Raw genomic sequence first — 288,358 nt, forward strand, 5'->3', positions numbered from 1 at the left:
GAATTTAGAGTATAGACTATAGAACACAAAATATAGAATACATAATACGGAATGCAGAATATAGAATACAGAAAATCGAATTAGAAAACAGTATATAGAATATGGAAAACAGAATAGAGAACCCAGAATTTAGAAATGGAACGCAGAACACATAATGTAGAATATAGAATACAGAATACTGAATATAGAATTTAGAATATAGAATGTAGAACACAGAATATAGAATATAGTATACGAAATGCAAAATATAGTATGTAGAATGTAGAATGAAAAACACACAATATAGAATATACAATAGAGAATGTATAACCCAGAATTTAGAACATGGAATGCAGAACACAGAATTGAGAAGATAGAATACATAATACTGAATATAGAATTTAGAATATAAAATGTAGAAAACAAAATTATGAATATAGAATACAGAATGCTGAATATAGAATTTATAACATGGAATGTAGAACACAGAATTTAGAATATAGAATACAGAATACTGAGTATAGAATTTAGAACATGGAATGCAGAACACAGAATTTAGAATATAGAATACAGAATACTGAATATAGAGTTTAGAATAAAGAATGTAGAACACAGAATATAAAATATAGAATATAGAATAGAGAACCCAGAATTTAGTACATGGAAAGCAGAACACAGAATTAAATTATAGAATACATAATACTGAATATAAAATTTAGGATATAGAATGTAGAACACAAAATTTAGAATATAGAATACAGAATGCTGAATATATAATTTATACTATAGAATGTTGAACACAGAATATAGAAAATAGAAAAGAGAATATAGAACCCAGAATTTAGAACATGGATTGCAGAACACAGAATTTAGAACCTAGTATACAGAATACATAATAAACAATTAAAAAATTGAATGTAGAGCACAGAATAGAGAATATAAAATACATAATACGGAATATATAATTTAGAATATAGAATGTAGAAAACAGAATAAAAACTATAGCTTAGAGCATATTAAAGCCAGATTATGGAACATGGAAATCAGAACTCAGAATTTAGTATATAGAATACAGAATACTGAATATACAATTTAGAATATAGAATGTAGAACTCAGAATTTAGAATATAGAATACAGAATACTGAATATACAATTTAGAATATAGAAAGAAGAACACAGAATATAGAATAAAGAATAGAGAATTTAGAACATGGAATGCAGAACAGATAATTTAGATTATAGAATACATAATACTGAATATAGAATTTAGAATATAGAATGAAGAACACAAAATTTAGAATATAGAATACAGAATGCTGAATATAGAATTTAGAATATACAATGTAGAACACAGAATATAGAATATAGAAAAGTGATTATAGAACCCAGAATTTACAACATTGATTGCATAACACAGAATTTAGAATATAGTATACAGAATACTTAATAAACAATTAAAAATAATTGAATGTAGAACACGGAATATAGAATAAAGTATACATAATACTGAAAATATAATTTTGAATATACAATGTAAAAAACAGAAGAAAAAATACAGCTAAGAGAATATTTAAGCCAGATTTTGGAACATGGAAATCAGAACCCAGAATTTCGAATATAGAATCCTGAATACTGAATATACAATTTAGAATATAGAATGTAGAACACAGTATTTAGAATGTAGAATAAAGAATACTGAATATAGAATTTAGAATATAGAGTGTAGAACACAGAATATAGAATGTAGAATAGAGAATATAGAATCCAGAATTCAAAACATGGAAAGGAGAACACAGAATTTAGAATATAGCATACGGAATACTGAATATAGAATTTAGAATATAGAATGTAGAACACAGAATATTGAATATAGAATACGGAAAGCAGAATATAGAATACAGAATATTGAATGTAGAAAACAGAATATAGAATATGGAAAAAAGAATACAGAAAACAGAATTTAGAACATGGAATGCTTAACACAGAATTTAGAATATATAATACAGTATACTGAACATAGAATTTAGAACATAGAATGCAGAACACAGAAATTAGAATATAGAATACTGAATGCAGAAATTAGAATGTAGAATCTAGAATGAAGAACACAGAATAAAGAATATATAAAAGAAAATATAGAACCCAGAATTTAGAACTCGAATGCAGAGAATAGAATTTACAATATAGAATACAAAATACTGAATACAGAATTTAGAATATGAAAGAGGAACACAGAATATAGAATATAGGAAAGAGAATATAGAACATGGAATGCAGAACACAGAATTTAGAATATAGAATACAGAACACAGAAAATTGAATTTAGAAAAAAAAGGTAGAACACAGAATATATAATGTAGAATACGGAATGCAGAATATAGAATACAAATATAGAATGTAGAACACATAATATAAAATATGTAAAACAGAATATAGAACCCAGAATTTAGAACATGGAATGCAGAACACAGAATTTAGAAAAAGAATACAGAACGCTGAATATAGGATTTAGACTATAAAATGTAGAACACAGGGTATAGAATATAGAATAGAGGATATAGAAACCAGAATTTAGAACATGGAATGGAGAACACAGAATTTAGAATGTAGAATATGGAATACTGAATATAGAATTTAGAGTATAGACTATAGAACACAAAATATAGAATACATAATACGGAATGCAGAATATAGAATACAGAAAATCGAATTAGAAAACAGTATATAGAATATGGAAAACAGAATACAGAACCCAGAATTTAGAAATGGAACGCAGAACACATAATGTAGAATATAGAATACAGAATACTGAATATAGAATTTAGAATATAGAATGTAGAACACAGAATATAGAATATAGTATACGAAATGCAAAATATAGTATGTAGAATGTAGAATGAAAAACACACAATATAGAATATACAATAGAGAATGTATAACCCAGAATTTAGAACATGGAATGCAGAACACAGAATTGAGAAGATAGAATACATAATACTGAATATAGAATTTAGAATATAAAATGTAGAAAACAAAATTATGAATATAGAATACAGAATGCTGAATATAGAATTTATAACATGGAATGTAGAACACAGAATTTAGAATATAGAATACAGAATACTGAGTATAGAATTTAGAACATGGAATGCAGAACACAGAATTTAGAATATAGAATACAGAATACTGAATATAGAGTTTAGAATAAAGAATGTAGAACACAGAATATAAAATATAGAATATAGAATAGAGAACCCAGAATTTAGTACATGGAAAGCAGAACACAGAATTAAATTATAGAATACATAATACTGAATATAAAATTTAGGATATAGAATGTAGAACACAAAATTTAGAATATAGAATACAGAATGCTGAATATATAATTTATACTATAGAATGTAGAACACAGAATATAGAAAATAGAAAAGAGAATATAGAACCCAGAATTTAGAACATGGATTGCAGAACACAGAATTTAGAACCTAGTATACAGAATACATAATAAACAATTAAAAAATTGAATGTAGAGCACAGAATAGAGAATATAAAATACATAATACGGAATATATAATTTAGAATATAGAATGTAGAAAACAGAATAAAAACTATAGCTTAGAGAATATTAAAGCCAGATTATGGAACATGGAAATCAGAACTCGGAATTTAGTATATAGAATACAGAATACTGAATATACAATTTAGAATATAGAATGTAGAACTCAGAACTTAGAATATAGAATACAGAATACTGAATATACAATTTAGAATATAGAAAGAAGAACACAGAATATAGAATAAAGAATAGAGAATTTAGAACATGGAATGCAGAACAGATAATTTAGATTATAGAATACATAATACTGAATATAGAATTTAGAATATAGAATGAAGAACACAAAATTTAGAATATAGAATACAGAATGCTGAATATAGAATTTAGAATATACAATGTAGAACACAGAATATAGAATATAGAAAAGTGATTATAGAACCCAGAATTTACAACATTGAATGCATAACACAGAATTTAGAATATAGTATACAGAATACTTAATAAACAATTAAAAATAATTGAATGTAGAACACGGAATATAGAATAAAGTATACATAATACTGAAAATATAATTTTGAATATACAATGTAAAAAACAGAAGAAAAAATACAGCTAAGAGAATATTTAAGCCAGATTTTGGAACATGGAAATCAGAACCCAGAATTTCGAATATAGAATACTGAATACTGAATATACAATTTAGAATATAGAATGTAGAACACAGTATTTAGAATGTAGAATAAAGAATACTGAATATAGAATTTAGAATATAGAGTGTAGAACACAGAATATAGAATGTAGAATAGAGAATATAGAATCCAGAATTCAAAACATGGAAAGGAGAACACAGAATTTAGAATATAGCATACGGAATACTGAATATAGAATTTAGAATATAGAATGTAGAACACAGAATATTGAATATAGAATACGGAAAGCAGAATATAGAATACAGAATATTGAATGTAGAAAACAGAATATAGAATATGGAAAAAAGAATACAGAAAACAGAATTTAGAACATGGAATGCTTAACACAGAATTTAGAATATATAATACAGTATACTGAACATAGAATTTAGAACATAGAATGCAGAACACAAAAATTAGAATATAGAATACTGAATGCAGAAATTAGAATGTAGAATCTAGAATGAAGAACACAGAATAAAGAATATATAAAAGAAAATATAGAACCCAGAATTTAGAACTCGAATGCAGAGAATAGAATTTACAATATAGAATACAAAATACTGAATACAGAATTTAGAATATGAAAGAGGAACACAGAATATAGAATATAGGAAAGAGAATTTAGAACATGGAATGCAGAACACAGAATTTAGAATATAGAATACAGAATACAGAAAATTGAATTTAGAAAAAAAAGGTAGAACACAGAATATATAATGTAGAATACGGAATGCAGAATATAGAATACAAATATAGAATGTAGAACACATAATCTAAAATATGTAAAACAGAATATAGAACCCAGAAATTAGAACATGGAATGCAGAACACAGAATTTAGAAAAAGAATACAGAACGCTGAATATAGGATTTAGACTATAAAATGTAGAACACAGGGTATAGAATATAGAATAGAGGATATAGAAACCAGAATTTAGAACATGGAATGGAGAACACAGAATTTAGAATGTAGAATATGGAATACTGAATATAGAATTTAGAGTATAGACTATAGAACACAAAATATAGAATACATAATACGGAATGCAGAATATAGAATACAGAAAATCGAATTAGAAAACAGTATATAGAATATGGAAAACAGAATACAGAACCCAGAATTTAGAAATGGAACGCAGAACACATAATGTAGAATATAGAATACAGAATACTGAATATAGAATTTAGAATATAGAATGTAGAACACAGAATATAGAATATAGTATACGAAATGCAAAATATAGTATGTAGAATGTAGAATGAAAAACACACAATATAGAATATACAATAGAGAATGTATAACCCAGAATTTAGAACATGGAATGCAGAACACAGAATTGAGAAGATAGAATACATAATACTGAATATAGAATTTAGAATATAAAATGTAGAAAACAAAATTATGAATATAGAATACAGAATGCTGAATATAGAATTTATAACATGGAATGTAGAACACAGAATTTAGAATATAGAATACAGAATACTGAGTATAGAATTTAGAACATGGAATGCAGAACACAGAATTTAGAATATAGAATACAGAATACTGAATATAGAGTTTAGAATAAAGAATGTAGAACACAGAATATAAAATATAGAATATAGAATAGAGAACCCAGAATTTAGTACATGGAAAGCAGAACACAGAATTAAATTATAGAATACATAATACTGAATATAAAATTTAGGATATAGAATGTAGAACACAAAATTTAGAATATAGAATACAGAATGCTGAATATATAATTTATACTATAGAATGTAGAACACAGAATATAGAAAATAGAAAAGAGAATATAGAACCCAGAATTTAGAACATGGATTGCAGAACACAGAATTTAGAACCTAGTATACAGAATACATAATAAACAATTAAAAAATTGAATGTAGAGCACAGAATAGAGAATATAAAATACATAATACGGAATATATAATTTAGAATATAGAATGTAGAAAACAGAATAAAAACTATAGCTTAGAGAATATTAAAGCCAGATTATGGAACATGGAAATCAGAACTCAGAATTTAGTATATAGAATACAGAATACTGAATATACAATTTAGAATATAGAATGTAGAACTCAGAATTTAGAATATAGAATACAGAATACTGAATATACAATTTAGAATATAGAAAGAAGAACACAGAATATAGAATAAAGAATAGAGAATTTAGAACATGGAATGCAGAACAGATAATTTAGATTATAGAATACATAATACTGAATATAGAATTTAGAATATAGAATGAAGAACACAAAATTTAGAATATAGAATACAGAATGCTGAATATAGAATTTAGAATATACAATGTAGAACACAGAATATAGAATATAGAAAAGTGATTATAGAACCCAGAATTTACAACATTGATTGCATAACACAGAATTTAGAATATAGTATACAGAATACTTAATAAACAATTAAAAATAATTGAATGTAGAACACGGAATATAGAATAAAGTATACATAATACTGAAAATATAATTTTGAATATACAATGTAAAAAACAGAAGAAAAAATACAGCTAAGAGAATATTTAAGCCAGATTTTGGAACATGGAAATCAGAACCCAGAATTTCGAATATAGAATACTGAATACTGAATATACAATTTAGAATATAGAATGTAGAACACAGTATTTAGAATGTAGAATAAAGAATACTGAATATAGAATTTAGAATATAGAGTGTAGAACACAGAATATAGAATGTAGAATAGAGAATATAGAATCCAGAATTCAAAACATGGAAAGGAGAACACAGAATTTAGAATATAGCATACGGAATACTGAATATAGAATTTAGAATATAGAATGTAGAACACAGAATATTGAATATAGAATACGGAAAGCAGAATATAGAATACAGAATATTGAATGTAGAAAACAGAATATAGAATATGGAAAAAAGAATACAGAAAACAGAATTTAGAACATGGAATGCTTAACACAGAATTTAGAATATATAATACAGTATACTGAACATAGAATTTAGAACATAGAATGCAGAACACAGAAATTAGAATATAGAATACTGAATGCAGAAATTAGAATGTAGAATCTAGAATGAAGAACACAGAATAAAGAATATATAAAAGAAAATTTAGAACCCAGAATTTAGAACTCGAATGCAGAGAATAGAATTTACAATATAGAATACAAAATACTGAAAACAGAATTTAGAATATGAAAGAGGAACACAGAATATAGAATATAGGAAAGAGAATTTAGAACATGGAATGCAGAACACAGAATTTAGAATATAGAATACAGAATACAGAAAATTGAATTTAGAAAAAAAAGGTAGAACACAGAATATATAATGTAGAATACGGAATGCAGAATATAGAATACAAATATAGAATGTAGAACACATAATATAAAATATGTAAAACAGAATATAGAACCCAGAATTTAGAACATGGAATGCAGAACACAGAATTTAGAAAAAGAATACAGAACGCTGAATATAGGATTTAGACTATAAAATGTAGAACACAGGGTATAGAATATAGAATAGAGGATATAGAAACCAGAATTTAGAACATGGAATGGAGAACACAGAATTTAGAATGTAGAATATGGAATACTGAATATAGAATTTAGAGTATAGACTATAGAACACAAAATATAGAATACATAATACGGAATGCAGAATATAGAATACAGAAAATCGAATTAGAAAACAGTATATAGAATATGGAAAACAGAATACAGAACCCAGAATTTAGAAATGGAACGCAGAACACATAATGTAGAATATAGAATACAGAATACTGAATATAGAATTTAGAATATAGAATGTAGAACACAGAATATAGAATATAGTATACGAAATGCAAAATATAGTATGTAGAATGTAGAATGAAAAACACACAATATAGAATATACAATAGAGAATGTATAACCCAGAATTTAGAACATGGAATGCAGAACACAGAATTGAGAAGATAGAATACATAATACTGAATATAGAATTTAGAATATAAAATGTAGAAAACAAAATTATGAATATAGAATACAGAATGCTGAATATAGAATTTATAACATGGAATGTAGAACACAGAATTTAGAATATAGAATACAGAATACTGAGTATAGAATTTAGAACATGGAATGCAGAACACAGAATTTAGAATATAGAATACAGAATACTGAATATAGAGTTTAGAATAAAGAATGTAGAACACAGAATATAAAATATAGAATATAGAATAGAGAACCCAGAATTTAGTACATGGAAAGCAGAACACAGAATTAAATTATAGAATACATAATACTGAATATAAAATTTAGGATATAGAATGTAGAACACAAAATTTAGAATATAGAATACAGAATGCTGAATATATAATTTATACTATAGAATGTAGAACACAGAATATAGAAAATAGAAAAGAGAATATAGAACCCAGAATTTAGAACATGGATTGCAGAACACAGAATTTAGAACCTAGTATACAGAATACATAATAAACAATTAAAAAATTGAATGTAGAGCACAGAATAGAGAATATAAAATACATAATACGGAATATATAATTTAGAATATAGAATGTAGAAAACAGAATAAAAACTATAGCTTAGAGAATATTAAAGCCAGATTATGGAACATGGAAATCAGAACTCGGAATTTAGTATATAGAATACAGAATACTGAATATACAATTTAGAATATAGAATGTAGAACTCAGAACTTAGAATATAGAATACAGAATACTGAATATACAATTTAGAATATAGAAAGAAGAACACAGAATATAGAATAAAGAATAGAGAATTTAGAACATGGAATGCAGAACAGATAATTTAGATTATAGAATACATAATACTGAATATAGAATTTAGAATATAGAATGAAGAACACAAAATTTAGAATATAGAATACAGAATGCTGAATATAGAATTTAGAATATACAATGTAGAACACAGAATACAGAATATAGAAAAGTGATTATAGAACCCAGAATTTACAACATTGAATGCATAACACAGAATTTAGAATATAGTATACAGAATACTTAATAAACAATTAAAAATAATTGAATGTAGAACACGGAATATAGAATAAAGTATACATAATACTGAAAATATAATTTTGAATATACAATGTAAAAAACAGAAGAAAAAATACAGCTAAGAGAATATTTAAGCCAGATTTTGGAACATGGAAATCAGAACCCAGAATTTCGAATATAGAATACTGAATACTGAATATACAATTTAGAATATAGAATGTAGAACACAGTATTTAGAATGTAGAATAAAGAATACTGAATATAGAATTTAGAATATAGAGTGTAGAACACAGAATATAGAATGTAGAATAGAGAATATAGAATCCAGAATTCAAAACATGGAAAGGAGAACACAGAATTTAGAATATAGCATACGGAATACTGAATATAGAATTTAGAATATAGAATGTAGAACACAGAATATTGAATATAGAATACGGAAAGCAGAATATAGAATACAGAATATTGAATGTAGAAAACAGAATATAGAATATGGAAAAAAGAATACAGAAAACAGAATTTAGAACATGGAATGCTTAACACAGAATTTAGAATATATAATACAGTATACTGAACATAGAATTTAGAACATAGAATGCAGAACACAGAAATTAGAATATAGAATACTGAATGCAGAAATTAGAATGTAGAATCTAGAATGAAGAACACAGAATAAAGAATATATAAAAGAAAATATAGAACCCAGAATTTAGAACTCGAATGCAGAGAATAGAATTTACAATATAGAATACAAAATACTGAATACAGAATTTAGAATATGAAAGAGGAACACAGAATATAGAATATAGGAAAGAGAATATAGAACATGGAATGCAGAACACAGAATTTAGAATATAGAATACAGAACACAGAAAATTGAATTTAGAAAAAAAAGGTAGAACACAGAATATATAATGTAGAATACGGAATGCAGAATATAGAATACAAATATAGAATGTAGAACACATAATATAAATTATGTAAAACAGAATATAGAACCCAGAAATTAGAACATGGAATGCAGAACACAGAATTTAGAAAAAGAATACAGAACGCTGAATATAGGATTTAGACTATAAAATGTAGAACACAGGGTATAGAATATAGAATAGAGGATATAGAAACCAGAATTTAGAACATGGAATGGAGAACACAGAATTTAGAATGTAGAATATGGAATACTGAATATAGAATTTAGAGTATAGACTATAGAACACAAAATATAGAATACATAATACGGAATGCAGAATATAGAATACAGAAAATCGAATTAGAAAACAGTATATAGAATATGGAAAACAGAATACAGAACCCAGAATTTAGAAATGGAACGCAGAACACATAATGTAGAATATAGAATACAGAATACTGAATATAGAATTTAGAATATAGAATGTAGAACACAGAATATAGAATATAGTATACGAAATGCAAAATATAGTATGTAGAATGTAGAATGAAAAACACACAATATAGAATATACAATAGAGAATGTATAACCCAGAATTTAGAACATGGAATGCAGAACACAGAATTGAGAAGATAGAATACATAATACTGAATATAGAATTTAGAATATAAAATGTAGAAAACAAAATTATGAATATAGAATACAGAATGCTGAATATAGAATTTATAACATGGAATGTAGAACACAGAATTTAGAATATAGAATACAGAATACTGAGTATAGAATTTAGAACATGGAATGCAGAACACAGAATTTAGAATATAGAATACAGAATACTGAATATAGAGTTTAGAATAAAGAATGTAGAACACAGAATATAAAATATAGAATATAGAATAGAGAACCCAGAATTTAGTACATGGAAAGCAGAACACAGAATTAAATTATAGAATACATAATACTGAATATAAAATTTAGGATATAGAATGTAGAACACAAAATTTAGAATATAGAATACAGAATGCTGAATATATAATTTATACTATAGAATGTTGAACACAGAATATAGAAAATAGAAAAGAGGATATAGAACCCAGAATTTAGAACATGGATTGCAGAACACAGAATTTAGAACCTAGTATACAGAATACATAATAAACAATTAAAAAATTGAATGTAGAGCACAGAATAGAGAATATAAAATACATAATACGGAATATATAATTTAGAATATAGAATGTAGAAAACAGAATAAAAACTATAGCTTAGAGAATATTAAAGCCAGATTATGGAACATGGAAATCAGAACTCAGAATTTAGTATATAGAATACAGAATACTGAATATACAATTTAGAATATAGAATGTAGAACTCAGAATTTAGAATATAGAATACAGAATACTGAATATACAATTTAGAATATAGAAAGAAGAACACAGAATATAGAATAAAGAATAGAGAATTTAGAACATGGAATGCAGAACAGATAATTTAGATTATAGAATACATAATACTGAATATAGAATTTAGAATATAGAATGAAGAACACAAAATTTAGAATATAGAATACAGAATGCTGAATATAGAATTTAGAATATACAATGTAGAACACAGAATATAGAATATAGAAAAGTGATTATAGAACCCAGAATTTACAACATTGATTGCATAACACAGAATTTAGAATATAGTATACAGAATACTTAATAAACAATTAAAAATAATTGAATGTAGAACACGGAATATAGAATAAAGTATACATAATACTGAAAATATAATTTTGAATATACAATGTAAAAAACAGAAGAAAAAATACAGCTAAGAGAATATTTAAGCCAGATTTTGGAACATGGAAATCAGAACCCAGAATTTCGAATATAGAATACTGAATACTGAATATACAATTTAGAATATAGAATGTAGAACACAGTATTTGGAATGTAGAATAAAGGATACTGAATATAGAATTTAGAATATAGAGTGTAGAACACAGAATATAGAATGTAGAATAGAGAATATAGAATCCAGAATTCAAAACATGGAAAGGAGAACACAGAATTTAGAATATAGCATACGGAATACTGAATATAGAATTTAGAATATAGAATGTAGAACACAGAATATTGAATATAGAATACGGAAAGCAGAATATAGAATACAGAATACTGAATGTAGAAAACAGAATATAGAATATGGAAAAAAGAATACAGAAAACAGAATTTAGAACATGGAATGCTTAACACAGAATTTAGAATATATAATACAGTATACTGAACATAGAATTTAGAACATAGAATGCAGAACACAGAAATTAGAATATAGAATACTGAATGCAGAAATTAGAATGTAGAATCTAGAATGAAGAACACAGAATAAAGAATATATAAAAGAAAATATAGAACCCAGAATTTAGAACTCGAATGCAGAGAATAGAATTTACAATATAGAATACAAAATACTGAATACAGAATTTAGAATATGAAAGAGGAACACAGAATATAGAGTATAGGAAAGAGAATTTAGAACATGGAATGCAGAACACAGAATTTAGAATATAGAATACAGAATACAGAAAATTGAATTTAGAAAAAAAAGGTAGAACACAGAATATATAATGTAGAATACGGAATGCAGAATATAGAATACAAATATAGAATGTAGAACACATAATATAAAATATGTAAAACAGAATTTAGAACCCAGAATTTAGAACATGGAATGCAGAACACAGAATTTAGAAAAAGAATACAGAACGCTGAATATAGGATTTAGACTATAAAATGTAGAACACAGGATATAGAATATAGAATAGAGGATATAGAAACCAGAATTTAGAACATGGAATGGAGAACACAGAATTTAGAATGTAGAATATGGAATACTGAATATAGAATTTAGAGTATAGACTATAGAACACAAAATATAGAATACATAATACGGAATGCAGAATATAGAATACAGAAAATCGAATTAGAAAACAGTATATAGAATATGGAAAACAGAATACAGAACCCAGAATTTAGAAATGGAACGCAGAACACATAATGTAGAATATAGAATACAGAATACTGAATATAGAATTTAGAATATAGAATGTAGAACACAGAATATAGAATATAGTATACGAAATGCAAAATATAGTATGTAGAATGTAGAATGAAAAACACACAATATAGAATATACAATAGAGAATGTATAACCCAGAATTTAGAACATGGAATGCAGAACACAGAATTGAGAAGATAGAATACATAATACTGAATATAGAATTTAGAATATAAAATGTAGAAAACAAAATTATGAATATAGAATACAGAATGCTGAATATAGAATTTATAACATGGAATGTAGAACACAGAATTTAGAATATAGAATACAGAACACTGAGTATAGAATTTAGAACATGGAATGCAGAACACAGAATTTAGAATATAGAATACAGAATACTGAATATAGAGTTTAGAATAAAGAATGTAGAACACAGAATATAAAATATAGAATATAGAATAGAGAACCCAGAATTTAGTACATGGAAAGCAGAACACAGAATTAAATTATAGAATACATAATACTGAATATAAAATCTAGGATATAGAATGTAGAACACAAAATTTAGAATATAGAATACAGAATGCTGAATATATAATTTATACTATAGAATGTAGAACACAGAATATAGAAAATAGAAAAGAGAATATAGAACCCAGAATTTAGAACATGGATTGCAGAACACAGAATTTAGAACCTAGTATACAGAATACATAATAAACAATTAAAAAATTGAATGTAGAGCACAGAATAGAGAATATAAAATACATAATACGGAATATATAATTTAGAATATAGAATGTAGAAAACAGAATAAAAACTATAGCTTAGAGAATATTAAAGCCAGATTATGGAACATGGAAATCAGAACTCAGAATTTAGTATATAGAATACAGAATACTGAATATACAATTTAGAATATAGAATGTAGAACTCAGAACTTAGAATATAGAATACAGAATACTGAATATACAATTTAGAATATAGAAAGAAGAACACAGAATATAGAATAAAGAATAGAGAATTTAGAACATGGAATGCAGAACAGATAATTTAGATTATAGAATACATAATACTGAATATAGAATTTAGAATATAGAATGAAGAACACAAAATTTAGAATATAGAATACAGAATGCTGAATATAGAATTTAGAATATACAATGTAGAACACAGAATATAGAATATAGAAAAGTGATTATAGAACCCAGAATTTACAACATTGAATGCATAACACAGAATTTAGAATATAGTATACAGAATACTTAATAAACAATTAAAAATAATTGAATGTAGAACACGGAATATAGAATAAAGTATACATAATACTGAAAATATAATTTTGAATATACAATGTAAAAAACAGAAGAAAAAATACAGCTAAGAGAATATTTAAGCCAGATTTTGGAACATGGAAATCAGAACCCAGAATTTCGAATATAGAATACTGAATACTGAATATACAATTTAGAATATAGAATGTAGAACGCAGTATTTAGAATATAGAATAAAGAATACTAAATATAGAATTTAGAATATAGAGTGTAGAACACAGAATATAGAATGTAGAATAGAGAATATAGAATCCAGAATTCAAAACACGGAAAGGAGAACACAGAATTTAGAATATAGCATACGGAATACTGAATATAGAATTTAGAATATAGAATGTAGAACACAGAATATTGAATATAGAATACGGAAAGCAGAATATAGAATACAGAATATTGAATGTAGAAAACAGAATATAGAATATGGAAAAAAGAATACAGAAAACAGAATTTAGAACATGGAATGCAGAACACAGAATTAAGAATATAGAATACAGTTTACAGAATATAGAATTGAGAACATGGAATGCAGAACACAGAATATAAAATATAGAATACAGAGTACTGAATATAGAATTCAGAATATAGAAAGTTTAACAAGAATATAGAATATAGAATAGAGAATTTAGAACATGGAATGCAGAACACAGATTAAGAATATAGTATACATATTACTGAATATGGAATTTAGAATATAGAATTTAGAACACAGAATATAGAATATAGAATACGGAATGCAGAATATAGTATACAGAATATAAAATTTTGAACACAGAATATAGATTATGGAAACAGAATACAGAACCCAGAATTTAGAACATTGGATGCAGAACACAGAATTTAGAATATAGTATACAGAATACTGAATATATAATTTAAAATATAGAATGCAGAACTCAGAATTTAGAATATAGAATAGAGAATACTGAATATAGAATTTACAACATGGAATGCAGAACACAGAATTTAGATTATAGAATAAACGATGTAGAAGCAAGAATATAGAAAATGGAATGCAGAACACAGAATTTGCAATATAGTATACAGAATACTGAATATAGAATTTGGAATATAGAAGGAAAAACACAGAATATATAATGGAGAATACGGAATGCAGATTATAGAATACAGAATATAGAATTTAGAACACAGAATATAAAATATTGAAAACAGAATATAGAACCCAGAATTTAGAACATGGGATGCATAACACAGAATTTAGAATATAGTATACAGACTACTGAATATAGAATTTAGAATAAAGAATGTAGAACACAGAATATAGAATATAGAATACGGAATGCAGGATATAGTATACAGAATATAGAATTTAGAACACAAAATAAAGAATATAGAATACCGAATTCAGAATTCAGAATGTAGAATCCAGAACGAAGAATACAGAATATAAAGTATATAAAAAACAATATAGAACCCAGAATTTAGAAATGGAATGGAGAAAACAGAATATATAATATAAAATACAGAACACTGAAAATAGGATTTAGAATATAGAAAGTTAACACAGAATTTAGAATATAGAAAAGAGAATTTAGAACATGGAATGCAGAACACAGAATTTAGAATATAGAATACAGAATACTGAATAAAGAATTTAGAAAATAGAAGGTAGAACCCAGAATATATAATGTAGAATACGGAATGCAGAATATAGAATACAGAATATAGAATGTAGAACACAGAATATAAAATATGGAAAACAGAATTTAGAACCCAGAATAGAGAACATGTAATGCAGAAAACAGAGTTTAGTATATAGAATACAGAACGCTGAATATAGGATTAAGACTATAGAATGTAGAACACAGGATATAGAATATAGAATTTTGGATATAGAACCCAGAATTTTGAACATGTAATGCAGAACACAGAATATAGAATATAGAATAAGGAACACAAAATATAGAATATATAATACGGAATGCAGAATATAGAATACAGAGCACAGAATTTAGAAAACAGAATATAGAATATGGTAAACAGAATACAGAAACCGAATTTAGAAATGGAACGCAGAACATATAATTTAGAATATAGAATACGAAATACTGAATATAGAATGTAGAACACACAATATAGAATATAGTATATGGAATGCAAAATATAGTATGTAGAATCTAGAATGAAAAACACACAATGTAGTATATAGAATAGAGAATGTAGAAACCAGAATTTAGAACATGGAATGCTTAACACAGAATTTAGAATATATAATACAGTATACTGAACATAGAATTTAGAACATAGAATGCAGAACACAGAAATTAGAATATAGAATACTGAATGCAGAAATTAGAATGTAGAATCTAGAATGAAGAACACAGAATAAAGAATATATAAAAGAAAATATAGAACCCAGAATTTAGAACTCGAATGCAGAGAATAGAATTTACAATATAGAATACAAAATACTGAATACAGAATTTAGAATATGAAAGAGGAACACAGAATATAGAATATAGGAAAGAGAATTTAGAACATGGAATGCAGAACACAGAATTTAGAATATAGAATACAGAATACAGAAAATTGAATTTAGAAAAAAAAGGTAGAACACAGAATATATAATGTAGAATACGGAATGCAGAATATAGAATACAAATATAGAATGTAGAACACATAATATAAATTATGTAAAACAGAATATAGAACCCAGAAATTAGAACATGGAATGCAGAACACAGAATTTAGAAAAAGAATACAGAACGCTGAATATAGGATTTAGACTATAAAATGTAGAACACAGGGTATAGAATATAGAATAGAGGATATAGAAACCAGAATTTAGAACATGGAATGGAGAACACAGAATTTAGAATGTAGAATATGGAATACTGAATATAGAATTTAGAGTATAGACTATAGAACACAAAATATAGAATACATAATACGGAATGCAGAATATAGAATACAGAAAATCGAATTAGAAAACAGTATACAGAATATGGAAAACAGAATACAGAACCCAGAATTTAGAAATGGAACGCAGAACACATAATGTAGAATATAGAATACAGAATACTGAATATAGAATTTAGAATATAGAATGTAGAACACAGAATATAGAATATAGTATACGAAATGCAAAATATAGTATGTAGAATGTAGAATGAAAAACACACAATATAGAATATACAATAGAGAATGTATAACCCAGAATTTAGAACATGGAATGCAGAACACAGAATTGAGAAGATAGAATACATAATACTGAATATAGAATTTAGAATATAAAATGTAGAAAACAAAATTATGAATATAGAATACAGAATGCTGAATATAGAATTTATAACATGGAATGTAGAACACAGAATTTAGAATATAGAATACAGAATACTGAGTATAGAATTTAGAACATGGAATGCAGAACACAGAATTTAGAATATAGAATACAGAATACTGAATATAGAGTTTAGAATAAAGAATGTAGAACACAGAATATAAAATATAGAATATAGAATAGAGAACCCAGAATTTAGTACATGGAAAGCAGAACACAGAATTAAATTATAGAATACATAATACTGAATATAAAATTTAGGATATAGAATGTAGAACACAAAATTTAGAATATAGAATACAGAATGCTGAATATATAATTTATACTATAGAATGTTGAACACAGAATATAGAAAATAGAAAAGAGGATATAGAACCCAGAATTTAGAACATGGATTGCAGAACACAGAATTTAGAACCTAGTATACAGAATACATAATAAACAATTAAAAAATTGAATGTAGAGCACAGAATAGAGAATATAAAATACATAATACGGAATATATAATTTAGAATATAGAATGTAGAAAACAGAATAAAAACTATAGCTTAGAGAATATTAAAGCCAGATTATGGAACATGGAAATCAGAACTCAGAATTTAGTATATAGAATACAGAATACTGAATATACAATTTAGAATATAGAATGTAGAACTCAGAATTTAGAATATAGAATACAGAATACTGAATATACAATTTAGAATATAGAAAGAAGAACACAGAATATAGAATAAAGAATAGAGAATTTAGAACATGGAATGCAGAACAGATAATTTAGATTATAGAATACATAATACTGAATATAGAATTTAGAATATAGAATGAAGAACACAAAATTTAGAATATAGAATACAGAATGCTGAATATAGAATTTAGAATATACAATGTAGAACACAGAATATAGAATATAGAAAAGTGATTATAGAACCCAGAATTTACAACATTGATTGCATAACACAGAATTTAGAATATAGTATACAGAATACTTAATAAACAATTAAAAATAATTGAATGTAGAACACGGAATATAGAATAAAGTATACATAATACTGAAAATATAATTTTGAATATACAATGTAAAAAACAGAAGAAAAAATACAGCTAAGAGAATATTTAAGCCAGATTTTGGAACATGGAAATCAGAACCCAGAATTTCGAATATAGAATACTGAATACTGAATATACAATTTAGAATATAGAATGTAGAACACAGTATTTGGAATGTAGAATAAAGGATACTGAATATAGAATTTAGAATATAGAGTGTAGAACACAGAATATAGAATGTAGAATAGAGAATATAGAATCCAGAATTCAAAACATGGAAAGGAGAACACAGAATTTAGAATATAGCATACGGAATACTGAATATAGAATTTAGAATATAGAATGTAGAACACAGAATATTGAATATAGAATACGGAAAGCAGAATATAGAATACAGAATACTGAATGTAGAAAACAGAATATAGAATATGGAAAAAAGAATACAGAAAACAGAATTTAGAACATGGAATGCTTAACACAGAAGTTAGAATATATAATACAGTATACTGAACATAGAATTTAGAACATAGAATGCAGAACACAGAAATTAGAATATAGAATACTGAATGCAGAAATTAGAATGTAGAATCTAGAATGAAGAACACAGAATAAAGAATATATAAAAGAAAATATAGAACCCAGAATTTAGAACTCGAATGCAGAGAATAGAATTTACAATATAGAATACAAAATACTGAATACAGAATTTAGAATATGAAAGAGGAACACAGAATATAGAGTATAGGAAAGAGAATTTAGAACATGGAATGCAGAACACAGAATTTAGAATATAGAATACAGAATACAGAAAATTGAATTTAGAAAAAAAAGGTAGAACACAGAATATATAATGTAGAATACGGAATGCAGAATATAGAATACAAATATAGAATGTAGAACACATAATATAAAATATGTAAAACAGAATATAGAACCCAGAATTTAGAACATGGAATGCAGAACACAGAATTTAGAAAAAGAATACAGAACGCTGAATATAGGATTTAGACTATAAAATGTAGAACACAGGATATAGAATATAGAATAGAGGATATAGAAACCAGAATTTAGAACATGGAATGGAGAACACAGAATTTAGAATGTAGAATATGGAATACTGAATATAGAATTTAGAGTATAGACTATAGAACACAAAATATAGAATACATAATACGGAATGCAGAATATAGAATACAGAAAATCGAATTAGAAAACAGTATATAGAATATGGAAAACAGAATACAGAACCCAGAATTTAGAAATGGAACGCAGAACACATAATGTAGAATATAGAATACAGAATACTGAATATAGAATTTAGAATATAGAATGTAGAACACAGAATATAGAATATAGTATACGAAATGCAAAATATAGTATGTAGAATGTAGAATGAAAAACACACAATATAGAATATACAATAGAGAATGTATAACCCAGAATTTAGAACATGGAATGCAGAACACAGAATTGAGAAGATAGAATACATAATACTGAATATAGAATTTAGAATATAAAATGTAGAAAACAAAATTATGAATATAGAATACAGAATGCTGAATATAGAATTTATAACATGGAATGTAGAACACAGAATTTAGAATATAGAATACAGAACACTGAGTATAGAATTTAGAACATGGAATGCAGAACACAGAATTTAGAATATAGAATACAGAATACTGAATATAGAGTTTAGAATAAAGAATGTAGAACACAGAATATAAAATATAGAATATAGAATAGAGAACCCAGAATTTAGTACATGGAAAGCAGAACACAGAATTAAATTATAGAATACATAATACTGAATATAAAATTTAGGATATAGAATGTAGAACACAAAATTTAGAATATAGAATACAGAATGCTGAATATATAATTTATACTATAGAATGTAGAACACAGAATATAGAAAATAGAAAAGAGAATATAGAACCCAGAATTTAGAACATGGATTGCAGAACACAGAATTTAGAACCTAGTATACAGAATACATAATAAACAATTAAAAAATTGAATGTAGAGCACAGAATAGAGAATATAAAATACATAATACGGAATATATAATTTAGAATATAGAATGTAGAAAACAGAATAAAAACTATAGCTTAGAGAATATTAAAGCCAGATTATGGAACATGGAAATCAGAACTCAGAATTTAGTATATAGAATACAGAATACTGAATATACAATTTAGAATATAGAATGTAGAACTCAGAACTTAGAATATAGAATACAGAATACTGAATATACAATTTAGAATATAGAAAGAAGAACACAGAATATAGAATAAAGAATAGAGAATTTAGAACATGGAATGCAGAACAGATAATTTAGATTATAGAATACATAATACTGAATATAGAATTTAGAATATAGAATGAAGAACACAAAATTTAGAATATAGAATACAGAATGCTGAATATAGAATTTAGAATATACAATGTAGAACACAGAATACAGAATATAGAAAAGTGATTATAGAACCCAGAATTTACAACATTGAATGCATAACACAGAATTTAGAATATAGTATACAGAATACTTAATAAACAATTAAAAATAATTGAATGTAGAACACGGAATATAGAATAAAGTATACATAATACTGAAAATATAATTTTGAATATACAATGTAAAAAACAGAAGAAAAAATACAGCTAAGAGAATATTTAAGCCAGATTTTGGAACATGGAAATCAGAACCCAGAATTTCGAATATAGAATACTGAATACTGAATATACAATTTAGAATATAGAATGTAGAACACAGTATTTAGAATGTAGAATAAAGAATACTGAATATAGAATTTAGAATATAGAGTGTAGAACACAGAATATAGAATGTAGAATAGAGAATATAGAATCCAGAATTCAAAACATGGAAAGGAGAACACAGAATTTAGAATATAGCATACGGAATACTGAATATAGAATTTAGAATATAGAATGTAGAACACAGAATATTGAATATAGAATACGGAAAGCAGAATATAGAATACAGAATATTGAATGTAGAAAACAGAATATAGAATATGGAAAAAAGAATACAGAAAACAGAATTTAGAACATGGAATGCTTAACACAGAATTTAGAATATATAATACAGTATACTGAACATAGAATTTAGAACATAGAATGCAGAACACAGAAATTAGAATATAGAATACTGAATGCAGAAATTAGAATGTAGAATCTAGAATGAAGAACACAGAATAAAGAATATATAAAAGAAAATATAGAACCCAGAATTTAGAACTCGAATGCAGAGAATAGAATTTACAATATAGAATACAAAATACTGAATACAGAATTTAGAATATGAAAGAGGAACACAGAATATAGAGTATAGGAAAGAGAATTTAGAACATGGAATGCAGAACACAGAATTTAGAATATAGAATACAGAATACAGAAAATTGAATTTAGAAAAAAAAGGTAGAACACAGAATATATAATGTAGAATACGGAATGCAGAATATAGAATACAAATATAGAATGTAGAACACATAATATAAAATATGTAAAACAGAATATAGAACCCAGAAATTAGAACATGGAATGCAGAACACAGAATTTAGAAAAAGAATACAGAACGCTGAATATAGGATTTAGACTATAAAATGTAGAACACAGGGTATAGAATATAGAATAGAGGATATAGAAACCAGAATTTAGAACATGGAATGGAGAACACAGAATTTAGAATGTAGAATATGGAATACTGAATATAGAATTTAGAGTATAGACTATAGAACACAAAATATAGAATACATAATACGGAATGCAGAATATAGAATACAGAAAATCGAATTAGAAAACAGTATATAGAATATGGAAAACAGAATACAGAACCCAGAATTTAGAAATGGAACGCAGAACACATAATGTAGAATATAGAATACAGAATACTGAATATAGAATTTAGAATATAGAATGTAGAACACAGAATATAGAATATAGTATACGAAATGCAAAATATAGTATGTAGAATGTAGAATGAAAAACACACAATATAGAATATACAATAGAGAATGTATAACCCAGAATTTAGAACATGGAATGCAGAACACAGAATTGAGAAGATAGAATACATAATACTGAATATAGAATTTAGAATATAAAATGTAGAAAACAAAATTATGAATATAGAATACAGAATGCTGAATATAGAATTTATAACATGGAATGTAGAACACAGAATTTAGAATATAGAATACAGAATACTGAGTATAGAATTTAGAACATGGAATGCAGAACACAGAATTTAGAATATAGAATACAGAATACTGAATATAGAGTTTAGAATAAAGAATGTAGAACACAGAATATAAAATATAGAATATAGAATAGAGAACCCAGAATTTAGTACATGGAAAGCAGAACACAGAATTAAATTATAGAATACATAATACTGAATATAAAATTTAGGATATAGAATGTAGAACACAAAATTTAGAATATAGAATACAGAATGCTGAATATATAATTTATACTATAGAATGTAGAACACAGAATATAGAAAATAGAAAAGAGAATATAGAACCCAGAATTTAGAACATGGATTGCAGAACACAGAATTTAGAACCTAGTATACAGAATACATAATAAACAATTAAAAAATTGAATGTAGAGCACAGAATAGAGAATATAAAATACATAATACGGAATATATAATTTAGAATATAGAATGTAGAAAACAGAATAAAAACTATAGCTTAGAGAATATTAAAGCCAGATTATGGAACATGGAAATCAGAACTCGGAATTTAGTATATAGAATACAGAATACTGAATATACAATTTAGAATATAGAATGTAGAACTCAGAACTTAGAATATAGAATACAGAATACTGAATATACAATTTAGAATATAGAAAGAAGAACACAGAATATAGAATAAAGAATAGAGAATTTAGAACATGGAATGCAGAACAGATAATTTAGATTATAGAATACATAATACTGAATATAGAATTTAGAATATAGAATGAAGAACACAAAATTTAGAATATAGAATACAGAATGCTGAATATAGAATTTAGAATATACAATGTAGAACACAGAATATAGAATATAGAAAAGTGATTATAGAACCCAGAATTTACAACATTGAATGCATAACACAGAATTTAGAATATAGTATACAGAATACTTAATAAACAATTAAAAATAATTGAATGTAGAACACGGAATATAGAATAAAGTATACATAATACTGAAAATATAATTTTGAATATACAATGTAAAAAACAGAAGAAAAAATACAGCTAAGAGAATATTTAAGCCAGATTTTGGAACATGGAAATCAGAACCCAGAATTTCGAATATAGAATCCTGAATACTGAATATACAATTTAGAATATAGAATGTAGAACACAGTATTTAGAATGTAGAATAAAGAATACTGAATATAGAATTTAGAATATAGAGTGTAGAACACAGAATATAGAATGTAGAATAGAGAATATAGAATCCAGAATTCAAAACATGGAAAGGAGAACACAGAATTTAGAATATAGCATACGGAATACTGAATATAGAATTTAGAATATAGAATGTAGAACACAGAATATTGAATATAGAATACGGAAAGCAGAATATAGAATACAGAATATTGAATGTAGAAAACAGAATATAGAATATGGAAAAAAGAATACAGAAAACAGAATTTAGAACATGGAATGCTTAACACAGAATTTAGAATATATAATACAGTATACTGAACATAGAATTTAGAACATAGAATGCAGAACACAGAAATTAGAATATAGAATACTGAATGCAGAAATTAGAATGTAGAATCTAGAATGAAGAACACAGAATAAAGAATATATAAAAGAAAATATAGAACCCAGAATTTAGAACTCGAATGCAGAGAATAGAATTTACAATATAGAATACAAAATACTGAATACAGAATTTAGAATATGAAAGAGGAACACAGAATATAGAATATAGGAAAGAGAATATAGAACATGGAATGCAGAACACAGAATTTAGAATATAGAATACAGAACACAGAAAATTGAATTTAGAAAAAAAAGGTAGAACACAGAATATATAATGTAGAATACGGAATGCAGAATATAGAATACAAATATAGAATGTAGAACACATAATATAAAATATGTAAAACAGAATATAGAACCCAGAATTTAGAACATGGAATGCAGAACACAGAATTTAGAAAAAGAATACAGAACGCTGAATATAGGATTTAGACTATAAAATGTAGAACACAGGGTATAGAATATAGAATAGAGGATATAGAAACCAGAATTTAGAACATGGAATGGAGAACACAGAATTTAGAATGTAGAATATGGAATACTGAATATAGAATTTAGAGTATAGACTATAGAACACAAAATATAGAATACATAATACGGAATGCAGAATATAGAATACAGAAAATCGAATTAGAAAACAGTATATAGAATATGGAAAACAGAATACAGAACCCAGAATTTAGAAATGGAACGCAGAACACATAATGTAGAATATAGAATACAGAATACTGAATATAGAATTTAGAATATAGAATGTAGAACACAGAATATAGAATATAGTATACGAAATGCAAAATATAGTATGTAGAATGTAGAATGAAAAACACACAATATAGAATATACAATAGAGAATGTATAACCCAGAATTTAGAACATGGAATGCAGAACACAGAATTGAGAAGATAGAATACATAATACTGAATATAGAATTTAGAATATAAAATGTAGAAAACAAAATTATGAATATAGAATACAGAATGCTGAATATAGAATTTATAACATGGAATGTAGAACACAGAATTTAGAATATAGAATACAGAATACTGAGTATAGAATTTAGAACATGGAATGCAGAACACAGAATTTAGAATATAGAATACAGAATACTGAATATAGAGTTTAGAATAAAGAATGTAGAACACAGAATATAAAATATAGAATATAGAATAGAGAACCCAGAATTTAGTACATGGAAAGCAGAACACAGAATTAAATTATAGAATACATAATACTGAATATAAAATTTAGGATATAGAATGTAGAACACAAAATTTAGAATATAGAATACAGAATGCTGAATATATAATTTATACTATAGAATGTAGAACACAGAATATAGAAAATAGAAAAGAGAATATAGAACCCAGAATTTAGAACATGGATTGCAGAACACAGAATTTAGAACCTAGTATACAGAATACATAATAAACAATTAAAAAATTGAATGTAGAGCACAGAATAGAGAATATAAAATACATAATACGGAATATATAATTTAGAATATAGAATGTAGAAAACAGAATAAAAACTATAGCTTAGAGAATATTAAAGCCAGATTATGGAACATGGAAATCAGAACTCGGAATTTAGTATATAGAATACAGAATACTGAATATACAATTTAGAATATAGAATGTAGAACTCAGAACTTAGAATATAGAATACAGAATACTGAATATACAATTTAGAATATAGAAAGAAGAACACAGAATATAGAATAAAGAATAGAGAATTTAGAACATGGAATGCAGAACAGATAATTTAGATTATAGAATACATAATACTGAATATAGAATTTAGAATATAGAATGAAGAACACAAAATTTAGAATATAGAATACAGAATGCTGAATATAGAATTTAGAATATACAATGTAGAACACAGAATATAGAATATAGAAAAGTGATTATAGAACCCAGAATTTACAACATTGAATGCATAACACAGAATTTAGAATATAGTATACAGAATACTTAATAAACAATTAAAAATAATTGAATGTAGAACACGGAATATAGAATAAAGTATACATAATACTGAAAATATAATTTTGAATATACAATGTAAAAAACAGAAGAAAAAATACAGCTAAGAGAATATTTAAGCCAGATTTTGGAACATGGAAATCAGAACCCAGAATTTCGAATATAGAATACTGAATACTGAATATACAATTTAGAATATAGAATGTAGAACACAGTATTTAGAATGTAGAATAAAGAATACTGAATATAGAATTTAGAATATAGAGTGTAGAACACAGAATATAGAATGTAGAATAGAGAATATAGAATCCAGAATTCAAAACATGGAAAGGAGAACACAGAATTTAGAATATAGCATACGGAATACTGAATATAGAATTTAGAATATAGAATGTAGAACACAGAATATTGAATATAGAATACGGAAAGCAGAATATAGAATACAGAATATTGAATGTAGAAAACAGAATATAGAATATGGAAAAAAGAATACAGAAAACAGAATTTAGAACATGGAATGCTTAACACAGAATTTAGAATATATAATACAGTATACTGAACATAGAATTTAGAACATAGAATGCAGAACACAGAAATTAGAATATAGAATACTGAATGCAGAAATTAGAATGTAGAATCTAGAATGAAGAACACAGAATAAAGAATATATAAAAGAAAATATAGAACCCAGAATTTAGAACTCGAATGCAGAGAATAGAATTTACAATATAGAATACAAAATACTGAATACAGAATTTAGAATATGAAAGAGGAACACAGAATATAGAATATAGGAAAGAGAATATAGAACATGGAATGCAGAACACAGAATTTAGAATATAGAATACAGAACACAGAAAATTGAATTTAGAAAAAAAAGGTAGAACACAGAATATATAATGTAGAATACGGAATGCAGAATATAGAATACAAATATAGAATGTAGAACACATAATATAAAATATGTAAAACAGAATATAGAACCCAGAATTTAGAACATGGAATGCAGAACACAGAATTTAGAAAAAGAATACAGAACGCTGAATATAGGATTTAGACTATAAAATGTAGAACACAGGATATAGAATATAGAATAGAGGATATAGAAACCAGAATTTAGAACATGGAATGGAGAACACAGAATTTAGAATGTAGAATATGGAATACTGAATATAGAATTTAGAGTATAGACTATAGAACACAAAATATAGAATACATAATACGGAATGCAGAATATAGAATACAGAAAATCGAATTAGAAAACAGTATATAGAATATGGAAAACAGAATACAGAACCCAGAATTTAGAAATGGAACGCAGAACACATAATGTAGAATATAGAATACAGAATACTGAATATAGAATTTAGAATATAGAATGTAGAACACAGAATATAGAATATAGTATACGAAATGCAAAATATAGTATGTAGAATGTAGAATGAAAAACACACAATATAGAATATACAATAGAGAATGTATAACCCAGAATTTAGAACATGGAATGCAGAACACAGAATTGAGAAGATAGAATACATAATACTGAATATAGAATTTAGAATATAAAATGTAGAAAACAAAATTATGAATATAGAATACAGAATGCTGAATATAGAATTTATAACATGGAATGTAGAACACAGAATTTAGAATATAGAATACAGAATACTGAGTATAGAATTTAGAACATGGAATGCAGAACACAGAATTTAGAATATAGAATACAGAATACTGAATATAGAGTTTAGAATAAAGAATGTAGAACACAGAATATAAAATATAGAATATAGAATAGAGAACCCAGAATTTAGTACATGGAAAGCAGAACACAGAATTAAATTATAGAATACATAATACTGAATATAAAATTTAGGATATAGAATGTAGAACACAAAATTTAGAATATAGAATACAGAATGCTGAATATATAATTTATACTATAGAATGTAGAACACAGAATATAGAAAATAGAAAAGAGAATATAGAACCCAGAATTTAGAACATGGATTGCAGAACACAGAATTTAGAACCTAGTATACAGAATACATAATAAACAATTAAAAAATTGAATGTAGAGCACAGAATAGAGAATATAAAATACATAATACGGAATATATAATTTAGAATATAGAATGTAGAAAACAGAATAAAAACTATAGCTTAGAGCATATTAAAGCCAGATTATGGAACATGGAAATCAGAACTCAGAATTTAGTATATAGAATACAGAATACTGAATATACAATTTAGAATATAGAATGTAGAACTCAGAATTTAGAATATAGAATACAGAATACTGAATATACAATTTAGAATATAGAAAGAAGAACACAGAATATAGAATAAAGAATAGAGAATTTAGAACATGGAATGCAGAACAGATAATTTAGATTATAGAATACATAATACTGAATATAGAATTTAGAATATAGAATGAAGAACACAAAATTTAGAATATAGAATACAGAATGCTGAATATAGAATTTAGAATATACAATGTAGAACACAGAATATAGAATATAGAAAAGTGATTATAGAACCCAGAATTTACAACATTGATTGCATAACACAGAATTTAGAATATAGTATACAGAATACTTAATAAACAATTAAAAATAATTGAATGTAGAACACGGAATATAGAATAAAGTATACATAATACTGAAAATATAATTTTGAATATACAATGTAAAAAACAGAAGAAAAAATACAGCTAAGAGAATATTTAAGCCAGATTTTGGAACATGGAAATCAGAACCCAGAATTTCGAATATAGAATACTGAATACTGAATATACAATTTAGAATATAGAATGTAGAACACAGTATTTAGAATGTAGAATAAAGAATACTGAATATAGAATTTAGAATATAGAGTGTAGAACACAGAATATAGAATGTAGAATAGAGAATATAGAATCCAGAATTCAAAACATGGAAAGGAGAACACAGAATTTAGAATATAGCATACGGAATACTGAATATAGAATTTAGAATATAGAATGTAGAACACAGAATATTGAATATAGAATACGGAAAGCAGAATATAGAATACTGAATATTGAATGTAGAAAACAGAATATAGAATATGGAAAAAAGAATACAGAAAACAGAATTTAGAACATGGAATGCTTAACACAGAATTTAGAATATATAATACAGTATACTGAACATAGAATTTAGAACATAGAATGCAGAACACAGAAATTAGAATATAGAATACTGAATGCAGAAATTAGAATGTAGAATCTAGAATGAAGAACACAGAATAAAGAATATATAAAAGAAAATATAGAACCCAGAATTTAGAACTCGAATGCAGAGAATAGAATTTACAATATAGAATACAAAATACTGAATACAGAATTTAGAATATGAAAGAGGAACACAGAATATAGAATATAGGAAAGAGAATTTAGAACATGGAATGCAGAACACAGAATTTAGAATATAGAATACAGAATACAGAAAATTGAATTTAGAAAAAAAAGGTAGAACACAGAATATATAATGTAGAATACGGAATGCAGAATATAGAATACAAATATAGAATGTAGAACACATAATCTAAAATATGTAAAACAGAATATAGAACCCAGAAATTAGAACATGGAATGCAGAACACAGAATTTAGAAAAAGAATACAGAACGCTGAATATAGGATTTAGACTATAAAATGTAGAACACAGGGTATAGAATATAGAATAGAGGATATAGAAACCAGAATTTAGAACATGGAATGGAGAACACAGAATTTAGAATGTAGAATATGGAATACTGAATATAGAATTTAGAGTATAGACTATAGAACACAAAATATAGAATACATAATACGGAATGCAGAATATAGAATACAGAAAATCGAATTAGAAAACAGTATATAGAATATGGAAAACAGAATACAGAACCCAGAATTTAGAAATGGAACGCAGAACACATAATGTAGAATATAGAATACAGAATACTGAATATAGAATTTAGAATATAGAATGTAGAACACAGAATATAGAATATAGTATACGAAATGCAAAATATAGTATGTAGAATGTAGAATGAAAAACACACAATATAGAATATACAATAGAGAATGTATAACCCAGAATTTAGAACATGGAATGCAGAACACAGAATTGAGAAGATAGAATACATAATACTGAATATAGAATTTAGAATATAAAATGTAGAAAACAAAATTATGAATATAGAATACAGAATGCTGAATATAGAATTTATAACATGGAATGTAGAACACAGAATTTAGAATATAGAATACAGAATACTGAGTATAGAATTTAGAACATGGAATGCAGAACACAGAATTTAGAATATAGAATACAGAATACTGAATATAGAGTTTAGAATAAAGAATGTAGAACACAGAATATAAAATATAGAATATAGAATAGAGAACCCAGAATTTAGTACATGGAAAGCAGAACACAGAATTAAATTATAGAATACATAATACTGAATATAAAATTTAGGATATAGAATGTAGAACACAAAATTTAGAATATAGAATACAGAATGCTGAATATATAATTTATACTATAGAATGTTGAACACAGAATATAGAAAATAGAAAAGAGAATATAGAACCCAGAATTTAGAACATGGATTGCAGAACACAGAATTTAGAACCTAGTATACAGAATACATAATAAACAATTAAAAAATTGAATGTAGAGCACAGAATAGAGAATATAAAATACATAATACGGAATATATAATTTAGAATATAGAATGTAGAAAACAGAATAAAAACTATAGCTTAGAGAATATTAAAGCCAGATTATGGAACATGGAAATCAGAACTCAGAATTTAGTATATAGAATACAGAATACTGAATATACAATTTAGAATATAGAATGTAGAACTCAGAATTTAGAATATAGAATACAGAATACTGAATATACAATTTAGAATATAGAAAGAAGAACACAGAATATAGAATAAAGAATAGAGAATTTAGAACATGGAATGCAGAACAGATAATTTAGATTATAGAATACATAATACTGAATATAGAATTTAGAATATAGAATGAAGAACACAAAATTTAGAATATAGAATACAGAATGCTGAATATAGAATTTAGAATATACAATGTAGAACACAGAATATAGAATATAGAAAAGTGATTATAGAACCCAGAATTTACAACATTGATTGCATAACACAGAATTTAGAATATAGTATACAGAATACTTAATAAACAATTAAAAATAATTGAATGTAGAACACGGAATATAGAATAAAGTATACATAATACTGAAAATATAATTTTGAATATACAATGTAAAAAACAGAAGAAAAAATACAGCTAAGAGAATATTTAAGCCAGATTTTGGAACATGGAAATCAGAACCCAGAATTTCGAATATAGAATACTGAATACTGAATATACAATTTAGAATATAGAATGTAGAACACAGTATTTAGAATGTAGAATAAAGAATACTGAATATAGAATTTAGAATATAGAGTGTAGAACACAGAATATAGAATGTAGAATAGAGAATATAGAATCCAGAATTCAAAACATGGAAAGGAGAACACAGAATTTAGAATATAGCATACGGAATACTGAATATAGAATTTAGAATATAGAATGTAGAACACAGAATATTGAATATAGAATACGGAAAGCAGAATATAGAATACAGAATATTGAATGTAGAAAACAGAATATAGAATATGGAAAAAAGAATACAGAAAACAGAATTTAGAACATGGAATGCTTAACACAGAATTTAGAATATATAATACAGTATACTGAACATAGAATTTAGAACATAGAATGCAGAACACAGAAATTAGAATATAGAATACTGAATGCAGAAATTAGAATGTAGAATCTAGAATGAAGAACACAGAATAAAGAATATATAAAAGAAAATTTAGAACCCAGAATTTAGAACTCGAATGCAGAGAATAGAATTTACAATATAGAATACAAAATACTGAAAACAGAATTTAGAATATGAAAGAGGAACACAGAATATAGAATATAGGAAAGAGAATTTAGAACATGGAATGCAGAACACAGAATTTAGAATATAGAATACAGAATACAGAAAATTGAATTTAGAAAAAAAAGGTAGAACACAGAATATATAATGTAGAATACGGAATGCAGAATATAGAATACAAATATAGAATGTAGAACACATAATATAAAATATGTAAAACAGAATATAGAACCCAGAATTTAGAACATGGAATGCAGAACACAGAATTTAGAAAAAGAATACAGAACGCTGAATATAGGATTTAGACTATAAAATGTAGAACACAGGGTATAGAATATAGAATAGAGGATATAGAAACCAGAATTTAGAACATGGAATGGAGAACACAGAATTTAGAATGTAGAATATGGAATACTGAATATAGAATTTAGAGTATAGACTATAGAACACAAAATATAGAATACATAATACGGAATGCAGAATATAGAATACAGAAAATCGAATTAGAAAACAGTATATAGAATATGGAAAACAGAATACAGAACCCAGAATTTAGAAATGGAACGCAGAACACATAATGTAGAATATAGAATACAGAATACTGAATATAGAATTTAGAATATAGAATGTAGAACACAGAATATAGAATATAGTATACGAAATGCAAAATATAGTATGTAGAATGTAGAATGAAAAACACACAATATAGAATATACAATAGAGAATGTATAACCCAGAATTTAGAACATGGAATGCAGAACACAGAATTGAGAAGATAGAATACATAATACTGAATATAGAATTTAGAATATAAAATGTAGAAAACAAAATTATGAATATAGAATACAGAATGCTGAATATAGAATTTATAACATGGAATGTAGAACACAGAATTTAGAATATAGAATACAGAATACTGAGTATAGAATTTAGAACATGGAATGCAGAACACAGAATTTAGAATATAGAATACAGAATACTGAATATAGAGTTTAGAATAAAGAATGTAGAACACAGAATATAAAATATAGAATATAGAATAGAGAACCCAGAATTTAGTACATGGAAAGCAGAACACAGAATTAAATTATAGAATACATAATACTGAATATAAAATTTAGGATATAGAATGTAGAACACAAAATTTAGAATATAGAATACAGAATGCTGAATATATAATTTATACTATAGAATGTAGAACACAGAATATAGAAAATAGAAAAGAGAATATAGAACCCAGAATTTAGAACATGGATTGCAGAACACAGAATTTAGAACCTAGTATACAGAATACATAATAAACAATTAAAAAATTGAATGTAGAGCACAGAATAGAGAATATAAAATACATAATACGGAATATATAATTTAGAATATAGAATGTAGAAAACAGAATAAAAACTATAGCTTAGAGAATATTAAAGCCAGATTATGGAACATGGAAATCAGAACTCGGAATTTAGTATATAGAATACAGAATACTGAATATACAATTTAGAATATAGAATGTAGAACTCAGAACTTAGAATATAGAATACAGAATACTGAATATACAATTTAGAATATAGAAAGAAGAACACAGAATATAGAATAAAGAATAGAGAATTTAGAACATGGAATGCAGAACAGATAATTTAGATTATAGAATACATAATACTGAATATAGAATTTAGAATATAGAATGAAGAACACAAAATTTAGAATATAGAATACAGAATGCTGAATATAGAATTTAGAATATACAATGTAGAACACAGAATACAGAATATAGAAAAGTGATTATAGAACCCAGAATTTACAACATTGAATGCATAACACAGAATTTAGAATATAGTATACAGAATACTTAATAAACAATTAAAAATAATTGAATGTAGAACACGGAATATAGAATAAAGTATACATAATACTGAAAATATAATTTTGAATATACAATGTAAAAAACAGAAGAAAAAATACAGCTAAGAGAATATTTAAGCCAGATTTTGGAACATGGAAATCAGAACCCAGAATTTCGAATATAGAATACTGAATACTGAATATACAATTTAGAATATAGAATGTAGAACACAGTATTTAGAATGTAGAATAAAGAATACTGAATATAGAATTTAGAATATAGAGTGTAGAACACAGAATATAGAATGTAGAATAGAGAATATAGAATCCAGAATTCAAAACATGGAAAGGAGAACACAGAATTTAGAATATAGCATACGGAATACTGAATATAGAATTTAGAATATAGAATGTAGAACACAGAATATTGAATATAGAATACGGAAAGCAGAATATAGAATACAGAATATTGAATGTAGAAAACAGAATATAGAATATGGAAAAAAGAATACAGAAAACAGAATTTAGAACATGGAATGCTTAACACAGAATTTAGAATATATAATACAGTATACTGAACATAGAATTTAGAACATAGAATGCAGAACACAGAAATTAGAATATAGAATACTGAATGCAGAAATTAGAATGTAGAATCTAGAATGAAGAACACAGAATAAAGAATATATAAAAGAAAATATAGAACCCAGAATTTAGAACTCGAATGCAGAGAATAGAATTTACAATATAGAATACAAAATACTGAATACAGAATTTAGAATATGAAAGAGGAACACAGAATATAGAATATAGGAAAGAGAATATAGAACATGGAATGCAGAACACAGAATTTAGAATATAGAATACAGAACACAGAAAATTGAATTTAGAAAAAAAAGGTAGAACACAGAATATATAATGTAGAATACGGAATGCAGAATATAGAATACAAATATAGAATGTAGAACACATAATATAAAATATGTAAAACAGAATATAGAACCCAGAATTTAGAACATGGAATGCAGAACACAGAATTTAGAAAAAGAATACAGAACGCTGAATATAGGATTTAGACTATAAAATGTAGAACACAGGATATAGAATATAGAATAGAGGATATAGAAACCAGAATTTAGAACATGGAATGGAGAACACAGAATTTAGAATGTAGAATATGGAATACTGAATATAGAATTTAGAGTATAGACTATAGAACACAAAATATAGAATACATAATACGGAATGCAGAATATAGAATACAGAAAATCGAATTAGAAAACAGTATATAGAATATGGAAAACAGAATAGAGAACCCAGAATTTAGAAATGGAACGCAGAACACATAATGTAGAATATAGAATACAGAATACTGAATATAGAATTTAGAATATAGAATGTAGAACACAGAATATAGAATATAGTATACGAAATGCAAAATATAGTATGTAGAATGTAGAATGAAAAACACACAATATAGAATATACAATAGAGAATGTATAACCCAGAATTTAGAACATGGAATGCAGAACACAGAATTGAGAAGATAGAATACATAATACTGAATATAGAATTTAGAATATAAAATGTAGAAAACAAAATTATGAATATAGAATACAGAATGCTGAATATAGAATTTATAACATGGAATGTAGAACACAGAATTTAGAATATAGAATACAGAATACTGAGTATAGAATTTAGAACATGGAATGCAGAACACAGAATTTAGAATATAGAATACAGAATACTGAATATAGAGTTTAGAATAAAGAATGTAGAACACAGAATATAAAATATAGAATATAGAATAGAGAACCCAGAATTTAGTACATGGAAAGCAGAACACAGAATTAAATTATAGAATACATAATACTGAATATAAAATTTAGGATATAGAATGTAGAACACAAAATTTAGAATATAGAATACAGAATGCTGAATATATAATTTATACTATAGAATGTTGAACACAGAATATAGAAAATAGAAAAGAGAATATAGAACCCAGAATTTAGAACATGGATTGCAGAACACAGAATTTAGAACCTAGTATACAGAATACATAATAAACAATTAAAAAATTGAATGTAGAGCACAGAATAGAGAATATAAAATACATAATACGGAATATATAATTTAGAATATAGAATGTAGAAAACAGAATAAAAACTATAGCTTAGAGCATATTAAAGCCAGATTATGGAACATGGAAATCAGAACTCAGAATTTAGTATATAGAATACAGAATACTGAATATACAATTTAGAATATAGAATGTAGAACTCAGAATTTAGAATATAGAATACAGAATACTGAATATACAATTTAGAATATAGAAAGAAGAACACAGAATATAGAATAAAGAATAGAGAATTTAGAACATGGAATGCAGAACAGATAATTTAGATTATAGAATACATAATACTGAATATAGAATTTAGAATATAGAATGAAGAACACAAAATTTAGAATATAGAATACAGAATGCTGAATATAGAATTTAGAATATACAATGTAGAACACAGAATATAGAATATAGAAAAGTGATTATAGAACCCAGAATTTACAACATTGATTGCATAACACAGAATTTAGAATATAGTATACAGAATACTTAATAAACAATTAAAAATAATTGAATGTAGAACACGGAATATAGAATAAAGTATACATAATACTGAAAATATAATTTTGAATATACAATGTAAAAAACAGAAGAAAAAATACAGCTAAGAGAATATTTAAGCCAGATTTTGGAACATGGAAATCAGAACCCAGAATTTCGAATATAGAATACTGAATACTGAATATACAATTTAGAATATAGAATGTAGAACACAGTATTTAGAATGTAGAATAAAGAATACTGAATATAGAATTTAGAATATAGAGTGTAGAACACAGAATATAGAATGTAGAATAGAGAATATAGAATCCAGAATTCAAAACATGGAAAGGAGAACACAGAATTTAGAATATAGCATACGGAATACTGAATATAGAATTTAGAATATAGAATGTAGAACACAGAATATTGAATATAGAATACGGAAAGCAGAATATAGAATACAGAATATTGAATGTAGAAAACAGAATATAGAATATGGAAAAAAGAATACAGAAAACAGAATTTAGAACATGGAATGCTTAACACAGAATTTAGAATATATAATACAGTATACTGAACATAGAATTTAGAACATAGAATGCAGAACACAGAAATTAGAATATAGAATACTGAATGCAGAAATTAGAATGTAGAATCTAGAATGAAGAACACAGAATAAAGAATATATAAAAGAAAATATAGAACCCAGAATTTAGAACTCGAATGCAGAGAATAGAATTTACAATATAGAATACAAAATACTGAATACAGAATTTAGAATATGAAAGAGGAACACAGAATATAGAATATAGGAAAGAGAATATAGAACATGGAATGCAGAACACAGAATTTAGAATATAGAATACAGAACACAGAAAATTGAATTTAGAAAAAAAAGGTAGAACACAGAATATATAATGTAGAATACGGAATGCAGAATATAGAATACAAATATAGAATGTAGAACACATAATATAAAATATGTAAAACAGAATATAGAACCCAGAATTTAGAACATGGAATGCAGAACACAGAATTTAGAAAAAGAATACAGAACGCTGAATATAGGATTTAGACTATAAAATGTAGAACACAGGGTATAGAATATAGAATAGAGGATATAGAAACCAGAATTTAGAACATGGAATGGAGAACACAGAATTTAGAATGTAGAATATGGAATACTGAATATAGAATTTAGAGTATAGACTATAGAACACAAAATATAGAATACATAATACGGAATGCAGAATATAGAATACAGAAAATCGAATTAGAAAACAGTATATAGAATATGGAAAACAGAATACAGAACCCAGAATTTAGAAATGGAACGCAGAACACATAATGTAGAATATAGAATACAGAATACTGAATATAGAATTTAGAATATAGAATGTAGAACACAGAATATAGAATATAGTATACGAAATGCAAAATATAGTATGTAGAATGTAGAATGAAAAACACACAATATAGAATATACAATAGAGAATGTATAACCCAGAATTTAGAACATGGAATGCAGAACACAGAATTGAGAAGATAGAATACATAATACTGAATATAGAATTTAGAATATAAAATGTAGAAAACAAAATTATGAATATAGAATACAGAATGCTGAATATAGAATTTATAACATGGAATGTAGAACACAGAATTTAGAATATAGAATACAGAATACTGAGTATAGAATTTAGAACATGGAATGCAGAACACAGAATTTAGAATATAGAATACAGAATACTGAATATAGAGTTTAGAATAAAGAATGTAGAACACAGAATATAAAATATAGAATATAGAATAGAGAACCCAGAATTTAGTACATGGAAAGCAGAACACAGAATTAAATTATAGAATACATAATACTGAATATAAAATTTAGGATATAGAATGTAGAACACAAAATTTAGAATATAGAATACAGAATGCTGAATATATAATTTATACTATAGAATGTAGAACACAGAATATAGAAAATAGAAAAGAGAATATAGAACCCAGAATTTAGAACATGGATTGCAGAACACAGAATTTAGAACCTAGTATACAGAATACATAATAAACAATTAAAAAATTGAATGTAGAGCACAGAATAGAGAATATAAAATACATAATACGGAATATATAATTTAGAATATAGAATGTAGAAAACAGAATAAAAACTATAGCTTAGAGAATATTAAAGCCAGATTATGGAACATGGAAATCAGAACTCGGAATTTAGTATATAGAATACAGAATACTGAATATACAATTTAGAATATAGAATGTAGAACTCAGAACTTAGAATATAGAATACAGAATACTGAATATACAATTTAGAATATAGAAAGAAGAACACAGAATATAGAATAAAGAATAGAGAATTTAGAACATGGAATGCAGAACAGATAATTTAGATTATAGAATACATAATACTGAATATAGAATTTAGAATATAGAATGAAGAACACAAAATTTAGAATATAGAATACAGAATGCTGAATATAGAATTTAGAATATACAATGTAGAACACAGAATATAGAATATAGAAAAGTGATTATAGAACCCAGAATTTACAACATTGAATGCATAACACAGAATTTAGAATATAGTATACAGAATACTTAATAAACAATTAAAAATAATTGAATGTAGAACACGGAATATAGAATAAAGTATACATAATACTGAAAATATAATTTTGAATATACAATGTAAAAAACAGAAGAAAAAATACAGCTAAGAGAATATTTAAGCCAGATTTTGGAACATGGAAATCAGAACCCAGAATTTCGAATATAGAATACTGAATACTGAATATACAATTTAGAATATAGAATGTAGAACACAGTATTTAGAATGTAGAATAAAGAATACTGAATATAGAATTTAGAATATAGAGTGTAGAACACAGAATATAGAATGTAGAATAGAGAATATAGAATCCAGAATTCAAAACATGGAAAGGAGAACACAGAATTTAGAATATAGCATACGGAATACTGAATATAGAATTTAGAATATAGAATGTAGAACACAGAATATTGAATATAGAATACGGAAAGCAGAATATAGAATACAGAATATTGAATGTAGAAAACAGAATATAGAATATGGAAAAAAGAATACAGAAAACAGAATTTAGAACATGGAATGCTTAACACAGAATTTAGAATATATAATACAGTATACTGAACATAGAATTTAGAACATAGAATGCAGAACACAAAAATTAGAATATAGAATACTGAATGCAGAAATTAGAATGTAGAATCTAGAATGAAGAACACAGAATAAAGAATATATAAAAGAAAATATAGAACCCAGAATTTAGAACTCGAATGCAGAGAATAGAATTTACAATATAGAATACAAAATACTGAATACAGAATTTAGAATATGAAAGAGGAACACAGAATATAGAATATAGGAAAGAGAATTTAGAACATGGAATGCAGAACACAGAATTTAGAATATAGAATACAGAATACAGAAAATTGAATTTAGAAAAAAAAGGTAGAACACAGAATATATAATGTAGAATACGGAATGCAGAATATAGAATACAAATATAGAATGTAGAACACATAATCTAAAATATGTAAAACAGAATATAGAACCCAGAAATTAGAACATGGAATGCAGAACACAGAATTTAGAAAAAGAATACAGAACGCTGAATATAGGATTTCGACTATAAAATGTAGAACACAGGGTATAGAATATAGAATAGAGGATATAGAAACCAGAATTTAGAACATGGAATGGAGAACACAGAATTTAGAATGTAGAATATGGAATACTGAATATAGAATTTAGAGTATAGACTATAGAACACAAAATATAGAATACATAATACGGAATGCAGAATATAGAATACAGAAAATCGAATTAGAAAACAGTATATAGAATATGGAAAACAGAATACAGAACCCAGAATTTAGAAATGGAACGCAGAACACATAATGTAGAATATAGAATACAGAATACTGAATATAGAATTTAGAATATAGAATGTAGAACACAGAATATAGAATATAGTATACGAAATGCAAAATATAGTATGTAGAATGTAGAATGAAAAACACACAATATAGAATATACAATAGAGAATGTATAACCCAGAATTTAGAACATGGAATGCAGAACACAGAATTGAGAAGATAGAATACATAATACTGAATATAGAATTTAGAATATAAAATGTAGAAAACAAAATTATGAATATAGAATACAGAATGCTGAATATAGAATTTATAACATGGAATGTAGAACACAGAATTTAGAATATAGAATACAGAATACTGAGTATAGAATTTAGAACATGGAATGCAGAACACAGAATTTAGAATATAGAATACAGAATACTGAATATAGAGTTTAGAATAAAGAATGTAGAACACAGAATATAAAATATAGAATATAGAATAGAGAACCCAGAATTTAGTACATGGAAAGCAGAACACAGAATTAAATTATAGAATACATAATACTGAATATAAAATTTAGGATATAGAATGTAGAACACAAAATTTAGAATATAGAATACAGAATGCTGAATATATAATTTATACTATAGAATGTTGAACACAGAATATAGAAAATAGAAAAGAGAATATAGAACCCAGAATTTAGAACATGGATTGCAGAACACAGAATTTAGAACCTAGTATACAGAATACATAATAAACAATTAAAAAATTGAATGTAGAGCACAGAATAGAGAATATAAAATACATAATACGGAATATATAATTTAGAATATAGAATGTAGAAAACAGAATAAAAACTATAGCTTAGAGAATATTAAAGCCAGATTATGGAACATGGAAATCAGAACTCAGAATTTAGTATATAGAATACAGAATACTGAATATACAATTTAGAATATAGAATGTAGAACTCAGAATTTAGAATATAGAATACAGAATACTGAATATACAATTTAGAATATAGAAAGAAGAACACAGAATATAGAATAAAGAATAGAGAATTTAGAACATGGAATGCAGAACAGATAATTTAGATTATAGAATACATAATACTGAATATAGAATTTAGAATATAGAATGAAGAACACAAAATTTAGAATATAGAATACAGAATGCTGAATATAGAATTTAGAATATACAATGTAGAACACAGAATATAGAATATAGAAAAGTGATTATAGAACCCAGAATTTACAACATTGATTGCATAACACAGAATTTAGAATATAGTATACAGAATACTTAATAAACAATTAAAAATAATTGAATGTAGAACACGGAATATAGAATAAAGTATACATAATACTGAAAATATAATTTTGAATATACAATGTAAAAAACAGAAGAAAAAATACAGCTAAGAGAATATTTAAGCCAGATTTTGGAACATGGAAATCAGAACCCAGAATTTCGAATATAGAATACTGAATACTGAATATACAATTTAGAATATAGAATGTAGAACACAGTATTTAGAATGTAGAATAAAGAATACTGAATATAGAATTTAGAATATAGAGTGTAGAACACAGAATATAGAATGTAGAATAGAGAATATAGAATCCAGAATTCAAAACATGGAAAGGAGAACACAGAATTTAGAATATAGCATACGGAATACTGAATATAGAATTTAGAATATAGAATGTAGAACACAGAATATTGAATATAGAATACGGAAAGCAGAATATAGAATACAGAATATTGAATGTAGAAAACAGAATATAGAATATGGAAAAAAGAATACAGAAAACAGAATTTAGAACATGGAATGCTTAACACAGAATTTAGAATATATAATACAGTATACTGAACATAGAATTTAGAACATAGAATGCAGAACACAGAAATTAGAATATAGAATACTGAATGCAGAAATTAGAATGTAGAATCTAGAATGAAGAACACAGAATAAAGAATATATAAAAGAAAATTTAGAACCCAGAATTTAGAACTCGAATGCAGAGAATAGAATTTACAATATAGAATACAAAATACTGAAAACAGAATTTAGAATATGAAAGAGGAACACAGAATATAGAATATAGGAAAGAGAATTTAGAACATGGAATGCAGAACACAGAATTTAGAATATAGAATACAGAATACAGAAAATTGAATTTAGAAAAAAAAGGTAGAACACAGAATATATAATGTAGAATACGGAATGCAGAATATAGAATACAAATATAGAATGTAGAACACATAATATAAAATATGTAAAACAGAATATAGAACCCAGAATTTAGAACATGGAATGCAGAACACAGAATTTAGAAAAAGAATACAGAACGCTGAATATAGGATTTAGACTATAAAATGTAGAACACAGGGTATAGAATATAGAATAGAGGATATAGAAACCAGAATTTAGAACATGGAATGGAGAACACAGAATTTAGAATGTAGAATATGGAATACTGAATATAGAATTTAGAGTATAGACTATAGAACACAAAATATAGAATACATAATACGGAATGCAGAATATAGAATACAGAAAATCGAATTAGAAAACAGTATATAGAATATGGAAAACAGAATACAGAACCCAGAATTTAGAAATGGAACGCAGAACACATAATGTAGAATATAGAATACAGAATACTGAATATAGAATTTAGAATATAGAATGTAGAACACAGAATATAGAATATAGTATACGAAATGCAAAATATAGTATGTAGAATGTAGAATGAAAAACACACAATATAGAATATACAATAGAGAATGTATAACCCAGAATTTAGAACATGGAATGCAGAACACAGAATTGAGAAGATAGAATACATAATACTGAATATAGAATTTAGAATATAAAATGTAGAAAACAAAATTATGAATATAGAATACAGAATGCTGAATATAGAATTTATAACATGGAATGTAGAACACAGAATTTAGAATATAGAATACAGAATACTGAGTATAGAATTTAGAACATGGAATGCAGAACACAGAATTTAGAATATAGAATACAGAATACTGAATATAGAGTTTAGAATAAAGAATGTAGAACACAGAATATAAAATATAGAATATAGAATAGAGAACCCAGAATTTAGTACATGGAAAGCAGAACACAGAATTAAATTATAGAATACATAATACTGAATATAAAATTTAGGATATAGAATGTAGAACACAAAATTTAGAATATAGAATACAGAATGCTGAATATATAATTTATACTATAGAATGTTGAACACAGAATATAGAAAATAGAAAAGAGAATATAGAACCCAGAATTTAGAACATGGATTGCAGAACACAGAATTTAGAACCTAGTATACAGAATACATAATAAACAATTAAAAAATTGAATGTAGAGCACAGAATAGAGAATATAAAATACATAATACGGAATATATAATTTAGAATATAGAATGTAGAAAACAGAATAAAAACTATAGCTTAGAGCATATTAAAGCCAGATTATGGAACATGGAAATCAGAACTCAGAATTTAGTATATAGAATACAGAATACTGAATATACAATTTAGAATATAGAATGTAGAACTCAGAATTTAGAATATAGAATACAGAATACTGAATATACAATTTAGAATATAGAAAGAAGAACACAGAATATAGAATAAAGAATAGAGAATTTAGAACATGGAATGCAGAACAGATAATTTAGATTATAGAATACATAATACTGAATATAGAATTTAGAATATAGAATGAAGAACACAAAATTTAGAATATAGAATACAGAATGCTGAATATAGAATTTAGAATATACAATGTAGAACACAGAATATAGAATATAGAAAAGTGATTATAGAACCCAGAATTTACAACATTGATTGCATAACACAGAATTTAGAATATAGTATACAGAATACTTAATAAACAATTAAAAATAATTGAATGTAGAACACGGAATATAGAATAAAGTATACATAATACTGAAAATATAATTTTGAATATACAATGTAAAAAACAGAAGAAAAAATACAGCTAAGAGAATATTTAAGCCAGATTTTGGAACATGGAAATCAGAACCCAGAATTTCGAATATAGAATACTGAATACTGAATATACAATTTAGAATATAGAATGTAGAACACAGTATTTAGAATGTAGAATAAAGAATACTGAATATAGAATTTAGAATATAGAGTGTAGAACACAGAATATAGAATGTAGAATAGAGAATATAGAATCCAGAATTCAAAACATGGAAAGGAGAACACAGAATTTAGAATATAGCATACGGAATACTGAATATAGAATTTAGAATATAGAATGTAGAACACAGAATATTGAATATAGAATACGGAAAGCAGAATATAGAATACTGAATATTGAATGTAGAAAACAGAATATAGAATATGGAAAAAAGAATACAGAAAACAGAATTTAGAACATGGAATGCTTAACACAGAATTTAGAATATATAATACAGTATACTGAACATAGAATTTAGAACATAGAATGCAGAACACAGAAATTAGAATATAGAATACTGAATGCAGAAATTAGAATGTAGAATCTAGAATGAAGAACACAGAATAAAGAATATATAAAAGAAAATATAGAACCCAGAATTTAGAACTCGAATGCAGAGAATAGAATTTACAATATAGAATACAAAATACTGAATACAGAATTTAGAATATGAAAGAGGAACACAGAATATAGAATATAGGAAAGAGAATTTAGAACATGGAATGCAGAACACAGAATTTAGAATATAGAATACAGAATACAGAAAATTGAATTTAGAAAAAAAAGGTAGAACACAGAATATATAATGTAGAATACGGAATGCAGAATATAGAATACAAATATAGAATGTAGAACACATAATCTAAAATATGTAAAACAGAATATAGAACCCAGAAATTAGAACATGGAATGCAGAACACAGAATTTAGAAAAAGAATACAGAACGCTGAATATAGGATTTAGACTATAAAATGTAGAACACAGGGTATAGAATATAGAATAGAGGATATAGAAACCAGAATTTAGAACATGGAATGGAGAACACAGAATTTAGAATGTAGAATATGGAATACTGAATATAGAATTTAGAGTATAGACTATAGAACACAAAATATAGAATACATAATACGGAATGCAGAATATAGAATACAGAAAATCGAATTAGAAAACAGTATATAGAATATGGAAAACAGAATACAGAACCCAGAATTTAGAAATGGAACGCAGAACACATAATGTAGAATATAGAATACAGAATACTGAATATAGAATTTAGAATATAGAATGTAGAACACAGAATATAGAATATAGTATACGAAATGCAAAATATAGTATGTAGAATGTAGAATGAAAAACACACAATATAGAATATACAATAGAGAATGTATAACCCAGAATTTAGAACATGGAATGCAGAACACAGAATTGAGAAGATAGAATACATAATACTGAATATAGAATTTAGAATATAAAATGTAGAAAACAAAATTATGAATATAGAATACAGAATGCTGAATATAGAATTTATAACATGGAATGTAGAACACAGAATTTAGAATATAGAATACAGAATACTGAGTATAGAATTTAGAACATGGAATGCAGAACACAGAATTTAGAATATAGAATACAGAATACTGAATATAGAGTTTAGAATAAAGAATGTAGAACACAGAATATAAAATATAGAATATAGAATAGAGAACCCAGAATTTAGTACATGGAAAGCAGAACACAGAATTAAATTATAGAATACATAATACTGAATATAAAATTTAGGATATAGAATGTAGAACACAAAATTTAGAATATAGAATACAGAATGCTGAATATATAATTTATACTATAGAATGTTGAACACAGAATATAGAAAATAGAAAAGAGAATATAGAACCCAGAATTTAGAACATGGATTGCAGAACACAGAATTTAGAACCTAGTATACAGAATACATAATAAACAATTAAAAAATTGAATGTAGAGCACAGAATAGAGAATATAAAATACATAATACGGAATATATAATTTAGAATATAGAATGTAGAAAACAGAATAAAAACTATAGCTTAGAGAATATTAAAGCCAGATTATGGAACATGGAAATCAGAACTCAGAATTTAGTATATAGAATACAGAATACTGAATATACAATTTAGAATATAGAATGTAGAACTCAGAATTTAGAATATAGAATACAGAATACTGAATATACAATTTAGAATATAGAAAGAAGAACACAGAATATAGAATAAAGAATAGAGAATTTAGAACATGGAATGCAGAACAGATAATTTAGATTATAGAATACATAATACTGAATATAGAATTTAGAATATAGAATGAAGAACACAAAATTTAGAATATAGAATACAGAATGCTGAATATAGAATTTAGAATATACAATGTAGAACACAGAATATAGAATATAGAAAAGTGATTATAGAACCCAGAATTTACAACATTGATTGCATAACACAGAATTTAGAATATAGTATACAGAATACTTAATAAACAATTAAAAATAATTGAATGTAGAACACGGAATATAGAATAAAGTATACATAATACTGAAAATATAATTTTGAATATACAATGTAAAAAACAGAAGAAAAAATACAGCTAAGAGAATATTTAAGCCAGATTTTGGAACATGGAAATCAGAACCCAGAATTTCGAATATAGAATACTGAATACTGAATATACAATTTAGAATATAGAATGTAGAACACAGTATTTAGAATGTAGAATAAAGAATACTGAATATAGAATTTAGAATATAGAGTGTAGAACACAGAATATAGAATGTAGAATAGAGAATATAGAATCCAGAATTCAAAACATGGAAAGGAGAACACAGAATTTAGAATATAGCATACGGAATACTGAATATAGAATTTAGAATATAGAATGTAGAACACAGAATATTGAATATAGAATACGGAAAGCAGAATATAGAATACAGAATATTGAATGTAGAAAACAGAATATAGAATATGGAAAAAAGAATACAGAAAACAGAATTTAGAACATGGAATGCTTAACACAGAATTTAGAATATATAATACAGTATACTGAACATAGAATTTAGAACATAGAATGCAGAACACAGAAATTAGAATATAGAATACTGAATGCAGAAATTAGAATGTAGAATCTAGAATGAAGAACACAGAATAAAGAATATATAAAAGAAAATTTAGAACCCAGAATTTAGAACTCGAATGCAGAGAATAGAATTTACAATATAGAATACAAAATACTGAAAACAGAATTTAGAATATGAAAGAGGAACACAGAATATAGAATATAGGAAAGAGAATTTAGAACATGGAATGCAGAACACAGAATTTAGAATATAGAATACAGAATACAGAAAATTGAATTTAGAAAAAAAAGGTAGAACACAGAATATATAATGTAGAATACGGAATGCAGAATATAGAATACAAATATAGAATGTAGAACACATAATATAAAATATGTAAAACAGAATATAGAACCCAGAATTTAGAACATGGAATGCAGAACACAGAATTTAGAAAAAGAATACAGAACGCTGAATATAGGATTTAGACTATAAAATGTAGAACACAGGGTATAGAATATAGAATAGAGGATATAGAAACCAGAATTTAGAACATGGAATGGAGAACACAGAATTTAGAATGTAGAATATGGAATACTGAATATAGAATTTAGAGTATAGACTATAGAACACAAAATATAGAATACATAATACGGAATGCAGAATATAGAATACAGAAAATCGAATTAGAAAACAGTATATAGAATATGGAAAACAGAATACAGAACCCAGAATTTAGAAATGGAACGCAGAACACATAATGTAGAATATAGAATACAGAATACTGAATATAGAATTTAGAATATAGAATGTAGAACACAGAATATAGAATATAGTATACGAAATGCAAAATATAGTATGTAGAATGTAGAATGAAAAACACACAATATAGAATATACAATAGAGAATGTATAACCCAGAATTTAGAACATGGAATGCAGAACACAGAATTGAGAAGATAGAATACATAATACTGAATATAGAATTTAGAATATAAAATGTAGAAAACAAAATTATGAATATAGAATACAGAATGCTGAATATAGAATTTATAACATGGAATGTAGAACACAGAATTTAGAATATAGAATACAGAATACTGAGTATAGAATTTAGAACATGGAATGCAGAACACAGAATTTAGAATATAGAATACAGAATACTGAATATAGAGTTTAGAATAAAGAATGTAGAACACAGAATATAAAATATAGAATATAGAATAGAGAACCCAGAATTTAGTACATGGAAAGCAGAACACAGAATTAAATTATAGAATACATAATACTGAATATAAAATTTAGGATATAGAATGTAGAACACAAAATTTAGAATATAGAATACAGAATGCTGAATATATAATTTATACTATAGAATGTAGAACACAGAATATAGAAAATAGAAAAGAGAATATAGAACCCAGAATTTAGAACATGGATTGCAGAACACAGAATTTAGAACCTAGTATACAGAATACATAATAAACAATTAAAAAATTGAATGTAGAGCACAGAATAGAGAATATAAAATACATAATACGGAATATATAATTTAGAATATAGAATGTAGAAAACAGAATAAAAACTATAGCTTAGAGAATATTAAAGCCAGATTATGGAACATGGAAATCAGAACTCGGAATTTAGTATATAGAATACAGAATACTGAATATACAATTTAGAATATAGAATGTAGAACTCAGAACTTAGAATATAGAATACAGAATACTGAATATACAATTTAGAATATAGAAAGAAGAACACAGAATATAGAATAAAGAATAGAGAATTTAGAACATGGAATGCAGAACAGATAATTTAGATTATAGAATACATAATACTGAATATAGAATTTAGAATATAGAATGAAGAACACAAAATTTAGAATATAGAATACAGAATGCTGAATATAGAATTTAGAATATACAATGTAGAACACAGAATATAGAATATAGAAAAGTGATTATAGAACCCAGAATTTACAACATTGAATGCATAACACAGAATTTAGAATATAGTATACAGAATACTTAATAAACAATTAAAAATAATTGAATGTAGAACACGGAATATAGAATAAAGTATACATAATACTGAAAATATAATTTTGAATATACAATGTAAAAAACAGAAGAAAAAATACAGCTAAGAGAATATTTAAGCCAGATTTTGGAACATGGAAATCAGAACCCAGAATTTCGAATATAGAATACTGAATACTGAATATACAATTTAGAATATAGAATGTAGAACACAGTATTTAGAATGTAGAATAAAGAATACTGAATATAGAATTTAGAATATAGAGTGTAGAACACAGAATATAGAATGTAGAATAGAGAATATAGAATCCAGAATTCAAAACATGGAAAGGAGAACACAGAATTTAGAATATAGCATACGGAATACTGAATATAGAATTTAGAATATAGAATGTAGAACACAGAATATTGAATATAGAATACGGAAAGCAGAATATAGAATACAGAATATTGAATGTAGAAAACAGAATATAGAATATGGAAAAAAGAATACAGAAAACAGAATTTAGAACATGGAATGCTTAACACAGAATTTAGAATATATAATACAGTATACTGAACATAGAATTTAGAACATAGAATGCAGAACACAGAAATTAGAATATAGAATACTGAATGCAGAAATTAGAATGTAGAATCTAGAATGAAGAACACAGAATAAAGAATATATAAAAGAAAATATAGAACCCAGAATTTAGAACTCGAATGCAGAGAATAGAATTTACAATATAGAATACAAAATACTGAATACAGAATTTAGAATATGAAAGAGGAACACAGAATATAGAATATAGGAAAGAGAATATAGAACATGGAATGCAGAACACAGAATTTAGAATATAGAATACAGAATACAGAAAATTGAATTTAGAAAAAAAAGGTAGAACACAGAATATATAATGTAGAATACGGAATGCAGAATATAGAATACAAATATAGAATGTAGAACACATAATATAAAATATGTAAAACAGAATATAGAACCCAGAATTTAGAACATGGAATGCAGAACACAGAATTTAGAAAAAGAATACAGAACGCTGAATATAGGATTTAGACTATAAAATGTAGAACACAGGATATAGAATATAGAATAGAGGATATAGAAACCAGAATTTAGAACATGGAATGGAGAACACAGAATTTAGAATGTGGAATATGGAATACTGAATATAGAATTTAGAGTATAGACTATAGAACACAAAATATAGAATACATAATACGGAATGCAGAATATAGAATACAGAAAATCGAATTAGAAAACAGTATATAGAATATGGAAAACAGAATAGAGAACCCAGAATTTAGAAATGGAACGCAGAACACATAATGTAGAATATAGAATACAGAATACTGAATATAGAATTTAGAATATAGAATGTAGAACACAGAATATAGAATATAGTATACGAAATGCAAAATATAGTATGTAGAATGTAGAATGAAAAACACACAATATAGAATATAAAATAGAGAATGTATAACCCAGAATTTAGAACATGGAATGCAGAACACAGAATTGAGAAGATAGAATACATAATACTGAATATAGAATTTAGAATATAAAATGTAGAAAACAAAATTATGAATATAGAATACAGAATGCTGAATATAGAATTTATAACATGGAATGTAGAACACAGAATTTAGAATATAGAATACAGAATACTGAGTATAGAATTTAGAACATGGAATGCAGAACACAGAATTTAGAATATAGAATACAGAATACTGAATATAGAGTTTAGAATAAAGAATGTAGAACACAGAATATAAAATATAGAATATAGAATAGAGAACCCAGAATTTAGTACATGGAAAGCAGAACACAGAATTAAATTATAGAATACATAATACTGAATATAAAATTTAGGATATAGAATGTAGAACACAAAATTTAGAATATAGAATACAGAATGCTGAATATATAATTTATACTATAGAATGTTGAACACAGAATATAGAAAATAGAAAAGAGAATATAGAACCCAGAATTTAGAACATGGATTGCAGAACACAGAATTTAGAACCTAGTATACAGAATACATAATAAACAATTAAAAAATTGAATGTAGAGCACAGAATAGAGAATATAAAATACATAATACGGAATATATAATTTAGAATATAGAATGTAGAAAACAGAATAAAAACTATAGCTTAGAGCATATTAAAGCCAGATTATGGAACATGGAAATCAGAACTCAGAATTTAGTATATAGAATACAGAATACTGAATATACAATTTAGAATATAGAATGTAGAACTCAGAATTTAGAATATAGAATACAGAATACTGAATATACAATTTAGAATATAGAAAGAAGAACACAGAATATAGAATAAAGAATAGAGAATTTAGAACATGGAATGCAGAACAGATAATTTAGATTATAGAATACATAATACTGAATATAGAATTTAGAATATAGAATGAAGAACACAAAATTTAGAATATAGAATACAGAATGCTGAATATAGAATTTAGAATATACAATGTAGAACACAGAATATAGAATATAGAAAAGTGATTATAGAACCCAGAATTTACAACATTGATTGCATAACACAGAATTTAGAATATAGTATACAGAATACTTAATAAACAATTAAAAATAATTGAATGTAGAACACGGAATATAGAATAAAGTATACATAATACTGAAAATATAATTTTGAATATACAATGTAAAAAACAGAAGAAAAAATACAGCTAAGAGAATATTTAAGCCAGATTTTGGAACATGGAAATCAGAACCCAGAATTTCGAATATAGAATACTGAATACTGAATATACAATTTAGAATATAGAATGTAGAACACAGTATTTAGAATGTAGAATAAAGAATACTGAATATAGAATTTAGAATATAGAGTGTAGAACACAGAATATAGAATGTAGAATAGAGAATATAGAATCCAGAATTCAAAACATGGAAAGGAGAACACAGAATTTAGAATATAGCATACGGAATACTGAATATAGAATTTAGAATATAGAATGTAGAACACAGAATATTGAATATAGAATACGGAAAGCAGAATATAGAATACTGAATATTGAATGTAGAAAACAGAATATAGAATATGGAAAAAAGAATACAGAAAACAGAATTTAGAACATGGAATGCTTAACACAGAATTTAGAATATATAATACAGTATACTGAACATAGAATTTAGAACATAGAATGCAGAACACAGAAATTAGAATATAGAATACTGAATGCAGAAATTAGAATGTAGAATCTAGAATGAAGAACACAGAATAAAGAATATATAAAAGAAAATATAGAACCCAGAATTTAGAACTCGAATGCAGAGAATAGAATTTACAATATAGAATACAAAATACTGAATACAGAATTTAGAATATGAAAGAGGAACACAGAATATAGAATATAGGAAAGAGAATTTAGAACATGGAATGCAGAACACAGAATTTAGAATATAGAATACAGAATACAGAAAATTGAATTTAGAAAAAAAAGGTAGAACACAGAATATATAATGTCGAATACGGAATGCAGAATATAGAATACAAATATAGAATGTAGAACACATAATATAAAATATGTAAAACAGAATATAGAACCCAGAATTTAGAACATGGAATGCAGAACACAAAATTTAGAAAAAGAATACAGAACGCTGAATATAGGATTTAGACTATAAAATGTAGAACACAGGATATAGAATATAGAATAGAGGATATAGAAACCAGGATTTAGAACATGGAATGGAGAACACAGAATTTAGAATGTAGAATATGGAACACTGAATATAGAATTTAGAGTATAGACTATAGAACACAAAATATAGAATACATAATACGGAATGCAGAATATAGAATACAGAAAATCGAATTAGAAAACAGTATATAGAATATGGAAAACAGAATAGAGAACCCAGAATTTAGAAATGGAACGCAGAACACATAATGTAGAATATAGAATACAGAATACTGAATATAGAATTTAGAATATAGAATGTAGAACACAGAATATAGAATATAGTATACGAAATGCAAAATATAGTATGTAGAATGTAGAATGAAAAACACACAATATAGAATATACAATAGAGAATGTATAACCCAGAATTTAGAACATGGAATGCAGAACACAGAATTGAGAAGATAGAATACATAATACTGAATATAGAATTTAGAATATAAAATGTAGAAAACAAAATTATGAATATAGAGTACAGAATGCTGAATATAGAATTTATAACATGGAATGTAGAACACAGAATTTAGAATATAGAATACAGAATACTGAGTATAGAATTTAGAACATGGAATGCAGAACACAGAATTTAGAATATAGAATACAGAATACTGAATATAGAGTTTAGAATAAAGAATGTAGAACACAGAATATAAAATATAGAATATAGAATAGAGAACCCAGAATTTAGTACATGGAAAGCAGAACACAGAATTAAATTATAGAATACATAATACTGAATATAAAATTTAGGATATAGAATGTAGAACACAAAATTTAGAATATAGAATACAGAATGCTGAATATATAATTTATACTATAGAATGTTGAACACAGAATATAGAAAATAGAAAAGAGAATATAGAACCCAGAATTTAGAACATGGATTGCAGAACACAGAATTTAGAACCTAGTATACAGAATACATAATAAACAATTAAAAAATTGAATGTAGAGCACAGAATAGAGAATATAAAATACATAATACGGAATATATAATTTAGAATATAGAATGTAGAAAACAGAATAAAAACTATAGCTTAGAGCATATTAAAGCCAGATTATGGAACATGGAAATCAGAACTCAGAATTTAGTATATAGAATACAGAATACTGAATATACAATTTAGAATATAGAATGTAGAACTCAGAATTTAGAATATAGAATACAGAATACTGAATATACAATTTAGAATATAGAAAGAAGAACACAGAATATAGAATAAAGAATAGAGAATTTAGAACATGGAATGCAGAACAGATAATTTAGATTATAGAATACATAATACTGAATATAGAATTTAGAATATAGAATGAAGAACACAAAATTTAGAATATAGAATACAGAATGCTGAATATAGAATTTAGAATATACAATGTAGAACACAGAATATAGAATATAGAAAAGTGATTATAGAACCCAGAATTTACAACATTGATTGCATAACACAGAATTTAGAATATAGTATACAGAATACTTAATAAACAATTAAAAATAATTGAATGTAGAACACGGAATATAGAATAAAGTATACATAATACTGAAAATATAATTTTGAATATACAATGTAAAAAACAGAAGAAAAAATACAGCTAAGAGAATATTTAAGCCAGATTTTGGAACATGGAAATCAGAACCCAGAATTTCGAATATAGAATACTGAATACTGAATATACAATTTAGAATATAGAATGTAGAACACAGTATTTAGAATGTAGAATAAAGAATACTGAATATAGAATTTAGAATATAGAGTGTAGAACACAGAATATAGAATGTAGAATAGAGAATATAGAATCCAGAATTCAAAACATGGAAAGGAGAACACAGAATTTAGAATATAGCATACGGAATACTGAATATAGAATTTAGAATATAGAATGTAGAACACAGAATATTGAATATAGAATACGGAAAGCAGAATATAGAATACTGAATATTGAATGTAGAAAACAGAATATAGAATATGGAAAAAAGAATACAGAAAACAGAATTTAGAACATGGAATGCTTAACACAGAATTTAGAATATATAATACAGTATACTGAACATAGAATTTAGAACATAGAATGCAGAACACAGAAATTAGAATATAGAATACTGAATGCAGAAATTAGAATGTAGAATCTAGAATGAAGAACACAGAATAAAGAATATATAAAAGAAAATATAGAACCCAGAATTTAGAACTCGAATGCAGAGAATAGAATTTACAATATAGAATACAAAATACTGAATACAGAATTTAGAATATGAAAGAGGAACACAGAATATAGAATATAGGAAAGAGAATTTAGAACATGGAATGCAGAACACAGAATTTAGAATATAGAATACAGAATACAGAAAATTGAATTTAGAAAAAAAAGGTAGAACACAGAATATATAATGTCGAATACGGAATGCAGAATATAGAATACAAATATAGAATGTAGAACACATAATATAAAATATGTAAAACAGAATATAGAACCCAGAATTTAGAACATGGAATGCAGAACACAGAATTTAGAAAAAGAATACAGAACGCTGAATATAGGATTTAGACTATAAAATGTAGAACACAGGATATAGAATATAGAATAGAGGATATAGAAACCAGAATTTAGAACATGGAATGGAGAACACAGAATTTAGAATGTAGAATATGGAACACTGAATATAGAATTTAGAGTATAGACTATAGAACACAAAATATAGAATACATAATACGGAATGCAGAATATAGAATACAGAAAATCGAATTAGAAAACAGTATATAGAATATGGAAAACAGAATAGAGAACCCAGAATTTAGAAATGGAACGCAGAACACATAATGTAGAATATAGAATACAGAATACTGAATATAGAATTTAGAATATAGAATGTAGAACACAGAATATAGAATATAGTATACGAAATGCAAAATATAGTATGTAGAATGTAGAATGAAAAACACACAATATAGAATATACAATAGAGAATGTATAACCCAGAATTTAGAACATGGAATGCAGAACACAGAATTGAGAAGATAGAATACATAATACTGAATATAGAATTTAGAATATAAAATGTAGAAAACAAAATTATGAATATAGAGTACAGAATGCTGAATATAGAATTTATAACATGGAATGTAGAACACAGAATTTAGAATATAGAATACAGAATACTGAGTATAGAATTTAGAACATGGAATGCAGAACACAGAATTTAGAATATAGAATACAGAATACTGAATATAGAGTTTAGAATAAAGAATGTAGAACACAGAATATAAAATATAGAATATAGAATAGAGAACCCAGAATTTAGTACATGGAAAGCAGAACACAGAATTAAATTATAGAATACATAATACTGAATATAAAATTTAGGATATAGAATGTAGAACACAAAATTTAGAATATAGAATACAGAATGCTGAATATATAATTTATACTATAGAATGTAGAACACAGAATATAGAAAATTGAAAAGAGAATATAGAACCCTGAATTAAGAACATGGATTGCAGAACACAGAATTTAGAACCTAGTATACAGAATACATAATAAACAATTAAAAAATTGAATGTAGAGCACAGAATAGAGAATATAAAATACATAATACGGAATATATAATTTAGAATATAGAATGTAGAAAACAGAATAAAAACTATAGCTTAGAGAATATTAAAGCCAGATTATGGAACATGGAAATCAGAACTCAGAATTTAGTATATAGAATACAGAATACTGAATATACAATTTAGAATATAGAATGTAGAACTCAGAACTTAGAATATAGAATACAGAATACTGAATATACAATTTAGAATATAGAAAGAAGAACACAGAATATAGAATAAAGAATAGAGAATTTAGAACATGGAATGCAGAACAGATAATTTAGATTATAGAATACATAATACTGAATATAGAATTTAGAATATAGAATGAAGAACACAAAATTTAGAATATAGAATACAGAATGCTGAATATAGAATTTAGAATATACAATGTAGAACACAGAATATAGAATATAGAAAAGTGATTATAGAACCCAGAATTTACAACATTGAATGCATAACACAGAATTTAGAATATAGTATACAGAATACTTAATAAACAATTAAAAATAATTGAATGTAGAACACGGAATATAGAATAAAGTATACATAATACTGAAAATATAATTTTGAATATACAATGTAAAAAACAGAAGAAAAAATACAGCTAAGAGAATATTTAAGCCAGATTTTGGAACATGGAAATCAGAACCCAGAATTTCGAATATAGAATACTGAATACTGAATATACAATTTAGAATATAGAATGTAGAACACAGTATTTGGAATGTAGAATAAAGGATACTGAATATAGAATTTAGAATATAGAGTGTAGAACACAGAATATAGAATGTAGAATAGAGAATATAGAATCCAGAATTCAAAACATGGAAAGGAGAACACAGAATTTAGAATATAGCATACGGAATACTGAATATAGAATTTAGAATATAGAATGTAGAACACAGAATATTGAATATAGAATACGGAAAGCAGAATATAGAATACAGAATACTGAATGTAGAAAACAGAATATAGAATATGGAAAAAAGAGTACAGAAAACAGAATTTAGAACATGGAATGCTTAACACAGAATTTAGAATATATAATACAGTATACTGAACATAGAATTTAGAACATAGAATGCAGAACACAGAAATTAGAATATAGAATACTGAATGCAGAAATTAGAATGTAGAATCTAGAATGAAGAACACAGAATAAAGAATATATAAAAGAAAATATAGAACCCAGAATTTAGAACTCGAATGCAGAGAATAGAATTTACAATATAGAATACAAAATACTGAATACAGAATTTAGAATATGAAAGAGGAACACAGAATATAGAATATAGGAAAGAGAATTTAGAACATGGAATGCAGAACACAGAATTTAGAATATAGAATACAGAATACAGAAAATTGAATTTAGAAAAAAAAGGTAGAACACAGAATATATAATGTCGAATACGGAATGCAGAATATAGAATACAAATATAGAATGTAGAACACATAATATAAAATATGTAAAACAGAATATAGAACCCAGAATTTAGAACATGGAATGCAGAACACAGAATTTAGAAAAAGAATACAGAAAGCTGAATATAGGATTTAGACTATAAAATGTAGAACACAGGATATAGAATATAGAATAGAGGATATAGAAACCAGGATTTAGAACATGGAATGGAGAACACAGAATTTAGAATGTAGAATATGGAACACTGAATATAGAATTTAGAGTATAGACTATAGAACACAAAATATAGAATACATAATACGGAATGCAGAATATAGAATACAGAAAATCGAATTAGAAAACAGTATATAGAATATGGAAAACAGAATAGAGAACCCAGAATTTAGAAATGGAACGCAGAACACATAATGTAGAATATAGAATACAGAATACTGAATATAGAATTTAGAATATAGAATGTAGAACACAGAATATAGAATATAGTATACGAAATGCAAAATATAGTATGTAGAATGTAGAATGAAAAACACACAATATAGAATATACAATAGAGAATGTATAACCCAGAATTTAGAACATGGAATGCAGAACACAGAATTGAGAAGATAGAATACATAATACTGAATATAGAATTTAGAATATAAAATGTAGAAAACAAAATTATGAATATAGAATACAGAATGCTGAATATAGAATTTATAACATGGAATGTAGAACACAGAATTTAGAATATAGAATACAGAACACTGAGTATAGAATTTAGAACATGGAATGCAGAACACAGAATTTAGAATATAGAATACAGAATACTGAATATAGAGTTTAGAATAAAGAATGTAGAACACAGAATATAAAATATAGAATATAGAATAGAGAACCCAGAATTTAGTACATGGAAAGCAGAACACAGAATTAAATTATAGAATACATAATACTGAATATAAAATTTAGGATATAGAATGTAGAACACAAAATTTAGAATATAGAATACAGAATGCTGAATATATAATTTATACTATAGAATGTAGAACACAGAATATAGAAAATTGAAAAGAGAATATAGAACCCTGAATTAAGAACATGGATTGCAGAACACAGAATTTAGAACCTAGTATACAGAATACATAATAAACAATTAAAAAATTGAATGTAGAACACAGAATAGAGAATATAAAATACATAATACGGAATATATAATTTAGAATATAGAATGTAGAAAACAGAATAAAAACTATAGCTTAGAGAATATTAAAGCCAGATTATGGAACATGGAAATCAGAACTCAGAATTTAGTATATAGAATACAGAATACTGAATATACAATTTAGAATATAGAATGTAGAACTCAGAACTTAGAATATAGAATACAGAATACTGAATATACAATTTAGAATATAGAAAGAAGAACACAGAATATAGAATAAAGAATAGAGAATTTAGAACATGGAATGCAGAACAGATAATTTAGATTATAGAATACATAATACTGAATATAGAATTTAGAATATAGAATGAAGAACACAAAATTTAGAATATAGAATACAGAATGCTGAATATAGAATTTAGAATATACAATGTAGAACACAGAATATAGAATATAGAAAAGTGATTATAGAACCCAGAATTTACAACATTGAATGCATAACACAGAATTTAGAATATAGTATACAGAATACTTAATAAACAATTAAAAATAATTGAATGTAGAACACGGAATATAGAATAAAGTATACATAATACTGAAAATATAATTTTGAATATACAATGTAAAAAACAGAAGAAAAAATACAGCTAAGAGAATATTTAAGCCAGATTTTGGAACATGGAAATCAGAACCCAGAATTTCGAATATAGAATACTGAATACTGAATATACAATTTAGAATATAGAATGTAGAACACAGTATTTGGAATGTAGAATAAAGGATACTGAATATAGAATTTAGAATATAGAGTGTAGAACACAGAATATAGAATGTAGAATAGAGAATATAGAATCCAGAATTCAAAACATGGAAAGGAGAACACAGAATTTAGAATATAGCATACGGAATACTGAATATAGAATTTAGAATATAGAATGTAGAACACAGAATATTGAATATAGAATACGGAAAGCAGAATATAGAATACAGAATACTGAATGTAGAAAACAGAATATAGAATATGGAAAAAAGAATACAGAAAACAGAATTTAGAACATGGAATGCTTAACACAGAATTTAGAATATATAATACAGTATACTGAACATAGAATTTAGAACATAGAATGCAGAACACAGAAATTAGAATATAGAATACTGAATGCAGAAATTAGAATGTAGAATCTAGAATGAAGAACACAGAATAAAGAATATATAAAAGAAAATATAGAACCCAGAATTTAGAACTCGAATGCAGAGAATAGAATTTACAATATAGAATACAAAATACTGAATACAGAATTTAGAATATGAAAGAGGAACACAAAATATAGAATATAGGAAAGAGAATTTAGAACATGGAATGCAGAACACAGAATTTAGAATATAGAATACAGAATACAGAAAATTGAATTTAGAAAAAAAAGGTAGAACACAGAATATATAATGTCGAATACGGAATGCAGAATATAGAATACAAATATAGAATGTAGAACACATAATCTAAAATATGTAAAACAGAATATAGAACCCAGAATTTAGAACATGGAATGCAGAACACAGAATTTAGAAAAAGAATACAGAACGCTGAATATAGGATTTAGACTATAAAATGTAGAACACAGGATATAGAATATAGAATAGAGGATATAGAAACCAGAATTTAGAACATGGAATGGAGAACACAGAATTTAGAATGTAGAATATGGAACACTGAATATAGAATTTAGAGTATAGACTATAGAACACAAAATATAGAATACATAATACGGAATGCAGAATATAGAATACAGAAAATCGAATTAGAAAACAGTATATAGAATATGGAAAACAGAATAGAGAACCCAGAATTTAGAAATGGAACGCAGAACACATAATGTAGAATATAGAATACAGAATACTGAATATAGAATTTAGAATATAGAATGTAGAACACAGAATATAGAATATAGTATACGAAATGCAAAATATAGTATGTAGAATGTAGAATGAAAAACACACAATATAGAATATACAATAGAGAATGTATAACCCAGAATTTAGAACATGGAATGCAGAACACAGAATTGAGAAGATAGAATACATAATACTGAATATAGAATTTAGAATATAAAATGTAGAAAACAAAATTATGAATATAGAATACAGAATGCTGAATATAGAATTTATAACATGGAATGTAGAACACAGAATTTAGAATATAGAATACAGAACACTGAGTATAGAATTTAGAACATGGAATGCAGAACCCAGAATTTAGAATATAGAATACAGAATACTGAATATAGAGTTTAGAATAAAGAATGTAGAACACAGAATATAAAATATAGAATATAGAATAGAGAACCCAGAATTTAGTACATGGAAAGCAGAACACAGAATTAAATTATAGAATACATAATACTGAATATAAAATTTAGGATATAGAATGTAGAACACAAAATTTAGAATATAGAATACAGAATGCTGAATATATAATTTATACTATAGAATGTAGAACACAGAATATAGAAAATTGAAAAGAGAATATAGAACCCAGAATTTAGAACATGGATTGCAGAACACAGAATTTAGAACCTAGTATACAGAATACATAATAAACAATTAAAAAATTGAATGTAGAGCACAGAATAGAGAATATAAAATACATAATACGGAATATATAATTTAGAATATAGAATGTAGAAAACAGAATAAAAACTATAGCTTAGAGAATATTAAAGCCAGATTATGGAACATGGAAATCAGAACTCAGAATTTAGTATATAGAATACAGAATACTGAATATACAATTTAGAATATAGAATGTAGAACTCAGAATTTAGAATATAGAATACAGAATACTGAATATACAATTTAGAATATAGAAAGAAGAACACAGAATATAGAATAAAGAATAGAGAATTTAGAACATGGAATGCAGAACAGATAATTTAGATTTTAGAATACATAATACTGAATATAGAATTTAGAATATAGAATGAAGAACACAAAATTTAGAATATAGAATACAGAATGCTGAATATAGAATTTAGAATATACAATGTAGAACACAGAATATAGAATATAGAAAAGTGATTATAGAAGCCAGAATTTACAACATTGAATGCATAACACAGAATTTAGAATATAGTATACAGAATACTTAATAAACAATTAAAAATAATTGAATGTAGAACACGGAATATAGAATAAAGTATACATAATACTGAAAATATAATTTTGAATATACAATGTAAAAAACAGAAGAAAAAATACAGCTAAGAGAATATTTAAGCCAGATTTTGGAACATGGAAATCAGAACCCAGAATTTCGAATATAGAATACTGAATACTGAATATACAATTTAGAATATAGAATGTAGAACACAGTATTTGGAATGTAGAATAAAGGATACTGAATATAGAATTTAGAATATAGAGTGTAGAACACAGAATATAGAATGTAGAATAGAGAATATAGAATCCAGAATTCAAAACATGGAAAGGAGAACACAGAATTTAGAATATAGCATACGGAATACTGAATATAGAATTTAGAATATAGAATGTAGAACACAGAATATTGAATATAGAATACGGAAAGCAGAATATAGAATACAGAATACTGAATGTAGAAAACAGAATATAGAATATGGAAAAAAGAGTACAGAAAACAGAATTTAGAACATGGAATGCTTAACACAGAATTTAGAATATATAATACAGTATACTGAACATAGAATTTAGAACATAGAATGCAGAACACAGAAATTAGAATATAGAATACTGAATGCAGAAATTAGAATGTAGAATCTAGAATGAAGAACACAGAATAAAGAATATATAAAAGAAAATATAGAACCCAGAATTTAGAACTCGAATGCAGAGAATAGAATTTACAATATAGAATACAAAATACTGAATACAGAATTTAGAATATGAAAGAGGAACACAAAATATAGAATATAGGAAAGAGAATTTAGAACATGGAATGCAGAACACAGAATTTAGAATATAGAATACAGAATACAGAAAATTGAATTTAGAAAAAAAAGGTAGAACACAGAATATATAATGTAGAATACGGAATGCAGAATATAGAATACAAATATAGAATGTAGAACACATAATCTAAAATATGTAAAACAGAATATAGAACCCAGAATTTAGAACATGGAATGCAGAACACAGAATTTAGAAAAAGAATACAGAACGCTGAATATAGGATTTAGACTATAAAATGTAGAACACAGGATATAGAATATAGAATAGAGGATATAGAAACCAGAATTTAGAACATGGAATGGAGAACACAGAATTTAGAATGTAGAATATGGAACACTGAATATAGAATTTAGAGTATAGACTATAGAACACAAAATATAGAATACATAATACGGAATGCAGAATATAGAATACAGAAAATCGAATTAGAAAACAGTATATAGAATATGGAAAACAGAATAGAGAACCCAGAATTTAGAAATGGAACGCAGAACACATAATGTAGAATATAGAATACAGAATACTGAATATAGAATTTAGAATATAGAATGTAGAACACAGAATATAGAATATAGTATACGAAATGCAAAATATAGTATGTAGAATGTAGAATGAAAAACACACAATATAGAATATACAATAGAGAATGTATAACCCAGAATTTAGAACATGGAATGCAGAACACAGAATTGAGAAGATAGAATACATAATACTGAATATAGAATTTAGAATATAAAATGTAGAAAACAAAATTATGAATATAGAATACAGAATGCTGAATATAGAATTTATAACATGGAATGTAGAACACAGAATTTAGAATATAGAATACAGAACACTGAGTATAGAATTTAGAACATGGAATGCAGAACCCAGAATTTAGAATATAGAATACAGAATACTGAATATAGAGTTTAGAATAAAGAATGTAGAACACAGAATATAAAATATAGAATATAGAATAGAGAACCCAGAATTTAGTACATGGAAAGCAGAACACAGAATTAAATTATAGAATACATAATACTGAATATAAAATTTAGGATATAGAATGTAGAACACAAAATTTAGAATATAGAATACAGAATGCTGAATATATAATTTATACTATAGAATGTAGAACACAGAATATAGAAAATTGAAAAGAGAATATAGAACCCAGAATTTAGAACATGGATTGCAGAACACAGAATTTAGAACCTAGTATACAGAATACATAATAAACAATTAAAAAATTGAATGTAGAGCACAGAATAGAGAATATAAAATACATAATACGGAATATATAATTTAGAATATAGAATGTAGAAAACAGAATAAAAACTATAGCTTAGAGAATATTAAAGCCAGATTATGGAACATGGAAATCAGAACTCAGAATTTAGTATATAGAATACAGAATACTGAATATACAATTTAGAATATAGAATGTAGAACTCAGAATTTAGAATATAGAATACAGAATACTGAATATACAATTTAGAATATAGAAAGAAGAACACAGAATATAGAATAAAGAATAGAGAATTTAGAACATGGAATGCAGAACAGATAATTTAGATTATAGAATACATAATACTGAATATAGAATTTAGAATATAGAATGAAGAACACAAAATTTAGAATATAGAATACAGAATGCTGAATATAGAATTTAGAATATACAATGTAGAACACAGAATATAGAATATAGAAAAGTGATTATAGAAGCCAGAATTTACAACATTGAATGCATAACACAGAATTTAGAATATAGTATACAGAATACTTAATAAACAATTAAAAATAATTGAATGTAGAACACGGAATATAGAATAAAGTATACATAATACTGAAAATAAAATTTTGAATATACAATGTAAAAAACAGAAGAAAAAATACAGCTAAGAGAATATTTAAGCCAGATTTTGGAACATGGAAATCAGAACCCAGAATTTCGAATATAGAATACTGAATACTGAATATACAATTTAGAATATAGAATGTAGAACACAGTATTTGGAATGTAGAATAAAGGATACTGAATATAGAATTTAGAATATAGAGTGTAGAACACAGAATATAGAATGTAGAATAGAGAATATAGAATCCAGAATTCAAAACATGGAAAGGAGAACACAGAATTTAGAATATAGCATACGGAATACTGAATATAGAATTTAGAATATAGAATGTAGAACACAGAATATTGAATATAGAATACGGAAAGCAGAATATAGAATACAGAATACTGAATGTAGAAAACAGAATATAGAATATGGAAAAAAGAATACAGAAAACAGAATTTAGAACATGGAATGCTTAACACAGAATTTAGAATATATAATACAGTATACTGAACATAGAATTTAGAACATAGAATGCAGAACACAGAAATTAGAATATAGAATACTGAATGCAGAAATTAGAATGTAGAATCTAGAATGAAGAACACAGAATAAAGAATATATAAAAGAAAATATAGAACCCAGAATTTAGAACTCGAATGCAGAGAATAGAATTTACAATATAGAATACAAAATACTGAATACAGAATTTAGAATATGAAAGAGGAACACAAAATATAGAATATAGGAAAGAGAATTTAGAACATGGAATGCAGAACACAGAATTTAGAATATAGAATACAGAATACAGAAAATTGAATTTAGAAAAAAAAGGTAGAACACAGAATATATAATGTAGAATACGGAATGCAGAATATAGAATACAAATATAGAATGTAGAACACATAATCTAAAATATGTAAAACAGAATATAGAACCCAGAATTTAGAACATGGAATGCAGAACACAGAATTTAGAAAAAGAATACAGAACGCTGAATATAGGATTTAGACTATAAAATGTAGAACACAGGATATAGAATATAGAATAGAGGATATAGAAACCAGAATTTAGAACATGGAATGGAGAACACAGAATTTAGAATGTAGAATATGGAATACTGAATATAGAATTTAGAGTATAGACTATAGAACACAAAATATAGAATACATAATACGGAATGCAGAATATAGAATACAGAAAATCGAATTAGAAAACAGTATATAGAATATGGAAAACAGAATAGAGAACCCAGAATTTAGAAATGGAACGCAGAACACATAATGTAGAATATAGAATACAGAATACTGAATATAGAATTTAGAATATAGAATGTAGAACACAGAATATAGAATATAGTATACGAAATGCAAAATATAGTATGTAGAATGTAGAATGAAAAACACACAATATAGAATATACAATAGAGAATGTATAACCCAGAATTTAGAACATGGAATGCAGAACACAGAATTGAGAAGATAGAATACATAATACTGAATATAGAATTTAGAATATAAAATGTAGAAAACAAAATTATGAATATAGAATACAGAATGCTGAATATAGAATTTATAACATGGAATGTAGAACACAGAATTTAGAATATAGAATACAGAACACTGAGTATAGAATTTAGAACATGGAATGCAGAACCCAGAATTTAGAATATAGAATACAGAATACTGAATATAGAGTTTAGAATAAAGAATGTAGAACACAGAATATAAAATATAGAATATAGAATAGAGAACCCAGAATTTAGTACATGGAAAGCAGAACACAGAATTAAATTATAGAATACATAATACTGAATATAAAATTTAGGATATAGAATGTAGAACACAAAATTTAGAATATAGAATACAGAATGCTGAATATATAATTTATACTATAGAATGTAGAACACAGAATATAGAAAATTGAAAAGAGAATATAGAACCCAGAATTTAGAACATGGATTGCAGAACACAGAATTTAGAACCTAGTATACAGAATACATAATAAACAATTAAAAAATTGAATGTAGAGCACAGAATAGAGAATATAAAATACATAATACGGAATATATAATTTAGAATATAGAATGTAGAAAACAGAATAAAAACTATAGCTTAGAGAATATTAAAGCCAGATTATGGAACATGGAAATCAGAACTCAGAATTTAGTATATAGAATACAGAATACTGAATATACAATTTAGAATATAGAATGTAGAACTCAGAATTTAGAATATAGAATACAGAATACTGAATATACAATTTAGAATATAGAAAGAAGAACACAGAATATAGAATAAAGAATAGAGAATTTAGAACATGGAATGCAGAACAGATAATTTAGATTATAGAATACATAATACTGAATATAGAATTTAGAATATAGAATGAAGAACACAAAATTTAGAATATAGAATACAGAATGCTGAATATAGAATTTAGAATATACAATGTAGAACACAGAATATAGAATATAGAAAAGTGATTATAGAAGCCAGAATTTACAACATTGAATGCATAACACAGAATTTAGAATATAGTATACAGAATACTTAATAAACAATTAAAAATAATTGAATGTAGAACACGGAATATAGAATAAAGTATACATAATACTGAAAATAAAATTTTGAATATACAATGTAAAAAACAGAAGAAAAAATACAGCTAAGAGAATATTTAAGCCAGATTTTGGAACATGGAAATCAGAACCCAGAATTTCGAATATAGAATACTGAATACTGAATATACAATTTAGAATATAGAATGTAGAACACAGTATTTGGAATGTAGAATAAAGGATACTGAATATAGAATTTAGAATATAGAGTGTAGAACACAGAATATAGAATGTAGAATAGAGAATATAGAATCCAGAATTCAAAACATGGAAAGGAGAACACAGAATTTAGAATATAGCATACGGAATACTGAATATAGAATTTAGAATATAGAATGTAGAACACAGAATATTGAATATAGAATACGGAAAGCAGAATATAGAATACAGAATACTGAATGTAGAAAACAGAATATAGAATATGGAAAAAAGAATACAGAAAACAGAATTTAGAACATGGAATGCTTAACACAGAATTTAGAATATATAATACAGTATACTGAACATAGAATTTAGAACATAGAATGCAGAACACAGAAATTAGAATATAGAATACTGAATGCAGAAATTAGAATGTAGAATCTAGAATGAAGAACACAGAATAAAGAATATATAAAAGAAAATATAGAACCCAGAATTTAGAACTCGAATGCAGAGAATAGAATTTACAATATAGAATACAAAATACTGAATACAGAATTTAGAATATGAAAGAGGAACACAAAATATAGAATATAGGAAAGAGAATTTAGAACATGGAATGCAGAACACAGAATTTAGAATATAGAATACAGAATACAGAAAATTGAATTTAGAAAAAAAAGGTAGAACACAGAATATATAATGTAGAATACGGAATGCAGAATATAGAATACAAATATAGAATGTAGAACACATAATCTAAAATATGTAAAACAGAATATAGAACCCAGAATTTAGAACATGGAATGCAGAACACAGAATTTAGAAAAAGAATACAGAACGCTGAATATAGGATTTAGACTATAAAATGTAGAACACAGGATATAGAATATAGAATAGAGGATATAGAAACCAGAATTTAGAACATGGAATGGAGAACACAGAATTTAGAATGTAGAATATGGAATACTGAATATAGAATTTAGAGTATAGACTATAGAACACAAAATATAGAATACATAATACGGAATGCAGAATATAGAATACAGAAAATCGAATTAGAAAACAGTATATAGAATATGGAAAACAGAATACAGAACCCAGAATTTAGAAATGGAACGCAGAACACATAATGTAGAATATAGAATACAGAATACTGAATATAGAATTTAGAATATAGAATGTAGAACACAGAATATAGAATATAGTATACGAAATGCAAAATATAGTATGTAGAATGTAGAATGAAAAACACACAATATAGAATATACAATAGAGAATGTATAACCCAGAATTTAGAACATGGAATGCAGAACACAGAATTGAGAAGATAGAATACATAATACTGAATATAGAATTTAGAATATAAAATGTAGAAAACAAAATTATGAATATAGAATACAGAATGCTGAATATAGAATTTATAACATGGAATGTAGAACACAGAATTTAGAATATAGAATACAGAACACTGAGTATAGAATTTAGAACATGGAATGCAGAACACAGAATTTAGAATATAGAATACAGAATACTGAATATAGAGTTTAGAATAAAGAATGTAGAACACAGAATATAAAATATAGAATATAGAATAGAGAACCCAGAATTTAGTACATGGAAAGCAGAACACAGAATTAAATTATAGAATACATAATACTGAATATAAAATTTAGGATATAGAATGTAGAACACAAAATTTAGAATATAGAATACAGAATGCTGAATATATAATTTATACTATAGAATGTAGAACACAGAATATAGAAAATTGAAAAGAGAATATAGAACCCAGAATTTAGAACATGGATTGCAGAACACAGAATTTAGAACCTAGTATACAGAATACATAATAAACAATTAAAAAATTGAATGTAGAGCACAGAATAGAGAATATAAAATACATAATACGGAATATATAATTTAGAATATAGAATGTAGAAAACAGAATAAAAACTATAGCTTAGAGAATATTAAAGCCAGATTATGGAACATGGAAATCAGAACTCAGAATTTAGTATATAGAATACAGAATACTGAATATACAATTTAGAATATAGAATGTAGAACTCAGAATTTAGAATATAGAATACAGAATACTGAATATACAATTTAGAATATAGAAAGAAGAACACAGAATATAGAATAAAGAATAGAGAATTTAGAACATGGAATGCAGAACAGATAATTTAGATTATAGAATACATAATACTGAATATAGAATTTAGAATATAGAATGAAGAACACAAAATTTAGAATATAGAATACAGAATGCTGAATATAGAATTTAGAATATACAATGTAGAACACAGAATATAGAATATAGAAAAGTGATTATAGAAGCCAGAATTTACAACATTGAATGCATAACACAGAATTTAGAATATAGTATACAGAATACTTAATAAACAATTAAAAATAATTGAATGTAGAACACGGAATATAGAATAAAGTATACATAATACTGAAAATATAATTTTGAATATACAATGTAAAAAACAGAAGAAAAAATACAGCTAAGAGAATATTTAAGCCAGATTTTGGAACATGGAAATCAGAACCCAGAATTTCGAATATAGAATACTGAATACTGAATATACAATTTAGAATATAGAATGTAGAACACAGTATTTAGAATGTAGAATAAAGAATACTGAATATAGAATTTAGAATATAGAGTGTAGAACACAGAATATAGAATGTAGAATAGAGAATATAGAATCCAGAATTCAAAACATGGAAAGGAGAACACAGAATTTAGAATATAGCATACGGAATACTGAATATAGAATTTAGAATATAGAATGTAGAACACAGAATATTGAATATAGAATACGGAAAGCACAATAAAGAATACAGAATATTGAATGTAGAAAACAGAATATAGAATATGGAAAAAAGAATACAGAAAACAGAATTTAGAACATGGAATGCTTAACACAGAATTTAGAATATATAATACAGTATACTGAACATACAATTTAGAACATAGAATGCAGAACACAGAAATTAGAATATAGAATACTGAATGCAGAAATTAGAATGTAGAATCTAGAATGAAGAACACAGAATAAAGAATATATAAAAGAAAATATAGAACCCAGAATTTAGAACTCGAATGCAGAGAATAGAATTTACAATATAGAATACAAAATACTGAATACAGAATTTAGAATATGAAAGAGGAACACAGAATATAGAATATAGGAAAGAGAATTTAGAACATGGAATGCAGAACACAGAATTTAGAATATTGAATACAGAATACAGAAAATTGAATTTAGAAAAAAAAGGTAGAACACAGAATATATAATGTAGAATACGGAATGCAGAATATAGAATACAAATATAGAATGTAGAACACATAATATAAAATATGTAAAACAGAATATAGAACCCAGAATTTAGAACATGGAATGCAGAACACAGAATTTAGAAAAAGAATACAGAACGCTGAATATAGGATTTAGACTATAAAATGTAGAACACAGGATATAGAATATAGAATAGAGGATATAGAAACCAGAATTTAGAACATGGAATGGAGAACACAGAATTTAGAATGTAGAATATGGAATACTGAATATAGAATTTAGAGTATAGACTATAGAACACAAAATATAGAATACATAATACGGAATGCAGAATATAGAATACAGAAAATCGAATTAGAAAACAGTATATAGAATATGGAAAACAGAATACAGAACCCAGAATTTAGAAATGGAACGCAGAACACATAATGTAGAATATAGAATACAGAATACTGAATATAGAATTTAGAATATAGAATGTAGAACACAGAATATAGAATATAGTATACGAAATGCAAAATATAGTATGTAGAATGTAGAATGAAAAACACACAATATAGAATATACAATAGAGAATGTATAACCCAGAATTTAGAACATGGAATGCAGAACACAGAATTGAGAAGATAGAATACATAATACTGAATATAGAATTTAGAATATAAAATGTAGAAAACAAAATTATGAATATAGAATACAGAATGCTGAATATAGAATTTATAACATGGAATGTAGAACACAGAATTTAGAATATAGAATACAGAATACTGAGTATAGAATTTAGAACATGGAATGCAGAACACAGAATTTAGAATATAGAATACAGAATACTGAATATAGAGTTTAGAATAAAGAATGTAGAACACAGAATATAAAATATAGAATATAGAATAGAGAACCCAGAATTTAGTACATGGAAAGCAGAACACAGAATTAAATTATAGAATACATAATACTGAATATAAAATTTAGGATATAGAATGTAGAACACAAAATTTAGAATATAGAATACAGAATGCTGAATATATAATTTATACTATAGAATGTAGAACACAGAATATAGAAAATAGGAAAGAGAATATAGAACCCAGAATTTAGAACATGGATTGCAGAACACAGAATTTAGAACCTAGTATACAGAATACATAATAAACAATTAAAAAATTGAATGTAGAGCACAGAATAGAGAATATAAAATACATAATACGGAATATATAATTTAGAATATAGAATGTAGAAAACAGAATAAAAACTATAGCTTAGAGAATATTAAAGCCAGAATATGGAACATGGAAATCAGAACTCAGAATTTAGTATATAGAATACAGAATACTGAATATACAATTTAGAATATAGAATGTAGAACTCAGAATTTAGAATATAGAATACAGAATACTGAATATACAATTTAGAATATAGAAAGAAGAACACAGAATATAGAATAAAGAATAGAGAATTTAGAACATGGAATGCAGAACAGATAATTTAGATTATAGAATACATAATACTGAATATAGAATTTAGAATATAGAATGAAGAACACAAAATTTAGAATATAGAATACAGAATGCTGAATATAGAATTTAGAATATACAATGTAGAACACAGAATATAGAATATAGAAAAGTGATTATAGAACCCAGAATTTACAACATTGAATGCATAACACAGAATTTAGAATATAGTATACAGAATACTTAATAAACAATTAAAAATAATTGAATGTAGAACACGGAATATAGAATAAAGTATACATAATACTGAAAATATAATTTTGAATATACAATGTAAAAAACAGAAGAAAAAATACAGCTAAGAGAATATTTAAGCCAGATTTTGGAACATGGAAATCAGAACCCAGAATTTCGAATATAGAATACTGAATACTGAATATACAATTTAGAATATAGAATGTAGAACACAGTATTTGGAATGTAGAATAAAGGATACTGAATATAGAATTTAGAATATAGAGTGTAGAACACAGAATATAGAATGTAGAATAGAGAATATAGAATCCAGAATTCAAAACATGGAAAGGAGAACACAGAATTTAGAATATAGCATACGGAATACTGAATATAGAATTTAGAATATAGAATGTAGAACACAGAATATTGAATATAGAATACGGAAAGCACAATAAAGAATACAGAATATTGAATGTAGAAAACAGAATATAGAATATGGAAAAAAGAATACAGAAAACAGAATTTAGAACATGGAATGCTTAACACAGAATTTAGAATATATAATACAGTATACTGAACATAGAATTTAGAACATAGAATGCAGAACACAGAAATTAGAATATAGAATACTGAATGCAGAAATTAGAATGTAGAATCTAGAATGAAGAACACAGAATAAAGAATATATAAAAGAAAATATAGAACCCAGAATTTAGAACTCGAATGCAGAGAATAGAATTTACAATATAGAATACATAATACTGAATACAGAATTTAGAATATGAAAGAGGAACACAGAATATAGAATATAGGAAAGAGAATTTAGAACATGGAATGCAGAACACAGAATTTAGAATATAGAATACAGAATACAGAAAATTGAATTTAGAAAAAAAAGGTAGAACACAGAATATATAATGTCGAATACGGAATGCAGAATATAGAATACAAATATAGAATGTAGAACACATAATATAAAATATGTAAAACAGAATATAGAACCCAGAATTTAGAACATGGAATGCAGAACACAGAATTTAGAAAAAGAATACAGAACGCTGAATATAGGATTTAGACTATAAAATGTAGAACACAGGATATAGAATATAGAATAGAGGATATAGAAACCAGAATTTAGAACATGGAATGGAGAACACAGAATTTAGAATGTAGAATGTGGAATACTGAATATAGAATTTAGAGTATAGACTATAGAACACAAAATATAGAATACATAATACGGAATGCAGAATATAGAATACAGAAAATCGAATTAGAAAACTGTATATAGAATATGGAAAACAGAATACAGAACCCAGAATTTAGAAATGGAACGCAGAACACATAATGTAGAATATAGAATACAGAATACTGAATATAGAATTTAGAATATAGAATGTAGAACACAGAATATAGAATATAGTATACGAAATGCAAAATATAGTATGTAGAATGTAGAATGAAAAACACACAATATAGAATATACAATAGAGAATGTATAACCCAGAATTTAGAACATGGAATGCAGAACACAGAATTGAGAAGATAGAATACATAATACTGAATATAGAATTTAGAATAAAAAATGTAGAAAACAAAATTATGAATATAGAATACAGAATGCTGAATATAGAATTTATAACATGGAATGTAGAACACAGAATTTAGAATATAGAATACAGAATACTGAGTATAGAATTTAGAACATGGAATGCAGAACACAGAATTTAGAATATAGAATACAGAATACTGAATATAGAGTTTAGAATAAAGAATGTAGAACACAGAATATAAAATATAGAATATAGAATAGAGAACCCAGAATTTAGTACATGGAAAGCAGAACACAGAATTAAATTATAGAATACATAATACTGAATATAAAATTTAGGATATAGAATGTAGAACACAAAATTTAGAATATAGAATACAGAATGCTGAATATATAATTTATACTATAGAATGTAGAACACAGAATATAGAAAATAGAAAAGAGAATATAGAACCCAGAATTTAGAACATGGATTGCAGAACACAGAATTTAGAACCTAGTATACAGAATACATAATAAACAATTAAAAAATTGAATGTAGAGCACAGAATAGAGAATATAAAATACATAATACGGAATATATAATTTAGAATATAGAATGTAGAAAACAGAATAAAAACTATAGCTTAGAGAATATTAAAGCCAGATTATGGAACATGGAAATCAGAACTCAGAATTTAGTATATAGAATACAGAATACTGAATATACAATTTAGAATATAGAATGTAGAACTCAGAATTTAGAATATAGAATACAGAATACTGAATATAATATTTAGAATATAGAAAGAAGAACACAGAATATAGAATAAAGAATAGAGAATTTAGAACATGGAATGCAGAACAGATAATTTAGATTATAGAATACATAATACTGAATATAGAATTTAGAATATAGAATGAAGAACACAAAATTTAGAATATAGAATACAGAATGCTGAATATAGAATTTAGAATATACAATGTAGAACACAGAATATAGAATATAGAAAAGTGATTATAGAACCCAGAATTTACAACATTGAATGCATAACACAGAATTTAGAATATAGTATACAGAATACTTAATAAACAATTAAAAATAATTGAATGTAGAACACGGAATATAGAATAAAGTATACATAATACTGAAAATATAATTTTGAATATACAATGTAAAAAACAGAAGAAAAAATACAGCTAAGAGAATATTTAAGCCAGATTTTGGAACATGGAAATCAGAACCCAGAATTTCGAATATAGAATACTGAATACTGAATATACAATTTAGAATATAGAATGTAGAACACAGTATTTAGAATGTAGAATAAAGAATACTGAATATAGAATTTAGAATATAGAGTGTAGAACACAGAATATAGAATGTAGAATAGAGAATATAGAATCCAGAATTCAAAACATGGAAAGGAGAACACAGAATTTAGAATAAAGCATACGGAATACTGAATATAGAATTTAGAATATAGAATGTAGAACACAGAATATTGAATATAGAATACGGAAAGCACAATAAAGAATACAGAATATTGAATGTAGAAAACAGAATATAGAATATGGAAAAAAGAATACAGAAAACAGAATTTAGAACATGGAATGCTTAACACAGAATTTAGAATATATAATACAGTATACTGAACATACAATTTAGAACATAGAATGCAGAACACAGAAATTAGAATATAGAATACTGAATGCAGAAATTAGAATGTAGAATCTAGAATGAAGAACACAGAATAAAGAATATATAAAAGAAAATATAGAACCCAGAATTTAGAACTCGAATGCAGAGAATAGAATTTACAATATAGAATACAAAATACTGAATACAGAATTTAGAATATGAAAGAGGAACACAGAATATAGAATATAGGAAAGAGAATTTAGAACATGGAATGCAGAACACAGAATTTAGAATATAGAATACAGAATACAGAAAATTGAATTTAGAAAAAAAAGGTAGAACACAGAATATATAATGTCGAATACGGAATGCAGAATATAGAATACAAATATAGAATGTAGAACACATAATATAAAATATGTAAAACAGAATATAGAACCCAGAATTTAGAACATGGAATGCAGAACACAGAATTTAGAAAAAGAATACAGAACGCTGAATATAGGATTTAGACTATAAAATGTAGAAAACAGGGTATAGAATATAGAATAGAGGATATAGAAACCAGAATTTAGAACATGGAATGGAGAACGCAGAATTTAGAATGTAGAATATGGAATACTGAATATAGAATTTAGAGTATAGACTATAGAACACAAAATATAGAATACATAATACGGAATGCAGAATATAGAATACAGAAAATCGAATTAGAAAACAGTATATAGAATATGGAAAACAGAATACAGAACCCAGAATTTAGAAATGGAACGCAGAACACATAATGTAGAATATAGAATACAGAATACTGAATATAGAATTTAGAATATAGAATGTAGAACACAGAATATAGAATATAGTATACGAAATGCAAAATATAGTATGTAGAATGTAGAATGAAAAACACACAATATAGAATATACAATAGAGAATGTATAACCCAGAATTTAGAACATGGAATGCAGAACACAGAATTGAGAAGATAGAATACATAATACTGAATATAGAATTTAGAATAAAAAATGTAGAAAACAAAATTATGAATATAGAATACAGAATGCTGAATATAGAATTTATAACATGGAATGTAGAACACAGAATTTAGAATATAGAATACAGAATACTGAGTATAGAATTTAGAACATGGAATGCAGAACACAGAATTTAGAATATAGAATACAGAATACTGAATATAGAGTTTAGAATAAAGAATGTAGAACACAGAATATAAAATATAGAATATAGAATAGAGAACCCAGAATTTAGTACATGGAAAGCAGAACACAGAATTAAATTATAGAATACATAATACTGAATATAAAATTTAGGATATAGAATGTAGAACACAAAATTTAGAATATAGAATACAGAATGCTGAATATATAATTTATACTATAGAATGTAGAACACAGAATATAGAAAATAGGAAAGAGAATATAGAACCCAGAATTTAGAACATGGATTGCAGAACACAGAATTTAGAACCTAGTATACAGAATACATAATAAACAATTAAAAAATTGAATGTAGAGCACAGAATAGAGAATATAAAATACATAATACGGAATATATAATTTAGAATATAGAATGTAGAAAACAGAATAAAAACTATAGCTTAGAGAATATTAAAGCCAGAATATGGAACATGGAAATCAGAACTCAGAATTTAGTATATAGAATACAGAATACTGAATATACAATTTAGAATATAGAATGTAGAACTCAGAATTTAGAATATAGAATACAGAATACTGAATATACAATTTAGAATATAGAAAGAAGAACACAGAATATAGAATAAAGAATAGAGAATTTAGAACATGGAATGCAGAACAGATAATTTAGATTATAGAATACATAATACTGAATATAGAATTTAGAATATAGAATGAAGAACACAAAATTTAGAATATAGAATACAGAATGCTGAATATAGAATTTAGAATATACAATGTAGAACACAGAATATAGAATATAGAAAAGTGATTATAGAACCCAGAATTTACAACATTGAATGCATAACACAGAATTTAGAATATAGTATACAGAATACTTAATAAACAATTAAAAATAATTGAATGTAGAACACGGAATATAGAATAAAGTATACATAATACTGAAAATATAATTTTGAATATACAATGTAAAAAACAGAAGAAAAAATACAGCTAAGAGAATATTTAAGCCAGATTTTGGAACATGGAAATCAGAACCCAGAATTTCGAATATAGAATACTGAATACTGAATATACAATTTAGAATATAGAATGTAGAACACAGTATTTAGAATGTAGAATAAAGAATACTGAATATAGAATTTAGAATATAGAGTGTAGAACACAGAATATAGAATGTAGAATAGAGAATATAGAATCCAGAATTCAAAACATGGAAAGGAGAACACAGAATTTAGAATATAGCATACGGAATACTGAATATAGAATTTAGAATATAGAATGTAGAACACAGAATATTGAATATAGAATACGGAAAGCACAATAAAGAATACAGAATATTGAATGTAGAAAACAGAATATAGAATATGGAAAAAAGAATACAGAAAACAGAATTTAGAACATGGAATGCTTAACACAGAATTTAGAATATATAATACAGTATACTGAACATAGAATTTAGAACATAGAATGCAGAACACAGAAATTAGAATATAGAATACTGAATGCAGAAATTAGAATGTAGAATCTAGAATGAAGAACACAGAATAAAGAATATATAAAAGAAAATATAGAACCCAGAATTTAGAACTCGAATGCAGAGAATAGAATTTACAATATAGAATACAAAATACTGAATACAGAATTTAGAATATGAAAGAGGAACACAGAATATAGAATATAGGAAAGAGAATTTAGAACATGGAATGCAGAACACAGAATTTAGAATATAGAATACAGAATACAGAAAATTGAATTTAGAAAAAAAAGGTAGAACACAGAATATATAATGTCGAATACGGAATGCAGAATATAGAATACAAATATAGAATGTAGAACACATAATATAAAATATGTAAAACAGAATATAGAACCCAGAATTTAGAACATGGAATGCAGAACACAGAATTTAGAAAAAGAATACAGAACGCTGAATATAGGATTTAGACTATAAAATGTAGAACACAGGATATAGAATATAGAATAGAGGATATAGAAACCAGAATTTAGAACATGGAATGGAGAACACAGAATTTAGAATGTAGAATATGGAATACTGAATATAGAATTTAGAGTATAGACTATAGAACACAAAATATAGAATACATAATACGGAATGCAGAATATAGAATACAGAAAATCGAATTAGAAAACAGTATATAGAATATGGAAAACAGAATACAGAACCCAGAATTTAGAAATGGAACGCAGAACACATAATGTAGAATATAGAATACAGAATACTGAATATAGAATTTAGAATATAGAATGTAGAACACAGAATATAGAATATAGTATACGAAATGCAAAATATAGTATGTAGAATGTAGAATGAAAAACACACAATATAGAATATACAATAGAGAATGTATAACCCAGAATTTAGAACATGGAATGCAGAACACAGAATTGAGAAGATAGAATACATAATACTGAATATAGAATTTAGAATATAAAATGTAGAAAACAAAATTATGAATATAGAATACAGAATGCTGAATATAGAATTTATAACATGGAATGTAGAACACAGAATTTAGAATATAGAATACAGAATACTGAGTATAGAATTTAGAACATGGAATGCAGAACACAGAATTTAGAATATAGAATACAGAATACTGAATATAGAGTTTAGAATAAAGAATGTAGAACACAGAATATAAAATATAGAATATAGAATAGAGAACCCAGAATTTAGTACATGGAAAGCAGAACACAGAATTAAATTATAGAATACATAATACTGAATATAAAATTTAGGATATAGAATGTAGAACACAAAATTTAGAATATAGAATACAGAATGCTGAATATATAATTTATACTATAGAATGTAGAACACAGAATATAGAAAATAGAAAAGAGAATATAGAACCCAGAATTTAGAACATGGATTGCAGAACACAGAATTTAGAACCTAGTATACAGAATACATAATAAACAATTTAAAAAATTGAATGTAGAGCACAGAATAGAGAATATAAAATACATAATACGGAATATATAATTTAGAATATAGAATGTAGAAAACAGAATAAAAACTATAGCTTAGAGAATATTAAAGCCAGATTATGGAACATGGAAATCAGAACTCAGAATTTAGTATATAGAATACAGAATACTGAATATACAATTTAGAATATAGAATGTAGAACTCAGAATTTAGAATATAGAATACAGAATACTGAATATACAATTTAGAATATAGAAAGAAGAACACAGAATATAGAATAAAGAATAGAGAATATAGAACATGGAATGCAGAACAGATAATTTAGATTATAGAATACATAATACTGAATATAGAATTTAGAATATAGAATGAAGAACACAAAATTTAGAATATAGAATACAGAATGCTGAATATAGAATTTAGAATATACAATGTAGAACACAGAATATAGAATATAGAAAAGTGATTATAGAACCCAGAATTTACAACATTGAATGCATAACACAGAATTTAGAATATAGTATACAGAATACTTAATAAACAATTAAAAATAATTGAATGTAGAACACGGAATATAGAATAAAGTATACATAATACTGAAAATATAATTTTGAATATACAATGTAAAAAACAGAAGAAAAAATACAGCTAAGAGAATATTTAAGCCAGATTTTGGAACATGGAAATCAGAACCCAGAATTTCGAATATAGAATACTGAATACTGAATATACAATTTAGAATATAGAATGTAGAACACAGTATTTGGAATGTAGAATAAAGGATACTGAATATAGAATTTAGAATATAGAGTGTAGAACACAGAATATAGAATGTAGAATAGAGAATATAGAATCCAGAATTCAAAACATGGAAAGGAGAACACAGAATTTAGAATATAGCATACGGAATACTGAATATAGAATTTAGAATATAGAACGTAGAACACAGAATATTGAATATAGAATACGGAAAGCAGAATATAGAATACAGAATATTGAATGTAGAAAACAGAATATAGAATATGGAAAAAAGAATACAGAAAACAGAATTTAGAACATGGAATGCTTAACACAGAATTTAGAATATATAATACAGTATACTGCACATAGAATTTAGAACATAGAATGCAGAACACAGAAATTAGAATATAGAATACTGAATGCAGAAATTAGAATGTAGAATCTAGAATGAAGAACACAGAATAAAGAATATATAAAAGAAAATATAGAACCCAGAATTTAGAACTCGAATGCAGAGAATAGAATTTACAATATAGAATACAAAATACTGAATACAGAATTTAGAATATGAAAGAGGAACACAGAATATAGAATATAGGAAAGAGAATTTAGAACATGGAATGCAGAACACAGAATTTAGAATATAGAATACAGAATACAGAAAATTGAATTTAGAAAAAAAAGGTAGAACACAGAATATATAATGTCGAATACGGAATGCAGAATATAGAATACAAATATAGAATGTAGAACACATAATATAAAATATGTAAAACAGAATATAGAACCCAGAATTTAGAACATGGAATGCAGAACACAGAATTTAGAAAAAGAATACAGAACGCTGAATATAGGATTTAGACTATAAAATGTAGAACACAGGATATAGAATATAGAATAGAGGATATAGAAACCAGAATTTAGAACATGGAATGGAGAACACAGAATTTAGAATGTAGAATATGGAATACTGAATATAGAATTTAGAGTATAGACTATAGAACACAAAATATAGAATACATAATACGGAATGCAGAATATAGAATACAGAAAATCGAATTAGAAAACAGTATATAGAATATGGAAAACAGAATACAGAACCCAGAATTTAGAAATGGAACGCAGAACACATAATGTAGAATATAGAATACAGAATACTGAATATAGAATTTAGAATATAGAATGTAGAACACAGAATATAGAATATAGTATACGAAATGCAAAATATAGTATGTAGAATGTAGAATGAAAAACACACAATATAGAATATACAATAGAGAATGTATAACCCAGAATTTAGAACATGGAATGCAGAACACAGAATTGAGAAGATAGAATACATAATACTGAATATAGAATTTAGAATATAAAATGTAGAAAACAAAATTATGAATATAGAATACAGAATGCTGAATATAGAATTTATAACATGGAATGTAGAACACAGAATTTAGAATATAGAATACAGAATACTGAGTATAGAATTTAGAACATGGAATGCAGAACACAGAATTTAGAATATAGAATACAGAATACTGAATATAGAGTTTAGAATAAAGAATGTAGAACACAGAATATAAAATATAGAATATAGAATAGAGAACCCAGAATTTAGTACATGGAAAGCAGAACACAGAATTAAATTATAGAATACATAATACTGAATATAAAATTTAGGATATAGAATGTAGAACACAAAATTTAGAATATAGAATACAGAATGCTGAATATATAATTTATACTATAGAATGTAGAACACAGAATATAGAAAATAGAAAAGAGAATATAGAACCCAGAATTTAGAACATGGATTGCAGAACACAGAATTTAGAACCTAGTATACAGAATACATAATAAACAATTTAAAAAATTGAATGTAGAGCACAGAATAGAGAATATAAAATACATAATACGGAATATATAATTTAGAATATAGAATGTAGAAAACAGAATAAAAACTATAGCTTAGAGAATATTAAAGCCAGATTATGGAACATGGAAATCAGAACTCAGAATTTAGTATATAGAATACAGAATACTGAATATACAATTTAGAATATAGAATGTAGAACTCAGAATTTAGAATATAGAATACAGAATACTGAATATACAATTTAGAATATAGAAAGAAGAACACAGAATATAGAATAAAGAATAGAGAATTTAGAACATGGAATGCAGAACAGATAATTTAGATTATAGAATACATAATACTGAATATAGAATTTAGAATATAGAATGAAGAACACAAAATTTAGAATATAGAATACAGAATGCTGAATATAGAATTTAGAATATACAATGTAGAACACAGAATATAGAATATAGAAAAGTGATTATAGAACCCAGAATTTACAACATTGAATGCATAACACAGAATTTAGAATATAGTATACAGAATACTTAATAAACAATTAAAAATAATTGAATGTAGAACACGGAATATAGAATAAAGTATACATAATACTGAAAATATAATTTTGAATATACAATGTAAAAAACAGAAGAAAAAATACAGCTAAGAGAATATTTAAGCCAGATTTTGGAACATGGAAATCAGAACCCAGAATTTCGAATATAGAATACTGAATACTGAATATACAATTTAGAATATAGAATGTAGAACACAGTATTTGGAATGTAGAATAAAGGATACTGAATATAGAATTTAGAATATAGAGTGTAGAACACAGAATATAGAATGTAGAATAGAGAATATAGAATCCAGAATTCAAAACATGGAAAGGAGAACACAGAATTTAGAATATAGCATACGGAATACTGAATATAGAATTTAGAATATAGAACGTAGAACACAGAATATTGAATATAGAATACGGAAAGCAGAATATAGAATACAGAATATTGAATGTAGAAAACAGAATATAGAATATGGAAAAAAGAATACAGAAAACAGAATTTAGAACATGGAATGCTTAACACAGAATTTAGAATATATAATACAGTATACTGAACATAGAATTTAGAACATAGAATGCAGAACACAGAAATTAGAATATAGAATACTGAATGCAGAAATTAGAATGTAGAATCTAGAATGAAGAACACAGAATAAAGAATATATAAAAGAAAATATAGAACCCAGAATTTAGAACTCGAATGCAGAGAATAGAATTTACAATATAGAATACAAAATACTGACTACAGAATTTAGAATATGAAAGAGGAACACAGAATATAGAATATAGGAAAGAGAATTTAGAACATGGAATGCAGAACACAGAATTTAGAATATAGAATACAGAATACAGAAAATTGAATTTAGAAAAAAAAGGTAGAACACAGAATATATAATGTCGAATACGGAATGCAGAATATAGAATACAAATATAGAATGTAGAACACATAATATAAAATATGTAAAACAGAATATAGAACCCAGAATTTAGAACATGGAATGCAGAACACAGAATTTAGAAAAAGAATACAGAACGCTGAATATAGGATTTAGACTATAAAATGTAGAACACAGGATATAGAATATAGAATAGAGGATATAGAAACCAGAATTTAGAACACGGAATGGAGAACACAGAATTTAGAATGTAGAATATGGAATACTGAATATAGAATTTAGAGTATAGACTATAGAACACAAAATATAGAATACATAATACGGAATGCAGAATATAGAATACAGAAAATCGAATTAGAAAACAGTATATAGAATATGGAAAACAGAATACAGAACCCAGAATTTAGAAATGGAACGCAGAACACATAATGTAGAATATAGAATACAGAATACTGAATATAGAATTTAGAATATAGAATGTAGAACACAGAATATAGAATATAGTATACGAAATGCAAAATATAGTATGTAGAATGTAGAATGAAAAACACACAATATAGAATATACAATAGAGAATGTATAACCCAGAATTTAGAACATGGAATGCAGAACACAGAATTGAGAAGATAGAATACATAATACTGAATATAGAATTTAGAATATAAAATGTAGAAAACAAAATTATGAATATAGAATACAGAATGCTGAATATAGAATTTATAACATGGAATGTAGAACACAGAATTTAGAATATAGAATACAGAATACTGAGTATAGAATTTAGAACATGGAATGCAGAACACAGAATTTAGAATATAGAATACAGAATACTGAATATAGAGTTTAGAATAAAGAATATAGAACACAGAATATAAAATATAGAATATAGAATAGAGAACCCAGAATTTAGTACATGGAAAGCAGAACACAGAATTAAATTATAGAATACATAATACTGAATATAAAATTTAGGATATAGAATGTAGAACACAAAATTTAGAATATAGAATACAGAATGCTGAATATATAATTTATACTATAGAATGTAGAACACAGAATATAGAAAATAGAAAAGAGAATATAGAACCCAGAATTTAGAACATGGATTGCAGAACACAGAATTTAGAACCTAGTATACAGAATACATAATAAACAATTAAAAAATTGAATGTAGAGCACAGAATAGAGAATATAAAATACATAATGCGGAATATATAATTTAGAATATAGAATGTAGAAAACAGAATAAAAACTATAGCTTAGAGAATATTAAAGCCAGATTATGGAACATGGAAATCAGAACTCAGAATTTAGTATATAGAATACAGAATACTGAATATACAATTTAGAATATAGAATGTAGAACTCAGAATTTAGAATATAGAATACAGAATACTGAATATACAATTTAGAATATAGAAAGAAGAACACAGAATATAGAATAAAGAATAGAGAATTTAGAACATGGAATGCAGAACAGATAATTTAGATTATAGAATACATAATACTGAATATAGAATTTAGAATATAGAATGAAGAACACAAAATTTAGAATATAGAATACAGAATGCTGAATATAGAATTTAGAATATACAATGTAGAACACAGAATATACAATATAGAAAAGTGATTATAGAAGCCAGAATTTACAACATTGAATGCATAACACAGAATTTAGAATATAGTATACAGAATACTTAATAAACAATTAAAAATAATTGAATGTAGAACACGGAATATAGAATAAAGTATACATAATACTGAAAATATAATTTTGAATATACAATGTAAAAAACAGAAGAAAAAATACAGCTAAGAGAATATTTAAGCCAGATTTTGGAACATGGAAATCAGAACCCAGAATTTCGAATATAGAATACTGAATACTGAATATACAATTTAGAATATAGAATGTAGAACACAGTATTTAGAATGTAGAATAAAGAATACTGAATATAGAATTTAGAATATAGAGTGTAGAACACAGAATATAGAATGTAGAATAGAGAATATAGAATCCAGAATTCAAAACATGGAAAGGAGAACACAGAATTTAGAATATAGCATACGGAATACTGAATATAGAATTTAGAATATAGAATGTAGAACACAGAATATTGAATATAGAATACGGAAAGCAGAATATAGAATACAGAATATTGAATGTAGAAAACAGAATATAGAATATGGAAAAAAGAATACAGAAAACAGAATTTAGAACATGGAATGCTTAACACAGAATTTAGAATATATAATACAGTATACTGAACATAGAATTTAGAACATAGAATGCAGAACACAGAAATTAGAATATAGAATACTGAATGCAGAAATTAGAATGTAGAATCTAGAATGAAGAACACAGAATAAAGAATATATAAAAGAAAATATAGAACCCAGAATTTAGAACTCGAATGCAGAGAATAGAATTTACAATATAGAATACAAAATACTGAATACAGAATTTAGAATATGAAAGAGGAACACAGAATATAGAATATAGGAAAGAGAATTTAGAACATGGAATGCAGAACACAGAATTTAGAATATAGAATACAGAATACAGAAAATTGAATTTAGAAAAAAAAGGTAGAACACAGAATATATAATGTAGAATACGGAATGCAGAATATAGAATACAAATATAGAATGTAGAACACATAATATAAAATATGTAAAACAGAATATAGAACCCAGAATTTAGAACATGGAATGCAGAACACAGAATTTAGAAAAAGAATACAGAACGCTGAATATAGGATTTAGACTATAAAATGTAGAACACAGGATATAGAATATAGAATAGAGGATATAGAAACCAGAATTTAGAACATGGAATGGAGAACACAGAATTTAGAATGTAGAATATGGAATACTGAATATAGAATTTAGAGTATAGACTATAGAACACAAAATATAGAATACATAATACGGAATGCAGAATATAGAATACAGAAAATCGAATTAGAAAACAGTATATAGAATATGGAAAACAGAATACAGAACCCAGAATTTAGAAATGGAACGCAGAACACATAATGTAGAATATAGAATACAGAATACTGAATATAGAATTTAGAATATAGAATGTAGAACACAGAATATAGAATATAGTATACGAAATGCAAAATATAGTATGTAGAATGTAGAATGAAAAACACACAATATAGAATATACAATAGAGAATGTATAACCCAGAATTTAGAACATGGAATGCAGAACACAGAATTGAGAAGATAGAATACATAATACTGAATATAGAATTTAGAATATAAAATGTAGAAAACAAAATTATGAATATAGAATACAGAATGCTGAATATAGAATTTATAACATGGAATGTAGAACACAGAATTTAGAATATAGAATACAGAATACTGAGTATAGAATTTAGAATAAAGAATGTAGAACACAGAATATAAAATATAGAATATAGAATAGAGAACCCAGAATTTAGTACATGGAAAGCAGAACACAGAATTAAATTATAGAATACATAATACTGAATATAAAATTTAGGATATAGAATGTAGAACACAAAATTTAGAATATAGAATACAGAATGCTGAATATATAATTTATACTATAGAATGTAGAACACAGAATATAGAAAATAGAAAAGAGAATATAGAACCCAGAATTTAGAACATGGATTGCAGAACACAGAATTTAGAACCTAGTATACAGAATACATAATAAACAATTAAAAAATTGAATGTAGAGCACAGAATAGAGAATATAAAATACATAATACGGAATATATAATTTAGAATATAGAATGTAGAAAACAGAATAAAAACTATAGCTTAGAGAATATTAAAGCCAGATTATGGAACATGGAAATCAGAACTCAGAATTTAGTATATAGAATACAGAATACTGAATATACAATTTAGAATATAGAATGTAGAACTCAGAATTTAGAATATAGAATACAGAATACTGAATATACAATTTAGAATATAGAAAGAAGAACACAGAATATAGAATAAAGAATAGAGAATTTAGAACATGGAATGCAGAACAGATAATTTAGATTATAGAATACATAATACTGAATATAGAATTTAGAATATAGAATGAAGAACACAAAATTTAGAATATAGAATACAGAATGCTGAATATAGAATTTAGAATATACAATGTAGAACACAGAATATAGAATATAGAAAAGTGATTATAGAAGCCAGAATTTACAACATTGAATGCATAACACAGAATTTAGAATATAGTATACAGAATACTTAATAAACAATTAAAAATAATTGAATGTAGAACACGGAATATAGAATAAAGTATACATAATACTGAAAATATAATTTTGAATATACAATGTAAAAAACAGAAGAAAAAATACAGCTAAGAGAATATTTAAGCCAGATTTTGGAACATGGAAATCAGAACCCAGAATTTCGAATATAGAATACTGAATACTGAATATACAATTTAGAATATAGAATGTAGAACACAGTATTTGGAATGTAGAATAAAGGATACTGAATATAGAATTTAGAATATAGAGTGTAGAACACAGAATATAGAATGTAGAATAGAGAATATAGAATCCAGAATTCAAAACATGGAAAGGAGAACACAGAATTTAGAATATAGTATACGGAATACTGAATATAGAATTTAGAATATAGAATGTAGAACACAGAATATTGAATATAGAATACGGAAAGCAGAATATAGAATACAGAATACTGAATGTAGAAAACAGAATATAGAATATGGAAAAAAGAGTACAGAAAACAGAATTTAGAACATGGAATGCTTAACACAGAATTTAGAATATATAATACAGTATACTGAACATAGAATTTAGAACATAGAATGCAGAAAACAGAAATTAGAATATAGAATACTGAATGCAGAAATTAGAATGTAGAATCTAATATGAAGAACACAGAATAATGAATATATAAAAGAAAATATAGAACCCAGAATTTAGAACTCGAATGCAGAGAATAGAATTTACAATATAGAATACAAAATACTGAATACAGTATTTAGAATATGAAAGAGGAACACAGAATATAGAATATAGGAAAGGGAATTTAGAACATGGAATGCAGAACACAGAATTTAGAATATAGAATACAGAATACAGAAAATTGAATTTAGGAAAAAAAGGTAGAACACAGAATATATAATGTAGTATATGGAATGCAGAATACAGAATACAAATATAGAATGTAGAACACATAATATAAAATATGTAAAACAGAATATAGAACCCAGAATTTAGAACATGGAATGCAGAACACAGAATTTAGAAAAAGAATACAGAACGCTGAATATAGGATTTAGACTATAAAATGTAGAACACAGGATATAGAATATAGAATAGAGGATATAGAAACCAGAATTTAGAACATGGAATGGAGAACACAGAATTTAGAATGTAGAATATGGAATACTGAATATAGAATTTAGAGTATAGACTATAGAACACAAAATATAGAATACATAATACGGAATGCAGAATATAGAATACAGAAAATCGAATTAGAAAACAGTATATAGAATATGGAAAACAGAATACAGAACCCAGAATTTAGAAATGGAACGCAGAACACATAATGTAGAATATAGAATACAGAATACTGAATATAGAATTTAGAATATAGAATGTAGAACACAGAATATAGAATATAGTATACGAAATGCAAAATATAGTATGTAGAATGTAGAATGAAAAACACACAATATAGAATATACAATAGAGAATGTATAACCCAGAATTTAGAACATGGCATGCAGAACACAGAATTGAGAAGATAGAATACATAATACTGAATATAGAATTTAGAATATAAAATGTAGAAAACAAAATTATGAATATAGAATACAGAATGCTGAATATAGAATTTATAACATGGAATGTAGAACACAGAATTTAGAATATAGAATACAGAACACTGAGTATAGAATTTAGAACATGGAATGCAGAACACAGAATTTAGAATATAGAATACAGAATACTGAATATAGAGTTTAGAATAAAGAATGTAGAACACAGAATATAAAATATAGAATATAGAATAGAGAACCCAGAATTTAGTACATGGAAAGCAGAACACAGAATTAAATTATAGAATACATAATACTGAATATAAAATTTAGGATATAGAATGTAGAACACAAAATTTAGAATATAGAATACAGAATGCTGAATATATAATTTATACTATAGAATGTAGAACACAGAATATAGAAAATTGAAAAGAGAATATAGAACCCAGAATTTAGAACATGGATTGCAGAACACAGAATTTAGAACCTAGTATACAGAATACATAATAAACAATTAAAAAATTGAATGTAGAGCACAGAATAGAGAATATAAAATACATAATACGGAATATATAATTTAGAATATAGAATGTAGAAAACAGAATAAAAACTATAGCTTAGAGAATATTAAAGCCAGATTATGGAACATGGAAATCAGAACTCAGAATTTAGTATATAGAATACAGAATACTGAATATACAATTTAGAATATAGAATGTAGAACTCAGAATTTAGAATATAGAATACAGAATACTGAATATACAATTTAGAATATAGAAAGAAGAACACAGAATATAGAATAAAGAATAGAGAATTTAGAACATGGAATGCAGAACAGATAATTTAGATTATAGAATACATAATACTGAATATAGAATTTAGAATATAGAATGAAGAACACAAAATTTAGAATATAGAATACAGAATGCTGAATATAGAATTTAGAATATACAATGTAGAACACAGAATATAGAATATAGAAAAGTGATTATAGAAGCCAGAATTTACAACATTGAATGCATAACACAGAATTTAGAATATAGTATACAGAATACTTAATAAACAATTAAAAATAATTGAATGTAGAACACGGAATATAGAATAAAGTATACAAAATACTGAAAATATAATTTTGAATATACAATGTAAAAAACAGAAGAAAAAATACAGCTAAGAGAATATTTAAGCCAGATTTTGGAACATGGAAATCAGAACCCAGAATTTCGAATATAGAATACTGAATACTGAATATACAATTTAGAATATAGAATGTAGAACACAGTATTTAGAATGTAGAATAAAGAATACTGAATATAGAATTTAGAATATAGAGTGTAGAACACAGAATATAGAATGTAGAATAGAGAATATAGAATCCAGAATTCAAAACATGGAAAGGAGAACACAGAATTTAGAATATAGCATACGGAATACTGAATATAGAATTTAGAATATAGAATGTAGAACACAGAATATTGAATATAGAATACGGAAAGCAGAATATAGAATACAGAATATTGAATGTAGAAAACAGAATATAGAATATGGAAAAAAGAATACAGAAAACAGAATTTAGAACATGGAATGCTTAACACAGAATTTAGAATATATAATACAGTATACTGAACATAGAATTTAGAACATAGAATGCAGAAAACAGAAATTAGAATATAGAATACTGAATGCAGAAATTAGAATGTAGAATCTAATATGAAGAACACAGAATAATGAATATATAAAAGAAAATATAGAACCCAGAATTTAGAACTCGAATGCAGAGAATAGAATTTACAATATAGAATACAAAATACTGAATACAGTATTTAGAATATGAAAGAGGAACACAGAATATAGAATATAGGAAAGGGAATTTAGAACATGGAATGCAGAACACAGAATTTAGAATATAGAATACAGAATACAGAAAATTGAATTTAGGAAAAAAAGGTAGAACACAGAATATATAATGTAGTATATGGAATGCAGAATACAGAATACAAATATAGAATGTAGAACACATAATATAAAATATGTAAAACAGAATATAGAACCCAGAATTTAGAACATGGAATGCAGAACACAGAATTTAGAAAAAGAATACAGAACGCTGAATATAGGATTTAGACTATAAAATGTAGAACACAGGATATAGAATATAGAATAGAGGATATAGAAACCAGAATTTAGAACATGGAATGGAGAACACAGAATTTAGAATGTAGAATATGGAATACTGAATATAGAATTTAGAGTATAGACTATAGAACACAAAATATAGAATACATAATACGGAATGCAGAATATAGAATACAGAAAATCGAATTAGAAAACAGTATATAGAATATGGAAAACAGAATACAGAACCCAGAATTTAGAAATGGAACGCAGAACACATAATGTAGAATATAGAATACAGAATACTGAATATAGAATTTAGAATATAGAATGTAGAACACAGAATATAGAATATAGTATACGAAATGCAAAATATAGTATGTAGAATGTAGAATGAAAAACACACAATATAGAATATACAATAGAGAATGTATAACCCAGAATTTAGAACATGGCATGCAGAACACAGAATTGAGAAGATAGAATACATAATACTGAATATAGAATTTAGAATATAAAATGTAGAAAACAAAATTATGAATATAGAATACAGAATGCTGAATATAGAATTTATAACATGGAATGTAGAACACAGAATTTAGAATATAGAATACAGAATACTGAGTATAGAATTTAGAACATGGAATGCAGAACACAGAATTTAGAATATAGAATACAGAATACTGAATATAGAGTTTAGAATAAAGAATGTAGAACACAGAATATAAAATATAGAATATAGAATAGAGAACCCAGAATTTAGTACACGGAAAGCAGAACACAGAATTAAATTATAGAATACATAATACTGAATATAAAATTTAGGATATAGAATGTAGAACACAAAATTTAGAATATAGAATACAGAATGCTGAATATATAATTTATACTATAGAATGAAGAACACAGTATATAGAAAATAGAAAAGAGAATATAGAACCCAGAATTTAGAACATGGATTGCAGAACACAAAATTTAAACCCTAGTACACAGAATACATAATAAACAATTAAAAAATTGAATGTAGAGCACAGAATAGAGAATATAAAATACATAATACGGAATATATAATTTAGAATATAGAATGTAGAAAACAGAATAAAAACTATAGCTTAGAGAATATTAAAGCCAGATTATGGAACATGGAAATCAGAACTCAGAATTTAGTATATAGAATACAGAATACTGAATATACAATTTAGAATATAGAATGTAGAACTCAGAATTTAGAATATAGAATACAGAATACTGAATATACAATTTAGAATATAGAAAGAAGAACACAGAATATAGAATAAAGAATAGAGAATTTAGAACATGGAATGCAGAACAGATAATTTAGATTATAGAATACATAATACTGAATATAGAATTTAGAATATAGAATGAAGAACACAAAATTTAGAATATAGAATACAGAATGCTGAATATAGAATTTAGAATATACAATGTAGAACACAGAATATAGAATATAGAAAAGTGATTATAGAAGCCAGAATTTACAACATTGAATGCATAACACAGAATTTAGAATATAGTATACAGAATACTTAATAAACAATTAAAAATAATTGAATATAGAACACGGAATATAGAATAAAGTATACATAATACTGAAAATATAATTTTGAATATACAATGTAAAAAACAGAAGAAAAAATACAGCTAAGAGAATATTTAAGCCAGATTTTGGAACATGGAAATCAGAACCCAGAATTTCGAATATAGAATACTGAATACTGAATATACAATTTAGAATATAGAATGTAGAACACAGTATTTAGAATGTAGAATAAAGAATACTGAAGATAGAATTTAGAATATAGAGTGTAGAACCCAGAATATAGAATGTAGAATAGAGAATATAGAATCCAGAATTCAAAACATGGAAAGGAGAACACAGAATTTAGAATATAGCATACGGAATACTGAATATAGAATTTAGAATAAAGAACGTAGAACACAGAATATTGAATATAGAATACGGAAAGCACAATATAGAATACAGAATATTGAATGTAGAAAACAGAATATAGAATATGGAAAAAAGAATACAGAAAACAGAATTTAGAACATGGAATGCTTAACACAGAATTTAGAATATATAATACAGTATACTGAACATAGAATTTAGAACATAGAATGCAGAACACAGAAATTAGAATATAGAATACTGAATGCAGAAATTAGAATGTAGAATCTAGAATGAAGAACACAGAATAAAGAATATATAAAAGAAAATATAGAACCCAGAATTTAGAACTCGAATGCAGAGAATAGAATTTACAATATAGAATACAAAATACTGAATACAGAATTTAGAATATGAAAGAGGAATACAGAATATAGAATATAGGAAAGAGAATTTAGAACATGGAATGCAGAACACAGAATTTAGAATATAGAATACAGAATACAGAAAATTGAATTTAGAAAAAAAAGGTAGAACACAGAATATATAATGTAGAATACGGAATGCAGAATATAGAATACAAATATAGAATGTAGAACACATAATATAAAATATGTAAAACAGAATATAGAACCCAGAATTTAGAACATGGAATGCAGAACACAGAATTTAGAAAAAGAATACAGAACGCTGAATATAGGATTTAGACTATAAAATGTAGAACACAGGATATAGAATATAGAATAGAGGATATAGAAACCAGAATTTAGAACATGGAATGGAGAACACAGAATTTAGAATGTAGAATATGGAATACTGAATATAGAATTTAGAGTATAGACTATAGAACACAAAATATAGAATACATAATATGGAATGCAGAATATAGAATACAGAAAATCGAATTAGAAAACAGTATATAGAATATGGAAAACAGAATACAGAACCCAGAATTTAGAAATGGAACGCAGAACACATAATGTAGAATATAGAATACAGAATACTGAATATAGAATTTAGAATATAGAATGTAGAACACAGAATATAGAATATAGTATACGAAATGCAAAATATAGTATGTAGAATGTAGAATGAAAAACACACAATATAGAATATACAATAGAGAATGTATAACCCAGAATTTAGAACATGGCATGCAGAACACAGAATTGAGAAGATAGAATACATAATACTGAATATAGAATTTAGAATATAAAATGTAGAAAACAAAATTATGAATATAGAATACAGAATGCTGAATATAGAATTTATAACATGGAATGTAGAACACAGAATTTAGAATATAGAATACAGAATACTGAGTATAGAATTTAGAACATGGAATGCAGAACACAGAATTTAGAATATAGAATACAGAATACTGAATATAGAGTTTAGAATAAAGAATGTAGAACACAGAATATAAAATATAGAATATAGAATAGAGAACCCAGAATTTAGTACATGGAAAGCAGAACACAGAATTAAATTATAGAATACATAATACTGAATATAAAATTTAGGATATAGAATGTAGAACACAAAATTTAGAATATAGAATACAGAATGCTGAATATATAATTTATACTATAGAATGTAGAACACAGAATATAGAAAATAGAAAAGAGAATATAGAACCCAGAATTTAGAACATGGATTGCAGAACACAGAATTTAGAACCTAGTATACAGAATACATAATAAACAATTAAAAAATTGAATGTAGAGCACAGAATAGAGAATATAAAATACATAATACGGAATATATAATTTAGAATATAGAATGTAGAAAACAGAATAAAAACTATAGCTTAGAGAATATTAAAGCCAGATTATGGAACATGGAAATCAGAACTCAGAATTTAGTATATAGAATACAGAATACTGAATATACAATTTAGAATATAGAATGTAGAACTCAGAATTTAGAATATAGAATACAGAATACTGAATATACAATTTAGAATATAGAAAGAAGAACACAGAATATAGAATAAAGAATAGAGAATTTAGAACATGGAATGCAGAACAGATAATTTAGATTATAGAATACATAATACTGAATATAGAATTTAGAATATAGAATGAAGAACACAAAATTTAGAATATACAATACAGAATGCTGAATATAGAATTTAGAATATACAATGTAGAACACAGAATATAGAATATAGAAAAGTGATTATAGAAGCCAGAATTTACAACATTGAATGCATAACACAGAATTTAGAATATAGTATACAGAATACTTAATAAACAATTAAAAATAATTGAATGTAGAACACGGAATATAGAATAAAGTATACATAATACTGAAAATATAATTTTGAATATACAATGTAAAAAACAGAAGAAAAAATACAGCTAAGAGAATATTTAAGCCAGATTTTGGAACATGGAAATCAGAACCCAGAATTTCGAATATAGAATACTGAATACTGAATATACAATTTAGAATATAGAATGTAGAACACAGTATTTAGAATGTAGAATAAAGAATACTGAATATAGAATTTAGAATATAGAGTGTAGAACACAGAATATAGAATGTAGAATAGAGAATATAGAATCCAGAATTCAAAACATGGAAAGGAGAACACAGAATTTAGAATATAGCATACGGAATACTGAATATAGAATTTAGAATAAAGAACGTAGAACACAGAATATTGAATATAGAATACGGAAAGCACAATATAGAATACAGAATATTGAATGTAGAAAACAGAATATAGAATATGGAAAAAAGAATACAGAAAACAGAATTTAGAACATGGAATGCTTAACACAGAATTTAGAATATATAATACAGTATACTGAACATAGAATTTAGAACATAGAATGCAGAACACAGAAATTAGAATATAGAATACTGAATGCAGAAATTAGAATGTAGAATCTAGAATGAAGAACACAGAATAAAGAATATATAAAAGAAAATATAGAACCCAGAATTTAGAACTCGAATGCAGAGAATAGAATTTACAATATAGAATACAAAATACTGAATACAGAATTTAGAATATGAAAGAGGAACACAGAATATAGAATATAGGAAAGAGAATTTAGAACATGGAATGCAGAACACAGAATTTAGAATATAGAATACAGAATACAGAAAATTGAATTTAGAAAAAAAAGGTAGAACACAGAATATATAATGTAGAATACGGAATGCAGAATATAGAATACAAATATAGAATGTAGAACACATAATATAAAATATGTAAAACAGAATATAGAACCCAGAATTTAGAACATGGAATGCAGAACACAGAATTTAGAAAAAGAATACAGAACGCTGAATATAGGATTTAGACTATAAAATGTAGAACACAGGGTATAGAATATAGAATAGAGGATATAGAAACCAGAATTTAGAACATGGAATGGAGAACACAGAATTTAGAATGTAGAATATGGAATACTGAATATAGAATTTAGAGTATAGACTATAGAACACAAAATATAGAATACATAATACGGAATGCAGAATATAGAATACAGAAAATCGAATTAGAAAACAGTATATAGAATATGGAAACCAGAATACAGAACCCAGAATTTAGAAATGGAACGCAGAACACATAATGTAGAATATAGAATACAGAATACTGAATATAGAATTTAGAATATAGAATGTAGAACACAGAATATAGAATATAGTATACGAAATGCAAAATATAGTATGTAGAATGTAGAATGAAAAACACACAATATAGAATATACAATAGAGAATGTATAACCCAGAATTTAGAACATGGCATGCAGAACACAGAATTGAGAAGATAGAATACATAATACTGAATATAGAATTTAGAATATAAAATGTAGAAAACAAAATTATGAATATAGAATACAGAATGCTGAATATAGAATTTATAACATGGAATGTAGAACACAGAATTTAGAATATAGAATACAGAATACTGAGTATAGAATTTAGAACATGGAATGCAGAACACAGAATTTAGAATATAGAATACAGAATACTGAATATAGAGTTTAGAATAAAGAATGTAGAACACAGAATATAAAATATAGAATATAGAATAGAGAACCCAGAATTTAGTACATGGAAAGCAGAACACAGAATTAAATTATAGAATACATAATACTGAATATAAAATTTAGGATATAGAATGTAGAACACAAAATTTAGAATATAGAATACAGAATGCTGAATATATAATTTATACTATAGAATGTAGAACACAGAATATAGAAAATAGAAAAGAGAATATAGAACCCAGAATTTAGAACATGGATTGCAGAACACAGAATTTAGAACCTAGTATACAGAATACATAATAAACAATTAAAAAATTGAATGTAGAGCACAGAATAGAGAATATAAAATACATAATACGGAATATATAATTTAGAATATAGAATGTAGAAAACAGAATAAAAACTATAGCTTAGAGAATATTAAAGCCAGATTATGGAACATGGAAATCAGAACTCAGAATTTAGTATATAGAATACAGAATACTGAATATACAATTTAGAATATAGAATGTAGAACTCAGAATTTAGAATATAGAATACAGAATACTGAATATACAATTTAGAATATAGAAAGAAGAACACAGAATATAGAATAAAGAATAGAGAATTTAGAACATGGAATGCAGAACAGATAATTTAGATTATAGAATACATAATACTGAATATAGAATTTAGAATATAGAATGAAGAACACAAAATTTAGAATATACAATACAGAATGCTGAATATAGAATTTAGAATATACAATGTAGAACACAGAATATAGAATATAGAAAAGTGATTATAGAAGCCAGAATTTACAACATTGAATGCATAACACAGAATTTAGAATATAGTATACAGAATACTTAATAAACAATTAAAAATAATTGAATGTAGAACACGGAATATAGAATAAAGTATACAAAATACTGAAAATATAATTTTGAATATACAATGTAAAAAACAGAAGAAAAAATACAGCTAAGAGAATATTTAAGCCAGATTTTGGAACATGGAAATCAGAACCCAGAATTTCGAATATAGAATACTGAATACTGAATATACAATTTAGAATATAGAATGTAGAACACAGTATTTAGAATGTAGAATAAAGAATACTGAATATAGAATTTAGAATATAGAGTGTAGAACACAGAATATAGAATGTAGAATAGAGAATATAGAATCCAGAATTCAAAACATGGAAAGGAGAACACAGAATTTAGAATATAGCATACGGAATACTGAATATAGAATTTAGAATATAGAATGTAGAACACAGAATATTGAATATAGAATACGGAAAGCAGAATATAGAATACAGAATATTGAATGTAGAAAACAGAATATAGAATATGGAAAAAAGAATACAGAAAACAGAATTTAGAACATGGAATGCTTAACACAGAATTTAGAATATATAATACAGTATACTGAACATAGAATTTAGAACATAGAATGCAGAAAACAGAAATTAGAATATAGAATACTGAATGCAGAAATTAGAATGTAGAATCTAATATGAAGAACACAGAATAATGAATATATAAAAGAAAATATAGAACCCAGAATTTAGAACTCGAATGCAGAGAATAGAATTTACAATATAGAATACAAAATACTGAATACAGTATTTAGAATATGAAAGAGGAACACAGAATATAGAATATAGGAAAGGGAATTTAGAACATGGAATGCAGAACACAGAATTTAGAATATAGAATACAGAATACAGAAAATTGAATTTAGGAAAAAAAGGTAGAACACAGAATATATAATGTAGTATATGGAATGCAGAATACAGAATACAAATATAGAATGTAGAACACATAATATAAAATATGTAAAACAGAATATAGAACCCAGAATTTAGAACATGGAATGCAGAACACAGAATTTAGAAAAAGAATACAGAACGCTGAATATAGGATTTAGACTATAAAATGTAGAACACAGGATATAGAATATAGAATAGAGGATATAGAAACCAGAATTTAGAACATGGAATGGAGAACACAGAATTTAGAATGTAGAATATGGAATACTGAATATAGAATTTAGAGTATAGACTATAGAACACAAAATATAGAATACATAATACGGAATGCAGAATATAGAATACAGAAAATCGAATTAGAAAACAGTATATAGAATATGGAAAACAGAATACAGAACCCAGAATTTAGAAATGGAACGCAGAACACATAATGTAGAATATAGAATACAGAATACTGAATATAGAATTTAGAATATAGAATGTAGAACACAGAATATAGAATATAGTATACGAAATGCAAAATATAGTATGTAGAATGTAGAATGAAAAACACACAATATAGAATATACAATAGAGAATGTATAACCCAGAATTTAGAACATGGCATGCAGAACACAGAATTGAGAAGATAGAATACATAATACTGAATATAGAATTTAGAATATAAAATGTAGAAAACAAAATTATGAATATAGAATACAGAATGCTGAATATAGAATTTATAACATGGAATGTAGAACACAGAATTTAGAATATAGAATACAGAATACTGAGTATAGAATTTAGAACATGGAATGCAGAACACAGAATTTAGAATATAGAATACAGAATACTGAATATAGAGTTTAGAATAAAGAATGTAGAACACAGAATATAAAATATAGAATATAGAATAGAGAACCCAGAATTTAGTACACGGAAAGCAGAACACAGAATTAAATTATAGAATACATAATACTGAATATAAAATTTAGGATATAGAATGTAGAACACAAAATTTAGAATATAGAATACAGAATGCTGAATATATAATTTATACTATAGAATGAAGAACACAGTATATAGAAAATAGAAAAGAGAATATAGAACCCAGAATTTAGAACATGGATTGCAGAACACAAAATTTAAACCCTAGTACACAGAATACATAATAAACAATTAAAAAATTGAATGTAGAGCACAGAATAGAGAATATAAAATACATAATACGGAATATATAATTTAGAATATAGAATGTAGAAAACAGAATAAAAACTATAGCTTAGAGAATATTAAAGCCAGATTATGGAACATGGAAATCAGAACTCAGAATTTAGTATATAGAATACAGAATACTGAATATACAATTTAGAATATAGAATGTAGAACTCAGAATTTAGAATATAGAATACAGAATACTGAATATACAATTTAGAATATAGAAAGAAGAACACAGAATATAGAATAAAGAATAGAGAATTTAGAACATGGAATGCAGAACAGATAATTTAGATTATAGAATACATAATACTGAATATAGAATTTAGAATATAGAATGAAGAACACAAAATTTAGAATATAGAATACAGAATGCTGAATATAGAATTTAGAATATACAATGTAGAACACAGAATATAGAATATAGAAAAGTGATTATAGAAGCCAGAATTTACAACATTGAATGCATAACACAGAATTTAGAATATAGTATACAGAATACTTAATAAACAATTAAAAATAATTGAATATAGAACACGGAATATAGAATAAAGTATACATAATACTGAAAATATAATTTTGAATATACAATGTAAAAAACAGAAGAAAAAATACAGCTAAGAGAATATTTAAGCCAGATTTTGGAACATGGAAATCAGAACCCAGAATTTCGAATATAGAATACTGAATACTGAATATACAATTTAGAATATAGAATGTAGAACACAGTATTTAGAATGTAGAATAAAGAATACTGAAGATAGAATTTAGAATATAGAGTGTAGAACCCAGAATATAGAATGTAGAATAGAGAATATAGAATCCAGAATTCAAAACATGGAAAGGAGAACACAGAATTTAGAATATAGCATACGGAATACTGAATATAGAATTTAGAATAAAGAACGTAGAACACAGAATATTGAATATAGAATACGGAAAGCACAATATAGAATACAGAATATTGAATGTAGAAAACAGAATATAGAATATGGAAAAAAGAATACAGAAAACAGAATTTAGAACATGGAATGCTTAACACAGAATTTAGAATATATAATACAGTATACTGAACATAGAATTTAGAACATAGAATGCAGAACACAGAAATTAGAATATAGAATACTGAATGCAGAAATTAGAATGTAGAATCTAGAATGAAGAACACAGAATAAAGAATATATAAAAGAAAATATAGAACCCAGAATTTAGAACTCGAATGCAGAGAATAGAATTTACAATATAGAATACAAAATACTGAATACAGAATTTAGAATATGAAAGAGGAATACAGAATATAGAATATAGGAAAGAGAATTTAGAACATGGAATGCAGAACACAGAATTTAGAATATAGAATACAGAATACAGAAAATTGAATTTAGAAAAAAAAGGTAGAACACAGAATATATAATGTAGAATACGGAATGCAGAATATAGAATACAAATATAGAATGTAGAACACATAATATAAAATATGTAAAACAGAATATAGAACCCAGAATTTAGAACATGGAATGCAGAACACAGAATTTAGAAAAAGAATACAGAACGCTGAATATAGGATTTAGACTATAAAATGTAGAACACAGGATATAGAATATAGAATAGAGGATATAGAAACCAGAATTTAGAACATGGAATGGAGAACACAGAATTTAGAATGTAGAATATGGAATACTGAATATAGAATTTAGAGTATAGACTATAGAACACAAAATATAGAATACATAATATGGAATGCAGAATATAGAATACAGAAAATCGAATTAGAAAACAGTATATAGAATATGGAAAACAGAATACAGAACCCAGAATTTAGAAATGGAACGCAGAACACATAATGTAGAATATAGAATACAGAATACTGAATATAGAATTTAGAATATAGAATGTAGAACACAGAATATAGAATATAGTATACGAAATGCAAAATATAGTATGTAGAATGTAGAATGAAAAACACACAATATAGAATATACAATAGAGAATGTATAACCCAGAATTTAGAACATGGCATGCAGAACACAGAATTGAGAAGATAGAATACATAATACTGAATATAGAATTTAGAATATAAAATGTAGAAAACAAAATTATGAATATAGAATACAGAATGCTGAATATAGAATTTATAACATGGAATGTAGAACACAGAATTTAGAATATAGAATACAGAATACTGAGTATAGAATTTAGAACATGGAATGCAGAACACAGAATTTAGAATATAGAATACAGAATACTGAATATAGAGTTTAGAATAAAGAATGTAGAACACAGAATATAAAATATAGAATATAGAATAGAGAACCCAGAATTTAGTACATGGAAAGCAGAACACAGAATTAAATTATAGAATACATAATACTGAATATAAAATTTAGGATATAGAATGTAGAACACAAAATTTAGAATATAGAATACAGAATGCTGAATATATAATTTATACTATAGAATGTAGAACACAGAATATAGAAAATAGAAAAGAGAATATAGAACCCAGAATTTAGAACATGGATTGCAGAACACAGAATTTAGAACCTAGTATACAGAATACATAATAAACAATTAAAAAATTGAATGTAGAGCACAGAATAGAGAATATAAAATACATAATACGGAATATATAATTTAGAATATAGAATGTAGAAAACAGAATAAAAACTATAGCTTAGAGAATATTAAAGCCAGATTATGGAACATGGAAATCAGAACTCAGAATTTAGTATATAGAATACAGAATACTGAATATACAATTTAGAATATAGAATGTAGAACTCAGAATTTAGAATATAGAATACAGAATACTGAATATACAATTTAGAATATAGAAAGAAGAACACAGAATATAGAATAAAGAATAGAGAATTTAGAACATGGAATGCAGAACAGATAATTTAGATTATAGAATACATAATACTGAATATAGAATTTAGAATATAGAATGAAGAACACAAAATTTAGAATATACAATACAGAATGCTGAATATAGAATTTAGAATATACAATGTAGAACACAGAATATAGAATATAGAAAAGTGATTATAGAAGCCAGAATTTACAACATTGAATGCATAACACAGAATTTAGAATATAGTATACAGAATACTTAATAAACAATTAAAAATAATTGAATGTAGAACACGGAATATAGAATAAAGTATACATAATACTGAAAATATAATTTTGAATATACAATGTAAAAAACAGAAGAAAAAATACAGCTAAGAGAATATTTAAGCCAGATTTTGGAACATGGAAATCAGAACCCAGAATTTCGAATATAGAATACTGAATACTGAATATACAATTTAGAATATAGAATGTAGAACACAGTATTTAGAATGTAGAATAAAGAATACTGAATATAGAATTTAGAATATAGAGTGTAGAACACAGAATATAGAATGTAGAATAGAGAATATAGAATCCAGAATTCAAAACATGGAAAGGAGAACACAGAATTTAGAATATAGCATACGGAATACTGAATATAGAATTTAGAATAAAGAACGTAGAACACAGAATATTGAATATAGAATACGGAAAGCACAATATAGAATACAGAATATTGAATGTAGAAAACAGAATATAGAATATGGAAAAAAGAATACAGAAAACAGAATTTAGAACATGGAATGCTTAACACAGAATTTAGAATATATAATACAGTATACTGAACATAGAATTTAGAACATAGAATGCAGAACACAGAAATTAGAATATAGAATACTGAATGCAGAAATTAGAATGTAGAATCTAGAATGAAGAACACAGAATAAAGAATATATAAAAGAAAATATAGAACCCAGAATTTAGAACTCGAATGCAGAGAATAGAATTTACAATATAGAATACAAAATACTGAATACAGAATTTAGAATATGAAAGAGGAACACAGAATATAGAATATAGGAAAGAGAATTTAGAACATGGAATGCAGAACACAGAATTTAGAATATAGAATACAGAATACAGAAAATTGAATTTAGAAAAAAAAGGTAGAACACAGAATATATAATGTAGAATACGGAATGCAGAATATAGAATACAAATATAGAATGTAGAACACATAATATAAAATATGTAAAACAGAATATAGAACCCAGAATTTAGAACATGGAATGCAGAACACAGAATTTAGAAAAAGAATACAGAACGCTGAATATAGGATTTAGACTATAAAATGTAGAACACAGGGTATAGAATATAGAATAGAGGATATAGAAACCAGAATTTAGAACATGGAATGGAGAACACAGAATTTAGAATGTAGAATATGGAATACTGAATATAGAATTTAGAGTATAGACTATAGAACACAAAATATAGAATACATAATACGGAATGCAGAATATAGAATACAGAAAATCGAATTAGAAAACAGTATATAGAATATGGAAACCAGAATACAGAACCCAGAATTTAGAAATGGAACGCAGAACACATAATGTAGAATATAGAATACAGAATACTGAATATAGAATTTAGAATATAGAATGTAGAACACAGAATATAGAATATAGTATACGAAATGCAAAATATAGTATGTAGAATGTAGAATGAAAAACACACAATATAGAATATACAATAGAGAATGTATAACCCAGAATTTAGAACATGGCATGCAGAACACAGAATTGAGAAGATAGAATACATAATACTGAATATAGAATTTAGAATATAAAATGTAGAAAACAAAATTATGAATATAGAATACAGAATGCTGAATATAGAATTTATAACATGGAATGTAGAACACAGAATTTAGAATATAGAATACAGAATACTGAGTATAGAATTTAGAACATGGAATGCAGAACACAGAATTTAGAATATAGAATACAGAATACTGAATATAGAGTTTAGAATAAAGAATGTAGAACACAGAATATAAAATATAGAATATAGAATAGAGAACCCAGAATTTAGTACATGGAAAGCAGAACACAGAATTAAATTATAGAATACATAATACTGAATATAAAATTTAGGATATAGAATGTAGAACACAAAATTTAGAATATAGAATACAGAATGCTGAATATATAATTTATACTATAGAATGTAGAACACAGAATATAGAAAATAGAAAAGAGAATATAGAACCCAGAATTTAGAACATGGATTGCAGAACACAGAATTTAGAACCTAGTATACAGAATACATAATAAACAATTAAAAAATTGAATGTAGAGCACAGAATAGAGAATATAAAATACATAATACGGAATATATAATTTAGAATATAGAATGTAGAAAACAGAATAAAAACTATAGCTTAGAGAATATTAAAGCCAGATTATGGAACATGGAAATCAGAACTCAGAATTTAGTATATAGAATACAGAATACTGAATATACAATTTAGAATATAGAATGTAGAACTCAGAATTTAGAATATAGAATACAGAATACTGAATATACAATTTAGAATATAGAAAGAAGAACACAGAATATAGAATAAAGAATAGAGAATTTAGAACATGGAATGCAGAACAGATAATTTAGATTATAGAATACATAATACTGAATATAGAATTTAGAATATAGAATGAAGAACACAAAATTTAGAATATACAATACAGAATGCTGAATATAGAATTTAGAATATACAATGTAGAACACAGAATATAGAATATAGAAAAGTGATTATAGAAGCCAGAATTTACAACATTGAATGCATAACACAGAATTTAGAATATAGTATACAGAATACTTAATAAACAATTAAAAATAATTGAATGTAGAACACGGAATATAGAATAAAGTATACATAATACTGAAAATATAATTTTGAATATACAATGTAAAAAACAGAAGAAAAAATACAGCTAAGAGAATATTTAAGCCAGATTTTGGAACATGGAAATCAGAACCCAGAATTTCGAATATAGAATACTGAATACTGAATATACAATTTAGAATATAGAATGTAGAACACAGTATTTAGAATGTAGAATAAAGAATACTGAATATAGAATTTAGAATATAGAGTGTAGAACACAGAATATAGAATGTAGAATAGAGAATATAGAATCCAGAATTCAAAACATGGAAAGGAGAACACAGAATTTAGAATATAGCATACGGAATACTGAATATAGAATTTAGAATAAAGAACGTAGAACACAGAATATTGAATATAGAATACGGAAAGCACAATATAGAATACAGAATATTGAATGTAGAAAACAGAATATAGAATATGGAAAAAAGAATACAGAAAACAGAATTTAGAACATGGAATGCTTAACACAGAATTTAGAATATATAATACAGTATACTGAACATAGAATTTAGAACATAGAATGCAGAACACAGAAATTAGAATATAGAATACTGAATGCAGAAATTAGAATGTAGAATCTAGAATGAAGAACACAGAATAAAGAATATATAAAAGAAAATATAGAACCCAGAATTTAGAACTCGAATGCAGAGAATAGAATTTACAATATAGAATACAAAATACTGAATACAGAATTTAGAATATGAAAGAGGAACACAGAATATAGAATATAGGAAAGAGAATTTAGAACATGGAATGCAGAACACAGAATTTAGAATATAGAATACAGAATACAGAAAATTGAATTTAGAAAAAAAAGGTAGAACACAGAATATATAATGTAGAATACGGAATGCAGAATATAGAATACAAATATAGAATGTAGAACACATAATATAAAATATGTAAAACAGAATATAGAACCCAGAATTTAGAACATGGAATGCAGAACACAGAATTTAGAAAAAGAATACAGAACGCTGAATATAGGATTTAGACTATAAAATGTAGAACACAGGGTATAGAATATAGAATAGAGGATATAGAAACCAGAATTTAGAACATGGAATGGAGAACACAGAATTTAGAATGTAGAATATGGAATACTGAATATAGAATTTAGAGTATAGACTATAGAACACAAAATATAGAATACATAATACGGAATGCAGAATATAGAATACAGAAAATCGAATTAGAAAACAGTATATAGAATATGGAAAACAGAATAGAGAACCCAGAATTTAGAAATGGAACGCAGAACACATAATGTAGAATATAGAATACAGAATACTGAATATAGAATTTAGAATATAGAATGTAGAACACAGAATATAGAATATAGTATACGAAATGCAAAATATAGTATGTAGAATGTAGAATGAAAAACACACAATATAGAATATACAATAGAGAATGTATAACCCAGAATTTAGAACATGGAATGCAGAACACAGAATTGAGAAGATAGAATACATAATACTGAATATAGAATTTAGAATATAAAATGTAGAAAACAAAATTATGAATATAGAATACAGAATGCTGAATATAGAATTTATAACATGGAATGTAGAACACAGAATTTAGAATATAGAATACAGAATACTGAGTATAGAATTTAGAACATGGAATGCAGAACACAGAATTTAGAATATAGAATACAGAATACTGAATATAGAGTTTAGAATAAAGAATGTAGAACACAGAATATAAAATATAGAATATAGAATAGAGAACCCAGAATTTAGTACATGGAAAGCAGAACACAGAATTAAATTATAGAATACATAATACTGAATATAAAATTTAGGATATAGAATGTAGAACACAAAATTTAGAATATAGAATACAGAATGCTGAATATATAATTTATACTATAGAATGTAGAACACAGAATATAGAAAATAGAAAAGAGAATATAGAACCCAGAATTTAGAACATGGATTGCAGAACACAGAATTTAGAACCTAGTATACAGAATACATAATAAACAATTAAAAAATTGAATGTAGAGCACAGAATAGAGAATATAAAATACATAATACGGAATATATAATTTAGAATATAGAATGTAGAAAACAGAATAAAAACTATAGCTTAGAGAATATTAAAGCCAGATTATGGAACATGGAAATCAGAACTCAGAATTTAGTATATAGAATACAGAATACTGAATATACAATTTAGAATATAGAATGTAGAACTCAGAATTTAGAATATAGAATACAGAATACTGAATATACAATTTAGAATATAGAAAGAAGAACACAGAATATAGAATAAAGAATAGAGAATTTAGAACATGGAATGCAGAACAGATAATTTAGATTATAGAATACATAATACTGAATATAGAATTTAGAATATAGAATGAAGAACACAAAATTTAGAATATAGAATACAGAATGCTGAATATAGAATTTAGAATATACAATGTAGAACACAGAATATAGAATATAGAAAAGTGATTATAGAACCCAGAATTTACAACATTGATTGCATAACACAGAATTTAGAATATAGTATACAGAATACTTAATAAACAATTAAAAATAATTGAATGTAGAACACGGAATATAGAATAAAGTATACATAATACTGAAAATATAATTTTGAATATACAATGTAAAAAACAGAAGAAAAAATACAGCTAAGAGAATATTTAAGCCAGATTTTGGAACATGGAAATCAGAACCCAGAATTTCGAATATAGAATACTGAATACTGAATATACAATTTAGAATATAGAATGTAGAACACAGTATTTAGAATGTAGAATAAAGAATACTGAATATAGAATTTAGAATATAGAGTGTAGAACACAGAATATAGAATGTAGAATAGAGAATATAGAATCCAGAATTCAAAACATGGAAAGGAGAACACAGAATTTAGAATATAGCATACGGCATACTGAATATAGAATTTAGAATAAAGAACGTAGAACACAGAATATTGAATATAGAATACGGAAAGCACAATATAGAATACAGAATATTGAATGTAGAAAACAGAATTTAGAATATGGAAAAAAGAATACAGAAAACAGAATTTAGAACATGGAATGCTTAACACAGAATTTAGAATATATAATACAGTATACTGAACATAGAATTTAGAACATAGAATGCAGAACACAGAAATTAGAATATAGAATACTGAATGCAGAAATTAGAATGTAGAATCTAGAATGAAGAACACAGAATAAAGAATATATAAAAGAAAATATAGAACCCAGAATTTAGAACTCGAATGCAGAGAATAGAATTTACAATATAGAATACAAAATACTGAATACAGAATTTAGAATATGAAAGAGGAACACAGAATATAGAATATAGGAAAGAGAATTTAGAACATGGAATGCAGAACACAGAATTTAGAATATAGAATACAGAATACAGAAAATTGAATTTAGAAAAAAAAGGTAGAACACAGAATATATAATGTAGAATACGGAATGCAGAATATAGAATACAAATATAGAATGTAGAACACATAATATAAAATATGTAAAACAGAATATAGAACCCAGAATTTAGAACATGGAATGCAGAACACAGAATTTAGAAAAAGAATACAGAACGCTGAATATAGGATTTAGACTATAAAATGTAGAACACAGGGTATAGAATATAGAATAGAGGATATAGAAACCAGAATTTAGAACATGGAATGGAGAACACAGAATTTAGAATGTAGAATATGGAATACTGAATATAGAATATAGAGTATAGACTATAGAACACAAAATATAGAATACATAATACGGAATGCAGAATATAGAATACAGAAAATCGAATTAGAAAACAGTATATAGAATATGGAAAACAGAATACAGAACCCAGAATTTAGAAATGGAACGCAGAACACATAATGTAGAATATAGAATACAGAATACTGAATATAGAATTTAGAATATAGAATGTAGAACACAGAATATAGAATATAGTATACGAAATGCAAAATATAGTATGTAGAATGTAGAATGAAAAACACACAATATAGAATATACAATAGAGAATGTATAACCCAGAATTTAGAACATGGAATGCAGAACACAGAATTGAGAAGATAGAATACATAATACTGAATATAGAATTTAGAATAATAAATGTAGAAAACAAAATTATGAATATAGAATACAGAATGCTGAATATAGAATTTATAACATGGAATGTAGAACACAGAATTTAGAATATAGAATACAGAATACTGAGTATAGAATTTAGAACATGGAATGCAGAACACAGAATTTAGAATATAGAATACAGAATACTGAATATAGAGTTTAGAATAAAGAATGTAGAACACAGAATATAAAATATAGAATATAGAATAGAGAACCCAGAATTTAGTACATGGAAAGCAGAACACAGAATTAAATTATAGAATACATAATACTGAATATAAAATTTAGGATATAGAATGTAGAACACAAAATTTAGAATATAGAATACAGAATGCTGAATATATAATTTATACTATAGAATGTAGAACACAGAATATAGAAAATAGAAAAGAGAATATAGAACCCAGAATTTAGAACATGGATTGCAGAACACAGAATTTAGAACCTAGTATACAGAATACATAATAAACAATTAAAAAATTGAATGTAGAGCACAGAATAGAGAATATAAAATACATAATACGGAATATATAATTTAGAATATAGAATGTAGAAAACAGAATAAAAACTATAGCTTAGAGAATATTAAAGCCAGATTATGGAACATGGAAATCAGAACTCAGAATTTAGTATATAGAATACAGAATACTGAATATACAATTTAGAATATAGAATGTAGAACTCAGAATTTAGAATATAGAATACAGAATACTGAATATACAATTTAGAATATAGAAAGAAGAACACAGAATATAGAATAAAGAATAGAGAATTTAGAACATGGAATGCAGAACAGATAATTTAGATTATAGAATACATAATACTGAATATAGAATTTAGAATATAGAATGAAGAACACAAAATTTAGAATATAGAATACAGAATGCTGAATATAGAATTTAGAATATACAATGTAGAACACAGAATATAGAATATAGAAAAGTGATTATAGAACCCAGAATTTACAACATTGATTGCATAACACAGAATTTAGAATATAGTATACAGAATACTTAATAAACAATTAAAAATAATTGAATGTAGAACACGGAATATAGAATAAAGTATACATAATACTGAAAATATAACTTTGAATATACAATGTAAAAAACAGAAGAAAAAATACAGCTAAGAGAATATTTAAGCCAGATTTTGGAACATGGAAATCAGAACCCAGAATTTCGAATATAGAATACTGAATACTGAATATACAATTTAGAATATAGAATGTAGAACACAGTATTTAGAATGTAGAATAAAGAATACTGAATATAGAATTTAGAATATAGAGTGTAGAACACAGAATATAGAATGTAGAATAGAGAATATAGAATCCAGAATTCAAAACATGGAAAGGAGAACACAGAATTTAGAATATAGCATACGGAATACTGAATATAGAATTTAGAATATAGAATGTAGAACACAGAATATTGAATATAGAATACGGAAAGCACAATAAAGAATACAGAATATTGAATGTAGAAAACAGAATATAGAATATGGAAAAAAGAATACAGAAAACAGAATTTAGAACATGGAATGCTTAACACAGAATTTAGAATATATAATACAGTATACTGAACATAGAATTTAGAACATAGAATGCAGAACACAGAAATTAGAATATAGAATACTGAATGCAGAAATTAGAATGTAGAATCTAGAATGAAGAACACAGAATAAAGAATATATAAAAGAAAATATAGAACCCAGAATTTAGAACTCGAATGCAGAGAATAGAATTTACAATATAGAATACAAAATACTGAATACAGAATTTAGAATATGAAAGAGGAACACAGAATATAGAATATAGGAAAGAGAATTTAGAACATGGAATGCAGAACACAGAATTTAGAATATAGAATACAGAATACAGAAAATTGAATTTAGAAAAAAAAGGTAGAACACAGAATATATAATGTAGAATACGGAATGCAGAATATAGAATACAAATATAGAATGTAGAACACATAATATAAAATATGTAAAACAGAATATAGAACCCAGAATTTAGAACATGGAATGCAGAACACAGAATTTAGAAAAAGAATACAGAACGCTGAATATAGGATTTAGACTATAAAATGTAGAACACAGGATATAGAATATAGAATAGAGGATATAGAAACCAGAATTTAGAACATGGAATGGAGAACACAGAATTTAGAATGTAGAATATGGAATACTGAATATAGAATTTAGAGTATAGACTATAGAACACAAAATATAGAATACATAATACGGAATGCAGAATATAGAATACAGAAAATCGAATTAGAAAACAGTATATAGAATATGGAAACCAGAATACAGAACCCAGAATTTAGAAATGGAACGCAGAACACATAATGTAGAATATAGAATACAGAATACTGAATATAGAATTTAGAATATAGAATGTAGAACACAGAATATAGAATATAGTATACGAAATGCAAAATATAGTATGTAGAATGTAGAATGAAAAACACACAATATAGAATATACAATAGAGAATGTATAACCCAGAATTTAGAACATGGCATGCAGAACACAGAATTGAGAAGATAGAATACATAATACTGAATATAGAATTTAGAATATAAAATGTAGAAAACAAAATTATGAATATAGAATACAGAATGCTGAATATAGAATTTATAACATGGAATGTAGAACACAGAATTTAGAATATAGAATACAGAATACTGAGTATAGAATTTAGAACATGGAATGCAGAACACAGAATTTAGAATATAGAATACAGAATACTGAATATAGAGTTTAGAATAAAGAATGTAGAACACAGAATATAAAATATAGAATATAGAATAGAGAACCCAGAATTTAGTACATGGAAAGCAGAACACAGAATTAAATTATAGAATACATAATACTGAATATAAAATTTAGGATATAGAATGTAGAACACAAAATTTAGAATATAGAATACAGAATGCTGAATATATAATTTATACTATAGAATGTAGAACACAGAATATAGAAAATAGAAAAGAGAATATAGAACCCAGAATTTAGAACATGGATTGCAGAACACAGAATTTAGAACCTAGTATACAGAATACATAATAAACAATTAAAAAATTGAATGTAGAGCACAGAATAGAGAATATAAAATACATAATACGGAATATATAATTTAGAATATAGAATGTAGAAAACAGAATAAAAAATATAGCTTAGAGAATATTAAAGCCAGATTATGGAACATGGAAATCAGAACTCAGAATTTAGTATATAGAATACAGAATACTGAATATACAATTTAGAATATAGAATGTAGAACTCAGAATTTAGAATATAGAATACAGAATACTGAATATACAATTTAGAATATAGAAAGAAGAACACAGAATATAGAATAAAGAATAGAGAATTTAGAACATGGAATGCAGAACAGATAATTTAGATTATAGAATACATAATACTGAATATAGAATTTAGAATATAGAATGAAGAACACAAAATTTAGAATATACAATACAGAATGCTGAATATAGAATTTAGAATATACAATGTAGAACACAGAATATAGAATATAGAAAAGTGATTATAGAAGCCAGAATTTACAACATTGAATGCATAACACAGAATTTAGAATATAGTATACAGAATACTTAATAAACAATTAAAAATAATTGAATGTAGAACACGGAATATAGAATAAAGTATACATAATACTGAAAATATAATTTTGAATATACAATGTAAAAAACAGAAGAAAAAATACAGCTAAGAGAATATTTAAGCCAGATTTTGGAACATGGAAATCAGAACCCAGAATTTCGAATATAGAATACTGAATACTGAATATACAATTTAGAATATAGAATGTAGAACACAGTATTTAGAATGTAGAATAAAGAATACTGAATATAGAATTTAGAATATAGAGTGTAGAACACAGAATATAGAATGTAGAATAGAGAATATAGAATCCAGAATTCAAAACATGGAAAGGAGAACACAGAATTTAGAATATAGCATACGGCATACTGAATATAGAATTTAGAATAAAGAACGTAGAACACAGAATATTGAATATAGAATACGGAAAGCACAATATAGAATACAGAATATTGAATGTAGAAAACAGAATATAGAATATGGAAAAAAGAATACAGAAAACAGAATTTAGAACATGGAATGCTTAACACAGAATTTAGAATATATAATACAGTATACTGAACATAGAATTTAGAACATAGAATGCAGAACACAGAAATTAGAATATAGAATACTGAATGCAGAAATTAGAATGTAGAATCTAGAATGAAGAACACAGAATAAAGAATATATAAAAGAAAATATAGAACCCAGAATTTAGAACTCGAATGCAGAGAATAGAATTTACAATATAGAATACAAAATACTGAATACAGAATTTAGAATATGAAAGAGGAACACAGAATATAGAATATAGGAAAGAGAATTTAGAACATGGAATGCAGAACACAGAATTTAGAATATAGAATACAGAATACAGAAAATTGAATTTAGAAAAAAAAGGTAGAACACAGAATATATAATGTAGAATACGGAATGCAGAATATAGAATACAAATATAGAATGTAGAACACATAATATAAAATATGTAAAACAGAATATAGAACCCAGAATTTAGAACATGGAATGCAGAACACAGAATTTAGAAAAAGAATACAGAACGCTGAATATAGGATTTAGACTATAAAATGTAGAACACAGGGTATAGAATATAGAATAGAGGATATAGAAACCAGAATTTAGAACATGGAATGGAGAACACAGAATTTAGAATGTAGAATATGGAATACTGAATATAGAATTTAGAGTATAGACTATAGAACACAAAATATAGAATACATAATACGGAATGCAGAATATAGAATACAGAAAATCGAATTAGAAAACAGTATATAGAATATGGAAAACAGAATAGAGAACCCAGAATTTAGAAATGGAACGCAGAACACATAATGTAGAATATAGAATACAGAATACTGAATATAGAATTTAGAATATAGAATGTAGAACACAGAATATAGAATATAGTATACGAAATGCAAAATATAGTATGTAGAATGTAGAATGAAAAACACACAATATAGAATATACAATAGAGAATGTATAACCCAGAATTTAGAACATGGCATGCAGAACACAGAATTGAGAAGATAGAATACATAATACTGAATATAGAATTTAGAATATAAAATGTAGAAAACAAAATTATGAATATAGAATACAGAATGCTGAATATAGAATTTATAACATGGAATGTAGAACACAGAATTTAGAATATAGAATACAGAATACTGAGTATAGAATTTAGAACATGGAATGCAGAACACAGAATTTAGAATATAGAATACAGAATACTGAATATAGAGTTTAGAATAAAGAATGTAGAACACAGAATATAAAATATAGAATATAGAATAGAGAACCCAGAATTTAGTACATGGAAAGCAGAACACAGAATTAAATTATAGAATACATAATACTGAATATAAAATTTAGGATATAGAATGTAGAACACAAAATTTAGAATATAGAATACAGAATGCTGAATATATAATTTATACTATAGAATGTAGAACACAGAATATAGAAAATTGAAAAGAGAATATAGAACCCAGAATTTAGAACATGGATTGCAGAACACAGAATTTAGAACCTAGTATACAGAATACATAATAAACAATTAAAAAATTGAATGTAGAGCACAGAATAGAGAATATAAAATACATAATACGGAATATATAATTTAGAATATAGAATGTAGAAAACAGAATAAAAACTATAGCTTAGAGAATATTAAAGCCAGATTATGGAACATGGAAATCAGAACTCAGAATTTAGTATATAGAATACAGAATACTGAATATACAATTTAGAATATAGAATGTAGAACTCAGAATTTAGAATATAGAATACAGAATACTGAATATACAATTTAGAATATAGAAAGAAGAACACAGAATATAGAATAAAGAATAGAGAATTTAGAACATGGAATGCAGAACAGATAATTTAGATTATAGAATACATAATACTGAATATAGAATTTAGAATATAGAATGAAGAACACAAAATTTAGAATATAGAATACAGAATGCTGAATATAGAATTTAGAATATACAATGTAGAACACAGAATATAGAATATAGAAAAGTGATTATAGAACCCAGAATTTACAACATTGATTGCATAACACAGAATTTAGAATATAGTATACAGAATACTTAATAAACAATTAAAAATAATTGAATGTAGAACACGGAATATAGAATAAAGTATACATAATACTGAAAATATAATTTTGAATATACAATGTAAAAAACAGAAGAAAAAATACAGCTAAGAGAATATTTAAGCCAGATTTTGGAACATGGAAATCAGAACCCAGAATTTCGAATATAGAATACTGAATACTGAATATACAATTTAGAATATAGAATGTAGAACACAGTATTTAGAATGTAGAATAAAGAATACTGAATATAGAATTTAGAATATAGAGTGTAGAACACAGAATATAGAATGTAGAATAGAGAATATAGAATCCAGAATTCAAAACATGGAAAGGAGAACACAGAATTTAGAATATAGCATACGGCATACTGAATATAGAATTTAGAATAAAGAACGTAGAACACAGAATATTGAATATAGAATACGGAAAGCACAATATAGAATACAGAATATTGAATGTAGAAAACAGAATTTAGAATATGGAAAAAAGAATACAGAAAACAGAATTTAGAACATGGAATGCTTAACACAGAATTTAGAATATATAATACAGTATACTGAACATAGAATTTAGAACATAGAATGCAGAACACAGAAATTAGAATATAGAATACTGAATGCAGAAATTAGAATGTAGAATCTAGAATGAAGAACACAGAATAAAGAATATATAAAAGAAAATATAGAACCCAGAATTTAGAACTCGAATGCAGAGAATAGAATTTACAATATAGAATACAAAATACTGAATACAGAATTTAGAATATGAAAGAGGAACACAGAATATAGAATATAGGAAAGAGAATTTAGAACATGGAATGCAGAACACAGAATTTAGAATATAGAATACAGAATACAGAAAATTGAATTTAGAAAAAAAAGGTAGAACACAGAATATATAATGTAGAATACGGAATGCAGAATATAGAATACAAATATAGAATGTAGAACACATAATATAAAATATGTAAAACAGAATATAGAACCCAGAATTTAGAACATGGAATGCAGAACACAGAATTTAGAAAAAGAATACAGAACGCTGAATATAGGATTTAGACTATAAAATGTAGAACACAGGGTATAGAATATAGAATAGAGGATATAGAAACCAGAATTTAGAACATGGAATGGAGAACACAGAATTTAGAATGTAGAATATGGAATACTGAATATAGAATATAGAGTATAGACTATAGAACACAAAATATAGAATACATAATACGGAATGCAGAATATAGAATACAGAAAATCGAATTAGAAAACAGTATATAGAATATGGAAAACAGAATACAGAACCCAGAATTTAGAAATGGAACGCAGAACACATAATGTAGAATATAGAATACAGAATACTGAATATAGAATTTAGAATATAGAATGTAGAACACAGAATATAGAATATAGTATACGAAATGCAAAATATAGTATGTAGAATGTAGAATGAAAAACACACAATATAGAATATACAATAGAGAATGTATAACCCAGAATTTAGAACATGGAATGCAGAACACAGAATTGAGAAGATAGAATACATAATACTGAATATAGAATTTAGAATAATAAATGTAGAAAACAAAATTATGAATATAGAATACAGAATGCTGAATATAGAATTTATAACATGGAATGTAGAACACAGAATTTAGAATATAGAATACAGAATACTGAGTATAGAATTTAGAACATGGAATGCAGAACACAGAATTTAGAATATAGAATACAGAATACTGAATATAGAGTTTAGAATAAAGAATGTAGAACACAGAATATAAAATATAGAATATAGAATAGAGAACCCAGAATTTAGTACATGGAAAGCAGAACACAGAATTAAATTATAGAATACATAATACTGAATATAAAATTTAGGATATAGAATGTAGAACACAAAATTTAGAATATAGAATACAGAATGCTGAATATATAATTTATACTATAGAATGTAGAACACAGAATATAGAAAATAGAAAAGAGAATATAGAACCCAGAATTTAGAACATGGATTGCAGAACACAGAATTTAGAACCTAGTATACAGAATACATAATAAACAATTAAAAAATTGAATGTAGAGCACAGAATAGAGAATATAAAATACATAATACGGAATATATAATTTAGAATATAGAATGTAGAAAACAGAATAAAAACTATAGCTTAGAGAATATTAAAGCCAGATTATGGAACATGGAAATCAGAACTCAGAATTTAGTATATAGAATACAGAATACTGAATATACAATTTAGAATATAGAATGTAGAACTCAGAATTTAGAATATAGAATACAGAATACTGAATATACAATTTAGAATATAGAAAGAAGAACACAGAATATAGAATAAAGAATAGAGAATTTAGAACATGGAATGCAGAACAGATAATTTAGATTATAGAATACATAATACTGAATATAGAATTTAGAATATAGAATGAAGAACACAAAATTTAGAATATAGAATACAGAATGCTGAATATAGAATTTAGAATATACAATGTAGAACACAGAATATAGAATATAGAAAAGTGATTATAGAACCCAGAATTTACAACATTGATTGCATAACACAGAATTTAGAATATAGTATACAGAATACTTAATAAACAATTAAAAATAATTGAATGTAGAACACGGAATATAGAATAAAGTATACATAATACTGAAAATATAACTTTGAATATACAATGTAAAAAACAGAAGAAAAAATACAGCTAAGAGAATATTTAAGCCAGATTTTGGAACATGGAAATCAGAACCCAGAATTTCGAATATAGAATACTGAATACTGAATATACAATTTAGAATATAGAATGTAGAACACAGTATTTAGAATGTAGAATAAAGAATACTGAATATAGAATTTAGAATATAGAGTGTAGAACACAGAATATAGAATGTAGAATAGAGAATATAGAATCCAGAATTCAAAACATGGAAAGGAGAACACAGAATTTAGAATATAGCATACGGAATACTGAATATAGAATTTAGAATAAAGAACGTAGAACACAGAATATTGAATATAGAATACGGAAAGCACAATATAGAATACAGAATATTGAATGTAGAAAACAGAATATAGAATATGGAAAAAAGAATACAGAAAACAGAATTTAGAACATGGAATGCTTAACACAGAATTTAGAATATATAATACAGTATACTGAACATAGAATTTAGAACATAGAATGCAGAACACAGAAATTAGAATATAGAATACTGAATGCAGAAATTAGAATGTAGAATCTAGAATGAAGAACACAGAATAAAGAATATATAAAAGAAAATATAGAACCCAGAATTTAGAACTCGAATGCAGAGAATAGAATTTACAATATAGAATACAAAATACTGAATACAGAATTTAGAATATGAAAGAGGAACACAGAATATAGAATATAGGAAAGAGAATTTAGAACATGGAATGCAGAACACAGAATTTAGAATATAGAATACAGAATACAGAAAATTGAATTTAGAAAAAAAAGGTAGAACACAGAATATATAATGTAGAATACGGAATGCAGAATATAGAATACAAATATAGAATGTAGAACACATAATATAAAATATGTAAAACAGAATATAGAACCCAGAATTTAGAACATGGAATGCAGAACACAGAATTTAGAAAAAGAATACAGAACGCTGAATATAGGATTTAGACTATAAAATGTAGAACACAGGATATAGAATATAGAATAGAGGATATAGAAACCAGAATTTAGAACATGGAATGGAGAACACAGAATTTAGAATGTAGAATATGGAATACTGAATATAGAATATAGAGTATAGACTATAGAACACAAAATATAGAATACATAATACGGAATGCAGAATATAGAATACAGAAAATCGAATTAGAAAACAGTATATAGAATATGGAAAACAGAATACAGAACCCAGAATTTAGAAATGGAACGCAGAACACATAATGTAGAATATAGAATACAGAATACTGAATATAGAATTTAGAATATAGAATGTAGAACACAGAATATAGAATATAGTATACGAAATGCAAAATATAGTATGTAGAATGTAGAATGAAAAACACACAATATAGAATATACAATAGAGAATGTATAACCCAGAATTTAGAACATGGCATGCAGAACACAGAATTGAGAAGATAGAATACATAATACTGAATATAGAATTTAGAATATAAAATGTAGAAAACAAAATTATGAATATAGAATACAGAATGCTGAATATAGAATTTATAACATGGAATGTAGAACACAGAATTTAGAATATAGAATACAGAATACTGAGTATAGAATTTAGAACATGGAATGCAGAACACAGAATTTAGAATATAGAATACAGAATACTGAATATAGAGTTTAGAATAAAGAATGTAGAACACAGAATATAAAATATAGAATATAGAATAGAGAACCCAGAATTTAGTACATGGAAAGCAGAACACAGAATTAAATTATAGAATACATAATACTGAATATAAAATTTAGGATATAGAATGTAGAACACAAAATTTAGAATATAGAATACAGAATGCTGAATATATAATTTATACTATAGAATTTAGAACACAGAATATAGAAAATAGAAAAGAGAATATAGAACCCAGAATTTAGAACATGGATTGCAGAACACAGAATTTAGAACCTAGTATACAGAATACATAATAAACAATTAAAAAATTGAATGTAGAGCACAGAATAGAGAATATAAAATACATAATACGGAATATATAATTTAGAATATAGAATGTAGAAAACAGAATAAAAACTATAGCTTAGAGAATATTAAAGCCAGATTATGGAACATGGAAATCAGAACTCAGAATTTAGTATATAGAATACAGAATACTGAATATACAATTTAGAATATAGAATGTAGAACTCAGAATTTAGAATATAGAATACAGAATACTGAATATACAATTTAGAATATAGAAAGAAGAACACAGAATATAGAATAAAGAATAGAGAATTTAGAACATGGAATGCAGAACAGATAATTTAGATTATAGAATACATAATACTGAATATAGAATTTAGAATATAGAATGAAGAACACAAAATTTAGAATATACAATACAAAATGCTGAATATAGAATTTAGAATATACAATGTAGAACACAGAATATAGAATATAGAAAAGTGATTATAGAAGCCAGAATTTACAACATTGAATGCATAACACAGAATTTAGAATATAGTATACAGAATACTTAATAAACAATTAAAAATAATTGAATGTAGAACACGGAATATAGAATAAAGTATACATAATACTGAAAATATAACTTTGAATATACAATGTAAAAAACAGAAGAAAAAATACAGCTAAGAGAATATTTAAGCCAGATTTTGGAACATGGAAATCAGAACCCAGAATTTCGAATATAGAATACTGAATACTGAATATACAATTTAGAATATAGAATGTAGAACACAGTATTTAGAATGTAGAATAAAGAATACTGAATATAGAATTTAGAATATAGAGTGTAGAACACAGAATATAGAATGTAGAATAGAGAATATAGAATCCAGAATTCAAAACATGGAAAGGAGAACACAGAATTTAGAATATAGCATACGGAATACTGAATATAGAATTTAGAATAAAGAACGTAGAACACAGAATATTGAATATAGAATACGGAAAGCACAATATAGAATACAGAATATTGAATGTAGAGAACAGAATATAGAATATGGAAAAAAGAATACAGAAAACAGAATTTAGAACATGGAATGCTTAACACAGAATTTAGAATATATAATACAGTATACTGAACATAGAATTTAGAACATAGAATGCAGAACACAGAAATTAGAATATAGAATACTGAATGCAGAAATTAGAATGTAGAATCTAGAATGAAGAACACAGAATAAAGAATATATAAAAGAAAATATAGAACCCAGAATTTAGAACTCGAATGCAGAGAATAGAATTTACAATATAGAATACAAAATACTGAATACAGAATTTAGAATATGAAAGAGGAACACAGAATATAGAATATAGGAAAGAGAATTTAGAACATGGAATGCAGAACACAGAATTTAGAATATAGAATACAGAATACAGAAAATTGAATTTAGAAAAAAAAGGTAGAACACAGAATATATAATGTAGAATACGGAATGCAGAATATAGAATACAAATATAGAATGTAGAACACATAATATAAAATATGTAAAACAGAATATAGAACCCAGAATTTAGAACATGGAATGCAGAACACAGAATTTAGAAAAAGAATACAGAACGCTGAATATAGGATTTAGACTATAAAATGAAGAACACAGGGTATAGAATATAGAATAGAGGATATAGAAACCAGAATTTAGAACATGGAATGGAGAACACAGAATTTAGAATGTAGAATATGGAATACTGAATATAGAATTTAGAGTATAGACTATAGAACACAAAATATAGAATACATAATACGGAATGCAGAATATAGAATACAGAAAATCGAATTAGAAAACAGTATATAGAATATGGAAAACAGAATACAGAACCCAGAATTTAGAAATGGAACGCAGAACACATAATGTAGAATATAGAATACAGAATACTGAATATAGAATTTAGAATATAGAATGTAGAACACAGAATATAGAATATAGTATACGAAATGCAAAATATAGTATGTAGAATGTAGAATGAAAAACACACAATATAGAATATACAATAGAGAATGTATAACCCAGAATTTAGAACATGGAATGCAGAACACAGTATTGAGAAGATAGAATACATAATACTGAATATAGAATTTAGAATAATAAATGTAAAAAACATAATTATGAATATAGAATACAGAATGCGGAATATAGAATTTATAACATGGAATGTAGAACACAGAATTTAGAATATAGAATACAGAATACTGAATATAGAGTTTAGAATAAAGAATGTAGAACACAGAATATAAAATATAGAATATAGAATAGAGAACCCAGAATTTAGTACATGGAAAGCAGAACACAGAATTAAATTATAGAATACATAATACTGAATATAAAATTTAGGATATAGAATGTAGAACACAAAATTTAGAATATAGAATACAGAATGCTGAATATATAATTTATACTATAGAATTTAGAACACAGAATATAGAAAATAGAAAAGAGAATATAGAACCCAGAATTTAGAACATGGATTGCAGAACACAGAATTTAGAACCTAGTATACAGAATACATAATAAACAATTAAAAAATTGAATGTAGAGCACAGAATAGAGAATATAAAATACATAATACGGAATATATAATTTAGAATATAGAATGTAGAAAACAGAATAAAAACTATAGCTTAGAGAATATTAAAGCCAGATTATGGAACATGGAAATCAGAACTCAGAATTTAGTATATAGAATACAGAATACTGAATATACAATTTAGAATATAGAATGTAGAACTCAGAATTTAGAATATAGAATACAGAATACTGAATATACAATTTAGAATATAGAAAGAAGAACACAGAATATAGAATAAAGAATAGAGAATTTAGAACATGGAATGCAGAACAGATAATTTAGATTATAGAATACATAACACTGAATATAGAATTTAGAATATAGAATGAAGAACACAAAATTTAGAATATACAATACAGAATGCTGAATATAGAATTTAGAATATACAATGTAGAACACAGAATATAGAATATAGAAAAGTGATTATAGAAGCCAGAATTTACAACATTGAATGCATAACACAGAATTTAGAATATAGTATACAGAATACTTAATAAACAATTAAAAATAATTGAATGTAGAACACGGAATATAGAATAAAGTATACATAATACTGAAAATATAACTTTGAATATACAATGTAAAAAACAGAAGAAAAAATACAGCTAAGAGAATATTTAAGCCAGATTTTGGAACATGGAAATCAGAACCCAGAATTTCGAATATAGAATACTGAATACTGAATATACAATTTAGAATATAGAATGTAGAACACAGTATTTAGAATGTAGAATAAAGAATACTGAATATAGAATTTAGAATATAGAGTGTAGAACACAGAATATAGAATGTAGAATAGAGAATATAGAATCCAGAATTCAAAACATGGAAAGGAGAACACAGAATTTAGAATATAGCATACGGAATACTGAATATAGAATTTAGAATAAAGAACGTAGAACACAGAATATTGAATATAGAATACGGAAAGCACAATATAGAATACAGAATATTGAATGTAGAAAACAGAATTTAGAATATGGAAAAAAGAATACAGAAAACAGAATTTAGAACATGGAATGCTTAACACAGAATTTAGAATATATAATACAGTATACTGAACATAGAATTTAGAACATAGAATGCAGAACACAGAAATTAGAATATAGAATACTGAATGCAGAAATTAGAATGTAGAATCTAGAATGAAGAACACAGAATAAAGAATATATAAAAGAAAATATAGAACCCAGAATTTAGAACTCGAATGCAGAGAATAGAATTTACAATATAGAATACAAAATACTGAATACAGAATTTAGAATATGAAAGAGGAACACAGAATATAGAATATAGGAAAGAGAATTTAGAACATGGAATGCAGAACACAGAATTTAGAATATAGAATACAGAATACAGAAAATTGAATTTAGAAAAAAAAGGTAGAACACAGAATATATAATGTAGAATACGGAATGCAGAATATAGAATACAAATATAGAATGTAGAACACATAATATAAAATATGTAAAACAGAATATAGAACCCAGAATTTAGAACATGGAATGCAGAACACAGAATTTAGAAAAAGAATACAGAACGCTGAATATAGGATTTAGACTATAAAATGTAGAACACAGGATATAGAATATAGAATAGAGGATATAGAAACCAGAATTTAGAACATGGAATGGAGAACACAGAATTTAGAATGTAGAATATGGAATACTGAATATAGAATATAGAGTATAGACTATAGAACACAAAATATAGAATACATAATACGGAATGCAGAATATAGAATACAGAAAATCGAATTAGAAAACAGTATATAGAATATGGAAAACAGAATACAGAACCCAGAATTTAGAAATGGAACGCAGAACACATAATGTAGAATATAGAATACAGAATACTGAATATAGAATTTAGAATATAGAATGTAGAACACAGAATATAGAATATAGTATACGAAATGCAAAATATAGTATGTAGAATGTAGAATGAAAAACACACAATATAGAATATACAATAGAGAATGTATAACCCAGAATTTAGAACATGGCATGCAGAACACAGAATTGAGAAGATAGAATACATAATACTGAATATAGAATTTAGAATATAAAATGTAGAAAACAAAATTATGAATATAGAATACAGAATGCTGAATATAGGATTTATAACATGGAATGTAGAACACAGAATTTAGAATATAGAATACAGAATACTGAGTATAGAATTTAGAACATGGAATGCAGAACACAGAATTTAGAATATAGAATGCAGAATACTGAATATAGAGTTTAGAATAAAGAATGTAGAACACAGAATATAAAATATAGAATATAGAATAGAGAACCCAGAATTTAGTACATGGAAAGCAGAACACAGAATTAAATTATAGAATACATAATACTGAATATAAAATTTAGGATATAGAATGTAGAACACAAAATTTAGAATATAGAATACAGAATGCTGAATATATAATTTATACTATAGAATTTAGAACACAGAATATAGAAAATAGAAAAGAGAATATAGAACCCAGAATTTAGAACATGGATTGCAGAACACAGAATTTAGAACCTAGTATACAGAATACATAATAAACAATTAAAAAATTGAATGTAGAGCACAGAATAGAGAATATAAAATACAAAATACGGAATATATAATTTAGAATATAGAATGTAGAAAACAGAATAAAAACTATAGCTTAGAGAATATTAAAGCCAGATTATGGAACATGGAAATCAGAACTCAGAATTTAGTATATAGAATACAGAATACTGAATATACAATTTAGAATATAGAATGTAGAACTCAGAATTTAGAATATAGAATACAGAATACTGAATATACAATTTAGAATATAGAAAGAAGAACACAGAATATAGAATAAAGAATAGAGAATTTAGAACATGGAATGCAGAACAGATAATTTAGATTATAGAATACATAATACTGAATATAGAATTTAGAATATAGAATGAAGAACACAAAATTTAGAATATAGAATACAGAATGCTGAATATAGAATTTAGAATATACAATGTAGAACACAGAATATAGAATATAGAAAAGTGATTATAGAACCCAGAATTTACAACATTGATTGCATAACACAGAATTTAGAATATAGTATACAGAATACTTAATAAACAATTAAAAATAATTGAATGTAGAACACGGAATATAGAATAAAGTATACATAATACTGAAAATATAACTTTGAATATACAATGTAAAAAACAGAAGAAAAAATACAGCTAAGAGAATATTTAAGCCAGATTTTGGAACATGGAAATCAGAACCCAGAATTTCGAATATAGAATACTGAATACTGAATATACAATTTAGAATATAGAATGTAGAACACAGTATTTAGAATGTAGAATAAAGAATACTGAATATAGTATTTAGAATATAGAGTGTAGAACACAGAATATAGAATGTAGAATAGAGAATATAGAATCCAGAATTCAAAACATGGAAAGGAGAACACAGAATTTAGAATATAGCATACGGAATACTGAATATAGAATTTAGAATAAAGAACGTAGAACACAGAATATTGAATATAGAATACGGAAAGCACAATATAGAATACAGAATATTGAATGTAGAAAACAGAATATAGAATATGGAAAAAAGAATACAGAAAACAGAATTTAGAACATGGAATGCTTAACACAGAATTTAGAATATATAATACAGTATACTGAACATAGAATTTAGAACATAGAATGCAGAACACAGAAATTAGAATATAGAATACTGAATGCAGAAATTAGAATGTAGAATCTAGAATGAAGAACACAGAATAAAGAATATATAAAAGAAAATATAGAACCCAGAATTTAGAACTCGAATGCAGAGAATAGAATTTACAATATAGAATACAAAATACTGAATACAGAATTTAGAATATGAAAGAGGAACACAGAATATAGAATATAGGAAAGAGAATTTAGAACATGGAATGCAGAACACAGAATTTAGAATATAGAATACAGAATACAGAAAATTGAATTTAGAAAAAAAAGGTAGAACACAGAATATATAATGTAGAATACGGAATGCAGAATATAGAATACAAATATAGAATGTAGAACACATAATATAAAATATGTAAAACAGAATATAGAACCCAGAATTTAGAACATGGAATGCAGAACACACAATTTAGAAAAAGAATACAGAACGCTGAATATAGGATTTAGACTATAAAATGAAGAACACAGGGTATAGAATATAGAATAGAGGATATAGAAACCAGAATTTAGAACATGGAATGGAGAACACAGAATTTAGAATGTAGAATATGGAATACTGAATATAGAATTTAGAGTATAGACTATAGAACACAAAATATAGAATACATAATACGGAATGCAGAATATAGAATACAGAAAATCGAATTAGAAAACAGTATATAGAATATGGAAAACAGAATAGAGAACCCAGAATTTAGAAATGGAACGCAGAACACATAATGTAGAATATAGAATACAGAATACTGAATATAGAATTTAGAATATAGAATGTAGAACACAGAATATAGAATATAGTATACGAAATGCAAAATATAGTATGTAGAATGTAGAATGAAAAACACACAATATAGAATATACAATAGAGAATGTATAACCCAGAATTTAGAACATGGAATGCAGAACACAGAATTGAGAAGATAGAATACATAATACTGAATATAGAATTTAGAATAATAAATGTAGAAAACAAAATTATGAATATAGAATACAGAATGCTGAATATAGAATTTATAACATGGAATGTAGAACACAGAATTTAGAATATAGAATACAGAATACTGAATATAGAGTTTAGAATAAAGAATGTAGAACACAGAATATAAAATATAGAATATAGAATAGAGAACCCAGAATTTAGTACATGGAAAGCAGAACACAGAATTAAATTATAGAATACATAATACTGAATATAAAATTTAGGATATAGAATGTAGAACACAAAATTTAGAATATAGAATACAGAATGCTGAATATATAATTTATACTATAGAATTTAGAACACAGAATATAGAAACTAGAAAAGAGAATATAGAACCCAGAATTTAGAACATGGATTGCAGAACACAGAATTTAGAACCTAGTATACAGAATACATAATAAACAATTAAAAAATTGAATGTAGAGCACAGAATAGAGAATATAAAATACATAATACGGAATATATAATTTAGAATATAGAATGTAGAAAACAGAATAAAAACTATAGCTTAGAGAATATTAAAGCCAGATTATGGAACATGGAAATCAGAACTCAGAATTTAGTATATAGAATACAGAATACTGAATATACAATTTAGAATATAGAATGTAGAACTCAGAATTTAGAATATAGAGTACAGAATACTGAATATACAATTTAGAATATAGAAAGAAGAACACAGAATATAGAATAAAGAATAGAGAATTTAGAACATGGAATGCAGAACAGATAATTTAGATTATAGAATACATAATACTGAATATAGAATTTAGAATATAGAATGAAGAACACAAAATTTAGAATATAGAATACAGAATGCTGAATATAGAATTTAGAATATACAATGTAGAACACAGAATATAGAATATAGAAAAGTGATTATAGAAGCCAGAATTTACAACATTGAATGCATAACACAGAATTTAGAATATAGTATACAGAATACTTAATAAACAATTAAAAATAATTGAATGTAGAACACGGAATATAGAATAAAGTATACATAATACTGAAAATATAACTTTGAATATACAATGTAAAAAACAGAAGAAAAAATACAGCTAAGAGAATATTTAAGCCAGATTTTGGAACATGGAAATCAGAACCCAGAATTTCGAATATAGAATACTGAATACTGAATATACAATTTAGAATATAGAATGTAGAACACAGTATTTAGAATGTAGAATAAAGAATACTGAATATAGTATTTAGAATATAGAGTGTAGAACACAGAATATAGAATGTAGAATAGAGAATATAGAATCCAGAATTCAAAACATGGAAAGGAGAACACAGAATTTAGAATATAGCATACGGAATACTGAATATAGAATTTAGAATAAAGAACGTAGAACACAGAATATTGAATATAGAATACGGAAAGCACAATATAGAATACAGAATATTGAATGTAGAAAACAGAATATAGAATATGGAAAAAAGAATACAGAAAACAGAATTTAGAACATGGAATGCTTAACACAGAATTTAGAATATATAATACAGTATACTGAACATAGAATTTAGAACATAGAATGCAGAACACAGAAATTAGAATATAGAATACTGAATGCAGAAATTAGAATGTAGAATCTAGAATGAAGAACACAGAATAAAGAATATATAAAAGAAAATATAGAACCCAGAATTTAGAACTCGAATGCAGAGAATAGAATTTACAATATAGAATACAAAATACTGAATACAGAATTTAGAATATGAAAGAGGAACACAGAATATAGAATATAGGAAAGAGAATTTAGAACATGGAATGCAGAACACAGAATTTAGAATATAGAATACAGAATACAGAAAATTGAATTTAGAAAAAAAAGGTAGAACACAGAATATATAATGTAGAATACGGAATGCAGAATATAGAATACAAATATAGAATGTAGAACACATAATATAAAATATGTAAAACAGAATATAGAACCCAGAATTTAGAACATGGAATGCAGAACACAGAATTTAGAAAAAGAATACAGAACGCTGAATATAGGATTTAGACTATAAAATGAAGAACACAGGGTATAGAATATAGAATAGAGGATATAGAAACCAGAATTTAGAACATGGAATGGAGAACACAGAATTTAGAATGTAGAATATGGAATACTGAATATAGAATTTAGAGTATAGACTATAGAACACAAAATATAGAATACATAATACGGAATGCAGAATATAGAATACAGAAAATCGAATTAGAAAACAGTATATAGAATATGGAAAACAGAATACAGAACCCAGAATTTAGAAATGGAACGCAGAACACATAATGTAGAATATAGAATACAGAATACTGAATATAGAATTTAGAATATAGAATGTAGAACACAGAATATAGAATATAGTATACGAAATGCAAAATATAGTATGTAGAATGTAGAATGAAAAACACACAATATAGAATATACAATAGAGAATGTATAACCCAGAATTTAGAACATGGAATGCAGAACACAGAATTGAGAAGATAGAATACATAATACTGAATATAGAATTTAGAATAATAAATGTAGAAAACAAAATTATGAATATAGAATACAGAATGCTGAATATAGAATTTATAACATGGAATGTAGAACACAGAATTTAGAATATAGAATACAGAATACTGAATATAGAGTTTAGAATAAAGAATGTAGAACACAGAATATAAAATATAGAATATAGAATAGAGAACCCAGAATTTAGTACATGGAAAGCAGAACACAGAATTAAATTATAGAATACATAATACTGAATATAAAATTTAGGATATAGAATGTAGAACACAAAATTTAGAATATAGAATACAGAATGCTGAATATATAATTTATACTATAGAATGTAGAACACAGAATATAGAAAATAGAAAAGAGAATATAGAACCCAGAATTTAGAACATGGATTGCAGAACACAGAATTTAGAACCTAGTATACAGAATACATAATAAACAATTAAAAAATTGAATGTAGAGCACAGAATAGAGAATATAAAATACATAATACGGAATATATAATTTAGAATATAGAATGTAGAAAACAGAATAAAAACTATAGCTTAGAGAATATTAAAGCCAGATTATGGAACATGGAAATCAGAACTCAGAATTTAGTATATAGAATACAGAATACTGAATATACAATTTAGAATATAGAATGTAGAACTCAGAATTTAGAATATAGAATACAGAATACTGAATATACAATTTAGAATATAGAAAGAAGAACACAGAATATAGAATAAAGAATAGAGAATTTAGAACATGGAATGCAGAACAGATAATTTAGATTATAGAATACATAATACTGAATATAGAATTTAGAATATAGAATGAAGAACACAAAATTTAGAATATAGAATACAGAATGCTGAATATAGAATTTAGAATATACAATGAAGAACACAGAATATAGAATATAGAAAAGTGATTATAGAACCCAGAATTTACAACATTGAATGCATAACACAGAATTTAGAATATAGTATACAGAATACTTAATAAACAATTAAAAATAATTGAAAGTAGAACACGGAATATAGAATAAAGTATACATAATACTGAAAATATAATTTTGAATATACAATGTAAAAAACAGAAGAAAAAATACAGCTAAGAGAATATTTAAGCCAGATTTTGGAACATGGAAATCAGAACCCAGAATTTCGAATATAGAATACTGAATACTGAATATACAATTTAGAATATAGAATGTAGAACACAGTATTTAGAATGTAGAATAAAGAATACTGAATATAGAATTTAGAATATAGAGTGTAGAACACAGAATATAGAATGTAGAATAGAGAATATAGAATCCAGAATTCAAAACATGGAAAGGAGAACACAGAATTTAGAATATAGCATACGGAATACTGAATATAGAATTTAGAATATAGAATGTAGAACACAGAATATTGAATATAGAATACGGAAAGCAGAATATAGAATACAGAATATTGAATGTAGAAAACAGAATATAGAATATGGAAAAAAGAATACAGAAAACAGAATTTAGAACATGGAATGCTTAACACAGAATTTAGAATATATAATACAGTATACTGAACATAGAATTTAGAACATAGAATGCAGAACACAGAAATTAGAATATAGAATACTGAATGCAGAAATTAGAATGTAGAATCTAGAATGAAGAACACAGAATAAAGAATATATAAAAGAAAATAAAGAACCCAGAATTTGGAACTCGAATGCAGAGAATAGAATTTACAATATAGAATACAAAATACTGAATACAGAATTTAGAATATGAAAGAGGAACACGGAATATAGAATATAGGAAAGAGAATTTAGAACATGGAATGAAGAACACAGAATTTAGAATATAGAATACAGAATACAGAAAATTGAATTTAGAAAAAAAAGGTAGAACACAGAATATATAATGTAGAATACGGAATGCAGAATATAGAATACAAATATAGAATGTAGAACACATAATATAAAATATGTAAAACAGAATATAGAACCCAGAATTTAGAACATGGAATGCAGAACACAGAATTTAGAAAAAGAATACAGAACGCTGAATATAGGATTTAGACTATAAAATGTAGAACACAGGGTATAGAATATAGAATAGAGGATATAGAAACCAGAATTTAGAACATGGAATGGAGAACACAGAATTTAGAATGTAGAATATGGAATACTGAATATAGAATTTAGAGTATAGACTATAGAACACAAAATATAGAATACATAATACGGAATGCAGAATATAGAATACAGAAAATCGAATTAGAAAACAGTATATAGAATATGGAAAACAGAATAGAGAACCCAGAATTTAGAAATGGAACGCAGAACACATAATGTAGAATATAGAATACAGAATACTGAATATAGAATTTAGAATATAGAATGTAGAACACAGAATATAGAATATAGTATACGAAATGCAAAATATAGTATGTAGAATGTAGAATGAAAAACACACAATATAGAATATACAATAGAGAATGTATAACCCAGAATTTAGAACATGGAATGCAGAACACAGAATTGAGAAGATAGAATACATAATACTGAATATAGAATTTAGAATAATAAATGTAGAAAACAAAATTATGAATATAGAATACAGAATGCTGAATATAGAATTTATAACATGGAATGTAGAACACAGAATTTAGAATATAGAATACAGAATACTGAATATAGAGTTTAGAATAAAGAATGTAGAACACAGAATATAAAATATAGAATATAGAATAGAGAACCCAGAATTTAGTACATGGAAAGCAGAACACAGAATTAAATTATAGAATACATAATACTGAATATAAAATTTAGGATATAGAATGTAGAACACAAAATTTAGAATATAGAATACAGAATGCTGAATATATAATTTATACTATAGAATGTAGAACACAGAATATAGAAAATAGAAAAGAGAATATAGAACCCAGAATTTAGAACATGGATTGCATAACACAGAATTTAGAATATAGTATACAGAATACATAATTAACAATTAAAAAATTGAATGTAGAGCACAGAATATAGAATATAAAATACATAATACTGAATATATAATTTAGAATATAGAATGTAGAAAACAGAATAAAAACTATAGCTTAGAGTATATTGAAGCCAGATATTGGAACATGGAAAACAGAACTCAGAATTTAGAATACAGAATATAGAATACTGAATATACAATTTAGAATATAGAATGTAGATCTCAGAATGTAGAATATAGAATAGAGAATTCTGAATATAGAATTTAGAATATAGAAAGAAGAACACAGAATATAGAATAAAGAATAGAGAATTTAGATCATGGAATGCAGAAGAGATAATTTAGATTATAGAATACATAACACTGAATATAGAACTTAGAATATATAATGTAGAACACAAAATTTAGAAAATAGAATACAGAATGTTGAATATAGAATTTAGAATATACAATGTACAACACAGAATATAGAATATAGAAAAGAGAATATAGAACCCAGAATTTACAACATGGAATGCATAAAATAGAATTTCGAATATAGTATAGAGAATACTTAATAAACAATTAAAAATAATTGAATGTAGAACACGGAATATAGAATAAAGAATACATAATACTGAAAATATAATTTAGAATATAGAATGTAAAAAACAGAAGAAAAATACAGCTTAGAAAATATTTAAACCAGATTTTGGAACATGGAAATCAGAACTCAGAATTTCGAATATAGAATACTGAATACTGAATATACAATTTAGAATATAGAATTTAGAACACAGAATTTAGAATATAGAATAAAGAATACTGAATATAGAATTTGGAATATAGGATGTAGAACACAGAATATATAATGTAGAATACGGAATGCAGAATATTGAATACAGAATATAGAATTTAAACACAGAATATTAAATATGGAAAAGAGAATATAGGACCCAGAATTTAGAACATGGAATGCAGAACACATAATTTAGAATACAGTATAGAGATTACTGAATATAGAATTTAGAATATAGAATGTAGAACACAGAATTTAGAATATAGAATACAGAAAACTGAATAAATAATTTAGAATATAGAATTTAGAACACAGAATATAGAATATAAAATATAGATTGTAGAATATAGAATGAAGTACGCAAAATATAGAATATAGTATAGAGAATATAGAAGCCAGAATTTAGAACATGGAATGCAGAACACAGAATTTCGAATATAAACACAGAATACTGAATTTAGGATTTTGAATATAGAATGCAGAACACAGAATATATAATAGAGTATACAGAACCCAGAATTTAAAACATGAAATCCAGAACACAGAATTTAGAATATAGATTATATATTACTGAATGTAGAATTTAGAATATAGAATGTAGAACACAGAATGTAGAATATAGAATATGGATTATACAACCCAGAATTTAGAACATGGAATGCAGAACTCAGAATTTAGATTATAGAATAAAGAATAGTGCCTATAGAATTTAGAATATGGAATGTAGAACACAGAATATAGAATATAGAATATAGATAATAGAACACAGAATTTAGAACATGGAATGCAGAACACAGAATTTTCAATACAGCATATGGAATACTGAATATAGAATTTAGAATATATAATGTAGAACACAGAATCTTGAATATAGAATACGGAAAGCAGAATATAGAATGCAGAACATAGAATGCAGAAAACAGAATATAGAATATGAAAAAAGAATACAGAAAAGAGAATTTAGAAAATGGAATGCAGAACACAGAATTAAGTATATAGAATACAGAATACTGAGTATAGAATTGAGAACATGGAATGCAGAACACAGAATATACAATATAGAATACAGACTACTGAATATAGAAATTAGTATATAGAAAGTAGAACACAGAATATAGAATAAAGAATAGAGAATTTAGAACATGGAATGCAGAACACAGAATTTAGAATATAGAATACAGAATACTGAATATAGAATTTGGAATATAGAATGTAGAACACAGAATATATAATGTAGATTACGGATTGCAGAATATAGAATTCAGAGTATAGAATTTAGAACACAGAATAGAAAGTATGGAAAACAGATTATAGGACCCAGTAATTAGAACATGGAATGCAGGACACAGAATTTAGAATATAGTATACAGATTACTGAATATAGAAATAGAATATAGAATGTAGATCACAGAATATAGAATATAGAATATGTAATGCAGAATATAGTAAACAGAATATAGAAAGTAGAACACAAAATATAGATTATGGAAACAGTATACAGAACCCAGAATTTAGAACATGGTTTGCAGAACACAGAATTTAGATTATAGAATAAATTATATAGATGCCGGAATATAGAACATGGAATGCAGAACACAGAATTTCGAAAATAAATACAAAATACTGAATGTAGGATTTTGAATATAGAATGCAGAACACAGAATATATAATAGAGTATACAGAACCCAGATTTTAAAACATGGAATCCAGAACACAGGATTTAGAATATAGAATACAGAATACTGAATATAGAATATAGAATAGAGAATGTAGAACACAGAATATAGAATATAGAATACGGAATGCACAATATAGAATGTAGAATATAGAATGAAGAATACAAAATATGGAATATTGAATAAAGAATATACAACACAGAATTTAGAACATGGAATGCAGAACACAGAATTTAGAATATAGATTACATAATACTGAATATAGAATTTAGAATATACAATGTAGAACATAGAATAAATAATATAGAATACGAAATACAGAATATAGAATACAGAATATAAAATGTACAACACAGAATTAAAATATGGAAAACAAAATATAGAACCCAGAATTTAGAACATGGAATGCAGAACACAGAATTAAGAATATAGAATACAGAATACTGAATATAGAATATAGAATGTAGAACACAGAGTAGAATATAGAATACAGAATAATGAATAAAGAATTTAGAATATAGAATAAAGAACACAGAATATAGAATGTAGAACACAGAATATAGAATATAGTATACGGAATGCAAAATATAGTATGTAGAATGTAGAATGAAAAACACACAATATAGAATATACAATAGAGAATGTATAACCCAGAATTTAGAACATGGAATGCAGAACACAGAATTTAGAATATAGAATACATAATACTGAATATAGAATTTAGAATATGAAATGTAGAAAACAAAATTATGAATTTAGAATACAGAATGCTGAATATAGGATTTCTAACATGGAATATAGAACACAGAATTTAGAATATAGAATAGAGTAACTGAGTATAGAATTTAGAACATGGAATGCAGAACACAGAATTTAGAATATAGAATACAGAATACTGAATATAGAGTTTAGAATAAAGAATGTAAAACACAGAATATAAAATATAGAATATAGAACCCAGAATTTAGAACATGGAAAGCAGAACACAGAATTAAAATATAGAATACATAATACTGAATATAAAATTTAGGATATAGAATGTAGAACACAAAATTTAGAATATAGAATACAGTATGATGTATATAGAATTTAGAATATAGAATGTACAACTCAGAATATAGAAAATAGAAAAGAGAATATAGAACCCAGAATTTAGAACATGGATTGTAGAACACAGAATTTAGAATATAGTATACAAAGTACTTAATAAACAAATAAAAAATTGAATGTAGAGCACAGAATATAGAATATAAAATACATAATACTGAATATATAATTTAGAATATAGAATGTAGAAAACAGAATAAAAACTATAGCTTAGAGAATATTGAAGCCAGATTATGGAACATGGAAATCAGAACTCAGAATTTAGAATATAGAATACAGAATACTGAATATACAATTTAGAATATAGAATGTAGAACTCAGAATTTAGAATATAGAATACAGAATACTGAATATACAATTTAGAATATAGAAAGAAGAACACAGAATATAGAATAAAGAATAGAGAATTTAGAACATGGAATGCAGAACAGATAATTTAGATTATAGAACACATAGTACTGAATATATAATTTAGAATATAGAATGAAGAACACAAAATTTAGAATATAGAATACAGAATGCTGAATATAGAATTAAGAATATACAATGTAGAACACAGAATATAGAATATAGAAAAGAGATTATAGAACCCAGAATTCACAACATTGAATGAATAACACAGAATTTAGAATATAGTATACAGAATACTTCATAAACAATTAAAAATAATTCAATGTAGAACACGGAATATAGAATAAAGTATACATAATTCTGAAAATATAATTTTGAATATACAATGTAAAAAACAGAAGAAAAAATACAGCTAAGAGAATATTTAAGCCAGATTTTGGAACATGGAAATCAGAACTCAGAATTTCGAATATAGAATACTGAATACTGAATATACAATTTAGAATATAGAATGTAGAACACAGTATTTAGAATATAGAATAAAGAATACAAAATATAGAATTTAGAATATAGAGTGTAGAACACAGAATATAGAATGTAGAATAGAGAATATAGAATCCAGAATTCAAAACATGGAAAGGAGAACACAGAATTTAGAATATAGCATACGGAATACTGAATATAGAATTTAGAATATAGAATGTAGAACACAGAATATTGAATATAGAATACGGAAAGCCGAATATAGAATACAGAATATTGAATGTAGAAAACAGAATATAGAATATGGAAAAAAGAATACAGAAAACAGAATTTAGAACATGGAATGCAGAACACAGAATTAAGAATATAGAATACAGATTACTGAATATAGAATTGAGAACATGGAATGCAGAACACAAAATATAAAATATAGAATACAGAGTACTGAATATAGAATTCAGAATATAGAAAGTTTAACAAGAATATAGAATATAGAATAGAGAATTTAGAACATGGAATGCAGAACACAGATTTACAATATAGTATACAGATTACTGAATATAGAATTTAGAATATAGAATATAGAACACAGAATATAGAATATAGAATACGGAATGCAGAATATAGTATACAGAATATACAATTTTGAACACAGAATATAGATTATGGAAACAGAATACAGAACCCAGAATTTAGAACATTGGATGCAGAACACAGAATTTAGAATATAGTATACAGAATACTGAATATATAATTTAAAATATAGAATGCAGAACACAGAATTTAGAACATAGAATAGAGAATACTGAATATAGAATTTACAACATGGAATGCAGAACACAGAATTTAGATTATAGAATAAAGGATGTAGAAGCAAGAATATAGAAAATGGAATGCAGAACACAGAATTTAGAATATAGTATACAGAATACTGAATATAGAATTTGGAATATAGAAGGAAAAACACAGAATATATAATGGAGAATACGGAATGCAGAATATAGAACACAGAATATAGAATTTAGAACACAGAATATAAAACAAGGAAAACAGAATATAGAACCCAGAATTTAGAACATGGGATGCATAACACAGAATTTAGAATATAGTATACAGATTACTGAATATAGAATTTAGAATAAAGAATGTAGAACACAGAATATAGATTATAGAATACGGAATGCAGGATATAGTATACAGAATATAGAATTTAGAACACAGAATATAGAATATAGAATACGGAATGCAGAATTTAGAATGAAGAATCCAGAACGAAGAATACAGAATATAAAATATATAAAAAAGAATATAGAAACCAGAATTTAGAAATGGAATGGAGAAAAAGAATATATAATATAAAATACAGAATATTGAAAATAGGATTTAGAATATAGAAAGTAGATCACAGTATTTAGAATATAGAAAAGAGAATTTAGAACATGGAATGCAGAACACAGAATTTAGAATATAGAATATAGAATACTGTATATAGAATTTAGAAAATAGAAGGTAGAACACAGAATATATAATGTAGAATACGGAATGCAGAATATAGAATACAGATTATAGAATGTAGAACACAGAATATAAAATATGGAAAACAGAATTTAGAACCCAGAATAGAGAACATGTAATGCAGAACACAGAATTTAGTATAGAATACAGAACGCTGAATATAGGATTAAGACTATAGAATGTAGAACACAGGATATAGAATATAGAATTGTGGATATAGCACCCAGAATTTTGAACATGTAATGCAGAACACAGAATATAGAATATAGAATAAGGAACACAAAATATAGAATATATAATACGGAATGCAGAATATAGAATACAGAGTACAGAATTTAGAAAACAGAATATAGAATATGGTAAACAGAATACAGAACCCGAATTTAGAAATGGAACGCAGAACATATAATTTAGAATATAGAATACAAAATACTGAATATAGAATTTAGAATATAGAATGCAGAACACAGAATATAGAATATAGTATATGGAATGCAAAATATAGTATGTAGAATCTAGAATGAAAAACACACAATGTAGTATATAGAATAGAGAATGTAGAACCCAGAATTTAGAACATGGAATGCTTAACACAGAATTTAGAATATATAATACAGTATACTGAACATAGAATTTAGAACATAGAATTCAGAACACAGAAATTAGAATATAGAATATTGAATGCAGAAATTAGAATGTAGAATCTAGAATGAAGAACACAGAATATAGAATATATAAAAGAAAATATAGAACCCAGAATTTAGAAATCGAATGCAGAGAATAGAATTTACAATATAGAACACAAAATACTGAATACAGAATTTAGAATATGAAAGAGGAACACGGAATATAGAATATAGGAAAGAGAATTTAGAACATGGAATGCAGAACACAGAATTTAGAATATAGAATACAGAATACAGAAAATTGAATTTAGAAAAAAAAGGTAGAACACAGAATATATAATGTAGAATACGGAATGCAGAATATAGAATACAAATATAGAATGTAGAACACATAATATAAAATATGTAAAACAGAATATAGAACCCAGAATTTAGAACATGGAATGCAGAACACAGAATTTAGAAAAAGAATACAGAACGCTGAATATAGGATTTAGACTATAAAATGTAGAACACAGGATATAGAATATAGAATAGAGGATATAGAAACCAGAATTTAGAACATGGAATGGAGAACACAGAATTTAGAATGTAGAATATGGAATACTGAATATAGAAATTAGAGTATAGACTATAGAACACAAAATATAGAATACATAATACGGAATGCAGAATATAGAATACAGAAAATCGAATTAGAAAACAGTATATAGAATATGGAAAACAGAATACAGAACACAGAATTTAGAAATGGAACGCAGAACACATAATGTAGGATATAGAATACAGAATACTGAATATAGAATTTAGAATATAGAATGTAGAACACAGAATATAGAATATAGTATACGAAATGCAAAATATAGTATGTAGAATGTAGAATGAAAAACACACAATATAGAATATACAATAGAGAATGTATAACCCAGAATTTAGAACATGGAATGCAGAACACAGAATTGAGAAGATAGAATACATAATACTGAATATAGAATTTAGAATATAAAATGTAGACAACAAAATTATGAATATAGAATACAGAATGCTGAATATAGAATTTATAACATGGAATGTAGAACACAGAATTTAGAATATAGAATACAGAATACTGAGTATAGAATATAGAACATGGAATGCAGAACACAGAATTTAGAATATAGAATACAGAATACTGAGTATAGAATTTAGAACATGGAATGCAGAACACAGAATTTAGAATATAGAATACAGAATACTGAATATAGAGTTTAGAATAAAGAATGTAGAACACAGAATATAAAATATAGAATATAGAATAGAGAACCCAGAATTTAGTACATGGAAAGCAGAACACAGAATTAAATTATAGAATACATAATACTGAATATAAAATTTAGGATATAGAATGTAGAACACAAAATTTAGAATATAGAATACAGAATGCTGAATATATAATTTATACTATAGAATGTAGAACACAGAATATAGAAAATAGAAAAGAGAATATAGAACCCAGAATTTAGAACATGGATTGCAGAACACAGAATTTAGAACCTAGTATACAGAATACATAATAAACAATTAAAAAATTGAATGTAGAGCACAGAATAGAGAATATAAAATACATAATACGGAATATATAATTTAGAATATAGAATGTAGAAAACAGAATAAAAACTATAGCTTAGAGAATATTAAAGCCAGATTATGGAACATGGAAATCAGAACTCAGAATTTAGTATATAGAATACAGAATACTGAATATACAATTTAGAATATAGAATGTAGAACTCAGAATTTAGAATATAGAATACAGAATACTGAATATACAATTTAGAATATAGAAAGAAGAACACAGAATATAGAATAAAGAATAGAGAATTTAGAACATGGAATGCAGAACAGATAATTTAGATTATAGAATACATAATACTGAATATAGAATTTAGAATATAGAATGAAGAACACAAAATTTAGAATATAGAATACAGAATGCTGAATATAGAATTTAGAATATACAATGTAGAACACAGAATATAGAATATAGAAAAGTGATTATAGAACCCAGAATTTACAACATTGATTGCATAACACAGAATTTAGAATATAGTATACAGAATACTTAATAAACAATTAAAAATAATTGAATGTAGAACACGGAATATAGAATAAAGTATACATAATACTGAAAATATAACTTTGAATATACAATGTAAAAAACAGAAGAAAAAATACAGCTAAGAGAATATTTAAGCCAGATTTTGGAACATGGAAATCAGAACCCAGAATTTCGAATATAGAATACTGAATACTGAATATACAATTTAGAATATAGAATGTAGAACACAGTATTTAGAATGTAGAATAAAGAATACTGAATATAGAATTTAGAATATAGAGTGTAGAACACAGAATATAGAATGTAGAATAGAGAATATAGAATCCAGAATTCAAAACATGGAAAGGAGAACACAGAATTTAGAATATAGCATACGGAATACTGAATATAGAATTTAGAATAAAGAACGTAGAACACAGAATATTGAATATAGAATACGGAAAGCACAATATAGAATACAGAATATTGAATGTAGAAAACAGAATTTAGAATATGGAAAAAAGAATACAGAAAACAGAATTTAGAACATGGAATGCTTAACACAGAATTTAGAATATATAATACAGTATACTGAACATAGAATTTAGAACATAGAATGCAGAACACAGAAATTAGAATATAGAATACTGAATGCAGAAATTAGAATGTAGAATCTAGAATGAAGAACACAGAATAAAGAATATATAAAAGAAAATATAGAACCCAGAATTTAGAACTCGAATGCAGAGAATAGAATTTACAATATAGAATACAAAATACTGAATACAGAATTTAGAATATGAAAGAGGAACACAGAATATAGAATATAGGAAAGAGAATTTAGAACATGGAATGCAGAACACAGAATTTAGAATATAGAATACAGAATACAGAAAATTGAATTTAGAAAAAAAAGGTAGAACACAGAATATATAATGTAGAATACGGAATGCAGAATATAGAATACAAATATAGAATGTAGAACACATAATATAAAATATGTAAAACAGAATATAGAACCCAGAATTTAGAACATGGAATGCAGAACACAGAATTTAGAAAAAGAATACAGAACGCTGAATATAGGATTTAGACTATAAAATGTAGAACACAGGATATAGAATATAGAATAGAGGATATAGAAACCAGAATTTAGAACATGGAATGGAGAACACAGAATTTAGAATGTAGAATATGGAATACTGAATATAGAATATAGAGTATAGACTATAGAACACAAAATATAGAATACATAATACGGAATGCAGAATATAGAATACAGAAAATCGAATTAGAAAACAGTATATAGAATATGGAAAACAGAATACAGAACCCAGAATTTAGAAATGGAACGCAGAACACATAATGTAGAATATAGAATACAGAATACTGAATATAGAATTTAGAATATAGAATGTAGAACACAGAATATAGAATATAGTATACGAAATGCAAAATATAGTATGTAGAATGTAGAATGAAAAACACACAATATAGAATATACAATAGAGAATGTATAACCCAGAATTTAGAACATGGCATGCAGAACACAGAATTGAGAAGATAGAATACATAATACTGAATATAGAATTTAGAATATAAAATGTAGAAAACAAAATTATGAATATAGAATACAGAATGCTGAATATAGAATTTATAACATGGAATGTAGAACACAGAATTTAGAATATAGAATACAGAATACTGAGTATAGAATTTAGAACATGGAATGCAGAACACAGAATTTAGAATATAGAATACAGAATACTGAATATAGAGTTTAGAATAAAGAATGTAGAACACAGAATATAAAATATAGAATATAGAATAGAGAACCCAGAATTTAGTACATGGAAAGCAGAACACAGAATTAAATTATAGAATACATAATACTGAATATAAAATTTAGGATATAGAATGTAGAACACAAAATTTAGAATATAGAATACAGAATGCTGAATATATAATTTATACTATAGAATTTAGAACACAGAATATAGAAAATAGAAAAGAGAATATAGAACCCAGAATTTAGAACATGGATTGCAGAACACAGAATTTAGAACCTAGTATACAGAATACATAATAAACAATTAAAAAATTGAATGTAGAGCACAGAATAGAGAATATAAAATACATAATACGGAATATATAATTTAGAATATAGAATGTAGAAAACAGAATAAAAACTATAGCTTAGAGAATATTAAAGCCAGATTATGGAACATGGAAATCAGAACTCAGAATTTAGTATATAGAATACAGAATACTGAATATACAATTTAGAATATAGAATGTAGAACTCAGAATTTAGAATATAGAATACAGAATACTGAATATACAATTTAGAATATAGAAAGAAGAACACAGAATATAGAATAAAGAATAGAGAATTTAGAACATGGAATGCAGAACAGATAATTTAGATTATAGAATACATAATACTGAATATAGAATTTAGAATATAGAATGAAGAACACAAAATTTAGAATATACAATACAAAATGCTGAATATAGAATTTAGAATATACAATGTAGAACACAGAATATAGAATATAGAAAAGTGATTATAGAAGCCAGAATTTACAACATTGAATGCATAACACAGAATTTAGAATATAGTATACAGAATACTTAATAAACAATTAAAAATAATTGAATGTAGAACACGGAATATAGAATAAAGTATACATAATACTGAAAATATAACTTTGAATATACAATGTAAAAAACAGAAGAAAAAATACAGCTAAGAGAATATTTAAGCCAGATTTTGGAACATGGAAATCAGAACCCAGAATTTCGAATATAGAATACTGAATACTGAATATACAATTTAGAATATAGAATGTAGAACACAGTATTTAGAATGTAGAATAAAGAATACTGAATATAGAATTTAGAATATAGAGTGTAGAACACAGAATATAGAATGTAGAATAGAGAATATAGAATCCAGAATTCAAAACATGGAAAGGAGAACACAGAATTTAGAATATAGCATACGGAATACTGAATATAGAATTTAGAATAAAGAACGTAGAACACAGAATATTGAATATAGAATACGGAAAGCACAATATAGAATACAGAATATTGAATGTAGAAAACAGAATATAGAATATGGAAAAAAGAATACAGAAAACAGAATTTAGAACATGGAATGCTTAACACAGAATTTAGAATATATAATACAGTATACTGAACATAGAATTTAGAACATAGAATGCAGAACACAGAAATTAGAATATAGAATACTGAATGCAGAAATTAGAATGTAGAATCTAGAATGAAGAACACAGAATAAAGAATATATAAAAGAAAATATAGAACCCAGAATTTAGAACTCGAATGCAGAGAATAGAATTTACAATATAGAATACAAAATACTGAATACAGAATTTAGAATATGAAAGAGGAACACAGAATATAGAATATAGGAAAGAGAATTTAGAACATGGAATGCAGAACACAGAATTTAGAATATAGAATACAGAATACAGAAAATTGAATTTAGAAAAAAAAGGTAGAACACAGAATATATAATGTAGAATACGGAATGCAGAATATAGAATACAAATATAGAATGTAGAACACATAATATAAAATATGTAAAACAGAATATAGAACCCAGAATTTAGAACATGGAATGCAGAACACAGAATTTAGAAAAAGAATACAGAACGCTGAATATAGGATTTAGACTATAAAATGAAGAACACAGGGTATAGAATATAGAATAGAGGATATAGAAACCAGAATTTAGAACATGGAATGGAGAACACAGAATTTAGAATGTAGAATATGGAATACTGAATATAGAATTTAGAGTATAGACTATAGAACACAAAATATAGAATACATAATACGGAATGCAGAATATAGAATACAGAAAATCGAATTAGAAAACAGTATATAGAATATGGAAAACAGAATACAGAACCCAGAATTTAGAAATGAAACGCAGAACACATAATGTAGAATATAGAATACAGAATACTGAATATAGAATTTAGAATATAGAATGTAGAACACAGAATATAGAATATAGTATACGAAATGCAAAATATAGTATGTAGAATGTAGAATGAAAAACACACAATATAGAATATACAATAGAGAATGTATAACCCAGAATTTAGAACATGGAATGCAGAACACAGAATTGAGAAGATAGAATACATAATACTGAATATAGAATTTAGAATAATAAATGTAAAAAACATAATTATGAATATAGAATACAGAATGCTGAATATAGAATTTATAACATGGAATGTAGAACACAGAATTTAGAATATAGAATACAGAATACTGAATATAGAGTTTAGAATAAAGAATGTAGAACACAGAATATAAAATATAGAATATAGAATAGAGAACCCAGAATTTAGTACATGGAAAGCAGAACACAGAATTAAATTATAGAATACATAATACTGAATATAAAATTTAGGATATAGAATGTAGAACACAAAATTTAGAATATAGAATACAGAATGCTGAATATATAATTTATACTATAGAATTTAGAACACAGAATATAGAAAATAGAAAAGAGAATATAGAACCCAGAATTTAGAACATGGATTGCAGAACACAGAATTTAGAACCTAGTATACAGAATACATAATAAACAATTAAAAAATTGAATGTAGAGCACAGAATAGAGAATATAAAATACATAATACGGAATATATAATTTAGAATATAGAATGTAGAAAACAGAATAAAAACTATAGCTTAGAGAATATTAAAGCCAGATTATGGAACATGGAAATCAGAACTCAGAATTTAGTATATAGAATACAGAATACTGAATATACAATTTAGAATATAGAATGTAGAACTCAGAATTTAGAATATAGAATACAGAATACTGAATATACAATTTAGAATATAGAAAGAAGAACACAGAATATAGAATAAAGAATAGAGAATTTAGAACATGGAATGCAGAACAGATAATTTAGATTATAGAATACATAACACTGAATATAGAATTTAGAATATAGAATGAAGAACACAAAATTTAGAATATACAATACAGAATGCTGAATATAGAATTTAGAATATACAATGTAGAACACAGAATATAGAATATAGAAAAGTGATTATAGAAGCCAGAATTTACAACATTGAATGCATAACACAGAATTTAGAATATAGTATACAGAATACTTAATAAACAATTAAAAATAATTGAATGTAGAACACGGAATATAGAATAAAGTATACATAATACTGAAAATATAACTTTGAATATACAATGTAAAAAACAGAAGAAAAAATACAGCTAAGAGAATATTTAAGCCAGATTTTGGAACATGGAAATCAGAACCCAGAATTTCGAATATAGAATACTGAATACTGAATATACAATTTAGAATATAGAATGTAGAACACAGTATTTAGAATGTAGAATAAAGAATACTGAATATAGAATTTAGAATATAGAGTGTAGAACACAGAATATAGAATGTAGAATAGAGAATATAGAATCCAGAATTCAAAACATGGAAAGGAGAACACAGAATTTAGAATATAGCATACGGAATACTGAATATAGAATTTAGAATAAAGAACGTAGAACACAGAATATTGAATATAGAATACGGAAAGCACAATATAGAATACAGAATATTGAATGTAGAAAACAGAATTTAGAATATGGAAAAAAGAATACAGAAAACAGAATTTAGAACATGGAATGCTTAACACAGAATTTAGAATATATAATACAGTATACTGAACATAGAATTTAGAACATAGAATGCAGAACACAGAAATTAGAATATAGAATACTGAATGCAGAAATTAGAATGTAGAATCTAGAATGAAGAACACAGAATAAAGAATATATAAAAGAAAATATAGAACCCAGAATTTAGAACTCGAATGCAGAGAATAGAATTTACAATATAGAATACAAAATACTGAATACAGAATTTAGAATATGAAAGAGGAACACAGAATATAGAATATAGGAAAGAGAATTTAGAACATGGAATGCAGAACACAGAATTTAGAATATAGAATACAGAATACAGAAAATTGAATTTAGAAAAAAAAGGTAGAACACAGAATATATAATGTAGAATACGGAATGCAGAATATAGAATACAAATATAGAATGTAGAACACATAATATAAAATATGTAAAACAGAATATAGAACCCAGAATTTAGAACATGGAATGCAGAACACAGAATTTAGAAAAAGAATACAGAACGCTGAATATAGGATTTAGACTATAAAATGTAGAACACAGGATATAGAATATAGAATAGAGGATATAGAAACCAGAATTTAGAACATGGAATGGAGAACACAGAATTTAGAATGTAGAATATGGAATACTGAATATAGAATATAGAGTATAGACTATAGAACACAAAATATAGAATACATAATACGGAATGCAGAATATAGAATACAGAAAATCGAATTAGAAAACAGTATATAGAATATGGAAAACAGAATACAGAACCCAGAATTTAGAAATGGAACGCAGAACACATAATGTAGAATATAGAATACAGAATACTGAATATAGAATTTAGAATATAGAATGTAGAACACAGAATATAGAATATAGTATACGAAATGCAAAATATAGTATGTAGAATGTAGAATGAAAAACACACAATATAGAATATACAATAGAGAATGTATAACCCAGAATTTAGAACATGGCATGCAGAACACAGAATTGAGAAGATAGAATACATAATACTGAATATAGAATTTAGAATATAAAATGTAGAAAACAAAATTATGAATATAGAATACAGAATGCTGAATATAGGATTTATAACATGGAATGTAGAACACAGAATTTAGAATATAGAATACAGAATACTGAGTATAGAATTTAGAACATGGAATGCAGAACACAGAATTTAGAATATAGAATGCAGAATACTGAATATAGAGTTTAGAATAAAGAATGTAGAACACAGAATATAAAATATAGAATATAGAATAGAGAACCCAGAATTTAGTACATGGAAAGCAGAACACAGAATTAAATTATAGAATACATAATACTGAATATAAAATTTAGGATATAGAATGTAGAACACAAAATTTAGAATATAGAATACAGAATGCTGAATATATAATTTATACTATAGAATTTAGAACACAGAATATAGAAAATAGAAAAGAGAATATAGAACCCAGAATTTAGAACATGGATTGCAGAACACAGAATTTAGAACCTAGTATACAGAATACATAATAAACAATTAAAAAATTGAATGTAGAGCACAGAATAGAGAATATAAAATACATAATACGGAATATATAATTTAGAATATAGAATGTAGAAAACAGAATAAAAACTATAGCTTAGAGAATATTAAAGCCAGATTATGGAACATGGAAATCAGAACTCAGAATTTAGTATATAGAATACAGAATACTGAATATACAATTTAGAATATAGAATGTAGAACTCAGAATTTAGAATATAGAATACAGAATACTGAATATACAATTTAGAATATAGAAAGAAGAACACAGAATATAGAATAAAGAATAGAGAATTTAGAACATGGAATGCAGAACAGATAATTTAGATTATAGAATACATAATACTGAATATAGAATTTAGAATATAGAATGAAGAACACAAAATTTAGAATATAGAATACAGAATGCTGAATATAGAATTTAGAATATACAATGTAGAACACAGAATATAGAATATAGAAAAGTGATTATAGAACCCAGAATTTACAACATTGATTGCATAACACAGAATTTAGAATATAGTATACAGAATACTTAATAAACAATTAAAAATAATTGAATGTAGAACACGGAATATAGAATAAAGTATACATAATACTGAAAATATAACTTTGAATATACAATGTAAAAAACAGAAGAAAAAATACAGCTAAGAGAATATTTAAGCCAGATTTTGGAACATGGAAATCAGAACCCAGAATTTCGAATATAGAATACTGAATACTGAATATACAATTTAGAATATAGAATGTAGAACACAGTATTTAGAATGTAGAATAAAGAATACTGAATATAGTATTTAGAATATAGAGTGTAGAACACAGAATATAGAATGTAGAATAGAGAATATAGAATCCAGAATTCAAAACATGGAAAGGAGAACACAGAATTTAGAATATAGCATACGGAATACTGAATATAGAATTTAGAATAAAGAACGTAGAACACAGAATATTGAATATAGAATACGGAAAGCAGAATATAGAATACAGAATATTGAATGTAGAAAACAGAATATAGAATATGGAAAAAAGAATACAGAAAACAGAATTTAGAACATGGAATGCTTAACACAGAATTTAGAATATATAATACAGTATACTGAACATAGAATTTAGAACATAGAATGCAGAACACAGAAATTAGAATATAGAATACTGAATGCAGAAATTAGAATGTAGAATCTAGAATGAAGAACACAGAATAAAGAATATATAAAAGAAAATATAGAACCCAGAATTTAGAACTCGAATGCAGAGAATAGAATTTACAATATAGAATACAAAATACTGAATACAGAATTTAGAATATGAAAGAGGAACACAGAATATAGAATATAGGAAAGAGAATTTAGAACATGGAATGCAGAACACAGAATTTAGAATATAGAATACAGAATACAGAAAATTGAATTTAGAAAAAAAAGGTAGAACACAGAATATATAATGTAGAATACGGAATGCAGAATATAGAATACAAATATAGAATGTAGAACACATAATATAAAATATGTAAAACAGAATATAGAACCCAGAATTTAGAACATGGAATGCAGAACACACAATTTAGAAAAAGAATACAGAACGCTGAATATAGGATTTAGACTATAAAATGAAGAACACAGGGTATAGAATATAGAATAGAGGATATAGAAACCAGAATTTAGAACATGGAATGGAGAACACAGAATTTAGAATGTAGAATATGGAATACTGAATATAGAATTTAGAGTATAGACTATAGAACACAAAATATAGAATACATAATACGGAATGCAGAATATAGAATACAGAAAATCGAATTAGAAAACAGTATATAGAATATGGAAAACAGAATAGAGAACCCAGAATTTAGAAATGGAACGCAGAACACATAATGTAGAATATAGAATACAGAATACTGAATATAGAATTTAGAATATAGAATGTAGAACACAGAATATAGAATATAGTATACGAAATGCAAAATATAGTATGTAGAATGTAGAATGAAAAACACACAATATAGAATATACAATAGAGAATGTATAACCCAGAATTTAGAACATGGAATGCAGAACACAGAATTGAGAAGATAGAATACATAATACTGAATATAGAATTTAGAATAATAAATGTAGAAAACAAAATTATGAATATAGAATACAGAATGCTGAATATAGAATTTATAACATGGAATGTAGAACACAGAATTTAGAATATAGAATACAGAATACTGAATATAGAGTTTAGAATAAAGAATGTAGAACACAGAATATAAAATATAGAATATAGAATAGAGAACCCAGAATTTAGTACATGGAAAGCAGAACACAGAATTAAATTATAGAATACATAATACTGAATATAAAATTTAGGATATAGAATGTAGAACACAAAATTTAGAATATAGAATACAGAATGCTGAATATATAATTTATACTATAGAATTTAGAACACAGAATATAGAAACTAGAAAAGAGAATATAGAACCCAGAATTTAGAACATGGATTGCAGAACACAGAATTTAGAACCTAGTATACAGAATACATAATAAACAATTAAAAAATTGAATGTAGAGCACAGAATAGAGAATATAAAATACATAATACGGAATATATAATTTAGAATATAGAATGTAGAAAACAGAATAAAAACTATAGCTTAGAGAATATTAAAGCCAGATTATGGAACATGGAAATCAGAACTCAGAATTTAGTATATAGAATACAGAATACTGAATATACAATTTAGAATATAGAATGTAGAACTCAGAATTTAGAATATAGAGTACAGAATACTGAATATACAATTTAGAATATAGAAAGAAGAACACAGAATATAGAATAAAGAATAGAGAATTTAGAACATGGAATGCAGAACAGATAATTTAGATTATAGAATACATAATACTGAATATAGAATTTAGAATATAGAATGAAGAACACAAAATTTAGAATATAGAATACAGAATGCTGAATATAGAATTTAGAATATACAATGTAGAACACAGAATATAGAATATAGAAAAGTGATTATAGAAGCCAGAATTTACAACATTGAATGCATAACACAGAATTTAGAATATAGTATACAGAATACTTAATAAACAATTAAAAATAATTGAATGTAGAACACGGAATATAGAATAAAGTATACATAATACTGAAAATATAACTTTGAATATACAATGTAAAAAACAGAAGAAAAAATACAGCTAAGAGAATATTTAAGCCAGATTTTGGAACATGGAAATCAGAACCCAGAATTTCGAATATAGAATACTGAATACTGAATATACAATTTAGAATATAGAATGTAGAACACAGTATTTAGAATGTAGAATAAAGAATACTGAATATAGTATTTAGAATATAGAGTGTAGAACACAGAATATAGAATGTAGAATAGAGAATATAGAATCCAGAATTCAAAACATGGAAAGGAGAACACAGAATTTAGAATATAGCATACGGAATACTGAATATAGAATTTAGAATAAAGAACGTAGAACACAGAATATTGAATATAGAATACGGAAAACACAATATAGAATACAGAATATTGAATGTAGAAAACAGAATATAGAATATGGAAAAAAGAATACAGAAAACAGAATTTAGAACATGGAATGCTTAACACAGAATTTAGAATATATAATACAGTATACTGAACATAGAATTTAGAACATAGAATGCAGAACACAGAAATTAGAATATAGAATACTGAATGCAGAAATTAGAATGTAGAATCTAGAATGAAGAACACAGAATAAAGAATATATAAAAGAAAATATAGAACCCAGAATTTAGAACTCGAATGCAGAGAATAGAATTTACAATATAGAATACAAAATACTGAATACAGAATTTAGAATATGAAAGAGGAACACAGAATATAGAATATAGGAAAGAGAATTTAGAACATGGAATGCAGAACACAGAATTTAGAATATAGAATACAGAATACAGAAAATTGAATTTAGAAAAAAAAGGTAGAACACAGAATATATAATGTAGAATACGGAATGCAGAATATAGAATACAAATATAGAATGTAGAACACATAATATAAAATATGTAAAACAGAATATAGAACCCAGAATTTAGAACATGGAATGCAGAACACAGAATTTAGAAAAAGAATACAGAACGCTGAATATAGGATTTAGACTATAAAATGAAGAACACAGGGTATAGAATATAGAATAGAGGATATAGAAACCAGAATTTAGAACATGGAATGGAGAACACAGAATTTAGAATGTAGAATATGGAATACTGAATATAGAATTTAGAGTATAGACTATAGAACACAAAATATAGAATACATAATACGGAATGCAGAATATAGAATACAGAAAATCGAATTAGAAAACAGTATATAGAATATGGAAAACAGAATACAGAACCCAGAATTTAGAAATGGAACGCAGAACACATAATGTAGAATATAGAATACAGAATACTGAATATAGAATTTAGAATATAGAATGTAGAACACAGAATATAGAATATAGTATACGAAATGCAAAATATAGTATGTAGAATGTAGAATGAAAAACACACAATATAGAATATACAATAGAGAATGTATAACCCAGAATTTAGAACATGGAATGCAGAACACAGAATTGAGAAGATAGAATACATAATACTGAATATAGAATTTAGAATAATAAATGTAGAAAACAAAATTATGAATATAGAATACAGAATGCTGAATATAGAATTTATAACATGGAATGTAGAACACAGAATTTAGAATATAGAATACAGAATACTGAATATAGAGTTTAGAATAAAGAATGTAGAACACAGAATATAAAATATAGAATATAGAATAGAGAACCCAGAATTTAGTACATGGAAAGCAGAACACAGAATTAAATTATAGAATACATAATACTGAATATAAAATTTAGGATATAGAATGTAGAACACAAAATTTAGAATATAGAATACAGAATGCTGAATATATAATTTATACTATAGAATGTAGAACACAGAATATAGAAAATAGAAAAGAGAATATAGAACCCAGAATTTAGAACATGGATTGCAGAACACAGAATTTAGAACCTAGTATACAGAATACATAATAAACAATTAAAAAATTGAATGTAGAGCACAGAATAGAGAATATAAAATACATAATACGGAATATATAATTTAGAATATAGAATGTAGAAAACAGAATAAAAACTATAGCTTAGAGAATATTAAAGCCAGATTATGGAACATGGAAATCAGAACTCAGAATTTAGTATATAGAATACAGAATACTGAATATACAATTTAGAATATAGAATGTAGAACTCAGAATTTAGAATATAGAATACAGAATACTGAATATACAATTTAGAATATAGAAAGAAGAACACAGAATATAGAATAAAGAATAGAGAATTTAGAACATGGAATGCAGAACAGATAATTTAGATTATAGAATACATAATACTGAATATAGAATTTAGAATATAGAATGAAGAACACAAAATTTAGAATATAGAATACAGAATGCTGAATATAGAATTTAGAATATACAATGAAGAACACAGAATATAGAATATAGAAAAGTGATTATAGAACCCAGAATTTACAACATTGAATGCATAACACAGAATTTAGAATATAGTATACAGAATACTTAATAAACAATTAAAAATAATTGAAAGTAGAACACGGAATATAGAATAAAGTATACATAATACTGAAAATATAATTTTGAATATACAATGTAAAAAACAGAAGAAAAAATACAGCTAAGAGAATATTTAAGCCAGATTTTGGAACATGGAAATCAGAACCCAGAATTTCGAATATAGAATACTGAATACTGAATATACAATTTAGAATATAGAATGTAGAACACAGTATTTAGAATGTAGAATAAAGAATACTGAATATAGAATTTAGAATATAGAGTGTAGAACACAGAATATAGAATGTAGAATAGAGAATATAGAATCCAGAATTCAAAACATGGAAAGGAGAACACAGAATTTAGAATATAGCATACGGAATACTGAATATAGAATTTAGAATATAGAATGTAGAACACAGAATATTGAATATAGAATACGGAAAGCAGAATATAGAATACAGAATATTGAATGTAGAAAACAGAATATAGAATATGGAAAAAAGAATACAGAAAACAGAATTTAGAACATGGAATGCTTAACACAGAATTTAGAATATATAATACAGTATACTGAACATAGAATTTAGAACATAGAATGCAGAACACAGAAATTAGAATATAGAATACTGAATGCAGAAATTAGAATGTAGAATCTAGAATGAAGAACACAGAATAAAGAATATATAAAAGAAAATAAAGAACCCAGAATTTGGAACTCGAATGCAGAGAATAGAATTTACAATATAGAATACAAAATACTGAATACAGAATTTAGAATATGAAAGAGGAACACGGAATATAGAATATAGGAAAGAGAATTTAGAACATGGAATGCAGAACACAGAATTTAGAATATAGAATACAGAATACAGAAAATTGAATTTAGAAAAAAAAGGTAGAACACAGAATATATAATGTAGAATACGGAATGCAGAATATAGAATACAAATATAGAATGTAGAACACATAATATAAAATATGTAAAACAGAATATAGAACCCAGAATTTAGAACATGGAATGCAGAACACAGAATTTAGAAAAAGAATACAGAACGCTGAATATAGGATTTAGACTATAAAATGTAGAACACAGGGTATAGAATATAGAATAGAGGATATAGAAACCAGAATTTAGAACATGGAATGGAGAACACAGAATTTAGAATGTAGAATATGGAATACTGAATATAGAATTTAGAGTATAGACTATAGAACACAAAATATAGAATACATAATACGGAATGCAGAATATAGAATACAGAAAATCGAATTAGAAAACAGTATATAGAATATGGAAAACAGAATAGAGAACCCAGAATTTAGAAATGGAACGCAGAACACATAATGTAGAATATAGAATACAGAATACTGAATATAGAATTTAGAATATAGAATGTAGAACACAGAATATAGAATATAGTATACGAAATGCAAAATATAGTATGTAGAATGTAGAATGAAAAACACACAATATAGAATATACAATAGAGAATGTATAACCCAGAATTTAGAACATGGAATGCAGAACACAGAATTGAGAAGATAGAATACATAATACTGAATATAGAATTTAGAATAATAAATGTAGAAAACAAAATTATGAATATAGAATACAGAATGCTGAATATAGAATTTATAACATGGAATGTAGAACACAGAATTTAGAATATAGAATACAGAATACTGAATATAGAGTTTAGAATAAAGAATGTAGAACACAGAATATAAAATATAGAATATAGAATAGAGAACCCAGAATTTAGTACATGGAAAGCAGAACACAGAATTAAATTATAGAATACATAATACTGAATATAAAATTTAGGATATAGAATGTAGAACACAAAATTTAGAATATAGAATACAGAATGCTGAATATATAATTTATACTATAGAATGTAGAACACAGAATATAGAAAATAGAAAAGAGAATATAGAACCCAGAATTTAGAACATGGATTGCATAACACAGAATTTAGAATATAGTATACAGAATACATAATTAACAATTAAAAAATTGAATGTAGAGCACAGAATATAGAATATAAAATACATAATACTGAATATATAATTTAGAATATAGAATGTAGAAAACAGAATAAAAACTATAGCTTAGAGTATATTGAAGCCAGATATTGGAACATGGAAAACAGAACTCAGAATTTAGAATACAGAATATAGAATACTGAATATACAATTTAGAATATAGAATGTAGATCTCAGAATGTAGAATATAGAATAGAGAATTCTGAATATAGAATTTAGAATATAGAAAGAAGAACAGAGAATATAGAATAAAGAATAGAGAATTTAGATCATGGAATGCAGAAGAGATAATTTAGATTATAGAATACATAACACTGAATATAGAATTTAGAATATATAATGTAGAACACAAAATTTAGAAAATAGAATACAGAATGCTGAATATAGAATTTAGAATATACAATGTACAACACAGAATATAGAATATAGAAAAGAGAATATAGAACCCAGAATTTACAACATGGAATGCATAAAATAGAATTTCGAATATAGTATAGAGAATACTTAATAAACAATTAAAAATAATTGAATGTAGAACACGGAATATAGAATAAAGTATACATAATACTGAAAATATAATTTAGAATATAGAATGTAAAAAACAGAAGAAAAATACAGCTTAGAAAATATTTAAACCAGATTTTGGAACATGGAAATCAGAACTCAGAATTTCGAATATAGAATACTGAATACTGAATATACAATTTAGAATATAGAATTTAGAACACAGAATTTAGAATATAGAATAAAGAATACTGAATATAGAATTTGGAATATAGGATGTAGAACACAGAATATATAATGTAGAATACGGAATGCAGAATATTGAATACAGAATATAGAATTTAAACACAGAATATTAAATATGGAAAAGAGAATATAGGACCCAGAATTTAGAACATGGAATGCAGAACACATAATTTAGAATACAGTATAGAGATTACTGAATATAGAATTTAGAATATAGAATGTAGAACACAGAATTTAGAATATAGAATACAGAAAACTGAATAAATAATTTAGAATATAGAATTTAGAACACAGAATATAGAATATAAAATATAGATTGTAGAATATAGAATGAAGTACGCAAAATATAGAATATAGTATAGAGAATATAGAAGCCAGAATTTAGAACATGGAATGCAGAACACAGAATTTCGAATATAAACACAGAATACTGAATTTAGGATTTTGAATATAGAATGCAGAACACAGAATATATAATAGAGTATACAGAACCCAGAATTTAAAACATGAAATCCAGAACACAGAATTTAGAATATAGATTATATATTACTGAATGTAGAATTTAGAATATAGAATGTAGAACACAGAATGTAGAATATAGAATATGGATTATACAACCCAGAATTTAGAACATGGAATGCAGAACTCAGAATTTAGATTATAGAATAAAGAATAGTGCCTATAGAATTTAGAATATGGAATGTAGAACACAGAATATAGAATATAGAATATAGATAATAGAACACAGAATTTAGAACATGGAATGCAGAACACAGAATTTTCAATACAGCATATGGAATACTGAATATAGAATTTAGAATATATAATGTAGAACACAGAATCTTGAATATAGAATACGGAAAGCAGAATATAGAATGCAGAACATAGAATGCAGAAAACAGAATATAGAATATGAAAAAAGAATACAGAAAAGAGAATTTAGAAAATGGAATGCAGAACACAGAATTAAGTATATAGAATACAGAATACTGAGTATAGAATTGAGAACATGGAATGCAGAACACAGAATATACAATATAGAATACAGACTACTGAATATAGAAATTAGTATATAGAAAGTAGAACACAGAATATAGAATAAAGAATAGAGAATTTAGAACATGGAATGCAGAACACAGAATTTAGAATATAGAATACAGAATACTGAATATAGAATTTGGAATATAGAATGTAGAACACAGAATATATAATGTAGATTACGGATTGCAGAATATAGAATTCAGAGTATAGAATTTAGAACACAGAATAGAAAGTATGGAAAACAGATTATAGGACCCAGTAATTAGAACATGGAATGCAGGACACAGAATTTAGAATATAGTATACAGATTACTGAATATAGAAATAGAATATAGAATGTAGATCACAGAATATAGAATATAGAATATGTAATGCAGAATATAGTAAACAGAATATAGAAAGTAGAACACAAAATATAGATTATGGAAACAGTATACAGAACCCAGAATTTAGAACATGGTTTGCAGAACACAGAATTTAGATTATAGAATAAATTATATAGATGCCGGAATATAGAACATGGAATGCAGAACACAGAATTTCGAAAATAAATACAAAATACTGAATGTAGGATTTTGAATATAGAATGCAGAACACAGAATATATAATAGAGTATACAGAACCCAGATTTTAAAACATGGAATCCAGAACACAGGATTTAGAATATAGAATACAGAATACTGAATATAGAATATAGAATAGAGAATGTAGAACACAGAATATAGAATATAGAATACGGAATGCACAATATAGAATGTAGAATATAGAATGAAGAATACAAAATATGGAATATTGAATAAAGAATATACAACACAGAATTTAGAACATGGAATGCAGAACACAGAATTTAGAATATAGATTACATAATACTGAATATAGAATTTAGAATATACAATGTAGAACATAGAATAAATAATATAGAATACGAAATACAGAATATAGAATACAGAATATAAAATGTACAACACAGAATTAAAATATGGAAAACAAAATATAGAACCCAGAATTTAGAACATGGAATGCAGAACACAGAATTAAGAATATAGAATACAGAATACTGAATATAGAATATAGAATGTAGAACACAGAGTAGAATATAGAATACAGAATAATGAATAAAGAATTTAGAATATAGAATAAAGAACACAGAATATAGAATGTAGAACACAGAATATAGAATATAGTATACGGAATGCAAAATATAGTATGTAGAATGTAGAATGAAAAACACACAATATAGAATATACAATAGAGAATGTATAACCCAGAATTTAGAACATGGAATGCAGAACACAGAATTTAGAATATAGAATACATAATACTGAATATAGAATTTAGAATATGAAATGTAGAAAACAAAATTATGAATTTAGAATACAGAATGCTGAATATAGGATTTCTAACATGGAATATAGAACACAGAATTTAGAATATAGAATAGAGTAACTGAGTATAGAATTTAGAACATGGAATGCAGAACACAGAATTTAGAATATAGAATACAGAATACTGAATATAGAGTTTAGAATAAAGAATGTAAAACACAGAATATAAAATATAGAATATAGAACCCAGAATTTAGAACATGGAAAGCAGAACACAGAATTAAAATATAGAATACATAATACTGAATATAAAATTTAGGATATAGAATGTAGAACACAAAATTTAGAATATAGAATACAGTATGATGTATATAGAATTTAGAATATAGAATGTACAACTCAGAATATAGAAAATAGAAAAGAGAATATAGAACCCAGAATTTAGAACATGGATTGTAGAACACAGAATTTAGAATATAGTATACAAAGTACTTAATAAACAAATAAAAAATTGAATGTAGAGCACAGAATATAGAATATAAAATACATAATACTGAATATATAATTTAGAATATAGAATGTAGAAAACAGAATAAAAACTATAGCTTAGAGAATATTGAAGCCAGATTATGGAACATGGAAATCAGAACTCAGAATTTAGAATATAGAATACAGAATACTGAATATACAATTTAGAATATAGAATGTAGAACTCAGAATTTAGAATATAGAATACAGAATACTGAATATACAATTTAGAATATAGAAAGAAGAACACAGAATATAGAATAAAGAATAGAGAATTTAGAACATGGAATGCAGAACAGATAATTTAGATTATAGAACACATAGTACTGAATATATAATTTAGAATATAGAATGAAGAACACAAAATTTAGAATATAGAATACAGAATGCTGAATATAGAATTAAGAATATACAATGTAGAACACAGAATATAGAATATAGAAAAGAGATTATAGAACCCAGAATTCACAACATTGAATGAATAACACAGAATTTAGAATATAGTATACAGAATACTTCATAAACAATTAAAAATAATTCAATGTAGAACACGGAATATAGAATAAAGTATACATAATTCTGAAAATATAATTTTGAATATACAATGTAAAAAACAGAAGAAAAAATACAGCTAAGAGAATATTTAAGCCAGATTTTGGAACATGGAAATCAGAACTCAGAATTTCGAATATAGAATACTGAATACTGAATATACAATTTAGAATATAGAATGTAGAACACAGTATTTAGAATATAGAATAAAGAATACAAAATATAGAATTTAGAATATAGAGTGTAGAACACAGAATATAGAATGTAGAATAGAGAATATAGAATCCAGAATTCAAAACATGGAAAGGAGAACACAGAATTTAGAATATAGCATACGGAATACTGAATATAGAATTTAGAATAAAGAACGTAGAACACAGAATATTGAATATAGAATACGGAAAGCACAATATAGAATACAGAATATTGAATGTAGAAAACAGAATATAGAATATGGAAAAAAGAATACAGAAAACAGAATTTAGAACATGGAATGCTTAACACAGAATTTAGAATATATAATACAGTATACTGAACATAGAATTTAGAACATAGAATGCAGAACACAGAAATTAGAATATAGAATACTGAATGCAGAAATTAGAATGTAGAATCTAGAATGAAGAACACAGAATAAAGAATATATAAAAGAAAATATAGAACCCAGAATTTAGAACTCGAATGCAGAGAATAGAATTTACAATATAGAATACAAAATACTGAATACAGAATTTAGAATATGAAAGAGGAACACAGAATATAGAATATAGGAAAGAGAATTTAGAACATGGAATGCAGAACACAGAATTTAGAATATAGAATACAGAATACAGAAAATTGAATTTAGAAAAAAAAGGTAGAACACAGAATATATAATGTAGAATACGGAATGCAGAATATAGAATACAAATATAGAATGTAGAACACATAATATAAAATATGTAAAACAGAATATAGAACCCAGAATTTAGAACATGGAATGCAGAACACAGAATTTAGAAAAAGAATACAGAACGCTGAATATAGGATTTAGACTATAAAATGAAGAACACAGGGTATAGAATATAGAATAGAGGATATAGAAACCAGAATTTAGAACATGGAATGGAGAACACAGAATTTAGAATGTAGAATATGGAATACTGAATATAGAATTTAGAGTATAGACTATAGAACACAAAATATAGAATACATAATACGGAATGCAGAATATAGAATACAGAAAATCGAATTAGAAAACAGTATATAGAATATGGAAAACAGAATACAGAACCCAGAATTTAGAAATGGAACGCAGAACACATAATGTAGAATATAGAATACAGAATACTGAATATAGAATTTAGAATATAGAATGTAGAACACAGAATATAGAATATAGTATACGAAATGCAAAATATAGTATGTAGAATGTAGAATGAAAAACACACAATATAGAATATACAATAGAGAATGTATAACCCAGAATTTAGAACATGGAATGCAGAACACAGAATTGAGAAGATAGAATACATAATACTGAATATAGAATTTAGAATAATAAATGTAGAAAACAAAATTATGAATATAGAATACAGAATGCTGAATATAGAATTTATAACATGGAATGTAGAACACAGAATTTAGAATATAGAATACAGAATACTGAATATAGAGTTTAGAATAAAGAATGTAGAACACAGAATATAAAATATAGAATATAGAATAGAGAACCCAGAATTTAGTACATGGAAAGCAGAACACAGAATTAAATTATAGAATACATAATACTGAATATAAAATTTAGGATATAGAATGTAGAACACAAAATTTAGAATATAGAATACAGAATGCTGAATATATAATTTATACTATAGAATGTAGAACACAGAATATAGAAAATAGAAAAGAGAATATAGAACCCAGAATTTAGAACATGGATTGCAGAACACAGAATTTAGAACCTAGTATACAGAATACATAATAAACAATTAAAAAATTGAATGTAGAGCACAGAATAGAGAATATAAAATACATAATACGGAATATATAATTTAGAATATAGAATGTAGAAAACAGAATAAAAACTATAGCTTAGAGAATATTAAAGCCAGATTATGGAACATGGAAATCAGAACTCAGAATTTAGTATATAGAATACAGAATACTGAATATACAATTTAGAATATAGAATGTAGAACTCAGAATTTAGAATATAGAATACAGAATACTGAATATACAATTTAGAATATAGAAAGAAGAACACAGAATATAGAATAAAGAATAGAGAATTTAGAACATGGAATGCAGAACAGATAATTTAGATTATAGAATACATAATACTGAATATAGAATTTAGAATATAGAATGAAGAACACAAAATTTAGAATATAGAATACAGAATGCTGAATATAGAATTTAGAATATACAATGAAGAACACAGAATATAGAATATAGAAAAGTGATTATAGAACCCAGAATTTACAACATTGAATGCATAACACAGAATTTAGAATATAGTATACAGAATACTTAATAAACAATTAAAAATAATTGAAAGTAGAACACGGAATATAGAATAAAGTATACATAATACTGAAAATATAATTTTGAATATACAATGTAAAAAACAGAAGAAAAAATACAGCTAAGAGAATATTTAAGCCAGATTTTGGAACATGGAAATCAGAACCCAGAATTTCGAATATAGAATACTGAATACTGAATATACAATTTAGAATATAGAATGTAGAACACAGTATTTAGAATGTAGAATAAAGAATACTGAATATAGAATTTAGAATATAGAGTGTAGAACACAGAATATAGAATGTAGAATAGAGAATATAGAATCCAGAATTCAAAACATGGAAAGGAGAACACAGAATTTAGAATATAGCATACGGAATACTGAATATAGAATTTAGAATATAGAATGTAGAACACAGAATATTGAATATAGAATACGGAAAGCAGAATATAGAATACAGAATATTGAATGTAGAAAACAGAATATAGAATATGGAAAAAAGAATACAGAAAACAGAATTTAGAACATGGAATGCTTAACACAGAATTTAGAATATATAATACAGTATACTGAACATAGAATTTAGAACATAGAATGCAGAACACAGAAATTAGAATATAGAATACTGAATGCAGAAATTAGAATGTAGAATCTAGAATGAAGAACACAGAATAAAGAATATATAAAAGAAAATAAAGAACCCAGAATTTGGAACTCGAATGCAGAGAATAGAATTTACAATATAGAATACAAAATACTGAATACAGAATTTAGAATATGAAAGAGGAACACGGAATATAGAATATAGGAAAGAGAATTTAGAACATGGAATGCAGAACACAGAATTTAGAATATAGAATACAGAATACAGAAAATTGAATTTAGAAAAAAAAGGTAGAACACAGAATATATAATGTAGAATACGGAATGCAGAATATAGAATACAAATATAGAATGTAGAACACATAATATAAAATATGTAAAACAGAATATAGAACCCAGAATTTAGAACATGGAATGCAGAACACAGAATTTAGAAAAAGAATACAGAACGCTGAATATAGGATTTAGACTATAAAATGTAGAACACAGGGTATAGAATATAGAATAGAGGATATAGAAACCAGAATTTAGAACATGGAATGGAGAACACAGAATTTAGAATGTAGAATATGGAATACTGAATATAGAATTTAGAGTATAGACTATAGAACACAAAATATAGAATACATAATACGGAATGCAGAATATAGAATACAGAAAATCGAATTAGAAAACAGTATATAGAATATGGAAAACAGAATAGAGAACCCAGAATTTAGAAATGGAAAGCAGAACACATAATGTAGAATATAGAATACAGAATACTGAATATAGAATTTAGAATATAGAATGTAGAACACAGAATATAGAATATAGTATACGAAATGCAAAATATAGTATGTAGAATGTAGAATGAAAAACACACAATATAGAATATACAATAGAGAATGTATAACCCAGAATTTAGAACATGGAATGCAGAACACAGAATTGAGAAGATAGAATACATAATACTGAATATAGAATTTAGAATAATAAATGTAGAAAACAAAATTATGAATATAGAATACAGAATGCTGAATATAGAATTTATAACATGGAATGTAGAACACAGAATTTAGAATATAGAATACAGAATACTGAATATAGAGTTTAGAATAAAGAATGTAGAACACAGAATATAAAATATAGAATATAGAATAGAGAACCCAGAATTTAGTACATGGAAAGCAGAACACAGAATTAAATTATAGAATACATAATACTGAATATAAAATTTAGGATATAGAATGTAGAACACAAAATTTAGAATATAGAATACAGAATGCTGAATATATAATTTATACTATAGAATGTAGAACACAGAATATAGAAAATAGAAAAGAGAATATAGAACCCAGAATTTAGAACATGGATTGCATAACACAGAATTTAGAATATAGTATACAGAATACATAATTAACAATTAAAAAATTGAATGTAGAGCACAGAATATAGAATATAAAATACATAATACTGAATATATAATTTAGAATATAGAATGTAGAAAACAGAATAAAAACTATAGCTTAGAGTATATTGAAGCCAGATATTGGAACATGGAAAACAGAACTCAGAATTTAGAATACAGAATATAGAATACTGAATATACAATTTAGAATATAGAATGTAGATCTCAGAATGTAGAATATAGAATAGAGAATTCTGAATATAGAATTTAGAATATAGAAAGAAGAACACAGAATATAGAATAAAGAATAGAGAATTTAGATCATGGAATGCAGAAGAGATAATTTAGATTATAGAATACATAACACTGAATATAGAATTTAGAATATATAATGTAGAACACAAAATTTAGAAAATAGAATACAGAATGCTGAATATAGAATTTAGAATATACAATGTACAACACAGAATATAGAATATAGAAAAGAGAATATAGAACCCAGAATTTACAACATGGAATGCATAAAATAGAATTTCGAATATAGTATAGAGAATACTTAATAAACAATTAAAAATAATTGAATGTAGAACACGGAATATAGAATAAAGAATACATAATACTGAAAATATAATTTAGAATATAGAATGTAAAAAACAGAAGAAAAATACAGCTTAGAAAATATTTAAACCAGATTTTGGAACATGGAAATCAGAACTCAGAATTTCGAATATAGAATACTGAATACTGAATATACAATTTAGAATATAGAATTTAGAACACAGAATTTAGAATATAGAATAAAGAATACTGAATATAGAATTTGGAATATAGGATGTAGAACACAGAATATATAATGTAGAATACGGAATGCAGAATATTGAATACAGAATATAGAATTTAAACACAGAATATTAAATATGGAAAAGAGAATATAGGACCCAGAATTTAGAACATGGAATGCAGAACACATAATTTAGAATACAGTATAGAGATTACTGAATATAGAATTTAGAATATAGAATGTAGAACACAGAATTTAGAATATAGAATACAGAAAACTGAATAAATAATTTAGAATATAGAATTTAGAACACAGAATATAGAATATAAAATATAGATTGTAGAATATAGAATGAAGTACGCAAAATATAGAATATAGTATAGAGAATATAGAAGCCAGAATTTAGAACATGGAATGCAGAACACAGAATTTCGAATATAAACACAGAATACTGAATTTAGGATTTTGAATATAGAATGCAGAACACAGAATATATAATAGAGTATACAGAACCCAGAATTTAAAACATGAAATCCAGAACACAGAATTTAGAATATAGATTATATATTACTGAATGTAGAATTTAGAATATAGAATGTAGAACACAGAATGTAGAATATAGAATATGGATTATACAACCCAGAATTTAGAACATGGAATGCAGAACTCAGAATTTAGATTATAGAATAAAGAATAGTGCCTATAGAATTTAGAATATGGAATGTAGAACACAGAATATAGAATATAGAATATAGATAATAGAACACAGAATTTAGAACATGGAATGCAGAACACAGAATTTTCAATACAGCATATGGAATACTGAATATAGAATTTAGAATATATAATGTAGAACACAGAATCTTGAATATAGAATACGGAAAGCAGAATATAGAATGCAGAACATAGAATGCAGAAAACAGAATATAGAATATGAAAAAAGAATACAGAAAAGAGAATTTAGAAAATGGAATGCAGAACACAGAATTAAGTATATAGAATACAGAATACTGAGTATAGAATTGAGAACATGGAATGCAGAACACAGAATATACAATATAGAATACAGACTACTGAATATAGAAATTAGTATATAGAAAGTAGAACACAGAATATAGAATAAAGAATAGAGAATTTAGAACATGGAATGCAGAACACAGAATTTAGAATATAGAATACAGAATACTGAATATGGAATTTATAATATAGAATGTAGAACACAGAATATATAATGTAGATTACGGATTGCAGAATATAGAATTCAGAGTATAGAATTTAGAACACAGAATAGAAAGTATGGAAAACAGATTATAGGACCCAGTAATTAGAACATGGAATGCAGGACACAGAATTTAGAATATAGTATACAGATTACTGAATATAGAAATAGAATATAGAATGTAGATCACAGAATATAGAATATAGAATATGTAATGCAGAATATAGTAAACAGAATATAGAAAGTAGAACACAAAATATAGATTATGGAAACAGTATACAGAACCCAGAATTTAGAACATGGTTTGCAGAACACAGAATTTAGATTATAGAATAAATTATATAGATGCCGGAATATAGAACATGGAATGCAGAACACAGAATTTCGAAAATAAATACAAAATACTGAATGTAGGATTTTGAATATAGAATGCAGAACACAGAATATATAATAGAGTATACAGAACCCAGATTTTAAAACATGGAATCCAGAACACAGGATTTAGAATATAGAATACAGAATACTGAATATAGAATATAGAATAGAGAATGTAGAACACAGAATATAGAATATAGAATACGGAATGCACAATATAGAATGTAGAATATAGAATGAAGAATACAAAATATGGAATATTGAATAAAGAATATACAACACAGAATTTAGAACATGGAATGCAGAACACAGAATTTAGAATATAGATTACATAATACTGAATATAGAATTTAGAATATACAATGTAGAACATAGAATAAATAATATAGAATACGAAATACAGAATATAGAATACAGAATATAAAATGTACAACACAGAATTAAAATATGGAAAACAAAATATAGAACCCAGAATTTAGAACATGGAATGCAGAACACAGAATTAAGAATATAGAATACAGAATACTGAATATAGAATATAGAATGTAGAACACAGAGTAGAATATAGAATACAGAATAATGAATAAAGAATTTAGAATATAGAATAAAGAACACAGAATATAGAATATAGAATATAGTATACGGAATGCAAAATATAGTATGTAGAATGTAGAATGAAAAACACACAATATAGAATATACAATAGAGAATGTATAACCCAGAATTTAGAACATGGAATGCAGAACACAGAATTTAGAATATAGAATACATAATACTGAATATAGAATTTAGAATATGAAATGTAGAAAACAAAATTATGAATTTAGAATACAGAATGCTGAATATAGGATTTCTAACATGGAATATAGAACACAGAATTTAGAATATAGAATAGAGTAACTGAGTATAGAATTTAGAACATGGAATGCAGAACACAGAATTTAGAATATAGAATACAGAATACTGAATATAGAGTTTAGAATAAAGAATGTAAAACACAGAATATAAAATATAGAATATAGAACCCAGAATTTAGAACATGGAAAGCAGAACACAGAATTAAAATATAGAATACATAATACTGAATATAAAATTTAGGATATAGAATGTAGAACACAAAATTTAGAATATAGAATACAGTATGATGTATATAGAATTTAGAATATAGAATGTACAACTCAGAATATAGAAAATAGAAAAGAGAATATAGAACCCAGAATTTAGAACATGGATTGTAGAACACAGAATTTAGAATATAGTATACAAAGTACTTAATAAACAAATAAAAAATTGAATGTAGAGCACAGAATATAGAATATAAAATACATAATACTGAATATATAATTTAGAATATAGAATGTAGAAAACAGAATAAAAACTATAGCTTAGAGAATATTGAAGCCAGATTATGGAACATGGAAATCAGAACTCAGAATTTAGAATATAGAATACAGAATACTGAATATACAATTTAGAATATAGAATGTAGAACTCAGAATTTAGAATATAGAATACAGAATACTGAATATACAATTTAGAATATAGAAAGAAGAACACAGAATATAGAATAAAGAATAGAGAATTTAGAACATGGAATGCAGAACAGATAATTTAGATTATAGAACACATAGTACTGAATATATAATTTAGAATATAGAATGAAGAACACAAAATTTAGAATATAGAATACAGAATGCTGAATATAGAATTAAGAATATACAATGTAGAACACAGAATATAGAATATAGAAAAGAGATTATAGAACCCAGAATTCACAACATTGAATGAATAACACAGAATTTAGAATATAGTATACAGAATACTTCATAAACAATTAAAAATAATTCAATGTAGAACACGGAATATAGAATAAAGTATACATAATTCTGAAAATATAATTTTGAATATACAATGTAAAAAACAGAAGAAAAAATACAGCTAAGAGAATATTTAAGCCAGATTTTGGAACATGGAAATCAGAACTCAGAATTTCGAATATAGAATACTGAATACTGAATATACAATTTAGAATATAGAATGTAGAACACAGTATTTAGAATATAGAATAAAGAATACAAAATATAGAATTTAGAATATAGAGTGTAGAACACAGAATATAGAATGTAGAATAGAGAATATAGAATCCAGAATTCAAAACATGGAAAGGAGAACACAGAATTTAGAATATAGCATACGGAATACTGAATATAGAATTTAGAATATAGAATGTAGAACACAGAATATTGAATATAGAATACGGAAAGCCGAATATAGAATACAGAATATTGAATGTAGAAAACAGAATATAGAATATGGAAAAAAGAATACAGAAAACAGAATTTAGAACATGGAATGCAGAACACAGAATTAAGAATATAGAATACAGATTACTGAATATAGAATTGAGAACATGGAATGCAGAACACAAAATATAAAATATAGAATACAGAGTACTGAATATAGAATTCAGAATATAGAAAGTTTAACAAGAATATAGAATATAGAATAGAGAATTTAGAACATGGAATGCAGAACACAGATTTACAATATAGTATACAGATTACTGAATATAGAATTTAGAATATAGAATATAGAACACAGAATATAGAATATAGAATACGGAATGCAGAATATAGTATACAGAATATACAATTTTGAACACAGAATATAGATTATGGAAACAGAATACAGAACCCAGAATTTAGAACATTGGATGCAGAACACAGAATTTAGAATATAGTATACAGAATACTGAATATATAATTTAAAATATAGAATGCAGAACACAGAATTTAGAACATAGAATAGAGAATACTGAATATAGAATTTACAACATGGAATGCAGAACACAGAATTTAGATTATAGAATAAAGGATGTAGAAGCAAGAATATAGAAAATGGAATGCAGAACACAGAATTTAGAATATAGTATACAGAATACTGAATATAGAATTTGGAATATAGAAGGAAAAACACAGAATATATAATGGAGAATACGGAATGCAGAATATAGAACACAGAATATAGAATTTAGAACACAGAATATAAAACAAGGAAAACAGAATATAGAACCCAGAATTTAGAACATGGGATGCATAACACAGAATTTAGAATATAGTATACAGATTACTGAATATAGAATTTAGAATAAAGAATGTAGAACACAGAATATAGATTATAGAATACGGAATGCAGGATATAGTATACAGAATATAGAATTTAGAACACAGAATATAGAATATAGAATACGGAATGCAGAATTTAGAATGAAGAATCCAGAACGAAGAATACAGAATATAAAATATATAAAAAAGAATATAGAAACCAGAATTTAGAAATGGAATGGAGAAAAAGAATATATAATATAAAATACAGAATATTGAAAATAGGATTTAGAATATAGAAAGTAGATCACAGTATTTAGAATATAGAAAAGAGAATTTAGAACATGGAATGCAGAACACAGAATTTAGAATATAGAATATAGAATACTGTATATAGAATTTAGAAAATAGAAGGTAGAACACAGAATATATAATGTAGAATACGGAATGCAGAATATAGAATACAGATTATAGAATGTAGAACACAGAATATAAAATATGGAAAACAGAATTTAGAACCCAGAATAGAGAACATGTAATGCAGAACACAGAATTTAGTATAGAATACAGAACGCTGAATATAGGATTAAGACTATAGAATGTAGAACACAGGATATAGAATATAGAATTGTGGATATAGCACCCAGAATTTTGAACATGTAATGCAGAACACAGAATATAGAATATAGAATAAGGAACACAAAATATAGAATATATAATACGGAATGCAGAATATAGAATACAGAGTACAGAATTTAGAAAACAGAATATAGAATATGGTAAACAGAATACAGAACCCGAATTTAGAAATGGAACGCAGAACATATAATTTAGAATATAGAATACAAAATACTGAATATAGAATTTAGAATATAGAATGCAGAACACAGAATATAGAATATAGTATATGGAATGCAAAATATAGTATGTAGAATCTACAATGAAAAACACACAATGTAGTATATAGAATAGAGAATGTAGAACCCAGAATTTAGAACATGGAATGCTTAACACAGAATTTAGAATATATAATACAGTATACTGAACATAGAATTTAGAACATAGAATTCAGAACACAGAAATTAGAATATAGAATATTGAATGCAGAAATTAGAATGTAGAATCTAGAATGAAGAACACAGAATATAGAATATATAAAAGAAAATATAGAACCCAGAATTTAGAAATCGAATGCAGAGAATAGAATTTACAATATAGAACACAAAATACTGAATACAGAATTTAGAATATGAAAGAGGAACACGGAATATAGAATATAGGAAAGAGAATTTAGAACATGGAATGCAGAACACAGAATTTAGAATATAGAATACAGAATACAGAAAATTGAATTTAGAAAAAAAAGGTAGAACACAGAATATATAATGTAGAATACGGAATGCAGAATATAGAATACAAATATAGAATGTAGAACACATAATATAAAATATGTAAAACAGAATATAGAACCCAGAATTTAGAACATGGAATGCAGAACACAGAATTTAGAAAAAGAATACAGAACGCTGAATATAGGATTTAGACTATAAAATGTAGAACACAGGATATAGAATATAGAATAGAGGATATAGAAACCAGAATTTAGAACATGGAATGGAGAACACAGAATTTAGAATGTAGAATATGGAATACTGAATATAGAAATTAGAGTATAGACTATAGAACACAAAATATAGAATACATAATACGGAATGCAGAATATAGAATACAGAAAATCGAATTAGAAAACAGTATATAGAATATGGAAAACAGAATACAGAACACAGAATTTAGAAATGGAACGCAGAACACATAATGTAGGATATAGAATACAGAATACTGAATATAGAATTTAGAATATAGAATGTAGAACACAGAATATAGAATATAGTATACGAAATGCAAAATATAGTATGTAGAATGTAGAATGAAAAACACACAATATAGAATATACAATAGAGAATGTATAACCCAGAATTTAGAACATGGAATGCAGAACACAGAATTGAGAAGATAGAATACATAATACTGAATATAGAATTTAGAATATAAAATGTAGACAACAAAATTATGAATATAGAATACAGAATGCTGAATATAGAATTTATAACATGGAATGTAGAACACAGAATTTAGAATATAGAATACAGAATACTGAGTATAGAATATAGAACATGGAATGCAGAACACAGAATTTAGAATATAGAATACAGAATACTGAATATAGAGTTTAGAATAAAGAATGTGGAACACAGAATATAAAATATAGAATATAGAATATAGAACCCAGAATTTAGAACATGGAAAGCAGAACACAGAATTAAATTATCGAATACATAATAGTGAATATAAAATTTAGGATATAGAATGTAGAACACAAAATTTAGAATATAGAAGACATAATGCTGAATATATAATTTATAATATAGAATGTAGAACACAGAATATAGAAAATAGAAAAGAGAATATAGAACCCAGAATTTAGAACATGGATTGCATAACACAGAATTTAGAATATAGTATACAGAATACATAATTAACAATTAAAAAATTGAATGTAGAGCACAGAATATAGAATATAAAATACATAATACTGAATATATAATTTAGAATATAGAATGTAGAAAACAGAATAAAAACTATAGCTTAGAGTATATTGAAGCCAGATATTGGAACATGGAAAACAGAACTCAGAATTTAGAATACAGAATATAGAATACTGAATATACAATTTAGAATATAGAATGTAGATCTCAGAATGTAGAATATAGAATAGAGAATTCTGAATATAGAATTTAGAATATAGAAAGAAGAACACAGAATATAGAATAAAGAATAGAGAATTTAGATCATGGAATGCAGAAGAGATAATTTAGATTATAGAATACATAACACTGAATATAGAATTTAGAATATATAATGTAGAACACAAAATTTAGAAAATAGAATACAGAATGCTGAATATAGAATTTAGAATATACAATGTACAACACAGAATATAGAATATAGAAAAGAGAATATAGAACCCAGAATTTACAACATGGAATGCATAAAATAGAATTTCGAATATAGTATAGAGAATACTTAATAAACAATTAAAAATAATTGAATGTAGAACACGGAATATAGAATAAAGAATACATAATACTGAAAATATAATTTAGAATATAGAATGTAAAAAACAGAAGAAAAATACAGCTTAGAAAATATTTAAACCAGATTTTGGAACATGGAAATCAGAACTCAGAATTTCGAATATAGAATACTGAATACTGAATATACAATTTAGAATATAGAATTTAGAACACAGAATTTAGAATATAGAATAAAGAATACTGAATATAGAATTTGGAATATAGGATGTAGAACACAGAATATATAATGTAGAATACGGAATGCAGAATATTGAATACAGAATATAGAATTTAAACACAGAATATTAAATATGGAAAAGAGAATATAGGACCCAGAATTTAGAACATGGAATGCAGAACACATAATTTAGAATACAGTATAGAGATTACTGAATATAGAATTTAGAATATAGAATGTAGAACACAGAATTTAGAATATAGAATACAGAAAACTGAATAAATAATTTAGAATATAGAATTTAGAACACAGAATATAGAATATAAAATATAGATTGTAGAATATAGAATGAAGTACGCAAAATATAGAATATAGTATAGAGAATATAGAAGCCAGAATTTAGAACATGGAATGCAGAACACAGAATTTCGAATATAAACACAGAATACTGAATTTAGGATTTTGAATATAGAATGCAGAACACAGAATATATAATAGAGTATACAGAACCCAGAATTTAAAACATGAAATCCAGAACACAGAATTTAGAATATAGATTATATATTACTGAATGTAGAATTTAGAATATAGAATGTAGAACACAGAATGTAGAATATAGAATATGGATTATACAACCCAGAATTTAGAACATGGAATGCAGAACTCAGAATTTAGATTATAGAATAAAGAATAGTGCCTATAGAATTTAGAATATGGAATGTAGAACACAGAATATAGAATATAGAATATAGATAATAGAACACAGAATTTAGAACATGGAATGCAGAACACAGAATTTTCAATACAGCATATGGAATACTGAATATAGAATTTAGAATATATAATGTAGAACACAGAATCTTGAATATAGAATACGGAAAGCAGAATATAGAATGCAGAACATAGAATGCAGAAAACAGAATATAGAATATGAAAAAAGAATACAGAAAAGAGAATTTAGAAAATGGAATGCAGAACACAGAATTAAGTATATAGAATACAGAATACTGAGTATAGAATTGAGAACATGGAATGCAGAACACAGAATATACAATATAGAATACAGACTACTGAATATAGAAATTAGTATATAGAAAGTAGAACACAGAATATAGAATAAAGAATAGAGAATTTAGAACATGGAATGCAGAACACAGAATTTAGAATATAGAATACAGAATACTGAATATGGAATTTATAATATAGAATGTAGAACACAGAATATATAATGTAGATTACGGATTGCAGAATATAGAATTCAGAGTATAGAATTTAGAACACAGAATAGAAAGTATGGAAAACAGATTATAGGACCCAGTAATTAGAACATGGAATGCAGGACACAGAATTTAGAATATAGTATACAGATTACTGAATATAGAAATAGAATATAGAATGTAGATCACAGAATATAGAATATAGAATATGTAATGCAGAATATAGTAAACAGAATATAGAAAGTAGAACACAAAATATAGATTATGGAAACAGTATACAGAACCCAGAATTTAGAACATGGTTTGCAGAACACAGAATTTAGATTATAGAATAAATTATATAGATGCCGGAATATAGAACATGGAATGCAGAACACAGAATTTCGAAAATAAATACAAAATACTGAATGTAGGATTTTGAATATAGAATGCAGAACACAGAATATATAATAGAGTATACAGAACCCAGATTTTAAAACATGGAATCCAGAACACAGGATTTAGAATATAGAATACAGAATACTGAATATAGAATATAGAATAGAGAATGTAGAACACAGAATATAGAATATAGAATACGGAATGCACAATATAGAATGTAGAATATAGAATGAAGAATACAAAATATGGAATATTGAATAAAGAATATACAACACAGAATTTAGAACATGGAATGCAGAACACAGAATTTAGAATATAGATTACATAATACTGAATATAGAATTTAGAATATACAATGTAGAACATAGAATAAATAATATAGAATACGAAATACAGAATATAGAATACAGAATATAAAATGTACAACACAGAATTAAAATATGGAAAACAAAATATAGAACCCAGAATTTAGAACATGGAATGCAGAACACAGAATTAAGAATATAGAATACAGAATACTGAATATAGAATATAGAATGTAGAACACAGAGTAGAATATAGAATACAGAATAATGAATAAAGAATTTAGAATATAGAATAAAGAACACAGAATATAGAATATAGAATATAGTATACGGAATGCAAAATATAGTATGTAGAATGTAGAATGAAAAACACACAATATAGAATATACAATAGAGAATGTATAACCCAGAATTTAGAACATGGAATGCAGAACACAGAATTTAGAATATAGAATACATAATACTGAATATAGAATTTAGAATATGAAATGTAGAAAACAAAATTATGAATTTAGAATACAGAATGCTGAATATAGGATTTCTAACATGGAATATAGAACACAGAATTTAGAATATAGAATAGAGTAACTGAGTATAGAATTTAGAACATGGAATGCAGAACACAGAATTTAGAATATAGAATACAGAATACTGAATATAGAGTTTAGAATAAAGAATGTAAAACACAGAATATAAAAAATAGAATATAGAACCCAGAATTTAGAACATGGAAAGCAGAACACAGAATTAAAATATAGAATACATAATACTGAATATAAAATTTAGGATATAGAATGTAGAACACAAAATTTAGAATATAGAATACAGTATGATGTATATAGAATTTAGAATATAGAATGTACAACTCAGAATATAGAAAATAGAAAAGAGAATATAGAACCCAGAATTTAGAACATGGATTGTAGAACACAGAATTTAGAATATAGTATACAAAGTACTTAATAAACAAATAAAAAATTGAATGTAGAGCACAGAATATAGAATATAAAATACATAATACTGAATATATAATTTAGAATATAGAATGTAGAAAACAGAATAAAAACTATAGCTTAGAGAATATTGAAGCCAGATTATGGAACATGGAAATCAGAACTCAGAATTTAGAATATAGAATACAGAATACTGAATATACAATTTAGAATATAGAATGTAGAACTCAGAATTTAGAATATAGAATACAGAATACTGAATATACAATTTAGAATATAGAAAGAAGAACACAGAATATAGAATAAAGAATAGAGAATTTAGAACATGGAATGCAGAACAGATAATTTAGATTATAGAACACATAGTACTGAATATATAATTTAGAATATAGAATGAAGAACACAAAATTTAGAATATAGAATACAGAATGCTGAATATAGAATTAAGAATATACAATGTAGAACACAGAATATAGAATATAGAAAAGAGATTATAGAACCCAGAATTCACAACATTGAATGAATAACACAGAATTTAGAATATAGTATACAGAATACTTCATAAACAATTAAAAATAATTCAATGTAGAACACGGAATATAGAATAAAGTATACATAATTCTGAAAATATAATTTTGAATATACAATGTAAAAAACAGAAGAAAAAATACAGCTAAGAGAATATTTAAGCCAGATTTTGGAACATGGAAATCAGAACTCAGAATTTCGAATATAGAATACTGAATACTGAATATACAATTTAGAATATAGAATGTAGAACACAGTATTTAGAATATAGAATAAAGAATACAAAATATAGAATTTAGAATATAGAGTGTAGAACACAGAATATAGAATGTAGAATAGAGAATATAGAATCCAGAATTCAAAACATGGAAAGGAGAACACAGAATTTAGAATATAGCATACGGAATACTGAATATAGAATTTAGAATATAGAATGTAGAACACAGAATATTGAATATAGAATACGGAAAGCCGAATATAGAATACAGAATATTGAATGTAGAAAACAGAATATAGAATATGGAAAAAAGAATACAGAAAACAGAATTTAGAACATGGAATGCAGAACACAGAATTAAGAATATAGAATACAGATTACTGAATATAGAATTGAGAACATGGAATGCAGAACACAAAATATAAAATATAGAATACAGAGTACTGAATATAGAATTCAGAATATAGAAAGTTTAACAAGAATATAGAATATAGAATAGAGAATTTAGAACATGGAATGCAGAACACAGATTTACAATATAGTATACAGATTACTGAATATAGAATTTAGAATATAGAATATAGAACACAGAATATAGAATATAGAATACGGAATGCAGAATATAGTATACAGAATATACAATTTTGAACACAGAATATAGATTATGGAAACAGAATACAGAACCCAGAATTTAGAACATTGGATGCAGAACACAGAATTTAGAATATAGTATACAGAATACTGAATATATAATTTAAAATATAGAATGCAGAACACAGAATTTAGAACATAGAATAGAGAATACTGAATATAGAATTTACAACATGGAATGCAGAACACAGAATTTAGATTATAGAATAAAGGATGTAGAAGCAAGAATATAGAAAATGGAATGCAGAACACAGAATTTAGAATATAGTATACAGAATACTGAATATAGAATTTGGAATATAGAAGGAAAAACACAGAATATATAATGGAGAATACGGAATGCAGAATATAGAACACAGAATATAGAATTTAGAACACAGAATATAAAACAAGGAAAACAGAATATAGAACCCAGAATTTAGAACATGGGATGCATAACACAGAATTTAGAATATAGTATACAGATTACTGAATATAGAATTTAGAATAAAGAATGTAGAACACAGAATATAGATTATAGAATACGGAATGCAGGATATAGTATACAGAATATAGAATTTAGAACACAGAATATAGAATATAGAATACGGAATGCAGAATTTAGAATGAAGAATCCAGAACGAAGAATACAGAATATAAAATATATAAAAAAGAATATAGAAACCAGAATTTAGAAATGGAATGGAGAAAAAGAATATATAATATAAAATACAGAATATTGAAAATAGGATTTAGAATATAGAAAGTAGATCACAGTATTTAGAATATAGAAAAGAGAAATTAGAACATGGAATGCAGAACACAGAATTTAGAATATAGAATATAGAATACTGTATATAGAATTTAGAAAATAGAAGGTAGAACACAGAATATATAATGTAGAATACGGAATGCAGAATATAGAATACAGATTATAGAATGTAGAACACAGAATATAAAATATGGAAAACAGAATTTAGAACCCAGAATAGAGAACATGTAATGCAGAACACAGAATTTAGTATAGAATACAGAACGCTGAATATAGGATTAAGACTATAGAATGTAGAACACAGGATATAGAATATAGAATTGTGGATATAGCACCCAGAATTTTGAACATGTAATGCAGAACACAGAATATAGAATATAGAATAAGGAACACAAAATATAGAATATATAATACGGAATGCAGAATATAGAATACAGAGTACAGAATTTAGAAAACAGAATATAGAATATGGTAAACAGAATACAGAACCCGAATTTAGAAATGGAACGCAGAACATATAATTTAGAATATAGAATACAAAATACTGAATATAGAATTTAGAATATAGAATGCAGAACACAGAATATAGAATATAGTATATGGAATGCAAAATATAGTATGTAGAATCTAGAATGAAAAACACACAATGTAGTATATAGAATAGAGAATGTAGAACCCAGAATTTAGAACATGGAATGCTTAACACAGAATTTAGAATATATAATACAGTATACTGAACATAGAATTTAGAACATAGAATTCAGAACACAGAAATTAGAATATAGAATATTGAATGCAGAAATTAGAATGTAGAATCTAGAATGAAGAACACAGAATATAGAATATATAAAAGAAAATATAGAACCCAGAATTTAGAAATCGAATGCAGAGAATAGAATTTACAATATAGAACACAAAATACTGAATACAGAATTTAGAATATGAAAGAGGAACACGGAATATAGAATATAGGAAAGAGAATTTAGAACATGGAATGCAGAACACAGAATTTAGAATATAGAATACAGAATACAGAAAATTGAATTTAGAAAAAAAAGGTAGAACACAGAATATATAATGTAGAATACGGAATGCAGAATATAGAATACAAATATAGAATGTAGAACACATAATATAAAATATGTAAAACAGAATATAGAACCCAGAATTTAGAACATGGAATGCAGAACACAGAATTTAGAAAAAGAATACAGAACGCTGAATATAGGATTTAGACAATAAAATGTAGAACACAGGATATAGAATATAGAATAGAGGATATAGAAACCAGAATTTAGAACATGGAATGGAGAACACAGAATTTAGAATGTAGAATATGGAATACTGAATATAGAAATTAGAGTATAGACTATAGAACACAAAATATAGAATACATAATACGGAATGCAGAATATAGAATACAGAAAATCGAATTAGAAAACAGTATATAGAATATGGAAAACAGAATACAGAACACAGAATTTAGAAATGGAACGCAGAACACATAATGTAGAATATAGAATACAGAATACTGAATATAGAATTTAGAATATAGAATGTAGAACACAGAATATAGAATATAGTATACGAAATGCAAAATATAGTATGTAGAATGTAGAATGAAAAACACACAATATAGAATATACAATAGAGAATGTATAACCCAGAATTTAGAACATGGAATGCAGAACACAGAATTGAGAAGATAGAATACATAATACTGAATATAGAATTTAGAATATAAAATGTAGACAACAAAATTATGAATATAGAATACAGAATGCTGAATATAGAATTTATAACATGGAATGTAGAACACAGAATTTAGAATATAGAATACAGAATACTGAGTATAGAATATAGAACATGGAATGCAGAACACAGAATTTAGAATATAGAATACAGAATACTGAATATAGAGTTTAGAATAAAGAATGTGGAACACAGAATATAAAATATAGAATATAGAATATAGAACCCAGAATTTAGAACATGGAAAGCAGAACACAGAATTAAATTATCGAATACATAATACTGAATATATAATTTAGAATATAGAATGTAGAAAACAGAATAAAAACTATAGCTTAGAGTATATTGAAGCCAGATATTGGAACATGGAAAACAGAACTCAGAATTTAGAATACAGAATATAGAATACTGAATATACAATTTAGAATATAGAATGTAGATCTCAGAATGTAGAATATAGAATAGAGAATTCTGAATATAGAATTTAGAATATAGAAAGAAGAACACAGAATATAGAATAAAGAATAGAGAATTTAGATCATGGAATGCAGAAGAGATAATTTAGATTATAGAATACATAACACTGAATATAGAATTTAGAATATATAATGTAGAACACAAAATTTAGAAAATAGAATACAGAATGCTGAATATAGAATTTAGAATATACAATGTACAACACAGAATATAGAATATAGAAAAGAGAATATAGAACCCAGAATATACAACATGGAATGCATAAAATAGAATTTCGAATATAGTATAGAGAATACTTAATAAACAATTAAAAATAATTGAATGTAGAACACGGAATATAGAATAAAGAATACATAATACTGAAAATATAATTAAGAATATAGAATGTAAAAAACAGAAGAAAAATACAGCTTAGAAAATATTTAAACCAGATTTTGGAACATGGAAATCAGAACTCAGAATTTCGAATATAGAATACTGAATACTGAATATACAATTTAGAATATAGAATTTAGAACACAGAATTTAGAATATAGAATAAAGAATACTGAATATAGAATTTGGAATATAGGATGTAGAACACAGAATATATAATGTAGAATACGGAATGCAGAATATTGAATACAGAATATAGAATTTAAACACAGAATATTAAATATGGAAAAGAGAATATAGGACCCAGAATTTAGAACATGGAATGCAGAACACATAATTTAGAATACAGTATAGAGATTACTGAATATAGAATTTAGAATATAGAATGTAGAACACAGAATTTAGAATATAGAATACAGAAAACTGAATAAATAATTTAGAATATAGAATTTAGAACACAGAATATAGAATATAAAATATAGATTGTAGAATATAGAATGAAGTACGCAAAATATAGAATATAGTATAGAGAATATAGAAGCCAGAATTTAGAACATGGAATGCAGAACACAGAATTTCGAATATAAACACAGAATACTGAATTTAGGATTTTGAATATAGAATGCAGAACACAGAATATATAATAGAGTATACAGAACCCAGAATTTAAAACATGAAATCCAGAACACAGAATTTAGAATATAGATTATATATTACTGAATGTAGAATTTAGAATATAGAATGTAGAACACAGAATGTAGAATATAGAATATGGATTATACAACCCAGAATTTAGAACATGGAATGCAGAACTCAGAATTTAGATTATAGAATAAAGAATAGTGCCTATAGAATTTAGAATATGGAATGTAGAACACAGAATATAGAATATAGAATATAGATAATAGAACACAGAATTTAGAACATGGAATGCAGAACACAGAATTTTCAATACAGCATATGGAATACTGAATATAGAATTTAGAATATATAATGTAGAACACAGAATCTTGAATATAGAATACGGAAAGCAGAATATAGAATGCAGAACATAGAATGCAGAAAACAGAATATAGAATATGAAAAAAGAATACAGAAAAGAGAATTTAGAAAATGGAATGCAGAACACAGAATTAAGTATATAGAATACAGAATACTGAGTATAGAATTGAGAACATGGAATGCAGAACACAGAATATACAATATAGAATACAGACTACTGAATATAGAAATTAGTATATAGAAAGTAGAACACAGAATATAGAATAAAGAATAGAGAATTTAGAACATGGAATGCAGAACACAGAATTTAGAATATAGAATACAGAATACTGAATATAGAATTTATAATATAGAATGTAGAACACAGAATATATAATGTAGATTACGGATTGCAGAATATAGAATTCAGAGTATAGAATTTAGAACACAGAATAGAAAGTATGGAAAACAGATTATAGGACCCAGTAATTAGAACATGGAATGCAGGACACAGAATTTAGAATATAGTATACAGATTACTGAATATAGAAATAGAATATAGAATGTAGATCACAGAATATAGAATATAGAATATGTAATGCAGAATATAGTAAACAGAATATAGAAATTAGAACACAAAATATAGATTATGGAAACAGTATACAGAACCCAGAATTTATAACATGGTTTGCAGAACACAGAATTTAGATTATAGAATAAATTATATAGATGCCGGAATATAGAACATGGAATGCAGAACACAGAATTTCGAAAATAAATACAAAATACTGAATGTAGGATTTTGAATATAGAATGCAGAACACAGAATATATAATAGAGTATACAGAACCCAGATTTTAAAACATGGAATCCAGAACACAGGATTTAGAATATAGAATACAGAATACTGAATATAGAATATAGAATAGAGAATGTAGAACACAGAATATAGAATATAGAATACGGAATGCACAATATAGAATGTAGAATATAGAATGAAGAATACAAAATATGGAATATTGAATAAAGAATATACAACACAGAATTTAGAACATGGAATGCAGAACACAGAATTTAGAATATAGATTACATAATACTGAATATAGAATTTAGAATATACAATGTAGAACATAGAATAAATAATATAGAATACGAAATACAGAATATAGAATACAGAATATAAAATGTACAACACAGAATTAAAATATGGAAAACAAAATATAGAACCCAGAATTTAGAACATGGAATGCAGAACACAGAATTAAGAATATAGAATACAGAATACTGAATATAGAATATAGAATGTAGAACACAGAGTAGAATATAGAATACAGAATAATGAATAAAGAATTTAGAATATAGAATAAAGAACACAGAATATAGAATGTAGAACACAGAATATAGAATATAGTATACGGAATGCAAAATATAGTATGTAGAATGTAGAATGAAAAACACACAATATAGAATATACAATAGAGAATGTATAACCCAGAATTTAGAACATGGAATGCAGAACACAGAATTTAGAATATAGAATACATAATACTGAATATAGAATTTAGAATATGAAATGTAGAAAACAAAATTATGAATTTAGAATACAGAATGCTGAATATAGGATTTCTAACATGGAATATAGAACACAGAATTTAGAATATAGAATAGAGTAACTGAGTATAGAATTTAGAACATGGAATGCAGAACACAGAATTTAGAATATAGAATACAGAATACTGAATATAGAGTTTAGAATAAAGAATGTAAAACACAGAATATAAAAAATAGAATATAGAACCCAGAATTTAGAACATGGAAAGCAGAACACAGAATTAAAATATAGAATACATAATACTGAATATAAAATTTAGGATATAGAATGTAGAACACAAAATTTAGAATATAGAATACAGTATGATGTATATAGAATTTAGAATATAGAATGTACAACTCAGAATATAGAAAATAGAAAAGAGAATATAGAACCCAGAATTTAGAACATGGATTGTAGAACACAGAATTTAGAATATAGTATACAAAGTACTTAATAAACAAATAAAAAATTGAATGTAGAGCACAGAATATAGAATATAAAATACATAATACTGAATATATAATTTAGAATATAGAATGTAGAAAACAGAATAAAAACTATAGCTTAGAGAATATTGAAGCCAGATTATGGAACATGGAAATCAGAACTCAGAATTTAGAATATAGAATACAGAATACTGAATATACAATTTAGAATATAGAATGTAGAACTCAGAATTTAGAATATAGAATACAGAATACTGAATATACAATTTAGAATATAGAAAGAAGAACACAGAATATAGAATAAAGAATAGAGAATTTAGAACATGGAATGCAGAACAGATAATTTAGATTATAGAACACATAGTACTGAATATATAATTTAGAATATAGAATGAAGAACACAAAATTTAGAATATAGAATACAGAATGCTGAATATAGAATTAAGAATATACAATGTAGAACACAGAATATAGAATATAGAAAAGAGATTATAGAACCCAGAATTCACAACATTGAATGAATAACACAGAATTTAGAATATAGTATACAGAATACTTCATAAACAATTAAAAATAATTCAATGTAGAACACGGAATATAGAATAAAGTATACATAATTCTGAAAATATAATTTTGAATATACAATGTAAAAAACAGAAGAAAAAATACAGCTAAGAGAATATTTAAGCCAGATTTTGGAACATGGAAATCAGAACTCAGAATTTCGAATATAGAATACTGAATACTGAATATACAATTTAGAATATAGAATGTAGAACACAGTATTTAGAATATAGAATAAAGAATACAAAATATAGAATTTAGAATATAGAGTGTAGAACACAGAATATAGAATGTAGAATAGAGAATATAGAATCCAGAATTCAAAACATGGAAAGGAGAACACAGAATTTAGAATATAGCATACGGAATACTGAATATAGAATTTAGAATATAGAATGTAGAACACAGAATATTGAATATAGAATACGGAAAGCCGAATATAGAATACAGAATATTGAATGTAGAAAACAGAATATAGAATATGGAAAAAAGAATACAGAAAACAGAATTTAGAACATGGAATGCAGAACACAGAATTAAGAATATAGAATACAGATTACTGAATATAGAATTGAGAACATGGAATGCAGAACACAAAATATAAAATATAGAATACAGAGTACTGAATATAGAATTCAGAATATAGAAAGTTTAACAAGAATATAGAATATAGAATAGAGAATTTAGAACATGGAATGCAGAACACAGATTTACAATATAGTATACAGATTACTGAATATAGAATTTAGAATATAGAATATAGAACACAGAATATAGAATATAGAATACGGAATGCAGAATATAGTATACAGAATATACAATTTTGAACACAGAATATAGATTATGGAAACAGAATACAGAACCCAGAATTTAGAACATTGGATGCAGAACACAGAATTTAGAATATAGTATACAGAATACTGAATATATAATTTAAAATATAGAATGCAGAACACAGAATTTAGAACATAGAATAGAGAATACTGAATATAGAATTTACAACATGGAATGCAGAACACAGAATTTAGATTATAGAATAAAGGATGTAGAAGCAAGAATATAGAAAATGGAATGCAGAACACAGAATTTAGAATATAGTATACAGAATACTGAATATAGAATTTGGAATATAGAAGGAAAAACACAGAATATATAATGGAGAATACGGAATGCAGAATATAGAACACAGAATATAGAATTTAGAACACAGAATATAAAACAAGGAAAACAGAATATAGAACCCAGAATTTAGAACATGGGATGCATAACACAGAATTTAGAATATAGTATACAGATTACTGAATATAGAATTTAGAATAAAGAATGTAGAACACAGAATATAGATTATAGAATACGGAATGCAGGATATAGTATACAGAATATAGAATTTAGAACACAGAATATAGAATATAGAATACGGAATGCAGAATTTAGAATGAAGAATCCAGAACGAAGAATACAGAATATAAAATATATAAAAAAGAATATAGAAACCAGAATTTAGAAATGGAATGGAGAAAAAGAATATATAATATAAAATACAGAATATTGAAAATAGGATTTAGAATATAGAAAGTAGATCACAGAATTTAGAATATAGAAAAGAGAATTTAGAACATGGAATGCAGAACACAGAATTTAGAATATAGAATATAGAATACTGTATATAGAATTTAGAAAATAGAAGGTAGAACACAGAATATATAATGTAGAATACGGAATGCAGAATATAGAATACAGATTATAGAATGTAGAACACAGAATATAAAATATGGAAAACAGAATTTAGAACCCAGAATAGAGAACATGTAATGCAGAACACAGAATTTAGTATAGAATACAGAACGCTGAATATAGGATTAAGACTATAGAATGTAGAACACAGGATATAGAATATAGAATTGTGGATATAGCACCCAGAATTTTGAACATGTAATGCAGAACACAGAATATAGAATATAGAATAAGGAACACAAAATATAGAATATATAATACGGAATGCAGAATATAGAATACAGAGTACAGAATTTAGAAAACAGAATATAGAATATGGTAAACAGAATACAGAACCCGAATTTAGAAATGGAACGCAGAACATATAATTTAGAATATAGAATACAAAATACTGAATATAGAATTTAGAATATAGAATGCAGAACACAGAATATAGAATATAGTATATGGAATGCAAAATATAGTATGTAGAATCTAGAATGAAAAACACACAATGTAGTATATAGAATAGAGAATGTAGAACCCAGAATTTAGAACATGGAATGCTTAACACAGAATTTAGAATATATAATACAGTATACTGAACATAGAATTTAGAACATAGAATTCAGAACACAGAAATTAGAATATAGAATATTGAATGCAGAAATTAGAATGTAGAATCTAGAATGAAGAACACAGAATATAGAATATATAAAAGAAAATATAGAACCCAGAATTTAGAAATCGAATGCAGAGAATAGAATTTACAATATAGAACACAAAATACTGAATACAGAATTTAGAATATGAAAGAGGAACACAGAATATAGAATATAGGAAAGAGAATTTAGAACATGGAATGCAGAACACAGAATTTAGAATATAGAATACAGAATACAGAAAATTGAATTTAGAAAATAGAAGGTAGAACACAGAATATATAATGTCGAATACGGAATGCAGAATATAGAATACAAATATAGAATGTAGAACACATAATCTAAAATATGTAAAACAGAATATAGAACCCAGAATTTAGAACATGGAAAGCAGAACAAAGAATTTAGAAAAAGAATACAGAACGCTGAATATAGGATTTAGACTATAAAATGTAGAACACAGGATATAGAATATAGAATAGAGGATATAGAAACCAGAATTTAGAACATGGAATGGAGAACACAGAATTTAGAATGTAGAATATGGAATACTGAATATAGAATTTAGAGTATAGGATATAGAACACAAAATATAGAATACATAATACGGAATGCAGAATATAGAATACAGAAAATCGAATTTAGAAAACAGAATATAGAATATGGAAAACAGAATACAGAAACCAGAATTTAGAAATGGATTGCAGAACACATAATGTAGAATATAGAATACAGAATACTGAATATAGAATTTAAAATATAGAATGTAGAACACAGAATATAGAATATAGTATACGAAATGCAAAATATAGTATGTAGAATGTAGAATGAAAAACACACAATATAGAATATACAATAGAGAATGTATAACCCAGAATTTAGAACATGGAATGCAGAACACAGAATTGAGAATATAGAATACATAATACTGAATATAGAATTTAGAATATAAAATGTAGAAAACAAAATTATGAATATAGAATACAGAATGCTGAATATAGAATTTATAACATGGAATGTAGAACACAGAATTTAGAATATAGAATACAGAATACTGAGTATAGAATATAGAACATGGAATGCAGAACACAGAATTTAGAATATAGAATACAGAATACTGAATATAGAGTTTAGAATAAAGAATGTGGAACACAGAATATAAAATATAGAATATAGAATATAGAACCCAGAATTTAGAACATGGAAAGCAGAGCACAGAATTAAATTATCGAATACATAATACTGAATATAAAATTTAGGATATAGAATGTAGAACACAAAATTTAGAATATAGAAGACAGAATGCTGAATATATAATTTATAATATAGAATGTAGAACACAGAATATAGAAAATAGAAAAGAGAATATAGAACCCAGAATTTAGAACATGGATTGCATAACAGAGAATTTAGACTATAGTATACAGAATACATAATTAACAATTAAAAAATTGAATGTAGAGCACAGAACATAGAATATAAAATACATAATACTGAATATATAATTTAGAATATAGAATGTAGAAAACAGAATAAAAACTATAGCTTAGAGTATATTGAAGCCAGATATTGGAACATGGAAAACAGAACTCAGAATTTAGAATACAGAATATAGAATACTGAATATACAATTTAGAATATAGAATGTAGATCTCAGAATGTAGAATATAGAATAGAGAATTCTGAATATAGAATTTAGAATATAGAAAGAAGAACACAGAATATAGAATAAAGAATAGAGAATTTAGATCATGGAATGCAGAAGAGACAATTTAGATTTTAGAATACATAACACTGAATATAGAATTTAGAATATAGAATGTAGAACACAAAATTTAGAAAATAGAATACAGAATGCTGAATATAGAATTTAGAATATACAATGTACAACACAGAATTTAGAATATAGAAAAGAGAATATAGAACCCAGAATTTACAACATGGAATGCATAACACAGAATTTCGAATATAGTATACAGAATACTTAATAAACAATTAAAAATAATTGAATGTAGAACACGGAATATAGAATAAAGAATACATAATACTGAAAATATAATTTAGAATATAGAATGTAAAAAACAGAAGAAAAACACAGCTTAGAGAATATTTAAGCCAGATTTTGGAACATGGAAATCAGAACTCAGAATTTCGAATAGAGAATACTGAATACTGAAAATACAATTTAGAATATAGAATGTAGAACACAGAATTTAGAATATAGAATAAAGAATACTGAATATAGAATTTGGAATATAGAATGTAGAACACAGAATATATAATGTAGAATACGGAATGCAGAATATTGAATACAGAATATAGAATTTAAACACAGAATATTAAATATTTAAAAGAGAATATAGAACCCAGAATTTAGAACATGGAATGCAGAACACATAATTTAGAATACAGTATAGAGATTACTGAATATAGAATTTGGAATATAGAATGTAGAACACAGAATTTAGAATATAGAATACAGAAAACTGAATAAATAATTAAGAATATAGAATGTAGAACACAGAATATAGAATATAAAATATAGATTGTAAAATATATAAAGAAGTACGCAAAATATAGAATATAGTATAGAGTATATAGAAGCCAGAATTTAGAACATGGAATGCAGAACACAGAATTTCGAATATAAACACAGAATACTGAATTTAGGATTTTGAATATAGAATGCAGAACACAGAATATATAATAGAGTATACAGAACCCAGAATTTAAAACATGAAATCCAGAACACAGAATTTAGAATATAGATTATATATTACTGAATGTAGAATTTAGAATATAGAATGTAGAACACAGAATGTAGAATATAGAATATGGATTATACAACCCAGAATTTAGAACATGGAATGCAGAACTCAGAATTTAGATTATAGAATAAAGAATAGTGCCTATAGAATTTAGAATATGGAATGTAGAACACAGAATATAGAATATAGAATATAGATAATAGAACACAGAATTTAGAACATGGAATGCAGAACACAGAATTTTCAATACAGCATATGGAATACTGAATATAGAATTTAGAATATATAATGTAGAACACAGAATCTTGAATATAGAATACGGAAAGCAGAATATAGAATGCAGAACATAGAATGCAGAAAACAGAATATAGAATATGAAAAAAGAATACAGAAAAGAGAATTTAGAAAATGGAATGCAGAACACAGAATTAAGTATATAGAATACAGAATACTGAGTATAGAATTGAGAACATGGAATGCAGAACACAGAATATACAATATAGAATACAGACTACTGAATATAGAAATTAGTATATAGAAAGTAGAACACAGAATATAGAATAAAGAATAGAGAATTTAGAACATGGAATGCAGAACACAGAATTTAGAATATAGAATACAGAATACTGAATATAGAATTTGGAATATAGAATATAGAACACAGAATATATAATGTAGATTACGGATTGCAGAATATAGAATTCAGAGTATAGAATTTAGAACACAGAATAGAAAGTATGGAAAACAGATTATAGGACCCAGTAATTAGAACATGGAATGCAGGACACAGAATTTAGAATATAGTATACAGATTACTGAATATAGAAATAGAATATAGAATGTAGATCACAGAATATAGAATATAGAATATGTAATGCAGAATATAGTAAACAGAATATAGAAATTAGAACACAAAATATAGATTATGGAAACAGTATACAGAACCCAGAATTTAGAACATGGTTTGCAGAACACAGAATTTAGATTATAGAATAAAGTATATAGATGCCGGAATATAGAACATGGAATGCAGAACACAGAATTTCGAAAATAAATACAAAATACTGAATGTAGGATTTTGAATAAAGAATGCAGAACACAGAATATATAATAGAGTATACAGAACCCAGATTTTAAAACATGGAATCCAGAACACAGGATTTAGAATATAGAATACAGAATACTGAATATAGAATATAGAATAGAGAATGTAGAACACAGAATATAGAATATAGAATACAGAATGCACAATATAGAATGTAGAATATAGAATGAAGAATACAAAATATGGAATATTGAATAAAGAATATACAACACAGAATTTAGAACATGGAATGCAGAACACAGAATTTAGAATATAGATTACATAATACTGAATATAGAATTTAGAATATACAATGTAGAACATAGAATAAATAATATAGAATACGAAATACAGAATATAGAATACAGAATATAAAATGTACAACACAGAATTAAAATATGGAAAACAAAATATAGAACCCAGAATTTAGAACATGGAATGCAGAACACAGAATTAAGAATATAGAATACAGAATACTGAATATAGAATATAGAATGTAGAACACAGAGTAGAATATAGAATACAGAATAATGAATATAGAATTTAGAATATAGAATAAAGAACACAGAATATAGAATGTAGAACACAGAATATAGAATATAGTATACGGAATGCAAAATATAGTATGTAGAATGTAGAATGAAAAACACACAATATAGAATATACAATAGAGAATGTATAACCCAGAATTTAGAACATGGAATGCAGAACACAGAATTTAGAATATAGAATACATAATACTGAATATAGAATTTAGAATATGAAATGTAGAAAACAAAATTATGAATTTAGAATACAGAATGCTGAATATAGGATTTCTAACATGGAATATAGAACACAGAATTTAGAATATAGAATAGAGTATACTGAGTATAGAATTTAGAACATGGAATGCAGAACACAGAATTTAGAATATAGAATACAGAATACTGAATATAGAGTTTAGAATAAAGAATGTAAAACACAGAATATAAAATATAGAATATAGAACCCAGAATTTAGAACATGGAAAGCAGAACACAGAATTAAAATATAGAATACATAATACTGAATATAAAATTTAGGATATAGAATGTAGAACACAAAATTTAGAATATAGAATACAGTATGATGTATATAGAATTTAGAATATAGAATGTACAACTCAGAATATAGAAAATAGAAAAGAGAATATAGAACCCAGAAATTAGAACATGGATTGTAGAACACAGAATTTAGAATATAGTATACAAAGTACTTAATAAACAAATAAAAAATTGAATGTAGAGCACAGAATATAGAATATAAAATACATAATACTGAATATATAATTTAGAATATAGAATGTAGAAAACAGAATAAAAACTATAGCTTAGAGAATATTGAAGCCAGATTATGGAACATGGAAATCAGAACTCAGAATTTAGAATATAGAATACAGAATACTGAATATACAATTTAGAATATAGAATGTAGAACTCAGAATTTAGAATATAGAATACAGAATACTGAATATACAATTTAGAATATAGAAAGAAGAACACAGAATATAGAATAAAGAATAGAGAATTTAGAACATGGAATGCAGAACAGATAATTTAGATTATAGAACACATAGTACTGAATATATAATTTAGAATATAGAATGAAGAACACAAAATTTAGAATATAGAATACAGAATGCTGAATATAGAATTAAGAATATACAATGTATAACACAGAATATAGAATATAGAAAAGAGATTATAGAACCCAGAATTCACAACATTGAATGAATAACACAGAATTTAGAATATAGTATACAGAATACTTCATAAACAATTAAAAATAATTCAATGTAGAACACGGAATATAGAATAAAGTATACATAATTCTGAAAATATAATTTTGAATATACAATGTAAAAAACAGAAGAAAAAATACAGCTAAGAGAATATTTAAGCCAGATTTTGGAACATGGAAATCAGAACTCAGAATTTCGAATATAGAATACTGAATACTGAATATACAATTTAGAATATAGAATGTAGAACACAGTATTTAGAATATAGAATAAAGAATACAAAATATAGAATTTAGAATATAGAGTGTAGAACACAGAATATAGAATGTAGAATAGAGAATATAGAATCCAGAATTCAAAACATGGAAAGGAGAACACAGAATTTAGAATATAGCATACGGAATACTGAATATAGAATTTAGAATATAGAATGTAGAACACAGAATATTGAATATAGAATACGGAAAGCCGAATATAGAATACAGAATATTGAATGTAGAAAACAGAATATAGAATATGGAAAAAAGAATACAGAAAACAGAATTTAGAACATGGAATGCAGAACACAGAATTAAGAATATAGAATACAGATTACTGAATATAGAATTGAGAACATGGAATGCAGAACACAAAATATAAAATATAGAATACAGAGTACTGAATATAGAATTCAGAATATAGAAAGTTTAACAAGAATATAGAATATAGAATAGAGAATTTAGAACATGGAATGCAGAACACAGATTTACAATATAGTATACAGATTACTGAATATAGAATTTAGAATATAGAATATAGAACACAGAATATAGAATATAGAATACGGAATGCAGAATATAGTATACAGAATATACAATTTTGAACACAGAATATAGATTATGGAAACAGAATACAGAACCCAGAATTTAGAACATTGGATGCAGAACACAGAATTTAGAATATAGTATACAGAATACTGAATATATAATTTAAAATATAGAATGCAGAACACAGAATTTAGAACATAGAATAGAGAATACTGAATATAGAATTTACAACATGGAATGCAGAACACAGAATTTAGATTATAGAATAAAGGATGTAGAAGCAAGAATATAGAAAATGGAATGCAGAACACAGAATTTAGAATATAGTATACAGAATACTGAATATAGAATTTGGAATATAGAAGGAAAAACACAGAATATATAATGGAGAATACGGAATGCAGAATATAGAACACAGAATATAGAATTTAGAACACAGAATATAAAACAAGGAAAACAGAATATAGAACCCAGAATTTAGAACATGGGATGCATAACACAGAATTTAGAATATAGTATAGAGATTACTGAATATAGAATTTAGAATAAAGAATGTAGAACACAGAATATAGATTATAGAATACGGAATGCAGGATATAGTATACAGAATATAGAATTTAGAACACAGAATATAGAATATAGAATACGGAATGCAGAATTTAGAATGAAGAATCCAGAACGAAGAATACAGAATATAAAATATATAAAAAAGAATATAGAAACCAGAATTTAGAAATGGAATGGAGAAAAAGAATATATAATATAAAATACAGAATATTGAAAATAGGATTTAGAATATAGAAAGTAGATCACAGTATTTAGAATATAGAAAAGAGAATTTAGAACATGGAATGCAGAACACAGAATTTAGAATATAGAATATAGAATACTGTATATAGAATTTAGAAAATAGAAGGTAGAACACAGAATATATAATGTAGAATACGGAATGCAGAATATAGAATACAGATTATAGAATGTAGAACACAGAATATAAAATATGGAAAACAGAATTTAGAACCCAGAATAGAGAACATGTAATGCAGAACACAGAATTTAGTATAGAATACAGAACGCTGAATATAGGATTAAGACTATAGAATGTAGAACACAGGATATAGAATATAGAATTGTGGATATAGCACCCAGAATTTTGAACATGTAATGCAGAACACAGAATATAGAATATAGAATAAGGAACACAAAATATAGAATATATAATACGGAATGCAGAATATAGAATACAGAGTACAGAATTTAGAAAACAGAATATAGAATATGGTAAACAGAATACAGAACCCGAATTTAGAAATGGAACGCAGAACATATAATTTAGAATATAGAATACAAAATACTGAATATAGAATTTAGAATATAGAATGCAGAACACAGAATATAGAATATAGTATATGGAATGCAAAATATAGTATGTAGAATCTAGAATGAAAAACACACAATGTAGTATATAGAATAGAGAATGTAGAACCCAGAATTTAGAACATGGAATGCTTAACACAGAATTTAGAATATATAATACAGTATACTGAACATAGAATTTAGAACATAGAATTCAGAACACAGAAATTAGAATATAGAATATTGAATGCAGAAATTAGAATGTAGAATCTAGAATGAAGAACACAGAATATAGAATATATAAAAGAAAATATAGAACCCAGAATTTAGAAATCGAATGCAGAAAATAGAATTTACAATATAGAACACAAAATACTGAATACAGAATTTAGAATATGAAAGAGGAACACAGAATATAGAATATAGGAAAGAGAATTTAGAACATGGAATGCAGAACACAGAATTTAGAATATAGAATACAGAATACAGAAAATTGAATTTAGAAAATAGAAGGTAGAACACAGAATATATAATGTCGAATACGGAATGCAGAATATAGAATACAAATATAGAATGTAGAACACATAATCTAAAATATGTAAAACAGAATATAGAACCCAGAATTTAGAACATGGAAAGCAGAACAAAGAATTTAGAAAAAGAATACAGAACGCTGAATATAGGATTTAGACTATAAAATGTAGAACACAGGATATAGAATATAGAATAGAGGATATAGAAACCAGAATTTAGAACATGGAATGGAGAACACAGAATTTAGAATGTAGAATATGGAATACTGAATATAGAATTTAGAGTATAGGATATAGAACACAAAATATAGAATACATAATACGGAATGCAGAATATAGAATACAGAAAATCGAATTTAGAAAACAGAATATAGAATATGGAAAACAGAATACAGAAACCAGAATTAAGAAATGGATTGCAGAACACATAATGTAGAATATAGAATACAGAATACTGAATATAGAATTTAAAATATAGAATGTAGAACACAGAATATAGAATATAGTATACGAAATGCAAAATATAGTATGTAGAATGTAGAATGAAAAACACACAATATAGAATATACAATAGAGAATGTATAACCCAGAATTTAGAACATGGAATGCAGAACACAGAATTGAGAATATAGAATACATAATACTGAATATAGAATTTAGAATATAAAATGTAGAAAACAAAATTATGAATATAGAATACAGAATGCTGAATATAGAATTTATAACATGGAATGTAGAACACAGAATTTAGAATATAGAATACAGAATACTGAGTATAGAATATAGAACATGGAATGCAGAACACAGAATTTAGAATATAGAATACAGAATACTGAATATAGAGTTTAGAATAAAGAATGTGGAACACAGAATATAAAATATAGAATATAGAATATAGAACCCAGAATTTAGAACATGGAAAGCAGAGCACAGAATTAAATTATCGAATACATAATACTGAATATAAAATTTAGGATATAGAATGTAGAACACAAAATTTAGAAAGACAGAATGCTGAATATATAATTTATAATATAGAATGTAGAACACAGAATATAGAAAATATAAAAGAGAATATAGAACCCAGAATTTAGAACATGGATTGCATAACAGAGAATTTAGAATATAGTATACAGAATACATAATTAACAATTAAAAAATTGAATGTAGAGCACAGAACATAGAATATAATATACATAATACTGAATATATAATTTAGAATATAGAATGTAGAAAACAGAATAAAAACTATAGCTTAGAGTATATTGAAGCCAGATATTGGAACATGGAAAACAGAACTCAGAATTTAGAATACAGAATATAGAATACTGAATATACAATTTAGAATATAGAATGTAGATCTCAGAATGTAGAATATAGAATAGAGAATTCTGAATATAGAATTTAGAATATAGAAAGAAGAACACAGAATATAGAATAAAGAATAGAGAATTTAGATCATGGAATGCAGAAGAGACAATTTAGATTTTAGAATACATAACACTGAATATAGAATTTAGAATATAGAATGTAGAACACAAAATTTAGAAAATAGAATACAGAATGCTGAATATAGAATTTAGAATATACAATGTACAACACAGAATTTAGAATATAGAAAAGAGAATATAGAACCCAGAATTTACAACATGGAATGCATAACACAGAATTTCGAATATAGTATACAGAATACTTAATAAACAATTAAAAATAATTGAATGTAGAACACGGAATATAGAATAAAGAATACATAATACTGAAAATATAATTTAGAATATAGAATGTAAAAAACAGAAGAAAAACACAGCTTAGAGAATATTTAAGCCAGATTTTGGAACATGGAAATCAGAACTCAGAATTTCGAATAGAGAATACTGAATACTGAAAATACAATTTAGAATATAGAATGTAGAACACAGAATTTAGAATATAGAATAAAGAATACTGAATATAGAATTTGGAATATAGAATGTAGAACACAGAATATATAATGTAGAATACGGAATGCAGAATATTGAATACAGAATATAGAATTTAAACACAGAATATTAAATATTTAAAAGAGAATATAGAACCCAGAATTTAGAACATGGAATGCAGAACACATAATTTAGAATACAGTATAGAGATTACTGAATATAGAATTTGGAATATAGAATGTAGAACACAGAATTTAGAATATAGAATACAGAAAACTGAATAAATAATTAAGAATATAGAATGTAGAACACAGAATATAGAATATAAAATATAGATTGTAAAATATATAAAGAAGTACGCAAAATATAGAATATAGTATAGAGTATATAGAAGCCAGAATTTAGAACATGGAATGCAGAACACAGAATTTCGAATATAAACACAGAATACTGAATTTAGGATTTTGAATATAGAATGCAGAACACAGAATATATAATAGAGTATACAGAACCCAGAATTTAAAACATGAAATCCAGAACACAGAATTTAGAATATAGATTATATATTACTGAATGTAGAATTTAGAATATAGAATGTAGAACACAGAATGTAGAATATAGAATATGGATTATACAACCCAGAATTTAGAACATGGAATGCAGAACTCAGAATTTAGATTATAGAATAAAGAATAGTGCCTATAGAATTTAGAATATGGAATGTAGAACACAGAATATAGAATATAGAATATAGATAATAGAACACAGAATTTAGAACATGGAATGCAGAACACAGAATTTTCAATACAGCATATGGAATACTGAATATAGAATTTAGAATATATAATGTAGAACACAGAATCTTGAATATAGAATACGGAAAGCAGAATATAGAATGCAGAACATAGAATGCAGAAAACAGAATATAGAATATGAAAAAAGAATACAGAAAAGAGAATTTAGAAAATGGAATGCAGAACACAGAATTAAGTATATAGAATACAGAATACTGAGTATAGAATTGAGAACATGGAATGCAGAACACAGAATATACAATATAGAATACAGACTACTGAATATAGAAATTAGTATATAGAAAGTAGAACACAGAATATAGAATAAAGAATAGAGAATTTAGAACATGGAATGCAGAACACAGAATTTAGAATATAGAATACAGAATACTGAATATAGAATTTGGAATATAGAATATAGAACACAGAATATATAATGTAGATTACGGATTGCAGAATATAGAATTCAGAGTATAGAATTTAGAACACAGAATAGAAAGTATGGAAAACAGATTATAGGACCCAGTAATTAGAACATGGAATGCAGGACACAGAATTTAGAATATAGTATACAGATTACTGAATATAGAAATAGAATATAGAATGTAGATCACAGAATATAGAATATAGAATATGTAATGCAGAATATAGTAAACAGAATATAGAAATTAGAACACAAAATATAGATTATGGAAACAGTATACAGAACCCAGAATTTAGAACATGGTTTGCAGAACACAGAATTTAGATTATAGAATAAAGTATATAGATGCCGGAATATAGAACATGGAATGCAGAACACAGAATTTCGAAAATAAATACAAAATACTGAATGTAGGATTTTGAATATAGAATGCAGAACACAGAATATATAATAGAGTATACAGAACCCAGATTTTAAAACATGGAATCCAGAACACAGGATTTAGAATATAGAATACAGAATACTGAATATAGAATATAGAATAGAGAATGTAGAACACAGAATATAGAATATAGAATACGGAATGCACAATATAGAATGTAGAATATAGAATGAAGAATACAAAATATGGAATATTGAATAAAGAATATACAACACAGAATTTAGAACATGGAATGCAGAACACAGAATTTAGAATATAGATTACATAATACTGAATATAGAATTTAGAATATACAATGTAGAACATAGAATAAATAATATAGAATACGAAATACAGAATATAGAATACAGAATATAAAATGTACAACACAGAATTAAAATATGGAAAACAAAATATAGAACCCAGAATTTAGAACATGGAATGCAGAACACAGAATTAAGAATATAGAATACAGAATACTGAATATAGAATATAGAATGTAGAACACAGAGTAGAATATAGAATACAGAATAATGAATATAGAATTTAGAATATAGAATAAAGAACACAGAATATAGAATGTAGAACACAGAATATAGAATATAGTATACGGAATGCAAAATATAGTATGTAGAATGTAGAATGAAAAACACACAATATAGAATATACAATAGAGAATGTATAACCCAGAATTTAGAACATGGAATGCAGAACACAGAATTTAGAATATAGAATACATAATACTGAATATAGAATTTAGAATATGAAATGTAGAAAACAAAATTATGAATTTAGAATACAGAATGCTGAATATAGGATTTCTAACATGGAATATAGAACACAGAATTTAGAATATAGAATAGAGTATACTGAGTATAGAATTTAGAACATGGAATGCAGAACACAGAATTTAGAATATAGAATACAGAATACTGAATATAGAGTTTAGAATAAAGAATGTAAAACACAGAATATAAAATATAGAATATAGAACCCAGAATTTAGAACATGGAAAGCAGAACACAGAATTAAAATATAGAATACATAATACTGAATATAAAATTTAGGATATAGAATGTAGAACACAAAATTTAGAATATAGAATACAGTATGATGTATATAGAATTTAGAATATAGAATGTACAACTCAGAATATAGAAAATAGAAAAGAGAATATAGAACCCAGAATTTAGAACATGGATTGTAGAACACAGAATTTAGAATATAGTATACAAAGTACTTAATAAACAAATAAAAAATTGAATGTAGAGCACAGAATATAGAATATAAAATACATAATACTGAATATATAATTTAGAATATAGAATGTAGAAAACAGAATAAAAACTATAGCTTAGAGAATATTGAAGCCAGATTATGGAACATGGAAATCAGAACTCAGAATTTAGAATATAGAATACAGAATACTGAATATACAATTTAGAATATAGAATGTAGAACTCAGAATTTAGAATATAGAATACAGAATACTGAATATACAATTTAGAATATAGAAAGAAGAACACAGAATATAGAATAAAGAATAGAGAATTTAGAACATGGAATGCAGAACAGATAATTTAGATTATAGAACACATAGTACTGAATATATAATTTAGAATATAGAATGAAGAACACAAAATTTAGAATATAGAATACAGAATGCTGAATATAGAATTAAGAATATACAATGTAGAACACAGAATATAGAATATAGAAAAGAGATTATAGAACCCAGAATTCACAACATTGAATGAATAACACAGAATTTAGAATATAGTATACAGAATACTTCATAAACAATTAAAAATAATTCAATGTAGAACACGGAATATAGAATAAAGTATACATAATACTGAAAATATAATTTTGAATATACAATGTAAAAAACAGAAGAAAAAATACAGCTAAGAGAATATTTAAGCCAGATTTTGGAACATGGAAATCAGAACTCAGAATTTCGAATATAGAATACTGAATACTGAATATACAATTTAGAATATAGAATGTAGAACACAGTATTTAGAATATAGAATAAAGAATACAAAATATAGAATTTAGAATATAGAGTGTAGAACACAGAATATAGAATGTAGAATAGAGAATATAGAATCCAGAATTCAAAACATGGAAAGGAGAACACAGAATTTAGAATATAGCATACGGAATACTGAATATAGAATTTAGAATATAGAATGTAGAACACAGAATATTGAATATAGAATACGGAAAGCCGAATATAGAATACAGAATATTGAATGTAGAAAACAGAATATAGAATATGGAAAAAAGAATACAGAAAACAGAATTTAGAACATGGAATGCAGAACACAGAATTAAGAATATAGAATACAGATTACTGAATATAGAATTGAGAACATGGAATGCAGAACACAAAATATAAAATATAGAATACAGAGTACTGAATATAGAATTCAGAATATAGAAAGTTTAACAAGAATATAGAATATAGAATAGAGAATTTAGAACATGGAATGCAGAACACAGATTTACAATATAGTATACAGATTACTGAATATAGAATTTAGAATATAGAATATAGAACACAGAATATAGAATATAGAATACGGAATGCAGAATATAGTATACAGAATATACAATTTTGAACACAGAATATAGATTATGGAAACAGAATACAGAACCCAGAATTTAGAACATTGGATGCAGAACACAGAATTTAGAATATAGTATACAGAATACTGAATATATAATTTAAAATATAGAATGCAGAACACAGAATTTAGAACATAGAATAGAGAATACTGAATATAGAATTTACAACATGGAATGCAGAACACAGAATTTAGATTATAGAATAAAGGATGTAGAAGCAAGAATATAGAAAATGGAATGCAGAACACAGAATTTAGAATATAGTATACAGAATACTGAATATAGAATTTGGAATATAGAAGGAAAAACACAGAATATATAATGGAGAATACGGAATGCAGAATATAGAACACAGAATATAGAATTTAGAACACAGAATATAAAACAAGGAAAACAGAATATAGAACCCAGAATTTAGAACATGGGATGCATAACACAGAATTTAGAATATAGTATACAGATTACTGAATATAGAATTTAGAATAAAGAATGTAGAACACAGAATATAGATTATAGAATACGGAATGCAGGATATAGTATACAGAATATAGAATTTAGAACACAGAATATAGAATATAGAATACGGAATGCAGAATTTAGAATGAAGAATCCAGAACGAAGAATACAGAATATAAAATATATAAAAAAGAATAAAGAAACCAGAATTTAGAAATGGAATGGAGAAAAAGAATATATAATATAAAATACAGAATATTGAAAATAGGATTTAGAATATAGAAAGTAGATCACAGAATTTAGAATATAGAAAAGAGAATTTAGAACATGGAATGCAGAACACAGAATTTAGAATATAGAATATAGAATACTGTATATAGAATTTAGAAAATAGAAGGTAGAACACAGAATATATAATGTAGAATACGGAATGCAGAATATAGAATACAGATTATAGAATGTAGAACACAGAATATAAAATATGGAAAACAGAATTTAGAACCCAGAATAGAGAACATGTAATGCAGAACACAGAATTTAGTATAGAATACAGAACGCTGAATATAGGATTAAGACTATAGAATGTAGAACACAGGATATAGAATATAGAATTGTGGATATAGCACCCAGAATTTTGAACATGTAATGCAGAACACAGAATATAGAATATAGAATAAGGAACACAAAATATAGAATATATAATACGGAATGCAGAATATAGAATACAGAGTACAGAATTTAGAAAACAGAATATAGAATATGGTAAACAGAATACAGAACCCGAATTTAGAAATGGAACGCAGAACATATAATTTAGAATATAGAATACAAAATACTGAATATAGAATTTAGAATATAGAATGCAGAACACAGAATATAGAATATAGTATATGGAATGCAAAATATAGTATGTAGAATCTAGAATGAAAAACACACAATGTAGTATATAGAATAGAGAATGTAGAACCCAGAATTTAGAACATGGAATGCTTAACACAGAATTTAGAATATATAATACAGTATACTGAACATAGAATTTAGAACATAGAATTCAGAACACAGAAATTAGAATATAGAATATTGAATGCAGAAATTAGAATGTAGAATCTAGAATGAAGAACACAGAATATAGAATATATAAAAGAAAATATAGAACCCAGAATTTAGAAATCGAATGCAGAGAATAGAATTTACAATATAGAACACAAAATACTGAATACAGAATTTAGAATATGAAAGAGGAACACAGAATATAGAATATAGGAAAGAGAATTTAGAACATGGAATGCAGAACACAGAATTTAGAATATAGAATACAGAATACAGAAAATTGAATTTAGAAAATAGAAGGTAGAACACAGAATATATAATGTCGAATACGGAATGCAGAATATAGAATACAAATATAGAATGTAGAACACATAATCTAAAATATGTAAAACAGAATATAGAACCCAGAATTTAGAACATGGAAAGCAGAACAAAGAATTTAGAAAAAGAATACAGAACGCTGAATATAGGATTTAGACTATAAAATGTAGAACACAGGATATAGAATATAGAATAGAGGATATAGAAACCAGAATTTAGAACATGGAATGGAGAACACAGAATTTAGAATGTAGAATATGGAATACTGAATATAGAATTTAGAGTATAGGATATAGAACACAAAATATAGAATACATAATACGGAATGCAGAATATAGAATACAGAAAATCGAATTTAGAAAACAGAATATAGAATATGGAAAACAGAATACAGAAACCAGAATTTAGAAATGGATTGCAGAACACATAATGTAGAATATAGAATACAGAATACTGAATATAGAATTTAAAATATAGAATGTAGAACACAGAATATAGAATATAGTATACGAAATGCAAAATATAGTATGTAGAATGTAGAATGAAAAACACACAATATAGAATATACAATAGAGAATGTATAACCCAGAATTTAGAACATGGAATGCAGAACACAGAATTGAGAATATAGAATACATAATACTGAATATAGAATTTAGAATATAAAATGTAGAAAACAAAATTATGAATATAGAATACAGAATGCTGAATATAGAATTTATAACATGGAATGTAGAACACAGAATTTAGAATATAGAATACAGAATACTGAGTATAGAATATAGAACATGGAATGCAGAACACAGAATTTAGAATATAGAATACAGAATACTGAATATAGAGTTTAGAATAAAGAATGTGGAACACAGAATATAAAATATAGAATATAGAATATAGAACCCAGAATTTAGAACATGGAAAGCAGAGCACAGAATTAAATTATCGAATACATAATACTGAATATAAAATTTAGGATATAGAATGTAGAACACAAAATTTAGAATATAGAAGACAGAATGCTGAATATATAATTTATAATATAGAATGTAGAACACAGAATATAGAAAATAGAAAAGAGAATATAGAACCCAGAATTTAGAACATGGATTGCATAACAGAGAATTTAGAATATAGTATACAGAATACATAATTAACAATTAAAAAATTGAATGTAGAGCACAGAACATAGAATATAAAATACATAATACTGAATATATAATTTAGAATATAGAATGTAGAAAACAGAATAAAAACTATAGCTTAGAGTATATTGAAGCCAGATATTGGAACATGGAAAACAGAACTCAGAATTTAGAATACAGAATATAGAATACTGAATATACAATTTAGAATATAGAATGTAGATCTCAGAATGTAGAATATAGAATAGAGAATTCTGAATATAGAATTTAGAATATAGAAAGAAGAACACAGAATATAGAATAAAGAATAGAGAATTTAGATCATGGAATGCAGAAGAGACAATTTAGATTTTAGAATACATAACACTGAATATAGAATTTAGAATATAGAATGTAGAACACAAAATTTAGAAAATAGAATACAGAATGCTGAATATAGAATTTAGAATATACAATGTACAACACAGAATTTAGAATATAGAAAAGAGAATATAGAACCCAGAATTTACAACATGGAATGCATAACACAGAATTTCGAATATAGTATACAGAATACTTAATAAACAATTAAAAATAATTGAATGTAGAACACGGAATATAGAATAAAGAATACATAATACTGAAAATATAATTTAGAATATAGAATGTAAAAAACAGAAGAAAAACACAGCTTAGAGAATATTTAAGCCAGATTTTGGAACATGGAAATCAGAACTCAGAATTTCGAATAGAGAATACTGAATACTGAAAATACAATTTAGAATATAGAATGTAGAACACAGAATTTAGAATATAGAATAAAGAATACTGAATATAGAATTTGGAATATAGAATGTAGAACACAGAATATATAATGTAGAATACGGAATGCAGAATATTGAATACAGAATATAGAATTTAAACACAGAATATTAAATATTTAAAAGAGAATATAGAACCCAGAATTTAGAACATGGAATGCAGAACACATAATTTAGAATACAGTATAGAGATTACTGAATATAGAATTTGGAATATAGAATGTAGAACACAGAATTTAGAATATAGAATACAGAAAACTGAATAAATAATTAAGAATATAGAATGTAGAACACAGAATATAGAATATAAAATATAGATTGTAAAATATATAAAGAAGTACGCAAAATATAGAATATAGTATAGAGTATATAGAAGCCAGAATTTAGAACATGGAATGCAGAACACAGAATTTCGAATATAAACACAGAATACTGAATTTAGGATTTTGAATATAGAATGCAGAACACAGAATATATAATAGAGTATACAGAACCCAGAATTTAAAACATGAAATCCAGAACACAGAATTTAGAATATAGATTATATATTACTGAATGTAGAATTTAGAATATAGAATGTAGAACACAGAATGTAGAATATAGAATATGGATTATACAACCCAGAATTTAGAACATGGAATGCAGAACTCAGAATTTAGATTATAGAATAAAGAATAGTGCCTATAGAATTTAGAATATGGAATGTAGAACACAGAATATAGAATATAGAATATAGATAATAGAACACAGAATTTAGAACATGGAATGCAGAACACAGAATTTTCAATACAGCATATGGAATACTGAATATAGAATTTAGAATATATAATGTAGAACACAGAATCTTGAATATAGAATACGGAAAGCAGAATATAGAATGCAGAACATAGAATGCAGAAAACAGAATATAGAATATGAAAAAAGAATACAGAAAAGAGAATTTAGAAAATGGAATGCAGAACACAGAATTAAGTATACAGAATACAGAATACTGAGTATAGAATTGAGAACATGGAATGCAGAACACAGAATATACAATATAGAATACAGACTACTGAATATAGAAATTAGTATATAGAAAGTAGAACACAGAATATAGAATAAAGAATAGAGAATTTAGAACATGGAATGCAGAACACAGAATTTAGAATATAGAATACAGAATACTGAATATAGAATTTGGAATATAGAATATAGAACACAGAATATATAATGTAGATTACGGATTGCAGAATATAGAATTCAGAGTATAGAATTTAGAACACAGAAGAGAAAGTATGGAAAACAGATTATAGGACCCAGTAATTAGAACATGGAATGCAGGACACAGAATTTAGAATATAGTATACAGATTACTGAATATAGAAATAGAATATAGAATGTAGATCACAGAATATAGAATATAGAATATGTAATGCAGAATATAGTAAACAGAATATAGAAATTAGAACACAAAATATAGATTATGGAAACAGTATACAGAACCCAGAATTTAGAACATGGTTTGCAGAACACAGAATTTAGATTATAGAATAAAGTATATAGATGCCGGAATATAGAACATGGAATGCAGAACACAGAATTTCGAAAATAAATACAAAATACTGAATGTAGGATTTTGAATATAGAATGCAGAACACAGAATATATAATAGAGTATACAGAACCCAGATTTTAAAACATGGAATCCAGAACACAGGATTTAGAATATAGAATACAGAATACTGAATATAGAATATAGAATAGAGAATGTAGAACACAGAATATAGAATATAGAATACGGAATGCACAATATAGAATGTAGAATATAGAATGAAGAATACAAAATATGGAATATTGAATAAAGAATATACAACACAGAATTTAGAACATGGAATGCAGAACACAGAATTTAGAATATAGATTACATAATACTGAATATAGAATTTAGAATATACAATGTAGAACATAGAATAAATAATATAGAATACGAAATACAGAATATAGAATACAGAATATAAAATTTACAACACAGAATTAAAATATGGAAAACAAAATATAGAACCCAGAATTTAGAACATGGAATGCAGAACACAGAATTAAGAATATAGAATACAGAATACTGAATATAGAATATAGAATGTAGAACACAGAGTAGAATATAGAATACAGAATAATGAATATAGAATTTAGAATATAGAATAAAGAACACAGAATATAGAATGTAGAACACAGAATATAGAATATAGTATACGGAATGCAAAATATAGTATGTAGAATGTAGAATGAAAAACACACAATATAGAATATACAATAGAGAATGTATAACCCAGAATTTAGAACATGGAATGCAGAACACAGAATTTAGAATATAGAATACATAATACTGAATATAGAATTTAGAATATGAAATGTAGAAAACAAAATTATGAATTTAGAATACAGAATGCTGAATATAGGATTTCTAACATGGAATATAGAACACAGAATTTAGAATATAGAATAGAGTATACTGAGTATAGAATTTAGAACATGGAATGCAGAACACAGAATTTAGAATATAGAATACAGAATACTGTATATAGAGTTTAGAATAAAGAATGTAAAACACAGAATATAAAATATAGAATATAGAACCCAGAATTTAGAACATGGAAAGCAGAACACAGAATTAAAATATAGAATACATAATACTGAATATAAAATTTAGGATATAGAATGTAGAACACAAAATTTAGAATATAGAATACAGTATGATGTATATAGAATTTAGAATATAGAATGTACAACTCAGAATATAGAAAATAGAAAAGAGAATATAGAACCCAGAATTTAGAACATGGATTGTAGAACACAGAATTTAGAATATAGTATACAAAGTACTTAATAAACAAATAAAAAATTGAATGTAGAGCACAGAATATAGAATATAAAATACATAATACTGAATATATAATTTAGAATATAGAATGTAGAAAACAGAATAAAAACTATAGCTTAGAGAATATTGAAGCCAGATTATGGAACATGGAAATCAGAACTCAGAATTTAGAATATAGAATACAGAATACTGAATATACAATTTAGAATATAGAATGTAGAACTCAGAATTTAGAATATAGAATACAGAATACTGAATATACAATTTAGAATATAGAAAGAAGAACACAGAATATAGAATAAAGAATAGAGAATTTAGAACATGGAATGCAGAACAGATAATTTAGATTATAGAACACATAGTACTGAATATATAATTTAGAATATAGAATGAAGAACACAAAATTTAGAATATAGAATACAGAATGCTGAATATAGAATTAAGAATATACAATGTAGAACACAGAATATAGAATATAGAAAAGAGATTATAGAACCCAGAATTCACAACATTGAATGAATAACACAGAATTTAGAATATAGTATACAGAATACTTCATAAACAATTAAAAATAATTCAATGTAGAACACGGAATATAGAATAAAGTATACATAATTCTGAAAATATAATTTTGAATATACAATGTAAAAAACAGAAGAAAAAATACAGCTAAGAGAATATTTAAGCCAGATTTTGGAACATGGAAATCAGAACTCAGAATTTCGAATATAGAATACTGAATACTGAATATACAATTTAGAATATAGAATGTAGAACACAGTATTTAGAATATAGAATAAAGAATACAAAATATAGAATTTAGAATATAGAGTGTAGAACACAGAATATAGAATGTAGAATAGAGAATATAGAATCCAGAATTCAAAACATGGAAAGGAGAACACAGAATTTAGAATATAGCATACGGAATACTGAATATAGAATTTAGAATATAGAATGTAGAACACAGAATATTGAATATAGAATACGGAAAGCCGAATATAGAATACAGAATATTGAATGTAGAAAACAGAATATAGAATATGGAAAAAAGAATACAGAAAACAGAATTTAGAACATGGAATGCAGAACACAGAATTAAGAATATAGAATACAGATTACTGAATATAGAATTGAGAACATGGAATGCAGAACACAAAATATAAAATATAGAATACAGAGTACTGAATATAGAATTCAGAATATAGAAAGTTTAACAAGAATATAGAATATAGAATAGAGAATTTAGAACATGGAATGCAGAACACAGATTTACAATATAGTATACAGATTACTGAATATAGAATTTAGAATATAGAATATAGAACACAGAATATAGAATATAGAATACGGAATGCAGAATATAGTATACAGAATATACAATTTTGAACACAGAATATAGATTATGGAAACAGAATACAGAACCCAGAATTTAGAACATTGGATGCAGAACACAGAATTTAGAATATAGTATACAGAATACTGAATATATAATTTAAAATATAGAATGCAGAACACAGAATTTAGAACATAGAATAGAGAATACTGAATATAGAATTTACAACATGGAATGCAGAACACAGAATTTAGATTATAGAATAAAGGATGTAGAAGCAAGAATATAGAAAATGGAATGCAGAACACAGAATTTAGAATATAGTATACAGAATACTGAATATAGAATTTGGAATATAGAAGGAAAAACACAGAATATATAATGGAGAATACGGAATGCAGATTATAGAATACAGAATATAGAATTTAGAACACAGAATATAAAACAAGGAAAACAGAATATAGAACCCAGAATTTAGAACATGGGATGCATAACACAGAATTTAGAATATAGTATACAGATTACTGAATATAGAATTTAGAATAAAGAATGTAGAACACAGAATATAGATTATAGAATACGGAATGCAGGATATAGTATACAGAATATAGAATTTAGAACACAGAATATAGAATATAGAATACGGAATGCAGAATTTAGAATGAAGAATCCAGAACGAAGAATACAGAATATAAAATATATAAAAAAGAATATAGAAACCAGAATATAGAAATGGAATGGAGAAAAAGAATATATAATATAAAATACAGAATATTGAAAATAGGATTTAGAATATAGAAAGTAGATCACAGAATTTAGAATATAGAAAAGAGAATTTAGAACATGGAATGCAGAACACAGAATTTAGAATATAGAATATAGAATACTGTATATAGAATTTAGAAAATAGAAGGTAGAACACAGAATATATAATGTAGAATACGGAATGCAGAATATAGAATACAGATTATAGAATGTAGAACACAGAATATAAAATATGGAAAACAGAATTTAGAACCCAGAATAGAGAACATGTAATGCAGAACACAGAATTTAGTATAGAATACAGAACGCTGAATATAGGATTAAGACTATAGAATGTAGAACACAGGATATAGAATATAGAATTGTGGATATAGCACCCAGAATTTTGAACATGTAATGCAGAACACAGAATATAGAATATAGAATAAGGAACAAAAAATATAGAATATATAATACGGAATGCAGAATATAGAATACAGAGTACAGAATTTAGAAAACAGAATATAGAATATGGTAAACAGAATACAGAACCCGAATTTAGAAATGGAACGCAGAACATATAATTTAGAATATAGAATACAAAATACTGAATATAGAATTTAGAATATAGAATGCAGAACACAGAATATAGAATATAGTATATGGAATGCAAAATATAGTATGTAGAATCTAGAATGAAAAACACACAATGTAGTATATAGAATAGAGAATGTAGAACCCAGAATTTAGAACATGGAATGCTTAACACAGAATTTAGAATATATAATACAGTATACTGAACATAGAATTTAGAACATAGAATTCAGAACACAGAAATTAGAATATAGAATATTGAATGCAGAAATTAGAATGTAGAATCTAGAATGAAGAACACAGAATATAGAATATATAAAAGAAAATATAGAACCCAGAATTTAGAAATCGAATGCAGAGAATAGAATTTACAATATAGAACACAAAATACTGAATACAGAATTTAGAATATGAAAGAGGAACACAGAATATAGAATATAGGAAAGAGAATTTAGAACATGGAATGCAGAACACAGAATTTAGAATATAGAATACAGAATACAGAAAATTGAATTTAGAAAATAGAAGGTAGAACACAGAATATATAATGTCGAATACGGAATGCAGAATATAGAATACAAATATAGAATGTAGAACACATAATCTAAAATATGTAAAACAGAATATAGAACCCAGAATTTAGAACATGGAAAGCAGAACAAAGAATTTAGAAAAAGAATACAGAACGCTGAATATAGGATTTAGACTATAAAATGTAGAACACAGGATATAGAATATAGAATAGAGGATATAGAAACCAGAATTTAGAACATGGAATGGAGAACACAGAATTTAGAATGTAGAATATGGAATACTGAATATAGAATTTAGAGTATAGGATATAGAACACAAAATATAGAATACATAATACGGAATGCAGAATATAGAATACAGAAAATCGAATTTAGAAAACAGAATATAGAATATGGAAAACAGAATACAGAAACCAGAATTTAGAAATGGATTGCAGAACACATAATGTAGAATATAGAATACAGAATACTGAATATAGAATTTAAAATATAGAATGTAGAACACAGAATATAGAATATAGTATACGAAATGCAAAATATAGTATGTAGAATGTAGAATGAAAAACACACAATATAGAATATACAATAGAGAATGTATAACCCAGAATTTAGAACATGGAATGCAGAACACAGAATTGAGAATATAGAATACATAATACTGAATATAGAATTTAGAATATAAAATGTAGAAAACAAAATTATGAATATAGAATACAGAATGCTGAATATAGAATTTATAACATGGAATGTAGAACACAGAATTTAGAATATAGAATACAGAATACTGAGTATAGAATATAGAACATGGAATGCAGAACACAGAATTTAGAATATAGAATACAGAATACTGAATATAGAGTTTAGAATAAAGAATGTGGAACACAGAATATAAAATATAGAATATAGAATATAGAACCCAGAATTTAGAACATGGAAAGCAGAGCACAGAATTAAATTATCGAATACATAATACTGAATATAAAATTTAGGATATAGAATGTAGAACACAAAATTTAGAATATAGAAGACAGAATGCTGAATATATAATTTATAATATAGAATGTAGAACACAGAATATAGAAAATAGAAAAGAGAATATAGAACCCAGAATTTAGAACATGGATTGCATAACAGAGAATTTAGAATATAGTATACAGAATACATAATTAACAATTAAAAAATTGAATGTAGAGCACAGAACATAGAATATAAAATACATAATACTGAATATATAATTTAGAATATAGAATGTAGAAAACAGAATAAAAACTATAGCTTAGAGTATATTGAAGCCAGATATTGGAACATGGAAAACAGAACTCAGAATTTAGAATACAGAATATAGAATACTGAATATACAATTTAGAATATAGAATGTAGATCTCAGAATGTAGAATATAGAATAGAGAATTCTGAATATAGAATTTAGAATATAGAAAGAAGAACACAGAATATAGAATAAAGAATAGAGAATTTAGATCATGGAATGCAGAAGAGACAATTTAGATTTTAGAATACATAACACTGAATATAGAATTTAGAATATAGAATGTAGAACACAAAATTTAGAAAATAGAATACAGAATGCTGAATATAGAATTTAGAATATACAATGTACAACACAGAATTTAGAATATAGAAAAGAGAATATAGAACCCAGAATTTACAACATGGAATGCATAACACAGAATTTCGAATATAGTATACAGAATACTTAATAAACAATTAAAAATAATTGAATGTAGAACACGGAATATAGAATAAAGAATACATAATACTGAAAATATAATTTAGAATATAGAATGTAAAAAACAGAAGAAAAACACAGCTTAGAGAATATTTAAGCCAGATTTTGGAACATGGAAATCAGAACTCAGAATTTCGAATAGAGAATACTGAATACTGAAAATACAATTTAGAATATAGAATGTAGAACACAGAATTTAGAATATAGAATAAAGAATACTGAATATAGAATTTGGAATATAGAATGTAGAACACAGAATATATAATGTAGAATACGGAATGCAGAATATTGAATACAGAATATAGAATTTAAACACAGAATATTAAATATTTAAAAGAGAATATAGAACCCAGAATTTAGAACATGGAATGCAGAACACATAATTTAGAATACAGTATAGAGATTACTGAATATAGAATTTGGAATATAGAATGTAGAACACAGAATTTAGAATATAGAATACAGAAAACTGAATAAATAATTAAGAATATAGAATGTAGAACACAGAATATAGAATATAAAATATAGATTGTAAAATATATAAAGAAGTACGCAAAATATAGAATATAGTATAGAGTATATAGAAGCCAGAATTTAGAACATGGAATGCAGAACACAGAATTTCGAATATAAACACAGAATACTGAATTTAGGATTTTGAATATAGAATGCAGAACACAGAATATATAATAGAGTATACAGAACCCAGAATTTAAAACATGAAATCCAGAACACAGAATTTAGAATATAGATTATATATTACTGAATGTAGAATTTAGAATATAGAATGTAGAACACAGAATGTAGAATATAGAATATGGATTATACAACCCAGAATTTAGAACATGGAATGCAGAACTCAGAATTTAGATTATAGAATAAAGAATAGTGCCTATAGAATTTAGAATATGGAATGTAGAACACAGAATATAGAATATAGAATATAGATAATAGAACACAGAATTTAGAACATGGAATGCAGAACACAGAATTTTCAATACAGCATATGGAATACTGAATATAGAATTTAGAATATATAATGTAGAACACAGAATCTTGAATATAGAATACGGAAAGCAGAATATAGAATGCAGAACATAGAATGCAGAAAACAGAATATAGAATATGAAAAAAGAATACAGAAAAGAGAATTTAGAAAATGGAATGCAGAACACAGAATTAAGTATACAGAATACAGAATACTGAGTATAGAATTGAGAACATGGAATGCAGAACACAGAATATACAATATAGAATACAGACTACTGAATATAGAAATTAGTATATAGAAAGTAGAACACAGAATATAGAATAAAGAATAGAGAATTTAGAACATGGAATGCAGAACACAGAATTTAGAATATAGAATACAGAATACTGAATATAGAATTTGGAATATAGAATATAGAACACAGAATATATAATGTAGATTACGGATTGCAGAATATAGAATTCAGAGTATAGAATTTAGAACACAGAAGAGAAAGTATGGAAAACAGATTATAGGACCCAGTAATTAGAACATGGAATGCAGGACACAGAATTTAGAATATAGTATACAGATTACTGAATATAGAAATAGAATATAGAATGTAGATCACAGAATATAGAATATAGAATATGTAATGCAGAATATAGTAAACAGAATATAGAAATTAGAACACAAAATATAGATTATGGAAACAGTATACAGAACCCAGAATTTAGAACATGGTTTGCAGAACACAGAATTTAGATTATAGAATAAAGTATATAGATGCCGGAATATAGAACATGGAATGCAGAACACAGAATTTCGAAAATAAATACAAAATACTGAATGTAGGATTTTGAATATAGAATGCAGAACACAGAATATATAATAGAGTATACAGAACCCAGATTTTAAAACATGGAATCCAGAACACAGGATTTAGAATATAGAATACAGAATACTGAATATAGAATATAGAATAGAGAATGTAGAACACAGAATATAGAATATAGAATACGGAATGCACAATATAGAATGTAGAATATAGAATGAAGAATACAAAATATGGAATATTGAATAAAGAATATACAACACAGAATTTAGAACATGGAATGCAGAACACAGAATTTAGAATATAGATTACATAATACTGAATATAGAATTTAGAATATACAATGTAGAACATAGAATAAATAATATAGAATACGAAATACAGAATATAGAATACAGAATATAAAATTTACAACACAGAATTAAAATATGGAAAACAAAATATAGAACCCAGAATTTAGAACATGGAATGCAGAACACAGAATTAAGAATATAGAATACAGAATACTGAATATAGAATATAGAATGTAGAACACAGAGTAGAATATAGAATACAGAATAATGAATATAGAATTTAGAATATAGAATAAAGAACACAGAATATAGAATGTAGAACACAGAATATAGAATATAGTATACGGAATGCAAAATATAGTATGTAGAATGTAGAATGAAAAACACACAATATAGAATATACAATAGAGAATGTATAATCCAGAATTTAGAACATGGAATGCAGAACACAGAATTTAGAATATAGAATACATAATACTGAATATAGAATTTAGAATATGAAATGTAGAAAACAAAATTATGAATTTAGAATACAGAATGCTGAATATAGGATTTCTAACATGGAATATAGAACACAGAATTTAGAATATAGAATAGAGTATACTGAGTATAGAATTTAGAACATGGAATGCAGAACACAGAATTTAGAATATAGAATACAGAATATTGAATATAGAGTTTAGAATAAAGAATGTAAAACACAGAATATAAAATATAGAATATAGAACCCAGAATTTAGAACATGGAAAGCAGAACACAGAATTAAAATATAGAATACATAATACTGAATATAAAATTTAGGATATAGAATGTAGAACACAAAATTTAGAATATAGAATACAGTATGATGTATATAGAATTTAGAATATAGAATGTACAACTCAGAATATAGAAAATAGAAAAGAGAATATAGAACCCAGAATTTAGAACATGGATTGTAGAACACAGAATTTAGAATATAGTATACAAAGTACTTAATAAACAAATAAAAATTTGAATGTAGAGCACAGAATATAGAATATAAAATACATAATACTGAATATATAATTTAGAATATAGAATGTAGAAAACAGAATAAAAACTATAGCTTAGAGAATATTGAAGCCAGATTATGGAACATGGAAATCAGAACTCAGAATTTAGAATATAGAATACAGAATACTGAATATACAATTTAGAATATAGAATGTAGAACTCAGAATTTAGAATATAGAATACAGAATACTGAATATACAATTTAGAATATAGAAAGAAGAACACAGAATATAGAATAAAGAATAGAGAATTTAGAACATGGAATGCAGAACAGATAATTTAGATTATAGAACACATAGTACTGAATATATAATTTAGAATATAGAATGAAGAACACAAAATTTAGAATATAGAATACAGAATGCTGAATATAGAATTAAGAATATACAATGTAGAACACAGAATATAGAATATAGAAAAGAGATTATAGAACCCAGAATTCACAACATTGAATGAATAACACATAATTTAGAATATAGTATACAGAATACTTCATAAACAATTAAAAATAATTCAATGTAGAACACGGAATATAGAATAAAGTATACATAATTCTGAAAATATAATTTTGAATATACAATGTAAAAAACAGAAGAAAAAATACAGCTAAGAGAATATTTAAGCCAGATTTTGGAACATGGAAATCAGAACTCAGAATTTCGAATATAGAATACTGAATACTGAATATACAATTTAGAATATAGAATGTAGAACACAGTATTTAGAATATAGAATAAAGAATACAAAATATAGAATTTAGAATATAGAGTGTAGAACACAGAATATAGAATGTAGAATAGAGAATATAGAATCCAGAATTCAAAACATGGAAAGGAGAACACAGAATTTAGAATGTAGCATACGGAATACTGAATATAGAATTTAGAATATAGAATGTAGAACACAGAATATTGAATATAGAATACGGAAAGCCGAATATAGAATACAGAATATTGAATGTAGAAAACAGAATATAGAATATGGAAAAAAGAATACAGAAAACAGAATTTAGAACATGGAATGCAGAACACAGAATTAAGAATATAGAATACAGATTACTGAATATAGAATTGAGAACATGGAATGCAGAACACAAAATATAAAATATAGAATACAGAGTACTGAATATAGAATTCAGAATATAGAAAGTTTAACAAGAATATAGAATATAGAATAGAGAATTTAGAACATGGAATGCAGAACACAGATTTACAATATAGTATACAGATTACTGAATATAGAATTTAGAATATAGAATATAGAACACAGAATATAGAATATAGAATACGGAATGCAGAATATAGTATACAGAATATACAATTTTGAACACAGAATATAGATTATGGAAACAGAATACAGAACCCAGAATTTAGAACATTGGATGCAGAACACAGAATTTAGAATATAGTATACAGAATACTGAATATATAATTTAAAATATAGAATGCAGAACACAGAATTTAGAACATAGAATAGAGAATACTGAATATAGAATTTACAACATGGAATGCAGAACACAGAATTTAGATTATAGAATAAAGGATGTAGAAGCAAGAATATAGAAAATGGAATGCAGAACACAGAATTTAGAATATAGTATACAGAATACTGAATATAGAATTTGGAATATAGAAGGAAAAACACAGAATATATAATGGAGAATACGGAATGCAGAATATAGAACACAGAATATAGAATTTAGAACACAGAATATAAAACAAGGAAAACAGAATATAGAACCCAGAATTTAGAACATGGGATGCATAACACAGAATTTAGAATATAGTATACAGATTACTGAATATAGAATTTAGAATAAAGAATGTAGAACACAGAATATAGATTATAGAATACGGAATGCAGGATATAGTATACAGAATATAGAATTTAGAACACAGAATATAGAATATAGAATACGGAATGCAGAATTTAGAATGAAGAATCCAGAACGAAGAATACAGAATATAAAATATATAAAAAAGAATATAGAAACCAGAATTTAGAAATGGAATGGAGAAAAAGAATATATAATATAAAATACAGAATATTGAAAATAGGATTTAGAATATAGAAAGTAGATCACAGAATTTAGAATATAGAAAAGAGAATTTAGAACATGGAATGCAGAACACAGAATTTAGAATATAGAATATAGAATACTGTATATAGAATTTAGAAAATAGAAGGTAGAACACAGAATATATAATGTAGAATACGGAATGCAGAATATAGAATACAGATTATAGAATGTAGAACACAGAATATAAAATATGGAAAACAGAATTTAGAACCCAGAATAGAGAACATGTAATGCAGAACACAGAATTTAGTATAGAATACAGAACGCTGAATATAGGATTAAGACTATAGAATGTAGAACACAGGATATAGAATATAGAATTGTGGATATAGCACCCAGAATTTTGAACATGTAATGCAGAACACAGAATATAGAATATAGAATAAGGAACACAAAATATAGAATATATAATACGGAATGCAGAATATAGAATACAGAGTACAGAATTTAGAAAACAGAATATAGAATATGGTAAACAGAATACAGAACCCGAATTTAGAAATGGAACGCAGAACATATAATTTAGAATATAGAATACAAAATACTGAATATAGAATTTAGAATATAGAATGCAGAACACAGAATATAGAATATAGTATATGGAATGCAAAATATAGTATGTAGAATCTAGAATGAAAAACACACAATGTAGTATATAGAATAGAGAATGTAGAACCCAGAATTTAGAACATGGAATGCTTAACACAGAATTTAGAATATATAATACAGTATACTGAACATAGAATTTAGAACATAGAATTCAGAACACAGAAATTAGAATATAGAATATTGAATGCAGAAATTAGAATGTAGAATCTAGAATGAAGAACACAGAATATAGAATATATAAAAGAAAATATAGAACCCAGAATTTAGAAATCGAATGCAGAGAATAGAATTTACAATATAGAACACAAAATACTGAATACAGAATTTAGAATATGAAAGAGGAACACAGAATATAGAATATAGGAAAGAGAATTTAGAACATGGAATGCAGAACACAGAATTTAGAATATAGAATACAGAATACAGAAAATTGAATTTAGAAAATAGAAGGTAGAACACAGAATATATAATGTCGAATACGGAATGCAGAATATAGAATACAAATATAGAATGTAGAACACATAATCTAAAATATGTAAAACAGAATATAGAACCCAGAATTTAGAACATGGAAAGCAGAACAAAGAATTTAGAAAAAGAATACAGAACGCTGAATATAGGATTTAGACTATAAAATGTAGAACACAGGATATAGAATATAGAATAGAGGATATAGAAACCAGAATTTAGAACATGGAATGGAGAACACAGAATTTAGAATGTAGAATATGGAATACTGAATATAGAATTTAGAGTATAGGATATAGAACACAAAATATAGAATACATAATACGGAATGCAGAATATAGAATACAGAAAATCGAATTTAGAAAACAGAATATAGAATATGGAAAACAGAATACAGAAATCAGAATTTAGAAATGGATTGCAGAACACATAATGTAGAATATAGAATACAGAATACTGAATATAGAATTTAAAATATAGAATGTAGAACACAGAATATAGAATATAGTATACGAAATGCAAAATATAGTATGTAGAATGTAGAATGAAAAACACACAATATAGAATATACAATAGAGAATGTATAACCCAGAATTTAGAACATGGAATGCAGAACACAGAATTGAGAATATAGAATACATAATACTGAATATAGAATTTAGAATATAAAATGTAGAAAACAAAATTATGAATATAGAATACAGAATGCTGAATATAGAATTTATAACATGGAACGTAGAACACAGAATTTAGAATATAGAATACAGAATACTGAGTATAGAATATAGAACATGGAATGCAGAACACAGAATTTAGAATATAGAATACAGAATACTGAATATAGAGTTTAGAATAAAGAATGTGGAACACAGAATATAAAATATAGTATATAGAATATAGAACCCAGAATTTAGAACATGGAAAGCAGAGCACAGAATTAAATTATCGAATACATAATACTGAATATAAAATTTAGGATATAGAATGTAGAACACAAAATTTAGAATATAGAAGACAGAATGCTGAATATATAATTTATAATATAGAATGTAGAACACAGAATATAGAAAATAGAAAAGAGAATATAGAACCCAGAATTTAGAACATGGATTGCATAACAGAGAATTTAGAATATAGTATACAGAATACATAATTAACAATTAAAAAATTGAATGTAGAGCACAGAACATAGAATATAAAATACATAATACTGAATATATAATTTAGAATATAGAATGTAGAAAACAGAATAAAAACTATAGCTTAGAGTATATTGAAGCCAGATATTGGAACATGGAAAACAGAACTCAGAATTTAGAATACAGAATATAGAATACTGAATATACAATTTAGAATATAGAATGTAGATCTCAGAATGTAGAATATAGAATAGAGAATTCTGAATATAGAATTTAGAATATAGAAAGAAGAACACAGAATATAGAATAAAGAATAGAGAATTTAGATCATGGAATGCAGAAGAGACAATTTAGATTATAGAATACATAACACTGAATATAGAATTTAGAATATAGAATGTAGAACACAAAATTTAGAAAATAGAATACAGAATGCTGAATATAGAATTTAGAATATACAATGTACAACACAGAATTTAGAATATAGAAAAGAGAATATAGAACCCAGAATTTACAACATGGAATGCATAACACAGAATTTCGAATATAGTATACAGAATATTAATAAACAATTAAAAATAATTGAATGTAGAACACGGAATATAGAATAAAGAATACATAATACTGAAAATATAATTTAGAATATAGAATGTAAAAAACAGAAGAAAAATACAGCTTAGAGAATATTTAAGCCAGATTTTGGAACACGGAAATCAGAACTCAGAATTTCGAATAGAGAATACTGAATACTGAAAATACAATTTAGAGTATAGAATGTAGAACACAGAATTTAGAATATAGAATAAAGAATACTGAATATAGAATTTGGAATATAGAATGTAGAACACAGAATGTAGAATATAGAATATGGATTATACAACCCAGAATTTAGAACATGGAATGCAGAACTCAGAATTTAGATTATAGAATAAAAAATAGTGCCTATAGAATTTAGAATATGGAATGTAGAACACAGAATATAGAATATAGAATATAGATAATAGAACACAGAATTTAGAACATGGAATGCAGAACACAGAATTTTCAATACAGCATATGGAATACTGAATATAGAATTTAGAATATATAATGTAGAACACAAAATTTAGAATATATATAGAATACAGAATGCTGAATATAGAGTTTAGAACATGGAATGCCGAACACAGAATTTAGAATATAGAATACAGTATACTTAATATAGAATTTAGAAAATGGAATGCAGAACACAGCATTTAGAATATAGAATACAGAATACTGAAGACAGAATTTATAATATAGCATGTAGAACACAGAATATAGAATGTAGATTACGGAATGCAGAAAAGAGTATACAGAATATAGAATGAATTACACAGAATATAGAATAGGGAAAACAGGATATAGAACCCAGAATTTAGAACACGGAATGCAGAACACAGAATTTAAAATATAGAATACAGAATACTGAATATAGGATTCAGAATATAGAATGTAGAACACAAAATATAGAATATAGAAGACGGAATGCAGAATATAGAATGAAAAACACAAAATAAAGAATATAAAATTGAGAATACAGACCACAGAAATTAGATCATGGAATGTAGAACACAGAATTTAAACTATAGCATACAGAATAGTTAATCTACAATTTAGAACATAGAATGCAGAACACAGAATTTAGAATATAGAACACCGAATACTAAATATAGTATTTAGAATATAGAATGTAAAACACAGAATATAGAATATAGAAGAGAGAATTTAGAACACAGAATTTAGAACATGGAATGAAGAACACAGAATTTAGACTATAAAATACAGAATACTGAATAGAGAAATTAGAATATAATATGTAGGACACAGATTTAAAATATAGAATACAGAAAATAGAACCCAGCATTTAGAACATGAAATGCAGAAGCCAGAATTTAGAACATAGAATACAGAATACTGAATATAGAATTTAGAATATAGAATGTAGAACACAGAATTTAGAATATAGAATGCAGAATATATAACCCAGTATTTAGAACATGGAATGAAGAACACAGAATTTAGAATATAGAATACAAATACTTAATATAGAATTTATAATATAGAATGTAGAACACAGAATATAGAACATAGAATACGGAATGCAGAATATAGAATGTAGAAAATAGAATATAGAAAACAGTATATAGGATATGGAAAAAGAATACAGAACCCAGAATTTAGAACATGGAATGCAGAACACAGAATTTAGAATATAGAAAACAGAATACTGAATATAGTATTTAGAACATGGAATGCAGTACACAGAATTTAAAATAGAGAATACAGTATACAGAATACAGAATTTAGAATATAGAATGTAGAACACAGAATATAGAATATAGAATACGGAGGCAGAATATAGAATGTAGAATATAGAATGAAGAATACAATAAATATAATATAGAATATATAATATAGAAGACAGAACATAGCACATGGAATACAGAACACAGAATTTAGAGTTTAGAATACAGAATACTGAATATAGAAATTAGAATAAAGAATGTAGAACACAGAATATAGAATATAAAATACAGAATATAGAACCCAGAATTTAGATCATGGAATGCAGAACACAGAATTTAGAATATATATTACAGTATACTGAACATAGAATTTAGAACAAAGAATGCAGAACACAGAATTTAGAATATAGAATACAGAATACTGAATATAGAATATAGAATATAGAAAGTAGAACACAGAATAGAGAATAGAGAATTTAGAACATGGAATTCAGAACACTTAATTTAGAATATAGAATACAGAATACTGAATATAGAATTTGGAATATAAAAGGTAGAACATAGAATATATAATGTAGAATACGGAATACAGAATATAGAATACAGAAAATAGAATTTAGAACACAGAATATAAAATATGGAAAAGAGAATATAGAACACAGAAATTAGAACATGGTATGCAGAACACAGAAATTATAATATATAATACAGTATACCTAATATAGGATTTAGAATATATGATGTAGAACACAGAATTTTAAATATAGAATACAGAATATTGAATATAGAATTAAGAATATAGAAAGCAGAACACAGAATATAGATTAAAGAATAGAGAATTTAGAACATGGAAAGCAGAACACAGAATTTAGAATATAGAATACAGAACACTGAATATAGAATTTAGTATATAGAAATTAGAAAATAGATTATATATTTTAGAATAGAGAATTTAGAACATGGAATGCAGAACACAGAATTAAGAATATAGAATACAGTATACTGAATATAGAATATAGAATATAGAATGCAGAACACAGAATTTAGAATATTGAATACAAAATGCTGAATATAGGATTTAGACTATAGAATATAGAACACAGAATTTAAAATATAGACCACAGAGTACTGAATATAGGATTTAGAAATTGAAAATAAAACACAGAGTACAGAATATAGAATACAGAATATAGAATCAAAAATTTATAACATGGAATGCAGAACACAGAATTTAGAATATAGAGTACAGAGCACTGAATATAGAATTTAGAATATAGAAAGTAGAACACAAAATATAGAATATAGAATAGAGAATTTAAAATACTGAATGCAAAACACAGAATTTAGAATATAGAATACAAAACACTGAATATAGAATTTAGAATATCGAATGTAGAACACAGAATATAGATTATAGAATACGGAATGCAGAATATAGTATACAGATTACAGAATTTACAACACAGAATATAGAATATGGAAACAGAATACAAAACAAAGAATTTAGAACATGGAATGCAGAACACAGAAATTAGAATATAGAACACAGAATACTGAATATAGAATTTAGAATATAGAATGTAGAATACAGAATATAGAATATAGTATACGGAATGAAGATATAGAATGTAGAATATATAATGAATAACACAAAATATAGAATATAGAATAAAGAATATAGAAGCCAGAATTTAGAATAAGGAATGCAAAACACAGAATTTAGAATATTGAATACAGAATACTGAATATAGAATTTAGAATTTAGAATGTAGAACACAAAATTTAGAATATATATACAATACACAATGCTGAATATAGAATTTAGAACATGGAATTCCGAACACAGAATTTAGAATATAGAATACAGTATACTGAATATAAAGTTTAGAATATAGAATGTAGAACACAGAATACAGAATATGGATAACAGAATACAGAACCCAGAATTTAAAACATGGACTGCAGAACACAGAATTTAGAATATAGAATACAGAATATAGGATTTAGAACATAGAATTTAGAACATGGAATTCAGAACACAGAATTTAGAATATAGAACCCAGAATACAGAATATAGAATAGAGAATTTACAACATGGAAGGCAGAACACACAATTTAGAATATAGAATACATATTACTGAATATAGGATATAGATAAAGAAAGTAGAACACAGAAATTAGAATATAGAATACAGAATATTGAATATAGAATTTAGTATATAGAAAGTAGAACACAGAATATAGAATATAGAGTACAGAATATAGAACCCATAAATTAGAACATGGGATACAGAACACAGAATTTAAACTATAGCAAACAGAATACTTAATCTAGAATTTAGAATATAGAATGTAGAATACAGAATTTGGTATATAGAACACAGTATACTTAATATACGATTTAGAATATAGAATGTAAAACACAGAATATAGAATATGGAAGAGAGAATAAAGAACACAGTATTTGGAATCTAGAAAAGAGAATACTGAATATAGAATTTATAATATAGAATGTAGAACACAGAAAATAGAACATAGAATACGGAATGCAGAATATATAATTTAGAATATAAAATGAATAACACAAAATATAGAATAGAGAATAGAGCATATAGAACACAGAATTTGAAACATGGAATGTTGAACACAGAATTTAGAATATAGAATACAGAATACTTAATATAGAATTTAGAATAGGAATGTAGAACACAGTATATAGAATATAGATTACGGAATTCAGAATATAGAAAACAGTATATAGAATGTAGAAAACAGAAAATAGATTATGGAAAACAGAATACAGAACCCAGAATTTAGAAAATAGAATGCAGAACACAGAATTTAGAATATTGAACACAGAATACTGAATATAGAATTTAGAACATAGAAAGCAAAACACAGAATTTAGAATATACAATACAGAATATTGAATATAGAATGAAGAATATAGAATGAAGAACACAAAATATGGAATATAGAATAGAGAATATGAACACAGAATTTAAAATATAGAATGCAGAACACAGAATTTAGAATATAGTATACAGAATACTGAATATAGAATTTAGAATATAGAATGTTGAACACAGAATATAGAATATAGAATAATGAATAAAGGATTTGATTATAGAATGTAGGACACAGAATAGAGAATATAGAATACGGAATGTAGAATATAGAATACAGAATATTGAATATAGAACACAGAATATAGAATACGGATAACAGAATACAGATCCCAGAAGTTAGAACATGGAATGCAGAACACAGTATTTAGAATACAGAATAGAGAATATTGCATATAGAATTTAGAATATGGATTGTAGAACACAGAATATAGAATATAGTATAAGGAATACTGAATAAATTAATTAGAATATAGAATGTGGAACACAGAATATAGAAATAAGAAAACGGAATACAGAATATAGAATTTAGAATATAGAAAGTAGAAATCAGAATATAGAATATAGTATTAAGAATATTGAACCCAGAATTTAGAACATGGAATGCAGAACACAGAATTTACAATATAGAACACAGAATACTGAATATAGAATTTATAATATAGAATGTAGAACACAGTATAAACTTATAGAATATGGAATGCAGAATATAGAATGTAGAATATAGAATGAAGAACACAAAATAAAGAATAGAGAATATAGAAGCGAGAATTTAGAACATGGAATGCAGAACACAGAATTTAGAATATAGGATACAGGATACTGAATATAGTATTTAGAACATAGAATGTACAACACAGTATAAAGGATATAGAATACGGAATGCAGAATATAGAATGAAGAATATAGAATGAAGAACACAAAATATGGAATATAGAATAGAGAATATTGAAACCAGAATTTAGAATATGGAAAGAAGAACACAGAATTTAGAATATAGAATTCAGAATACTGAATATACAATTTAGATTATAGAATGCAGAACACAGAATTTAGAATATAGTATACAGAATACTGAATATAGAATTTAGAATATAGAATGTAGAACACGTTAGAAAGAATATAGAATAAGGAATGCAGAATATAGAAGGTAAAATATAGAATGATGCACACAAAATTTAGAATATACAATAGAGAATATAGAAGCCAGAATTTTAACATGAAATGCAGAACACAGAATTTAGAATATAGAATACAGAATACTGAATATAGAGTTTAGAATAAAGAATGTGGAACACAGAATATAAAATATAGAATATAGAATATAGAACCCAGAATTTAGAACATGGAAAGCAGAGCACAGAATTAAATTATCGAATACATAATACTGAATATAAAATTTAGGATATAGAATGTAGAACACAAAATTTAGAATATAGAAGACAGAATGCTGAATATATAATTTATAATATAGAATGTAGAACACAGAATATAGAAAATAGAAAAGAGAATATAGAACCCAGAATTTAGAACATGGATTGCATAACAGAGAATTTAGAATATAGTATACAGAATACATAATTAACAATTAAAAAATTGAATGTAGAGCACAGAACATAGAATATAAAATACATAATACTGAATATATAATTTAGAATATAGAATGTAGAAAACAGAATAAAAACTATAGCTTAGAGTATATTGAAGCCAGATATTGGAACATGGAAAACAGAACTCAGAATTTAGAATACAGAATATAGAATACTGAATATACAATTTAGAATATAGAATGTAGATCTCAGAATGTAGAATATAGAATAGAGAATTCTGAATATAGAATTTAGAATATAGAAAGAAGAACACAGAATATAGAATAAAGAATAGAGAATTTAGATCATGGAATGCAGAAGAGACAATTTAGATTATAGAATACATAACACTGAATATAGAATTTAGAATATAGAATGTAGAACACAAAATTTAGAAAATAGAATACAGAATGCTGAATATAGAATTTAGAATATACAATGTACAACACAGAATTTAGAATATAGAAAAGAGAATATAGAACCCAGAATTTACAACATGGAATGCATAACACAGAATTTCGAATATAGTATACAGAATACTTAATAAACAATTAAAAATAATTGAATGTAGAACACGGAATATAGAATAAAGAATACATAATACTGAAAATATAATTTAGAATATAGAATGTAAAAAACAGAAGAAAAATACAGCTTAGAGAATATTTAATCCAGATTTTGGAACACGGAAATCAGAACTCAGAATTTCGAATAGAGAATACTGAATACTGAAAATACAATTTAGAGTATAGAATGTAGAACACAGAATTTAGAATATAGAATAAAGAATACTGAATATAGAATTTGGAATATAGAATGTAGAACACAGAATGTAGAATATAGAATATGGATTATACAACCCAGAATTTAGAACATGGAATGCAGAATTCAGAATTTAGATTATAGAATAAAAAATAGTGCCTATAGAATTTAGAATATGGAATGTAGAACACAGAATATAGAATATAGAATATAGATAATAGAACACAGAATTTAGAACATGGAATGCAGAACACAGAATTTTCAATACAGCATATGGAATACTGAATATAGAATTTAGAATATATAATGTAGAACACAAAATTTAGAATATATATAGAATACAGAATGCTGAATATAGAGTTTAGAACATGGAATGCCGAACACAGAATTTAGAATATAGAATACAGTATACTTAATATAGAATTTAGAAAATGGAATGCAGAACACAGCATTTAGAATATAGAATACAGAATACTGAAGACAGAATTTATAATATAGCATGTAGAACACAGAATATAGAATGTAGATTACGGAATGCAGAAAAGAGTATACAGAATATAGAATGAATTACACAGAATATAGAATAGGGAAAACAGGATATAGAACCCAGAATTTAGAACACGGAATGCAGAACACAGAATTTAAAATATAGAATACAGAATACTGAATATAGGATTCAGAATATAGAATGTAGAACACAAAATATAGAATATAGAAGACGGAATGCAGAATATAGAATGAAAAACACAAAATAAAGAATATAAAATTGAGAATACAGACCACAGAAATTAGATCATGGAATGTAGAACACAGAATTTAAACTATAGCATACAGAATAGTTAATCTACAATTTAGAACATAGAATGCAGAACACAGAATTTAGAATATAGAACACCGAATACTAAATATAGTATTTAGAATATAGAATGTAAAACACAGAATATAGAATATAGAAGAGAGAATTTAGAACACAGAATTTAGAACATGGAATGAAGAACACAGAATTTAGACTATAAAATACAGAATACTGAATAGAGAAATTAGAATATAATATGTAGGACACAGATTTAAAATATAGAATACAGAAAATAGAACCCAGCATTTAGAACATGAAATGCAGAAGCCAGAATTTAGAACATAGAATACAGAATACTGAATATAGAATTTAGAATATAGAATGTAGAACACAGAATTTAGAATATAGAATGCAGAATATATAACCCAGTATTTAGAACATGGAATGAAGAACACAGAATTTAGAATATAGAATACAAATACTTAATATAGAATTTATAATATAGAATGTAGAACACAGAATATAGAACATAGAATACGGAATGCAGAATATAGAATGTAGAAAATAGAATATAGAAAACAGTATATAGGATATGGAAAAAGAATACAGAACCCAGAATTTAGAACATGGAATGCAGAACACAGAATTTAGAATATAGAAAACAGAATACTGAATATAGTATTTAGAACATGGAATGCAGTACACAGAATTTAAAATAGAGAATACAGTATACAGAATACAGAATTTAGAATATAGAATGTAGAACACAGAATATAGAATATAGAATACGGAGGCAGAATATAGAATGTAGAATATAGAATGAAGAATACAATATATATAATATAGAATATATAATATAGAAGCCAGAACATAGCACATGGAATACAGAACACAGAATTTAGAGTTTAGAATACAGAATACTGAATATAGAAATTAGAATAAAGAATGTAGAACACAGAATATAGAATATAAAATACAGAATATAGAACCCAGAATTTAGATCATGGAATGCAGAACACAGAATTTAGAATATATATTACAGTATACTGAACATAGAATTTAGAACAAAGAATGCAGAACACAGAATTTAGAATATAGAATACAGAATACTGAATATAGAATATAGAATATAGAAAGTAGAACACAGAATAGAGAATAGAGAATTTAGAACATGGAATTCAGAACACTTAATTTAGAATATAGAATACAGAATACTGAATATAGAATTTGGAATATAAAAGGTAGAACATAGAATATATAATGTAGAATACGGAATACAGAATATAGAATACAGAAAATAGAATTTAGAACACAGAATATAAAATATGAAAAAGAGAATATAGAACACAGAAATTAGAACATGGTATGCAGAACACAGAAATTATAATATATAATACAGTATACCTAATATAGGATTTAGAATATATGATGTAGAACACAGAATTTTAAATATAGAATACAGAATAATGAATATAGAATTAAGAATATAGAAAGCAGAACACAGAATAAAGATTAAAGAATAGAGAATTTAGAACATGGAAAGCAGAACACAGAATTTAGAATATAGAATACAGAACACTGAATATAGAATTTAGTATATAGAAATTAGAAAATAGATTATATATTTTAGAATAGAGGATTTAGAACATGGAATGCAGAACACAGAATTAAGAATATAGAATACAGAATACTGAATATAGAATATAGAATATAGAATGCAGAACACAGAATTTAGAATATTGAATACAAAATGCTGAATATAGGATTTAGACTATAGAATATAGAACACAGAATTTAAAATATAGACCACAGAGTACTGAATATAGGATTTAGAAATTGAAAATAAAACACAGAGTACAGAATATAGAATACAGAATATAGAATCAAAAATTTATAACATGGAATGCAGAACACAGAATTTAGAATATAGAGTACAGAGCACTGAATATAGAATTTAGAATATAGAAAGTAGAACACAAAATATAGAATATAGAATAGAGAATTTAAAATATTGAATGCAAAACACAGAATTTAGAATATAGAATACAAAACACTGAATATAGAATTTAGAATATCGAATATAGAACACAGAATATAGATTATAGAATACGGAATGCAGAATATAGTATACAGATTACAGAATTTACAACACAGAATATAGAATATGGAAACAGAATACAAAACAAAGAATTTAGAACATGGAATGCAGAACACAGAAATTAGAATATAGAACACAGAATACTGAATATAGAATTTAGAATATAGAATGTAGAATACAGAATATAGAATATAGTATACGGAATGAAGATATAGAATGTAGAATATATAATGAATAACACAAAATATAGAATATAGAATAAAGAATATAGAAGCCAGAATTTAGAATAAGGAATGCAAAACACAGAATTTAGAATATTGAATACAGAATACTGAATATAGAATTTAGAATTTAGAATGTAGAACACAAAATTTAGAATATATATACAATACACAATGCTGAATATAGAATTTAGAACATGGAATTCCGAACACAGAATTTAGAATATAGAATACAGTATACTGAATATAAAGTTTAGAATATAGAATGTAGAACACAGAATACAGAATATGGATAACAGAATACAGAACCCAGAATTTAAAACATGGACTGCAGAACACAGAATTTAGAATATAGAATACAGAATATAGGATTTAGAACATAGAATTTAGAACATGGAATTCAGAACACAGAATTTAGAATATAGAACCCAGAATACAGAATATAGAATAGAGAATTTACAACATGGAAGGCAGAACACACAATTTAGAATATAGAATACATATTACTGAATATAGGATATAGATAAAGAAAGTAGAACACAGAAATTAGAATATAGAATACAGAATATTGAATATAGAATTTAGTATATAGAAAGTAGAACACAGAATATAGAATATAGAGTACAGAATATAGAACCCATAAATTAGAACATGGGATACAGAACACAGAATTTAAACTATAGCAAACAGAATACTTAATCTAGAATTTAGAATATAGAATGTAGAATACAGAATTTGGTATATAGAACACAGTATACTTAATATACGATTTAGAATATAGAATGTAAAACACAGAATATAGAATATGGAAGAGAGAATAAAGAACACAGTATTTGGAATCTAGAAAAGAGAATACTGAATATAGAATTTATAATATAGAATGTAGAACACAGAAAATAGAACATAGAATACGGAATGCAGAATATAGAATTTAGAATATAAAATGAATAACACAAAATATAGAATATAGAATAGAGAATATAGAACACAGAATTTGAAACATGGAATGTTGAACACAGAATTTAGAATATAGAATACAGAATACTTAATATAGAATTTAGAATAGGAATGTAGAACACAGTATATAGAATATAGATTACGGAATTCAGAATATAGAAAACAGTATATAGAATGTAGAAAACAGAAAATAGATTATGGAAAACAGAATACAGAACCCAGAATTTAGAAAATAGAATGCAGAACACAGAATTTAGAATATTGAACACAGAATACTGAATATAGAATTTAGAACATAGAAAGCAAAACACAGAATTTAGAATATACAATACAGAATATTGAATATAGAATGAAGAATATAGAATGAAGAACACAAAATATGGAATATAGAATAGAGAATATGAACACAGAATTTAAAATATAGAATGCAGAACACAGAATTTAGAATATAGTATACAGAATACTGAATATAGAATTTAGAATATAGAATGTTGAACACAGAATATAGAATATAGAATAATGAATAAAGAATTTAGATTATAGAATGTAGGACACAGAATAGAGAATATAGAATACGGAATGTAGAATATAGAATACAGAATATTGAATATAGAACACAGAATATAGAATACGGATAACAGAATACAGATCCCAGAAGTTAGAACATGGAATGCAGAACACAGTATTTAGAATACAGAATAGAGAATATTGCATATAGAATTTAGAATATGGATTGTAGAACACAGAATATAGAATATAGTATAAGGAATACTGAATAAATTAATTAGAATATAGAATGTGGAACACAGAATATAGAAATAAGAAAACGGAATACAGAATATAGAATTTAGAATATAGAAAGTAGAAATCAGAATATAGAATATAGTATTAAGAATATTGAACCCAGAATTTAGAACATGGAATGCAGAACACAGAATTTACAATATAGAACACAGAATACTGAATATAGAATTTATAATATAGAATGTAGAACACAGTATAAACTTATAGAATATGGAATGCAGAATATAGAATGTAGAATATAGAATGAAGAACACAAAATAAAGAATAGAGAATATAGAAGCGAGAATTTAGAACATGGAATGCAGAACACAGAATTTAGAATAGAGTATACAGAATACTGAATATAGAATTTAGTATATACAATGTAGCACACAGAATATAGAATATAGAATACGGAATGTAGAATATAGAATACAGAATATAGAATATAGAACACAGAATATAAAATATGTAAAACAGAATACAGAACCCTGAATTTAAAACATGGAATGTAGAACACAGAATTTAGAATATAGGATACAGGATACTGAATATAGTATTTAGAACATAGAATGTACAACACAGTATAAAGGATATAGAATACGGAATGCAGAATATAGAATGAAGAATATAGAATGAAGAACACAAAATATGGAATATAGAATAGAGAATATTGAAACCAGAATTTAGAATATGGAAAGAAGAACACAGAATTTAGAATATAGAATTCAGAATACTGAATATACAATTTAGATTATAGAATGCAGAACACAGAATTTAGAATATAGTATACAGAATACTGAATATAGAATTTAGAATATAGAATGTAGAACACGTTAGAAAGAATATAGAATAAGGAATGCAGAATATAGAAGGTAAAATATAGAATGATGCACACAAAATTTAGAATATACAATAGAGAATATAGAAGCCAGAATTTTAACATGGAATGCAGAACACAGAATTTTAAATATAGAATACAGTATACTGAATATAGAATTTAGAATAGAGAATGTAGAACACAGAATATAGAAAATAGAATACGGAATGTAGAATATAAAATACAGAATATAGAATATAGAACACAGAATATAGAATATGGAAAACAAAATACAGCACCCAGAATTTAAACATGGAATGCAGAACACAGAATTTTTTATATAGAACAAAGAATACTGAATATAGAATTTAGAACATTGAATGCTGAAAACAGATTTTAGAATATAGAATACAGAATACTGGATATAGAATTTAGAACATGGAATGCAGAAAACATTATTTAGAATATAGAATACAGAATACTGAATGTAGAATTTAGAATATAGAATGAGGAACACAGAATACAGAATAGAGAATAAAGAATATTGAACCCAGTATTAAGAACATGGAATGCAGAACACAGAATTTAGATTATAGAATACATAATACTTAAAAAACAATTAAAAAATTGAATGTAGTACACAGAATATAGAATATAAAACACATAACACTGAATATATAATTTAGAATATAGAATGTAGAAAACAGAATAAAAAATATAGCTTATAGATTATTGAAGCCAGATTTTGGAACACGGAAATCAGAACTCAGAATTAAGAATATAGAATACAGAATACTGAATATACAATTTAGAATATAGAATGGAGAACACAGAATTTAGAATATATAATAAAGAATACTGAATATAGAATTTAGAATATAGAATTTAACACAAAGTATATAGTATGTAGTATACAGAATAAAGAATCCAGAATAAAGAACATGCTATGCAGAACACAGAATTTAGAATATAGATTACATAATACTGAATATAGAATTTAAAATATAGAATGTAGAACACAGAATTAATATTATAGAATACAGAAATCTGAATATAGTATTTAGAATATAGAATGTAGAACACAGATATAGAATATAGAAAATAGATTATAGAACCCACAATTTAGAACATGGAATGCATAACACAGAAATTAGAATATATAATACATTATACTGATCATAGAACTTAGAATATTGAATGCAGAACACAGAATTTAGAATATAGAATACAGAATACTGAATATAGAATTGAGAACATGGAGTGCAGAACACAGAATTTAGAATATAGAATACAGAACACTGAATATATAATTTAGAATATAGAATGTAGAACATAGAATATAGAATATATAATAAAGAATACTGAATATAGAATTTAGAATATAGAATTTAAGACAAAGTATATAGTATGTAGTATACAGAATAAAGAATCCAGAATAAAGAACATGCTATGCAGAACACAGAATTTAGAATATAGATTAAATAATACTGAATATAGAATTTAAAATATAGAATGTAGAACACAGAATTAATATTATAGAATACAGAAATCTGAATATAGTACTTAGAATATAGAATGTAGAACACAGATATAGAATATAGAAAATAGATTATAGAATCCACAATTTAGAACATGGAATGCATAACACAGAAATTAGAATATATAATACATTATACTGATCATAGAACTTAGAATATTGAATGCAGAACACAGAATTTAGAATATAGAATACAGAATACTGAATATAGAATTGAGAACATGGAGTGCAGAACACAGAATTTAGAATATAGAATACAGAACTCTGAATATATAATTTAGAATATAGAATGCAGAACACAGAATTTAGAATATAGAATACAGAATAATGAATATGGAATTTGGAATATAGAAGGTAGAACACAGAATATATAATCTAGAATACGGAATGCAGAATATAGAACACAGAATATAGAATTTAGAACACAGAATATAAAATATGGAAAACAGAATATAGAACCCAGAATTTTGAACATGTAATGCAGAACACAGAATTTAGAATATAGTATAGAGATTACTGAATATAGAATTTAGAATATAGAATGTAGAACACAGAATTTAGAATATAGAATACAGATAGTGGAATAAATAACTTAGAATATTGAATGTAGAACACAGAATATAGAATATAGAATAGAGAATGCAAAATATAGATTGTAGTATATAGAATGAAGAACGCAAAATATAGACTATAGAATAGAGAATATATGAGCCAGAATTTAGAACATGGAATGCAGAACACAGAGTTTCAAATATAAATACTGAATACTGAATGTAGGATATTGAATATAGAATGCAGAACACAGAATATATAATAGAGTATACAGAACCCAAAATTTAAAACATAGAATCCAGAACACAGAAATTAAAATATAGAATACAGAATACTGAAAATAGAATTTAGAATATAGAATGTAGAACACAGAATATAGAATATAGAATAGAAATTTTAGAACGTGCAATGCAGAACACAGAATTTTGAATATGCGATACAGAATACTGAATATAGAATTTAGAATATGGAATGCAGAACACAGAATTTAGAATATTGAATACAAAATGCTGAATATAGGATTTATACTATAGAATGTAGAACACAGAATTTAAAATATACACCACAGAATACTGAATATAGGATTTAGAAAATTGAAAGTAGAACACAGAGTATAGAATACAGAATAGAGAATATAGAATCAAAAATTTAACATGGAATACAGAACACAGAATTTAAAATATAGACCACAGAATACTGAATATAGAATATAGAATATAGAACACAGTATATAAAATATAGAATACGGAATGCAGAATATAGAATACAGAAAACAGAATTTAGAATTCGGAATATAGAATATGGAAATCAGAATACAGAACCCAGAATTTACAACACAAAATGCAGAATACAGAATTTAGATTATAAAATAAAGTATACTGAATATAGAATTTAGAATATAGAATTCAGAACACAGAATTTAGAATATAGACTACAGGACACTGAATATAGAATATAGAATACAGAAAGTAGAACACAGAATATAGAATAGAGAATTTAGAATAATGAATGCAGAACACAGAATTTAGAATAAAGAATACAGAATACTGAATATAGTATTTAGAATATCGAATGTAGAACACAGAATATAGAATAGAGAATACGGAATGCAGAATATAGTATACAGAATACAGAATTTAGAACACAGAACATAGAATATGGAAACAGAATACAGAACACAGAAATTAGAACATAAAATGCAGAACAAAGAATTTAGAAAGTAGCACACAGAATACTGAATATAGAATTTAGAATATAGAATGTAGAATACAGAATATAGAATATAGTATACGGAATGAAGCATATAGAATGTAGAAAATAGAATGAATAACACAAAATATAGAATATAGAATAAAGAATATAGAAGCCAGAATTTAGAATATGGAATGCAGAACACAGAATTTAGAATATAGAATAGACAATACTGAATATAGAATTTAGAATATACAATGTAGAACACAAAATTTAGAATATATATAGAATACAGAATGCTGAATATAGAATTTAGAACATGGAATGCAGAACACAGAATTTAGAATATAGAATACAGTATACTTAATATAGAATTTAGAAAATGGAATGCAGAACACAGCATTTAGAATATAGAATACAGAATACTGAAAACAGAATTTATAATATAGCATGTAGAACACAGAATATAGAATGTAGATTACGGAATGCAGAAAAGAGTATACAGAATATAGAATGAAGTACACAGAATATAGAATAGGGAAAACAGGATATAGAACCCAGAATTTAGAACACGGAATGCAGAACACAGAATGTAGAATATAGAATACAGTATACTGAATATAGGATTCAGAATATAGAATGTAGAACACAAAATATAGAATATAGAAGACCGAATGCAGAATATAGAATGAAAAACACAAAATAAAGAATATAAAATTGAGAATACAGACCACAGAAATTAGATCATGGAATGTAGAACACAGAATTTAAACTATAGCATACAGAATACTTAATCTACAATTTAGAACATAGAATGTAGAACACAGAATTTAGACTATAAAATACAGAATACTGAATAGAGAAATTAGAATATAATATGTAGGACACAGATTTAAAATATAGAACACAGAAAATAGAACCCAGCATTTAGAACATGAAATGCAGAAGCCAGAATTTAGAACATAGAATACAGAATACTGAATATAGAATTTAGAATATAGAATGTAGAACACAGAATTTAGAATATAGAATGCAGAATATAGAACCCAGAATTTAGATCATGGAATGCAGAACACAGAATTTAGAATATATATTACAGTATACTGAACATAGAATTTAGAACAAAGAATGCAGAACACAGAATTTAGAATATAGAATACAGAATACTGAATATAGAATATAGAATATAGAAAGTAGAACACAGAATAGAGAATAGAGAATTTAGAACATGGAATTCAGAACACTTAATTTAGAATATAGAATACAGAATACTGAATATAGAATTTGGAATATAAAAGGTAGAACATAGAATATATAATGTAGAATACGGAATACAGAATATAGAATACAGAAAATAGAATTTAGAACACAGAATATAAAATATGGAAAAGAGAATATAGAACACAGAAATTAGAACATGGTATGCAGAACACAGAAATTATAATATATAATACAGTATACCTAATATAGGATTTAGAATATATGATGTAGAACACAGAATTTTAAATATAGAATACAGAATACTGAATATAGAATTAAGAATATAGAAAGCAGAACACAGAATATAGATTAAAGAATAGAGAATTTAGAACATGGAAAGTAGAACACAGAATTTAGAATATAGAATACAGAATACTGAATATAGAATTTAGTATATAGAAATTAGAAAATAGATTATATATTTTAGAATAGAGAATTTAGAACATGGAATGCAGAACACAGAATTAAGAATATAGAATACAGAATACTGAATATAGAATATAGAATATAGAATGCAGAACACAGAATTTAGAATATTGAATACAAAATGCTGAATATAGGATTTAGACTATAGAATATAGAACACAGAATTTAAAATATAGACCACAGAGTACTGAATATAGAATTTAGAAATTGAAAATAAACCACAGAGTACAGAATATAGAATACAGAATATAGAATCAAAAATTTATAACATGGAATGCAGAACACAGAATTTAGAATATAGAGTACAGAGCACTGAATATAGAATTTAGAATATAGAAATTAGAACACAAAATATAGAATATAGAATAGAGAATTTAGAATATTGAATGCAAAACACAGAATTTAGAATATAGAATACAAAACACTGAATATAGAATTTAGAATATCGAATGTAGAACACAGAATATAGATTATAGAATACGGAATGCAGAATATAGTATACAGATTACAGAATTTACAACACAGAATATAGAATATGGAAACAGAATACAAAACAAAGAATTTAGAACATGGAATGCAGAACACAGAAATTAGAATATAGAACACAGAATACTGAATATAGAATTTAGAATATAGAATGTAGAATACAGAATATAGAATATAGTATACGGAATGAAGATATAGAATGTAGAATATATAATGAATAACACAAAATATAGAATATAGAATAAAGAATATAGAAGGCAGTATTTAGAATAAGGAATGCAAAACACAGAATTTAGAATATTGAATACAGAATACTGAATATAGAATTTAGAATTTAGAATGTAGAACACAAAATTTAGAATATATATACAATACACAATGCTGAATATAGAATTTAGAACATGGAATTCCGAACACAGAATTTAGAATATAGAATACAGTATACTGAATATAAAGTTTAGAATATAGAATGTAGAACACAGAATACAGAATATGGATAACAGAATACAGAACCCAGAATTTAAAACATGGACTGCAGAACACAGAATTTAGAATATAGAATACAGAATATAGGATTTAGAACATAGAATTTAGAACATGGAATTCAGAACACAGAATTTAGAATATAGAACCCAGAATACAGAATATAGAATAGAGAATTTACAACATGGAAGGCAGAACACACAATTTAGAATATAGAATACATATTACTGAATATAGGATTTAGATAAAGAAAGTAGAACACAGAAATTAGAATATAGAATACAGAATATTGAATATAGAATTTAGTATATAGAAAGTAGAACACAGAATATAGAATATAGAGTACGGAATATAGAACCCATAAATTAGAACATGGGATACAGAACACAGAATTTAAACTATAGCAAACAGAATACCTAATCTAGAATTTAGAATATAGAATGTAGAATACAGAATTTAGTATATAGAACACAGTATACATAATATACGATTTAGAATATAGAATGTAAAACACAGAATATAGAATATGGAAGAGAGAATAAAGAACACAGTATTTGGAATCTAGAAAAGAGAATACTGAATATAGAATTTATAATATAGAATGTAGAACACAGAAAATAGAACATAGAATACGGAATGCAGAATATATAATTTAGAATATAAAATGAATAACACAAAATATAGAATAGAGAATAGAGCATATAGAACACAGAATTTGAAACATGGAATGTTGAACACAGAATTTAGAATATAGAATACAGAATACTTAATATAGAATTTAGAATAGGAATGTAGAACACAGTATATAGAATATAGATTACGGAATTCAGAATATACAAAACAGTATATAGAATGTAGAAAACAGAAAATAGATTATGGAAAACAGAATACAGAACCCAGAATTTAGAAAATAGAATGCAGAACACAGAATTTAGAATATTGAACACAAAATACTGAATATAGAATTTAGAACATAGAAAGCAAAACACAGAATTTAGAATATACAATACAGAATATTGAATATAGAATGAAGAATATAGAATGAAGAACACAAAATATGGAATATAGAATAGAGAATATGAACACAGAATTTAAAATATAGAATGCAGAACACAGAATTTAGAATATAGTATACAGAATACTGAATATAGAATTTAGAATATAGAATGTTGAACACAGAATATAGAATATAGAATAATGAATAAAGAATTTAGATTATAGAATGTAGGACACAGAATAGAGAATATAGAATACGGAATGTAGAATATAGAATACAGAATATTGAATATAGAACACAGAATATAGAATACGGATAACAGAATACAGATCCCAGAAGTTAGAACATGGAATGCAGAACACAGTATTTAGAATACAGAATAGAGAATATTGCATATAGAATTTAGAATATGGATTGTAGAACACAGAATATAGAATATAGTATAAGGAATACTGAATAAATTAATTAGAATATAGAATGTGGAACACAGAATATAGAAATAAGAAAACGGAATACAGAATATAGAATTTAGAATATAGAAAGTAGAAATCAGAATATAGAATATAGTATTAAGAATATTGAACCCAGAATTTAGAACATGGAATGCAGAACACAGAATTTACAATATAGAAAACAGAATACTGAATATAGAATTTATAATATAGAATGTAGAACACAGTATAAAGCTTATAGAATATGGAATGCAGAATATAGAATGTAGAATATAGAATGAAGAACACAAAATAAAGAATAGAGAATATAGAAGCGAGAATTTAGAACATGGAATGCAGAACACAGAATTTAGAATAGAGTATACAGAATACTGAATATAGAATTTAGTATATACAATGTAGCACACAGAATATAGAATATAGAATACGGAATGTAGAATATAGAATACAGAATATAGAATATAGAACACAGAATATAAAATATGTAAAACAGAATACAGAACCCTGAATTTAAAACATGGAATGTAGAACACAGAATTTAGAATATAGGATACAGGATACTGAATATAGTATTTAGAACATAGAATGTACAACACAGTATAAAGGATATAGAATACGGAATGCAGAATATAGAATGAAGAATATAGAATGAAGAACACAAAATATGGAATATAGAATAGAGAATATTGAAACCTGAATTTAGAATATGGAATGAAGAACACAGAATTTAGAATATACAATTCAGAATACTGAATATACAATTTAGATTATAGAATGCAGAACACAGAATTTAGAATATAGTATACAGAATACTGAATATAGAATTTAGAATATAGAATGTAGAACACGTTAGAAAGAATATAGAATAAGGAATGCAGAATATAGAAGGTAAAATATAGAATGATGCACACAAAATTTAGAATATACAATAGAGAATATAGAAGCCAGAATTTTAACATGGAATGCAGAACACAGAATTTTAAATATAGAATACAGTATACTGAATATAGAATTTAGAATAGAGAATGTAGAACACAGAATATAGAAAATAGAATACGGAATTTAGAATATAAAATACAGAATATAGAATATAGAACTCAGAATATAGAATATGGAAAACAAAATACAGCACCCAGAATTTAAACAAGGAATGCAGAACACAGAATTTTTTATATAGAACAAAGAATACTGAATATAGAATTTAGAACATTGAATGCTGAAAACAGATTTTAGAATATAGAATACAGAATACTGGATATAGAATTTAGAACATGGAATGCAGAAAACATTATTTAGAATATAGAATACAGAATACTGAATGTAGAATTTAGAATATAGAATGAGGAACACAGAATACAGAATAGAGAATAAAGAATATTGAACCCAGTATTAAGAACATGGAATGCAGAACACAGAATTTAGATTATAGAATACATAATACTTAAAAAACAATTAAAAAATTGAATGTAGTACACAGAATATAGAATATAAAACACATAACACTGAATATATAATTTACAATATAGAATGTAGAAAACAGAATAAAAAATATAGCTTAGAGATTATTGAAGCCAGATTTTGGAACACGGAAATCAGAACTCAGAATTTAGAATATAGAATACAGAATACTGAATATACAATTTAGAATATAGAATGGAGAACACAGAATTTAGAATATATAATAAAGAATACTGAATATAGAATTTAGAATATAGAATTTAAGACAAAGTATATAGTATGTAGTATACAGACTAAAGAATCCAGAATAAAGAACATGCTATGCAGAACACAGAATTTAGAATATAGATTACATAATACTGAATATAGAATTTAAAATATAGAATGTAGAACACAGGATTAATATTATAGAATACAGAAATCTGAATATAGTACTTAGAATAAAGAATGTAGAACACAGATATAGAATATAGAAAATAGATTATAGAACCCACAATTTAGAACATGGAATGCATAACACAGAAATTAGAATATATAATACATTATACTGATCATAGAACTTAGAATATTGAATGCAGAACACAGAATTTAGTATATAGAATACAGAATACTGAATATAGAATTGAGAACATGGAGTGCAGAACACAGAATTTAGAATATAGAATACAGAACACTGAATATATAATTTAGAATATAGAATGCAGAACACAGAATTTAGAATATAGAATACAGAATAATGAATATGGAATTTGGAATATAGAAGGTAGAACACAGAATATATAATCTAGAATACGGAATGCAGAATATAGAACACAGAATATAGAATTTAGAACACAGAATATAAAATATGGAAAACAGAATATAGAACCCAGAATTTTGAACATGTAATGCAGAACACAGAATTTAGAATATAGTATAGAGATTACTGAATATAGAATTTAGAATATAGAATGTAGAACACAGAATTTAGAATATAGAATACAGATAGTGGAATAAATAACTTAGAATATTGAATGTAGAACACAGAATATAGAATATAGAATAGAGAATGCAAAATATAGATTGTTGAATATAGAATGAAGAACGCAAAATATAGACTATAGAATAGAGAATATATGAGCCAGAATTTAGAACATGGAATGCAGAACACAGAGTTTCAAATATAAATACTGAATACTGAATGTAGGATATTGAATATAGAATGCAGAACACAGAATATATAATAGAGTATACAGAACCCAAAATTTAAAACATAGAATCCAGAACACAGAAATTAAAATATAGAATACAGAATACTGAAAATAGAATTTAGAATATAGAATGTAGAACACAGAATATAGAATATAGAATAGAAATTTTAGAACGTGCAATGCAGAACACAGAATTTTGAATATGCGATACAGAATACTGAATATAGAATTTAGAATATGGAATGCAGAACACAGAATTTAGAATATTGAATACAAAATGCTGAATATAGGATTTATACTATAGAATGTAGAACACAGAATTTAAAATATACACCACAGAATACTGAATATAGGATTTAGAAAATTGAAAGTAGAACACAGAGTATAGAATACAGAATAGAGAATATAGAATCAAAAATTTAACATGGAATACAGAACACAGAACTTAAAATATAGACCACAGAATACTGAATATAGAATATAGAATATAGAACACAGAATATAAAATATAGAATACGGAATGCAGAATATAGAATACAGAAAACAGAATTTAGAATTCGGAATATAGAATATGGAAATCAGAATACAGAACCCAGAATTTACAACACAAAATGCAGAATACAGAATTTAGATTATAAAATAAAGTATACTGAATATAGAATTTAGAATATAGAATTCAGAACACAGAATTTAGAATATAGACTACAGGACACTGAATATAGAATATAGAATATAGAAAGTAGAACACAGAATATAGAATAGAGAATTTAGAATAATGAATGCAGAACACAGAATTTAGAATAAAGAATACAGAATACTGAATATAGTATTTAGAATATCGAATGTAGAACACAGAATATAGAATATAGAATACGGAATGCAGAATATAGTATACAGAATACAGAATTTAGAACACAGAACATAGAATATGGAAACAGAATACAGAACACAGAAATTAGAACATAGAATGCAGAACAAAGAATTTAGAAAGTAGCACACAGAATACTGAATATAGAATTTAGAATATAGAATGTAGAATACAGAATATAGAATATAGTATACGGAATGAAGCATATAGAATGTAGAATATAGAATGAATAACACAAAATATAGAATATAGAATAAAGAATATAGAAGCCAGAATTTAGAATATGGAATGCAGAACACAGAATTTAGAATATAGAATAGACAATACTGAATATAGAATTTAGAATATACAATGTAGAACACAAAATTTAGAATATATATAGAATACAGAATGCTGAATATAGAGTTTAGAACATGGAATGCCGAACACAGAATTTAGAATATAGAATACAGTATACTTAATATAGAATTTAGAAAATGGAATGCAGAACACAGCATTTAGAATATAGAATACAGAATACTGAAAACAGAATTTATAATATAGCATGTAGAACACAGAATATAGAATGTAGATTACGGAATGCAGAAAAGAGTATACAGAATATAGAATGAAGTACACAGAATATAGAATAGGGAAAACAGGATATAGAACCCAGAATTTAGAACACGGAATGCAGAACACAGAATGTAGAATATAGAATACAGTATACTGAATATAGGATTCAGAATATAGAATGTAGAACACAAAATATAGAATATAGAAGACGGAATGCAGAATATAGAATGAAAAACACAAAATAAAGAATATAAAATTGAGAATACAGACCACAGAAATTAGATCATGGAATGTAGAACACAGAATTTAAACTATAGCATACAGAATACTTAATCTACAATTTAGAACATAGAATGTAGAACACAGAATTTAGACTATAAAATACAGAATACTGAATAGAGAAATTAGAATATAATATGTAGGACACAGATTTAAAATATAGAACTCAGAAAATAGAACCCAGCATTTAGAACATGAAATGCAGAAGCCAGAATTTAGAACATAGAATACAGAATACTGAATATAGAATTTAGAATATAGAATGTAGAACACAGAATTTAGAATATAGAATGCAGAATATAGAACCCAGAATTTAGATCATGGAATGCAGAACACAGAATTTAGAATATATATTACAGTATACTGAACATAGAATTTAGAACAAAGAATGCAGAACACAGAATTTAGAATATAGAATACAGAATACTGAATATAGAATATAGAATATAGAAAGTAGAACACAGAATAGAGAATAGAGAATTTAGAACATGGAATTCAGAACACTTAATTTAGAATATAGAATACAGAATACTGAATATAGAATTGAGAACATGGAGTGCAGAACACAGAATTTAGAATATAGAATACAGAACACTGAATATATAATTTAGAATATAGAATGTAGAACACAGAATATAGAATATATAATAAAGAATACTGAATATAGAATTTAGAATATAGAATTTAAGACAAAGTATATAGTATGTAGTATACAGAATAAAGAATCCAGAATAAAGAACATGCTATGCAGAACACAGAATTTAGAATATAGATTAAATAATACTGAATATAGAATTTAAAATATATAATGTAGAACACAGAATTAATATTATAGAATACAGAAATCTGAATATAGTACTTAGAATAAAGAATGTAGAACACAGATATAGAATATAGAAAATAGATTATAGAACCCACAATTTAGAACATGGAATGCACAACACAGAAATTAGAATATATAATACATTATACTGATCATAGAACTTAGAATATTGAATGCAGAACACAGAATTTAGAAAATAGAATACAGAATACTGAATATAGAATTGAGAACATAGAGTGCAGAACACAGAATTTAGAATATAGAATACAGAACACTGAATATATAATTTAGAATATAGAATGCAGAACACAGAATTTAGAATATAGAATACAGAATAATGAATATGGAATTTGGAATATAGAAGGTAGAACACAGAATATATAATCTAGAATACGGAATGCAGAATATAGAACACAGAATATAGAATTTAGAACACAGAATATAAAATATGGAAAACAGAATATAGAACCCAGAATTTTGAACATGTAATGCAGAACACAGAATTTAGAATATAGTATAGAGATTACTGAATATAGAATTTAGAATATAGAATGTAGAACACAGAATTTAGAATATAGAATACAGATAGTGGAATAAATAACTTAGAATATTGAATGTAGAACACAGAATATAGAATATAGAATAGAGAATGCAAAATATAGATTGTAGAATATAGAATGAAGAACGCAAAATATAGACTATAGAATAGAGAATATATGAGCCAGAATTTAGAACATGGAATGCAGAACACAGAGTTTCAAATATAAATACTGAATACTGAATGTAGGATATTGAATATAGAATGCAGAACACAGAATATATAATAGAGTATACAGAACCCAAAATTTAAAACATAGAATCCAGAACACAGAAATTAAAATATAGAATACAGAATACTGAAAATAGAATTTAGAATATAGAATGTAGAACACAGAATATAGAATATAGAATAGAAATTTTAGAACGTGCAATGCAGAACACAGAATTTTGAATATGCGATACAGAATACTGAATATAGAATTTAGAATATGGAATGCAGAACACAGAATTTAGAATATTGAATACAAAATGCTGAATATAGGATTTATACTATAGAATGTAGAACACAGAATTTAAAATATACACCACAGAATACTGAATATAGGATTTAGAAAATTGAAAGTAGAACACAGAGTATAGAATACAGAATAGAGAATATAGAATCAAAAATTTAACATGGAATACAGAACACAGAACTTAAAATATAGACCACAGAATACTGAATATAGAATATAGAATATAGAACACAGAATATAAAATATAGAATACGGAATGCAGAATATAGAATACAGAAAACAGAATTTAGAATTCGGAATATAGAATATGGAAATCAGAATACAGAACCCAGAATTTACAACACAAAATGCAGAATACAGAATTTAGATTATAAAATAAAGTATACTGAATATAGAATTTAGAATATAGAATTCAGAACACAGAATTTAGAATATAGACTACAGGACACTGAATATAGAATATAGAATATAGAAAGTAGAACACAGAATATAGAATAGAGAATTTAGAATAATGAATGCAGAACACAGAATTTAGAATAAAGAATACAGAATACTGAATATAGTATTTAGAATATCGAATGTAGAACACAGAATATAGAATATAGAATACGGAATGCAGAATATAGTATACAGAATACAGAATTTAGAACACAGAACATAGAATATGGAAACAGAATACAGAACACAGAAATTAGAACATAGAATGCAGAACAAAGAATTTAGAAAGTAGCACACAGAATACTGAATATAGAATTTAGAATATAGAATGTAGAATACAGAATATAGAATATAGTATACGGAATGAAGCATATAGAATGTAGAATATAGAATGAATAACACAAAATATAGAATATAGAATAAAGAATATAGAAGCCAGAATTTAGAATATGGAATGCAGAACACAGAATTTAGAATATAGAATAGACAATACTGAATATAGAATTTAGAATATACAATGTAGAACACAAAATTTAGAATATATATAGAATACAGAATGCTGAATATAGAGTTTAGAACATGGAATGCCGAACACAGAATTTAGAATATAGAATACAGTATACTTAATATAGAATTTAGAAAATGGAATGCAGAACACAGCATTTAGAATATAGAATACAGAATACTGAAAACAGAATTTATAATATAGCATGTAGAACACAGAATATAGAATGTAGATTACGGAATGCAGAAAAGAGTATACAGAATATAGAATGAAGTACACAGAATATAGAATAGGGAAAACAGGATATAGAACCCAGAATTTAGAACACGGAATGCAGAACACAGAATGTAGAATATAGAATACAGTATACTGAATATAGGATTCAGAATATAGAATGTAGAACACAAAATATAGAATATAGAAGACGGAATGCAGAATATAGAATGAAAAACACAAAATAAAGAATATAAAATTGAGAATACAGACCACAGAAATTAGATCATGGAATGTAGAACACAGAATTTAAACTATAGCATACAGAATACTTAATCTACAATTTAGAACATAGAATGTAGAACACAGAATTTAGACTATAAAATACAGAATACTGAATAGAGAAATTAGAATATAATATGTAGGACACAGATTTAAAATATAGAACTCAGAAAATAGAACCCAGCATTTAGAACATGAAATGCAGAAGCCAGAATTTAGAACATAGAATACAGAATACTGAATATAGAATTTAGAATATAGAATGTAGAACACAGAATTTAGAATATAGAATGCAGAATATAGAACCCAGAATTTAGATCATGGAATGCAGAACACAGAATTTAGAATATATATTACAGTATACTGAACATAGAATTTAGAACAAAGAATGCAGAACACAGAATTTAGAATATAGAATACAGAATACTGAATATAGAATATAGAATATAGAATATAGAAAGTAGAACACAGAATAGAGAATAGAGAATTTAGAACATGGAATTCAGAACACTTAATTTAGAATATAGAATACAGAATACTGAATATAGAATTGAGAACATGGAGTGCAGAACACAGAATTTAGAATATAGAATACAGAACACTGAATATATAATTTAGAATATAGAATGTAGAACACAGAATATAGAATATATAATAAAGAATACTGAATATAGAATTTAGAATATAGAATTTAAGACAAAGTATATAGTATGTAGTAAACAGAATAAAGAATCCAGAATAAAGAACATGCTATGCAGAACACAGAATTTAGAATATAGATTAAATAATACTGAATATAGAATTTAAAATATATAATGTAGAACACAGAATTAATATTATAGAATACAGAAATCTGAATATAGTACTTAGAATAAAGAATGTAGAACACAGATATAGAATATAGAAAATAGATTATAGAACCCACAATTTAGAACATGGAATGCACAACACAGAAATTAGAATATATAATACATTATACTGATCATAGAACTTAGAATATTGAATGCAGAACACAGAATTTAGAAAATAGAATACAGAATACTGAATATAGAATTGAGAACATAGAGTGCAGAACACAGAATTTAGAATATAGAATACAGAACACTGAATATATAATTTAGAATATAGAATGCAGAACACAGAATTTAGAATATAGAATACAGAATAATGAATATGGAATTTGGAATATAGAAGGTAGAACACAGAATATATAATCTAGAATACGGAATGCAGAATATAGAACACAGAATATAGAATTTAGAACACAGAATATAAAATATGGAAAACAGAATATAGAACCCAGAATTTTGAACATGTAATGCAGAACACAGAATTTAGAATATAGTATAGAGATTACTGAATATAGAATTTAGAATATAGAATGTAGAACACAGAATTTAGAATATAGAATACAGATAGTGGAATAAATAACTTAGAATATTGAATGTAGAACACAGAATATAGAATATAGAATAGAGAATGCAAAATATAGATTGTAGAATATAGAATGAAGAACGCAAAATATAGACTATAGAATAGAGAATATATGAGCCAGAATTTAGAACATGGAATGCAGAACACAGAGTTTCAAATATAAATACTGAATACTGAATGTAGGATATTGAATATAGAATGCAGAACACAGAATATATAATAGAGTATACAGAACCCAAAATTTAAAACATAGAATCCAGAACACAGAAATTAAAATATAGAATACAGAATACTGAAAATAGAATTTAGAATATAGAATGTAGAACACAGAATATAGAATATAGAATAGAAATTTTAGAACGTGCAATGCAGAACACAGAATTTTGAATATGCGATACAGAATACTGAATATAGAATTTAGAATATGGAATGCAGAACACAGAATTTAGAATATTGAATACAAAATGCTGAATATAGGATTTATACTATAGAATGTAGAACACAGAATTTAAAATATACACCACAGAATACTGAATATAGGATTTAGAAAATTGAAAGTAGAACACAGAGTATAGAATACAGAATAGAGAATATAGAATCAAAAATTTAACATGGAATACAGAACACAGAATTTAAAATATAGACCACAGAATACTGAATATAGAATATAGAATATAGAACACAGAATATAAAATATAGAATACGGAATGCAGAATATAGAATACAGAAAACAGAATTTAGAATTCGGAATATAGAATATGGAAATCAGAATACAGAACCCAGAATTTACAACACAAAATGCAGAATACAGAATTTAGATTATAAAATAAAGTATACTGAATATAGAATTCAGAATATAGAATTCAGAACACAGAATTTAGAATATAGACTACAGGACACTGAATATAGAATATAGAATATAGAAAGTAGAACACAGAATATAGAATAGAGAATTTAGAATAATGAATGCAGAACACAGAATTTAGAATAAAGAATACAGAATACTGAATATAGTATTTAGAATATCGAATGTAGAACACAGAATATAGAATATAGAATACGGAATGCAGAATATAGTATACAGAATACAGAATTTAGAACACAGAACATAGAATATGGAAACAGAATACAGAACACAGAATTTAGAACATAGAATGCAGAACAAAGAATTAAGAAAGTAGCACACAGAATACTGAATATAGAAATTAGAATATAGAATGTAGAATACAGAATATAGAATATACTATACGGAATGAAGCATATAGAATGTAGAATATAGAATGAATAACACAAAATATAGAATATAGAATAAAGAATATAGAAGCCAGAATTTAGAATATGGAATGCAGAACACAGAATTTAGAATATAGAATAGAGAATACTGAATATAGAATTTAGAATATACAATGTAGAACACAAAATTTAGAATATATATAGAATACAGAATGCTGAATATAGAATTTAGAACATGGAATGCCGAACACAGAATTTAGAATATAGAATACAGTATACTTAATATAGAATTTAGAAAATGGAATGCAGAACACAGCATTTAGAATATAGAATACAGAATACTGAAAACAGAATTTATAATATAGCATGTAGAACACAGAATATAGAATGTAGATTACGGAATGCAGAAAAGAGTATACAGAATATAGAATGAAGTACACAGAATATAGAATAGGGAAAACAGGATATAGAAACCAGAATTTAGAACACGGAATGCAGAACACAGAATGTAGAATATAGAATACAGTATACTGAATATAGGATTCAGAATATAGAATGTAGAACACAAAATATAGAATATAGAAGACGGAATGCAGAATATAGAATGAAAAACACAAAATAAAGTATATAAAATTGAGAATACAGACCACAGAAATTAGATCATGGAATGTAGAACACAGAATTTAAACTATAGCATACAGAATACTTAATCTACAATTTAGAACATAGAATGTAGAACACAGAATTTAGAATATAGAACACCGAATACTAAATATAGTATTTAGAATATAGAATGTAAAACACAGAATATAGAATATAGAAGAGAGAATTTAGAACACAGAATTTAGAACATGGAATGAAGAACACAGAATTTAGACTATAAAATACAGAATACTGAATAGAGAAATTAGAATATAATATGTAGGACACAGATTTAAAATATAGAATACAGAAAATAGAACCCAGCATTTAGAACATGAAATGCAGAAGCCAGAATTTAGAACATAGAATACAGAATACTGAATATAGAATTTAGAATATAGAATGTAGAACACAGAATTTAGAATATAGAATGCAGAATATATAACCCAGTATTTAGAACATGGAATGAAGAACACAGAATTTAGAATATAGAATACAAATACTTAATATAGAATTTATAATATAGAATGTAGAACACAGAATATAGAACATAGAATACAGAATGCAGAATATAGAATGTAGAAAATAGAATATAGAAAACAGTATATAGGATATGGAAAAAGAATACAGAACCCAGAATTTAGAACATGGAATGCAGAACACAGAATTTAGAATATAGAAAACAGAATACTGAATATAGTATTTAGAACATGGAATGCAGTACACAGAATTTAAAATAGAGAATACAGTATACAGAATACAGAATTTAGAATATAGAATGTAGAACACAGAATATAGAATATAGAATACGGAGGCAGAATATAGAATGTAGAATATAGAATGAAGAATACAATATATATAATATAGAATATATAATATAGAAGCCAGAACATAGCACATGGAATACAGAACACAGAATTTAGAGTTTAGAATACAGAATACTGAATATAGAAATTAGAATATAGAATGTAGAACACAGAATATAGAATATAAAATACAGAATATAGAACCCAGAATTTAGATCATGGAATGCAGAACACAGAATTTAGAATATATATTACAGTATACTGAACATAGAATTTAGAACAAAGAATGCAGAACACAGAATTTAGAATATAGAATACAGAATACTGAATATAGAATATAGAATATAGAAAGTAGAACACAGAATAGAGAATAGAGAATTTAGAACATGGAATTCAGAACACTTAATTTAGAATATAGAATATAGAATACTGAATATAGAATTTGGAATATAAAAGGTAGAACATAGAATATATAATGTAGAATACGGAATACAGAATATAGAATACAGAAAATAGAATTTAGAACACAGAATATAAAATATGGAAAAGAGAATATAGAACACAGAAATTAGAACATGGTATGCAGAACACAGAAATTATAATATATAATACAGTATACCTAATATAGGATTTAGAATATATGATGTAGAACACAGAATTTTAAATATAGAATACAGAATACTGAATATAGAATTAAGAATATAGAAAGCAGAACACAGAATATAGATTAAAGAATAGAGAATTTAGAACATGGAAAGCAGAACACAGAATTTAGAATATAGAATACAGAATACTGAATATAGAATTTAGTATATAGAAATTAGAATATAGATTATATATTTTAGAATAGAGAATTTAGAACATGGAATGCAGAACACAGAATTAAGAATATAGAATACAGAATACTGAATATAGAATATAGAATGCAGAACACAGAATTTAGAATATTGAATACAAAATGCTGAATATAGGATTTAGACTATAGAATATAGAACACAGAATTTAAAATATAGACCACAGAGTACTGAATATAGGATTTAGAAATTGAAAATAAACCACAGAGTACAGAATATAGAATACAGAATATAGAATCAAAAATTTATAACATGGAATGCAGAACACAGAATTTAGAATATAGAGTACAGAGCACTGAATATAGAATTTAGAAATAGAAATTAGAACACAAAATATAGAATATAGAATAGAGAATTAAGAATATTGAATGCAAAACACAGAATTTAGAATATAGAATACAAAACACTGAATATAGAATTTAGAATATCGAATGTAGAACACAGAATATAGATTATAGAATACGGAATGCAGAATATAGTATACAGATTACAGAATTTACAACACAGAATATAGAATATGGAAACAGAATACAAAACAAAGAATTTAGAACATGGAATGCAGAACACAGAAATTAGAATATAGAACACAGAATACTGAATATAGAATTTAGAATATAGAATGTAGAATACAGAATATAGAATATAGTATACGGAATGAAGATATAGAATGTAGAATATATAATGAATAACACAAAATATAGAATATAGAATAAAGAATATAGAAGCCAGAATTTAGAATAAGGAATGCAAAACACAGAATTTAGAATATTGAATACAGAATACTGAATATAGAATTTAGAATTTAGAATGTAGAACACAAAATTTAGAATATATATACAATACACAATGCTGAATATAGAATTTAGAACATGGAATTCCGAACACAGAATTTAGAATATAGAATACAGTATACTGAATATAAAGTTTAGAATATAGAATGTAGAACACAGAATACAGAATATGGATAACAGAATACAGAACCCAGAATTTAAAACATGGACTGCAGAACACAGAATTTAGAAAATAGAATACAGAATATAGGATTTAGAACATAGAATTTACAACATGGAATTCAGAACACAGAATTTAGAATATAGAACCCAGAATACAGAATATAGAATAGAGAATTTACAACATGGAAGGCAGAACACACAATTTAGAATATAGAATACATATTACTGAATATAGGATTTAGATAAAGAAAGTAGAACACAGAAATTAGAATATAGAATACAGAATATAGAATATAGAATTTAGTATATAGAAAGTAGAACACAGAATATAGAATATAGAGTACAGAATATAGAACCCATAAATGAGAACATGGGATACAGAACACAGAATTTAAACTATAGCAAACAGAATACTTAATCTAGAATTTAGAATATAGAATGTAGAATACAGAATTTAGTATATAGAACACAGTATACTTAATATACGATTTAGAATATAGAATGTAAAACACAGAATATAGAATATGGAAGAGAGAATAAAGAACACAGTATTTGGAATCTTAAAAGAGAATACTGAATATAGAATTTATAATATAGAATGTAGAACACAGAAAATAGAACATAGAATACGGAATGCAGAATATAGAATTTAGAATATAAAATGAATAACACAAAATATAGAATATAGAATAGAGAATATAGAACACAGAATTTGAAACATGGAATGTTGAACACAGAATTTAGAATATAGAATACAGAATACTTAATATAGAATTTAGAATAGGAATGTAGAACACAGTATATAGAATATAGATTACGGAATTCAGAATATAGAAAACAGTATATAGAATGTAGAAAACAGAAAATAGATTATGGAAAACAGAATACAGAACCCAGAATTTAGAAAATAGAATGCAGAACACAGAATTTAGAATATTGAACACAGAATACTGAATATAGAATTTAGAACATAGAAAGCAAAACACAGAATTTAGAATATACAATACAGAATATTGAATATAGAATGAAGAATATAGAATGAAGAACACAAAATATGGAATATAGAATACAGAATATGAACACAGAATTTAAAATATAGAATGCAGGACACAGAATTTAGAATATAGTATACAGAATACTGAATATAGAATTTAGAATATAGAATGTTGAACACAGAATATAGAATATAGAATAATGAATAAAGAATTTAGATTATAGAATGTAGGACACAGAATAGAGAATATAGAATACGGAATGTAGAATATAGAATACACAATATTGAATATAGAACACAGAATATAGAATACGGATAACAGAATACAGATCCCAGAAATTAGAACATGGAATGCAGAACACAGTATTTAGAATACAGAATAGAGAATATTGCATATGGAATTTAGAATATGGATTGTAGAACACAGAATATAGAATATAGTATAAGGAATACTGAATAAATTAATTAGAATATAGAATGTGGAACACAGAAAATAGAAATAAGAAAACGGAATACAGAATATAGAATTTAGAATAAAGAAAGTAGAAATCAGAATATAGAATATAGTATTAAGAATATTGAACCCAGAATTTAGAACATGGAATGCAGAACACAGAATTTAGAATATAGAATACAGAATACTGAATATAGGATTCAGAATATAGAATGTAGAACACAAAATATAGAATATAGAAGACGGAATGCAGAATATAGAATGAAAAACACAAAATAAAGAATATAAAATTGAGAATACAGACCACAGAAATTAGATCATGGAATGTAGAACACAGAATTTAAACTATAGCATACAGAATACTTAATCTACAATTTAGAACATAGAATGTAGAACACAGAATTTATAATATAGAACACCGAATACTAAATATAGTATTTAGAATATAGAATGTAAAACACAGAATATAGAATATAGAAGAGAGAATTTAGAACACAGAATTTAGAACATGGAATGAAGAACACAGAATTTAGACTATAAAATACAGAATACTGAATAGAGAAATTAGAATATAATATGTAGGACACAGAATTTAAAATATAGAATACAGAAAATAGAACCCAGCATTTAGAACATGAAATGCAGAAGCCAGAATTTAGAATATAGAATACAGAATACTGAATATAGAATTTAGAATATAGAATGTAGAACACAGAATTTAGAATATAGAATGCAGAATATATAACCCAGTATTTAGAACATGGAATGAAGAACACAGAATTTAGAATATAGAATACAAATACTTAATATAGAATTTATAATATAGAATGTAGAACACAGAATATAGAACATAGAATACGGAATGCAGAATATAGAATGTAGAAAATAGAATGTAGAAAACAGTATATAGGATATGGAAAAATGAATACAGAACCCAGAAATTAGAGCATGGAATGCAGAACACAGAATTTAGAATATACAAAACAGAATACTGAATATAGTATTTAGAACATGGAATGCAGTACACAGAATTTAAAATAGAGAATAGAGTATACTGAATATTGAATTTAGAATATAGAATGTAGAACACAGTATAAAGCATGTAGAATATGGAATGCAGAATATAGAATGTAGAATATAGAATGAAGAACACAAAATAAAGAATAGAGAATATAGAAGCGAGAATTTAGAACATGGAATGCAGAACACAGAATTTAGAATAGAGCATACAGAATACTGAATATAGAATTTAGTATATACAATGTAGCACACAGAATATAGAATATAGAATACGGAATGTAGAATATAGAATACAGAATATAGAATATAGAACACAGAATATAAAATATGTAAAACAGAATACAGAACCCTGAATTTAAAACATGGAATGTAGAACACAGAATTTAGAATATAGAATACAGGATACTGAATATAGTATTAAGAACATAGAATGTACAACACAGTATAAAGTATATAGAATACGGAATGCAGAATATAGAATGAAGAATATAGAATGAAGAACACAAAATATGGAATATAGAATAGAGAATATTGAAACCAGAATTTAGAATATGGAATGAAGAACACAGAATTTAGAATATAGAATTCAGAATACTGAATATACAATTTAGATTATAGAATGCAGAACACAGAATTTAGAATATAGTATACAGAATACTGAATATAGAATTTAGAATATAGAATGTAGAACACGTTATAAAGAATATAGAATAAGGAATGCAGAATATAGAAGGTAAAATATAGAATGATGCACACAAAATTTAGAATATACAATAGAGAATATAGAAGCCAGAATTTTAACATGGAATGCAGAACACAGAATTTTAAATATAGAATACAGTATACTGAATATAGAATTTAGAATAGAGAATGTAGAACACAGAATATAGAAAATTGAATACGGAATGTAGAATATAAAATACAGAATATAGAATATAGAACACAGAATATAGAATATGGAAAACAAAATACAGCACCCAGAATTTAAACATGGAATGCAGAACACAGAATTTTGTATATAGAACAAAGAATACTGAATATAGAATTTAGAACATTGAATGCTCAAAACAGATTTTAGAATATAGAATACAGAATACTGGATATAGAATTTAGAACATGGAATGCAGAAAACATTATTTAGAATATAGAATACAGAATACTGAATGTAGAATTTAGAATATAGAAAGAGGAACACAGAATACAGAATAGAGAATAAAGAATATTGAACCCAGTATTAAGAACATGGAATGCAGAACACAGAATTTAGATTATAGAATACATAATACTTAAAAAACAATTAAAAAATAGAATGTAGTACACAGAATATAGAATATAAAACACATAACACTGAATATATAATTTAGAATATAGAATGTAGAAAACAGAATTAAAAATATAGCTTAGTGATTATTGAAGTCAGATTTAGGAACACGGAAATCAGAACTCAGAATTTAGAATATAGAATACAGAATACTGAATATACAATTTAGAATATAGAATGGAGAACACAGAATATAGAATATATAATAAAGAATACTGAATATAGAATTTAGAATATAGAATTTAAGACAAAGTATATAGTATGTAGTATACAGAATAAAGAATCCAGAATAAAGAACATGCTATGCAGAACACAGAATTTAGAATATAGATTACATAATACTGAATATAGAATTTAAAATATAGAATGTAGAACACAGAATTAATATTATAGAATACAGAAATCTGAATATAGTATTTAGAATATAGAATTTAGAACACAGGTATAGAATATAGAATATAGATTATAGAACCCACAATTTAGAACATGGAATGCATAACACAGAAATTAGAATATATAATACATTATACTGATCATAGAACTTAGAACATTGAATGCAGAACACAGAATTTAGAATATAGAATACAGAATACTGAATATAGAATTGAGAACATGGAGTGCAGAACACAGATTTTAGAATATAGAATACAGAATACTGAATATATAATTTAGAATATAGAATGTAGAACACAGAATATAGAATATAGAATAGAAATTTTAGAACGTGGAATGCAGAACACAGAATTTAGAATATAGAATACAGAATACTGAATATGGAATTTGGAATATAGAAGGTAGAACACAGAATATATAATGTAGAATACGGAGTGCAGAATATAGAACACAGAATATAGAATTTAGAACACAGAATATAAAATATGGAAAACAGAATATAGAACCCAGAATTTTGAACATGTAATGCAGAACACAGAATTTAGAATATAGAATAGAGATTACTGAATATAGAATTTAGAATATAGAATGTAGAACACAGAATTTAGAATATAGAATACAGAATGTGGAATAAATAACTTAGAATATTGAATGTAGAACACAGAATATAGAATATAGAATAGAGAATGCAAAATATATATTGTAGAGTATTGAATGAAGAACGCAAAATATAGACTATAGAATAGAGAATATATGAGCCAGAATTTAGAACATGGAATGCAGAACAGTGAATTTCAAATATAAATACTGAATACAGAATGTAGGATATTGAATATAGAATGCAGAACACAGAATATATAATAGAGTATACAGAACCCAAAATTTAAAACATAGAATCCAGAACACAGAAATTAAAATATAGAATACAGAATACTGAAAATAGAATTTAGAATATAGAATGTAGAACACAGAATATAGAATATAGAATAGAAATTTTAGAACGTGGAATGCAGAACACAGAATTTAGAATATGCGATACAGAATACTGAATATAGAATTTAGAATATAGAATGCAGAACACAGAATTTAGAATATTGAATACAAAATGCTGAATATAGGATTTATACTATAGAATGTAGAACACAGAATTTAAAATATACACCACAGAATACTGAATATAGGATTTAGAAAATTGAAAGTAGAACACAGAGTATAAAATACAGAAAAGAGAATATAGAATCAAAAATTTAACATGGAATACAGAACACAGAATTTAAAATATAGACCACATAATACTGAATATAGAATATAGAATATAGAACATAGAATATAAAATATAGAATACGGAATGCAGAATACAGAATACAGAATATAGAATTTAGAATTCAGAATATAGAATATGGAAATCAGAATACAGAACCCAGAATTTAGAACACAAAATGCAGAATACAGAATTTAAATTATAAAATAAAGTATACTGAATATAGAATTTAGAATATAGTATTCAGAACACAGAATTTAGAAAAGAGAATACAGAATACTGAATATAGAATTTATAACATGGTATGCATAACACAGAATTTAGAATATAGACTACAGCACACTGAATATAGAATATAGAATATAGAAAGTAGAACACAGAATATAGAATAGAGAATTTAGAATAATGAATGCAGAACACAGAATTTAGAATATAGAATACAGAATACTGAATATAGTATTTAGAATATCGAATGTAGAACACAGAATATAGAATATAGAATACGGAATGCAGAATATAGTATACAGAATACAGAATTAAGAACACAGAACATAGAATATGGAAACAGAATACAGAACACAGAATTTAGAACATGGAATGCAGAACACAGAATTTAGAAAGTAGCACACAGAATACTGAATATAGAATTTAGAATATAGAATGTAGAATACAGAATATAGAATATAGTGTACGGAAGGAAGCATATAGAATGTAGAATATAGAATGAATAACACAAAATATAGAATATAGAATAAAGAATATAGAAGCCAGAATTTAGAATATGGAATGCAGAACACAGAATTTAGAATATAGAATAGAGAATACTGAATATAGAATTTAGAATATACAATGTAGAACACAAAATTTAGAATATATATAGAATACAGAATGCTGAATATAGAATTTAGAACATGGAATGCCGAATACAGAATTTAGAATATAGAATACAGTATACTTAATATAGAATTTAGAAAATGAAATGCAGAACACAGCATTTAGAATATAGAATACAGAATACTGAAGACAGAATTTATAATATAGCATGTAGAACACAGAATATAGAACGTAGATTACGGAATGCAGAAAAGAGTATACAGAATATAGAATGAAGTACACAGAATATAGAATAGGGAAAACAGGATATAGAACCCAGAATTTAGAACACGGAATGCAGAACACAGAATTTAGAATATAGAATACAGAATACTGAATATAGGATTCAGAATATAGAATGTAGAACACAAAATAAAGAATATAGAAGACGGAATGCAGAATATAGAATGAAAAACACAAAATAAAGAATATAAAATTGAGAATACAGACCACAGAAATTAGATCATGGAATGTAGAACACAGAATTTAAACTATAGCATACAGAATACTTAATCTACAATTTAGAACATAGAATGTAGAACACAGAATTTAGAATATAGAATACCGAATACTAAATAAAGTATTTAGAATATAGAACGTAAAACACAGAATATAGTATATAGAAGAGAGAATTTAGAACACAGAATTTAGAATATGGAATGAAGAACACAGAATTTAGACTATAAAATACAGAATACTGAATAGAGAAATTAGAATATAATATGTAGGACACAGAATTTAAAATATAGAATACAGAAAATAGAACCCAGCATTTAGAACATGAAATGCAGAAGCCAGAATTTAGAACATAGGATACAGTATACTGAATATAGAATTTAGAATATGGAATGAAGAACACAGAATTTAGAATATAGATTTCAGAATACTGAATATACAATTTAGATTATTGAATGCAGAACACAGAATTTAGAATATAGTATACAGAATACTGAATATAGAATTTAGAATATAGAATGTAGAACACGTTATAAAGAATATAGAATAAGGAATGCAGAATATAGAAGGTAAAATATAGAATGATGCACACAAAATTTAGAATATACAATAGAGAATATAGAAGCCAGAATTTTAACATGGAATGCAGAACACAGAATTTTAAATATAGAATACAGTATACTGAATATAGAATTTAGAATAGAGAATGTAGAACACAGAATATAGAAAATTGAATACGGAATGTAGAATATAAAATACAGAATATAGAATATAAAACACAGAATATAGAATATGGAAACCAAAATACAGCACCCAGAATTTAAACATGGAATGCAGAACACAGAATTTTGTATATAGAACAAAGAATACTGAATATAGAATTTAGAACATTGAATGCTGAAAACAGATTTTAGAATATAGAATACAGAATACTGGATATAGAATTTAGAACATGGAATGCAGAAAACATTATTTAGAATATAGAATACAGAATACTGAATGTAGAATTTAGAATATAGAATGAGGAACACAGAATACAGAATAGAGAATAAAGAATATTGAACCCAGTATTAAGAACATGGAATGCAGAACACAGAATTTAGATTATAGAATACATAATACTTAAAAAGCAATTAAAAAATTGAATGTAGTACACAGAATATAGAATATAAAACACATAACACTGAATATATAATTTAGAATATAGAATGTAAAAAACAGAATAAAAAATATAGCCTAGAGATTATTGAAGCCAGATTTTGGAACACGGAAATCAGAACTCAGAATTTAGAATATAGAATACAGAATACTGAATATACAATTTAGAATATAGAATGGAGAACACAGAATTTAGAATATATAATAAAGAATACTGAATATAGAATTTAGAATATAGAATTTAAGACAAAGTATATAGTATGTAGTATACAGAATAAAGAATCCAGAATAAAGAACATGCTATGCAGAACACAGAATTTAGAATATAGATTACATAATACTGAATATAGAATTTAAAAAAATAGAATGTAGAACACAGAATTAATATTATAGAATACAGAAATCTGAATATAGTATTTAGAATATAGATTGTAGAACACAGATATAGAATATAGAAAATAGATTATAGAACACACAATTTAGAACATGGAATGCATAACACAGAAATTAGAATATATAATACATTATACTGATCATAGAACTTAGAATATTGAATGCAGAACACAGAATTTAGAATATAGAATACAGAATACTGAATATAGAATTGAGAACATGGAGTGCAGAACACAGAATTTAGAATATAGAATACAGAACACTGAATATATAATTTAGAATATAGAATGTAGAACACAGAATATAGAATATATAATAAAGAATACTGAATATAGAATTTAGAATATAGAATTTAAGACAAAGTATATAGTATGTAGTATACAGAATAAAGAATCCAGAATAAAGAACATGCTATGCAGAACACAGAATTTAGAATATAGATTAAATAATACTGAATATAGAATTTAAAATATAGAATGTAGAACACAGAATTAATATTATAGAATACAGAAATCTGAATATAGTACTTAGAATATAGAATGTAGAACACAGATATAGAATATAGAAAATAGATTATAGAACCCACAATTTAGAACATGGAATGCATAACACAGAAATTAGAATATATAATACATTATACTGATCATAGAACTTAGAACATTGAATGCAGAACACAGAATTTAGAATATAGAATACAGAATACTGAATATAGAATTGAGAACATGGAGTGCAGAACACAGATTTTAGAATATAGAATACAGAATACTGAATATATAATTTAGAATATAGAATGTAGAACACAGAATATAGAATATAGAATAGAAATTTTAGAACGTGGAATGCAGAACACAGAATTTAGAATATAGAATACAGAATACTGAATATGGAATTTGGAATATAGAAGGTAGAACACAGAATATATAATGTAGAATACGGAGTGCAGAATATAGAACACAGAATATAGAATTTAGAACACAGAATATAAAATATGGAAAACAGAATATAGAACCCAGAATTTTGAACATGTAATGCAGAACACAGAATTTAGAATATAGAATAGAGATTACTGAATGTAGAATTTAGAATATAGAATGTAGAACACAGAATTTAGAATATAGAATACAGAATGTGGAATAAATAACTTAGAATATTGAATGTAGAACACAGAATATAGAATATAGAATAGAGAATGCAAAATATATATTGTAGAATATTGAATGAAGAACGCAAAATATAGACTATAGAATAGAGAATATATGAGCCAGAATTTAGAACATGGAATGCAGAACAGTGAATTTCAAATATAAATACTGAATACAGAATGTAGGATATTGAATATAGAATGCAGAACACAGAATATATAATAGAGTATACAGAACCCAAAATTTAAAACATAGAATCCAGAACACAGAAATTAAAATATAGAATACAGAATACTGAAAATAGAATTTAGAATATAGAATGTAGAACACAGAATATAGAATATAGAATAGAAATTTTAGAACGTGGAATGCAGAACACAGAATTTAGAATATGCGATACAGAATACTGAATATAGAATTTAGAATATAGAATGCAGAACACAGAATTTAGAATATTGAATACAAAATGCTGAATATAGGATTTATACTATAGAATGTAGAACACAGAATTTAAAATATACACCACAGAATACTGAATATAGGATTTAGAAAATTGAAAGTAGAACACAGAGTATAAAATACAGAAAAGAGAATATAGAATCAAAAATTTAACATGGAATACAGAACACAGAATTTAAAATATAGACCACATAATACTGAATATAGAATATAGAATATAGAACATAGAATATAAAATATAGAATACGGAATGCAGAATACAGAATACAGAATATAGAATTTAGAATTCAGAATATAGAATATGGAAATCAGAATACAGAACCCAGAATTTAGAACACAAAATGCAGAATACAGAATTTAAATTATAAAATAAAGTATACTGAATATAGAATTTAGAATATAGTATTCAGAACACAGAATTTAGAAAAGAGAATACAGAATACTGAATATAGAATTTATAACATGGTATGCATAACACAGAATTTAGAATATAGACTACAGGACACTGAATATAGAATATAGAATATAGAAAGTAGAACACAGAATATAGAATAGAGAATTTAGAATAATGAATGCAGAACACAGAATTTAGAATATAGAATACATAATACTGAATATAGTATTTAGAATATCGAATGTAGAACACAGAATATAGAATATAGAATACGGAATGCAGAATATAGTATACAGAATACAGAATTAAGAACACAGAACATAGAATATGGAAACAGAATACAGAACACAGAATTTAGAACATGGAATGCAGAACACAGAATTTAGAAAGTAGCACACAGAATACTGAATATAGAATTTAGAATATAGAATGTAGAATACAGAATATAGAATATAGTGTACGGAAGGAAGCATATAGAATGTAGAATATAGAATGAATAACACAAAATATAGAATATAGAATAAAGAATATAGAAGCCAGAATTTAGAATATGGAATGCAGAACACAGAATTTAGAATATAGAATAGAGAATACTGAATATAGAATTTAGAATATACAATGTAGAACACAAAATTTAGAATATATATAGAATACAGAATGCTGAATATAGAATTTAGAACATGGAATGCCGAATACAGAATTTAGAATATAGAATACAGTATACTTAATATAGAATTTAGAAAATGAAATGCAGAACACAGCATTTAGAATATAGAATACAGAATACTGAAGACAGAATTTATAATATAGCATGTAGAACACAGAATATAGAACGTAGATTACGGAATGCAGAAAAGAGTATACAGAATATAGAATGAAGTACACAGAATATAGAATAGGGAAAACAGGATATAGAACCCAGAATTTAGAACACGGAATGCAGAACACAGAATTTAGAATATAGAATACAGAATACTGAATATAGGATTCAGAATATAGAATGTAGAACACAAAATAAAGAATATAGAAGACGGAATGCAGAATATAGAATGAAAAACACAAAATAAAGAATATAAAATTGAGAATACAGACCACAGAAATTAGATCATGGAATGTAGAACACAGAATTTAAACTATAGCATACAGAATACTTAATCTACAATTTAGAACATAGAATGTAGAACACAGAATTTAGAATATAGAATACCGAATACTAAATAAAGTATTTAGAATATAGAACGTAAAACACAGAATATAGTATATAGAAGAGAGAATTTAGAACACAGAATTTAGAATATGGAATGAAGAACACAGAATTTAGACTATAAAATACAGAATACTGAATAGAGAAATTAGAATATAATATGTAGGACACAGAATTTAAAATATAGAATACAGAAAATAGAACCCAGCATTTAGAACATGAAATGCAGAAGCCAGAATTTAGAACATAGGATACAGTATACTGAATATAGAATTTAGAATATGGAATGAAGAACACAGAATTTAGAATATAGATTTCAGAATACTGAATATACAATTTAGATTATTGAATGCAGAACACAGAATTTAGAATATAGTATACAGAATACTGAATATAGAATTTAGAATATAGAATGTAGAACACGTTATAAAGAATATAGAATAAGGAATGCAGAATATAGAAGGTAAAATATAGAATGATGCACACAAAATTTAGAATATACAATAGAGAATATAGAAGCCAGAATTTTAACATGGAATGCAGAACACAGAATTTTAAATATAGAATACAGTATACTGAATATAGAATTTAGAATAGAGAATGTAGAACACAGAATATAGAAAATTGAATACGGAATGTAGAATATAAAATACAGAATATAGAATATAAAACACAGAATATAGAATATGGAAACCAAAATACAGCACCCAGAATTTAAACATGGAATGCAGAACACAGAATTTTGTATATAGAACAAAGAATACTGAATATAGAATTTAGAACATTGAATGCTGAAAACAGATTTTAGAATATAGAATACAGAATACTGGATATAGAATTTAGAACATGGAATGCAGAAAACATTATTTAGAATATAGAATACAGAATACTGAATGTAGAATTTAGAATATAGAATGAGGAACACAGAATACAGAATAGAGAATAAAGAATATTGAACCCAGTATTAAGAACATGGAATGCAGAACACAGAATTTAGATTATAGAATACATAATACTTAAAAAGCAATTAAAAAATTGAATGTAGTACACAGAATATAGAATATAAAACACATAACACTGAATATATAATTTAGAATATAGAATGTAAAAAACAGAATAAAAAATATAGCCTAGAGATTATTGAAGCCAGATTTTGGAACACGGAAATCAGAACTCAGAATTTAGAATATAGAATACAGAATACTGAATATACAATTTAGAATATAGAATGGAGAACACAGAATTTAGAATATATAATAAAGAATACTGAATATAGAATTTAGAATATAGAATTTAAGACAAAGTATATAGTATGTAGTATACAGAATAAAGAATCCAGAATAAAGAACATGCTATGCAGAACACAGAATTTAGAATATAGATTACATAATACTGAATATAGAATTTAAAAAAATAGAATGTAGAACACAGAATTAATATTATAGAATACAGAAATCTGAATATAGTATTTAGAATATAGATTGTAGAACACAGATATAGAATATAGAAAATAGATTATAGAACACACAATTTAGAACATGGAATGCATAACACAGAAATTAGAATATATAATACATTATACTGATCATAGAACTTAGAATATTGAATGCAGAACACAGAATTTAGAATATAGAATACAGAATACTGAATATAGAATTGAGAACATGGAGTGCAGAACACAGAATTTAGAATATAGAATACAGAACACTGAATATATAATTTAGAATATAGAATGTAGAACACAGAATATAGAATATATAATAAAGAATACTGAATATAGAATTTAGAATATAGAATTTAAGACAAAGTATATAGTATGTAGTATACAGAATAAAGAATCCAGAATAAAGAACATGCTATGCAGAACACAGAATTTAGAATATAGATTAAATAATACTGAATATAGAATTTAAAATATAGAATGTAGAACACAGAATTAATATTATAGAATACAGAAATCTGAATATAGTACTTAGAATATAGAATGTAGAACACAGATATAGAATATAGAAAATAGATTATAGAACCCACAATTTAGAACATGGAATGCATAACACAGAAATTAGAATATATAATACATTATACTGATCATAGAACTTAGAATATTGAATGCAGAACACAGAATTTAGAATATAGAATACAGAATACTGAATATAGAATTGAGAACATGGAGTGCAGAACACAGAATTTAGAATATAGAATACAGAACACTGAATATATAATTTAGAATATAGAATGCAGAACACAGAATTTAGAATATAGAATACAGAATAATGAATATGGAATTTGGAATATAGAAGGTAGAACACAGAATATATAATCTAGAATACGGAATGCAGAATATAGAACACAGAATATAGAATTTAGAACACAGAATATAAAATATGGAAAACAGAATATAGAACCCAGAATTTTGAACATGTAATGCAGAACACAGAATTTAGAATATAGTATAGAGATTACTGAATATAGAATTTAGAATATAGAATGTAGAACACAGAATTTAGAATATAGAATACAGAATGTGGAATAAATAACTTAGAATATTGAATGTAGAACACAGAATATAGAATATAGAATAGAGAATGCAAAATATAGATTGTAGAATATAGAATGAAGAACGCAAAATATAGACTATAGAATAGAGAATATATGAGCCAGAATTTAGAACATGGAATGCAGAACACAGAGTTTCAAATATAAATACTGAATACTGAATGTAGGATATTGAATATAGAATGCAGAACACAGAATATATAATAGAGTATACAGAACCCAAAATTTAAAACATAGAATCCAGAACACAGAAATTAAAATATAGAATACAGAATACTGAAAATAGAATTTAGAATATAGAATGTAGAACACAGAATATAGAATATAGAATAGAAATTTTAGAACGTGCAATGCAGAACACAGAATTTTGAATATGCGATACAGAATACTGAATATAGAATTTAGAATATGGAATGCAGAACACAGAATTTAGAATATTGAATACAAAATGCTGAATATAGGATTTATACTATAGAATGTAGAACACAGAATTTAAAATATACACCACAGAATACTGAATATAGGATTTAGAAAATTGAAAGTAGAACACAGAGTATAGAATACAGAATAGAGAATATAGAATCAAAAATTTAACATGGAATACAGAACACAGAATTTAAAATATAGACCACAGAATACTGAATATAGAATATAGAATATAGAACACAGAATATAAAATATAGAATACGGAATGCAGAATATAGAATACAGAAAACAGAATTTAGAATTCGGAATATAGAATATGGAAATCAGAATACAGAACCCATAATTTACAACACAAAATGCAGAATACAGAATTTAGATTATAAAATAAATTATACTGAATATAGAATTTAGAATATAGAATTCAGAACACAGAATTTAGAATATAGACTACAGGACACTGAATATAGAATATAGAATATAGAAAGTAGAACACACAATATAGAATAGAGAATTTAGAATAATGAATGCAGAACACAGAATTTAGAATATAGAATACAGAATACTGAATATAGTATTTAGAATATCGAATGTAGAACACAGAATATAGAATATAGAATACGGAATGCAGAATATAGTATAAAGAATACAGAATTTAGAACACAGAACATAGAATATGGAAACAGAATACAGAACAAAGAATTTAGAACATGGAATGCAGAACACAGAATTTAGAAAGTAGCACACAGAATACTGAATATAGAATTTAGAATATAGAATGTAGAATACAGAATATAGAATATAGTATACGGAATGAAGCATATAGAATGTAGTATATAGAATGAATAACACAAAATATAGAATATAGAATAAAGAATATAGAAGCCAGAATTTAGAATATGGAATGCAGAACACAGAATTTAGAATAGAGAATAGAGAATACTGAATATAGAATTTAGAATATACAATGTAGAACAGAAAATTTAGAATATATATAGAATACACAATGCTGAATATAGAATTTAGAACATGGAATTCCGAACACAGAATTTAGAATATAGAATACAGTATACTGAATATAAAGTTTAGAATATAGAATGTAGAACACAGAATACAGAATATGGATAACAGAATACAGAACCCAGAATTTAAAACATGGAATGCAGAACACAGAATTTAGAATATAGAATACAGAATATAGGATTTAGAACATAGAATTTAGAACATGGAATTCAGAACACAGAATTTAGAATATAGAACCCAGAATACAGAATATAGAATAGAGAATTTACAACATGGAATGCAGAACACACAATTTAGAATATAGAATACATTTTACTGAATATAGGATTTAGATAAAGAAAGTAGAACACAGAAATTAGAATATAGAATACAGAATATTGAATATAGAATTTAGTATATAGAAAGTAGAACACAGAATATAGAATATAGAGTACAGAATATAGAACCCATAAATTAGAACATGGGATACAGAACACAGAATTTAAACTATAGCAAACAGAATACTTAATCTAGAATTTAGAATATAGAATGTAGAATACAGAATTTAGTATATAGAACACAGTATACTTAATATACGATTTAGAATATAGAATGTAAAACACAGAATATAGAATATGGAAGAGAGAATAAAGAACACAGTATTTGGAATCTAGAAAAGAGAATACTGAATATAGAATTTATAATATAGAATGTAGAACAAAGTATATAGAACATAGAATACGGAATGCAGAATATAGAATTTAGAATATAAAATGAATAACACAAAATATAGAATATAGAATAGAGAATATAGAACACAGAATTTGAAACATGGAATGTTGAACACAGAAATTAGAATATAGAATACAGAATACTTAATATAGAATTTAGAATAGGAATGTAGAACACAGTATATAGAATATAGATTACGGAATTCAGAATATAGAAAACAGTATATAGAATGTAGAAAACAGAAAATAGATTATGGAAAACAGAATACAGAACCCAGAATTTAGAAAATAGAATGCAGAACACAGAATTTAGAATATTGAACACAGAATACTGAATATAGAATTTAGAACATAGAAAGCAAAACACAGAATTTAAAATATACAATACAGAATATTGAATATAGAATGAAGAATATAGAATGAAGAACTCAAAATATGGAATATAGAATAGAGAATATGAACCCAGAATTTAAAATATAGAATGCAGAACACAGAATTTAGAATATAGTATACAGAATACTGAATATAGAATTTAGAATATAGAATGTTGAACACAGAATATAGAATAGAGAATAATGAATAAAGAATTTAGATTATAGAATGTAGGACACAGAATAGAGAATATAGAATACGGAATGTAGAATATAGAATACAGAATATTGAATATAGAACACAGAATATAGAATACGGATAACAGAATACAGATCCCAGAAGTTAGAACATGGAATGCAGAACACAGTATTTAGAATACAGAATATAGAATATTGCATATAGAATTTAGAATATGGATTGTAGAACACAGAATATAGAATATAGTATAAGGAATACTGAATAAATTAATTAGAATATAGAATGTGGAACACAGAATATAGAAATAAGAAAACGGAATACAGAATATAGAATTTAGAATAAAGAAAGTAGAAATCAGAATATAGAATATAGTATTAAGAATATTGAACACAGAATTTAGAACATGGAATGCAGAACACAGAATTTACAATATAGAACACAGAATACTGAATATAGAATTTATAATATAGAATGTAGAACACACTATAAAGCTTATAGAATATGGAATGCAGAATATAGAATGTAGAATATAGAATGAAGAACACAAAATAAAGAATAGAGAATATAGAAGCGAGAATATAGAACATGGAATGCAGAACACAGAATTTAGATTAGAGTATACAGAATACTGAATATAGAATTTAGTATATACAATGTAGCACACAGAATATAGAATATAGAATACGGAATGTAGAATATAGAATACAGAATATAGAATATAGAACACAGAATATAAAATATGTAAAACAGAATAAAGAACCCTGAATTTAAAACATGGAATGTAGAACACAGAATTTAGAATATAGGATACAGGATACTGAATATAGTATTTAGAACATAGAATGTACAACACAGTATAAAGGATATAGAATACGGAATGCAGAATATAGAATGAAGAATATAGAATGAAGAACACAAAATATGGAATATAGAATAGAGAATATTGAAACCAGATGTTAGAATATGGAATGAAGAACACAGAATTTAGAATATAGATTTCAGAATACTGAATATACAATTTAGATTATAGAATGCAGAACACAGAATTTAGAATATAGTATACAGAATACTGAATATAGAATTTAGAATATAGAATGTAGAACACGTTAAAAAGAATATAGAATAAGGAATGCAGAATATAGAAGGTAAAATATAGAATGATGCACACAAAATTTAGAATATAAAATAGAGAATATAGAAGCCAGAATTTTAACATGGAATGCAGAACACAGAATTTTAAATATAGAATAATGTATACTGAATATAGAATTTAGAATAGAGAATGTAGAACACAGAATATAGAAAATAGAATACGGAATGTAGAATATAAAATACAGAATATAGAATATAGAACACAGAATATAGAATATGGAAAACAAAATACAGCACACAGAATTTAAACATGGAATGCCGAACACAGAATTTTTATATAGAACAAAGAATACTGAATATAGAATTTAGAACATTGAATGCTGAAAACAGATTTTTGAATATAGAATACAGAATACTGGATATAGAATTTAGAACATGGAATGCAGAAAACATTATTTAGAATATAGAATAAAGAATACTGAATGTAGTATTTACAATATAAAATGAGGAACACAGAATACAGAATAGAGAATAAAGAATATTGAACCCAGTATTAAGAATATGGAATGCAGAACACAGAATTTAGATTATAGAATACATAATACTTAAAAAACAATTAAAAAATTGAATGTAGTACACAGAATATAGAATATAAAACACATAACACTGAATATATAATTTAGAATATAGAATGTAGAAAACAGAATAAAAAATATAGCTTATAGATTATTGAAGCCAGATTTTGGAACACGGAAATCAGAACTCAGAATTAAGAATATAGAATACAGAATACTGAATATACAATTTAGAATATAGAATGGAGAACACAGAATTTAGAATATATAATAAAGAATACTGAATATAGAATTTAGAATATAGAATTTAACACAAAGTATATAGTATGTAGTATACAGAATAAAGAATCCAGAATAAAGAACATGCTATGCAGAACACAGAATTTAGAATATAGATTACATAATACTGAATATAGAATTTAAAATATAGAATGTAGAACACAGAATATAGAATATAGAATAAAGAATATTGAACCCTGAATTTTGAACGTGGAATGCATAACACAGAATTTAGAATATAGAATACAGAATACTGAATATAGTATTTAGAATATAGTATGTAGAACACAGTATAAAGATTATAGAATACGGAATGCAGAATATAGAATGTAGAATATATAATGAAAACAAAAAATATACAATATATAATAGAGAATATAGAAGCCAGAAATTAGAACATGGAATGCAGAACACCGAATTTAGAATATACAATACAGAATACTGAATAGAGAATTTAGAATAAATAATGTAGAACATAGAATATAGAATATAGAATACGGACTGTAGAATATAGAGTACAGAATATAGAATAAAGAAAATAGAATATAGAATATGGAAATCAGAATACACAACCCAGAATTTAGAACATGGAATTCAGAACACAGACTATAGAATATAGAATAGAGAATACTAAATATAGAATTTAGAATATAGAATGTATAACACAGAAGATAGAATATAGAATACCTAATACAGAATATAGATTGTAGAATATAGAATTAAAAACACAAAATTTAGAATATAGAATAGATAATATAGAACTCTGAATTTAGAACATAGTATACAGAACACAGAATTTAGAATATAGAATACAGAATACTGAATATAGAATGTAGAATTTCGAATGTAGAACACGGAATATAGAATGTAGAATACAGAATATAGAATCCAGTATAAAGAACATGCTATGAAAAACACAGAATTTAGAATACAGTTTAAATAATACAGAATATAGAATTTAGATTTTAGAATGTAGAACACAGAATTTATAATATAGAATACAGAAAGCTGAAAATAGTATTTAGAATATAGAATGAAGAACACAGAGAATAGAATACAGAATATAGATTATAGATCCCAGAATTTAGAACATGGAATGCAGAACACAGAATTTAGAATATAGCATACAGAATGCTGAATATAGAATTTAGAATATAGAAAGTAGAACACAGAATATTGTATATAGAATTCGGAATGCAGAATATAGAATACAGAATATAGAATGTAGAAAACAGAATATAGAATATGGAAAAAAGAATACAGGTAACAGAATTTAGAATTTTTAATGCAGAACACAGAATTTAGAATATATAATACAGTATACTGAACATAGAATTTAGAACATAGAATGCAGAACACAGAATTTAGAATATAGAATTCAGAATACATAATAAAATATTAAAAAATTGAATGTAGAACACAGAATATAGAATATAAAATACATAATAATGAATATATAATTTAGAATATAGAATGTAGAAAACAGAATAGAAAATATAGCTTATAGTATATTGAAGCCTGAATTTGGAACATGGAAATCAGAACTCAGAATTTAGAATAAAGAATACAGAATACTGAATACAAAATTTAGAATATTTAATGAAGAACACAGAATTTAGAATATAGGGTAAAGTTTGCTGAATATAGAATTTAGAATATAGAATGTAGAACAGAGAATATAGAATGTAGAATACAGAATATAGAATCCAGAATTAAGAACATGCTATGCAGAACACAGAATATAGAATTAAGATTAAATAATACTGAATATAGAATTTAGAATATAGAATGTAGAACACAGAATTTATAATATAGGATACAGAAAGCTGAATATAGTATTTAGAATATTGAATGTAGAAAACAGAACATAGAATATAGACTAAAGAATATTGAACCGAGAAATTTGAACATGGAATGCAGAACACTGAATTTAGAATATAGAATACTGAATACTGAATATAGAATTTAGAATATAGAATGTAGAACACAGTATAAAGAATATAGAATACAGAATATAGAACCCAGAATTTAGAACATGGAATGCAGAATCAAGAATTTAGAATATATATTACAGTATACTGAACATAGAATTTAGAACATAGAATGCAGAACACAGAATTTAGAATATAGAATACAGAATACTGAATACAGAATTTAGAATATAGAAATTAGAACACAGAATATAGAATATAGAATAGAGAATTTAGAACATGGAATGCAGAACACTTAATTTAGAATATAGAATACAGAATACTGAATATAGAATTTCGAATATAAAAGGTAGAACACAGAATATATAATGTAGAATACGGAATGCAGAATATAGAATACAGAATATAGAATTTGAACACAGAATATAAAATATGGAAAAGAGAATATAGAAACCAGAAATTAGAACATGGCATGCAGAACACAGAATTTATAATATATAATACAGTATACCTAATATAGGATTTAGAATATAGAATGTAGAACACAGAATGTAAAATATAGAATACAGTATACTGAATACAGGATTAAGAATATAGAAAGTTGAACACAGAATATAAATTATAGAATACAGAATTTAGAACATGGAATGCAGAACACAGAATTTAGAATATAGAATCAGAATACTGAATATAGAATTTAGTATATAGAAAGTAGAAAATAGAATATATAATATAGAATATAGAATTTAGAATATAGAATGCGGAACACAGAATTTATAATATAGGATACAGAATGCTGAATATAGAATTTAGAATATAGAATGTAGAACACAGAATATAGAATATAGAATAAAGAATATTGAACCCAGAATTTTGAACATGGAATGCAGAACACAGAATTTAGAATATAGAATACAGAATACTGAATATAGAATTTAGAATATAGAATGTAGAACACAGTATAAAGAATATAGAATACGGAATGCAGAATTTAGAATGTAGAATATATAATGAAAAAACAAAATATACAATATAGAATAGAGAATATAGAAGCCAGAATTTAGAACATGGCATGCAGAACACAGAATTTAGAATATAGAATACAGAATACTGAATATAGAATTTAAAATATAGAATATAGAACACAGAATATACAATATAGAATACGGAATGTAGAATATAGAATACAGAATATAGAATAAAGAGCACAGAATATAGAATAAGGAAATCAGAATACACAACCCAGAATTTAGAACATGGAATGCAGAACACAGAATATAGAGTATAGAATACAGAATACTGAATATAGAATTTAGAATATAGAATGTATAACACAGAATATAGAATATAGAATACCTAATACAGAATATAAATTGTAAAATATAGAATTAAAAACACAAAATTTAGAATAGAGAATACAGAATAAAGAACCCAGAATTTAGAACGTGGAATACAGATCACAGAAGTTAGAATATAGAATACAGAATACTGAATATAGAATTTAGAATTTATAATGTAGAAAACAGAAATTAGAATATAGAATACAGAATACTGAATATAGAATTTAGAATATAGAATGTAGAACACAGTATTTAGAATATAGAATACAGAATGTGGAATAAATAACTTAGAATATTGAATGTAGAACCCAGAATATAGAATATAGATTAGAGAATGCAAAATATAGGTTGTAGAATATAGAATGAAGAACGCAAAATATAGACTATAATATAGAGAATATATGAGCCAGAATTTAGAACATGGAATGCAGAACACAGAATTTCAAATATAAATACTGAATACTGAATGTAGGATATTGAATATAGAGTGCAGAACACAGAATATATAATAGAGTATACAGAACCCAAAATTTAAAACATAGAATCCAGAACACAGAAATTAAAATATAGAATACAGAATACTGAAAATAGAATTTAGAATATAGAATGTAGAACACAGAATATAGAATATAGAATAGAAATTTTAGAACGTGCAATGCAGAACACAGAATTTAGAACATGCGATACAGAATACTGAATATAGAATTTAGAATATGGAATGCAGAACACAGAATTTAGAATATTGAATACAAAATGCTGAATATAGGATTTATACTATAGAATGTAGAACACAGAATTTAAAATATACACCACAGAATACTGAATATAGGATTTAGAAAATTGAAAGTAGAACACAGAGTATAGAATACAGAATAGAGAATATAGAATCAAAAATTTAACATGGAATACAGAACACAGAATTTAAAATATAGACCACAGAATACTGAATATAGAATATAGAATATAGAACACATAATATAAAATATAGAATACGGAATGCAGAATATAGAATACAGAATACAGAATTTAGAATTCGGAATATAGAATATGGAAATCAGAATACAGAACCCAGAATTTACAACACAAAATGCAGAATACAGAATTTAGATTATAAAATAAAGTATACTGAATATAGAATTTAGAATATAGAATTCAGAACACAGAATTTAGAATATAGACTACAGGACACTGAATATAGAATATAGAATATAGAAAGTAGAACACAGAATATAGAATAGAGAATTTAGAATAATGAATGCAGAACACAGAATTTAGAATAAAGAATACAGAATACTGAATATAGTATTTAGAATATCGAATGTAGAACACAGAATATAGAATATAGAATACGGAATGCAGAATATAGTATACAGAATACAGAATTTAGAACACAGAACATAGAATATGGAAACAGAATACAGAACAAAGAATTTAGAAAATGGAATGCAGAACACAGAATTTAGAAAGTAGCACACAGAATACTGAATGTAGAATTTAGAATATAGAATGAGGAACACAGAATACAGAATAGAGAATAAAGAATATTGAACCCAGTATTAAGAACATGGAATGCAGAACACAGAATTTAGATTATAGAATACATAATACTTAAAAAACAATTAAAAAATTGAATGTAGTACACAGAATATAGAATATAAAACACATAACACTGAATATATAATTTAGAATATAGAATGTAGAAAACAGAATAAAAAATATAGCTTAGAGATTATTGAAGCCAGATTTTGGAACACGGAAATCAGAACTCAGAATTTAGAATATAGAATACAGAATACTGAATATACAATTTAGAATATAGAATGGAGAACACAGAATTTAGAATATATAATAAAGAATACTGAATATAGAATTTAGAATATAGAATTTAAGACAAAGTATATAGTATGTAGTATACAGAATAAAGAATCCAGAATAAAGAACATGCTATGCAGAACACAGAATTTAGAATATAGATTACATAATACTGAATATAGAATTTAAAATATAGAATGTAGAACACAGAATAAATATTATAGAATACAGAAATCTGAATATAGTATTTAGAATATAGAATGTAGAACACAGATATAGAATATAGAAAATAGATTATAGAACCCACAATTTAGAACATGGAATGCATAACACAGAAATTAGAATATATAATACAATATAGTGATCATAGAACTTAGAATATTGAATGCAGAACACAGAATTTAGAATATAGAATACAGAATACTGAATATAGAATTGAGAACATGGAGTGCAGAACACAGAATTTAGAATATAGAACACAGAATATAGAATAGAGAATTTAGAACATGGAATGCAGAACACTTAATTTAGAATATAGAATACAGAATACTGAATATAGAATTTCGAATATAAAAGGTAGAACACAGAATATATAATGTAGAATACGGAATGCAGAATATAGAATACAGAATATAGAATTTGAACACAGAATATAAAATATGGAAAAGAGAATATAGAAACCAGAAATTAGAACATGGCATGCAGAACACAGAATTTATAATATATAATACAGTATACCTAATATAGGATTTAGAATATAGAATGTAGAACACAGAATGTAAAATATAGAATACAGTATACTGAATACAGGATTAAGAATATAGAAAGTTGAACACAGAATATAAATTATAGAATACAGAATTTAGAACATGGAATGCAGAACACAGAATTTAGAATATAGAATCAGAATACTGAATATAGAATTTAGTATATAGAAAGTAGAAAATAGAATATATAATATAGAATATAGAATTTAGAATATAGAATGCGGAACACAGAATTTATAATATAGGATACAGAATGCTGAATATAGAATTTAGAATATAGAATGTAGAACACAGAATATAGAATATAGAATAAAGAATATTGAACCCAGAATTTTGAACATGGAATGCAGAACACAGAATTTAGAATATAGAATACAGAATACTGAATATAGAATTTAGAATATAGAATGTAGAACACAGTATAAAGAATATAGAATACGGAATGCAGAATTTAGAATGTAGAATATATAATGAAAAAACAAAATATACAATATAGAATAGAGAATATAGAAGCCAGAATTTAGAACATGGCATGCAGAACACAGAATTTAGAATATAGAATACAGAATACTGAATATAGAATTTAAAATATAGAATATAGAACACAGAATATACAATATAGAATACGGAATGTAGAATATAGAATACAGAATATAGAATAAAGAGCACAGAATATAGAATAAGGAAATCAGAATACACAACCCAGAATTTAGAACATGGAATGCAGAACACAGAATATAGAGTATAGAATACAGAATACTGAATATAGAATTTAGAATATAGAATGTATAACACAGAATATAGAATATAGAATACCTAATACAGAATATAAATTGTAAAATATAGAATTAAAAACACAAAATTTAGAATAGAGAATACAGAATAAAGAACCCAGAATTTAGAACGTGGAATACAGATCACAGAAGTTAGAATATAGAATACAGAATACTGAATATAGAATTTAGAATTTATAATGTAGAAAACAGAAATTAGAATATAGAATACAGAATACTGAATATAGAATTTAGAATATAGAATGTAGAACACAGAATTTAGAATATAGAATACAGAATGTGGAATAAATAACTTAGAATATTGAATGTAGAAACCAGAATATAGAATATAGATTAGAGAATGCAAAATATAGGTTGTAGAATATAGAATGAAGAACGCAAAATATAGACTATAATATAGAGAATATATGAGCCAGAATTTAGAACATGGAATGCAGAACACAGAATTTCAAATATAAATACTGAATACTGAATGTAGGATATTGAATATAGAATGCAGAACACAGAATATATAATAGAGTATACAGAACCCAAAATTTAAAACATAGAATCCAGAACACAGAAATTAAAATATAGAATACAGAATACTGAAAATAGAATTTAGAATATAGAATGTAGAACACAGAATATAGAATATAGAATAGAAATTTTAGAACGTGCAATGCAGAACACAGAATTTAGAACATGCGATACAGAATACTGAATATAGAATTTAGAATATGGAATGCAGAACACAGAATTTAGAATATTGAATACAAAATGCTGAATATAGGATTTATACTATAGAATGTAGAACACAGAATTTAAAATATACACCACAGAATACTGAATATAGGATTTAGAAAATTGAAAGTAGAACACAGAGTATAGAATACAGAATAGAGAATATAGAATCAAAAATTTAACATGGAATACAGAACACAGAATTTAAAATATAGACCACAGAATACTGAATATAGAATATAGAATATAGAACACATAATATAAAATATAGAATACGGAATGCAGAATATAGAATACAGAACACAGAATTTAGAATTCGGAATATAGAATATGGAAATCAGAATACAGAACCCAGAATAAACAACACAAAATGCAGAATACAGAATTTAGATTATAAAATAAAGTATACTGAATATAGAATTTAGAATATAGAATTCAGAACACAGAATTTAGAATATAGACTACAGGACACTGAATATAGAATATAGAATATAGAAAGTAGAACACAGAATATAGAATAGAGAATTTAGAATAATGAATGCAGAACACAGAATTTAGAATAAAGAATACAGAATACTGAATATAGTATTTAGAATATCGAATGTAGAACACAGAATATAGAATATAGAATACGGAATGCAGAATATAGTATACAGAATACAGAATTTAGAACACAGAACATAGAATATGGAAACAGAATACAGAACAAAGAATTTAGAAAATGGAATGCAGAACACAGAATTTAGAAAGTAGCACACAGAATACTGAATGTAGAATTTAGAATATAGAATGAGGAACACAGAATACAGAATAGAGAATAAAGAATATTGAACCCAGTATTAAGAACATGGAATGCAGAACACAGAATTTAGATTATAGAATACATAATACTTAAAAAACAATTAAAAAATTGAATGTAGTACACAGAATATAGAATATAAAACACATAACACTGAATATATAATTTAGAATATAGAATGTAGAAAACAGAATAAAAAATATAGCTTAGAGATTATTGAAGCCAGATTTTGGAACACGGAAATCAGAACTCAGAATTTAGAATATAGAATACAGAATAATGAATATACAATTTAGAATATAGAATGGAGAACACAGAATTTAGAATATATAATAAAGAATACTGAATATAGAATTTAGAATATAGAATTTAAGACAAAGTATATAGTATGTAGTATACAGAATAAAGAATCCAGAATAAAGAACATGCTATGCAGAACACAGAATTTAGAATATAGATTACATAATACTGAATATAGAATTTAAAATATAGAATGTAGAACACAGAATAAATATTATAGAATACAGAAATCTGAATATAGTATTTAGAATATAGAATGTAGAACACAGATATAGAATATAGAAAATAGATTATAGAACCCACAATTTAGAACATGGAATGCATAACACAGAAATTAGAATATATAATACAATATAGTGATCATAGAACTTAGAATATTGAATGCAGAACACAGAATTTAGAATATAGAATACAGAATACTGAGTATAGAATTTAGAACATGGAATGCAGAACACAGAATTTAGAATATACAATACAGAATACTGAATAGAGAATTTAGAATAAATAATGTAGAACATAGAATATAGAATATAGAATACGGAATGTAGAATATAGAGTACAGAATATAGAATAAAGAAAATAGAATATAGAATATGGAAATCAGAATACACAACCCAGAATTTAGAACATGGAATTCAGAACACAGACTATAGAATATAGAATAGAGAATACTGAATATAGAATTTAGAATATAGAATGTATAACACAGAAGATAGAATATAGAATACCTAATACAGAATATAGATTGTAGAATATAGAATTAAAAACACAAAATTTAGAATATAGAATAGATAATATAGAACTCTGAATTTAGAACATAGTATACAGAACACAGAATTTAGAATATAGAATACAGAATACTGAATATAGAATGTAGAATTTCGAATGTAGAACACGGAATATAGAATGTAGAATACAGAATATAGAATCCAGTATAAAGAACATGCTATGAAAAACACAGAATTTAGAATACAGTTTAAATAATACAGAATATAGAATTTAGATTTTAGAATGTAGAACACAGAATTTATAATATAGAATACAGAAAGCTGAAAATAGTATTTAGAATATAGAATGAAGAACACAGAGAATAGAATACAGAATATCGATTATAGATCCCAGAATTTAGAACATGGAATGCAGAACACAGAAATTAGAATATAGAACACAGAATACTGAATATAGAATTTAGAATATAGAATGTAGAATACAGAATATAGAATATAGTATACGGAATGAAGATATAGAATGTAGAATATATAATGAATAACACAAAATATAGAATATAGAATAAAGAATATAGAAGCCAGAATTTAGAATAAGGAATGCAAAACACAGAATTTAGAATATTGAATACAGAATACTGAATATAGAATTTAGAATTTAGAATGTAGAACACAAAATTTAGAATATATATACAATACACAATGCTGAATATAGAATTTAGAACATGGAATTCCGAACACAGAATTTAGAATATAGAATACAGTATACTGAATATAAAGTTTAGAATATAGAATGTAGAACACAGAATACAGAATATGGATAACAGAATACAGAACCCAGAATTTAAAACATGGACTGCAGAACACAGAATTTAGAATATAGAATACAGAATATAGGATTTAGAACATAGAATTTAGAACATGGAATTCAGAACACAGAATTTAGAATATAGAACCCAGAATACAGAATATAGAATAGAGAATTTACAACATGGAAGGCAGAACACACAATTTAGAATATAGAATACATATTACTGAATATAGGATATAGATAAAGAAAGTAGAACACAGAAATTAGAATATAGAATACAGAATATTGAATATAGAATTTAGTATATAGAAAGTAGAACACAGAATATAGAATATAGAGTACAGAATATAGAACCCATAAATTAGAACATGGGATACAGAACACAGAATTTAAACTATAGCAAACAGAATACTTAATCTAGAATTTAGAATATAGAATGTAGAATACAGAATTTGGTATATAGAACACAGTATACTTAATATACGATTTAGAATATAGAATGTAAAACACAGAATATAGAATATGGAAGAGAGAATAAAGAACACAGTATTTGGAATCTAGAAAAGAGAATACTGAATATAGAATTTATAATATAGAATGTAGAACACAGAAAATAGAACATAGAATACGGAATGCAGAATATATAATTTAGAATATAAAATGAATAACACAAAATATAGAATAGAGAATAGAGCATATAGAACACAGAATTTGAAACATGGAATGTTGAACACAGAATTTAGAATATAGAATACAGAATACTTAATATAGAATTTAGAATAGGAATGTAGAACACAGTATATAGAATATAGATTACGGAATTCAGAATATAGAAAACAGTATATAGAATGTAGAAAACAGAAAATAGATTATGGAAAACAGAATACAGAACCCAGAATTTAGAAAATAGAATGCAGAACACAGAATTTAGAATATTGAACACAGAATACTGAATATAGAATTTAGAACATAGAAAGCAAAACACAGAATTTAGAATATACAATACAGAATATTGAATATAGAATGAAGAATATAGAATGAAGAACACAAAATATGGAATATAGAATAGAGAATATGAACACAGAATTTAAAATATAGAATGCAGAACACAGAATTTAGAATATAGTATACAGAATACTGAATATAGAATTTAGAATATAGAATGTTGAACACAGAATATAGAATATAGAATAATGAATAAAGGATTTGATTATAGAATGTAGGACACAGAATAGAGAATATAGAATACGGAATGTAGAATATAGAATACAGAATATTGAATATAGAACACAGAATATAGAATACGGATAACAGAATACAGATCCCAGAAGTTAGAACATGGAATGCAGAACACAGTATTTAGAATACAGAATAGAGAATATTGCATATAGAATTTAGAATATGGATTGTAGAACACAGAATATAGAATATAGTATAAGGAATACTGAATAAATTAATTAGAATATAGAATGTGGAACACAGAATATAGAAATAAGAAAACGGAATACAGAATATAGAATTTAGAATATAGAAAGTAGAAATCAGAATATAGAATATAGTATTAAGAATATTGAACCCAGAATTTAGAACATGGAATGCAGAACACAGAATTTACAATATAGAACACAGAATACTGAATATAGAATTTATAATATAGAATGTAGAACACAGTATAAACTTATAGAATATGGAATGCAGAATATAGAATGTAGAATATAGAATGAAGAACACAAAATAAAGAATAGAGAATATAGAAGCGAGAATTTAGAACATGGAATGCAGAACACAGAATTTAGAATAGAGTATACAGAATACTGAATATAGAATTTAGTATATACAATGTAGCACACAGAATATAGAATATAGAATACGGAATGTAGAATATAGAATACAGAATATAGAATATAGAACACAGA

This window comes from Vicugna pacos, unplaced genomic scaffold, assembly GCF_048564905.1.
Source record: "Vicugna pacos unplaced genomic scaffold, VicPac4 scaffold_20, whole genome shotgun sequence".
Taxonomy (NCBI): Eukaryota; Metazoa; Chordata; class Mammalia; order Artiodactyla; family Camelidae; genus Vicugna; species Vicugna pacos.